This window comes from Phyllobates terribilis, unplaced genomic scaffold (genome assembly GCF_046119375.1).
Source record: "Phyllobates terribilis strain yellow unplaced genomic scaffold, ASM4611937v1 Scaffold_12__6_contigs__length_324123572, whole genome shotgun sequence".
Taxonomy (NCBI): domain Eukaryota; kingdom Metazoa; phylum Chordata; class Amphibia; order Anura; family Dendrobatidae; genus Phyllobates; species Phyllobates terribilis.
In genome coordinates, this window is record NW_027362772.1 from 317,454,421 (window position 1) to 317,742,778 (window position 288,358).

Sequence of the window (288,358 nt, forward strand, 5' to 3'; positions counted from 1 at the left end):
TATAGGTTACACTATACAGCCCCTATATATAGGTTATACTATACAGCCTCTATATATAGGTTATACTATACAGCCTCTATATACAGGTTACACTATACAGCCTCTATATATAGGTTACACTATACAGCCTCTATATACAGGTTACACTATACAGCCCCTATATATAGGTTACACTATACAGCCTCTATATATAGGTTATACTATACAGCCTCTATATACAGGTTAAACTATACAGCCTCTATATACAGGTTACACTATACAGCCCCTATATATAGGTTACACTATACAGCCTCTATATATAGGTTATACTATACAGCCTCTATATATAGGTTATACTATACAGCCTCTATATACAGGTTACACTATACAGCCCCTATATATAGGTTATACTATACAGCCCCTACATACACGTTACACTATACAGTCTCTATATATAGGTTACACTATACAGCCTCTATATATAGGTTACACTATACAGCCTCTATATACAGGTTACACTATACAGCCTCTATATATAGGTTACACTATACAGCCCCTATATACAGGTTACACTATACAGCCTCTATATATAGGTTACACTATACAGCCTCTATATATAGGTTACACTATACAGCCCCTATATACAGGTTACACTATACAGCCTCTATATATAGGTTATACTATACAGCCTCTATATACAGGTTACACTATACATCCTCTATACATAGGTTATACTATACAGCCTCTATATATAGGTTATACTATACAGACTCTATATATAGGTTATACTATACAGCCTCAATATACAGGTTACACTATACAGCCCTTATATACAGGTTACACTATACAGCCTCTATATACAGGTTACACTATACAGCCCTTATATATAGGTTACACTATACAGCCCCTATATATAGGTTACACTATACAGCCTCTATATACAGGTTACACTATACACCCTCTATATACAGGTTACACTATACAGCCCTTATATATAGGTTACACTATACAGCCTCTATATATAGGTTACACTATACAGCCTCTATATATAGGTTACACTATACAGCCCCTACATACACGTTACACTATACAGCCTCTATATATAGGTTACACTATACAGCCTCTATATATAGGTTACACTATACAGCCCCTATATACAGGTTACACTATACAGCCTCTATATATAGGTTACACTATACAGCCCCTATATACAGGTTACACTATACAGCCTCTATATACAGGTTACACTATACAGCCTCTATATATAGGTTACACTATACAGCCTCTATATATAGGTTACACTATACAGCCCCTATATACATGTTACACTATACAGCCTCTATATATAGGTTATACTATACCGCCTCTCTATATAGGTTACACTATACATCCTATATATAGGTTATACTATACAGCCTCTATATATAGGTTATACTATACAGCCTCTATATATAGGTTATACTATACAGCCTCAATATACAGGTTACACTATACAGCCCTTATATACAGGTTACACTATACAGCCTCTATATACAGGTTACACTATACAGCCCTTATATATAGGTTACACTATACAGCCCCTATATATAGGTTACACTATACAGCCTCTATATACAGGTTACACTATACACCCTCTATATACAGGTTACACTATACAGCCCTTATATATAGGTTACACTATACAGCCTCTATATATAGGTTACACTATACAGCCTCTATATATAGGTTACACTATACAGCCTCTATACATAGGTTATACTATACAGCCTCTATATATAGGTTACACTATACAGCCTCTATATATAGGTTATACTATACAGCCTCTATATATAGGTTACACTATACAGCCTCTATATATAGGTTATACTATACAGCCCCTATATATAGGTTACACTATACAGCCTCTATATACAGGTTACACTATACACCCTCTATATACAGGTTACACTATACAGCCTCTATATATAGGTTACACTATACAGCCCTTATATATAGGTTACACTATACAGCCTCTATATATAGGTTATACTATACAGCCTCAATATATAGGTTATACTATACAGTCTCTATATATAGGTTACACTATACAGCCTCTATATATAGGTTATACTATACAGCCTCTATATATAGGTTATACTATACAGCCTCTATATATAGGTTATACTATACAGCCTCTATATATAGGTTATACTATACAGCCCCTATATATAGGTTACACTATACAGCCTCTATATACAGGTTACACTATACAGCCTCTATATACAGGTTATACTATACAGCCTCTATATATAGGTTATACTATACAGCCCCTATATATAGGTTACACTATACAGCCTCTATATACAGGTTACACTATACACCCTCTATATACAGGTTACACTATACAGCCCTTATATATAGGTTACACTATACAGCCTCTATATATAGGTTACACTATACAGCCTCTATATATAGGTAACACTATACACCCTCTATATATAGGTTATACTATACAGCCCTTATATATAGGTTACACTATACAGCCTCTATATATAGGTTATACTATACAGCCTCTATATATAGGTTATACTATACAGCCCCTATATATAGGTTACACTATACAGCCTCTATATACAGGTTACACTATACACCCTCTATATACAGGTTACACTATACAGCCCTTATATATAGGTTACACTATACAGCCTCTATATATAGGTTACACTATACAGCCTCTATATATAGGTTATACTATACAGCCTCTATATATAGGTTACACTATACAGCCTCTATATATAGGTTATACTATACAGCCTCTATATATAGGTTATACTATACAGCCTCTATATATAGGTTACACTATACAGCCTCTATATATAGGTTATACTATACAGCCTCTATATACAGGTTACACTATACACCCTCTATATACAGGTTACACTATACAGCCCTTATATATAGGTTACACTATACAGCCTCTATATATAGGTTACACTATACAGCCTCTATACATAGGTTATACTATACAGCCTCTATATATAGGTTACACTATACAGCCTCTATATATAGGTTATACTATACAGCCTCTATATATAGGTTATACTATACAGCCTCTATATATAGGTTACACTATACAGCATCTATATACAGGTTACACTATACAGCCCTTATATATAGGTCACACTATACAGCCTCTATACATAGATCACACTATACAGCCACTATATATAGATTATACTATACAGCCTCTATACATAGGTTACACTATACAGACTCTATATATAGGTTATACTATACAGCCCCTATATATAGGTTATACTATACAGCCTCTATATATAGGTTACACTATACAGCCTCTATATATAGGTTATACTATACAGCCTCAATATATAGGTTATACTATACAGTCTCTATATATAGGTTACACTATACAGCCCCTATATACAGTTTACACTATACAGCCTGTATATATAGGTTATACTATACAGCCTCTATATATAGGTTACACTATACAGCCTCTATATACAGGTTACACTATACAGCCCCTATATACAGGTTATACTATACAGCCTCTATATATAGGTTACACTATACAGCCTCTATATATAGGTTATACTATACAGCCCCTATATATAGGTTATACTATACAGCCTCTATATATAGGTTACACTATACAGCCTCTATATATAGGTTATACTATACAGCCTCAATATATAGGTTATACTATACAGTCTCTATATATAGGTTACACTATACAGCCCCTATATACAGGTTACACTATACAGCCTGTATATATAGGTTATACTATACAGCCTCTATATATAGGTTATACTATACAGCCTCTATATATAGGTTACACTATACAGCCTCTATATACAGGTTACACTATACAGCCCCTATATACAGGTTATACTATACAGCCTCTATATATAGGTTACACTATACAGCCCCTATATATAGGTTACACTATACAGCCTCTATATATAGGTTACACTATACAGCCTCTATATATAGGTTATACTATACAGCCTCTATATACAGGTTACACTATACAGCCTCTATATACAGGTTACACTATACAGCCCTTATATACAGGTTATACTATACAGCCTCTATATATAGGTTACACTATACAGCCCCTATATATAGGTTACACTATACAGCCTCTATATATAGGTTACACTATACAGCCTCTATATATAGGTTACACTATACAGCCTCTATATATAGGTTATACTATACAGCCTCTATATATAGGTTACACTAAACAGCCTCTATATACACGTTACACTATACAGCCCCTATATACAGGTTACACTATGCAGCCTCTATATATAGGTTATACTATACAGCCTCTATATATAGGTTACACTATACAGCCTCTATATATAGGTTACACTATACAGCCTCTATATATAGGTTATACTATACAGCCTCTATATATAGGTTATACTATACAGCCTCTATATATAGGTTACACTATACAGCCTCTATATACAGGTTACACTATACTGCCCCTATATACAGGTTACACTATACAGCCTCTATATATAGGTTATACTATACAGCCTCTATATACAGGTTACACTATACAGCCTCTATATATAGGTTACACTATACAGCCTCTATATACAGGTTACACTATACAGCCCCTATATATAGGTTACACTATACAGCCTCTATATATAGGTTATACTATACAGCCTCTATATACAGGTTACACTATACAGCCCCTATCTATAGGTTACACTATACAGCCCCTATATACAGGTTACACTATACAGCCTCTATATACAGGTTACACTATACAGCCTCTATATATAGGTTATACTATACAGCCTCTATATACAGGTTACACTATACAGCCTCTATACATAGGTTATACTATACAGCCCCTATATATAGGTTACACTATACAGCCCCTATATACAGGTTACAGTATACAGCCTCTATATATAGGTTATACTATACAGCCTCTATATATAGGTTATACTATACAGCCTCTATATATAGGTTACACTATACAGCCTCTATATATAGGTTACACTATACAGCCTCTATATATAGGTTATACTATACAGCCTCTATATATAGGTTACACTATACAGCCTCTATATATAGGTTATACTATACAGCCTCTATATATAGGTTACACTATACAGCCTCTATACATAGGTTATTCTATACAGCCCCTATATATAGGTTACACTATGCTGCCTCTATACATAGGTTACACTATACAGCCCCTATATACAGGTTACACTATACAGCCTCTATATATAGGTTATACTATACAGCCTCTATATATAGGTTATACTATACAGCCTCTATATATAGGTTACACTATACAGCCTCTATATATAGGTTATACTATACAGCCTCTATATACAGGTTACACTATACAGCCTCTGTATATAGGTTACACTGTACAGCCCCTATATACAGGTTACACTATACAGCCTCTATACATAGATCACACTATACAGCCTCTATATATGTAGATTACACTATACAGCCTCTATATATGTAGATTACACTATACAGCCTCTATATATAGGTTACACTATACAGCCTCTATATATAGGTTATACTATACAGCCTCTATATACAGGTTACACTATACAGCCCCTATAAATAGGTTACACTATACAGCCTCTATATATAGGCTACACTATACAGCCTCTATACATAGGTTACACTATACAGCCTCTATATATAGGTTATACTATACAGCCTCTATATACAGGTTACACTATACAGCCCCTATAAATAGGTTACACTATACAGCCTCTATACATAGGTTATACTATACAGCCCCTATATATAGGTTACACTATACAGCCCCTATATACAGGTTATACTATACAGCCTCTATATATAGGTTATACTATACAGCCTCAATACATAGGTTACACTACACAGCCTCTATACATAGATCACACTATACAGCCTCTATATATAGCTTATACTATACAGCCTCTATATATAGGTTACACTATACAGCCCCTATATATAGGTTATACTATACAGCCTCTATACATAGGTTACACTATACAGCCCCTATATACAGGTTACACTATACAGCCTCTATATATAGGTTATACTATACAGCCTCAATACATAGGTTACACTACACAGCCTCTATACATAGATCACACTATACAGCCTCTATACATAGGTTACACTATACAGCCTCTATATATAGGTTATACTATACAGCCTCTATATATAGGTTATACTATACAGCCTCTATACATAGGTTACACTATACAGCCCCTATATACAGGTTACACTATACAGCCTCTATATATAGGTTATACTATACAGCCTCTATATATAGGTTACACTATACAGCCCCTATATATAGGTTATACTATACAGCCTCTATATATAGGTTACACTATACAGCCCCTATATATGTAGATTACACTATACAGCCTCTATATATAGGTTATACTATACAGCCTCTATATACAGGTTATACTATACAGCCGCTATATATAGGTTACACTATACAGCCTCTATATATAGGTTACACTATACAGCCTCTATATATAGGTTACACTATACATCCTCTATATACAGGTTATACTATACAGCCACTATATATGGGTTACACTATACAGCCCCTATATATAGGTTATACTATACAGCCTCTATATACAGGTTACACTATGCAGCCTCTATACATAGGTTACACTATACAGACTCTATATATAGGTTATACTATACAGCCTCTATATATAGGTTATACTATACAGCCTCTATATATAGGTTATACTATACAGCCTCTATATATAGGTTACACTATACAGCCTCTATACATAGGTTATACTATACAGCCTCTATACATAGGTTATACTATACAGCCTCTATATATAGGTTATACTATACAGCCTCTATATATAGGTTATACTATACAGCCTCTATATATAGGTTACACTATACAGCCTCTATATATAGGTTATACTATACAGCCTCTATATATAGGTTACACTATACAGCCTCTATATACAGGTTACACTATACAGCTCCTATATACAGGTTACACTATACAGCCTCTATATATAGGTTATACTATACAGCCTCTATATATAGGTTACACTATACAGCCTCTATATACACATTACACTATACAGCCCCTATATACAGGTTACACTATGCAGCCTCTATATATAGGTTATACTATACAGCCTCTATATATAGGTTACACTATACAGCCTCTATATATAGGTTACACTATACAGCCTCTATATATAGGTTATACTATACAGCCTCTATATATAGGTTATACTATACAGCCTCTATATATAGGTTACACTATACAGCCTCTATATACAGGTTACACTATACTGCCCCTATATACAGGTTACACTATACAGCCTCTATATATAGGTTATACTATACAGCCTCTATATACAGGTTACACTATACAGCCCCTATATATAGGTTACACTATACAGCCTCTATATATAGGTTATACTATACAGCCTCTATATATAGGTTACACTATACAGCCCATATATATAGGTTATACTATACAGCCTCTATATATAGGTTACACTATACAGCCTCTATATAGAGGTTATACTATACAGCCTCTATATATAGGTTATACTATACAGCCTCTATATACAGGTTACACTATACAGCCTCTATATATAGGTTATACTATACAGCCCCTATATATAGGTTACACTATACAGCCTCTATATATAGGTTACACTATACAGCCTCTATATACAGGTTACACTATACAGCCTCTATATATAGGTTATACTATACAGCCTCTATACATAGGTTACACTATACAGCCTCTATATATAGGTTACACTATACAGCCTCTATATACAGGTTACACTATACAGCCTCTATATATAGGTTATACTATACCGCCTCTATACATAGGTTACACTATACAGCCTCTATATATAGGTTATACTATACAGCCTCTATATATAGGTTATACTATACAGCCTCTATATATAGGTTACACTATACAGCCTCTATATATAGGTTATACTATACAGCCTCTATACATAGTTTATACTATACAGCCTCTATATATAGGTTACACTATACAGCCTCTATATACAGGTTACACTTTACAGCCCTTATATATAGGTTACACTATACAGCCTCTATATATAGGTTACACTATACAGCGTCTATATATAGGTTACACTATACAGCCCTTATATATAGGTTACACTATACAGCCTCTCTATACAGGTTACACTATACAGCCTCTATATATAGGTTATACTATACAGCCTCTATATATAGGTTACACTATACAGCCTCTATATACAGGTTACACTATACAGCCTCTATATATAGGTTACACTATACAGCCTCTATATACAGGTTACACTATACAGCCTCTATATATAGGTTACACTATACAGCCTCTATATATATAGGTTACACTATACAGCCTCTATATATAGGTTACACTATACAGCCTCTATATACACGTTACACTATACAGCCACTATATATAGGTTACACTATACAGCCTCTATATACAGGTTACACTATACAGCCTCTATATATAGGTTACACTATACAGCCTCTATATACACGTTACACTATACAGCCTCTATATATAGGTTATACTATACAGCCTCTATACATAGGTTATACTATACAGCCTCTATATACAGGTTACACTATACAGCCTCTATATATATAGGTTATACTATACAGCCTCTATATACAGGTTACACTATACAGCCTCTATATATATAGGTTACACTATACAGCCTCTATATATAGGTTACACTATACAGCCTCTATAAACAGGTTACACTATACAGCCTCTATATATAGGTTACACTATACAGCCTCTATATACACGTTACACTATACAGCCTCTATATATAGGTTATACTATACAGCCTCTATACATAGGTTATACTATACAGCCTCTATATATAGGTTACACTATACAGCCTCTATATATAAGTTATACTCTACAGCCTCTATATACAGGTTATACTATACAGCCTCTATATATAGGTTACACTATACAGCCTCTATACATAGGTTATACTATACAGCCTCTATATACAGGTTACACTATACAGCCTCTATATATAGGTTACACTATACAGCCTCTATATACACGTTACACTATACAGCCTCTATATATAGGTTATACTATACAGCCTCTATACATAGGTTATACTATACAGCCTCTATATACAGGTTACACTATACAGCCTCTATATACAGGTTACACTATACAGCCTCTATATATAGGTTACACTATACAGCCTCTATATATAGGTTACACTATACAGCCCCTATATATAGGTTATACTATACAGCCTCTATATATAGGTTATACTATACAGCCTCTATATATAGGTTACACTATACAGCCTCCATATACAGGTTACACTATACAGCCCCTATATATAGGTTACACTATACAGCCCCTATATACAGGTTACACTATACAGCCTCTATATACAGGTTACACTATACAGCCTCTATATATAGGTTATACTATACAGCCTCTATATATAGGTTACACTATACAGCCTCCATATACAGGTTACACTATACAGCCCCTATATATAGGTTACACTATACAGCCCCTATATACAGGTTACACTATACAGCCCCTATATACAGGTTACACTATACAGCCTCTATATATAGGTTACACTATACAGCCTGTATATATAGGTTATACTATACAGCCTCTATATATAGGTTATACTATACAGCCTCTATATATAGGTTACACTATACAGCCTCTATATACAGGTTACACTATACAGCCCCTATATACAGGTTATACTATACAGCCTCTATATATAGGTTATACTATACAGCCTCTATATATAGGTTACACTATACAGCCCCTATATATAGGTTACACTATACAGCCTCTATATATAGGTTACACTATACAGCCTCTATATATAGGTTATACTATACAGCCTCTATATACAGGTTACACTATACAGCCTCTATATACAGGTTACACTATACAGCCCTTATATATAGGTTACACTATACAGCCTCTATATATAGGTTATACTATACAGCCTCTATATATAGGTTACACTATACAGCCTCTATATACAGGTTACACTATACAGCCCTTATATATAGGTTACACTATACAGCCTCTATATACAGGTTACACTATACAGCCTCTATATACAGGTTACACTATACAGCCTCTATATATATAGGTTACACTATACAGCCTCTATATATAGGTTACACTATACAGCCTCTATATACAGGTTACACTGTACAGCCTCTATATATAGGTTACACTATACAGCCTCTATATACACGTTACACTATACAGCCTCTATATATAGGTTATACTATACAGCCTCTATACATAGGTTATACTATACAGCCTCTATATACAGGTTACACTATACAGCCTCTATATATATAGGTTAAACTATACAGCCTCTATATACAGGTTACACTATACAGCCTCTCTATATATAGGTTAAACTATACAGCCTCTATATACAGGTTACACTATACAGCCTCTATATATAGGTTACACTATACAGCCTCTATATACACGTTACACTATACAGCCTCTATATATAGGTTATACTATACAGCCTCTATACATAGGTTATACTATACAGCCTCTATATACAGGTTATACTATACAGCCTATATACAGGTTATACTATACAGCCTCTATATATAGGTTACACTATACAGCCTCTATATATAGGTTATACTATACAGCCTCTATATATAGGTTACACTATACAGCCTCTATACATAGGTTACACTATACAGCCTCTATAAACAGGTTACACTATACAGCCTCTATATATAGGTTACACTATACAGCCTCTATATACAGGTTATACTATACAGCCTATATACAGGTTATACTATACAGCCTCTATATATAGGTTACACTATACGGCCTCTATATATAGGTTATATTATACAGCCTCTATATATAGGTTATACTATACAGCCTCTATATACAGGTTATACTATACAGCCTCTATATATAGGTTACACTATACAGCCTCTATATATAGGTTATACTATACAGCCTCTATACATAGGTTACACTATACAGCCTCTATATATAGGTTACACTATACAGCCTCTATATATAGGTTATACTATACAGCCTCTATACATAGGTTACACTATACAGCCTCTATATATAGGTTACACTATACAGCCTCTATATATAGGTTATACTATACAGCCTCTATACATAGGTTATACTATACAGCCTCTATATACAGGTTACACTATACAGCCTCTATATATAGGTTACACTATACAGCCCCTATATACAGGTTACACTATACAGCCCCTATATATAGGTTACACTATACAGCCCCTATATACAGGTTACACTATACAGCCTGTATATATAGGTTATACTATACAGCCTCTATATATAGGTTATACTATACAGCCTCTATATACAGGTTACACTATACAGCCTCTATATATAGGTTACACTATACAGCCCCTATATACAGGTTACACTATACAGCCCCTATATATAGGTTACACTATACAGCCCCTATATACAGGTTACACTATACAGCCTGTATATATAGGTTATACTATACAGCCTCTATATATAGGTTATACTATACAGCCTCTATATATAGGTTATACTATACAGCCTCTATACATAGGTTACACTATACAGCCTCTATATATAGGTTACACTATACAGCCTCTATATATAGGTTATACTATACAGCCTCTATACATAGGTTACACTATACAGCCTCTATATATAGGTTACACTATACAGCCTCTATATATAGGTTATACTATACAGCCTCTATACATAGGTTATACTATACAGCCTCTATATACAGGTTACACTATACAGCCTCTATATACAGGTTACACTATACAGCCCCTATATATAGGTTATACTATACAGCCTCTATATATAGGTTACACTATACAGCCCCTATATACAGGTTACACTATACAGCCTGTATATATAGGTTATACTATACAGCCTCTATATATAGGTTATACTATACAGCCTCTATATATAGGTTACACTATACAGCCTCTATATACAGGTTATACTATACAGCCTCTATATATAGGTTATACTATACAGCCTCTATATATAGGTTACACTATACAGCCCCTATATATAGGTTACACTATACAGCCTCTATATATAGGTTACACTATACAGCCTCTATATATAGGTTATACTATACAGCCTCTATATACAGGTTACACTATACAGCCTCTATATACAGGTTACACTATACAGCCCCTATATATAGGTTACACTATACAGCCCCTATATACAGGTTACACTATACAGCCTGTATATATAGGTTATACTATACAGCCTCTATATATAGGTTATACTATACAGCCTCTATATATAGGTTACACTATACAGCCTCTATATACAGGTTATACTATACAGCCTCTATATATAGGTTATACTATACAGCCTCTATATATAGGTTACACTATACAGCCCCTATATATAGGTTACACTATACAGCCTCTATATATAGGTTACACTATACAGCCTCTATATATAGGTTATACTATACAGCCTCTATATACAGGTTACACTATACAGCCTCTATATACAGGTTACACTATACAGCCCTTATATATAGGTTACACTATACAGCCTCTATATATAGGTTACACTATACAGCCCCTATATATAGGTTACACTATACAGCCTCTATATATAGGTTACACTATACAGCCTCTATATATAGGTTATACTATACAGCCTCTATATACAGGTTACACTATACAGCCTCTATATACAGGTTACACTATACAGCCCTTATATATAGGTTACACTATACAGCCTCTATATATAGGTTACACTATACATAGGGGCTGTATAGTGTAACCTATATATAGAGGCTGTATAGTGTAACCTATATATAGAGGCTGTATAGTGTAACCTATATATAAGGGCTGTATAGTGTAACCTGTATATAGAGGCTGTATAGTGTAACCTGTATATAGAGGCTGTATAGTATAACCTATATATAGAGGCTGTATAGTGTAACCTATATAGGTTACACTATACAGCCTCTATATATAGGTTACACTATACAGCCCCTATATATAGGTTACACTATACAGCCTCTATATATAGGTTACACTATACAGCCTCTATATATAGGTTATACTATACAGCCTCTATATACAGGTTACACTATACAGCCTCTATATACAGGTTACACTATACAGCCCTTATATATAGGTTACACTATACAGCCTCTATATATAGGTTACACTATACATAGGGGCTGTATAGTGTAACCTATATATAGAGGCTGTATAGTGTAACCTATATATAGAGGCTGTATAGTGTAACCTATATATAAGGGCTGTATAGTGTAACCTGTATATAGAGGCTGTATAGTGTAACCTGTATATAGAGGCTGTATAGTATAACCTATATATAGAGGCTGTATAGTGTAACCTATATAGGTTACACTATACAGCCTCTATATATAGGTTACACTATACAGCCTCTATATATAGGTTACACTATACAGCCTCTATATACAGGTTACACTATACAGCCCCTATATATAGGTTATACTATACAGGCCTTATATATAGGTTACACTATACAGCCCCTATATACAGGTTACACTATACAGCCTCTATATATAGGTTACACTATACAGCCCCTATATACAGGTTACACTATACAGCCTCTATATATAGGTTACACTATACAGCCCCTATATACAGGTTACACTATACAGCCTCTATATACAGGTTACACTATACAGCCCTTATATATAGGTTACACTATACAGCCCCTATATACAGGTTACACTATACAGCCTCTATATATAGGTTACACTATACAGCCCCTATATACAGGTTACACTATACAGCCTCTATATATAGGTTACATTATACAGCCCCTATATACAGGTTACACTATACAGCCTCTATATACAGGTTACACTATACAGCCCTTATATATAGGTTACACTATACAGCCCCTATATACAGGTTACACTATACAGCCTCTATATATAGATTACACTATACAGCCCCTATATACAGGTTACACTATACAGCCTCTATATATAGGTTACACTATACAGCCCCTATATACAGGTTACACTATACAGCCTCTATATATAGGTTACACTATACAGCCCCTATATATAGGTTACACTATACAGCCCCTATATACAGGTTACACTATACAGCCTCTATATACAGGTTACACTATACAGCCTCTATACATAGATCACACTATACAGCCCCTATATACAGGTTACACTATACAGCCTGTATATATAGGTTATACTATACAGCCTCTATATATAGGTTATACTATACAGCCTCTATATATAGGTTACACTATACAGCCTCTATATACAGGTTACACTATACAGCCCCTATATACAGGTTATACTATACAGCCTCTATATATAGGTTATACTATACAGCCTCTATATATAGGTTACACTATACAGCCTCTATATATAGGTTACACTATACAGCCCCTATATATAGGTTACACTATACAGCCTCTATATATAGGTTACACTATACAGCCTCTATATATAGGTTATACTATACAGCCTCTATATACAGGTTACACTATACAGCCTCTATATACAGGTTACACTATACAGCCCTTATATATAGGTTACACTATACAGCCTCTATATATAGGTTACACTATACATAGGGGCTGTATAGTGTAACCTATATATAGAGGCTGTATAGTGTAACCTATATATAGAGGCTGTATAGTGTAACCTATATATAAGGGCTGTATAGTGTAACCTGTATATAGAGGCTGTATAGTGTAACCTGTATATAGAGGCTGTATAGTATAACCTATATATAGAGGCTGTATAGTGTAACCTATATAGGTTACACTATACAGCCTCTATATATAGGTTACACTATACAGCCCCTATATATAGGTTACACTATACAGCCTCTATATATAGGTTACACTATACAGCCTCTATATATAGGTTATACTATACAGCCTCTATATACAGGTTACACTATACAGCCTCTATATACAGGTTACACTATACAGCCCTTATATATAGGTTACACTATACAGCCTCTATATATAGGTTACACTATACATAGGGGCTGTATAGTGTAACCTATATATAGAGGCTGTATAGTGTAACCTATATATAGAGGCTGTATAGTGTAACCTATATATAAGGGCTGTATAGTGTAACCTGTATATAGAGGCTGTATAGTGTAACCTGTATATAGAGGCTGTATAGTATAACCTATATATAGAGGCTGTATAGTGTAACCTATATAGGTTACACTATACAGCCTCTATATATAGGTTACACTATACAGCCTCTATATATAGGTTACACTATACAGCCTCTATATACAGGTTACACTATACAGCCCCTATATATAGGTTATACTATACAGGCCTTATATATAGGTTACACTATACAGCCCCTATATACAGGTTACACTATACAGCCTCTATATATAGGTTACACTATACAGCCCCTATATACAGGTTACACTATACAGCCTCTATATATAGGTTACACTATACAGCCCCTATATACAGGTTACACTATACAGCCTCTATATACAGGTTACACTATACAGCCCTTATATATAGGTTACACTATACAGCCCCTATATACAGGTTACACTATACAGCCTCTATATATAGGTTACACTATACAGCCCCTATATATAGGTTATACTATACAGCCCTTATATATAGGTTACACTATACAGCCCCTATATACAGGTTACACTATACAGCCTCTATATATAGGTTACACTATACAGCCCCTATATACAGGTTACACTATACAGCCTCTATATATAGGTTACATTATACAGCCCCTATATACAGGTTACACTATACAGCCTCTATATACAGGTTACACTATACAGCCCTTATATATAGGTTACACTATACAGCCCCTATATACAGGTTACACTATACAGCCTCTATATATAGATTACACTATACAGCCCCTATATACAGGTTACACTATACAGCCTCTATATATAGGTTACACTATACAGCCCCTATATACAGGTTACACTATACAGCCTCTATATATAGGTTACACTATACAGCCCCTATATATAGGTTACACTATACAGCCCCTATATACAGGTTACACTATACAGCCTCTATATACAGGTTACACTATACAGCCTCTATACATAGATCACACTATACAGCCCCTATATACAGGTTACACTATACAGCCTGTATATATAGGTTATACTATACAGCCTCTATATATAGGTTATACTATACAGCCTCTATATATAGGTTACACTATACAGCCTCTATATACAGGTTACACTATACAGCCCCTATATACAGGTTATACTATACAGCCTCTATATATAGGTTATACTATACAGCCTCTATATATAGGTTACACTATACAGCCTCTATATACAGGTTACACTATACAGCCCTTATATATAGGTTACACTATACAGCCTCTATATACAGGTTACACTATACAGCCCTTATATATAGGTTACACTATACAGCCTCTATATATAGGTTACACTATACAGCCCCTATATATAGGTTACACTATACAGCCTCTATATATAGGTTACACTATACAGCCTCTATATATAGGTTATACTATACAGCCTCTATATACAGGTTACACTATACAGCCTCTATATACAGGTTACACTATACAGCCCTTATATATAGGTTACACTATACAGCCTCTATATATAGGTTACACTATACAGCCTCTATATATAGGTTACACTATACAGCCCCTATATATAGGTTATACTATACAGCCTCTATATATAGGTTATACTATACAGCCTCTATATATAGGTTATACTATACAGCCTCTATATACAGGTTACACTATACAGCCCTTATATATAGGTTACACTATACAGCCCTTATATATAGGTTACACTATACAGCCTCTATATACAGGTTACACTATACAGCCTCTATATACAGGTTACACTATACAGCCCCTATATACAGGTTATACTATACAGCCTCTATATATAGGTTATACTATACAGCCTCTATATATAGGTTACACTATACAGCCCCTATATATAGGTTACACTATACAGCCTCTATATATAGGTTACACTATACAGCCTCTATATATAGGTTACACTATACAGCCTCTATATACAGGTTACACTATACAGCCTCGATATACAGGTTACACTATACAGCCTCTATATACAGGTTACACTATACAGCCCTTATATACAGGTTATACTATACAGCCTCTATATATAGGTTATACTATACAGCCTCTATATACAGGTTATACTATACAGCCTCTATATACAGGTTACACTATACAGCCCTTATATATAGGTTACACTATACAGCCTCTATATATAGGTTATACTATACAGCCTCTATATACAGGTTACACTATACAGCCTCAATATACAGGTTACACAATACAGCCCTTATATACAGGTTACACTATACAGCCTCTATATATAGGTTACACTATACAGCCTCTATATATAGGTTATACTATACAGCCTCTATATATAGGTTATACTATACAGCCTCTATATACAGGTTACACTATACAGCCTCAATATACAGGTTACACAATACAGCCCTTATATACAGGTTACACTATACAGCCCCTATATATAGGTTACACTATACAGCCTCTATATATAGGTTACACTATACAGCCTCTATATATAGGTTATACTATACAGCCTCTATATACAGGTTACACTATACAGCCTCTATATACAGGTTACACTATACAGCCCTTATATATAGGTTACACTATACAGCCTCTATATATAGGTTATACTATACAGCCTCTATATATAGGTTATACTATACAGCCTCTATATACAGGTTACACTATACAGCCTCAATATACAGGTTACACTATACAGCCCTTATATACAGGTTACACTATACAGCCTCTATATATAGGTTACACTATACAGCCCTTATATACAGGTTACACTATACAGCCTCAATATACAGGTTACACTATACAGCCTCTATATACAGGTTACACTATACAGCCCTTATATACAGGTTACACTATACAGCCTCTATATACAGGTTACACTATACAGCCCTTATATATAGGTTACACTATACAGCCCTTATATACAGGTTACACTATACAGCCTCTATATATAGGTTACACTATACAGCCTCTATATATAGGTTATACTATACAGCCTCTATATACAGGTTACACTATACAGTCCTTATATACAGGTTACACTATACAGCCTCTCTATACAGGTTACACTATACAGCCTCTATATATAGGTTACACTATACAGCCTCTATATATAGGTTATACTATACAGCCTCTATATACAGGTTACACTATACAGTCCTTATATACAGGTTACACTATACAGCCTCTATATACAGGTTACACTATACAGCCCTTATATATAGGTTACACTATACAGCCTCTATATATAGGTTACACTATACAGCCTCTATATATAGGTTACACTATACAGCCCTTATATACAGGTTACACTATACAGCCTCTATATATAGGTTACACTATACAGCCTCAATATACAGGTTACACTATACAGCCTCAATATACAGGTTACACTATACAGCCTCTATATATAGATTACACTATACAGCCTCTATATACAGGTTACACTATACAGCCCCTATATATAGGTTACACTATACAGCCCCTATATACAGGTTACACTATACAGCCTCTATATACAGGTTACACTATACAGCCCTTATATATAGGTTACACTATACAGCCCCTATATACAGGTTACACTATACAGCCTCTATATATAGGTTACACTATACAGCCCCTATATACAGGTTACACTATACAGCCTCTATATATAGGTTACACTATACAGCCCCTATATACAGGTTACACTATGCAGCCTCTATATATAGGTTACACTATACAGCCCCTATATATAGGTTACACTATACAGCCCCTATATACAGGTTACACTATACAGCCTCTATATATAGGTTACACTATACAGCCCCTATATATAGGTTACACTATGCAGCCTCTATATACAGGTTACACTATACAGCCTCTATACATAGATCACACTATACAGCCTCTATAAATAGGTTACACTATACAGCCTCTATATATAGGTTACACTATACAGCCCTTATATACAGGTTACACTATACAGCCTCTATATACAGGTTACACTATACAGCCCTTATATATAGGTTACACTATACAGCCTCTATACATAGATCACACTATATAGCCTCTATATATAGGTTACACTATGCAGCCTCTATATATAGGTTACACTATACAGCCTCTATATACAGGTTACACTATACAGCCCTTATATATAGGTTACACTATACAGCCTCTATACATAGGTTATACTATACAGCCTCTATATATAGGTTACACTATACAGCCTCTATATATAGGTTATACTATACAGCCTCTATATATAGGTTACACTATACAGCCTCTATACATAGATCACACTATACAGCCTCTATACATAGGTTATACTATACAGCCTCTATATATAGGTTACACTATACAGCCTCTATATATAGGTTACACTATACAGCCTCTATATATATAGGTTACACTATACAGCCTCTATATATAGGTTACACTATACAGCCTCTATATATAGGTTACACTATACAGCCTCTATATACAGGTTACACTATACAGCCTCTATATATAGGTTACACTATACAGCCTCTATATATAGGTTACACTATACAGCCTCTATATATAGGTTACACTATACAGCCTCTATATATATAGGTTACACTATACAGCCTCTATATATAGGTTACACTATACAGCCTCTATATACAGGTTACACTATACAGCCCTTATATATAGGTTACACTATACAGCCTCTATACATAGGTTATACTATACAGCCTCTATATATAGGTTACACTATACAGCCTCTATATATAGGTTATACTATACAGCCTCTATATATAGGTTACACTATACAGCCTCTATACATAGATCACACTATACAGCCTCTATACATAGGTTATACTATACAGCCTCTATATATAGGTTACACTATACAGCCTCTATATATAGGTTACACTATACAGCCTCTATATATATAGGTTACACTATACAGCCTCTATATATAGGTTACACTATACAGCCTCTATATATAGGTTACACTATACAGCCTCTATATACAGGTTACACTATACAGCCTCTATATATAGGTTACACTATACAGCCTCTATATATAGGTTACACTATACAGCCTCTATATATAGGTTACACTATACAGCCTCTATATATATAGGTTACACTATACAGCCTCTATATATAGGTTACACTATACAGCCTCTATATACAGGTTACACTATACAGCCTCTATATATAGGTTACACTATACAGCCTCTATATACAGGTTACACTATACAGCCTCTATATATAGGTTATACTATACAGCCTCTATATATAGGTTATACTATACAGCCTCTATATATAGGTTACACTATACAGCCTCTATATACAGGTTACACTATACAGCCTCTATATATAGGTTATACTATACAGCCTCTCTATATAGGTTATACTATACAGCCTCTATATATAGGTTATACTATACAGCCTCTATACATAGGTTATACTATACAGCCTCTATATATAGGTTACACTATACAGCCTCTATATATAGGTTATACTATACAGCCTCTATATATAGGTTACACTATACAGCCTCTATATATAGGTTACACTATACAGCCTCTATATATAGGTTACACTATACAGCCTCTATATATAGGTTATACTATACAGCCTCTATACATAGGTTATACTATACAGCCTCTATATATAGGTTACACTATACAGCCTCTATATACAGGTTACACTATACAGCCTCTATATATAGGTTATACTATACAGTCTCTATATATAGGTTACACTATACAGCCTCTATATATAGGTTACACTATACAGCCTCTATATACAGGTTACACTATACAGCCTCTATATATAGGTTACACTATACAGCCTCTATATATAGGTTACACTATACAGCCCCTATATATAGGTTATACTATACAGCCCCTATATATAGGTTATACTATACAGCCTCTATATATAGGTTATACTATACAGCCTCTATACATAGGTTATACTATACAGCCTCTATATATAGGTTACACTATACAGCCTCTATATACAGGTTACACTATACAGCCTCTATATATAGGTTATACTATACAGTCTCTATATATAGGTTACACTATACAGCCTCTATATATAGGTTACACTATACAGCCTCTATATATAGGTTACACTATACAGCCCCTATATATAGGTTATACTATACAGCCTCTATATATAGGTTATACTATACAGCCTCTATATATAGGTTACACTATACAGCCTCTATATATAGGTTACACTATACAGCCTCTATATATATATAGGTTACACTATACAGCCTCTATATATAGGTTACACTATACAGCCCCTATATATAGGTTATACTATACAGCCCCTATATATAGGTTATACTATACAGCCTCTATATATAGGTTATATTATACAGCCCCTATATATAGGTTATACTATACAGCCCCTATATATAGGTTATACTATACAGCCTCTATATATAGGTTACACTATACAGCCCCTATATATAGGTTATACTATACAGCCCCTATATATAGGTTATACTATACAGCCGCTATATATAGGTTATACTATACAGCCTCTATATATAGGTTACACTATACAGCCCCTATATATAGGTTATACTATACAGCCCCTATATATAGGTTATACTATACAGCCTCTATATATAGGTTATATTATACAGCCTCTATATATAGGTTACACTATACAGCCTCTATATATAGGTTACACTATACAGCCTCTATATATAGGTTACACTATACAGCCTCTATATATAGGTTATACTATACAGCCTCTATATACAGGTTACACTATACAGCCTCTATATATAGGTTACACTATACAGCCTCTATATATAGGTTACACTATACAGCCTCTATATACAGGTTACACTATACAGCCTCTATATACAGGTTACACTATACAGCCTCTATATATAGGTTACACTATACAGCCTCTATATATAGGTTACACTATACAGCCTCTATATACAGGTTACACTATACAGCCTCTATATACAGGTTACACTATACAGCCTCTATATACAGGTTACACTATACAGCCTCTATATACAGGTTACACTATACAGCCTCTATATATAGGTTACACTATACAGCCTCTATATACAGGTTACACTATACAGCCTCTATATATATATAGGTTATACTATACAGCCTCTATATACAGGTTACACTATACAGCCTCTATATATAGGTTACACTATACAGCCTCTATATACAGGTTACACTATACAGCCTCTATATACAGGTTACACTATACAGCCTCTATATACAGGTTACACTATACAGCCTCTATATATAGGTTACACTATACAGCCTCTATATATAGGTTATACTATACAGCCTCTATACATAGGTTATACTATACAGCCTCTATATATAGGTTACACTATACAGCCTCTATATATAGGTTATACTATACAGCCTCTATACATAGGTTATACTATACAGCCTCTATATATAGGTTACACTATACAGCCTCTATATATAGGTTATACTATACAGCCTCTATATATAGGTTATACTATACAGCCTCTATACATAGGTTATACTATACAGCCTCTATATATAGGTTACACTATACAGCCTCTATATATAGGTTATACTATACAGCCTCTATATATAGGTTATACTATACAGCCTCTATACATAGGTTATACTATACAGCCTCTATATATAGGTTACACTATACAGCCTCTATACATAGGTTACACTATACAGCCTCTATACATAGGTTACACTATACAGCCTCTATATATAGGTTATACTATACAGCCTCTATACATAGGTTACACTATACAGCCTCTATATACAGGTTACACTATACAGCCTCTATACATAGGTTACACTATACAGCCTCTATATACAGGTTACACTATACAGCCTCTATATATAGGTTACACTATACAGCCTCTATATATAGGTTACACTATACAGCCTCTATATATAGGTTATACTATACAGCCTCTATATATAGGTTACACTATACAGCCTCTATATACAGGTTACACTATACAGCCTCTATATATAGGTTATACTATACAGTCTCTATATATAGGTTACACTATACAGCCTCTATATATAGGTTACACTATACAGCCTCTATATATAGGTTACACTATACAGCCTCTATATACAGGTTACACTATACAGCCTCTATATATAGGTTACACTATACAGCCTCTATATATAGGTTACACTATACAGCCCCTATATATAGGTTATACTATACAGCCCCTATATATAGGTTATACTATACAGCCTCTATATATAGGTTATACTATACAGCCTCTATATATAGGTTATACTATACAGCCTCTATACATAGGTTATACTATACAGCCTCTATATACAGGTTACACTATACAGCCTCTATATATAGGTTATACTATACAGTCTCTATATATAGTTTATACTATACAGCCTCTATATATAGGTTACACTATACAGCCTCTATATATAGGTTATACTATACAGCCTCTATACATAGGTTATACTATACAGCCTCTATATACAGGTTACACTATACAGCCTCTATATATAGGTTATACTATACAGCCTCTATATACAGGTTACACTATACAGCCTCTATATATAGGTTACACTATACAGCCTCTATATATAGGTTACACTATACAGCCCCTATATATAGGTTACACTATACAGCCCCTATATATAGGTTACACTATACAGCCCCTATATATAGGTTACACTATACAGCCCCTATATATAGGTTACACTATACAGCCCCTATATATAGGTTACACTATACAGCCCCTATATATAGGTTATACTATACAGCCTCTATATATAGGTTATACTATACAGCCTCTATATATAGGTTACACTATACAGCCTCTATATATAGGTTATACTATACAGCCTCTATATACAAGTTACACTATACAGCCTCTATATATAGGTTATACTATACAGTCTCTATATATAGTTTATACTATACAGCCTCTATATATAGGTTACACTATACAGCCTCTATATATAGGTTATACTATACAGCCTCTATACATAGGTTATACTATACAGCCTCTATATACAGGTTACACTATACAGCCTCTATATATAGGTTATACTATACAGCCTCTATATACAGGTTACACTATACAGCCTCTATATATAGGTTACACTATACAGCCTCTATATATAGGTTACACTATACAGCCCCTATATATAGGTTACACTATACAGCCCCTATATATAGGTTACACTATACAGCCCCTATATATAGGTTACACTATACAGCCCCTATATATAGGTTATACTATACAGCCTCTATATATAGGTTATACTATACAGCCTCTATATATAGGTTACACTATACAGCCTCTATATATAGGTTACACTATACAGCCTCTATATATAGGTTACACTATACAGCCTCTATATATATATAGGTTACACTATACAGCCTCTATATTTAGGTTACACTATACAGCCCCTATATATAGGTTATACTATACAGCCCCTATATATAGGTTATACTATACAGCCTCTATATATAGGTTACACTATACAGCCCCTATATATAGGTTATACTATACAGCCCCTATATATAGGTTATACTATACAGCCTCTATATATAGGTTATACTATACAGCCTCTATATATAGGTTACACTATACAGCCTCTATATATAGGTTATATTATACAGCCTCTATATATAGGTTACACTATACAGCCTCTATATATAGGTTACACTATACAGCCTCTATATATAGGTTACACTATACAGCCTCTATATATAGGTTATACTATACAGCCTCTATATACAGGTTACACTATACAGCCTCTATATACAGGTTACACTATACAGCCTCTATATACAGGTTACACTATACAGCCTCTATATATAGATTATATTAAAGGGGTTGTCCACTACTTTTACATTGATGCCCTATCCATCAATTGAATAGGAGGCAGATCAATGTAAAAGTAGAGGACAACTTCTTGAATGTTCTGGATTCAGCTCATGAGGTGGATTCTCTAAGCCGTAAGTCTGGCTGAGCAGTGCAGTGGAGGGGGTCTTTATGGTTAGTATGTGGATCAGCGAAGTCTAAAACAGCACAGCATGGTATGCTGGAGGGCAGATAAAACAGAGTCAGGTGTGTAGATGCACACAAGAACAGTGGTGGTATAGGAAACTGGTATAGTCCGGTAGGGAAGCCATTAATCATTAGAATATATTCTATCTTCCAGCAGAGTAATGGTTAAACACAAAAATTAACAGAAAAGTAATGGAATCTGTTATTTTTCAGCAGGGCAATGGTTAACAGCAGCAACATAACAGAGAAGTAAATGCAGTCTGGTATCTTCCAGCAGGGCTATGATAATTGCTGAAATGCAAAGAAGCACAGGCACAATGGAAATTCTCATGAAGAGATGCATTACCCTGACTGCAGAAGCCAGGTGTGAACAGTTGCGAGAAGTTGGTACCTTGCCTAGGAGATGGTTGGAATAACACATAAGTAAACTTGATTGAGCTTGAAAATATTTCTGTTCTGACTATAGCATGGAAGTCAGGAAAAGCTTAGGAGATGACAAACTTGAGGCAACTGTGGACAAGGCTACTTAATAACCAATCACATGGCCCTTGTCAAAGCTGGCCTTAAAAGGCATAAGATAATGATTTCTCAGTGCAACAGGCCAGGCGGTGAAACCACTGGGCTGCAGACCGAGGAGAGCCCAGAGGGGGCATAACTAGGGACCTCAACAAGTACGACCTTGAATGTACGGTGGCTTGATGACTCTGCATTCTGAGTAGAGACGAGGAAGGCGAACCAGGTGCTACTCCGGGACTGACCTCAGGTGGATGACAGCTGACCCCAAAGGGACAGGCAAGCTGTCACAGCTAAGGGACAGGCGGGCAGGGCTAATGGGCAGGCAGGCGGGCATGGCTGATAGACAGGCAGGTGGGCACGGCTGATAGACAGGAAGGTAAATGGAAATACATGCACTGGGACCTAACAAGAGTACTAACTAACAAGAGTGTTAGGAAACAAACTTACAACGTTGCACAGGCACCTCCATGTTGGAAGAGGTGCCTTAAATAATCAGTGTCCTCCGGCCACTGGCCTTTAGGATGGTGCGCGGCCCCTTTAAAAGGCGAGCAGTGTCAGAGCGAGAGGAGGAAGGAGGAGCAAGATATTCTGGCGGGGGCCGCGGCGGTGAGAAAGTCGGCGCCTCTGTCGTGGAAGGTAGGAAGAAGGCAGAGGCGCCAGTGTTGCAGTATCCCCCCCTTCCTTTACGGCACCTCCTTTTCAAGCCAACAAGATATCTCTCTAGGAGGAGAAAGGCATGGATGTTCTGCCTGGGCTGCCAGGACTTCTCCTCCGGGCCAAACCCCTTCCAATCCACAAGAAAAAAGATTTTTCCTCTTATCCTCTTGGTGGCCAGAATGTTCCCTACCTCGAAAACATCTTAAGTGCAAACTGGAGCAAGAGTGGTACCAGGATCTTTGAAGTAAAAACTGAGGACGACAGGGTTGAGAAAAGACACATGAAAGGAACTGTGGATTCGTAAGGAGGCCGGGAGTTTGAGCTAGAAGGCTACCGGAATAATTTGTTCCAACAAAGGGACCGATGAAACAGGGACCCAATTTATACGACGGGGTCTTGAGACGGACATACCTGGATGACAGCCAGACCTTCTCCCCAGGATGTAAAAAAGATGAATCCAGGAATCTTTTGTCTGCGTGTCTATTCATCCACTCGGAGGACTTTAATAAGGAAGTCTTGGTGTCCCTCCAGATGTCAGAAAAACTCTTGACAAGGAAATCAACTGCAGGAATGTTGGAACTGGTCACCACAGGGAACGGGATATGAGGATGTTGACCATAGACCACAAAGAACGGGGATTTGGCTGAAGGTTCGCTCACATGATTATTATAAGAGAATTCGGCCCAAAGCAGTAGTTCGGCCCAGTCGCTGTGAGCATTGACAGAATGCTGAAAGGAATTAGTCAGGATCTGATTGACCCGCTCCACCTGGCGATTGGACTGAGGATGGTAAGCCGATGAGAAATCCAAGGATACATTCAGGAGCTTGCAGGTGGCCCTCCAGAACCGCAAAGTAAACTGGACGCCTCTATCAGAGACAATGTGGAGCAGTAGACCATGGAGGCGAAAGATATGCTGGAAAAACATTCTGCAAGCACTGGCGCAGATGGAAGACCGGGATCGGGGTGAAGTGAGCCATCTTGGGGAAATGATCCACAACCACTCAGATGACAGTACACCTGGTCGACACAGGCAGATCCATGATAAAATCCATAACAATATGCTGCCAGGCACGGGCAAGCCAATGGCACGGACAAAAGAAGTAAACGACCAGCTGGAAGCTGTTTGGGAGTCTTGTTTTCGGCACACGAAGGGCAGGCAGAGAGAAATTCCATTAAAACTTTGTGCAGGATCGGCCACCAATAATGTCGGGAAATGAGGAGAAGCATCTTCTTCTGTCCGGCATGCCCTGCCAGTTTAGATGAGTGTCCCCAGAGAAGAACCCGCTTCCTATCTGACTCAGCCACATATGTCTTACCGACGGGAAGATGAGACTAATCCAACGGGGCAATCATAATCATTTTGGAAGGCTCAATAATATGTTGAGGCTCCTTCTCTTGATCGGAAAACAGGAAGGATCTGGATAACGCGTCTGCCTTGATATTTTTCTCTGATGGCCGGAAATGGACAGCAAAGTTGAAGTGTGCAAAGAACAATGACCACCGAGATTGTCGAGGGTTAAATCGTTGTGCAGACTGTAGATAGGCAAGATTCTTGTGATCTGTGTAGATAACAACTGGATGTATAGTCACTTCCAACAAGAACTGCCACTCCTCTAGCGCTATTTTTATTTCAAGCAGTTCCCAATCGCCAATGGAGTAATTGCGTTCTGGAGCAGAAAAGATTTTACAAAAGAAAATGCAAGTCACCATGCGACCAGATGAGGACTTCTGGGTAAGAACAGCTCCAACCCCTGAAGAAGTAGCATCCACCTCCAGAAAGAACTGCTTATTATTGTCCGGGCGATGCAGCACAGGAGCAGAGGAGAAAGCTTGCTTTAAAGATATACAAACACTTTCAGCTTCCGATGTCCATATCTTGGGGTTGACCCCTTGCGGGTCAGGGTAGAGATAGGCGCGGTCTGAGACGAGACGTGGGGGATGAACTGGCGGTATTTTGCGAATCGGAGAAACTGCTGGATGGCTTTAAGACCGTTTGGAACGCGGCCATCTTTTTCGTGATCCATTTTCAGACCGGTCTTGGAGATTCTGTATTCTAGAAATGGAAGAGAAGTTTCAAATTTGGCGTAGAGACGGTTGTTCCTAAACCTATGCAGAACCTGGTGAACATTTCTTCGATGAGATGGCAATATCGGGGGAGAACACCAAGATATTGTCCAAATACACTACGACACATGTGTAGAGAATGTCCCAGAAGATGTCATTCACCAGTTCTTGAAAGACAGCCGATGCGTTGCAGAGTCCAAAGGCCATAACCCAATATTCGTAGTGGCCATCACGAGTATTAAAGGCAGTTTTCCATTCATCTCCCTGGCGAATACGGATCAAGATTGTACGCCCCTCGGAGATGAGAGGCAGAGGCGAACAGTCCTACTTCTTTACAAAAGAAGAATCCCGCTCCAGCTGGGGAGGAAGATTTCTGGATAAATCCCCTTGCCAGATTCTCCTTGATACACTTGGACATGGCTCGTGTCTTGGCCTGCGATAGGGGGTAGATTCGACCTCGTGGAGGTGATGAGCCTGGAAGGAGATCAATAGGACCATCATATGGCCTATGAGGTGGTAGAGTCTCAGCCTCCCTCTTGTCAAAGATGTCAGCGTACGCCCAATATGGTGCCGGCAAGCCAGGGAGGTTTGAAGGAGAAGCTGGAGGACGAACTAGACGAATGGGGACCAAACAGGTTTCGTCACAGTCCTGAACCCAACAAAGTACTTCTCCAGATCTCTAGTCCAAAACAGGCTCGTGTCTCCGCAGCCAAGGCAAACCCAGTAGCAGGTGGTGAGACAGGGCAGGCAGCACGTGGAGGGGAATATTCTCGGAGTGTAGCATCCTTACCTGAAGTTCCACATGCTCGGTAACAAACTGGATGATATCAGTAAGCGGCTTACCATCCACTGATAAAACCACCAACGGATTCTGCAGACGTTGGATCGGGATTTTATACTGCTCGACTACGGCCTGTTGGCTGAAATAGCCTGCGAAACCGGAGTCCAGGAAAGCCGATTCAACAAAACGACTGTCGCCGCAGGAGACCAATGCTGTCAGTCAGCGATGGAGAGGAATGATTCTTGTCCAAGATAGCCTCTCCAACAGACCCTAGGCACTGGAGTTTCCCAGCTTCTCGAGGCAGGATCAGATTAGGTGTTTGGGACTGCCACAAGAGAAGCATGTTCTCTCTGCGAGACAAGCCTCCTGATGATGTTTAGCCGATTTCACGTGGTCGTTCTGCATAGGCTCAAAGGAAGGAACTGCAACAGGGGTTTGCTGGGTGATCGGCCTTTGGAAAGATGGAGCTAGGTGCACAGATCTTCTTTCGCGGATCACCTCTTTGGATCGCTCCTGGAACTTGATGTCTATCTGGATTGCCAGGGATACCAGGTCATCAAATGAGATGGGAATTTCTCGGCCGGCCAGCTCGTTCTTGATTCACCCGGGGAAACCCTCCCAGAAGGTATTCACCAGAGCCTGGTTATTCCAAGCGAGTTCGGATGATAAGATACAAAAACGAACCGCATACTGGCCCACTGTGAGGTTACCCTGGCGTAACCGGAGCAAAGATGAAGCAGCAGAAGTGTGGCCGGGCTCATCAAAGACCTTACAGAAGGCCTCTAAGCAGGACTACAGATTTTACACCAAGGGATCACCTCATGCTGCACAGGCACCTCCATGTTGGAGGAGGCGCCTTAAATAATCAGTGTCCTCCAGCCATTGGTCGGGGAGACTTTAACACGGACACCACAGATCTTTTTACTCATCATTTTTGGTGGTCTAGCGTGCATCAGGATGTTCGGGAGTATGTAGCTATCTGCAGTACTTGTGCGCGTTTTAAGACTCCACGAACTCGTCCGTCGGGGGCTCCTCAACCTAGCAGTGCAGGTGCAAGGGTTAATCAGTTTTGTCTATCTCCTGAAGCTCTCCATCCTGAATTGTCTCAGCTGTTCTGCGTTGGCCACTCCTCTCAGGTATATATGCTCACCTCTTGCAATAGGGAAATGTTGGTGATCGTTTACAACTTCATGGTTTGGTGTTGAAGGAGGAGTCTGAACTAGCAGTCAGTTGGTATAGTTTCAGGAGATATCTGTGTGGATTTGGTATTGTGTGTTATCCTAATCTCCCATTTGTTTTGCCCCTCCTATTGTTACCTTGATTTCCACTTGGTTGTTTTGTGAGTGTATTTGTATGATTGTAGTTTTCTTTTATTCCTGTTTCCTCTATGTGTCAGGCTTGTGTTACCCTATATACTTCTGTCCTATACCTCTCTGGGTGGGGGTGGAAACAGATCAGTATGCATATAGGAGCCTAGCAAGGTACGAGACCCCAACATCTCCACCATCAGCAGTAATCAGGGAAACAGGGATAGTCTAGGGTACTCCTAGCTCGAGGGACAGTGAAGGAGCCCTATGCCCCAGGAAATCTTGCTACCGTATCATGACAATAGGCTCAAGATAAAAAAAAATGTGTAGTGCTTTTGAGACAATAGAAGGTATTTTATGTGGAGAATTGGAAGAAGAGATGGGCGCAAAAATATTTTTTGTTCAATTACATGTGTGGGTGCATCTTCAGGGGCATCAACATTGGTTGAAGGACCTGGATAGGTTTTTCAGCTCTGCCGTTTCCTTTCCCCAGCAGAATGGTAGGTGAGAATTAAGATAGATTAAGAAATAACGATACATGACATGACAAAAGGTTACATTAACAAAGTGCTGGAAACCAGCCTCTGCGTTGCACAATCCAAAAGACATACCGAGAGAAGCATCATGACCATCATGGGCGTTGAACGCTGTTCTCCTTTCGTTGCAGATTAGGTTATAGACTACAAGCAGATTTAATTTGGTGAAGATAGTAGCGCCTTTATTCCTATCAAACAGTTCAGAGATTAGGGGCAATGGATAAAGCCCCCATACATTCTACTCTAAACAGGTGTTAGTCAAATCGTGGTTCAGCAGATCCATTGGTCGGCAGCTTTCGCTGGACTTTCTAATACAACCCCTGGCAAAAATTATGCAATCAGAGGGCTCGGAGGATGTTCATTCAGTTGTTTAATGTTGTTGAAAAAAAGCAGATCACAGACATGGCACAAAACTAAAGTCATTTCAAATGGCAACTTTAGGGCTTTAAGAAACACTAAAAGAAATCAAGATAAAAAATGTGGTACTCGGTAAGGGTAATTTTTTTCAGACCAAGCAGAGGGAAAAAATTATGGAATCACTCAATTCTGAGGAAAAAATTATGGAATCATGAAAAACAAACACACAAAAGAACACTCCAATACATCACTAGTATTTTGTTGCACCACCTCTGGCTTTAATAACAGCTCGCAGTCTCTGAGGCATGGACTTAATGAGTGTCAAACAGTACTCTTCATCAATCTGGCTCCAACTTTCTCTGATTGCTGTTGCCAGATCAGCTTTGCAGGTTGGAGCCTTGTCATGGACCATTTTCTTCAACTTCCACCAAAGATTTTCAATTGGATTGAGATCCAGACTATTTGCAGGCCATGACATTGACCTTATGTGTCTTCTTTCAAGGAATGTTTTCACAGTTTTTGCTCCATGGCAGGATGCATTATCATCTTGAAAAATTATGTCATCATCCCCAAACATCCTTTCAATTGATGTGATAAGAAAACTGTCCAAAATATCAATGTAAACTTGGGCATTTATTGAAGATGTAATGACAGCCATCTCCCCAGTGCCTTCACCTGACATGCAGCCCCATATCATCAATGACTGTGGAAATTTGCATGTTCTCTTCATGCCGTCATCTTTATAAATCTCATTGGAACGGCACCAAACAAAAGTTCCAGCATCATCACCTTGCCCAATGCAGATTCGCGATTCATCACTGAATATGACTTTCATCCAGTCATCCACAGTCCACGATTGCTTTTCCTTAGCCCATTGTAACCTTGTTTTTTTCTGTTTAGGTGTTAATGATGGCTTATGTTTAGCTTTTCTGTATGTAAATCCCATTTCCTTTAGGCGGTTTCTTACAGTTCGGTCACAGACATTGACTCCAGTTTCCTCCCATTCGTTCCTCATTTGTTTTGTTGTGCATTTCCTGTTTTGGAGACATATTGCTTTAAGTTTCCGGTCTTGACGCTTTGATGTCTTCCTTGGTCTATCAGTATGTTTGTCTTTAACAACCTTCCCATGTTGCTTGTATTTGGTCCAGATTTTAGACACAGCTGACTGTGAATAACAAATATATTTTGCAACATTGGGTGATGATTTACCTTCTTTTAAGAGTTTGATAATCCTCTCCTTTGTGTCAATTGATATCTCTCGTGTTGGAGCCATGATTCATGTCATTCCACTTAGTGCAACAGCTCTCCAAGGTGTGATCACTCCTTTTTAGATGCAGACTAACGAGCTGATCTAATTTGATGCAGGTGTTAGTTTTGGAAAAGAACATTTACAGGGTGATTCCATATTTTTTTCCTCAGAATTGAGTGATTCCATAATTTTTTTCCTCTGCTTGGTCTGAAAAAAATTACCCTTACTGAGTACCACATTTTTTATCTTGATTTCTTTTAGTGTTTCTTAAAGCCCTAAAGTTGCCATTTGAAATGACTTTAGTTTTGTGCCATATCTGTGATCTGCTTTTTTTCAACAACATTAAACAACTGAATGAACATCCTCCGAGCCCGGTGATTCCATAATTTTTGCCAGGGGTTGTACATAGGCATTCTCTCTCTGCAGTCCACAAACATTGCTCCACCAGCCCGATGGGCAATAGTCATCCATCCACAAAAATCAGAAGACAGGTGTCCCAAAAAAACCCCCCCTGCCCTTAAAATTACTTCACCTTCATCAGCCTTTAATCCATTCATTCTGCTTGGCCTCCCATCAGCATGGTACCCCAGAAAACGGTATCAATTTGAATGGGCGATGTTTTTCACTGTTCAATGATATAAAGTTTTGATTTTTACTCTCTGGAGTCTCTTATCTATTTCTCTTAGGCAATAAGATAAAGAACAATGAGTTGTGACAAGACAGTTGGACAACGGTATTGTATTTGGCTATAGTCTTATTGACTCTGCAATGCCTGTTGATCAGAACAGTTTTTCACATCGTCTGATCATTTTAGCAGAATGATTCTTCACAACCTCTTTTGATCTTTTCATCAGAACAATTCTTCACTTATTCCTCTGATTTTTACCAGAATGATTCTTCACATCCTCCACTGACTCTTTCATCAAAACGATTTTTCACATCCTCCTTCCACAATTAAAATTCTTCATATTCTCTTTAAAAATAAAAAAAAAATTCAGATACTCTGATCCGTTTTGAGAAAAGTGGTTTCCATCCACAGGATTTCCTTTTAGCTGCATGCTCTTCCTTGATCGTACCATTCTCGGTATATGCTTCACACCGTGGCACCAGTGAACTCAATAAGGGTGGTGGTGAAATCCTAGCTCTGGCTAGTCCAGGCCTTGGTCCAAGTCAACGTGAGTGGCAAGGGACTAGCCTAGCACTACCGTGCAATCGGGTCACTATACCTTTTATTTCGAATAGATTTGCATTTTTCATTTGTAGTCTTAACCAAATCATAACATCTATTGGGCTGGTGCTATATTGTATATAGTGACTATTGTCTATGCAATTATATCAACTTATTGCTTAATTATTTTTAGTCTTTCTTATACTCACATTAATTTATTCATGGTTATAATATATTAATACATTGCTGCAATATTACATCTGTTGGTTACTTATTCGTATGCACCCATAGTTACATTGTATCTACGACTAATGTTTATTTCACTTCTGTATATTCTAATCCTGTTTGCTATAGTTTCTATACTTACTTTGATCTCATAGTGTATTTTTGTGCAATTGCAATCATGATTCAGTCTGATTTTTAATATTTTTCTTGGTGTTCTTGTTCCAAGTCCCTCTGTTCGATTGATTGTTCCATTTTAATGTGCATTTACCCTGAAACTTATCGAAGGAAAACTAAACATTGTACTTTATGCTGCACTATGGGGTCATTGGTCTAATGTCCATACACAAAGGAACCAATTGTGAAAGGGAAAGTGGCCATTCAGTGTAGATTACACTATATAGCTTCTACACATCCTCCTCCGTACACTGGATACATTGTTACATGTCTGCCATCTATTTCATTATTAAACCGTTTTATTTATTGCAGTTTTGCACCATTCTGTTGTGTTGCTCTCCATTTCTATGATATAATGATGTAAGCTTTATCATGATACATAAACAGATGATTTTCTATGGATTGCTGTGGATTTCATACAATGTTCCAGATACCCTGTCTGTGGCTCACATGGCAATAGACATTGCTCCATTGTTCGGGTTACGTATTTGCAGCAGAAATTTATGCACAAAAAAACTCATCTCTTGGCAGTAAAAATGCTGTGTAAAATACATGCTTTTTTTGCATTCGTTTTTTATGTGTCTTTTTGCTCTATTCATTTGAATTGGAGAAAAACGCTGAAAGAATTTGACATACTGTCGATTTTACACTGCTTCACATCTGCAAGAAAAAAATTAGCCTTAGGTAGTTAGAGTAAAATTTGTAATATTTACATCGAGTCACCCTTTGTTCGCTTTAACGCTAGCTTTAAACAGTAGCATTTAATCACTTTAAAGGGAATAAAGTCATTAATCACAAGACAATAGTAATTACTGCTGAAAGTGCAAACCGGATCCCCAGCATGCCCATACTGATGGCAGATAGCAGCCATTTGTGTCTTGTACGTTTCAGCATCTAACAAGTGATGTATCATCATTGTATATACATTCTTCATCAGTTCAAGATGTCAGCAAAGAGAAAACTCTCCAAATGTTCAATTTCAGTGATTATTCTCACAGCTTTCTGAAAAACCTCTCAACCAGTGTGTCTATGAAACTCAAGCACCATTACAGGAGTCGTCTCGTCACGTCATGTTGGGCAAGAGAAGTGACACGTGGTGATTAGAGATGAGCGAACATTTCAATATTCGGTTCGGAAATGTTCGGCGAATATATAAACATTTGGCAAATTTTTTTCGCGGAATGTTCGTCGAACATTGCCAAATGCCATAGGATTCAATGGGGGGGGGGGCAAAAAAAAAGCATATACAACACCTTCAAACGGGCTCAAAAGCTGCCAAAACATATCAAATTAGGGGTAGGCACCAGGAAAGTGCCATCAATTGACCAAGAGTACAAGTACTATAACTATTATTACAGCAACATTTATTCCGTGGCGCGTTATATGTGATAAGGAGTCATCGACTGGTACATGAGGAGAGAGGACCCTGCCCGCGAGGGCGCATAAACAAGGGATGGGTGAAGATACAGTAGGTCAGGGTACAGCTGGTCGTGCAGCGGTGTGCTGGAGTGAGGGTCTACGCTTGTCACAAGAAGTGGGTCTTCAGCTTCTTTTTCAAGGTTTCCACGGTAGGCGACAGTCTGATGTGTTGGGATACAGCGTTACAAGTAGGGGAGATGCACGGGACAAATGTGCTGAGAGCCTAAATCACGGTAAGCTTCCAGGAGCTCACAACTGAGCAGATTAACCCGTGCACCGATTAATATGAGTGCAGGAGTGGGAGGAATCAGACACTGCGGTCTTCTGGCTACTCGGAGATACCCGTGACACCTTAGAAGCTTCAACACAACGTTCACAAGGTAGACAGCAGCGGTGGTCGTCTCCTAGACAACGAACTAACTCCTTTATGATGATGACCATCTCCTTTGCTTGCTGCTCGTACTTTTCTGTGGGAATGAGCTCGTCTCCAACCAGCCTGGAATATTTTCAGTGAATTATGGCACGACGCCATGGTATTAGCAGTGCACCCAGTACCAGAAGCGAAGCCATCCACAATTTCCTTCTCAGGAATTTTATTTGGTAGACTGAGTGGCTGCCCAAACATTAATTTCTCACAAAGGAGCTGAAGACACTGAGTGGCAGTAGGTGCAAGTTTCTCCAGCATGTTAGATATCAGAGCTGGGAGAACAGAGAGAGCAGCATGGTGGCTCAGTGGTTAGCTCTGCAACCTAGCAGCGCTGAAGTCCTGGGTTCAAATCCCACTAAGGACAACAGCTGCAAATAGTTTACATGTTCTTCCCGTGTTCGTGGGGGTTTCCCCCAGGTTCTCCGGTTTCCTCCTCAGTAAAAAAGCATCCATACAGGAGTGTTCACAGTTCAAAAAATTAGGGCCTAGCCACACATTGTTATATGTAATGGTAATGGAGCATTTGGCCAATGCGCTCAGAAACAATAGTAATATTTATGGATACAAATTGGGATCTAAGTCTTATAAAGCAGCTCTGTATGCAGACGATTTGCTTCTTTACATATCCCTAATAGTGTTGAGCGAGTATGTTCTATTAACCCTTTCGCCGAGTATGCTCCGGCCGAGCTCCGAGTATTTACAGCTGCTCGGTGATGTGGTTGAATCGCTCCCGTGTGCATGATTTGCAACTATTTGACAGCTTTATTACATGTGAGGATTATCTATTTCTTACACATTCCTCACATGTAATAAAGCTGTCAAACAGTTGCAAATCATGCACACGGGAGCGACTCAACCTTATCACAGAGCGGCTGTAAACACTCAGAGCTCGGCCCGAGCATACTCGGACAGAACATCCTCGCTCAACATTAATCCCAACCACAAATATAATTTCCAATGATCCTAAAAGAATTTGATAGATTTGGAGCAGTTAGTAATTTTAAAGTCAATTATTCTAAATAGAAGCCTTGAATATATCTTTTCCAAAAACTGAAATCTCACAAGTTATGACTAAATTTCCATTTAAATGGCAGAGAAAATCATTGAAATATTTAGGGGTTCATATCCCCTCAAACCCTAACAAATTATCTGAGCTTAATCATCAAGCTTTATTGCACAGAACATATGGAGATTTATTGAAATATGGCAAACTGAAGCTACCTTGGTTTGGAAGAATGAATGCCATCAAAATGGATATATTGCCTCGTTTTTTATATATTTTTCAAACAGTTCCGATGGTTTCACCTCATAGCTTCTTTCACAAACTAAGGTCAGCTTTAATCAAATTTATTTGGGGAAAGATTAAACCCTGTATAAACATACGGGTTCTCTCTCGTCACAAATCATTAGGTGGAGCGGGCCTTCCGAATTTCCATAGATACTTTCAGGCTTCTGCTTTGATGAGGATTTTAGATTGCCGCTTCTCTGCAGACTCTAAACAATGAGTAGGGGTGGAACAGGAGGGCTCAGAAGACCCTTTACGATATTTACCATGGTGCCAAGAAGACGCAGTGACCTTGGCCAAAGGCAATCTAACTATGTCAATGTTTTATAACCCTTCCTTACTACCCGGATATTTGTGCGGATCCGTCCTCGGTCGGGGGCAGTGGAGGACACCCGATTGTTTCAGATTTTGGAAAATGGCATGATCCCTACTTTTGTATCTTTACAATCAAAATTCCCAAATGTTAAAATCAGGTGGTTCGAATATCTGCAAACGTGATCCTTTCTAGCAGCACACAACCCTGACGCAAATTCATTCTCAAAGTACACCTTCTTTGAAAACATGTTCCTTCGGGAAAGTGGTCCGACTCACGCCATCATATATGACGGATTGGACAGAGGAGGGAACGGAGAAACTGGCATTTCAGCGAGCATGGGAGAGGGATTTGGGGGCTAGCTTATCCAATCTTGAGTGGGCAAAAGGGGTTCCTCTTCACACATAAGGAAAGAACTATAAAATACTTACACGATGGTATCACTACCCATCAAAACTACATGCAATGTTCCCTACAGTTTCGGAAATATGTTGGAGATGTGAAAGTGAAGTGGGTTCTATGATTCATATATGGCGGGAGTGATCTAAAATGAAACCATTTTGGGAGAAGGCATTTGATAATTACCAACGTATCACAGGAAACGGAGTATTGGGGTCTCCTCAAATAGCCCTTCTGTCAATCCTTCCTTCCTCAATAGGTGTACAAAACTAGGATCTACTTCGATTTTGCTTAACGGCGGCACGGACGGTAATTCCACGGTTTTGGAAACTTAAAAAAAAAACTAACATACTAGATTGGTACAAGGAAATGGTGAATCTATGTAGAATTGAAGAACTGTCTGCAGAATGTAATGGAACCAATGAGACATTTAGAAGGGTTTGGAGCGGATGGATTTTGTTCCAGGACTCACCTGATTTTCATAACCTGTTATAATAGTTTCAACAGATACCAGTGATTGTGTTTATAATCAGTCACACAGGTATAAGGACCTCCACCCCTTCCTCGCCTTTGACCCTTTGCCTTTTCTCTTCTTCTCTCTTTTCTCTATCCTTTTCTTTCCTCTTTTTATATGGGATTTTCCTCAGCATATATGATTTTCTTATAGGGGGTTATCTTACATCATCATATGGTTCAATATATTACCATTTGAATTGTTATTTTAAAAAAAAGTGACCCCATTTGAAATTTGGACATTTTTCTATATTTCTATTTTAATTTTCTTCAAAATCGAATACAATATATTAATAATTAATGCTTAATTGATATTTAACTGTTTAATAAAACAGATTGAATATAAAAAATTAGCGCCTGACACCACCATTTCCATGGCCAACAGATTGGAGATGGTGGAGTTCAACCTCTTCGCTTTGTCGTGTGTAGGGTGAAACAATCTTATACGTGATCACAACTGTGGGACCGAGGGCTGGCTGCGGTGCTGAGATAGGGCGGAGTACGGTGAAACGGACAAACCGCTGGACTGTGGGTGAGGTGCAGGCGGAGATGTTACGATGGATTGAGAAAGATGTGGTGTGCTCGGTGAAACAAACACAGCAGACATGTCCGCTTCCGTTACAGCTGACGGGTTTTTACTCAGCCTGACCGGAGCAGGTAGAGAACCGGAGGTTCTGCGGTGGGAGACCTGCGTGACAATACTTGGCACGGTAACAGAGGAGGATGAAGAAGCAGCAGATGCGGTTGATGGGGCAGCTGATGGTTGTTGGGGTCCCGCTGGTCGGCATTTCAGCGCGGTGAGATTCCCAGCGTAAGTCATGTTGTTTGTGTGGCACCCCAGGGGTCAGGTTTCCACAGTAACAGCAATGTTATGTCTGAGAGCAGGTGGGAGGTCTCTTGGTCAGGGATCCTATGCATGCCACACCTCCTGCCCAGTCCTGGGAGGGGAAGGACTTCCCCTATATAAACCTAGGGCTGAGGCAGGGTTAGTGAGTAGAGAAGAAGTAGAGACAGAGAAGAGAAGCAGATATAGGAAAAGAACATCAGGAGCTCTGTGGGAGCAGTGCTATAAGGAGTCAGGGGCTGGCAGCTGCAGAGCTCGCCCTGACTGAGAAGCTATCACCGGACCCGGAGTCCGAGGCTGTGGGGACTAATCTTTACCCAGCAGCAGAAACCGCCCGGCAGGGGATTTCAGGTCCTCTGGCCAAGAAACCCGAAGGCACGGTCACACGCGTGGGACCAGCACCGCCGTCGTGGAGCGGACGCCACTAGAAGGCCCTGAGTCACCGGCCATACGGGTGAGCACCACACGGTACACTCAGGGACGTGGGCTACTTATACCCGCCTCTAGCAAGGTAGCCAGAAGAGTACAGTCAGTTTGGGAGGCCTACAACTCCGCCTGGCCAGGGGAGATCCCATCTGCTCAAGGACTGACCAGGCCCCGATCGCTAGCCAGTACTCCGGGAGGGTCTATCTTTATCACCAGTAAAGATCCTGAACTACACCGCATCGTCTCTGAGTGATTCCTGCTACCCCCATCATCCACGTCGGCTGCCCTGAGGCCATACCCCTCCCGTTGGGGGTGATACTATTGTGACACCCCAGGGGTCTGGTTGCCACAGTGATAGAGATGTTATGTCTGAGAGCAGGTGGGAGGTCTCTTGGTCAGGAATCCTATGCATGCCACACCTCCTGCCCAGTCCTGGGAGGGGAAGAACTTCCCCTGTATAAACCTGGGGCTGAGGCAGGGTTAGAGAGTTGAGAGGGAGAGTTCAGCCAGGAGGGCTGACAGGGAGCTGTGGCTCCGGCTGGGCCCAGCTCCTGGGCCATGCCAGAAGTAGAGAAGAGAAGCAGCATAGGAAGAAACAACAGGAGCTCTGTGGGAGCAGTGTTACAAAGAGTCAGGGGCTGGCAGCTGCAGAGCTCGCCCTGACTGAGAAGATTTCTTACCGGACCCGGAGTCCGAGGCTGTGGGGACTAACTCCTACCCAGCAGCAGAATCCGTCAGGCAGGGGATTTCAGGTCCTCTGGCCAAGAAACCCGAAGGCACGGTCACACGCATGGGACCAGCACCGCCGTCGTGGAGCGGAAGCTACTAGAAGGCCCCGAGTCACCGGCCATACGGGTGAGCACCACACGGTACGCTCAGGGACGTGGGCTACTTATACTCGCTTCTAGCAAGGTAGCCAGAAGAGTACAGTCAGTTTGGGAGGCCTACAACTCCGCCTGGCCAGGGGAGATCCCATCTGCTCAAGGACTGACCAGGCCCCAACCGCTAGCCAGTACTCCGGGAGGGTCTATCTTTGTCACCAGTAAAGACCCTGAACTACACCGCATCGTCTCTGAGTGGTTCCTGCTACCCCCATCATCCACGTCGGCTGCCCTGAGGCCATACCCCTCCCATTGGGGGTTATACCATCTACGCTGCACTATCCTACCACCGGCCTCAGCGGTCTGCCCTGCAGCGGCAGCTCCATAGCTGCATTCAACGGGTGGCGTAGTCGTCCATCATCTACCGCTGATACAGCGCCACTTAGTCTGACTCCCTGGGCACGGACCGGGTCACCGCCACGAGACTACAACCCTCAACAGATCCGGCTCCGGGTAAGCTCCCGCGTGCGCAACGCTGCGCGACACAGGCCCAGGGGCGCGTCAACTTTTGGCGTAGTCGGCAGGATATCGTGCCCGCAACCACCGAGTACTGCGTGCCTGAAAAAGACTGTTCAAACTTACCTGTGGTGAAGATTCCCGCCATCCGGCGCCATCTTCCGCTTCCTTCCCGCCATCGGTGGAGTTTTCCCGCCATCTTCAGCCTTCTTCCCGCCACACGTGGAGTTTTCCCGCCATTGGACGCCATCTTGAGGACGCCGCGCGGGAAGAAGAGGGGCGTGGACTCCGAAAGCGCGCGAGAACTGAAGCCCCGCCTCATGTCCGGACGTTGCGTAAGGTCCTGGAAGGAGCCCAGCAGACGCCGACGTCACAGGAGCGCGACGGAACGTCCTCAACCCTGACGATCCACTGCGGAGCCGCGGCCTACGGAAGAGGATCATCGCAAGGTAGGCCACGGTCCACTAGGGGGGAGAAGGATGCCGGATACGGAGGAGAGCTTCACCGCTTCAACCCCCGCCAGCGCCACCGCTGTTGCGGTCATGCCTTTCACCATGCCCTATATCCCGGGGGCAGCCTGGCTACCCCAGTACTCAGGGGAGTCACATACCCTGCATGACTTTAGAGAAAAGCTGGATAGCCTCTTCCAGGTGTACCCCCTCACAGAGGAGCAAAAAGTGAGCATCCTGGTGGCCCAATTAACCGGGGCAGCCCAAAGGGGGGTAAAGTCCTGGCCACCTGGGAGGAGGACCAAGGAGGACCCCACCGGCCAGAGGAAGACCCAGCGACCGATACAACGAGGACGGACAACCCATCTGCCGCCGCTGCAATCAACCCGGACATATGGCAAGGTACTGTCCTTTAAACTGGCACAACCTGGGGTAGAGGGCCAAACCCCAGGAAAAAGATCATCAGGCCCATCGAACTGGCGCGACAAATATGTGGGAGGACGTCCAGTCTTGCCTGTGGTACTGGATGACATCCCTATGAGTGCCCTACTGGACACCGGGTCACAGGTTACCACTATCCCGTACGTGCTCTTCAAGCAGTACTGGAATGACTCGAATATCACCCGCTACCCTGACGACGATTTGAGTATCATCGCCAGCAATGGTCAGCCCGTGCCATAGATTGGATTTAAAGAGGTGACCATTAAAATCGGTAGAGTTGAACTGGCGGCACAGGGACTGATCATTGTAGACATTGACAAGCACGAGAGTCACCCAAAGATAACTCTAGGAACTAATGTAATTGAAAATTGTCTTGCAGAGGTGATTTTCCTTTTACAGCAGGTTGCCAAGAACGCCAGCTCCGGCCAGCAGCGAGTGCTCCAGAAAGAGATCCGGGCACTGATGCGACGGCAACAGATAGAACTCTCCGGTGGTGAGATTGGTAGCGTAACAATGTGTGACCCTTTCCCTATTGCCATGCCCCCAAAAAGTGAAATGATGATTTGGTGCCGGGCAGCTATTGGTCTGAGAGGTAGAGATTACCAGGCAGTGGTAGAACCAGTTTACTCAGACAGTAGGCCCACCATTTTGACAGCACGGGGGGTGGTCAATGTACGCCATGGGAGGGTGCCCGTTCGCATAATAAATATCGGGAAGAGGGAAGTGTACCTGCCCCGGTATGCCACGCTAGCCAAATTGTATACCATCAATCAAAATTCCATACAGTCCGTAGAACCCTTGCCTCCATCTTCCCCGGAGGAAAGTAACGACTCTAAGGAAACAATGGAGGACTGGTGTCAGCAACTACATTTGGGTACTGACTCCACTCCCTCCCACCAGAGACAGGGAGTCTATCGGGTGGTTCAAGAGTACGAGAGAGTGTTTAGTAAACACCCGTTAGACTTCGGGCGAGTCAAGGGGGTAGAACACCACATCCCCACGGGAGACCATCTTCCCATAAAAGAGAGGTATCGACCCGTACCCCCTGCACACTACCAACACGCCAAGGGGATGCTTAGGGACATGAAGGAGGCTGGGGTGATCAGGGATAGCTGTAGCCCCTGGGCAGCTCCACTAGTCTTAGTCAAAAAGAAAGACAACACCATGAGGATGTGTGTAGATTACCGGAAAATCAACCGTATCACACACAAGGATGCGTACCCCTTACCAAGGATAGAGGAGTCTTTGGCTGCTTTAAGATCTGCTAACTTCTTCTCTACCTTGGATCTCACTAGCGGGTACTGGCAGGTTCCTGTAGCAGAGGCGGACCGGGAGAAGACCGCATTCACCACCCCGATGGGACTTAGCGAGTTTACCTGCATGCCGTTCGGACTCTGTAACGCACCAGGAACCTTTCAACGATTAATGGAGTGCTGTCTGGGCCACAGAAACTTCGAGACGGTCCTGTTGTACCTGGACGATGTCATCGTATATTCCAAGACTTATGAGGACCGCCTGAAACACCTGGCGGAAGTGTTCGAAGCTCTGGCAAACTACGGCCTAAAGGTAAAACCCTCCAAGTGTCACCTCCTAAAACCAAAGGTGCAGTACCTGGGACAGGTGGTGAGCGCTGACGGAGTGGCTCCCGACCCTGATAAGATCACCGCAATTAAGGAATGGCCAAGTCCCTCCAGTGTAAAGGAAGTGCGGCAGTTCCTCGGGTTGGTAGGCTATTACCGCAGATTCATCCCCGGTTTCACCAAAAAGGCAGCTCCTATGCAGGACCTCCTGATAGGCCAGTCCCGGAAGGCCAAGAACCAGAAGCCGCCCTTCAAATGGGAGAAGTTAGAAGAAGAGTCCTTCCGCCAGCTGAAGATGGCCCTCACGGGGGATGAAATCCTGGCGTACCCTGATTACAGCCAGCCCTTTATCCTCTACACCGACGCAAGTAACATCGGGCTAGGAGCCGTACTGTCCCAGATCCAGCAGGGGAAAGAACGAGTAATCGCTTACGCCAGTCGAAAACTGCGACCCACCGAAAGAAACCCTGAGAATTACAGCTCATTTAAGCTAGAGTTCCTGGCAGTGGTGTGGGCAGTCACCGAACGCTTTAAGCACTACCTCGCTTCTTCCCGGTTCACCGTGTACACGGATAACAACCCGTTGACACACCTGGACACGGCAAGACTCGGTGCCCTAGAGCAGAGATGGATGGCCCGTCTGTCCAACTACGAGTTCACAATCAAATACCGGGCAGGACGCTCCAATACCAACGCGGACGCGCTGTCCAGGATGCCAAACCTACCGGACGTAGGAGAAGATCCAGAGGGACTGGAAGAAGTCGAACTCCCCGCGTTCCACCGTCATGGGACTATCCAGTATTCCCATCGGGTAAGGAGTAAGCAAGCCGCTACGTTTAACCCCTTGCCTCACTACAACTGGGAGGAAACGCAAGACAGTGACCCTGCCGTCCGAATGGTGAAGGAGATGCTGACTCGGCCAGAGGCTCGCCTTGACCCAGACGCTCCGGAGGAAGCCAAACAACTGTGGGCTGAGAAGAGTCGACTGTTCCTTTACAAGGGGAAGTTGTGCCGCAGAATGGTTAACTCCCGGACGCATGAACTAATCTGGCAAGTAGTGGTGCCACGAAGAGACGCAGCCATGGTGATGGAGGCATACCACGACGGGGCTGGACACTTCGGATGGAAGAAGCTGGAGTTCCTGCTGCGCGGGCGGTTCCACTGGGTAGGCATGAGGGGAACCATCGAGAGGTGGTGCAGAGACTGTGGCCCGTGCAACCTAAGAAGGAAGGACCGTGCCAGCCAGAAGATCCCCCTTCAGTCCATCGTCACCAAGCAGCCGTTGGAACTGGTAGCCTTGGATCATGTAAAACTGACCCCAAGCAGAAGTGGCTACGTCTACGCGTTAACCATTGTGGATCATTACTCCCGGTTCTTGGTTGTCGTCCCCGTTAAGGACTTAACAGCTCAAACAGCAGCTAGAGCCTTCCAGCAGCACTTCTGCCGTCCACACGGGTACCCGGACCAAGTGCTGACGGACCAGGGACCTGCCTTTGAAGCGGAGGTCTTCCAGGAATTCTGCAATCTTTATGGCTGCCGGAAGATAAGGACGACACCCTATCATCCGCAAACTAATGGACTTTGTGAGAAAATGAACCAGGTGGTAATGGATCTTCTGAAAACGTTGCCCCTGGAAGAACGCAGTCTGTGGCCTGAGAAGCTGCCCGACCTGGTGGACCTATACAACTACATCCCTGTAGGTTCCACCAACTGTACCCCGGCTTACCTAATGAGGGCAAGGCCTGGTAAGCTACCTGTTGACCTGGAGATGGGAGTCCTGACACCCGAGGACACTTCACCGGAAGCAGACTGGGACACAGAGAGGCAGCAGCAGTACCGGAAAGTACAGGAGAGCGTGGAGCGAAGTCTCTGTCTCGCTAGGGAAAGACAAGAGAAAACTTACAACCAGTATGCTCCCGCTGTTCCCCTGGTACCCGGAGAGCAGGTCTTGAAGAGGAAGAGACGGCTCCACAAGTTGGACGACCAGTGGGAGAAGGACCCGTACACCGTACTGCCCTCAAGCCACGACAACCCGAAGGTTTGTACCATCAGTAAAGACGGAGGGGAAACCACAGCCATTGTATCCCGGGATCACCTGAAGAAGTGTCCCGAACAGCTACGGAACCCAGAAGGAGAGCAAGAAGACCCTCGACCCGTAGAGGAAAGGGAAGATATGGTTAGTACTGTGCTCGGAGACTTCCCTCGGTCCTGGACTCAAGTCAGCGGTGCAGTTGTGGTACCCGTCCTCACGTTCCTCCAACCAGCATCCCAAGTGCCTACGGAGCAACAGGTAGAGCTGGAAGAGCAGCCGGTCCAGGAGGCAGAAGACTCCACACAAGCAGAACAGGAGGATCAACCCTCTGCTCATAGTGAGCCTGCCGTACCCCTAGTGAGCCAAAGAGCCCGTAAACAGCTGCCCAGTTTACCCTTGACAGCTCCTACACCCTGTAGTTCAGGGCCAGACAGTCAGCTCCGTTGGTCCACTAGGGCCACTAGAGGCCAGTTACCCGCACGTTGGAGGATTTGAAGTGTTTAAATTGTTTTATTGAGGTCACCTGTCTGTTACTTGTAAATAATTATGTGTTTCTAGTTATTGTTAGGAGTCCTTGGTGGATTTACCGGGAATCCTTGTACAATTGGTTGGAGCGTAACCTAGGAATGGACTAAAGACTGTTAAGGACTCGGGGCAGGACAGACCCCTACCTGGTTACGTCTCCCTGTTTTGGTGAAATGGACACCTTGCTTTTCTTCAAAATTGCACCCGGTTGCGGACACGCCGTAACCATCTTTATGTGTTTTTCTTATTGTATTATTATTGTTTATACCTTGTTATGTTTTTCTAAAAATATGTTTAGTCCCGGAGTACTAAATTTCACTAGGGGGGAATGTGGCACCCCAGGGGTCTGGTTTCCACAGTAACAGCAATGTTATGTCTGAGAGCAGGTGGGAGGTCTCTTGGTCAGGGATCCTATGCATGCCACACCTCCTGCCCAGTCCTGGGAGGGGAAGGACTTCCCCTATATAAACCTAGGGCTGAGGCAGGGTTAGTGAGTAGAGAAGAAGTAGAGACAGAGAAGAGAAGCAGATATAGGAAAATAACATCAGGAGCTCTGTGGGAGCAGTGCTATAAGGAGTCAGGGGCTGGCAGCTGCAGAGCTCGCCCTGACTGAGAAGCTATCACCGGACCCGGAGTCCGAGGCTGTGGGGACTAATCTTTACCCAGCAGCAAAAACCGCCCGGCAGGGGATTTCAGGTCCTCTGGCCAAGAAACCCGAAGGCACGGTCACACGCGTGGGACCAGCACCGCCGTCGTGGAGCGGACGCCACTAGAAGGCCCCGAGTCACCGGCCATACGGGTGAGCACCACACGGTACACTCAGGGACGTGGGCTACTTATACCCGCCTCTAGCAAGGTAGCCAGAAGAGTACAGTCAGTTTGGGAGGCCTACAACTCCGCCTGGCCAGGGGAGATCCCATCTGCTCAAGGACTGACCAGGCCCCGATCGCTAGCCAGTACTCCGGGAGGGTCTATCTTTATCACCAGTAAAGACCCTGAACTACACCGCATCGTCTCTGAGTGATTCCTGCTACCCCCATCATCCACGTCGGCTGCCCTGAGGCCATACCCCTCCCGTTGGGGGTGATACTATCACGCTGCACAATCCTACCACCGGCCTCAGCGGTCTGCCCTGCAGCGGCAGCTCCTTCGCTGCATTCAACGGGTGGCGTAGTCGTCCAACATCTACTGCTAATACATCGCCGCTCAGTTTGACTCCCTGGGCACGGACCGGGTCACCGCCACGAGACTACTACCCCCATCTGATCCGGATCCGGGTAAGCTCCCCCGTGCGCGCGATGCCGCGCGAAGCAGCAGGCCCAGGGGCGCGTCATTTGCGCATGTGAAAATTCATACATGAAGTAGTTAAAATTATTGCAGTTTTTCGCTCTACTGAGTTTTTTTATCGCAAGGTTTACAGGTAACGTGAGTTGGCTCATCCTTTGTGGTGACAAAAAAGGCCCAGGCTAGGCAACCCTTGCCGCCCCTGCGAGCTCTAGACCCGAGACCGTTGCTGGCCACAGCCACAGTTGTGGCTAAGGATGCAGTGCTCCTCGTGCTTGCATCACTCCTGTGTCTGCGCCGTAGGGTGAATCGTAACCTCCTCGTCTTCCTCCTCCTCACATGAGCTACTCGGCTGCGTGACTCTGGGTTCACACCAAGTAGGATCTTCAACCTCATCATCATCTAATGTGTTATCCCATTCCTCGCCCTCAGAGTGACCCTTCTCCTCTTGTTGCCCTGACAGTACATTACAGTCCGCTTGAGCCTCAGGTATCTGAGTCTCATCGGGATCACCTCCCTCCCCGGTGGTTAACGTCTGGTGACGAGGGTCAGGAACCTGCTCTGACCCTACTTCGAATCCAACCTATAAAAATTTGGGCATGGGTGCAGATGCTTTCCTCTTCTTGACTCTGTGACTCTTCTGATGTCCATGGTATAGAATGGGTGAACAGTTCTACAGACTCGCCCATCTGTGGTTCGCTACAGTCAGTTGGCAGTTGTGACGCGGGGGGAATCAAGGGTAATTGGGGTGCCACCTCTGTGGACTGTACTGCGTGTGATGTTAAGGTGGAGGAAAGAGCGGAGAGGCCAGTTGAAGCAGAGCTGGAGCACCTGCTCTTTCTGGTCCTTATCAAGAAGGCGTATCGCTGTGCGGTTGCCAAAGAAAGGGAGTGGAGTAGCCCGCCCAGTAACAGAAGTTGTCAGTTGTCTCCGGATAGGACATGACGGTGTTGGTGGACTAGTGCTTTCACTAACATTACCACCTAACCCACGTATACCTTGAACACCAAGCCTATTCCCCCTTCCACCACGACCTCTCTTTTTCCCACTCATGTTGTTCAGATACTGTGGTAGAAGCACGCTATTAGCAAAACAAAATTAGATTTTTTCCTCTGCAACAGCTCTGCATACACCTGAATTTCAGCGGCACTAAATGACAAGGTAACATATGGCTTACTGTATAACGTTACTAACAGAAGAAAGTATTTTTTTAGTGTGTATGAGGCCTGTATAACATACAAGATATTCTCCAAACTATTTCAAACTGATATGTCCCTGCTGTATCACGTTAGGAACAGCAAAAAAAATCGATTTTTTTTTACTCAGCGTAAGCTCTGCATACAGCTGCATTACACCGCCACTAAAGGACTAGGTGGCTTATAGCAGAGTGTAACACGTTTGTGACATAAAAAAATATTTTTTGGACTCCGCATAGCAAGAGAAAAAAATCTATGTTTTACTCTGAAAACAGCTGAACTTCAACGCCTGTAAAATAGTAGGAGGCTTTCAGCAGAGTGTATCACGTTTGCAACACAAAAAAAATCTTTGAAGAACTGTGGCTAGCAACAGAAAAAATCTAGTATTTTTAATGTGCATACAACTAAATTTCACCCACTAAAAATGACAAAGTGGGCTGCTATAGCTTGCACTATCACATTAGCAAATGAAAAAAAATAAAAGTTTTTGTGCTCTGCACTGAGCTCTGCAGAGTCTGCATACAGCTCAATTTCAACCCCACAAAATCAAAACGTGGGCTACAAGGGCTTGCTTGCTTGGTTTATCACATTAGCAAGTGAAAAAAATAGATTTAAGGCATACTCGTGCATGGAGCTCAATACAACCGGTGCGCAACACTGTTCTATGGCATGGGCCCTGCTGTTTCTGTCAGAATCTCAGTAATTGCACAAGAAAAAAAAATCTGCTGCAACATCGATTTCACAGATACCACACAATCGCCCATCTATCTAGGTAATATCTCTCATTAAACAGGAGCAGGGTGCAGGAGCAGCGTCCATCACGAGTGACATGCATAAAATGGCTCGGAGAGAGCATGGCCGCTCTTTATATAGAGAGGACATGTGATTTCAGTAGCCAATGGCAGAAGCCCTTGTGTCTGGACAGCGTGGATGCTTCCTGCGCTCTGATTGGCTAGCGGCGCTTTCCCCACTTAAAGTTACAGGGGAGAAAAAAAAAAAAGATTACAAGTGCGCAGCCCCTCCACTCATCTAACAGGTCCCCCCGCTCATCATAAAAACAGGCACTATGCTAGAGAAACTGTTCAAAACGCTGTAGTTGCACCGCAATCACGTTACCGCATTTATTCGCCGAATGGTGCCGATTTTCCCGAATTTAAGAAAATTTGCTCGCCTTTCCGATCACGAATCCGAATGTGCCATATTTATGTCGAATTTAAGTTGCAAGTTCGAACAAATTTGCTCATCACTAGTGGTGATGGAAAGTTCTGTGCTTTTCTGATATACTTTGCAGTATATTTTCTCAATATTTCAAACATCAGTGATTGCTGATATGCTGTAAAACTGTCGGGACAGGAGAACGATTTTGGCTGCTCTCAGCTCCATTTCTTTATCCCATTCTAAGAACAGAGAAAGGGAATTCATGTGGAAAAAGGATTTCTTACAGAATGGAAGTAGGATGGCCCCTGTGAAGACCGGGGGTCTTAGTAGGATGGCCCCTGTGAAGACCCGGGGTCTTAGTAGGATAGCTCCTGTGAAGACCGGGGATCTTAGTAGGATGGCCCCTGTGAAGACCCGGGGTCTTCGTAGGATGGCCCCTGTGAAGACCCGGGGTCTTAGTAGGATGGCCCCTGTGAAGACCCGGGGTCTTAGTAGGATGGCCCCTGTGAAGACCCAGGGTCTTAGTAGGATGGCCCCTGTGAAGACCCGGGGTCTTCGTAGGATGGCCCCTGTGAAGACCCGGGGTCTTAGTAGGATGGCCCCTGTGAAGACCCGGGGTCTTAGTAGGATGGCCCCTGTGAAGACCCAGGGTCTTAGTAGGATGGCCCCTGTGAAGACCCGGGGTCTTCGTAGGATGGCCCCTGTGAAGACCGGGGGTCTTAGTAGGATGGCCCCTGTGAAGACCCGGGGTCTTAGTAGGATAGCTCCTGTGAAGACCGGGGGTCTTAGTAGGATGGCCCCTGTGAAGACCCGGGGTCTTCGTAGGATGGCCCCTGTGAAGACCCGGGGTCTTAGTAGGATGGCCCCTGTGAAGACCCGGGGTCTTAGTAGGATGGCCCCTGTGAAGACCCGGGGTCTGCCGTGGGCAGAATACTACTCATACAATACAGGGTGAGGGTAAAACAGTGTGCCAATACTTTACTGAACTACTAAACAGACAATAAACATATACAGGGTGGGCCATTTATATGGATACACCTACAATGGGAATGGTTGGTGATATCAACTTCCTGTTTATAGCACATTAGTATATAGGAGGGGGGAAACTTTTCCAGATGGGTGGTGACCATGGCGGCCATTTTGAAGTCGGCCATTTTGGATCCAACTTTATTTTTTTCATTGGGAAGAGGGTCATGCGACACATCAAACTTATTGAGAATTTCATAAGAAAAACAATGGTGTGCTTGGTTTTAACGTAACTTTATTCTTTCATGAGTTTTTTTTTACAAGTTTGTGACCACTTATAAAATGTGTTCAAAGTGCTGCCCATTGTGTTGGATTGTGAATGCCGCCCTCTTCTCCCACTCTGGACACACTGATGGCAACACCGCAGAAGAAATGCTAGCACAGCATTTAATTTAGGTGTATCCATATAAATGGCCCACCCTGTATATAGAGAACAAACTGACACTGGTACTCTTAAATTGAGATATAAGGTTGCCGAAGTTTATTATTCTATATTTAATAAAAGTTAGATTTTAAAGTTTTTTTTCGACCTTTTTGGGGTTTGATAATCTGGGACCATTTTTCTGATTATATCTATTTAATTTGTATATATTCTATGTACTGGTGGATCTCAAGGGAGCTAATGACGTTAATTTTCCAGTACAAATCTTTCCTGCATGGTGATCAGAAGGTGAATTGTTTATCCCTGGGGGGTAGGTATGAACAATCCGGCATTGTCTTGCTCAATTAGATGTCAAAGCTTTTGATGAATTAAACATTAATATGCCGTAAGGGAAACAGGCGTGAAAGCTGCAACAACTGTGTTATTTTATGGGATTTTGATTCCAACATTGATATGTTTCTACACATAACAGAAAACTGTGCTGAATCCTCGCAGAATGTGGAAGAGTTCAGGGAGGTTCCAATTACTGATCACATCGGGGCCAGGAGCCGTATTGGTTACATCCGATTAAACTTCACTTCTGTGTTTCCGTTACAGAGGTCACTGCAATGAGGTAGTGGTGTCTGACACAGATCGATTAGTTCCCTACTGATCTGAACAGGGGTTTTCTAAGGTAAATGCAGAAAATGACACTGGTGTCAAAGGAGCAGTAAGAAGAGGGCAAAGAAAAAGCAAGAAACAGAAGAAAACAGAACATCCTCAATAGTAAGAAACTGAATCAACAGTATCAGCCACAGTATATGCCTCTGACTCCTCTGCCCCTCTAGATACTGCTATATCCCCCACAGACCCCTCTCTCCACCTACAGGCTCCCTTGTCCTCCTAGACTCCTCTTTCCACCTACAGACTCCTCTGCCCCTCTAGATACTGTTATACCCCTCACAGAACCCTCTCTCCGCCTACAGGCTCCGCTCTCCACCTACAAGCTCCTCTCTCTGCCTACAATCCCCTCTCTCCAATAACAGGCTCGTCTCTCCGCCTACAGGCTCCTCTCTATGGCTACAATCCCCTCTCTCCGCTTACAGGCTCCTCTCTATGGCTACAATCCCCTCTCTCCGCCTGCAGGCTCCTCTCTCCGCTAACAGGCTCCTCTCTCTGCTAACAGGCTCCTCTCTCTGCCTACACCTACAGGCTCTTCTCTCTGCTTACATGCTCCTCTCTCAGCCTACAATCCCCTCTCTCCGCCTACAGGCTCCTCTCTCCGCCTACACCTACAAGCTCTTCTCTATGGCTACACCTACAGGCTCCTCTCTCTGCCTGCACCTACAAGCTCTTCTCTATGGCTACACCTACAGGCTCTTCTCTATGCTTACAGGCTCCTCTCTCTGCCTACAATCCACTCTCGCGGTCTACTGACTCTTGTCTCCACTACAGACTAGTCCGTGAAAAGTGGACAGCACTTGGCAGCGATATTTTTCACCGACCCTTAGAATTACATTGTGATTTTGATCCAACACTCCGGGATTTTGAGCAGAATATTCACAAAAAATGACAGACATGTGAACAACCACCACTAACTATTCTAGATACGAGTGCGATCCGTGAAGGACATGAATAGCACTTGTACACAAAATAAACTGACATCTGAATGAGCCCTTAAGTTCAGCCTAGGCTACTTCCAGTGTTACAAATGTATCTCCTCTTATTCCTCATTGTATAGAGGACCTCCGAGAACCTGGGCCCATCTGCTACTCACAAAATCTCACATGGAAATGAAGGCAAAAGAAAATATCAGAATGTCTTTGTCCTTTCTTCAATGTAAATATATTTAAAAAAAACAACAAATACCGATCTGCAACATTCCTGACGTGATTCTTCTCTGCATTTCCCAACAACTTTCTTTCTGCTATTTTTTGTGATGCCAGATGTGACAAAGTGAAAGATGCGGAGCTGAGGTGAGTGCGAGGGCAGATGTTGGAATCATAACAATGCCCGGTTGCTAGGATACGAACAGGTAAATAATGAAACACAAAAACATTAATCGTTGTAGCAAACAATGGAGCGTGAAGCGATCAATCAGCCCTGAGTGACACCGCGCTGAACACTGAACTTAAGCCGGTTTCGAAAGATGTCATCCAAGTTTCAGCCACACTTAATCGTTTTTGTTGCTGTGACCTAGTTCACTCGCTGCTGTACAAGTCGTGGTGAACACTAAATGCAATTCACCCAGGAACGATGGATGACATAGATAGGAGCTTGACCCCCCTACTCCACTTCATTAGGAGATTGCAATGTATGCCGCTGCCAGCCGCCTCCATGCAAGTGAGTGGCCAAGATGCTTTCACAGTCCACAGAAACCAGGGGGGGAGAGCGCATCTCTGGTAAAGGCACAAGAGGGCGGCCGTACCCCCAGGTCATGCCGTACTATTCCTGGAATGGAGCTGTGACGTCCCCGCATAATCAAGAGATTAACGTGACAGAATTCTTAATAAATGATTACAAGAACTTCCTTATAGCTCTGATTATCTCTTAATTGCAAGATTAGTAAAATGTTATTACCCGGTGGCCTCAGTTTCTTTTTCGAAACTGAATATTTTGAAAACTAAATGACAATTAAAGTGAATTAGCTGGGAATGTGATTGAATGTAAGAGATAATAATGGGAGGAATCTGTGTACAGTCGTCCCACCTCCAAAACAATTACAATCTATTTATAACGATCACCACTGAAATGACAGGAGGCCAAGGGATCACTGGGACCTGTGCACACTGTACAGGGATCACTGGGACCTGTGCACACTGTACAGGGATCACTGGGACCTGTGCACACTGTAGAGGGATCACTGGGACCTGTGCACACTGTACAGGGATCACTGGGACCTGTGCACACTGTAGAGGGATCACTGGGACCTGTGCACACTGTACAGGGATCACTGTGACCTGTGCACACTGTACAGGGATCACTGGGACCTGTGCACACTGTACAGGGATCACTGGGACCTGTGCACACTGTACAGGGATCACTGGGACCTGTGCACACTGTACAGGGATTACTGGGACCTGTGCACACTGTATAGGGATCACTGGGACCTGTGCACACTGTACAGGGATCACTGGGACCTGTGCACACTGTAGAGGGATCACTGGGACCTGTGCACACTGTACAGGGATTACTGGGACCTGTGCACACTGTATAGGGATCACTGGGACCTGTGCACACTGTAGAGGGATCACTGGGACCTGTGCACACTGTAGAGGGATCACTGGGACCTGTGCACACTGTACAGGGATCACTGGGACCTGTGCACACTGTACAGGGATCACTGGGACCTGTGCACACTGTAGAGGGATCACTGGGACCTGTGCACACTGTACAGGGATCACTGGGACCTGTGCACACTGTAGAGGGATCACTGGGACCTGTGCACACTGTACAGGGATCACTGGGACCTGTGCACACTGTAGAGGGATCACTGGGACCTGTGCACACTGTACAGGGATCGCTGGGACCTGTGCACACTGTACAGGGATCACTGGGACCAGTGCACACTGTACAGAGATCACTGGGACCAGTGCACACTGTACAGGGATCACTGGGACCTGTGCACACTGTACAGGGATTGCTGGGACCTGTGCACAATGCACAGGGATCGCTGGGACCTGTGCACACTGTACAGGGATTGTTGGGACCTGTGCACACTGTACAGGGATCGCTGGGACCTGTGCACACTATACAGGGATCGCTGGGACCTGTGCACACTATACAGGGATCGCTGGGACCTGTGCACACTGTACAGGGATCGCTGGGACCTGTGCACAATGTAGAGGGATCACTGGGACCTGTGCACACTGTACAGGGATCGCTGGGACCTGTGCACAATGTACAGGGAGTACTGGGACCTGTGCACACTGTATAGGGATCACTGGGACCTGTGCACACTGTACAGGGATCACTGGGACCTGTGCACACTGTACAGGGATCGCTGGGACCTGTGCACACTGTACAGTGATCGCTGGGACCTGTGCACACTGTACAGGGATCACTGGGACCTGTGCACACTGTACAGGGATCACTGGGACCTGTGCACACTGTACAGGGATCGCTGGGACCTGTGCACACTTTAGAGGGATCGCTGGGACCTGTGCACACTGTACAGGGATCACTGGGAACTGTGCACACTGGACAGGGATCGCTGGGACCTCTGCACAATGTACAGGGATCACTGGGATCTGTGCACACTGTACAGGGATCACTGGGACCTGTGCACACTGTAGAGGGATCGCTGGAACCTGTGCACACCGTAGAGGGATCACTGGGTCCTGTGCACACTGTACAGGGATCTCTGGGACCTGTGCACACTGGACAGGGATCACTGGGATCTGTGCACACTGTACAGTGATCGCTGGGACCTGTGCACACTGTACAGGGATCACTGGGACCTGTGCACACTGTACAGGGATCACTGGGACCTGTGCACACTGTACAGGGATCACTGGGATCTCTGCACACTGTACAGGGATCACTGGGACCTGTGCACACTATATAGGGATCATTGGGACCTGTGCACACTGTACGGGATCACTGAGATCTGTGAACACTATACAGGGATCAAGGGGATTTGTGCACACTGTACGGGATCACTGGGATTTGTGCACACTTTAGAGGGATCACTGGGAACTGTGTACACAGTACAGAGATCACTGGGACCTTTACTGTAAGTCTTTTCATAAAAACATATAAACAAGCATACCACCGATAACCTTGGATATAAACAGACGTGTTTCGACTAAACGTCTTATTCATCGGTTATCGGTGGTATGCCCATTAGTGATGAGCGAGCACTAAAATGCTCGGGTGCTCGAAGCTCGGGTCGAGCACATTGGAATACTCGGGTGCTCGACCCGAGCAACGAGCCCAATATAAGTCTATGGGAAACTCGAGCATTTTTCTGGCGGTCGCCCTATTTTTGTGTCCAGCCAGGTACAACTAGGCCTATGCACACTGTACAGGGATCACTGGGACCTGTGCACACTGTACAGGGATCTCTGGGACCTGTGCACAATGTACAGGGATCACTGGGACCTGTGCACACTGTACAGGGATAACTGGGACCTGTGCACAATGTACAGGGATCACTGGGACCTGTGCACAATGTACAGGGATCACTGGGACCTGTGCACACTGTACAGGGATCACTGGGACCTGTGCACACTGTACAGGGATCACTGGGACCTGTGCACACTGTACAGGGATCGCTGGTACCTGTGCACACTGTACAGGGATCACTGGGACCTGTGAACACTGTACAGGGATCACTGGGACCTGTGCACACTGTACAGGGATCACTGGGACCTGTACACACTGTAGAGGGGTCGCTGGAACCTGTGCACACTGTACAGGGATCGCTGGAACCTGTGCACACTGTACAGGGATCACTGTGACCTGTGCACACTGTACAGGGATCGCTGGGACCTGTGCACACTGTACAGGGATCACTGGGACCTGTGCACACTGTAGAGGGATCACTGGGACCTGTGCACACTGTACAGGGATCACTGGGACATGTGCACACTGTAGAGGGATCACTGGGACCTGTGCACACTGTAGAGGGATCACTGGGACCTGTGCACAATGTACAGGGATCGCTGGGACCTGTGCACACTGTACAGGGATCACTGGGACATGTGCACACTGGACAGGGATCACTGGGACCTGTGCACACTGGACAGGGATCACTGGGACCTGTGAACACTGTACAGGGATCACTGGGACCTGTGCACACTGTAGAAGGATCACTGGGACCTGTGCACAATGTACAGGGATCGCTAGACCTGTGCACACTGTACAGGGATCACTGGGACCTGTGCACACTGTACAGGGATCACTGGGACATGGGCACACTGGACAGGGATCACTGGGACCTGTGCACACTGTACAGGGATCGCTGGGACCTGTGCACAATGTACAGGGATCGCTGGGATCTGTGCACACTGTACAGGGATCACTGGGACCTGTGCACACTGTAGAGGGATCGCTGGAACCTGTGCACACTGTAGAGGGATCACTGTTACCTGTGCACACTGTACAGGGATTGCTGGGACCTGTGCACACTGGACAGGGATCGCTGGGATCTGTGCACACTGTACAGAGATCGCTGGGACCTGTGCACACTGTACAGGGATCACTGGGACCTGTGCACATTGTACAGGGATCACTGGGACCTGTGCACACTGTACAGGGATCACTGGGATCTGTGCACACTGTACAGGGATCACTGGGACCTGTGCACACTGTACAGGGATCGCTGGGACCTGTGCACAATGTACAGGGATCGCTGGGATCTGTGCACACTGTACAGGGATTACTGGGACCTGTGCACACTGTAGAGGGATCGCTGGAACCTGTGCACACTGTACAGGGATCACTGTTACCTGTGCACACTGTACAGGGATTGCTGGGACCTGTGCATACTGGACAGGGATCGCTGGGATCTGTGCACACTGTACAGGGATCGCTGGGACCTGTGCACACTGTACAGGGATCACTGGGACCTGTGCACACTGTACAGGGATCACTGGGACCTGTGCACACTGTACAGGGATCACTGGGATCTCTGCACACTGTACAGGGATCACTGGGACCTGTGCACACTATATAGGGATCATTGGGACCTGTGCACACTGTACGGGATCACTGAGATCTGTGAACACTATACAGGGATCACTGGGATTTGTGCACACTGTACGGGATCACTGGGATTTGTGCACACTTTAGAGGGATCACTGGGACCTGTGCACACAGTACAGAGATCACTGGGACCTTTACTGTAAGTCTTTTCATAAAAACATATAAACAAGCATACCACCGATAACCTTGGATATAAACAGATGTGTTTCGACTAAACGTCTTATTCATCGGTTATCGGTGGTATGCCCATTAGTGATGAGCGAGCACTAAAATGATCTAAAAACAAAAAAAGGGCTTTCGGTAAACTTAAACAAGAAGGCAGCGAGGAAGCGCTAATATCTTATAGGGAAAAAAACAAAATCTGTAAGAAACAAATAAGAATAGCAAAAGAGTAGACAGAGAGACTAATTGCCAAGGAAAGTAAAACCAATCCCAAACTGTTCTTTAACTATATAAACAGTAAAAGGATTAAAACTGATGGCGTTGGCCCATTGAAAAATAACCTGGGTAAAATCCTAGAGGGCGATGAGGGTAAAGCAAACCTACTCAATAGCTTCTTCTCCACTGTCTTCACAAAAGAAAACAATTTATCGGAGGAAATGCAGAGTGATAAAGTAAACCCTCCGCTAAATATCACCCACCTAACCCAGGAGGAAGCTCAGAAACGCCTAAATAATATCAAAATAGACAAGTCACCAGGCCCAGATGGCATACACCCCCGGGTACTAAAAGAATTAAGTAATGTGATAGACAGACCGCTGTATCTTATATTCAAGCACTCTTTATGGACAGGGACTGTCCCACTAGACTGGCGCCAAGCAAATGTGGTACCAATGTTCAAAAAGGGGTCTAAAAGTGACCCTGGGAACTATAGAGCAGTCAGCTTAACGTCTGTTGTGGGTAAATTGTTTGAAGGATTTCTTAGAGATGCTATTGTAGAATATCTTAATGATAATAACTGTCTAACTCCATATCAACATGGATTCATGAGGGATCGCTCCTGATGGCCTTCTACGAGGAGGTGAGCTCACAGCTGGACCGGGGAGAGTCAGTGGATGTTGTAGACCTTGACTTCTCCAAAGCGTTTGATACCGTGCCACACAAAAGGTTGGTATATAAAATGAGAATGCTTGGTCTGGGGGATAATGTGTGCAAGTGGGTAAATAGCTGGCTGAGTGATAGAAAGCAGAGGGTGGTTATCAATGGAGTAAGCTCAGGGGGTGTCAGGGTTACTAGCGGGGGGTCTCAAGGGTCTGTCTTGGGCCCTATATTATTTAATATATTTATTAATGATCTAGTGGAAGGGTTGCATAGTAAAATAGCAATATTTGCAGATGAAACTAAACTTTGTAAAGTAGTTAATACAGATGAGGACAGGACACAGCTACAGGAGGATTTAGATAAATTGGGGAGTTGGGACAAAAAATGGCAAATGGGGTTCAATGCCGATAAATGTAAGGTCATGCACATGGGAAAGAAAAACAGCAGTCACCCATACATATTAAATGGGAAACCGTTGGGGAAATCTGACATGGAGAAGGACCTGGGCGTCTTGGTTAACAGCAAATTAAAGTGGAGTGCCCAGTGTCAGGCAGCAGCTGCGAAGGCAAATAGAGTCATGGCATGCATCAGAAGAGGAATAGGGGCATATGATGAGAACATTGTTCTTCCTCTGTATAAAGCGCTGGTAAGGCCGCACTTAGAATATTGTGCACAGTTCTGGGCTCCGGTGCTCAGGAAAGACATATTGGAGCTAGAGAGGGTACAAAGGAGGGCGACTAAGGTAATAAAGGGAATGGAGGGACTAGAATACCCAGAGAGGTTGTCAAAATTAGGCCTATTTACGTTGGAAAAGAGAAGGCTTAGGGGAGACCTCATAAACATGTATAAATACATCAGGGGGCAGTAAAGAGATCCCTCCCATGACCTGTTTATACGAAGGATGGTGACAAAGACGAGGGGGCACACTATGCGTCTGGAGGAAAGGAGGTTCCTGCACCAGCATAGAAGGGGATTCTTTACGGTCAGAGCCGTGAGACTCTGGAACTCTCTGGGAGAGGAAGTGGTGATGTCCAACTCACTTAAAGAGTTCAAGAGAGGCCTGGACGCCTTTCTGGAGAACAATAAAATTACATCTTATGCTTAGTTAATTAATCCAGGGATTTAATCTGACTGCCAGATTGGAGTCGGGAAGTGAATTTTTCCTCAATGATGTAAATTGGTCTATACCGCATGTTGTTGTTTTTTGCCTTCCCCTGGATCAACGCTGCGGAATAGCTGCAGTGCACAAGAAATAGGCTGAACTGGATGGACGCTTGTCTTTTTTCGGCCTTATAAACTATATATGTAACTATGTATGTACCCTCACGCCCATTCCAGCTGAAGCCAACGATCTCCTGCAATAAAAGTAAAATAATAAACCAACCTCATCCTTACCTTTCCATGGTCCAGTGCCACCTGTGAAATGTACAGAGACAAACCCCCTCTTGCAAATCACCTAAAAACTCACAAACAAGCTCAAAGAATGAACATATTCACTTCTATGTAAAATGTCTCGTTCACACGTTCAGGCTTTAGAGAGTTTTCTAACTGCTTCAGGTTTCTAAGACGTCAAGTGGTTAAAAATGTCCTGACTGCTCTTCTGGTGTTGTCCGCTCTGAAGACGCTCTATAGTTTACAGTACAAGTAATGGGAAGATAAAAAGATGTCTGGGAATCTTCCAAGCATTATTTTTAGAGTGTTTTGTAAGTGTTTTTCCTTAAAAATGGCTTGTGGTTTCTTCATTTTATGGAAAAAAAAAAAAAAAAAATCAAGAAAAGCTAATAAAAAACAAACAAAAATAAGACGCCCCCAAAACCCCAGGAAAACACTGAAAAAAAAAACCACTGAAGGTCACAAACGTTGGAAAAGGGTTCAGGAAACGAGCTAAAAATGACCTAAAAAATGATGTTCCAGGAGTGTGACGCCAGTGAAGAGCAGTGCATCACGAAGAAGCTCTCTCTTGAAAAACTTGAAGGGTTTGTCCTCCTGAAAAAACATGGCATAGTCTTGTACAGCAGTCATTCATGTAACTGGCTGTCTATGTAACAAGGATGGCTCAGGTCCTCCAGAGAGTAACGTCAGCCATACAAAGTGATGTCGATATTGACGGGCTCGGCCGACAGTCGAATGTGCATGGGGTGCTGGCTGACTAATGCACGGACAGGTTTGGTTATATTGAATGGTCGTGATGCTTTGTGCCTGATCACATTTGCCTTATTCTGTTTGGAGGTGCTGGTCAGTTTTTTTTATTTTTGTAATTGCCAGGAAAGATGTCAATCAGGCAGGTCAGATTTCAGACTGACGATCATATTGTACGTCCAGAAATGAGTCGTCGGCCAACAAGTCATCCAGCAGTTTCTCATAGAGCACTTTGGAGCTCGGCCCGAAGAGTCGGAAGAGAAGAGTCGGCCAAGATGGTTCCCTCAGCCGACATCCATCTGGTATGCTTGGTGGCCGTAACAGTGATCTTCAGAGTATTCCTACTCTGCATCATAAAGACATTTGGCCAATTATAAGCGCTGGCCCGGCCGTATCTCTGGCTGAAACAATGTAATTTCCTGAAACAGTCTGAGATGTATTTTGGGAGCTGATGAACGGTTGTTTGTCGCCCCATTTTCCTCTAATGTGTATGGGGGCCTTACATATACAAGTTACACGACCCTACATGAGAAAAAAAGAAATCTATTTTTTGCTTACATGATGGGATTTTGCTACGGTAAATCAATGTGGCTTCTCTTCACACACAGGTTGTGTACAAGTTGAGACACTTTGCTTTTATATGCAGTATCTGATCTTTTAAGCATTTTTTAATTGATCAACAATGTAAGGGTGAGGCCAGTAACCTAGGAATTAGATCTGTGAGTCATTCTGAGGTTAGAATAATGTTACAAGTGCCAGGAAAGTGTGATGAAGAGGGTACTGCCAGAAAGGCAGAAGATCTCTATATAAAGCTGACCCCTAATGACTGGTACTCATGGAGCCTATAGACAGTACATGTGGCTTCTTTCTCCTGGGGGCGATATCTCGCCAGGTGAATTCACATTCAGTGAATTCACGCGCCCCTAGTAACCCGTTGTTTATCATGGTTACCACTCTGCTACGGTGAGCGGGAGGTTACCGCTCACTTTAGCAGGCTCGTAACCATGATAAACAGCGGGTTACTAGGGGCGCGTGTGCCCCTAGTAACCCGATGTTTACCATGGTTACCAGCCTGATCGCTGCTCCCGCTGGTCACACACAGCGATGTGTACTGACCAGCGGGAGGGCAACGACCAAAAAATGGTCCAGGACACTTTGCAGCGATCAGCGACCTCACAGCAGGGGCCTGATCGCTGCAAAGTGTCACACATAGTGACATCGCTGGTGAGGTCGCTGTGGCGTCACCAAAACCGTGACACAGCAGCGATCTCGCTATGTGAGACGGGGGCTTTATTCTTGTTCTATTTAAAAGTGGTGAGTGCTTAGCAGAACTAACATGGGGAACGTGGTCAGGTATCATCGACCAAATGTTCACCGGTGCATGAGGCAAAGCAGAGCTCCTGGCGGCTCCGGGTTCTCCTTGCAGACATCCATCTTGTGTCTTAAGACAAAAAAAAAGTGGTCAGTTATTGAGCAAATTTGGGGGCGTCACAATTTGCAAAATTTTTACAAAAGCAAAACTGTCTTGGTGTAATTATAAACTCTCCGGACATGACCGCACTATGGAAGGCTTATTAGTGTATTAGTGACACATGAAGCAGCAGAGATTCACTAGATGACTTTGGGACCACAGAGGTTGGAGGTTTTCGGCCACTGACAGATCATCACCCCGAGCTGCAGCCTCCGAGGTCACGGCTCAGATCCACCTGTTTCTGTGTTTGGCAGATGATCACAACTACAAGCTGACGCTAGTTTTCTGCCACGGAGATGTTTGGGCACGTCGGAGAATGATCTGATAATACTTGCAGTATATACTGTGTATCTCTTCATTACTTTATGGCCACACATGCAGTAATACTTACCTTTATTTTTGCTAAAATGTATATATATATATTAAAAAAAAATGTTTTGTGAGCGCTGATCAAGAGCAGTAATGTGATATAAACCCTTCAGCCTTAATTCTCCCGACCCCAAGAATGACTGACGATTGAAACTGGAAAGTAATATTCACGGATCGTGCTCGCTGTGTATAATATAGTGAAGAAACTGTCAATCATAGAGGAGGAGACAGGACACATCAGACTAATGGACTGGAGTATGACGCCGCCGCCACATTACGTCTATACCACGCACATCCAGCAGCCACAACGTGGTCACTTTTACAACAGCGGAGCTGTATAAGCTTTCAATGCACATAAAATCAATCATTTAATATTTAATATTAAGATCCCCTTTCTGTACTAATTATTTTTTTATATTGAATTTTTTTTTTTTTTTTTTTTACTAAATATCGTATGTGCTGTACCTGATGTCCTTTTTTCTTTGTTATGTTGAAAAACTTTAATAAAAATTTATTGTTAAAAAAAAATAAATATTGAATATTTTTTTTATGAGGGAAGGGTTATGCAGCAGAATCTTTATCAAGTGCTTTTACAAATTGTTGCATCAGTCCTAATTGAATACGCAGTGAGGTAAATATACTTTTTCAGGATTCACTGAAGGTACAGTTGACACTTTTTGTCCAGGAACAAGAGATTTACGTTTCGGCCATTGTTTTCCAATATAGTGAGACTTCCTATCCCGGCTATCAAATTCACAAAAGAAATAGCAGAATTTCGTGTAGCCAAGTTACAATCCAAGCAATAATGCGATCACTTTCATTTCTCCACAGATACTCCAGTTATATTTTTTATACTGATTTTTTTGTAATAGCAGTTTAGTATTTTCGTAGGTCTCTTTCATATCAGCAGCAACAGGTATTGACGAGAGGTTATTACCCAACAGGCCCACTTGGCTCCAGTTACAGCCTTCAGCAAAGTAACTATATCAATGTCCATATAACGCACCGCTTTTACCTGTTGCCGGGTCTAGCGGTTTCCATCAGATTTGTTCTGCCACAGCTGTGTCTTTACGGCTTCCCAGATGGGGTCTCCAGCCCTCGTACCTTCCAAGGCTACTGGCATCTCTTACACACACAGGGATCCAGCCTCTGCCTTTCAGGACTCTTTTCTTCCAAGCCTCTTGCCCTCCAAGGCTACTGGCATCTCTTACACACAAGGATCCAGCCTCTGCCTTTCAGGACTCTTGCCGTCCAAGGCTACTGGCTTCCCCCACACACGGGGATCCAGCCTCTGCCTTTCAGGCTTCACACTCTCACGGTGTCCCACACACGGGGAACAGGCCTCACGCCTTTCACCCTGTTTCAAAAACACCAGGATTTATATATCCTTCAGTGCATACAGGTTATTACCATAACGCAAAAGAACGGCCTTCAGATTATTGATGAGGCTACGAACAATGGCCACTCATCTGCCCGGTGTTGATGACCAAGGGCGCTCCATAACAGAACAAACATTGTAAACCGGAGAAATAGTTTTATACATCACTCTCGGCTCCGATGGCGGCAGATTCTCGCGTCTTCACGGAGTAGATTCCATCCTTTGACTTAGAAGCTCTGATTGTTGTTTAGACGAGTCTATATCACAAATAAAAATATAAAAGTAGAACTACCAACCATATAATTATGTATCTAGCACGGTAGAAGGTGTAATAAAATGTAACTTTTATTGAAAATATATTAAAATGACCATATGGCTCAATGTAGAAAAAAGACAATGGACAAGAAAAAAACAAACAAACGACAAACATCAAAAAAGGTCACAGACACAATGGGGGAGGGTAAGCGTACCCTAATATTACAGCCCCCTTACAGTGTGACATAATACAAATGAGAAAGGAACAATCTCACCTTTAGTTGGAGTATAGCCTTACTCAGAGCAAGAGATCCCTAATTAGCTGATATTTCATCCACAGAGACACGATCCACAGAGGAGCTGCAAACAAATGGGGGGGACGAGGAAGAGAAATACCCACACAATGCCCAAAGGAAAATATCTCATGTATAGATAGCGAGCCGGGGATCTATTGCACATGTCCCAAAAGTTTACCCATTCCCTACGCGTTAAGTTAATTACTCATCAGGGGAGAGTGGGGGAGAGGGGACCGCTGTATTAGCTCAGCAGGAAAAGATTCCTAAAATAATAAGGAACTACATGTGCTGCATGCACATACAAATGAGTGGCGTTTAAATATACTCGCTTATGGCGCCACATCACAGACAAAAAACGTCACTTTCGGTGAGCCATGTGACGCATCACGGTGCCCATGTGGAGAGGCATAGGGTGCAGAGATTGATATGCCATGCGCTCCAAGCTGGAACGCACCCTCGGAGCGCTCGAGTCACACAGGAACCGGAAGGGGCGGGACAAGTACGTCACCTCCGGTCCACTGCGCTCCAGCCTGGAATGCACCGGCAAATCCTGTGCAGTAATGTCACCACCATATTGACAGGGGGAAGCGAGCATCGATTGCCCTGCGCTCCAACCAGGGACACTAAACCAATATATATACAGTACAGACGAAAAGTTTGGACACAGCTTCTCATTTAAAGATTTTTCTGTATTTTCCTGACTATGAAAATTGTACATTCACACTGAAGGCATCAAAACTATGAATTACCACATGTGGAATTATATACTTAACAAAAAAGTGTGAAACAACTGAAAATATGTCTTATATTCTAGGTTCTTCACAGTAGCCACCTTTTGCTTTGATGACTGCTTTGCACACTCTTGGCATTCTCTTGATGAGCTTCAAGAGGTAGTCACCGGAAATGGTCTTCCAACACTCTTGAAGGAGTTCCCAGAGATGCTTAGCACTTGTTGGCCCTATTGCCTTCACTCTGCTGTCCAGCTCACCCCAAACCATCTCGATTGGGTTCAGGTCTGGTGACTGTGGAGGCCAGGTCATCTGGCGTAGCCCCCCATCACTCTCCTTCTTGGTCAAATAGCCCTTACACAGCCTGGAGGTGTTTGGGGTCATTGTCCTGTTGAAAGATAAATGATGGTCCAACTAAACGCAAACCGGATGGAATAGCATGCCGCTGCAAGATGCTGTGGTAGCCATGCTGGTTCAGTATGCCATCAATTTTGAATAAATCCCCAACAGTGTCACCAGCAAAGCCCCCCCACACCATCACACCTCCTCCTCCATGCTTCACGGTGGGAACCAGGCATGTAGAGTCCATCCGTTCACCTTTTCTGCGTCGCACAAAGACACAGTGGTTGGAACCAAAGATCTCAAATTTGGACTCATCAGACCAAAGCACAGATTTCCACTGGTCTAATGTCCATTCCTTGTGTTCTTTAGCCCAAACAAGTCTCTTCTGCTTGTTGCCTGTCCTTAGCAGTGGTTTCCTAGCAGCTATTTTACCATGAAGGCCTGCTGCACAAAGTCTCCTCTTAACAGTTGTTGTAGAGATGTGTCTGCTGCTAGAACTCTGTGTGGCATTGACCTGGTCTCTAATCTGAGCTGCTGTTAACCTGCGATTTCTGAGGCTGGTGACTCGGATAAACTTATCCTCAGAAGCAGAGTTGACTCTTGGTCTTCCTTTCCTGGGGCGGTCCTCATGTGAGCCAGTTTCTTTGTAGCGCTTGGTGGCTACTTTGAAGAACCTAGAATATAAGACATATTTTCAGTTGTTTCACACTTTTTTGTTAAGTATATAATTCCACATGTGGTAATTCATAGTTTTGATGTCTTCAGTGTGAATGTACAATTTTCATAGTCATGAAAATACAGAAAAATCTTTAAATGAGAAGGTGTGTCCAAACTTTTGGTCTATACTGTATATAGACTCACTACCGCTTCATTATCGTTACACCTGGGTACAGGAGGCCAACGCTACACCTGGGTACAGGAGGCCATCGCTACACCTGGGTACAGGAGGCCATCGCTACACATGGGTACAGGAGGCCATCGCTACACCTGGGTACAGGAGGCCATCGCTACACCTGGGTACAGGAGACCATCGCTACACCTGGGTACAGGAGGCCATCGCTACGCCTGGGTACAGGAGGCCATCGCTACGCCTGGGTACAGGAGGCCATCGCTACACCTGGGTACAGGAGGCCATCATTACACCTGGGTCCAGGAGGCCATCGCTACACCTGGGTCCAGGAGGCCATCGCTACACCTGGGTCCAGGAGACCATCGCTACGCCTGGGTCCAGGAGACCATCGCTACACCTGGGTACAGGAGGCCATCGCTACACCTGGGTACAGGAGGCCAACGCTACGCCTGGGTACAGGAGGCCATCGCTACACCTGGGTACAGGAGGCCATCATTACACCTGGGTCCAGGAGGCCATCGCTACACCTGGGTACAGGAGGCCATCGCTACACCTGGGTACAGGAGGCCATCGCTACGCCTGGGTACAGGAGGCCATCGCTACACCTGGGTACAGGAGGCCATCGCTACACCTGGGTACAGGAGGCCATCATTACACCTGGGTCCAGGAGGCCATCGCTACACCTGGGTCCAGGAGGCCATCGCTACACCTGGGTCCAGGAGACCATCGCTACGCCTGGATACAGGAGGCCATCGCTACACCTGGGTACAGGAGGCCATCGCTACACCTGGGTACAGGAGGCCATCGCTACACCTGGGTACAGGAGGCCATCGCTACACCTGGGTACAGGAGGCCATCGCTACACATGGGTACAGGAGGCCATCGCTACACCTGGGTACAGGAGGCCATCGCTACACCTGGGTCCAGGAGGCCATCGCTACGCCTGGGTACAGGAGGCCATCGCTACACCTGGGTACAGGAGGCCATCGCTACACCTGGGTACAGGAGGCCATCATTACACCTGGGTCCAGGAGGCCATCGCTACACCTGGGTCCAGGAGGCCATCGCTACACCTGGGTCCAGGAGACCATCGCTACGCCTGGGTCCAGGAGACCATCGCTACGCCTGGGTACAGGAGGCCATCGCTACACCTGGGTACAGGAGGCCATCGCTACACCTGGGTACAGGAGGCCATCGCTACACCTGGGTACAGGAGGCCATCGCTACACCTGGGTACAGGAGGCCATCGCTACACCTGGGTACAGGAGGCCATCGTTACACCTGGGTACAGGAGGCCATCGCTACACCTGGGTACAAGAGACCATCGCTACACCTGGGTACAGGAGGCCATCGCTACACCTGGGTACAGGAGGCCATCGCTACACCTGGGTACAGGAGGCCATCACTACACCTGGGTACAGGAGGCCATCGTTACACCTGGGTACAGGAGGCCATCGCTACACCTGGGTAGAAGAGACCATCGTTACACCTGGGTACAGGAGGCCATCGCTACACCTGGGTAGAAGAGACCATCGTTACACCTGGGTCCAGGAGACCATCGCTACACCTGGGTACAGGAGGCCATCGCTACACCTGGGTACAGGAGGCCATTGCTACACCTGGGTACAGGAGGCCATCGTTACACCTGGGTACAGGAGGCCATCGCTACACCTGGGTAGAAGAGACCATCGTTACACCTGGGTACAGGAGGCCATCGCTACACCTGGGTACAGGAGGCCATCGCTACACCTGGGTACAGGAGGCCATCGCTACACCTGTGTACAGGAGGCCATCGTTACACCTGGGTACAGGAGGCCATCGCTACACCTGGGTGCAGGAGGCCATCGCTACACCTGGGTACAGGAGGCCATCGCTACACCTGGGTACAGGAGGCCATCGCTACACCTGGGTACAGGAGGCCATCGTTACACCTGGGTACAGGAGGCCATCGCTACACTTGGGTCCAAGAGGCCATCGCTACACCTGGGTACAGGAGGCCATCGCTACACCTGGGTACAGGAGGCCATCGTTACACCTGGGTACAGGAGGCCATCGCTACACCTGGGTACAGGAGGCCATCGCTACGCCTGGGTACAGGAGGCCATCGCTACACCTGGGTACAGTAGGCCATCGCTACACCTGGGTACAGGAGGCTATCGTTACACCTGGGTCCAGGAGACCATCGCTACACCTGGGTACAGGAGGCCATCGCTACACCTGGGTACAGGAGGCCATCGCTACACCTGGGTACAGGAGGCCATCATTACACCTGGGTACAGGAGGCCATCGCTACACATGGGTACAGGAGGCCATCGTTACACCTGGGTACAGGAGGCCATCGCTACACCTGGGTACAGGAGGCCATCGTTACACCTGGGTACAGGAGGCCATCGCTACACCTGGGTACAGGAGGCCATCGCTACACCTGGGTACAGGAGGCCATCGTTACACCTGGGTACAGGAGGCCATCGTTACACCTGGGTACAGGAGGCCATAACTACACCTGGGTACAGGAGGCCATCGCTACACCTGGGTACAGGAGGCCATCGTTACACCTGGGTACAGGAGGCCATCGCTACACCTGGGTACAGGAGGCCATCGCTATGTTTGACCGGCCTGACTGCAGATGGCACATTGTGGTAATTAACTGTACATTTTGTTTTATATGTGATCCCATTAATATTTGTTAGGCAGAAAAAGAATTCTGTCACATGGCCCTTAGGTTCCCTCCAAACCATCGGCATGATAAATGGCATATGATGGGAAACATTTTTCCAACCAGTAAGAAGCAGATTACCAGCATATATGTGGTACCCAGGACCTTTCCAGATCATCATCTTTATAACTTTACAAGTGGCGTAAAATTTTGTCTCCATCTCTTGAACGTCACACATAACGGAAATTGTCTGGATGATATAAACACTTTCTTGGCATTATAGAAAAAATTATAACAACTAATAGAACTAATAAAATATGAGAAACAAGAAAAACACTTTAGATCAACAGAAGAACAAACACTTGTGCGGACAGACTCCCTACCACTTCATTACCGGCTCTCTGCTTACAGAACACGCCCCCTGACGAAGGGAAACACCGAAACGTGCGTCGGGGCATCCCTGCTCCGCACGTGCCGACCTCAGACGGACCTATTACTCCTTGGCTACCCCCTGACTGTTCCGTGCTGAAGCCTGACATCCCTGGTACGTATACAATGGTGACTCTAGCAAGTCACTCCTAGCTTTATTCAGTACATGATAGGGTATTTACATCCAGCACGTATAGGACAGTGTGGGTAATCTTGCATATATGCTGTACTATAAAACTATGTATCTATAGATTACCCTATCTGCAAATTCCATAGAGAGGATAGATAACAGTATCTTTTGTATGGCGATTACCTTTTGTGTACTTGGACATTTTTTATATATATAATTGAATACTTGTTGTGTCCTGAATTGGGTCTGCCGTGTAGAGGGTTGTTGCGGTTTTTTATCGCCTCATTCTTTTTCCGCACTGATTCCTTTATCTGTCTGACCATTTATGTATTAATTAATAAATTTTGATATATACTATTTTAGCAATACTATGGGCTACTTTTTAGTTTCTTTCTGGTTTGGTTTGTGAATTTATGGCGATGGAGCCTTATGATGTCCGTAATAGGGTAGTATTGAATATAGTAATCACTTAGGTCTATAATATTTGATATGATATATACTACCTGGTCATGATTAGTATGTATTACACAAGATGCAATATCTAAGCATGTCTGAACAGGAGTCTGAACATGAGTGAACAGGAATAAACCTGCATCATCTTGTTATTTTGTCTTTTAACATAACAGAAGACCTCGTTCCTCCGATCACATACTGATTAGAACATTAAATAATTTAGTTAAATCATCCAACGGCAAACTATAAAAAAAAGAAAAAAAAAAGCTAAAATTAAAAAATATGTGTAAAAAACCCTGTGCCCAATTAAATGTTCTTGGGAGAAAAATCATTTTAACCAGTTTTTTTTTTTTACGCACTCATAGACTTGAATGGGTTAATACCGTCCGAATTACAGAAGAAATCAGTGCAAGCTGCAAAAAGGAACAGGAAAATCGCTCATCTTCACTGCCCCATTGAATAACATCGGTCCAAGTGCTGTCCGTTTTTTCGCAGCCAGACCAAAACTACGGTTGTGTGAACAATCCCTTAAATATGTCTGCCTCCCATCCAGTGCCTTCTGAGTTTGAGACCCAGCAGTAACCATTTTAATAGGCAATTAAATATATGTAGCTGATTCCTCTCTGCAGGGCACAACCAGCCGGGCGCCATGCTTTGTAGGAGAAGCTACACAGGAGAGAAGGAAAGACAGAAGTGTGACACTGCCGGTACGTGAGCCGACAAGTTCTGGGTGGTGGTGGCACCATGTGATGGGCTGTGGAGTTTCTATCTCTGTGTATTGATCAGCATGAAGATTAAATTACTATTAAAGTACAAGGACTACCCAATCTAAAGGCAAATCAATAAGATTATTCGCTCTGCCCACTTTTATATATAACAAAAAATTGAAAAGATCACCCCTAATCTAGACCTGATTCTTATATTTGATGGGATCCCCCCTGGACTTATTTTTGTGGTGATACACGATCATTGTGCCGTCTTTTCTGTCATATTTCAAGAAAACAGAAGTCGAGTACAACAAACTAAAAATTAAACTGGACACACAAATCCTACAAGTAATTTACTGCATCTTCTATAAAAAGCTAGAATAATGTGCAGTCACACAGCGGACTCCAGACCGAGCAGCAGGAGTGCTGGAAGATGAAGAACGCCTGAAGGTGGAAGATGAAGAACGCCTGAAGGTTTCCCATCTCCGCAGCAATGACAAGGTCTTCACATGCCCTTTATTAATGCAGGAGTGATTGTGCGCAGAATGAAACCTCTTACACGGCGGATCAGATGTGCTATGGCGTTTTTGGCTGTAATATAAACCGGTGTTCTCGCTATGCATAAGATTTCGTAAAACCTCAACCACAATGAAAACCTGCCACATAAACCAGCTCTGCATGTCCATGATTTTACCCTATAGATTGCAAAGAGGTTTTTTTCAGAGGCAAAAAAAATATACAGTGACCTGATGTTTGCTGAGAGCCAGTAGTAAAATATGAAGCGGAAGACATACACTGCTTTGCTCCAGCTATTGACGATTTTGCTTTCCCTCCATTGGATTTTTTTCTCCAAATTTGTCTAAAGTGATTTGTGCAAAAAAAAAAATTATTGATGTTTTTTGGTGGCTTTTTAATTCATTTATTTTAACCTTCCTTTTCTTTTCTGTGTTTTTCATATAGAGACCCCAACGGGAAAACTCCTGATAGAAGCCACCCCTGAATAATGCACTTTGGAAAAAAAATGCAGCAAATGTGAAGGGAAAATAAATCATTATTGTACTAGTTATATATATTGTCTATTAGCTAAAAAGGGAAAAAAAAAAAGAAAAAACACTTTTTTCAAAGAGAAAAAAAAAAGAAAAAGCTACACCTGAAAGCAGCCTTCCCATTAGTGCGACAATCTGCATCTAGATCTATACAGCGGAGCGGATAAGAATCTCATCCAACCAACTCTGCACGTGGCAGCAAGAAATGCTGAGATGGCAGTTCAATCAATGAAATGATAAATCATTCCTATTCTTACAGATTTTATCTCCATACGAAAGACATAAAAACCTTTAGATGGGGACTCTGGTGCCATTTTACCCTGAAGACACAGAGCGGCAGCGCAGCTCTTGTACGAGGAGGATGAAGACAACGATTCTGATATTTACTATAATCAAATACGTGTCAGATGATTGTTGTGTCAGATGATTGTTGTGTCAGATGATTGTTGTGTCAGATGATTGTTGTGTCAGATGATTGTTGTGTCAGATGATTGTTGTGTCAGGTGATTGTTGTGTCAGGTGATTGTTTTGTCTGCAAGAGGCCGACTACGCACAAGTTACATCCACTGCTTCATCTCACCCTTTATCGGGTTCACTTGTGGCTGAGTGACAATAACATGGCTTCCCCTAGTCACACGAGTGCACAGAGCCAAACACTGTCCTTCATTGGCCACGTCTGTCGGTAAAGCACTCCTGCTCACACAGCAAAGGTTCATTGCACTTTGTATCCGGTCACATAAATATCCAGTATTAGCTCCAATCAGCCGAAAAGTGGAAATAAATAGGTCAGTTTTATAATATTGTGGACATCATCCTCTCCGATCTATGGGGATTTTCTGCAGTGTGATTGCAATGTACAGTCCTGCTCATGGTTATTGGCCCCATGAAGTGTATGGACATAATGTGGAATATCTCCTGAAAAAAATGAATCCAGTGAAACAGTTATTTTGTATAGAGACTGGTGTTAAATACAAAAGAGCAAATGATGAACAATAATCTAAAGCAAAAAACAATGGAGGGAAAACAGAAAACCTAAAGCTGCTGTCACTGGTATTGGCTCCTTTACATTAATTTCGTATGGAAACACATTGTGACTCGCCTGTGGTAAATCACAAAACAGATTCACTTGTGATTAATTGTTGGTGTCCATGTGAGATGAATTAGCCAATGAATGATGACTTCAGTGTTTTAAAAAGCCACATGGTAGGTCCTGTTCCTTTGTCACAATGGTGAAGATAAAGGAGCTGTCTGAGGACATCAGAACTGCTATTATTAGCAAACACAAGACTTCCAAAGGGTATAAGGCCATCTCCAAAGACCTTGGTATTCCGGTTTCAACAGTGCGCAATGATATTAAGAAGTTTGCCAAGCATGAAACCGTCAAGAACCTCCCTGGACGTGAGGGAAAGAGGAAAATTGACAAGAGATGTCTTCAAAGGTTGGTGCGAATGGTGGTATAAACACCACTTCAAACATCAAAAGACCTGAAGGCCAACCTGGAACAGTCTGGGGTCATGGTTCCAACAAGTGCCATACGCCACACATTAAAACAAGCAGAACTTTATGGGCTAAGGCCAAGGAGGGAGCCATTGCTGAAGAAAAGACATAAAAAGGAACAGCTAATCTTTGCCAAAGAGTACCTTGACACACCACAATCCTTCTGGGAAAATGTTCTGTGGACAGATGAAACAAAAATAGAGCTTTTTGGCAATGCAAAGCAACAGTTTGTTTACAGATGACGCAATGAAGCTTATAAGGAAAAGAACACCTTACCAACAGTAAAGCATGGGGGAGGATCCATAATGCAGCGGGGTTGCTTTGCTGCGTCTGGTACTGGAGGCCTTGACCGTATCACAGGAATCATGAAATCAGAAAATTATCAAGAGATTTTAGAGTGAAATGTCCTAACCAGTGTAAGAAAACTTGCTTGAGTCAAAGATCATGGGTCCTCCAGCAAGAAAGTGACCCAAAGCACACATCCAAAAGTACACAGGAATGGTTGGAAAAGAAAAAATGGACTGTTTTAAAAGGGCCAGCAATGAGTCCTGACCTCAATCCCATTGAAAATCTTTGGGGTGAGCTGAAATCTGCCATTGGGAAAAAGAACCTGCAAACATTCAAGAGCTTGAACAAACTACAAAGGAAGAGTAGGAGAAGATTCCAGCTGAGAAGAGTAAGAAGTTTACAGATGGCTACAAGAAACGTGTGGAGGCCGTCAGCAATGCCAAAGGGTGGGCAACTGACCCGCCCCCTGGGCCATGGGGTACTCGGTAGCCGGGCCGGTCGTTGCTAGGGGAGATGTCACAGTGTCGGTGACCCGGTCCGTGACCCAGGGCGGTCAATAAAAGGGGATTTATAGAAAAGGATTATAGTTTTTATGTTTAATGTTCGTGACGCCAACTGTGGTATGCGGCTATATGGAGCCGCCGCTGCGGAGCAGTCCTCTGGAGCCGATGTTAATGCAGCAGAGTTGGTTCAGCTCTCCACAGGCAGAGCTTAGCTCCAGGGCCGTGCTGAGATGTTATAGATGTTGAGGTAGCGGTTGTGGTGCAGTGTAGTGCAGGGGGTGATGGCGCAGCAGTAATAATTCAAAGAGGCAGTGGGGTGCAGTCTTCCGGATTAACTCACAGTTCTCACTTTGCTCCTGGTTACAACTGCAGATCATAACTTCCCACGTCGCGCTGCGTTCACCAGGCAGGGGTTCAGCAATCCCTCAGGTATTTCAAGAGGACCCTGTTCTATATGCCCTTCTCAGCCGTCTTCCTGCGCTGGCCCTCACCCTTCTTGCCCTGAACCTTGCAAACAGTGTCCCAAGCCGGTATCCTCTGATCTTTCTGGGCAACCCGGAGTTCCCTGGATCCTATGTGGTTACCTTTTTGGCGACTTGAGTGTGGATGTGGAAACTGCTCCCTGAAAGTACAGAAGCCTCCGGTTTCTAGTTGAACTTTGTAATTCTCACTGATTAGGGGCCGGTCCCCTCTGTGGCTCAATCCCTCCACCGCCTGGTAGATTCGGGCGTACGGGTGGCCTCCAGCACTGCCCATACCCCTGGGATCCCTTCTTTACTCCTGGATCCTTCCCTTTGCTCCCGTTCCTTCCTCCTCTCCTTCTCCTGGGCCTTCTCACTCAGGCCAGTGCTTCTGACGCGCCCCCTGGGCCTGTGTTGTGCAGGGGAACCCGGAACCGGACCTGTTGTAGAATGCTGGGGGTTGTAGTCTCCGTGTGGCGGTGACCCGGTCCGTGCCCAGGGTGGTCAAACCAGTGGCAGTCTTAATGTATAGCAAATATCCGACTACACCACCCGTGGATTGCGGTCAGTGGGGACCGCCGCTGCGCTGCCGACCGCTGAGGCTGATGTTGTTTGCGCAGCCGAGTATGGGATAACTCCCCACGGGAGAAGTATTGCCTCGGGGCAGCTAATGTGAGAGATGATGGGAGTGATGGTGTGAGGGTCCCAGTGCTAATGGTGCTGGTGCGGCAAGGAATCACAGAGACGTGAGGTGCAGTTCAGGGTCTTTACTGATGGTACAAGGCAGACCCTCCCGGGAGTACTGGCTAGTATAAGGGGCCTGGTCAGTCTGCGAGCAAGCAGGAGTTCCCCTGGCCAGGTGGAGTTGTAGGCCTCCCCGTTTATCTGCACTCTTCCTGGCTACCTTGCTGTCAGCGGTTACAAGTAGCCCACGTCCCTGAGTATACCGTGTGGTGCTCACCCGTATGGCTGGTGACTTGGGGCCTTCTGTTAGCCTCCGCTCCTGGATGGCGGCGCTGGTCCCTTCTTTGTGACTGAGCCTCCGGGCTTCTATGGCCAGAGGACCTGGAATCCCCTGCCGGCTGGTTTCTGCTGCTGGGTATATATCAGTCCCCACAGCCTCGGACTCCTGTGTCCGGTTTTAGTAACTTCAGCCAGGGCGAGCTATATCTCTGCTCACAGCCCCTTGCCTTCAGCTGCTGCTCCTACAGAGCTCCTGTTCTCACTTTCCCTCTTCAGGCTCTGACTGCTCTGCTTGTTCTGCAGGCTCTGTCTCTGTCTGCAGCTTCACTCACTAATCCCGCCCCAGACCCAGTTTATAAGGGCAGATTCCTCCCCTCCAAGGTCTGGGTGGGCCGTGTTGCATGTTTAGGGCTCCTGACCAGAGAAACCTCCCACTTGCTCTCAGACATAATATCTCTATTACTGTGGCAACCAGACCCCTGGGGTGTCACATTCCCCCCTAGTAAATTTTAGTACTCCGGGACTAAACACATTTTTAAAACATAATAACAGGGTATAAACAATAATATGATAACATATTTACAAGAAGCTTTAGTTCTTTAAAGGTCACGGCGTGTCCGCAACCGGGTGTCCATATCACCCAAGGTGAAACTTTAAGCGAAGTAGGGGACCTGTCCAAAGCAAACCCCTTGCGTTGTCCTTGGGCGTGGCTGCAAGGCTGGAGCTAGCTACTTTGGGCCACAAGTAGGCCACGCCAGACAGGTTTTCTCTTCTGCGGCCGTCTTCACAAGAGGCACCAAGGTGCAACTATCTACAAGAATGTTCCGGTTATCCAGCGTCCATAACCTGTTAGTCCATAAAAATCTGCAGGGTAACTGAGAAACATAATTAATAACAGGCAACAAACATAAACCATAAACAGTTAACAGTTAAATTCACAGTGCATTAGTTTAGATTCTCCAGCGAGCGGGCATCTGACCTCTAGTGACTCTAGTGGACCTACGGAGCTCACTAACTGGTTCTGCACTACAGGGTGTAGGAGGTGTTATGGGTAAGCTGGGCAGCTGTCTGCGCACTCTTTGGCTCACTAGGGGCACGGCAGGCTCACTACTAGCAGAGGGTTGATCCTCCTGTACTGCTGGTGTGGACTCTTCTGCCTCTTGGGCCGGCTGCTTTTCCAGCTCTACCGGTTCCTCTGTAGGCACTTGCGGGGCTGGCTGGAGAAAGGTGAGGACGGGTACCACGACAGCGTCGTTTACTTGTGTCCAAGACCGGGGGAAGTCTCCGAGTATGGTACTAATCATTTCTTCCCTTTCCTCTGCGGGTTGAGGGTTTCCTTGATCTTCTTCAGGGCTTTGCAGCTGCTCGGGACACTTCTTCAGGTGGTCTCTGGAGACAATGGCTGTGGTTTCTCCTCCATCCTTACTGATTACGAAGATTTTTGGGTTCTCATGGCTTGATGGCAGTACGGTGTACGGGTCCTTCTCCCACTGGTCGTCCAACTTGTGGAGCCGCCTCTTCCTCTTCAAGACCTGCTCTCCAGGTACCAGGGGAACAGCGGGAGCATACTTGTTATAAGCCTTCTCTTGCCTTTCTCTAGCTTGAGACAGACTTCGCTCGACACTCTCCTGTACTTTCCGATACTGCTGCTGCCGTTCTGTATCCCAGTCTGCCTCTGGCGAGGTGTCCTCAGGCGTCAGGACTCCCATATCCAGGTCAATAGGCAGCTTACCAGGTCTTGCTCTCATTAGGTAAGCCGGGGTACAGTTGGTGGAACCTACAGGGATGTGGTTATACAGGTCCACCAGATCGGGCAGTTTCTCAGGCCACAGACTGCGTTCTTCCAGGGGCAACGTTTTTAGCAGATCTATCACCACCTGGTTCATCTTCTCGCAGAGTCCATTGGTTTGAGGGTGATAGGGCGTTGTTCTTATCTTCTTGCAGCCATACAGGTTGCAGAACTCCTGGAAGACCTTTCGCTTCGAAGGCTGGTCCTTGGTCTGTCAACACTTGGTCCGGGTACCCGTGTGGACGGCAGAAGTGCTGCTGGAAGGCTCTAGCTGCTGTTTGAGCCATTAAGTCCTTGACCGGGACCACCACCAGGAACCGGGAGTAATGATCTACGATTGTGAGGGCGTAGACATACCCAGATCTGCTTGGAGCCAGTTTCACATGGTCCAGGGCTACCAGTTCCAGTGGCTGTCTGGTGATGATGGGCTGCAGGGGAGTCTTCTGGCTGGCTCGGTCTTTTCTTCTCAGGTGGCACGGGCCACAGTCTCTGCACCACCTCTCGATGGCTCCTCTCATGCCTACCCAGTAGAACCGTTCACGCAACAAGAACTCCAGCTTCTTCCATCCGAAATGCCCTGCTCCGTTGTGGTATGCCTCCAGAACCATAGCCGCGTCTCGTCTTGGGACCACTACCTGCCAGGTCAACTCATGTGTTCGAGAGTTAACCATTCTCCGGCACAGCTTCTGCCTGTAGAGGAACAGCTTACTTTTCTCCTTCCACAGTTGCTTGGTCTCCTCCGGAGCATCTGGGTCAAGACGGGCATCGGCCTGGGTCAGCATTTCCTTCACCAAATGGACTGCGGGATCACTGTCTTGCGTCTCCGCCCAGTTGTAGTGCGGCAAGGGATTGAACATCACGGAGCGCCTGTCCTTCACACGGTGGGAATACAGGGTAATCCCATGACGGTGGAACGCAGGGAGCTCAACTTCTTCCAGATCTTCTGGATCTTCCCCTACGTCCGGTAAGTTCGGCATTCTAGACAGGGCATCCGCGTTGGCATTTGAGCGTCCTGCCCGGTATTTGATGGTGAATTCAAAGTTGGACAGGCGGGCCATCCATCTCTGCTCCAGGGCACCGAGCCTTGCAGTGTCCACGTGTGTCAACGGGTTGTTATCCGTGTACACGGTGAATTTGGAGGAGGCAAGGTAATGCTTGAAACGTTCGGTCACTGCCCACACTACTGCCAGGAACTCCAGCTTGAATAAGCTATAATTCTCAGGGTTCCTCTCCGTGGGCCGTAGCTTTCGGCTGGCGTAAGCGATTACCCGTTCTTTCCCTTGCTGGATCTGGGACAGTACGGCTCCTAGCCCGATGTTGCTTGCGTCCGTGTGGAGGATAAAGGGCTGGCTGTAGTCTGGATATGCCAGGATTTCATCCCCCGTGAGGGCCATCTTCAGCTGGCAGAAGGACTCCTCTTCCAGCTTTTCCCACCTAAAGGGCGGCTTCTGGTTTTTGGCTTTCCGAGATTGACCTATCAGGAGGTCCTGCATAGGGGCTGCCATTTTGGTGAAACCGGGAATGAATCTTCGGTAGTAGCCTACCAACCCGAGGAACTGCCGCACTTCCTTTATGCTGGAGGGTCTTGGCCAGTCCTTAATCACGGTGATCTTATCAGGGTCAGGAGCCACTCCGTCAGCACTCACCACGTGTCCCAGGTATTGCACCCTTGGTTTCAGGAGGTGACACTTGGAGGGTTTCACCTTTAGGCCGTAGTTTGCCAGAGCTCCGAACACTTCTGCCAGGTGTTTCAGGTGGTCCTCGTAGGTCTTGGAATAGACGATGACATCGTCCAGGTATAACAGGACCGTCTCGAAGTTCCGGTGTCCCAGACAGCATTCCATCAACCGTTGGAAGGTTCCTGGTGCGTTGCAGAGCCCGAACGGCATACAGTTAAATTCGCTGAGACCCATCGGGGTGGTGAATGCGGTCTTCTCCCGGTCTGCCTCTGCTACAGGAACCTGCCAGTACCCGCTAGTGAGATCCAAAGTAGAGAAGAAGTTAGCAGATTTTAATGCAGCTAAGGACTCTTCTATCCTTGGTAACGGGTACGCATCTTTGTGTGTGATACGGTTGACCTTCCTGTAGTCTACACACATTCTCATGGTGTTGTCTTTCTTTTTCACTAAGACTAGTGGAGCTGCCCAGGGGCTACAGCTGTCCCTGATTACCCCAGCCTCCTTCATGTCTCTAAGCATCCCCTTGGCGTGTTGGTAGTGTGCCGGGGGTACGGGTCGGTATCTCTCCTTTATGGGAGGATGGTCTCCCGTGGGGATGTGGTGTTCTACCCCCTTTACTCGCCCGAAGTCTAGCGGGTGTTTATTAAACACTCTCTCGTACTCTCGAACCACCCGATAGACTCCCTGTTTCTGGTGTGAGGGAGTGGAGTCAGTATCCAAATGCAGTTGCTGACACCAGTCCTCCATTGGTTTCTTAGAGCCGTTACCTTCCTCTGGTTGAGATGGAGGCAAGGGTTCCACGGACTGTACAGAGTTCTGGTTGATGGTGAACAATTTGGCTAGCGTGGCATACCGGGGCAGGTGTACTTCTCTCTCCCCGATATTTATGATGCGAACGGACACCCTCCCATGGCGTACATCGACCACCCCCCGTGCCGTCAAAATGGTGGGCCTACTGTCTGAGTAGATGGGTTCTACCATTGCTTGGTAGTCTCTACCTCTTAGACCAATAGCTGCCCGGCACCAAATCATCATCTCACTTTTTGGGGGCATGGCAATAGGGAACGGGTCACACATTCTCACGCTACCTATCTCACCACCAGATAGTTCCACCTGTTGCCGCTTCATCAGTGCCCGGATCTCTTTTTGGAGCACACGCTGCTGGCTGGAACTGGCGTTCTTGGCAACCTGCTGTAAAATGAGAATCACCTCTGCAAGACAATTTTCAATCACATTAGTTCCCAAGGTTATTCTAGGATGACTCTCATGACGGTCTATGTCCACTATAATCAGTCCTTGTGCCGCCAGTTCGACTTTACCGATCTTAATGGTCACCTCTTTGAATCCCACCTGCGGCACGGGCTGACCATTGCTGGCGATGATACTCAGGTCGTCATCTGGGTAGCGGGTTATGTCCGAGTCATTCCAGTACTGCTTGAAGAGCACGTACGGGATGGTGGTCACCTGTGACCCAGTGTCTAGTAGGGCACTCATAGGAATGCCATCCAGTACCACAGGCAAGATTGGACGTCCCCCTACGTATTTATCACGCCAGTTTGATGGGCCTGATGGTCTTATGCCTGGGGGTTGGCCCTCTACCCCAGGTTGTGCCCGTTTAAATGACAGTACCTTGCCACATGTCCGGGTTGATTGCAGCGGCGGCAGATGGGTCGTCCGTCCTCGTTGTATCTGTCGCTGGGTCTTCCTCTGGCCGGTGGGGTCCTCCTCAGTCGGCGCCACGGGACGTCCTCTGGTCCGGATGCCAGCTGGATCTTTCCTGGAGAAGAGACCTGTAAAGACTGCACAGTTCTGGTTAGCGCGGCAACGCTCTTAGTCAGCTCTTGGACCTGATGGTGCAGGTTTGTAGCCGGGACACTGTTTAAAGCCTGCGCATCAGCTCCCACAGGCCCTGCCGACAAGGGAGCCGTCTCCTGGTGGTAAGTGATAGCAGGGCGCATGTGGGTCACAGCGCCACCTGGTGCCGGTTCTCGGAGCACCCGGATGGCTCTGTCCTTGAACTGTGCAAAGTCCAGGTCAGGGTCCTGTAAGGCCATTGCTCGCAACTGGGTTCGGTGGGCATTGCACAGTAGACCCTCAATAAATTGCTCAGTCAACAGCTTATCTTCATTTCCCACGCTGTCAGGGTCTGCCTGCTTAATGGCTCTCAGGGCCTCTTGTAGGTTTAAAGCATAGTCTCTTATACTCTCATGTGCCCGCTGTTTGCACCCGTAAAATCTGAGCTTTATTTCGGCTGAGGTGCGGGTGTCAAATGTGTCTTTCAGCCGGGTTAGTATGTCTCTGACAGTCCTCTACCTCCCAGGTGGCCAGGACTTTACCTCCCTTTGGGCTGCCCCGATTAATTGGGCCACCAGGATGCTCACTTTTTGCTCTTCTGTGACGGGGTACACCTGGAAGAGGCTATCCAGCCTTTCTCTAAAGTCATTTAGAGTATGTGACTCCCCTGAGTACTGGGGTAGCCAGGTTGCCCCCGGGATATAGGGCATGGTGAATGGCATGACTGCTGCAGCGGTTGCGCTGGCGGTGGCTGTGGCAGTGGAGCTCCCCTCGGTATCTGGCATCCTCCTCCCCCCTAGTGGACCGTGGCCTACCTTGCGATGCTCTTCTTCCGTAGGCCGCGGCTCCGCAGTCGATCGTCGGGGTTGAGGACCTGGCGTCGCGCTCCGATGACGTCAGCGTCGCTCTTCCTCCCTTCCAGGACCTTGCGCAGCGTCAGAGCGTGGGGCGGAGCGCGGGGCGGAGCTTCGGATCTCGCGCGCTTTCGGCGTCCACGCCCCTCTTCTTCCCGTGCGGCGTCCCGAAGATGGCGTCCGAAGGCGGGAAGCAGCTGCGGATGGCGGGAAGAAGGCAGAAGACGCCGGGAAACGGTCCAAGATGGCGTCTGATGGCGGGAATCGGCTCCGGACGACGGGAAACTTCACCACAGGTAAGTATAAAAAGTCTCTTTTTCAGGCACGCAGTACCCGGTGGTTGCGGGCACGAAATCCTGCCGACTACGCCAAAGTTGACGCGCCCCCTGGGCCTGTGTTGTGCAGGGGAACCCGGAACCGGACCTGTTGTAGAATGCTGGGGGTTGTAGTCTCCGTGTGGCGGTGACCCGGTCCGTGCCCAGGGTGGTCAAACCAGTGGCAGTCTTAATGTATAGCAAATGTCCGACTACGCCACCCGTGGATTGCGGTCAGTGGGGACCGCCGCTGCGCTGCCGACTGCTGAGGCTGATGTTGTTTGCGCAGCCGAGTATGGGATAACTCCCCACAGGAGAAGTATTGCCTCAGGGCAGCTAATGTGAGAGATGATGGGAGTGATGGTGTGAGGGTCCCAGTGCTAATGGTGCTGGTGCGGCAAGGAATCACAGAGACGTGAGGTGCAGTTCAGGGTCTTTACTGATGGTACAAGGCAGACCCTCCCGGGAGTACTGGCTAGTATAAGGGGCCTGGTCAGTCTGCGAGCAAGCAGGAGTTCCCCTGGCCAGGTGGAGTTGTAGGCCTCCCCGTTTATCTGCACTCTTCCTGGCTACCTTGCTGTCAGCGGTTACAAGTAGCCCACGTCCCTGAGTATACCGTGTGGTGCTCACCCGTATGGCTGGTGACTTTGGGCCTTCTGTTAGCCTCCGCTCCTGGATGGCGGCGCTGGTCCCTTCTTTGTGACTGAGCCTCCGGGCTTCTATGGCCAGAGGACCTGGAATCCCCTGCCGGCTGGTTTCTGCTGCTGGGTATATATCAGTCCCCACAGCCTCGGACTCCTGAGTCCGGTTTTAGTAACTTCAGCCAGGGCGAGCTATATCTCTGCTCACAGCCCCTGGCCTTCAGCTGCTGCTCCTACAGAGCTCCTGTTCTCACTTTCCCTCTCGAGGCTCTGACTGCTCTGCTTGTTCTGCAGGCTCTGTCTCTGTCTGCAGCTTCACTCACTAATCCCGCCCCAGACCCAGTTTATAAGGGCAGATTCCTCCCCTCCCAGGTCTGGGCGGGCAGTGTTGCATGTTTAGGGCTCCTGACCAGAGAAACCTCCCACTTGTTCTCAGACATAATATCTCTATTACTGTGGCAACCAGACCCCTGGGGTGTCACACTTCCCTGAGCAGAGCTCCTGCTCCAAACTCTTCCTCTGACTCAATCTCCTCAGACTCAGACTCCCTTCTAGAATGTTCCACCCTCTCTTTTATATCGCTTCTTACTGAGCTCCCCTGAACTACTTCCTCCACCCACACCCACTGCATGGTTCCTCCTACTTTGGTTCCCCCCCACTCCAGCCAGGGATAGGGCTCAGCAGGAGAGCGACGCATCTTGCCCCTCCTGCTGGTCTGGAGTAGTGTAGTGTTGGATGCAGGTGTTAGGGTCCCGGGCAGCAGTCTCTCCTTACCTGAGAGTGGGATACCTCACCTCTGCTTGAGATGCAGTACCTCTGTGACGACTGAACCCGCAAGGGGCGCCACACAACTAAGTATTAATTAGGGGGGCAACCAAGTATTAATTATTGGGGCCTTTACTGCTGCACATGCTGGTTATTCCATTCTTTTCTTTGAAATTGCAACATGGAAGTTGAAAAAACAATGTTTTATTGCTGTATTACTTAAAGGATATAACTTTGGTACATTTTCATTTATTTCTGAAGATATTGTACAGTCTAATGGTGAGCAGCATTTTCCCACAGAAAGTCCTCAATTCTGCCAATATTGGAGTAATAATAGTATAATAGAAATCTCTCCACTACACTCTGGGGTTGTATGATCAGAGATCTACTGTAGGAAAGTGGAGCAGCGAGTGATGCAATGAAGCCAGTGAGTAATGGACGTGTGTAACAGGTATTTCTATAGGTCTCTGGGCGCGTGAACATAGAGCCATGGTGAGGATCGGCTCCTAGTCGCCATGTACATGAGTCCTACAGCTGCCCACGTCCACAACAATTCATGGAAGGACCTAATAGGGCTTTCAGCTTGGAAATCCAGGCAATGCTCCCTGTGTGAAATGTTCAGCTACTTTCTAACAGACTCTGTTTCCATGTCTTCACCATTGTCACCATGCTTGCTGCGTGTGAATGGGAAGTTTCTCTCGAACGCTTGTCACAGCGCAGCGATTGCTACAATTGTACCGAGTCTAGACAATCCTGTGTGCTACAACAACTTGAGCCAAAGGTGATACATTGTATCTGCACTGACACATTGTAGCAGATCAGGAGAGACGTTTGCTGAAGCACGCGGCGCTCGAGTTATGTGGTAATTGCTCACTAAGATAGTAAATTTGTTAAAAGTTAATGCCCCCCCTTCCCACCCCATAGACCACAGCAGCGTTCCCAAATCTGCCATGGTTGTTCTCCTGCCAGGTACTGCTGGCATCACATCCATTACCAGGTGTAAGAAGCCGGACGAGGTGTATGGGAATCAAACAGTAGCAGCTTATTAGTTGATTTGCATGAATGACTGTGGGAAATCCGGCGGTTCCTGCCCTCTTCACCTGACACTAAGCTGGATTCATCAGCGCTCATTACAATAAAGTCCCTGAACTAAACTAGAAATGTGTCAAAACTATAAATTATGTAGAAGTAAAAAAAAAAATAAACGAAGGCTCAACTTTCAACACCAAACTGTGACTCACGCGGCTTCCCTTCAATTATTATAATAGCTTTTATGAATAGAAGTAACAGATAACTCCTGCCGGGGGCACAGCTGCCGATGAACATAGCAAGAGATGAGTAGAAGCGGGAAGCGGGGCGTTCATGAAAAAATAGGGGTGGAAATCATTGCCCCAATCCGAGCCCAATACACCCACTGCCTCAGCCCTGGTCCAGTCACTTTATAGTGGCGCCATCTACTGGACACTAAGTGAAGATGCATCCAGGCACCGGTAGGTAATAAGCGTCATCTCCAGACCAGACTTTGGTTACTCCGTGGGTAAATCTCATTTTCTCTCCAGTTTGTGCTGCAGTTACCAAGATGGCGACAAACGCACAACGTTATGGGAGTCAAAGGATCAGTGAGAAATGCTCCCATCTCCATACAAACAAAATAACATTGAGATGCGATAATGAGGGAGGACTGGAAATGGGAAAGGTTGCCAAACACATCGAATAAACGCTGGCGTGGCATACAGTTGGTGGAACCAGCTGACCACCTAATACCGATGGGGGTCCAGATACTCCCTCAACAGATTATGTTGGGGGAGAAGGATTCCACCAGTGATTTGTTCTGCAGCCAGAAGGGTCTGGAGGGGACTGTGGAGTCGGACTCCCATCCCTCTCACTAATGAGAATCCATGCAGTTCGATCAGCCGCCATGGTACAGAGGTGGGAGGGGAGCAGACGGTATACACTGTATGAGAACGGATTGAACAGAACCTGTACTTTTAGGATTTAACCCTTTGCTCATTCTGGGATTTCGGCCTCCGTCAGTGTCTGACAGCTTTCTGTGCATATAGAGATATTGTGCCGGTTTCCTCAGGATGTTTCACAAATGGCATTGGTTTTGGGTTTTTTTTTAAAGCAAAATAACAATTGCAGACAAACATCAGCCATTTGTAAGAGAAATGTAATTGAGGAGGCTTTTTTTTCAATGCTTTTAAATACAATTTTTCATGTATTTTGTTTCCACAGGCTTCAGACCCCCCAAGAGAAAAATACTTGTAAAAAGCATGAAAATTAAGGTTTTTTTTACAAGCCGAAAAGGGAAAAAAAAAAAGAAAACACCATAAAAAAATGATGAAAGCCTAATGATGAATCGTCTTTCCATGGCCCATGGCTTGAACAAGACACGTAATTACAGACTTCATCTTACACTTCATTGCTTGGTGTCGCAGACATTTAACCTGTAGACTCTTCATTGTAATTCTGGACGTCTTGTCAGACGGACCTACATCTCATCTGAAAGGTTCTTACCAGATTGGTTGAATACTTACTTTATCAGTTGTGCCAAAAATTTACCCAGAATAAAAAAAAAAGTCAAATTCTGGTGGCGTTTGTGAGCTCTATGTGCTCATTCACACATGGCGGATTAGTTACAGAGATTTCTGCAACCGTCCTGAACAGAAATCCAAGTGTTGCCATCAAACTAGCCATCAATTGAGTTGATTATCGTTTGCAAACTTTCTACTCCACATCTCCTACATCTGCTAAGAAGACATTGAAGGATTGTGATGAAGGAAAACCTAAAAACTTCCTCCCCGGCACCTGAATATTTCTTGGAAAAGGAGCAGATTGATCTGGGAGAGGTTGATCATGATGTTCTTTTATAATGAATTGTAATTGTTACGATTTTAGCTAACGCCTCGGTGTAAACGCTTATTTATCTAACTGACATACCATAATTGTTTCTTTAATTCCAGGTATCATCGTTTTTTTTTTCATTCTTGTATCCACTGGTCACGATATAAAATGATGGATTGCCTGTTGTTTAGCAATAGCTGAAAAAAGATATCTACTTCTGTAACAAGTGAGATTAAAGTCGGATCTTCCTAATTTTTAGTTACAGAATTATTAGTTGAACATTCCTATAAATCAGCATCAATTTATAGCAGTAAAGAAATATGAAAACTCTGATAGTTATCAGTTATCAAAATACAAAACCTACAAGGGCAGAATAAAAAATATTAATGCAGCTGTCGATCTGGTTCAAAAATGTCACAATATATTTCTGAAAAGGAAACCATTAAAAAATCATCAGATGGTGGACTATGTGATGCCAGGAATATCGCCTTGAAGATTGTAAAGTGCACAAATGTATCACGTCCTACTCATCTACAAAGCAATTAGTAACTCCATTGATGGCAGATTTAGGCTATGTTCACACATAGTGTGGGTTTTTCAGCGTTTTTTGCTGCAGATTTTTTTGCAAATTTTCAGCTGCCTTTTGCAGCACCAGTAAAGTCTATGAGAAACCAGAATTCTCTGTTCACACAACTTGTTTATTTTTGTTGCGTATTTTCTCCCTTGGTTGGGTTTTCGGAAAATAGAGCAAGTCACTTCTTTCAGAGTTTTTTCACCCATTGGAAGTAATGGGTGGTGAAAAACCACTGAAAAAAAACGCTGAAACAAAACAGGTTTTACTGCGTTTTTAGTGAAAATAAGCAAGTACAACAGTATGTGAAACATATTTATTTTTGTGATTTTACCATCTTGTCTTGGTCACCGAGATGGTTGTTTGTATTAGGAGAGTTTAATTAAATGAGTGGTGTGTACAGCATTAGCTGAGCTGTGTAACAATGAACAATACCTGTGGCCCAGAGAGGTGTGAAATTGCCTGTGCAACTGAATGGCAGACCCCATAGTGTGAAAGTAAATAGTGTCCTACAAACTCAATGCATTGCCAGTGTCTAAACTATTCCTGAACAATTCACCCCCCCCCCCCCCCCACTATGCCAAAACCAGAATGATATATTTTTTTCACAGAACTTCATGCATATGCATAAATAGAGACAGAAGGACAGGGAGAAAAAACGCTGAAAAAACGCACAAAAAATGCAGCAAAACCTGCATTTTTGATGCAGCTAATTTCCAGCCAGAGTTGGGTTTTGCGGCAGATATGTGACGCTGAAAAAAACCCAACATGTGTGAACATAGCCTTAGAGTTAGAATTCTGGAGTAAAATGTTTGAAAACCTCTTCATGAATCCGGAGCATCTGACTCCAGCACATCTTCTCATGAATACCGGCGTGAACAACGCCAAACGCCATTCATAATGAATCGGTCCTTAATCCTTACATGGTAAAAAAAAAAAAAAAAGGATGAACAATGTTATGTTGAGCGATATTCACAAATCATTTTTTTCTCCTCCACAAATTAAACTAATCCCTTTAGTTACTATGCTGGATCCAATTTCCAGCAGCCTTTGGTCCAGGTGTCTACATTTTTACCATTGAAGTGTTATCCATTATTCTACATATGCAAAAAAACAAAAAAAACTTTGTTAAACTTTCTCAAGCTTCTCCTACCAATCAGTCACAAATCAAACCAGTGTAGGAGGTGATTCTTACATGGAATCAGGAAAATAATATCTATCTATCTATCTATCTATCTATCTATCTATCTATCGATCTATCTATCGATCTATCTATCTATCTATGTAATCTGTGTGTGTGTGATATAATGTTAGAACTTTTTCACCCCATGTGTATGGGGGGATTGGTGTTTTCCCTGTATTTGCTGGACAGATTTTCCTGTGTGGTCAGTGACGCCGTCCACGTCTGGGATATAAAGCCTTTCCTCGGGTGAGCTGGTTGCTTTTCTCTTGACAGGTCTTATCCATGGTGCACAGGCGTGTCAGGAGGACACATATAGACCTGGAATCCTGGCGCATGATAGTCACCGTCCTGCTGTTATACTTAATGCACAGCACACCAAATTCTGTCTGTCAAGACCAGCGACTTGTGCACATTGACAAGTTATTCTCAGATCTCTTTTGTGCCTGTTTCCCCACATACGGTAATCCCTGCTTTGTACGAGTGTCATTGTTATGAATGTGGCGTTCGTGAGGAATTAACCGTGAGGTTTGAACTAATTGACATTGCTCGCTCCGACTTGAGCTGATTGTTAAACTGTTGCATCTTTCAGTTCCTGGCATTGTGCTCCGATGTAATATTTGGGGGCTGTGATCCCACTAGTCACATACAGTAACAGCTGGATACCACTAAAGGACACATACTGCATTAACCATTTACTGCATATCATGATAGCGCCAAACTATTTACAGAGCCAATGTCACACAGATGTGATTATTATAATAATCTTTATGTACTATGGTCCAGGCATCATTCATAAAAATCATATATTCTTGTACCGTGTTAGCCAGTAGATAGAAAAATATTTAGATTTGAGAGTCCTCAGTGGTTGATACCTTTTAACGGCTAACTGAAAAGATAGTAACAAATTGCAAGCTTTCCAGACTACTCGGGTCTCTTCATCAGGCATAGTATACCACAAAATCTGAAGAGTCACATATTTATACACAATAAGACACACAAAAAATGCAATAGGTAAAACAGGTGATGAAAAGCATTGCATTTTTTGTGTGTCTTATTGTGTATAAATATGTGACTCTTCAGATTTTGTGGTATACTACGCCTGATGAAGAGACCCGAGTAGTCTGGAAAGCTTGCAATTTGTTACCATCTTTTCAGTTAGCCATTAAAAGATATCAACCACTGAGGACTCTCACATCTAAATATTTTTCATAAAAATCAGAAATCTTCATGAGCTGTTGCCACCAGAAGCATTTGATCAGCTACGGTACAGACTGGCAGAGTTTAGGTAGCTGATGGGTACGGGTGACGGTAAGCAGCATCTGGTTAAGGTAGATAGGGCGGGCAGCAGAGAAGAGACGACAAGCCACAGTCAAATATTCAAGCCGCAAGAATACTGAAAAAGTACAGTAGCTTTGTAGAGACCTGATACTATATGGACCTTGATGCTTAGGATTGATGGAGGAGGTTGCCCTATAAAACCTAGGTCACCTGGATGTTGGTTGATGACGACCACGTTTAGCACCACAGGTTTTTTTAGGACCAGAAGTTAATGGATGCACGTGAACCTCCTAGAGAACAGCAATGGTCAAATGAAGCCTGTGGGACGCGCACACAGGGTGGGTGAGATCAATAACAAATGCAATAATTGGGGATTCATAGTTCAGATAAAACCTGGTATTTGTTATCCAATGACATCTCAAAGGGTTGGACTGTTACGGGCAGTGGGAAATTTGGTCTGTGGATCAACAAATCAAGCAGAGGTCACAACAAAAAAACAACCGTGTCAGGATGAGTTGTTAAGACTCCAGTTCAATAACAAGGAATAACCAATGTAGCCCTATTCGTGGGAGCCATGCAGCTGCTAATAGGACTTCCACTTCGTTTACCCGGTTCCAGGGGCACCCTGGCTTTATACAATTAACTCCTGTATAAGGATCTGGATTAAACACAGAGATCCCTGGGATACATGCAAGGAGTGACTGCTGGACAGCTTTTTACTATGGAGCGGCCTCTTTTTCAAGGGACCAAAAGTAAATGGACAATTATCTCAGAAGCTCTTTCATGGGCGGCATGGGCTTTTCCCTCATTAATCCATCGTCAATTAAACAGGTAAAAAGTCAGGAGCTGATTCCAGGTGTGGTATTTGCATTTGGAAGCTGATGCTGTGAACCCACAACATGCAGTCAGAGAAGCTCTCAGTGGAAGAGAAACAGACCATCATTAGGCTGAAAAAAAGAAGAAATCCATCAGAGAGAGCAGAAATATTAGGAGTGGCCAAATCAACAGTGGTGCATTCTGCAAAAAAAAAGAGTGCCCTGGTGAGCTCAGGAACAAAGAAAGGTCTGGACATCCCCGGAAGACACCAGTGGTGGATTATCGCAGAATCCTTCCCATGGTGAAAAAAAACCCTTCACAACATCTCCAAAGTGAAGATTCTCCAGGAAGTCGGGGTCTCAGTATCTAAGTCCACCATAAAGAGACTTCATGAGAGCAAATACAGGGTTCACCACAAGGTGCACACCAATAATCAGCTGGAAAAATAGAAAGAGCAGATTAACATCTAAGGCCACGGCCCCACTATCAGTATTTGGTCAGTATTCGGTTAGTATTTTATCTCAGGAGTGGGAGCCAAAACCAGGAGTGGGTGATAAATGCAGAATTGGTGACTTGTTTCTATTATAGCTTTTCTCTAATTGTTCCTCACCTGGTTTTGGCTCCCACTCCTGAGAAAAAATACTGACTGAATACTGACCAAATACGGATAGTGGGGCCATGGCCTAAAGAAGATGCCAGATCTGGAAAGGCAAAACTAAGATCAACCTGTACTGTAATGATGGGAAGAAGAAAGTCTGGAGAAGGCTTGGAGCGGCTCCTGATCCTCAGGCACAGCACATCCTCTGTAACACATGGTGGAGACGGTTTGATGCGAGGGTGTAAGGAGATGGACATATTGCTCATATGCCCCCTTGCAGAACATGTGCATTGTTGCAAAAGTATTTTGATGCATAATGTGAACTGTGAAATGCGTTATGGTGTGTAATGCCTGACAGTAGGGAAAGTAATAGTTAATGGTTGGGACTAGCCCATAGTGAGAGGGTCAAAGTGGAAGGGACAGACAGCTTCCTGTCAGAATGTGAGAAAGGGCCCAGAGTGTGCAAAAAGACCTAAGATCTGATGTGAGTGGTGCCGCATGACATGGGCGTCCCTAACGAGAAAGGATAACAAGATCCCAACAGAGAGAAAGAGAGAAGTGACCGAAAGAACAGAGTGAAATGGGAACCTGGGTCAGGACGCCTAGCAGTATGGCCCAGAGTTCATAATTTATAAAGGTAACGGGCCTAGTCGAGACAGAGTACGTAAGATGAAGAGAGTGCCCCGGGCGGGAGTTCCAGAGGAGTACCGGCCATACTGGCAATATAGTTCCCTAGAGAGGAAGGACGACCCAGAACCACGGGTTGAGAATAGGACTGTTACTAACTGGACTGTAGTGTTGAGGAGAGCCATAGGCTCAAATACTTAATAAACCTCAAGACATAGGAGACTGAGAGAAAAGACTCATAAAGTGTGTTATTTCTCCTTACATAAGCTTGTTTAGATCAAAAGATGGCTGCTATTTCCTGTTTCATCACACCATGCTCTGTTATGCAAGATGGCAACTGGACCTATGACTACATCCTGTTGTACATGTGGCAAAGGTGGAGACTTTATTTATGACTACATCCTGTCATACAAGGAAGTTCCGGGAGGAAGCTGAATTATATAGAAGGACTAACCAATCACGGAGCAACACATCGCTTGGAGACACCCGCTAGAGACCACGCCCCCTGATGACCTCATGGACCAACCCACCCTGATGACCTCAGGGATCCGCCCATGGACTTGCCCAATCCATTGTTGTGGTTATTTTTTTTAATATCTAGATATCATTATTCATTTAGATAAAAACTATTTATATTTTTGCTATGTATGAAGTCTGCTTGAGTGTCTTCTAATTTGTTACTAATAAGTCTATTTCGGTTTTCTGTAACAATGAAGTTCTGTTCTATCTAGCTAATAAATAGTCTTTGCTGCCACACGAGGAAGACTCTACCTGCTGACAATGCATGTCACATGTATTCTGTCTCTCTTCCTTCATCAATGAAGTATCTTAATTTGAATCTCACTGGCAATGTGAAGACCCTTTGCTGTCTATTCCAAAGTTCTCCTTAAAACAAAGAGGGTCTCCATAACACCATTAACCAGTTAATACATCTGGTTACTCCCATTCTAGGGCGAACCGAGCCCGTTTACAGAGTTTATACAAGTCTATATTCGGGTTGAATAAACAGATTTGGAGCTGCACCATAGCTGATCGAGGAGAGCTTACATCCCACTGTGTGTGTCTGATGTTATTCTTTCTTGCATGCACTTGATCATATCCATTAGGCCAGGAGCAGGCAACTAGTGAACATACCAAAGTGTTCACCCTAACAGTAGTGCTGAGCAGGGCAGTGGAAGTGTAAATGAATGCTGAAGGTATAGAATAAGACAGAAAAGAGGAAAAATGTGATACTGTGTAAAGGAAACGTTCATAAAGCTGTGTACCTGCTATCTCCGGTATATCATCCTTTCCCAGTTATCGTTGAGTAAAAAGTTTATTTTTGACTGGTGGTCTCCTTCATTGAGCTGTCAAACATCTGGTCCTGCGAGCCCCAGTCATCGATTACATACAAAACAACCTATATTACAACATCCGACAAGGAGGCCATATATAATCAATTAAAAAACCTTTATTGTAACAAAATAGGGGATGTGGTGACAAAGAAAAAAGAGCATACACTTTAATACCAAATGCCTTGTGAAACATTAATTCATTAATTTGCACAGGAAAACAGAGCAAAAAATGACACGCAACTTCAGTGCACTACCCGTCAATACATGGGTCAAACCTGCAGCAATGGCAGGATGTCAGTGTAAATTAATATACACCTATGCTCAAATAAAGCACTATCTTAGGTATAAGGAAGTATAATCAGCAGTGTATGGACATGACATATTAACAACTAATTATAGTAGATATTAAACATTGAATACATGTACATGGCTGAGTATCCTCTTACCTGCAAATGATGATGTACACCTATAGTGCTGGCTCCTGGCTGAGTGTTTCTGCAGCAAGTGTAATGCTCACCCCGACGCGCGTTTCGATGCGTCCTTCCTCAGGAGTATATGGCCTCCTTGTCGAATGTTCTAATATAGGTTGTTTTCAATTATTTCCGATTGGTCTATTCAATTTAGTCAACAGAGATATACTGTTTGATGATGTGGATGTTTTGGACTAACATTAGACAGAAATATTAATGTATATCATCTGCTCGCCTCTGCAATTTCTTATCGATTACATGCAACCTGAACGGGCGCAGCACCCGCACAGTACAAGTCCACAAACCAAGCCAAGACCCCCACTTTCATGTAACGTTCCGGGGTGTAAGAGATGAGTACCTTGCCCATGGCTACGGCACCGCACCACGTTACATGAGCATGCACGGTCCCATCTTTACGTCATCACACTGTATCTATAAACTTCTACACAGTGACAGAATATAATTTAGTGGATAAATAATCCTCTGAGGACTGAGCTGTAACTGAATGAAGAAATACAATGACATCTGGTCATTCATGTCTCGGGTATAAAACTCTTCCTGTGACTTCAATATGGACTGAAGTCACATTAAAAAAAAAGGACAGAAATTTTTTCCGCCAATTAAACATTAAAGAAAAGGGATTTCAATTCAATTTTATGGTTATTTCTTACCAAGTAGAACGCTGTCAGACATGATTGAAATCTGATGAGTTAGCTTAAGTATAATTGTGCCAATGACAAAAGGTTTAGGGCCATCAAATCTTTCACCACTCCAGTCACTGTGAGGAATTAAAGTAACAAAGAAACACCAAATAATTCTAGCAGAAAATAGTCAAGAGCTTCGTCCAGCTTCATTTTCTATTTGATCTGATTGTAGACTTCAAAATAAAGTCCTCCAACGTCATCCCATCGGACGGGCGGGTGAATCTTATCCAAAGTTTCACTTTCTTCGGGACTCGAGGTTCTTTAATATATCCTGTCGCCATATCGGAAACACCTGATGAGTGAATGATGCATTATATATGCGGCTCGTATATTTATCAGGAATTTTCCTGTACAATCTGCTCTTTTACTTCTTCCTTTCATCAGATTTGGATTCATACTTTGTAAAAATTAGGGCAGCTGTTTGCTCATATATCAGGTCAGTTTCTCTTGCACTTTGTATTTGAACCCATTATTACAGTAACCATTGTAAGGTTGATGAAAACTAAGTGCAATGGAAAAGAATAAGAAACTAACCAGCAAAATCACGGGCAGAGACAATCAAATGTTTTAGGTTGAAAATGCGTGGAGCTCTACAAACACAATTGAATCATTTTTTTACAATCAGGATATAGGAAACCTTATACGTGGGCACAATCATGACATATTAGGTTCAATCGAGACCGTATTTAACGTCTGCATCATAAATAAGGGGTGATGACAGTCCTTCTGCTTTGATGGTTTTAGTGACGGTGACTCTTTAGATCTGCCGCTTTTCATGTCCGGGTTCCCCTATACTTGGGTGCTGTTAATTCTCCCTTTATGTCCTTTCATTGACAGTTCTGTTGCTGTGAATTAGCTTTAATGTGACCTCTACATTAGACTTGCACTGAATAGCATTAGTACATCATAAAAGCCACTTGCCCACATTTCTCTCATTCCACTAGATAATCCAAAAAAACATTAGATGCTAAATTTAACCCCTAAATATGCTCCATTGGCCAGTCACACCGGAGACTGGAGATTGTCACCTCTAACAACGCCTGGTAATTGTTTACGGTGTCGCTACAAATAAAAGAGACGCGGCAAGATATACATTAAGCTCTCGGCGTTTTCGGTGAGTATTTGAAGTCTTCAGATTAGTCCAAAGGCAAATTGCCAGAATTTATGAGTGATCGGGAAACCAAGAAGAAAAGCCATTCTCTGGTCCCGACCATGGCTGGTGGTCTCTATAATGTTTCTTTACTTTTCCTGCCCATCTTCAGCATTTATCTCATTATTTGCTCCAATACTGTCTGGTATTTCACCTTCCGCATGCCTTGGAGAATGCCGATGATTAGTACAGCTATCTCCTTGATTGCAGGTTGCGCACACGTCTGGTATACAGCAGCCTCATGAGACAGATCTGCGCTTATGGAAAGCTCTGCCCTTCATTCATTTTTATTAGATTCTTCTTGATTTCTCAAATATTTTTAATTTGTTTCCACTTTGTATAAGAAAATTTCCTGTTGCTTTCCAGAAACCATAAAGCAGATGCCTGCCATCGGTGGATCTCATTGCGCTTCTTCCTGACAGTGGATGTAATTGTCCCATCCATATTAACAGTATATTTACTGTCCGTGGATGGGACACCCGCACTATCAACACTAGGTGTAAGCAGTACCGCACTGCCGACATCTCACCGATATTAAACCCCTCAGATGGGAGTATTTAGTTGTGAATTTTTTCATACACATCCAGGAGGGATAACGAAGGATCCGGATGATGCGGAGTCCTGAGAAAAGATGCTCCACAATACAAAGGTCATCACGTTTTGTTTTTTTTTCTTTTTTGACATATGAATCGAAGTCAGACGAAAGAAATAAAAATCATTAACACATACATTCTTTGTACTCTTATACTATTGTGCGATACAATTGATAAACGGTTTACTGACACCAAAAGGCGCGTTCAGCTCGCGGTGCCGTGGAGGAGCCGCTCTGCGGCAGCAGCTGACTTCATTCGAGCCGCCAGACGTCAATTTAAGGCAATTGTTCCTCACCGGCTTCCTCTAATCTCCAATTTGTAATTATTGCATTGCCCGTTACTTAGCATTAGAGAAGCCTTCTCTCAAAGCTATCTAGAGTATTGACCGCCTGGAAGCTTTGATGGCCGTTGGAGATGAGGTTGACTGCTCAACCACTTTGCTTGTGCCGTCAGACTGATTGAAGTTGGAAAGGCCATAAAACCGGGGTCTCTTTGAGGAAGGCCGCGTACTGTACTCCAAGAATAATTGAACAAATAGTTTATCTGGGTAACCAACAGCTGTAGTGTACAGGAGATTTTCGGAGGATTATGGGCAAGCTGTTAAAGGAGCCTCCCATGGGACCCTTCCCAAAAACTCCTCCTGCTCCTACTGGTTTGATTAAAGGTTCAGTGCTTTGAAGAGGGTTAATGCGATCCGGCATGGGACCCTGGACTCTGCTGTGTAGATGTTCAGAGACATAGTACTAGGTGATTAAATATATGATTTTATACCATTAAGGCAATAATAAGCCCCTCTGTCTATACGCGATTCCACATGGAGTATTTCTTCAGCTGTTATGTGGACCGCGTGTTATATGAGACTCTATATATTCTTCTGCAGTCACAGTAAAGCAATGATAACTGACAAGTATAGCGTAATAAAGAGCCGGGCACATACTGCTAGATTAGGAGACCGTTCATTAAATGCTCATGAAAATCTCCAATCCTTCACGTCGAAAGCATCCATGCTAAATGCAGAATTTATATACATCAGGCGGCAATGCACATCAGGCGGCAAGGCTCTCAGCGGAGCTGGAAGGAAGAAACATCAAGAGAAAACTGCAGATGAACAGCAGGAAAATCCTCGCCGCTCAGATATTCCTTACTGTATTTACAGATCGTATTCAGCCTGTCTGCGCAGGAAAAAAAAAAGAGTAATCTCACCATATAACCTTGTGTGATGGTTAGATTACCGGAATGGAGATCAGGGTTTTCTATACAGATCTCTAAGCAGGATTATTAGGATTTATTCGCACATGTATTTCTCTGCTGGTCCAATTTTTATCTAATTGTTTTTTTATTTGCTACATATATATGTTTATGCATGAATGAGTTTTTTTCAGTATCTTCTCGCACTCAGCATTATTATTTATTTTTAGAGCAATATTGATTCCCAGTTCTGTACATGAGAAGGGGTTGGTGAGGTGCAGCTCCGGTGGTGGTGAGGCGGCAGCTCCGGTGGTGGTGAGGCAGCTCTGGTGGTAGTGAGGCGGCAGCTCCGGTGGTGGTGAGGCGGCAGCTCCGGTGGTGGTGAGGCGGCAGCTCCGGTGGTGGTGAGGCAGCAGCTCTGGTGGTGGTGAGGCGGCTGCTCCGGTAGTGGTGAGGCAGCAGCTCTGGTGGTAGTGAGGCGGCAGCTCCGGTGGTGGTGAGGCGGCAGCTCCGGTGGTGGTGAGGCGGCAGCTCCGGTGGTGGTGAGGCGGCAGCTCCGGTGGTGGTGAGGCGGCAGCTCCGGTGGTGGTGAAGCGGCAGCTCCGGTAGTGGTGAGGCGGCAGCTCCGGTGGTGGTGAGGCGGCAGCTCCGGTAGTGGTGAGGCGGCAGCTCCGGTAGTGGGGAGGCGGCAGCTCCGGTGGTGGTGAGGCGGCAGCTCCGGTAGTGGTGAGGCGGCAGCTCTGGTAGTGGTGAGGCGGCAGCTCCGGTAGTGGTGAGGCGGCAGCTCCGGTGGTGGTGAGGCGGCAGCTCCGGTGGTGGTGAGGCGGCAGCTCCGGTAGTGGTGAGGCAGCAGCTCTGGTAGTGGTGAGGCGGCAGCTCCGGTGGTGGTGAGGCGGCAGCTCCGGTGGTGGTGAGACGGCAGCTCCGGTGGTGGTGAGGCGGCAGCTCCGGTGGTGGTGAGGCGGCAGCTCCGGTGGTGGTGAGACGGCAGCTCCGGTAGTGGTGAGGCGGCAGCTCCGGTGGTGGTGAGGCGGCAGCTCCGGTGGTGGTGAGGCGGCAGCTCTGGTAGTGGTGAGGCGGCAGCTCTGGTAGTGGTGAGGCGGCAGCTCCGGTGGTGGTGAGACGGCAGCTCCGGTGGTGGTGAGGCGGCACTGGGGTTATTGCAGGCTGGACGTTTTCTAGAAGAGATGAGTTTTCAAGTTCCGTCTGAAAACTCTGAAACTGGTGGATAATCACACGTGTTGGGGTACAGAATTTCAGAGGACGGGGGATATTCGGGAGAGGCGATTGGGTGAGGAATGTATAAGTGTGGAAGAGAGAAGGAGGTCTTGAAATGACCGGAGATTACATGTTGGAAGATACTGGGAGACTAATTTGGAGATATACGAAGGAGACAGGTTATGGACGGCTTTGTAGGTCAATGTTAATAGTTCGAACTGGATGTGTTGAGGAATTGGGAGCCAATGAAGAGATTTGCAGAGGGGAATAGAGGAATAGCGAGGCGAGAGATGGATTTGTCCGAGCAGTAGAGTTAAGAATGGATCGGAGGGGTGCGAGAGTGCTACCAGGGAGGCCACGGAGGAGGATATCGCAGTAGTCAAGGTGGGAGATGATGAGGGCGTGCACTAACATTTTAGTAGATTCAGAGTTGAGGAAAGGATGGTTTCTGTAAATATCTTTGAGTTGTAGGTGGCAGGAGGTGGCGAGAGCTTGGATGTGCAGTGTGAAGGACAGGGCAGAGGCAAGGGTTACTCCGAGGCAGCGGATGTCCGGTACAGGGGAAAGCATGATGTCATTTATTGTAATATATAGATCGGGTAGGGAAGATAGATGAGATGGAGGAAAGAGGAGTTCAGTTTTGTCAGCATTGATCTTTAGGAAGCGTGATGAGATGGAGGATATGGCTGATAAGACACTCTGAGATTCTGGACAGCAGAGAGGTGACGTCTGGGCCAGAGAGGTAGATCTGGGTGTCATCAGCGTACAGATGGTACTGGAAGCCATGGGACTTTATGAGTTGTCCCATGACAAGGGTATAGACAGAGAAGAGTAGGGGTCCTAGGACAGAGCCTTAAGGGACACCAACAGAGAGAGCGGGATGAGGAGGTGACGTGGGAGTGGGAGACGCTAAATGTGCTGTTGGAGAGGTATGAGGAGATCTAGGATAGGGCGAGGTCTGTGATACCGAAAGAGAGGATCTGTAGTAGGAGGCGGTGGTCAACTGTGTTGAACACTGAGGACAGGTCTAGAACACATAGATGCCATAAGTGTGCTCTCCATTTTACTGGCAGTCCAAATAATAAAAAAAAGTAATTAGCTATATGAATGTGTCATTCAGAGCCACCCTGGGCGCAGTATGGTGGGAGCTGCATTCTAGTAAGTAGTGCGTGGGTGGGAGAATTTATATAAAATATAACGTTCAGAGAAAAGCAAAAGGAAAATGCTCTCATGTCAATAAAAATAGCCATGATGAGCTGAGCAGGAACAAAGCACCAAACGGTTCAGGAGGATCCATCCATACATTCATTTTACATGGTGTGAAATAAGGTGCTATCGCTGATTATTAATGGGGCTGTCCGCTACTGGACAATCACTGATTCATCAACTCGGGGCTCAATTTAAAATAAAAACCATGGACACTTAGCTCCTGTGGTCTCCATTGCAGCAATGCTGGCGCGGTTCCTCCTGGCCGGGCGCGGTTCTTCCTGGCCGGGCGCGGTTCCTCCTGGCCGGGCGCTGTTCTTCCTGGCCGGGCGCTGTTCCTCCTGGCCGGGCGCGGTTCCTCCTGGCCGGGCGCGGTTCCTCCTGGCCGGGCGCGGTTCCTCCTGGCCGGGCGCGGTTCCTCCTGGCCGGGCGCGGTTCCTCCTGGCCGGGCGCTGTTCCTCCTGGTCGGGCGCGGTTCCTCCTGGCCGGGCGCGGTTCCTCCTGGCCGGGCGCGGTTCCTCCTGGCCGGGCGCGGTTCCTCCTGGCCGGGCGCTGTTCCTCCTGGCCGGGCGCTGTTCCTCCTGGCCGGGCGCGGTTCCTCCTGGCCGGGCGCGGTTCCTCCTGGCCGGGCGCGGTTCCTCCTGGCCGGGCGCTGTTCCTCCTGGCTGGGCGCGGTTCCTCCTGGCCGGGCGCGGTTCCTCCTGGCCGGGCGTGGTTCCTCCTGGCTGAGCGCGTCACCTTGTTATGTCTCATGACTGCTGCGGCCAATTAGCAGCCACTGATCAGCTATAGCGCATCAATATTCTGACAAAAGAGTAAATCAGCGGCTGCAGGGGTCAATAATATCACGTGCCCTGCCATCACTGCGGGAGGAGAGTATACATTGTTAATAAGTACTACAACAGCCACATTCCAGCGGGTTGATCTCCTGTCAGCTCTTCTGTGAATCTGATTGTTCAGGTGTATATTTTTCTATGTTCCCATCATGTATTGTGGTGTTACAAGGACAGGAGCTAGCAGTGTGCACAAGCCCCTGGGTTATCACTGACAACCGTCTTCCCATACATCGCAATGCAGTTGAGTTGATGATTAGAAGTGTCTCTTCATTGGGCGGCTCATAGAAATGTCACCTGGCGCTCAGGGGAAACACTTATCATTCTTAAAAACAATAACACATTCAGTGAAATGTCTTCAGATATGTAAACTTTCCCATCAATCCTCAGAAAACGCAATGACTTGTGTCTTCGAAACAAAGATCTCTTTGTCCCGGTTGTAGATCATGTCAATGACGTATGGCAGCGGATACTGAACCGCTAACAGGAGTGAAATCACAACTTCTGCTCAGAAAGAACCAGAAATTCTTTTTTTTGTTTTGGAAAAGAAAACTGTAAAGGTCATTAGGGGGAATAAAAAATTGCCCCCTGTAATGCATATTGGAGAACAAGGGATGCTGTAATAAGAGATGGAGTGACAATCACCTGCCAGAGAACGTGGATCCTGCTCGTAAAGCAGCGACGAGGCGAGGGTCCACACAATGAGCCCACCCCGTTTACTCCATAAGACTGACCCGTCCAGGGGGTATGGGGGAAACTCAGTACCCGGGCCTTGACCTTCTGTGGGATGTCACGGCAGTCGGCTCCCGGGCCCGTACCCTGGGGTCACTCTTTAAAAGGGGGTTTGTTAACAGTTTTGTCTCCTGACGCCACCTGTGGCTCCTGGTAATAGTTACCGGCGCTGCTGCAGACCTCCGGGGGTGATGGGATGGCAGCTGGGATGTTTCTGCTCCCCACAGGCAGAGCGAGCTCCTGGGGCAGGGTTGATGCAAGCAATGCAGATGGTGATGCTGGGCGTTGTAGTGCGGGAGGTATAGCGTGGTAGAAATAACTGACAGAAACAGTGGGGTGCAGTCACCCGAGTTTACTCACAGTTCTTTAGGTTCCTCGGGTACACTGTCCAGATGTCAGCCTCCCGCGTCGCACTACGTTTGCCAGGCAGCGGTTCAGCACTCCCTCAAGTATATCAGAAGTACTTAACGGGACCCCCTTCTTTATGTTCCTTCTTTAGCCGACTTCCCACACTGGGTCTTCTCCCTCCTGCCCTGCGCCCCGCCACACAAAGTCCCGATCGGGTACTCTGAGATCCCTCTGGGCAACTTGAAGTTCCCGGACCTCCTTGGTGCCCTTCACAGCGGCTTAGGTGCGGTTGTGGCTACTGTACCATGAAAGTGCAGAAGCCTCCGGTTTTCCAGCCAAGACCTGGAGTAACTAGGCTAGCCCAGGGACCGGTTCCCTTCTTCCGGCCTGATCCCTCTGACACTTGGCAGATTCGGGCGTACGGGTGGTGTCCTGCACTCACTGTACCCCATGGGATCCCTTCTGTTCCTGGAGCTTTCCACCCTGACTCCCCTCTCACTCCTGGGCCTCTCTTACTAGGCCCCACTCTGGAGCAGAGCTCCTAAAGAGACTCTGCTCCCCTCCTCTCTTACTACTAACTGACCAACTACCAACACTCTAAGATGGCTTCCTATATATATATATTCTCTAAGTGCTCCCCTGTTCTGCATCCTCCACCCACACCCACTACTGGTTCCCCCTCACTTTTGGTTCCCCCCACTCCAGCCAGAGACAGGGCAGCAGAAGAAGTGCATAATGCCCTTCCAGCCGGCCTGGAGTAGTGTAGCGTTGAGTGCAGGTGTTGGGGTCCCGGGCAGTACTCCATCCTTACCTGAGAGAAGGAGATGCCACACCTCTGGGTGAGGTGCAGTACCTCTGTGGCGACTGAACCCTCAGGGGCGCCAGAAGACCACATAAGAAGCACTTTGATGTGCACGTTTTAATTTCTCTGAACCATAAGAACAGCCGAGGATCATTCACCACTCAGTAATGGTGGGAGAAGGAAACTTATGACATGCAGCAACCATTTTACAGTGCTGGCCAAAAGTATTGGCACCCCTGCAATTCTGTCAGATAATACTCAGTTTCTTCCTGAAAATGATTGCAATCACAAATTCTTTGGTATTATTCTCTTCATTTAATTTGTCTTCAATGAAAAAAAACACAAAAAGAATTGTCCTAAAGCCAAATTGGATATAATTCCACACCAAACCTAAAAAAGGGGTGGACAAAAGTATTGGCACCCTTTGAAAAATCCTGTGATGCTTCTGTAATTGGTGTAATTAACAGCACCTGTAACTTACCTGTGGCACCTAACAGGTGTTGGCAATAATTAAATCACACTTGCAGCCAGTTAACATGGATTAAAGTTGACTCAACCTCTGTCCTGTGTCCTTGTGTGACCACATTGAGCATGGAGAAAAGAAAGAAGACCAAAGAACTGTCTGAGGACTTGTAAAACCAAATTGTGAGGAAGCATGAGCAATCTCAAGGCTACAAGTCCATCTCCAAAGACCTGAATGTTCCTGTGTCTTCCGTGCGCAGTGTCATCAAGAAGTGTAAAGCCCATGGCACTGTGGCTAACCTCCCTAGATGTGGACGGAAAAGAAAAATTGACGAGAGATTTCAACGCAAGATTGTGCGGATGGTGGATAAAGAACCTCGACTAACATCCAAACAAGTTCAAGCTGCCCTGCAGTCCGAGGGTACAACAGTGTCAACCCGTACTATCCGTCGGCGTCTGAATGAAAAGGGACTGTATGGTAGGATACCCAGGAAGACCCCACTTCTTACCCCGAGACATAAAAAAGCCAGGCTGGAGTTTGCCAAAACTTACCTGAGAAAGCCTAAAACGTTTTGGAAGAATGTTCTCTGGTCAGATGAGACAAAAGTAGAGCTTTTTGGGAAAAAGCATCAACATAGAGTGTACAGGGAAAAAAAAGAGGCATTCAAAGAAAAGAACATGGTCCCTACAGTCAAACATGGCGGAGGTTCCCTGATGTTTTGGGGTTGCTTTGCTGCCCCTGGCACTGGACTGCTTGATCGTGTGCATGGCATTATGAAGTCTGAAGACTACCAACAAATTTTGCAGCATAATGTAGGGCCCAGTGTGAGAAAGCTGGGTCTCCCTCAGAGGTCATGGGTCTTCCAGCAGGACAATGACCCAAAACACACTTCCAAAAGCACTATAAAATGGTTTGAGAGAAAGCACTGGAGACTTCTAAGGTGACCAGCAATGAGTCCAGACCTGAATCCCATAGAACACCTGTGGAGAGATCTCAAAATGGCAGTTTGGAGAAGGCACCCTTCAAATATCAGGGACCTGGAGCAGTTTACAAAGAAGAATGGTCTGCAATTCCAGCAGAGCATTGTAAGAAACTCATTGATGGTTACCGGAAGCGGTTGTTCGCAGTTATTTTGGCTACAGGTTGTGCAACCAAGTATTAGGCTGAGGGTGCCAATACTTTTGTCCGGCCCTTTTTTGGAGTTTTGTGTGAAATGATCAATGATTTGATTTTTGCTTCATTCTCTTTTGTGTTTTTTCCTTGCAAGCAAATTAAATGAAGAGAATAAGACCAAAGAATTTGTGATTGCAATCATTGTCAGGAAGAAACTGACTATTATCTGACAGAATTGCAAGGGTGCCAATACTTTTGGCCACCACTGTATGCATCATCAAAACATGAGGAATACAGGAAGAACAAGAGAAAGCAAACCTGGGAAATCATACAATTCAGTGTAGAACACGGCGCCATCTGCACAATATCATCCCTCCAGAGCATACGCCTGTCATTGTAATCTAGAGCACGGTGCCTCCACAGCAGAAGCCTGCAGTTGTTGTATACTTCAACAGCTAATGCTCCAGTCGATAAGCCCAGCCTCTCGATCAGACTAGAAGGTCTCTATGAAGTCTGTGACTTTGCAAAAATATCCATCATGGCTGGTCTAAATTCCCTGATCTTCACCTTCAGAGCGTTCTTTAGTTAATCATCATAACCCCATTTTCTTCTCTTCTTTTTCACCTGCAACCTGAACGAGTCCTAACCCTTTCTTTTTTAGATGTTTCCCTCTTCTTCTCGCATATTGCCATTTGTCTACAAAGCTTTGTTTCGACCGTTTTTCTATTCTTGCAGAGGATTTATCTGCCTTTTGATTCTTCTTCCTTCAAAGGATCTTTCGATAGTTTGACTGTTTATTTTTTATGGTAGCCTTTTCCTCCACACCAGCCTTTATCCATTCATTGGCTTCTCCTTCTGACAGCTGACATAGTTCTTCATAAAACGTGGGTTAATATTCACTAACTGTACATGTCTGCAATGACCGACGAACAGGTGGTTTACCTTTATTTTCTCTTGTTCAGCGCTTTGGTTCTGTATCTGGTTTCAGTTACATCTGACTTCTTATACTGTTTGGGCGTGCGCTGTCTTCATCTTTTGTAAGGAACTAATCTGACCGCTGTCAGTTTTCTCTAGTGTTATTTTCAGTTATCAACATTTGGATCCTTTGTCCGGTTCAGTTTTGCAATTCCATAATGTTCTAGATGTATGTGATCCAGATGTTTATTCCATGTGTGCACATAGTTATTGTGTCCATGTGTGCAAGGTCTCACCTGTTCCTTTACTGTGATGAAAATATATAAATGCTTACCTGCTTTGGTAATGGCCATGACCCGCTGTCCACCCAGAAATTTTCCAGCGAGTCCGTTAGCTGGCATACACTTTCCGGAACACAGCCCTCCTTCTAGACTGACAACATACAACATATCTTTTACTGCAATAGCTAAATTCTAACCATGTTTACTGATGCAGATGAGGATTCAGAACAATTTTCCTTCTCTCATTTGCATGTACAGTAAAAGCCGAAAGTGTTGGTACCCTTGAAACTGTTTCACAAAATGAAGTATTTCTTCCAGAAATCTATTACAATTACACATGTTTTGTTATACACAGGTTTATTTCCTTTGTGTGTATTGGAACAACACAAAATAACTGAGAAAAAAAGTGCAAATTGGGCATATTTTCACAGAAAACCCCAAAAATGGGCCAGACAAAGTTGTTGGCACCTTTCCAAAATTGTGGTAAACAAACTTGTTTCAAGCATGTGATGCTCTTTCACACTCACCTGTGGCACGTAACAGTTGTGGGCAATATGAAAATCACACCTGAAAACCGATAAAAAGGGGAGAAGTTGTCTCAATCTTTGCATTGTGTGTCTGTGTGTGCCACACTGAGCATGGAGAACAGAAAGAGGAGAAGAGAACCGTCTGAGGACTTGAGAACCAAAATTGTTGAAAAATATCAACAATCTCAAGGTTACAAGTCAATTTCCAGAGATCTTCATGTTCCTTTGTCCACGGTGCGCAACATAATCAAGAAGTTTACAAAACATGGCACTGTAGCTAATCTCCCTGGACGTGGACGGCAGAGAAAAATTGATAAAAGGTTATAAAGCAGGATAGTCCGGATGGTAGATAAACAGCCCCAATATAAAGTTTCAAAGAAATTCAAACTGTCCTGAAGGCTCAGGGTGCATCAGTGTTAGCGCAAACTATCCGTCCACATGTGAATGAAATGAAACGCTATGGGGGAGACCCAGGAGGACCCCACTGCTGACACAGAGACATAAAAAAAGCTAGACTGCAGCTTGCCAAAATGTACGTGAGTAAGTCAAAATACTTTTGGGAAAGCGTGTGGTGGACAGATGAGACCAAGATAGAGCTTTTTGGTAAAGCACATCATTCTACTGTTTAATGAAAATGAAATGAGGCCTACAAAGAAATGAACACACTACCTACTGTCAAATAAGGTGGAGGGTCACAGATGTTTTGGGGTTGTTTCGCTGCCTCTGGTACTGGATGCCTGGACTGTGTGCAAAGCATCATTAAATTTAGAAATTACCAAAGTATTTTGGGTGGCAATGTATTGACCAGTGTCAGAAAGCTGGGCTTTCATCCTAGGTCATGGGTCTTCCAGCAGGACAATGATCCCAAACATACTTCTAGTAGCCCCCAGATATGGATGGAAGCAAAGCGCTGGACAGTTCTGAAATGGCAGCTATGAGTCCAGATCTCAAATTGCTGTTGGGAGAAGGTGCCCAACTTTTTGTTGGTTATAGGAAGCGATCGATTGCAGGTATTCACTCCAAAGGGTGTGCAAGCAAAAATTAAGTTTAGGGTGCCAACAATTTTGTCCGGCACATTTTTGGGATTTTTGTGAAATTATGTCCAATTTGCCTTTTTTTTCTGTTGTTCCAATACACACAAAGGAAATAAACATGTGTATAATAAAATGTGTAATTGCAATAATTTTCTGGAATAAATATTTCATTTTCTGGAACAATTTCAAGGGTGCCAACATTTTTAGCCATGACTGTATATTCGGAGTTCCTTTTTTGTATACAGGATATTATAACCTTTGGAAGATTTCTCGTATAAGTCTGTTCACCAAGCCGTGCTGTGCTCTGTGTGATTGGACCCACAACCTGTTACACATTCCAGCTTTCAGTCAATGGGGAAACATTTTAGAATGAACTGTTTAACTTGAGACACATAGCAAACTTTATCTTCATCATCAAATCATGGACGATTACAGTTAAAACAAGACAAAACTTACCCGAGAGGTCATACAACATAGTAAAGAAAACAGTGGCAATTTCTTTCTGCTAAAGCTAGTCCCTCCAGAGCATAAGCCTGTAGCTGCTGTATACTCCAACACAAACATCATCTATCAGGATCTCCCCCTAGATGCATAAGATGACATATTTTACTAAATAGTTTGCAGGTGGGAAGGCCATGTGTCTGTATTCAGAAGATAAGATGTTGTCATATCAGTCATATAACTTTAGGGCCCTTCAGACAGAGCAATAATCACTCATAGGAATGTTCATTCCCGGTCATTGCTCATTGCAAGCAAGTAGCTAGTATTTCACTTGTATATGGCCGACTGCCTACTAACATCAGTGTTGGTCGGCAGTACATCCACCCGTGAAAACAGAGGATGCGCTGCTGAAAATAATGTAAAAAGTTTTGCAGACACAATCTTAATACCCTGATGATAGCGGCAAGCTGATGTTTTTAACTGGGCCAGTTGGCATCATTGATTGGCAGTTGTAAGGAATCACATTGGACCATTAGGTTAGAGCTTCACGACTCCATGTGTAGAGCGGCTTGAAGATCATGATGTCGCATTGCTGTATTCTATCTAGTCATCGTCAATCGGGCTGTTTTGCGATCTGCAATCGAGAATGACCTTTGTAAAAAAACAAAACATACAAACGTATTAAATTTGGCTGCAGATTAGCTGATGGGATCGCCATCTGGCTATGATAGTTAGCACAGGATGAACTTTTACTCCAATACTTTTGCCGTCTGACCACCAACTATTTATTTATTTTACTCACTTATATGGCGCCATTAATTCCAGACATTATAGGCACTGTCCCCATTGGGGCTCACAATCTAAATAACTAAACACAAACTCTTCGCTAGCTACACAAGTGTATGGCCCATCACCTGCCGCCTGGAATATAATCGTGTCCATACCATTCCTCATGGAGACAATGAGCCCCACAAACCTTGACGCGGCCTGTTCCTCAGATCAGGAGTCATACAAGTCTCAATGAAAAGGAGCTTGCTGCAGGTTCAATCAGCTACCAGTACTGTCCGGGTGGAGATGGAGCCCTCCTTTTCTCCCCCAACTCCAGAACCAGGTCCTATTCTGGGTCTTGAACTCCACTAAATGCAGAAGAGAAAACTTTTTGCTACTATACATAGAGACTGCCTTAGTGTGTGGGTAGTAATGTGTTCAGGTAAGATTAATGTTTTAACCTATAGATGTAAAACAAAAAAACAGTTTACCTTTCACTGGCAGCAAGCAAAGGTCTTTAGATCTTGAGGAAGCAAACATGATATACATTAGAAAGTGGCAGAATTGATACAATGGTGAAGCTTCATAAAGAAGGAGACAACAACACCTTTAACAATTAAGGGGGAACAGTGCAGTTTGGGTTGTGACCTCTGAAGAACACCTTATAAACAATTTCGGATTTACAAGGTCACTGTGACAACCTGTTTGACAAGCGGTAAGGGAACTGACAGTAAATCTTCCATGGGGGCTGCTGCTCCCTTTTGGCTTCGCATCAACAAAACTTGTTTCAGAAATCTGCCAAATCCATGCACACCTGAAGGCTGATGTCATGCGGCTCTCCCTAAATAACACGATATGTGCTGCTGCGGTAATAAGCGAGGGCTTCAGACTTACTCATCTGACAGATTTATCTCACAAACGATATCGTGAAGGAGGGAAATGCACCTCACTTCACCTCTACACACCTCACTGAGCTATGTGTCCTGCAGAGCGGCGCACTGGGCTATGTGTCCTGCAGAGCGGCACACTGGGCTATGTGTCCTGAAGAGCGGCGCACTGGGCTATGTGTCCTGAAGAGCGGCGCACTGGGCTATGTGTCCTGCAGAGCGACACAATGAGCTATGTGTCCTGCAGAGTGGCACACTGGGCTGTGTCCTGCAGAGCGGAGCACTGAGCTATGTGTCCTGCAGAGCGGCGCACTGTGCTGTGTGTCCTGCAGAGCGGCGCACTGAGCTGTGTGTCCTGCAGAGCGGTGCACTGAGCTATGTGTTCTGCAGAGCGGCACACTGAGCTGTGTGTCCTGCAGAGCGGCGCACTGGGCTATGTGTCCTGCAGAGCGGCGCACTGGGCTATGTGTCCTGAAGAGCGGCGCACAGGGCTATGTGTCCTGCAGAGCGGCGCACTGAGCTATGTGTCCTGCAGAGCGGCGCACTGGGCTATGTGTCCTGCAGAGTGGCGCACTGAGCTAGTGTCTTGCAGAGCGACGCACTGAGCTGTGTGTTCTGCAGAGCGGCACACTGAGCTGTGTGTCCTGCAGAGCGGCGCACTGAGCTGTGTGTCCTGCAGAGCGGCACACTGAGCTGTGTGTCCTGCATAGCGGCACACTGAGCTGTGTGTCCTGCAGAGCGGCGCACTGTGCTGTGTGTCCTGCAGAGCGGCACACTGAGCTGTGTGTCCTGCAGAGCGGCGCACTGAGCTATGTGTCCTGCAGAGCGGCACACTGAGCTGTGTGTCCTGCAGAGCAGCGCACTGGGCTGTGTGTCCTGCAGAGCGGCGCACTGAGCTATGTGTCCTGCAGAGCGGCGCACTGAGCTATGTGTCCTGCAGAGCGGCACACTGAGCTTTGTGTCCTGCAGAGCGGCGCACGCTGACAAAACAACTGCTGCGCTAAGGAGCCGTGGTGCTCCGTCATCAACAGTCACCAACCATCACATGGCAGAAACACAAGGAACTATACCGAAAACTACAATGTTGCAGTATGCATAATATTGTAACTTATGTGAAATATTTTATATAGATGTTGGGGACTTGACATGACCTTCACCAGCAGTCCATCTATGCAGAAATGTCATAATATACCGCATGCACAAGAACAGAACCTGAGTGTAGAAATAATATATTTACATGGGGACGTTACAGACTTACTGGTTTTAATGCAGTGCCAAAATAAAAATTGCAGTTTGCAAAACTTTGCAGTAATGTTTGAAATCTTCTCCGCTGCAAATGTCTCCACAGCTGCTCGCAACCTAATATAGACTCGCACCGATATGTCACTTACACCGACAAACGAGTTTTAGCAGTTGTCCCATTAATCTTATCGTTGTAATGATTGTGCACACAATGATTATATACTATGTGCTTTATTATGACTGAGCTTAGGTGGCAGAAAATAGGTTTCGTTCAAGTAGAAAACACTCATAACTTTTACCATATTAATTTACATGCAGATTTTACCCTTTGCAGTATCTGCAGTATCTGCAAGAAATAAAGCACAATATGGTGCATTCTGCCCTTGTAGATTTTACTAGGGATTTCCTGCAGTGGAAAATCTGTAGCGCATCAGTCTCGTATGGACACAACATCAAGAGCATTTAGGGACGAAAGGGGACACTATTAACAGTCATGAAATGCTGAACAGACCGTGAGGGTCCGTGCCCAAAATCCCAACAATCACACACAGTATGTGTTAAATGTGCGCTGCCCCGGCACCAACTCACACACAGCGGAGCCCGCGCACAAACGGACATACAGCGGAGGCCGCGCACACAGCGGAGGCCGCGCACAAACGGACACAGCGGAGCCTGCGCACAAACGGACACAGCGGAGGCCGCGCACAAACGGACATACAGCGGAGGCCGCGCACACAGCGGAGGCCGCGCACAAACGGACACAGCGGAGCCTGCGCACAAACGGACACAGCGGAGGCCGCGCACAAACGGACATACAGCGGAGGCCGCGCACACAGCGGAGGCCGCGCACAAACGGACACACAGCGGAGGCCGCGCACAAACGGACACACAGCGGAGGCCGCGCACAAACGGACACACAGCGGAGCCCGTACACACAGCGGAGCCCGTACACACAGCGGAGCCCGTGCACACAGCGGGGCCCGTACACACAGCTCCATGTGGGCGATTGTGCAAGCGAGGACAGCTCTTGATTTCCCAGCAGTACACATCTAACAAATATTCTGAGCGATTTGTTGGGGTATCAGACCACCCACACACGATTTGCATGGCATTTCATTCCTGGTCATAGAAATAATAAAATATTATAGGTAACCTAGAATAAAAAACATTTACAGCTTCCATCACAAACATATCACCAAATCATCCACAATAAATACATCACATGCATCCCAATTTTTCAGGACACCCTATACATGTACCTAAATCATCTCTACCCCACACACACTCAAGTCATCCATTATTACCTAATAAGCCCTTAAAGACTCAACAATAGATTAAATGATTGTAAGGTGAAAGTTCTGAAAAAAAATATATATATATAGTGTCACCAAAATGTAGAAGTGCAAAGAAAAGTTGATGTGAAATTCCTCCCAAGCTCCCCCCCCCCATAGGTGCACAGGTGCGTCCAGGCTCAGTGCGGCTCATTCTCCTTCCCCCCAGATCGGGTGTTGGAGGGTTTCTAGGTGGCCACCGTGCAGATAGGATAGTTGCCCATTCCTGCCAAAATTGGCAGCCAAGGTGTTCGAGCGCCGTGGTACAATTCATCCTTGACAATCACCTGTGAACCTAAACTTTCAGCTGAGGGAAAGTGTCAGGTATTTAGATGTAGACAAGAAAGTTTCCATTCACTGACAGCAAACAAGGCCGGTCACCACCAGAGGCGGCGCTGTCGCAGTGATGTCCGCCGGCGCAGTGATGTCCGCTCTGGGTTTGTCGGGAGCCCTGAATGCAATAAACGGTCACTACTGCGCTTCGTCCGGGGAGATCAGCAGCGCAGCAATCAGACAGCGACGCTCGTCGGTTGCAGGGCTCTTGTGACGTAACCCCGGCACCGACAGCGCTGGAGCGGCGTTGATGCGGAAGGGGGGGGATCTGTTATTTTTCATTTACAACTCATTATTAAGGGGTTGTCCAAACAGTGGACAATCCCTTTAAAATATGATACACTGTAAAACCAAAAGGGTCCAATTCATCATTTTGGTTTTTTTTCTTTGCAAATGAATTCTCTTTTGGCATTGTGGTTTTCATACTAGGAAGATTTTTTTTGTCTCTTACCTTTTTGTGCCTTTTTAGAGACCAAAGTTGCAGTATTCTTTAGTCTTCAGCTGTGTAAAAGGAAAATTAGCCGCATTTTATACTGCCCTAAGCCACCGGAGGACAATTGCACAAAGATTTTGTGAAATGTCCAAAAAAATCACAAGGGATGAATTAGGCTGAAAATCACCTGGATAACCATTATCATGCACATGAAGTTGTGGAGAAGAAGAAAAAAAAAGACACAATCGAGTAAAGTTACCTAAAAAAAAAAAGGTGCTTATTAATCACTAAAGTGCAAACATAAAAGTCACTATTCAGACCATTTTTACAACAGAAAAAAAGGTAAAAAAAAACAACAACACTCTTGAATGGGGCCATGTTCCGCTCTATTTACAGATAACATTTGCACTCGTTTGTTGTGGACAGGAGGTTCAGGGCTGACATGACACTCTGGAATGGGGCCATGTTCCACTCTATTTACAGATAACATTTGCACTCGTTTGTGGTGGACAGGAGGTTTAGGGCTGGTAAATGATGATGATGATGAAGGTTGGGATGACATAGTCAGAGACCATCAGACTTCACACTGCAGGTCGCTGCTTTATATCATGACCCCAAGTCTTGAGCACTGAGCAGGAAAAATGTTCCTATTAAATCCCACATCCAAGTTCATGTGGCATTTGCAGATGCAGAGCGGCCTCACGATCAGACAGACTGGGCCGACGCCAGGGTGTCGCATTCTAGGGATAGCTCTCCGCCATGGCTGGGGCTGCCATGCCACCTGGCTGTGTGAGAACTTCATGTGACCTCTGGCTGCACTAAAGGAAAAGAAGTAAAAATACAAGAACACCACCATCCATTGTAATTAGAGCACTTGAGTTTGCTTTGTCTGCAGCAGCTACGAGCTTCACTAAATATCCCACTCAGAAGTGAGGACCACCCTGTAGCAAGACGAGAAGTTCAGCAACTGTTCTCCCAAGTCATGATGGACTGACAAGTCTACGAGACGGAGAGGAATGCAGGTGTCGGAAATAAAGCCCATTACAATGGCAATAAAAGCATGAATTATGAAACTACGTTTCTGCACAAATGGTCCAGAAAGATGTTCCGCATAGCTGAGTCTTAGGTTGCGTTCACACCTCATGACGGTGTTGCGTTATTTATTTATTTTTTGCCACAATTGCGCAAGAACCGCAGTGCTTTTGAGTTTACAATTATGGCAAAACCAGAGTGTTTCTATTTCAATAAATTTTTAATCTATTACTGGTGACAACCACATTATATTTTGTGGTCATCAATGACAGGTCGTCACAGAGCCGTCCGGAATATACTGTCAGAAAAAGTACTGTAGGTGTCACAGATGCCGTGCAGTTGGTTGCAGAAGATCTCTTCGTTTGGCAATACAGACACCTTCTTAGCTCTTTCACTCTAGGACCTAGCGGCTACCTCCTTTCTGCTAATTGACACCCCGGCCTGGGTGTTTAAATAGTTTCACTTTGCAGCAGGAAGGTGCCGGTGATACTCACATGTTTCCTTGTGAATGCTTGGAGCTCTGACTGCTAACTTCCTCTGTGGTGCTAGGAAGACGCTTGGAGTTCTCTCTCTGAAGTCGGCTAAAGCGAAGATACTTTCCTCCATGTTTGTCTCCCTTGTTGACTTTAGTTGTTAGTGGGAATTGGCTAGTGCTTATCCTCCCTTCCCTATCCAGGGTCAAGCGCTAGGGAAATACAGGGTTTAGGTTTGCATGCGGTGATTAGTGAGGAACCAATACAGGGACGTTAGTGGAGACAGGGTGATATCAGATCAGCCTAGGTGGTCTCCACTTCCCCCTTTCCCTAGAGTCTGGGCTCCCTATCCCCCTTCCCTTTGTGTTGCACTTAGTCTTTCACACACCTTACGTAACAGTAGACCATGTTCACATGTAGCATTTTTGCTGCAGATTTTTCTGCATCAAAAAACAATTTTGGCAGGAAAAAAGGCTGCATATAATACACAATTTTTTATGTGCATTTGTGTCTATTTTCCAGTCATTTAAATGGGTAAAAACGCAAAAATGCTGAATGAATTGACATGCTGAGGTTTAAAAAAAAAAAAATGCACCACAGATCAAAAAACGCAATGTGTGAAAGACATTTTAATTTGCTGCTAATGTAAAACACCGTTTTTTCTAAAACACAAAAAAAAAACAGAATAAACCTAAATGGGTACGTGCACACGTCTTAAAAGTTGTGCTACAAGAAAATGCCGGCGGTGTTTTTCCAATAGCGTCTGTTCGGATGTTTTTGCAGCGGCTTTGCCGATGGCGTCTTTTTCTTTAACTTGTATGTATAAAATAGTGTGCGGTTTCCAAGCAGAAGCCGTCTGAAGAATGGTCGCTTCTTGTAACCGCTTCACGTCTTTAGAGACCTCAAGTGGTTAAAAGGTGCTGAAAATACTGAACACATGGAAGAAATGAAGAGTATTTCTAGAGTTTTTGGATCTGTTATTCAGGCTTTTTTTTATATAATTTTTTTTGGGGTGAGGTGGGGGAAGAGGACCCTCTAAAAATCCCCTCTGTGTGCACATAGTCTTATTCACATATGGTTTCCGAGGTGCCTTGATTCCCTCTGAGCAGAGGATTATTGATCACTAGGGTTGAGCGAGTATGTTCTGTCCGAGTATGCTCGGGCCGAGCTCCGAGTATTTACAGCCGCCCGGTGATATGGTTGAATCGCTCCCGTGTGCATGATTTGACAGCTTTATTACATGTGAGGAATGTGTAAGAAATAGACAATCCTCACATGTAATAAAGCTGTCAAACAGTTGCAAATCATGGGAGCGATTCAACCTTATCACCGAGCAGCTGTAAATACTCGGAGCTCGGCCCGAGCATACTCGGCGAAAGGGTTAATAGAACATACTCGCTCAACACTATTGATCACCCAATTCTCATCCTGTATGGACGACCCCCATCCTGTATGGACAACCCCTATCATGTATGGACGACCCTCATCCTATATGGATGACCCTCATCCTATATGGACGACCCCCATCCTATATGGACGACCCCCATCCTATATGGACGACCCCTATCCTGTATGGACGACCCCCATCCTGTATGGACAACCGCTATCATGTATGGACGACCCTCATCCTATATGGACGACCCTCATCCTATATGGACGACCCCCATCCTATATGGACAACCACATCCTATATGGACGACCCCCTATCCTGTAAGGACGACCCCTATCCAGTATGGAGGACCCTCATCCTATATGGACGACCCCCATCCTATATGGACGACCCTCATCCTATATGGACGACCCCCATCCTATATGGACGACCCCTATCCTGTATGGACGACCCCTATCCTGTATGGACGACCCTCATCCTGTATGGACGACCTCAATCCTGTATGGACGACCCTCATCCTGTATGGACGACCCCCATCCTGTATGGACGACCCCCATCCTATATGGACGACCCCCATCCTATATGGACGACCCTCATCCTATATGGACGACCCCCATCCTATATGGACGACCCCTATCCTGTATGGACGACCCCTATCCTGTATGGACGACCCTCATCCTGTATGGACGACCCCAATCCTGTATGGACGACCCTCATCCTGTATGGACGACCCCCATCCTATATGGACGACCCCCATCCTACATGGCCTCAGTGCACACTGGTTCTGAGATTTCAGAAAATGCTGTAAACAGAACTTCCCTCCGGGCATTTATCAATCAAAGTCATAAAGAAGGAAAAACTTGGCACAGATTTACATTCCTATCAAACGTGAGATCTGCATGTCCCTCATAGCAGTTACCAAAGTGAACATGGAGGAATGTGGAAATGGTGTCATCTCATCACTTGGGTTTTAATTACAGGTAGGAAATACGACATTTTTGAAAATGATTATTTTTACAAGAGCGAATGTAATCCCTTCTATAGATGGAGAAGAAGCCCGTCAATGAGCGAAGCTATACATGTGATCAGTGGAGTCTGACTGCCGACACTTCAATCAATTCCAGAAACAGGGTCTCCGGTCCCTGCAGAGAAGGGGCCACATGTGCTCAGATACTTATTTACCTCCCACCTATTACAATGGTCCCTTGTTATGGGACCTGGTGGGGGTTCCAGAAATCAGACCCCCCACTGAAGACAACAAAGGGTGCTTGAAAGTTTGTGAACCATTCAGAATTCTCCATATTTCTGCAAAAAATGTGACCTAAAACTACATCAAATTTTCATACAAATCCTAAAAGTAGATAAAGAACCAAACAGAACAAAAGTAAAAAAAATTATATTGTCACTAATTTTTATTAAGGAAAATCATCACTTGTCAATATCATGTCTGTGAATTGTTAAAGTATGTGAAGATTTCGGACTAGCAAATTTGAAGACCAGCAAATAATTAGACAGATTGTATATAAATGGAGGAAACTCAAAATCATTATTACCCTCCACAAGAATGGTTGTCGAACAAAGATCACACCAAGAGCAAGGCGCACAAGGTCACAAAGGAACCCAAGGTAACCTCTAAGCAACTAAAGGTTTCTCTCACATTAGCTGATGTTAATGGTCAAGAGTTCATCTTAAGGAGGACATTGAACAATGGTGAACATGGCAGAACTGCAATAAGAAAGTCATTGAGAAAAATGATCCAAGTATAAATAATTAGGATTCATTTGTTTCTGTTATTTTTGAGACTTATGTGAAAATCTGAGGTGGTTTAAAGAGGTCAAATTTGTGTTAAAAAAAAGGAAAATTCTTAAGGGTTTACAAACAGTAAAGAGCCACTGTATCTGCAAAATTTAAGACTTGGCAACCCCCTATAAGGTGCTGTATACTGTAAATCAACATTAATGCGACATATTCCTGTCACGCAAGGTGTGTGAAAGACTAAGTACAACACTAAGGAAAGGGAGCCCAGACTCTAGGGAAAGGGGGGAGTGGAGACCACCTAGGCTGATCTGATCTCCACTAACGTCCCTGTATTGGTTCTTCATCAATCGCCGCACGCGAACCTAAACCCTGTATTTCCGTAGCACTTGGCCCTAGATAGGTAAGGGTGGATGAGCACTAGTCGATCCCCACCGACAACTAAAGACAAGGGAGACAAACACAGGGAAAAGTAGCTTAGCTTTGGCCGACTTCAGAGAGATAACTCCAAGCGTCCTCCTAGCACCACAGTGGAAGTTAGCAGTCAGAGCTCCAAGCAATTCACAAGGAAACATGTGAGTATCACCGGCACCTTCCTGCTGCAAAGTGAAACTATTTAAACACCCAGGCTGGGGTGTCAATTAGAAGGCAGGGGGTAGCCGCTGGGTCCTAGAGTGAAACAGCTAAGAAGGTGTCTGTAATGCCAAACGAAGAGATCTTCTGCAACCAACTGCAGGGTGACTGTCTGTCACATCTGACACACCCGTGACAATTCCTGGCCTGTTTTTAAAGGGAAACTGTCAGCACAATACAACTGTTCAAACCAAGCATTGACATAGACCTAATAAAATTCGTACATTCAGAATCCAAATCCATTGCTGCTTCTGCTACAAATTGTTCTTCATGCTAAGGAGATGATAGTTGCACCCTTGGCATTGCTGAGACATTCACTTCCCAACTACTTTATCTCCATTCACTCTTCCGTGATTGACAGCTCTGGCTTTATACGATACAAAGTTGGCAAAGAGTGATGCAAAACAAGTATGGAGGGCTGTACAACGACCTAGATATCCAATAAAGAATAATTTACACCAAACGCAACAACAAATTTGGATACCAAGTACGATTTCAGGCACAGCAATCAGGAAGACAGAGTCGGTAATAAACCGTCCCTGCCTTCTCTACTGGGAGCTTGGCTGTGCTTGACAGCCGGCTCCTCGCTCCCGCAGCTGCATTATTACCCAGAAGTAAAGTTGTTTTTTTTAGATTAAACAATATATTTTTTCCTTTTTTTTTTAACTCTACAGGTTTGCTGTAAATGAACCTTACTTAACCCATGCAGTTTCAGCACTGCCTCACTGCTGCTGCCCCAGTTCTGATGTTGACCAGCTGCAGCAGTGATGTCTCATCTAAAGCATGTGACTGCCACAGCCAATCACTGTACTCCGGGGTCTCATGCCATGGTCCAAACATCACTTCTGCAGCCAAGGGAACAAAGTGCGGGGACGGCAGAGGAGAGGCGGTAAGCAAGGATCATTTTCTTATTTTTAGATAGAGCTGATTGCCATAACTGGAGGTAATTTACAATTTCATGATGATCATTCATGGCTACAAAGCTGTTTCCACATCCACATAGATCCACCCGACAGACTGATGTGGTGGTCACACATTTACAGATACAGGTATTCAGCCAGAAAATCAGAGAGGATATTTTGGATCAAAGATCATTGGGGCCGTCATCTTTCATGGTAACTGGACATGATGCTCTCGTGTCCAATTCATGGAGCTCAAGTTTAGAAGACACCGAATGAAATCTAAAATTTGGTCTTCTGGACCCTTATCTTGGCAGGAGAAATCTGTCACTGTCATACGATACGAAAATCAGCCTTAATCTCTGATATTAAGTAAGTAGGAGCAGTGTCTGCTGATAAAGTCTGCTGTCTGTAATAAATTGCTCTATATGTAGCTGTAGGACAATGCAATGAATTCCCTGTATTCAGAAGAACGAGGAATGTAAGAGTCGGCCAAGCACTGCCTGTATCTGTAACATAGGAACTTTTTCGTTAAGTCCTTCTTCAAAGTGTAGGTCCCTTGGGGTGAAACAGTGAGAAGCGTCTGAACAGAAGGGGAGAAAGACTTTACATAACACGTAGGCCAAGAAGTATGCTGAGAAAGTAAAGATGGTTACTTTACATCACAGTCCGCCAGTCGTGGAGGCTGTCGAAGGGCTGAGATTAACACCCCTTTCCTTATATTTGAAGCTGTGATCATCACATTGGATTCAATAGAAATAAGAAAACTGATAACAGAATATGTTTGGATTGCGACAAAAAGAAAACGCCGAATATGCAAAAAAAAAATCTCAATGTTTCATGCAAAGGATGTATAAAAAAGACACATAAAACGTCCGCGTCTTCTTCCACAATTGGTTTCAAACATACCAAAAACATCAGAAACGATATACAAATTGGCATAATCTGAGACCAGCCATAAATATATATATTTTTTTTAACACCTTAACTGGTCTGGTGAAAAGTTGATCACTTTCTGCACACGTCTGGCGTTCATAGCCAGATCAGAAAACGATGCAAGCAGCATGGCTGCGTCCCACCAGGTGAGGTTGATCCTCGGTGCCCTTAGTCCACATGGATGGTTGTAATATCGCACAGAGAGATGGCGTTGGTGCCGCAGGACACTTCATTCGGAACAGTATAGACCGATGAGCTCGGACAGCATCTGGAGGAGCAGAACAGGAGCAAAGTGGAAGTCACAGCACCTGGAGTATCAGTGATAGTACAGAACTGGTCAGTGGTGAAGCAGTTACCGAGCAATATACTGTAGCAGGGCTGGGTTTGTCACAGAGTGCAAGCAGAGCTGGGTTTGTCACAGAGTGCAAGCAGAGCTGGGTTTGTCACAGAGTGCAAGCAGGGCTGGGTTTGTCACAGAGTGCAAGCAGAGCTGGGTTTGTCACAAAGTGCAAGCAGAGCTGGGTTTGTCACAGAGTGCAAGCAGAGCTGGGTTTGTCACAGAGTGCAAGCAGAGCTGGGTTTGTCACAGAGTGCAAGCAGGGCTAGTCAGCAGTATAGCAGAGTTACCAGTAGCATAGCAAAGCTGCCCACTGGGAGGAAGAGAAGTGCAGCCCTGTGCTGGAGCCAAGACAAGCCAAGACTCTGCCATGTTAGTATACCAACGAAGGCCAGCCGGAGGACCCCCAGATGCTAAGAATGGGGCTCTGTGATGGATCAGCCACGCTCTATTCATTGTGTGTGAGACTGTCACAGAAGACCAAAATCAAAGCTCTTCTATCTCCAACAGTCACATACGCAATGAACGGAGCAAGCACTACTCGGCTCCATTCAAGGCGGAGTTCTACAGACCCCCATTCTTTTATATCACCAGCAGTCTAGAAGTCATACAAGTAACTTATTATTTTGAGAATAGCCCCCCCTAATTTTTATTTTCTGATTTTGATTAATCATTATTAGTTACTTCCTATTTTTGCACATTAAGTCAATACTGTATATTTTCCCTTCTGACACCGGATTCTTGATATCGTGCACATTTCCCGCTCTGGAGACACTTTACTCATTTCTTCTCGGAATACTCGGACTTCTCAGATTCCGCACGTTAAAGCGTGAGCTGTCAGATTAGCTAGCGCTGTCGCTGATATCACCCACTGTTTCTCACGCGGTTACATTTAGACCACCTACACGCTAACTACTGAAATAATCAGAACCAGCACACGCAGGGTGTAACTCCACAAACGGTTAACACTTCCATATTCCCGGCGGCTTTTACAGAAACGTCGAGGACGTCTTAATTCTTAGGAAAATTGTGGAAATAAATTGTGACAAAAACTCAAGGAAAAATGCACAATATGGTAAAAAAATGAAAGAGGAAAAAACAACAATAGCAATTAAGAATCGCGCACACCGCCAGAGTCACCTTCCCAAAGATTCCAAGAGAAATCCGAGTTTGGAATCCAATCAATGATTTTCTATATTTATCTTGGTGGCTTCGTATTAAGCGCTCCACTTCCGAACCCCTTCGGTATCAAGTGTGATAGTTCTTTCAAGGCGCAAAACTACAAAGGATCCGTGAGTAAATGCGATACTTAAAATATACTAATGACCAAGAGGCCGCTGCGCTGATCAAGCTGTCATTAGACGCTCTTAAGCTATGTGCTTTATAAGTCATAATGGCATCGGCTATATTACTAAAACAATTTGCACTGGTGGTAAAGAGCCGCACAGGTGCCACTATTTGTAGGACAATGACAGCATGATCGGGGGGCTATGCCAGCGATTCCGTGTTTGAGTGGAAAATAACCCTCCACACGCCAGTGTGATGTATGTAGAATTTCATCACTTACCCCTCTGAATATGAGTGACTGTATTATATATTCTAACTCCTGTAGGATTATCTAGACTGGATATATTCTAACTCGTGTAGGATTATCTAGACTGGATACATTCTAACTCGTGTAGGATTATCTAGACTGGATACATTCTAACTCGTGTAGGATTATCTAGACTGGATATATTCTAACTCGTGTAGGATTATCTAGACTGGATACATTCTAACTCGTGTAGGATTATCTAGACTGGATATATTCTAACTCGTGTAGGATTATCTAGACTGGATATATTCTAACTCGTGTAGGATTATCTAGACTGGATATATTCTAACTCGTGTAGGATTATCTAGACTGGATATATTCTAACTCGTGTAGGATTATCTAAACTGGATACAACAGTAGCAAACACTCAGCAGTATTAGCATCGGGTCTGCACAGGTTTATACTCACAGCAAGCAGAGATCTGCAGAACTTATTCCTCGAATAGAAATTATATACAATTGTATCCTGTCTGGAATAATGTAGGTGACCCTGACACAGCAGCGCCTCTCCGCTCCTGATAACTTGTTTCAGTGTATAAATATGAACACAATCATAAAATGTAAAACGCGTCACCTAATAATCTGACATCACAGCGCTCAGTTTTGGGGATCATGGTTTTTGTTACCTGTAGAGATAAAAGCATTTCTTATTAACAGCCACACGGCATTCATTCTTAGCAAATTATCACGGAGGAAAACTTTAGAACCAAACTTTGTTTCAGCTCTGATTTCTGGGTCAGGATTAGGCTATTTCAATATTTGGGGAAAAAAATTCTCCTTAACTACTTCTATTGGACCTCCATAATGAAACCAGTTTTTTTTAGCTTTGCATTGACAAGCCATAACATTTTTTAAGTAGTTGTATCCATATGAGGGTTTGCATTTTGCCGGCCGAGTTATATCTCTCATGACTGTATTTGGGAGATATATATATATATACTGAATTGAAGTTTAAAAAAAAAACAACCGTGCCATTGTTTTTCAGCCGTGACATTCATTTTGTCATGAGGGTATTATTACAGCAATTCCAAAAATTCACATGCCTTCTTACGTTTTACAACTTTTGCACACAAAAAAAAAATCCCACTTATTATGTTGTGATATATTTCAAGAATTTTATCATTTTATTTTTCTGTCGCCAGAGCTGTTGTGACAACTTATTTTGTAGTTTTCATTGGTATCATCTTAGAGAACATCCAACATTTTTTTTTTTACACTTTTTATTTCATTTTCTCAGAAGCGGGGAAAAAAATAAAATAAATATTAGTATAGATCTTTTTCTATTTTTCATGTTTTTAACTTGTGGGGAATAAAAAGTATTTATTTTAGAATGTGATGGTATGGTTGCAGCAATACTAATTTTGTTTTGCAAACAGGAAATAAATATATGAAATATGAATTGCATCACTGCTCTAGAAAATAGAAATAACTGAGAAATCTTAGCGCATAAATTGTCCAATTCATGTATACCTGGCGGCCAGGGTAAGGCGTTTCTCATTGCCAGGAACCTACCAATGTGAATCCTCTCTTAGAGACTAAGTCTCCATATGGAGGTGGCTGCTCCTAGTAAGCACCTGTACACACCTATTTCTTGTCAGTCTTTTTTGTTAATAAAAGCTCTATACAACTGCCACTATGAGGTAACAGAGCGCAACGTCTTGTGATGGACTCAGCATGTCCCTGTATTACAACAGAGAATTTCCCAGGGTTAATAAGAATTACTGAACATCGCTGGAATCACCCACCTATTTCACCTATCACTGGGGGCTCCAACATTAGGACTCTCCATTATCAGCGTATTGTTGGAGAACCCCTACAACTAAAAGTGTTCCCCTAAACTGACCTAAGTCCCTGGAATCCGCATATACTCATGTGCACAGCAACAGCTGCCAGAGTAACGCAAGCACAAAATGAACAGAGTTCAAACAATCATACTAAAACCGATGATGGTCACCATCCTCTATCCACCCATGAATTCTGCTGTGGACATAGGTTTTAGTATGATTGTTTGAACTCTGTTCATTTTGTGCTTGCGTTACTCTGGCAGCTGTTGCTGTGCTCATGAGTATACTATTTGCATGCATGTTTTCAGCATATTTAGCATTAGCACTTTAGAGGTTTTTTTTGGAATGGTGTAGTTATATATATGTATTATTTATCATATACCTATGTGACTGTTCATTCTCCTATGTCCTTTTCAGCAGGGTGGTTTGGAGGTACCTTAGCTGTGATTTTGGGCTATTTGACATGTTGTTTGTGGGTTTTACTTGTGTTTAATTGTCTGTGTTGTGGCTCGCTTGTATAATAAAAATAAAAATATGTTTTGTATTGAGATCCCGCTATGTTGCATTTCTTCTCTCTTTTTTGCGTCTGTTATGATGTTGCTCCCTCCGCTCGCTGCGCTGCCGTCCTGACTGTCAGTCACCTTACAGATAAGCAAAAAGGGGAGTAAAAAGGCTGAAATATAGGATAAATGTCTAATAGTGAGTTAAATCTAAGTAAAGCCGGGAAGCCGCGGCGTTTCATTACATGAAAGGGACTTTTACCATGTGAGGATGTAGATGGATTAAGCAATGGTCGACAGAAATGACTAAGAAGATGTCATGTTCTGCTGTACAAAATGCTGCTGACAGATGAAGCGCAGGCACAGGCACAGAGAGCAGGCACAGACACAGAGCGCAGGCACAGACACAGAGCGCAGGCACAGGCACAGAGACCAGGCACAGACATATAGAGGAGGCACAGACACAGAGAGCAAGCACAGACACAGAGTGCAGGCACAGGCACAGAGACCAGGCACAGACACAGAGTGCAGGCACAGGCACAGAGACCAGGCACAGACACAGAGAGCAGGCACAGACACAGAGAGCAAGCACAGACACAGAGCGCAGGCACAGAGACCAGGCACAGACACAGAGCGCAGGCACAGACACAGAGCGCAGGCACAGGCACAGAGAGCAGGCACAGGCACAGAGAGCAGGCACAGACACAGAGAGCAGGCACAGACACAGAGAGCAAGCACAGACACAGAGCGCAGGCACAGAGACCAGGCACAGACACAGAGCGCAGGCACAGACACAGAGCGCAGGCACAGGCACAGAGAGCAGGCACAGGCACAGAGAGCAGGCACAGACACAGAGAGCAGGCACAGACACAGAGAGCAGGCACAGACACAGAGCGCAGGCACAGACACAGAGCGCAGGCACAGACACAGAGCGCAGGCACAGACACAGAGAGCAGGCACAGACACAGAGCGCAGGCACAGACACAGAGCGCAGGCACAGAGACCAGGCACAGACACAGAGCGCAGGCACAGACACAGAGCGCAGGCACAGGCACAGAGAGCAGGCACAGGCACAGAGAGCAGGCACAGACACAGAGAGCAGGCACAGACACAGAGAGCAGGCACAGACACAGAGCGCAGGCACAGACACAGAGCGCAGGCACAGACACAGAGAGCAGGCACAGACACAGAGCGCAGGCACAGGCACAGAGCGCAGGCACAGAGAGCAGGCACAGACACAGAGAGCAGGCACAGACACAGAGCGCAGGCACAGACACAGAGCGCAGGCACAGACACAGAGAGCAGGCACAGACACAGAGCGCAGGCACAGACACAGAGCGCAGGCACAGAGACCAGGCACAGACACAGAGACCAGGCACAGACACAGAGCGCAGGCACAGACACAGAGCGCAGGCACAGACACAGAGAGCAGGCACAGACACAGAGCGCAGGCACAGACACAGAGCGCAGGCACAGGCACAGAGCGCAGGCACAGGCACAGAGAGCAGGCACAGACACAGAGACCAGGCACAGACACAGAGCGCAGGCACAGACACAGAGAGCAGGCACAGACACAGAGAGCAGGCACAGACACAGAGCGCAGGCACAGACACAGAGTGCAGGCACAGACACAGAGAGCAGGCACAGACACAGAGAGCAGGCGCAGACACAGAGAGCAGGCACAGACACAGAGTGCAGGCACAGACACAGAGCGCAGGCACAGACACAGAGCGCAGGCACAGACACAGAGACCAGGCACAGACACAGAGAGCAGGCACAGACACAGAGACCAGGCACAGACACAGAGTGCAGGCACAGACACAGAGCGCAGGCACAGACACAGAGCGCAGGCACAGACACAGAGAGCAGGCACAGGCACAGAGCGCAGGCACAGGCACAGAGCGCAGGCACAGACACAGAGCGCAGGCACAGAGAGCAGGCACAGACACAGAGAGCAGGCAGAGACACAGAGCGCAGGCACAGAGCGCAGGCACAGACACAGGGAGCAGGCACAGACACAGAGAGCAGGCACAGACACAGAGAGCAGGCACAGACACAGAGCGCAGGCACAGACACAGAGCGCAGGCACAGAGAGCAGGCACAGACACAGAGAGCAGGCACAGACACAGAGAGCAGGCACAGACACAGAGAGCAGGCACAGACACAGAGTGCAGGCACAGACATAGAGCGCAGGCACAGACACAGAGAGCAGGCACAGACACAGAGAGCAGGCACAGAGCGCAGGCAAAGACACAGAGCGCAGGCACAGACACAGAGCGCAGGCACAGACACAGAGCGCAGGCACAGACACACAAAGTAGGCACAGACACACAAAGCAGGCACAGACACAGAGAGCGCAGGCACAGACACAGAGCGTAGGCACAGACACAGAGCGCAGGCAAAGACACAGAACGCAAGCACAGACACAGAGCGCGGGCACAGAGCGCAGGCAAAGACACAGAGTGCAGGCACAGACATAGAGCGCAGGCACAGACACAGAGAGCAGGCACAGACACAGAGAGCAGGCACAGAGCGCAGGCAAAGACACAGAGCGCAGGCACAGACACAGAGCGCAGGCACAGACACAGAGCGCAGGCACAGACATAGAGCGCAGGCACAGACACAGAGCGCAGGCAAAGAGCGCAGGCACAGAGTGCAGGCAAAGACACAGAGCGCAGGCACAGACATAGAGCACAGGCACAGACACAGAGCGCAGGCACAGACACAGAGTGCAGGCACAGACAGAGCGCAGGCACAGACACAGAGAGCAGGCACAGAGCACAGGCACAGACACAGAGCGCAGGCACAGACACAGAGCGCAGGCACAGACATAGAGAGGAGGCACAGACACAGAGCGCAGGCACAGAGAACAGGCACAGACACAGAGAGCAGGCACAGAGCGCAGGCACAGACACAGAGCGCAGGCACAGACTGAGTGCAGGCAGACACAGAGACCAGGCACAGACACAGAGCGCAGGCACAGACACAGAGCGCAGGCACAGACAGAGCGCAGGCACAGACACAGAGAGCAGGCACAGAGCACAGGCACAGAGCGCAGGCACAGACACAGAGCGCAGGCACAGACACAGAGAGCAGGCACAGACATAGAGAGGAGGCACAAACACAGAGCGCAGGCACAGACACAGAGAGCAGGCACAGACACAGAGAGCAGGCAGAGAGCGCAGGCACAGACACAGAGCGCAGGCACAGACAGAGTGCAGGCACAGACACAGAGCGCAGGCACAGACACAGAGAGCAGGCACAGACACAGAGAGCAGGCACAGACACAGAGCGCAGGCACAGACACAGAGCGCAGGCACGTAGAGCAGGCACAGACACAGAGAGAAGGCACAGACACAGAGCGCAGACACAGACACAGAGAGCGCAGGCACAGACACAGAGAGCAAGCACATACACAGAGAGCAAGCACAGACACAGAGCGCAGGCACAGACACAGAAAGCAGGCACAGACACAGAGTGCAGGCACAGACACAGAGAGCAGGCACAGACACAGAGTGCAGGCACAGACACAGAGAGCAGACACAGAGAGCAGGCACAGACACAGAGAGCGCAGGCACAGACACAGAGCGCAGGCACAGACACAGAGCTCAGGCACAGACAAAGAGCGCAGGCACAGAGCGCAGGCAAAGACACAGAGTGCAGGCACAGACACAGAGAGCAGGCACAGACACAGCGCAGGCACAGAGCGCAGGCAAAGACACAGAGAGCAGGCACAGACATAGAGCGCAGGCACAGACACAGAGCGCAGGCACAGTCATAGAGCGCAGGCAAAGACACAGAGCGCAGGCACAGACACAGAGCGCAGGCACAGACACAGAGCGCAGGCACAGAGCGCAGGCACAGAGCGCAGGCAAAGACACAGAGCGCAGGCACAGACATAGAGCACAGGCACAGACTCAGAGAGCAGGCACAGATACAGAGCGCAGGCACAGACACAGAGAGCAGGCACAGAGCGCAGGCACAGACACAGAGCGCAGGCAAAGACACAGAGCGCAGGCACAGACACAGAGCGCAGGCACAGAGCGCAGGCACAGACACAGAGAGCAGGCACAGACACAGAGCGCAGGCACAGACACAGAGAGCAGGCACAGATACAGTGCACAGGCACAGACACACAGCGCAGGCACAGACACAGAGAGCAGGCACAGACACAGAGCGCAGGCACAGACACAGAGAGGAGGCACAGGCACAGAGCGCAGGCACAGACACAGAGAGCACAGGCACAGACACAGAGAGCAGGCACAGACACAGAGCGCAGGCACAGACACAGAGCGCAGGCACAGACACACAAAGCAGGCACAGACACAGAGAGCGCAGGCACAGACACAGAGCGTAGGCACAGACACAGAGCGCAGGCAAAGACACAGAACGCAAGCACAGACACAGAGCGCGGGCACAGAGAGCAGACAAAGACACAGAGTGCAGGCACAGACATAGAGCGTAGGCACAGACACAGAGAGCAGGCACAGACACAGAGAGCAGGCACAGAGCGCAGGCACAGACACAGAGCGCAGGCACAGACACACAAAGCAGGCACAGACACACAAAGCAGGCACAGACACAGAGAGCGCAGGCACAGACACAGAGCGTAGGCACAGACACAGAGCGCAGGCAAAGACACAGAACGCAAGCACAGACACAGAGCGCGGGCACAGAGCGCAGGCAAAGACACAGAGTGCAGGCACAGACATAGAGCGCAGGCACAGACACAGAGAGCAGGCACAGACACAGAGAGCAGGCACAGAGCGCAGGCAAAGACACAGAGCGCAGGCACAGACACAGAGCGCAGGCACAGACACAGAGCGCAGGCACAGACATAGAGCGCAGGCACAGACACAGAGCGCAGGCAAAGAGCGCAGGCACAGAGCGCAGGCAAAGACACAGAGCGCAGGCACAGACATAGAGCACAGGCACAGACACAGAGAGCAGGCACAGACACAGAGTGCAGGCACAGACAGAGCGCAGGCACAGACACAGAGAGCAGGCACAGAGCACAGGCACAGACACAGAGCGCAGGCACAGACACAGAGCGCAGGCACAGACATAGAGAGGAGGCACAGACACAGAGCGCAGGCACAGAGAACAGGCACAGACACAGAGAGCAGGCACAGAGCGCAGGCACAGACACAGAGCGCAGGCACAGACTGAGTGCAGGCACAGACACAGAGACCAGGCACAGACACAGAGCGCAGGCACAGACACAGAGAGCAGGCACAGACACAGAGCGCAGGCACAGACACAGAGCACAGGCACAAAGAGCAGGCACAGACACAGAGAGCAGGCACAGACACAGAGCGCAGGCACAGACACAGAAAGCAGGCACAGACACAGACAGCGCAGGCACAGACACAGAGAGCAAGCACAGACACAGAGCGCAGGCACAGACACAGAAAGAAGGCACAGACACAGAGAGCGCAGGCACAGACACAGAGCATAGGCACAGACACAGAGCGCAGGCAAAGACACAGAGCGCAGGCACAGACACAGAGTACAGGCACAGACAAAGAGTGCAGGCACAGAGTGCAGGCAAAGACACAGAGTGCAGGTACAGACATAGAGCGCAGGCACAGACACAGAGAGCAGGCACAGACACAGCGCAGGCACAGAGAGCAGGCAAAGACACAGAGCGCAGGCACAGAGCGCAGGCACAGACATAGAGCGCAGGCAAAGACACAGCGCGCAGGCACAGACACAGGGCGCAGGCACAGAGCGCAGGCAAAGACACAGAGCGCAGGCACAGACACAGGGCGCAGGCACAGAGCGCAGGCAAAGACACAGAGCGCAGGCACAGACATAGAGCACAGGCACAGACACAGAGAGCAGGCACAGACACAGAGCGCAGGCACAGACACAGAGTGCAGGCACAGACAGAGCGCAGGCACAGACACAGAGAGCAGGCACAGAGCGCAGGCACAGACACAGAGTGCAGGCACAGACACAGAGCACAGGCACAGACACAGAGAGCAGGCACAGACATATAGAGGAGGCACAGACACAGAGCGTAGGCACAGACACAGAGAGCAGGCACAGACACAGAGAGCAGCCACAGAGCGCAGGCACAGACACAGAGCGCAGGCACAGACAGAGTGCAGGCACAGACACAGAGCGCAGGCACAGACACAGAGCGCAGGCACAAACACAGAGAGCAGGCACAGACACAGAGCGCAGGCACAGACACAGAGCGCAGGCACAGGTACAGAGAGCAGGCACAGACACAGAGCGCAGGCACAGACACAGAGAGCAGGCACAGGTACAGAGAGCAGGCACAGAGCACAGACACAGAGCCCAGGCACAGACATAGAGTGCGGGCACAGACACAGAGAGCGGGCACAGACACAGAGCGCAGGCACAGACACAGAGCGCAGGCACAGACACAGAGAGCAGGCACAGACACAGAGCACAGGCACAGACACAGAGCGCAGACACAGAGCGCAGGCACAGACACAGAGAGCAGGCACAGACACAGAGCGCAGACACAGACACAGAGCGCAGGTACAGACACAGAGAGCAGGCACAGGTACAGAGAGCAGGCACAGAGCGCAGGCACAGAGCATAGGCACAGACACAGAGAGCAGGCACAGACACAGAGCGCAGGCACAGAGCGCAGGTACAAACACAGAGCGCAGGCACAGAGCGCAGGTACAGACACAGAGCGCAGGCACAGGTACAGAGAGCAGGCACAGAGCGCAGGCACAGACACAGAGCACAGGCACAGAGCACAGGCACAGACACAGAGAGCAGGCACAGGTACAGAGAGCAGGCACAGAGCGCAGGCACAGACACAGAGCACAGGCACAGAGCACAGGCACAGACACAGAGAGCAGGCACAGACACAGAGAGCAGGCACAGACACAGAGCGCAGGCACAGACACAGAGCGCAGACACAGAGAGCAGGCACAGACACAGAGAGCAGGCACAGACACAGAGCGCAGGCACAGACACAGAGCGCAGGCACAGAGCGCAGGCACAGAGCACAGACACAGAGAGCAGGCACAGACATAGAGCGCAGGCACAGACACAGACAGCAGGCACAGACACAGAGCGCAGGCACAGACACAGAGCGCAGACACAGAGAGCAGGCACAGACACAGAGCGCAGGCACAGAGCGCAGGCACAGAGCACAGGCACAGACACAGAGAGCAGGCAAAGACATAGAGCGCAGGCACAGACATAGAGAGCAGGCACAGACACAGAGCGCAGGCGCAGACACAGAGAGCAGGCACAGACACAGAGCTCAGGCACAGAGCACAGGCACAGACACAGAGCGCAGGCACAGACACAGACACAGAGAGCAGGCACAGACACAGAGAGCAGGCACAGAGCGCAGGCACAGACACAGAGAGCAGGCACAGACACAGAGCGCAGACACAGAGCGCAGGCACAGACACAGACACAGAGCACAGTCACAGACACAGAGAGCAGGCACAGAGCACAGGCACAGACACAGAGCGCAGGCACAGACACAGACACAGAGCGCAGGCACAGACACAGAGAGCAGGCACAGACACAGAGCGCAGACACAGAGCACAGGCACAGACACAGAGCGCAGGCACAGAGCGCAGGCAAAGACACAGAGTGCAGGCACAGACATAGAGCGCAGGCACAGACACAGAGAGCAGGCACAGACACAGAGAGCAGGCACAGAGCGCAGGCAAAGACACAGAGTGCAGGCACAGACATAGAGCGCAGGCACAGACACAGAGAGCAGGCACAGACACAGAGAGCAGGCACAGAGCGCAGGCAAAGACACAGAGCGCAGGCACAGACATAGAGCGCAGGCACAGACACAGAGCGCAGGCACAGACATAGAGCGCAGGCACAGACACAGAGCGCAGGCACAGACACAGAGCGCAGGCACAGACACAGAGCGCAGGCACAGAGGGCAGGCAAAGACACAGCGCAGGCACAGACATAGAGCACAGGCACAGACACAGAGAGCAGGCACAGACACAGAGCGCAGGCACAGACACAGAGCGCAGCACAGACACAGAGTGCAGGCACAGACAGAGCGCAGGCACAGACACAGAGAGCAGGCACAGAGCGCAGGCACAGACACAGAGTGCAGGCACAGACACAGAGCGCAGGCACAGACACAGAGAGCAGGCACAGACATAGAGAGGAGGAACAGACACAGAGCGCAGGCACAGACACAAAGAGCAGGCACAGAGCACAGGCACAGACACAGAGCGCAGGCACAGACAGAGTGCAGGCACAGACACAGAGCGCAGGCACAGACACAGAGCGCAGGCACAAACACAGAGAGCAGGCACAGACACAGAGCGCAGGCACAGACACAGAGCGCAGGCACAGAGCGCAGGCACAGAGCACAGGCACAGACACAGAGAGCAGGCACAGGTATAGAGAGCAGGCACAGAGCGCAGGCACAGACACAGAGCGCAGCACAGACACAGAGTGCAGTCACAGACAGAGCGCAGGCACAGACACAGAGAGCAGGCACAGAGCGCAGGCACAGACACAGAGTGCAGGCACAGACACAGAGCGCAGGCACAGACACAGAGAGCAGGCACAGACACAGAGAGCAGGCACAGACATAGAGAGGAGGCACAGACACAGAGCGCAGGCACAGACACAAAGAGCAGGCACAGAGCACAGGCACAGACACAGAGCGCAGGCACAGACATAGAGTGCAGGCACAGACACAGAGCGCAGGCACAAACACAGAGAGCAGGCACAGACACAGAGCGCAGGCACAGACACAGAGCGCAGGCACAGACACAGAGCGCAGGCACAGACACAGAGAGCAGGCACAGGTACAGAGAGCAGGCACAGAGCGCAGGCACAGACACAGAGCGCAGGCACAGACACAGAGTGCGGGCACAGACACAGAGAGCGGGCACAGACACAGAGAGCAGGCACAGACACAGAGCGCAGGCACAGACACAGAGCGCAGGCACAGGCACAGAGAGCAGGCACAGACACAAAGCGCAGGCACAGACACAGAGCGCAGGCACAGAGCGCAGGCACAGACACAGAGAGCAGGCACAGACACAGACCGCAGGCACAGACACAGAGCACAGGTACAGACACAGAGAGCAGGCACAGGTACAGAGAGCAGGCACAGAGCGCAGGCACAGACACAGAGCGCAGGCACAGAGCACAGGCACAGACACAGAGAGCAGGCACAGACACAGAGCGCAGGCACAGAGAGCAGGCACAGAGCGCAGGTACAGACACAGAGCGCAGGCACAGAGCGCAGGTACAGACACAGAGCGCAGGTACAGATGTAGCACCCTGAGGATTCGGCTGCTACAGGGGTATTGCACCTCAACCCAGAGGTGTGATATTCCACTCCCGGGTAAGGATGGAGTGTGGAACTGAGCTCGGTAGGCTGCATGCACTACACACATCCCATTTCCGAGGAGCAGACCGACGGTACTCCCACTTAGAAATGTGCAGGTACGACCGAGTCTGTTCCTGGCTGGAGTGGGAGGGGGGTGGTACATCCCAAGTAGTGTAGGGGCAGATAGGGGGAGCAGCCTGGGTAAAGATAGGAGCTCATTGGGTGCTGGTCACCTGAGCTCACACATAGAGGGTGTATATAAGGTGGGCACCATCAGAGATCAGGGTCAGTCTGTCAGAGTCAGGAAGAGGAGCAGAGCAGATCCAAAGAGAGAGAGAGAGGAGAAAGAAGGAAAGACCCAGAGAGGGGACAAAGAGAGGACTCTGAGAGCCCAAATTCAAGCTACGGGTGAAGAGTCGGCATTAGGGTACCGGAACCCAAGCTGGTGGGGGCAAAAACACACCCCAGCCAGAGACCGGAGGCCGTGGGCAGCGTCTGCCACGGCCACCCACCACATCCACCACGAAGGCATACCACGTGGAGGGTCAGGGAACCCAAGGCCAAGGGTCACCCAACAGAAGGCCCGAGGGAGCTGGACCTGGGTGGATCAATAGTGGGGACGGCCAGAGAAAGGACAGAAGGAGAGCTCAGGGTCACGCTCCGGACTCGCTTGGGGGTTGGCTGGATCCAGGACCTGGTGGATGCAGCACGGCTCGGGAGGTCACTTGAAGCTGGAGTGACCGGAACATCAGCAGTGAGTAAATACCCTGAACTGCACAACCCGACTCTGTCGTCCTTTAACACCTATGCTGCACCACCACAACCCCCATCCTCTGCACCTGACCCCCTGAGGCTATACCCCACCCGTTGGGGGTTATACCACCAAAAGCTGCACCTACACCATCAGCCTCAGCGGACCCTGCTGCAGCGGCGGCCATAGTGACCGCAATACAACGGGTGGCGTAGTCGACAATAAAGAACTTATAACATCTGTAGGACTGCCACATACAACTGAGTTTGACACCCTGGGCACGGACCGGGTCACAGCCACTCGGAAGACTACAACTCCCATCTGATCCGACTCCGAATATTCCCCCTAAAGAATATGGCCCAGGGGGCGCGTCAACTTTGGCGTAGTCGGCAGGATTACGTGCCCGCAACACCCGGGTACTGCGTGCCTGAAGAAAAGAACGAATTTACCTCAAAAAGAAGTCTCCTGCCGGTTCCGGAGGGTCCCCGCCATCGGACTCCATCACAGGTCGATTCCCGCCATTTCCAAAGGTTTCCCGCCTTGGAAGAGCGGACGCCATTATGGGCGTGCCAGAGGATGGCAAGAGGCCACCTCCCATCGTGGGCCAGGACCGAAAATGGCGCCAAAAGTGGAAACCGCCCCCACCAACAGAGACTGTGATGCTAGAGGTGTCTGTCAGCGTGAAAGAACAGCCCCTGGAGCTGACAGTCACCGAGTGGCCCCGGGACCGCCCTCGAAGGGGGAGGAGACGAAAGGAGAGAACAAAGATGGGTGTCGCTTGGAGCAGTCTGGAGCGAGCGCACCCGGAGGCAAGAAGCCTGGAGAAGAGTATCGGAGGAGCTTACCCGGAGATGGCGAGAAAGCAGAGCAGCACCGGCCCGTTGGCCAGGAGCCTGCTAGAAACAGAGGAGGGAGAGCAGAGCAGCACCGGCCCGCTGGCCAGGAGCCTGCTGGAGACAACTGTAGAAGAGCAGAGCAGCACCGACCCGTTGGTCAGGAGCCTGCTGGAAACAACGACCCCACTAGGCCTAGTGGAGGTCCTAGCACAGCTCCCCCGAGACCGGGAGTGTGCGCAGACCGCTCTGGAGGGCCTCGCAAGGAGGATGGCCCGGGTGCAGCGAGAGACGTTGGCGCAGTGGAGCCGTGAGATGGCCCAGCAGACCGAGACCTGTCAGCGGAGCACGCCACCCGAGACGAGGAGACAGACCGCCTCTGAGGATGGCGCAGGAGGAATGAAGGCCGGAGACGGCGCCGAGAAGGGAGCCGAACGAGTGGAGGCAGGTAAAGGGGACGTCTATACCTCAAACCGGGAAACCGCGTACCTGCCCCAGCTCCCCGTCGCAGAGCCCGAAGTCTATCCTGCCGTGCCCGTCGCTGCAACGTCACCGCCGCAGACTAGGCCTCAAACGGGAGCCGCGACCCCTGTGACGTCACACGCCTCGACCCCGGGCGTGACCAAGCAGGAAGTACCACCAGCCTGGTCGCAAGGCCTAGTACCCCCGGGCGCCGCAATACCAACAGCGCCCCCTACCTCCGCGGAGCCCCCGGCCTGGTCGCAGGGCCAAGTAGCCCAGGGCGCCGCCGTCCTTACGGTGCCCTTCACCTTCCAGATACCCCAGGCCTGGCCGCAAGGCCCGGGCAACCCGGGCGCTAACACCACCGCGCCCATAAGACCAAGAGTGCCGCATCTGGGAGAGGACCTGTACGCCCAGCACACGTGCCCGGATGGGCAGCCAGTTATATGGCCACCGGAGTTCCACCATCCCCGACTCCGGAGAGAGAGACCCCTGGATGAACCCCTGATCCCGGCTCCAAAGCCCGTAAAGAGGATCTCGCCCCCGCTAGCAGAAGCGCAGTTCGAGTGGGACCCCACCGGAGAAGATCTCATGGGGTTCACTCAAGAGACTCGGGCAGCTGCAGCGGAGCGTGCTGAGTGCTGCCGCCAACAGCTCGAGGACTTTGAGAGGGAGCGGAGAGAGAGGCGGGTCCGGGAACAGCAAGCTCAAGTAAGGAGCGCGGAGCAGAAGAGCCGGGCCAGGAGAGACCCCCGTGCAGCGCATAGTCCCCGCACCACCGGGACTGTGATAAAGTTTAATATGCAGCATGGGTGGGGCTTCATCCGAGACCACCGCACCCTAGGCGACGTCTTCGTGACCAGGAGAGACGTTGAGTCCCACCTACCGGAGGGACACAGAGGTCGTGACCTTTACATCGGGGACGAGGTCACTTTCACCCGGCACAAGTGTGCCAAAGGACCCTACGCCCTCCATGTGCATCGTCTGACGGAGGAAGAGCTGCGGTGTGAGGAGGAAGAACAAGAGGACCCGGATGGGTCTGAAACTAGAGCCAAAGGTAACAATAAAGAAAGAGCAGGAGGACGCCGTCGTTAAGTACAGCGAAGCAGGAGCTGTATATAGTTGCCCGTCGGGGCACCATAAACTGAAACTGTTGCTGTTGCTAAAAATAGTCCCCGTTGGGACCAGCAAGTGTGAACTGTTACCCGTTTAACCCCTAAATCCCACTGACCGAGGACTGAGAGCGGTCATTCCTCCCCAATACATGGCCGAGGACTGAGAGCGGCCACTATCCCTGTAAATAGTTGCGCGTCCTAAAGCGCCCCCTACCGGTTTTATAGGAAAACCAGTTTTCTAGAGAGACTGTCGCACTTTACCCGGTCACACGTTGCACAGTGACCGGAGGAGGAGCCAGAGGCGACGAGAATGTTTTAGCTGCTAATATATATTGTTTTATTATGTTTATGTTTAAAAAAAAAAAAAAAATGTATGTTTGTGGATGTTATGTCTTACAGCCCGAGGACGTGCTGTGATTTACCAGGGGGGAATGTAGCACCCTGAGGATTCGGCTGCTACAGGGGTATTGCACCTCAACCCAGAGGTGTGATATTCCACTCCCGGGTAAGGATGGAGTGTGGAACTGAGCTCGGTAGGCTGCATGCACTACACACATCCCATTTCCGAGGAGCAGACCGACGGTACTCCCACTTAGAAATGTGCAGGTACGACCGAGTCTGTTCCTGGCTGGAGTGGGAGGGGGGTGGTACATCCCAAGTAGTGTAGGGGCAGATAGGGGGAGCAGCCTGGGTAAAGATAGGAGCTCATTGGGTGCTGGTCACCTGAGCTCACACATAGAGGGTGTATATAAGGTGGGCACCATCAGAGATCAGGGTCAGTCTGTCAGAGTCAGGAAGAGGAGCAGAGCAGATCCAAAGAGAGAGAGAGAGGAGAAAGAAGGAAAGACCCAGAGAGGGGACAAAGAGAGGACTCTGAGAGCCCAAATTCAAGCTACGGGTGAAGAGTCGGCATTAGGGTACCGGAACCCAAGCTGGTGGGGGCAAAAACACACCCCAGCCAGAGACCGGAGGCCGTGGGCAGCGTCTGCCACGGCCACCCACCACATCCACCACGAAGGCATACCACGTGGAGGGTCAGGGAACCCAAGGCCAAGGGTCACCCAACAGAAGGCCCGAGGGAGCTGGACCTGGGTGGATCAATAGTGGGGACGGCCAGAGAAAGGACAGAAGGAGAGCTCAGGGTCACGCTCCGGACTCGCTTGGGGGTTGGCTGGATCCAGGACCTGGTGGATGCAGCACGGCTCGGGAGGTCACTTGAAGCTGGAGTGACCGGAACATCAGCAGTGAGTAAATACCCTGAACTGCACAACCCGACTCTGTCGTCCTTTAACACCTATGCTGCACCACCACAACCCCCATCCTCTGCACCTGACCCCCTGAGGCTATACCCCACCCGTTGGGGGTTATACCACCAAAAGCTGCACCTACACCATCAGCCTCAGCGGACCCTGCTGCAGCGGTGGCCATAGTGACCGCAATACAACGGGTGGCGTAGTCGACAATAAAGAACTTATAACATCTGTAGGACTGCCACATACAACTGAGTTTGACACCCTGGGCACGGACCGGGTCACAGCCACTCGGAAGACTACAACTCCCATCTGATCCGACTCCGGATATTCCCCCTAAAGAATATGGCCCAGGGGGCGCGTCACAGACACAGAGCGCAGGCACAGACAGAGTGCAGGCACAGACACAGAGAGCAGGCTCAGGTACAGAGAGCAGGCACAGAGCGCAGGCACAGACACAGAGCGCAGGCACAGAGCACAGGCACAGACACAGAGAGCAGGCACAGGTACAGAGAGCAGGCACAGAGCGCAGGCACAGACACAGAGCGCAGGCACAGACACAGAGAGCAGGCACAGACACAGAGCGCACACACAGAGCACAGGCACAGACACAGAGCGCAGGCACAGACACAGACAGAGATAAAGAGAGCAGGCACAGACACAGAGAGCAGGCACAGAGCGCAGGCACAGACAAAGAGAGCAGGCACAGACACAGAGCGCAGGCACAGAGAGCAGGCACAGACACAGAGCGCAGGCACAGACACAGAGAGCAAGCACAGAGCACAGGCACAGACACAGAGCGCAGGCACAGAGCGCAGGCACAGAGCGCAGGCACAGACACAGAGAGCAGGCACAGACACAGAGCGCAGACACAGAGCACAGAGCGCAGGCACAGACACAGAGCGCAGGCACAGAGCGCAGGCACAGACACAGAGCGCAGGCACAGACACAGACACAGAGAGCAGGCACAGACACAGAGAGCAGGCATAGAGCGCAGGCACAGACACAGAGCGCAGGCACAGACACTGAGAGCAGGCAGAGACACAGAGCGCAGGCACAGACACAGAGCGCAGGCACAGACAGACACAGACACAGAGAGCAGGCACAGACACAGAAAGCAGGCATAGAGCGCAGGCACAGACACAGAGCGCAGGCATAGAGCGCAGACACAGACACAGAGCGCAGGCACAGACACAGAGCGCAGGCACAGAGCGCAGGCACAGACACAGAGCGCAGGCACAGATACAGAGAGCAGGCACAGGCACAGAGCGCAGGCACAGACACAGAGTGCAGGCATAGAGCGCAGGCACAGACACAGACACAGAGAGCAGGCACAGAGCGCAGGCACAGACACAGAGCGCAGGCACAGACACAGAGCGCAGGCACAGACACAGAGAGCAGGCACAGACACAGAGCGCAGGCACAGACACAGAAAGCAGGCACAGAGCACTGGCACAGACACAGAGCGCAGGCACAGAGCGCAGACACAGAGCACAGACACAGAGCGCAGGCACAGAGCGCAGGCACACACACAGACAGAGAGCGCAGGCACAGACACACAGAGTAGGCACAGAGCACAGGTACAGACACAGAGCGCAGGCACAGAGCGCAGGCACAGACACAGAGCGCAGGCACAGACACAGAGAGCAAGCACAGAGCACAGGTACAGACACAGCGCGCAGGCACAGAAACAGAGCGCAGGCACAGACACAGAGCGCAGGCACAGACACAGAGAGCAGGCACAGAGCGCAGGCACAGACACAGAGCGCAGGCACAGACACAGAGAGCAGGCACAGGCACAGAGCGCAGGCACAGACACAGAGTGCAGGCATAGAGCGCAGGCACAGACACAGAGAGCAGGCACAGAGCGCAGGCACAGACACAGAGCGCAGGCACAGACACAGAGAGCAGGCACAGACACAGAGCGCAGGCACAGACACAGAAAGCAGGCACAGAGCACTGGCACAGACACAGAGCGCAGGCACAGAGCGCAGACACAGACACAGAGCACAGACACAGAGCGCAGGCACAGAGCGCAGGCACAGACACAGACAGAGAGCGCAGGCACAGACACACAGAGTAGGCACAGAGCACAGGCACAGACACAGAGCGCAGGCACAGAGCGCAGGCACAGACACAGAGAGCAGGCACAGAGCGCAGGCACAGACACAGAGAGCAGGCACAGACACAGAGAGCAGGCACAGAGCGCAGGCACAGAGCGCAGGCACAGACACAGCGCGCAGGCACAGAAACAGAGCGCAGGCACAGACATAGAGCGCAGGCACAGAGCGCAGGCACAGACACAGACACAGAGCGCAGGCACAGACACAGAGCGCAGGCACAGACACAGAGAGCAAGCACAGAGCACAGGCACAGACACAGCGCGCAGGCACAGAAACAGAGCGCAGGCACAGACACAGAGCGCAGGCACAGACACAGAGAGCAGGCACAGACACAGAGCGCAGACACAGAGCACAGAGCGCAGGCACAGACACAGAGCGCAGGCACAGACACAGAGAGCAGGCACAGACACAGAGAGCAGGCATAGAGCGCAGGCACAGACACAGAGCGCAGGCACAGACACAGAGCGCAGGCACAGACACAGGGCGCAGGCACAGACACAGAGAGCAGGCACAGACACAGAGCGCAGGCACAGACACAGAGCAGGCACAGACACAGAGAGCAGGCAGAGACACAGAGCGCAGGCACAGAGTGCAGGCACAGACACAGAGCGCAGGCACAGGCACAGAGCGCAGGCACAGACACAGAGCGCAGGCACAGGCACAGAGTGCAGGCACAGACACCAAGAGCAGGCAGAGAGAGCAGGCACAGACACAGAGAGCAGGTACAGTCACAGAGAGCAGGCACAGACACAGAGCGCAGGTACAGACACAGAGCACAGGCACAGACACAGAGAGCAGACACAGAGCGCAGGCACAGAGCGCAGGCACAGACACAGAGAGCAGGCACAGAGAGCAGGCACAGACACAGAGCGCAGGCACAGACACAGAGCGCAGGCACAGACATAGAGCGCAGGCACAGAGCGCAGGCACAGACACAGACACAGACCGCAGGCACAGACACAGAGCGCAGGCACAGACACAGAGAGCAAGCACAGAGCACAGGCACAGACACAGCGCGCAGGCACAGAAACAGAGCGCAGGCACAGACACAGAGCGCAGGCACAGACACAGAGAGCAGGCACAGAGCGCAGGCACAGACACAGAGCGCAGGCACAGACACAGAGAGCAGGCACAGGCACAGAGCGCAGGCACAGACACAGAGTGCAGGCATAGAGCGCAGGCACAGACACAGAGAGCAGGCACAGAGCGCAGGCACAGACACAGAGCGCAGGCACAGACACAGAGAGCAGGCACAGACACAGAGCGCAGGCACAGACACAGAAAGCAGGCACAGAGCACTGGCACAGACACAGAGCGCAGGCACAGAGCGCAGACACAGACACAGAGCACAGACACAGAGCGCAGGCACAGAGCGCAGGCACAGACACAGACAGAGAGCGCAGGCACAGACACACAGAGTAGGCACAGAGCACAGGCACAGACACAGAGCGCAGGCACAGAGCGCAGGCACAGACACAGAGAGCAGGCACAGAGCGCAGGCACAGACACAGAGAGCAGGCACAGACACAGAGAGCAGGCACAGAGCGCAGGCACAGAGCGCAGGCACAGACACAGCGCGCAGGCACAGAAACAGAGCGCAGGCACAGACATAGAGCGCAGGCACAGAGCGCAGGCACAGACACAGACACAGAGCGCAGGCACAGACACAGAGCGCAGGCACAGACACAGAGAGCAAGCAAAGAGCACAGGCACAGACACAGCGCGCAGGCACAGAAACAGAGCGCAGGCACAGACACAGAGCGCAGGCACAGACACAGAGAGCAGGCACAGACACAGAGCGCAGACACAGAGCACAGAGCGCAGGCACAGACACAGAGCGCAGGCACAGACACAGAGAGCAGGCACAGACACAGAGAGCAGGCATAGAGCGCAGGCACAGACACAGAGCGCAGGCACAGACACAGAGCGCAGGCACAGACACAGGGCGCAGGCACAGACACAGAGAGCAGGCACAGACACAGAGCGCAGGCACAGACACAGAGCAGGCACAGACACAGAGAGCAGGCAGAGACACAGAGCGCAGGCACAGAGTGCAGGCACAGACACAGAGCGCAGGCACAGGCACAGAGCGCAGGCACAGACACAGAGCGCAGGCACAGGCACAGAGTGCAGGCACAGACACCGAGCACAGGCAGAGAGAGCAGGCACAGACACAGAGAGCAGGTACAGTCACAGAGAGCAGGCACAGACACAGAGCGCAGGTACAGACACAGAGCGCAGGCACAGACACAGAGCGTAGACACAGAGCGCAGGCACAGACACAGAGAGCAGGCACAGACACAGAGCGCAGGCACAGACACAGAGCAGGCACAGACACAGAGCAGGCACAGACACAGAGGAGGCACAGACACAGAGAGCAGGCACAGACACAGAGCGCAGGCACAGACACAGAGCAGGCACAGACACAGAGCAGGCACAGACACAGAGCAGGCACAGACACAGAGCACAGGCACAGACACAGAGCACAGGCACAGACACAGAGCGCGGGCACAGACACAGAGCAGGCACAGACACAGATCGCAGGCACAGACACAGAGCAGGCACAGACACAGAGAGCAGGCACAGACACAGAGCAGGCACAGACACAGAGAGCAGGCACAGACACAGAGCACAGGCACAGACACAGAGCAGGCACAGACACAGAGAGCAGGCACAGACACAGAGCGCAGGCACCGAGTGCAGGCACAGACACAGAGCGCAGGCACAGGCACAGAGTGCAGGCACAGACACAGAGTGCAGGCACAGGTACAGAGTGCAGGCACAGACACAGAGTGCAAGCACAGAGTGCAGGCACAGACACAGAGCGCAGACACAGACACAGAGCGCAGGCACAGGCACAGAGCGCAAGCACAGGCACAAAGAGCAAGCACAGACACAGAGCGCAGGCACAGGCACAGAGTGCAGGCACAGACACAGAGAGCAGGCACAGACACAGAGCGCAGGCACAGACACAGAGCGCAGGCACAGGCACAGAGTGCAGGCACAGACACAGAGCGCAAGCACAGAGCGCAGGCACAGACACAGAGCGCAGGCACAGACACAGAGAGCACAGGCACAGACACAGAGAGCAGGCACAGACACAGAGCGCAGGCACAGACGCAGAGCGCAGGCACAGACACAGAGAGCAGGCACAGACACAGAGCGCAGGCACAGACACAGAGCGCAGGCACAGACACAGAGCGCAGACACAGAGCGCAGGCACAGACACAGAGAGCAGGCACAGACAGAGACCGCAGGCACAGACACAGAGCACAGGTACAGACACAGAGAGCAGGCACAGGTACAGAGAGCAGGCACAGAGCGCAGGCACAGACACAGAGCGCAGGCACAGAGCGCAGGCACAGACACAGAGCGCAGGCACAGAGCACAGGCACAGACACAGAGAGCAGGCACAGACACAGAGCGCAGGCACAGAGAGCAGGCACAGAGCGCAGGTACAGACACAGAGCGCAGGCACAGAGCGTAGGTACAGACACAGAGCGCAGGTACAGACACAGAGCGCAGGCACAGACAGAGTGCAGGCACAGACACAGAGAGCAGGCACAGGTACAGAGAGCAGGCACAGAGCGCAGGCACAGACAAAGAGCGCAGGCACAGAGCACAGGCACAGACACAGAGAGCAGGCACATGTACAGAGAGCAGGCACAGAGCGCAGGCACAGACACAGAGCACAGGCACAGAGCACAGGCACAGACACAGAGAGCAGGCACAGACACAGAGCGCAGGCACAGACACAGAGCGCAGGCACAGGCACAGAGTGCAGGCACAGACACCGAGAGCAGGCAGAGAGAGCAGGCACAGACACAGAGTGCAGGCACAGAGAGCAGGCACAGACACAGAGCGCAGGCACAGACACAGAGAACAGGCACAGACACAGAGAACAGGCACAGACACAGAGCGCAGGCACAGACACAGAGTGCAGGCACCGACACAGAGCACAGGTACAGACACAGAGAGCAGGCACAGACACAGAGCGCAGGTACAGACACAGAGCGCAGGCAAAGACACATAGCGTAGGCACAGACACAGAGCGCAGGCACAGACACAGAGAGCAGGCACAGACACAGAGCGCAGGCACAGACACAGAGCAGGCACAGACACAGAGCAGGCACAGACACAGAGCGCAGGCACAGACACAGAGCGCGGGCACAGACACAGAGCAGGCACAGACACAGAGCGCAGGCACAGACACAGAGCAGGCACAGACACAGAGCGCAGGCACAGACACAGAGCAGGCACAGACACAGAGAGCAGGCACAGACACAGAGCGCAGGCACAGACACAGAGCAGGCACAGACACAGAGAGCAGGCACAGACACAGAGCGCAGGCACAGAGTGCAGGCACAGACACAGAGCGCAGGCACAGGCACAGAGCGCAGGCACAGAGCGCAGGCACAGGCACAGAGTGCAGGCACAGACACAGAGCGCAAGCACAGAGTGCAGGCACAGACACAGAGCGCAGGCACAGACACAGAGCGCAGGCACAGACACAGAGAGCAGGCACAGGCACAGAGCGCAGGCACAGGCACAGAGAGCAGGCACAGACACAGAGCGCAGGCACAGACACAGCGCAGGCATAGGCACAGAGTGCAGGCACAGACACAGAGCGCAGGCACAGACACAGAGCGCAGGCACAGACACAGAGCGCAGGCACAGGCACAGAGTGCAGGCACAGACACAGAGCGCAAGCACAGAGTGCAGGCACAGACACAGAGCGCAGGCACAGACAAAGAGCGCAGGCACAGACACATAGAGCGGGCACAGACACAGAGCGCAGGCACAGACGCAGAGCGCAGGCACAGACACAGAGAGCAGGCACAGACACAGAGCGCAGGCACAGACACAGAGCGCAGGCACAGAGCGCAGGCACAGACACAGAGAGCGGGCACAGACACATAGAGCGGGCACAGACACATAGAGCGGGCACAGACGCAGAGCGCAGGCACAGACACAGAGAGCAGGCACAGACACAGAGCGCAGGCACAGACACAGAGCGCAGGCACAGACACAGAGCGCAGGCACAGAGCGCAGGCACAGACACAGAGAGCAGGCACAGACAGAGACCGCAGGCACAGACACAGAGCACAGGTACAGACACAGAGAGCAGGCACAGGTACAGAGAGCAGGCACAGAGCGCAGGCACAGACACAGAGCGCAGGCACAGAGCACAGGCACAGACACAGAGAGCAGGCACAGACACAGAGCGCAGGCACAGAGAGCAGGCACAGAGCGCAGGTACAGACACAGAGCGCAGGCACAGAGCGTAGGTACAGACACAGAGCGCAGGTACAGACACAGAGCGCAGGCACAGACAGAGTGCAGGCACAGACACAGAGAGCAGGCACAGGTACAGAGAGCAGGCACAGAGCGCAGGCACAGACACAGAGCGCAGGCACAGAGCACAGGCACAGACACAGAGAGCAGGCACAGGTACAGAGAGCAGGCACAGAGCGCAGGCACAGACACAGAGCGCAGGCACAGACACAGAGAGCAGGCACAGACACAGATCGCAGACACAGAGCACAGGCACAGACACAGAGCTCAGGCACAGACACAGACAGAGACACAGAGAGGAGGCACAGACACAGAGAGCAGGCACAGAGCGCAGGCACAGACACAGAGAGCAGGCACCAACACAGACCGCAGGCACAGAGCGCAGGCACAGACACAGAGCGCAGGCAAAGACACAGAGCGCAGGCACAGACACAGAGAGCAAGCACAGAGCACAGGCACAGACACAGCGCGCAGGCACAGACACAGAGCGCAGGCACAGACACAGACACAGAGCGCAGGCACAGACACAGAGAGCAGGCATAGACACAGAGCGCAGACACAGAGCACAGAGCTCAGGCACAGACACAGAGCGCAGGCACAAACACAGACACAGATAGCAGGCACAGACACAGAGAGCAGGCATAGAGCGCAGGCACAGACACAGAGCGCAGGCACAGACACAGAGAGCAGGCAGAGACACGGAGCGCAGGCACAGACAAAGAGCGCAGGCACAGACACAGAGAGCAGGCACAGACACAGAAAGCAGGCATAGAGCGCAGGCACAGACACAGAGCGCAGGCATAGAGCGCAGGCACAGACACAGACACAGAGCGCAGGCACAGACACAGAGCGCAGGCACAGAGCGCAGGCACAGACACAGAGAGCAGGCACAGACACAGAGCGCAGGCACAGACACAGAGAGCAGGCACAGAGCGCAGGCACAGACACAGAGCACAGACATAGAGCGCAGGCACAGACACAGACACAGAGAGCAGGCACAGAGCGCAGGCACAGACTCAGAGCGCAGGCACAGACACAGAGAGCAGGCACAGACACAGAGCGCAGGCACAGACACAGAAAGCAGGCACAGAGCACTGGCACAGACACAGAGCGCAGGCACAGAGCGCAGACACAGACACAGAGCACAGACACAGACACAGAGAGCAGGCACAGAGAGCAGGCACAGACACAGAGAGCAGGCACAGGCACAGAGAGCAGGCACAGAGCACAGGCACAGACACAGAGCGCAGGCACAGACACAGAGCGCAGGCACAGACACAGAGAGCAAGCACAGAGCACAGGCACAGACACAGCGCGCAGGCACAGACACAGAGCGCAGGCACAGACACAGACACAGAGCGCAGGCACAGACACAGAGAGCAGGCACAGACACAGAGAGCAGGCACAGACACAGAAGGCAGGCATAGAGCGCAGGCACAGACACAGAGCGCAGGCATAGAGCGCAGGCACAGACACAGACACAGAGCACAGGCACAGAGCGCAGGCACAGACACAGAGAGCAGGCACAGACACAGAGTGCAGGCACAGACACAGAGAGCAGGCACAGGCACAGAGCGCAGGCACAGACACAGAGCGCAGGCATAGAGCGCAGGCACAGACACAGACACAGAGAGCAGGCACAGAGCGCAGGCACAGACACAGAGCGCAGGTCACAGACACAGAGAGCAGGCACAGACACAGAGAGCAGGCACAGACACAGAAGGCAGGCATAGAGCGCAGGCACAGACACAGAGCGCAGGCATAGAGCGCAGGCACAGACACAGACACAGAGCACAGGCACAGAGCGCAGGCACAGACACAGAGAGCAGGCACAGACACAGAGTGCAGGCACAGACACAGAGCGCAGGCATAGAGCGCAGGCACAGACACAGACACAGAGAGCAGGCACAGAGCGCAGGCACAGACACAGAGCGCAGGTCACAGACACAGAGAGCAGGCACAGACACAGAGTGCAGGCACAGACACAGAAAGCAGGCACAGAGCACTGGCACAGACACAGAGCGCAGGCACAGAGCGCAGACACAGACACAGAGCACAGACACAGAGCGCAGGCACAGAGCGCAGGCACAGACACACAGAGCAGGCACAGAGCACAGGCACAGACACAGAGCGCAGGCACAGAGCGCAGGCACAGACACAGAGAGCAGGCACAGAGCGCAGGCACAGACACAGAGAGCAGGCACAGACACAGAGAGCAGGCACAGAGCACAGGGACAGACACAGAGCGCAGGCACAGAGCGCAGGCACAGACACAGAGAGCAGACACAGAGCGCAGGCACAGACACAGACAGAGACACAGAGAGGAGGCACAGACACAGAGAGCAGGCACAGAGCGCAGGCACAGACACAGAGAGCAGGCACCAACACAGAGCGCAGGCACAGAGCGCAGGCACAGACACAGAGCGCAGGCAAAGACACAGAGCGCAGGCACAGACACAGAGAGCAAGCACAGAGCACAGGCACAGACACAGCGCGCAGGCACAGACACAGAGCGCAGGCACAGACACAGACACAGAGCGCAGGCACAGACACAGAGAGCAGGCATAGACACAGAGCGCAGACACAGAGCACAGAGCTCAGGCACAGACACAGAGCGCAGGCACAAACACAGACACAGAGAGCAGGCACAGACACAGAGAGCAGGCATAGAGCGCAGGCACAGACACAGAGCGCAGGCACAGACACAGAGAGCAGGCAGAGACACGGAGCGCAGGCACAGACAAAGAGCGCAGGCACAGACACAGAGAGCAGGCACAGACACAGAAAGCAGGCATAGAGCGCAGGCACAGACACAGAGCGCAGACATAGAGCGCAGGCACAGACACAGACACAGAGCGCAGGCACAGACACAGAGCGCAGGCACAGAGCGCAGGCACAGACACAGAGAGCAGGCACAGACACAGAGCGCAGGCACAGACACAGAGAGCAGGCACAGAGTGCAGGCACAGACACAGAGCGCAGGCATAGAGCGCAGGCACAGACACAGACACAGAGAGCAGGCACAGAGCGCAGGCACAGACACAGAGCGCAGGCACAGACACAGAGAGCAGGCACAGACACAGAGCGCAGGCACAGACACAGAAAGCAGGCACAGAGCACTGGCACAGACACAGAGCGCAGGCACAGAGCGCAGACACAGACACAGAGCACAGACAGAGCGCAGGCACAGAGCGCAGGCACAGACACAGAGAGCAGGCACAGAGAGCAGGCACAGACACAGAGAGCAGGCACAGACACAGAGAGCAGGCACAGAGCACAGGCACAGACACAGAGCGCAGGCACAGACACAGAGCGCAGGCACAGACACAGAGAGCAAGCACAGAGCACAGGCACAGACACAGCGCGCAGGCACAGACACAGAGCGCAGGCACAGACACAGACACAGAGCGCAGGCACAGACACAGAGAGCAGGCACAGACACAGAGAGCAGGCACAGAGCACAGAGCGCAGGCACAGACACAGAGCGCAGGCACAGACACAGAGAGCAGGCACAGACACAGAAGGCAGGCATAGAGCGCAGGCACAGACACAGAGCGCAGGCATAGAGCGCAGGCACAGACACAGACACAGAGCACAGGCACAGACACAGAGCGCAGGCACAGACACAGAGAGCAGGCACAGACACAGAGTGCAGGCACAGACACAGAGAGCAGGCACAGGCACAGAGCGCAGGCACAGACACAGAGCGCAGGCATAGAGCGCAGGCACAGACACAGACACAGAGAGCAAGCACAGAGCGCAGGCACAGACACAGAGCGCAGGCACAGACACAGAGAGCAGGCACAGACACAGAGTGCAGGCACAGACACAGAAAGCAGGCACAGAGCACTGGCACAGACACAGAGCGCAGGCACAGAGCGCAGACACAGACACAGAGCACAGACACAGAGCGCAGGCACAGAGCGCAGGCACAGACACAGACAGAGAGCGCAGGCACAGACACACAGAGCAGGCACAGAGCACAGGCACAGACACAGAGCGCAGGCACAGAGCGCAGGCACAGACACAGAGAGCAGGCACAGAGCGCAGGCACAGACACAGAGAGCAGGCACAGACACAGAGAGCAGGCACAGAGCACAGGGACAGACACAGAGCGCAGGCACAGAGCGCAGGCACAGACACAGAGAGCAGACACAGAGCGCAGGCACAGAGCGCAGGCACAGACACAGAGAGCAGGCACAGAGAGCAGGCACAGACACAGAGCGCAGGCACAGACACAGAGCGCAGGCACAGACACCGAGAGCAGGCAGAGAGAGCAGGCACAGACACAGAGCGCTGGGAACAGAGAGCAGGCACAGAGAGCAGGCACAGACACAGAGCGCAGGCACAGACACAGAGCGCAGGCACAGACACAGAGCACAGGCACAGACACAGAGCACAGGCACAGACACAGAGCGCAGGCACAGACACAGAGTGCAGGAACAGATACAGAGCGCATGTACAGACACAGAGCGCAGGCACAGACACAGAGCGCAGGCACAGACACAGAGCGCAGGCACAGACACAGGGCGCAGGCACAGACACAGAGAGCAGGCACAGACACAGAGCGCAGGCACAGAGCAGGCACAGACACAGAGAGCAGGCAGAGACACAGAGCGCAGGCACAGATTGCAGGCACAGACACAGAGCGCAGGCACAGACACAGAGCGCAGGCACAGGCACAGAGTGCAGGCACAGACACAGAGCGCAGGCACAGACACAGAGAACAGGCACAGACACAGAGCGCAAGCACAGACACAGAGTGCAGGCACAGACACAGAGCGCAGGTACAGACACAGAGAGCAGGCACAGACACAGAGCGCAGGTACAGACACAGAGCGCAGGCACAGACACAGAGCGTAGGCACAGACACAGAGCGCAGGCACAGACACAGAGAGCAGGCACAGACACAGAGCGCAGGCACAAACACAGAGCAGGCACAGACACAGAGCAGGCACAGACACAGAGTGCAGGCACAGACACAGAGCGCGGGCACAGACACAGAGCAGGCACAGACACAGAGCGCAGGCACAGACACAGAGCGCAGGCACAGACACAGAGAGCAGGCACAGACACAGAGCAGGCACAGACACAGAGAGCAGGCACAGACACAGAGCGCAGGCACAGACACAGAGCAGGCACAGACACAGAGAGCAGGCACAGACACAGAGCGCAGGCACAGAGTGCAGGCACAGACACAGAGCGCAGGCACAGACACAGAGCGCAGGCACAGGCACAGAGTGCAGGCACAGACACAGAGCGCAAGCACAGAGCGCAGGCACAGACACAGAGCGCAGGCACAGAGCGCAGGCACAGACACAGAGAGCAGGCACAGGCACAGAGCGCAGTCACAGGCACAGAGAGCAGGCACAGACACAGAGCGCAGGCACAGACACAGAGCGCAGGCACAGAGTGCAGGCACAGACACAGAGAGCAGGCACAGACACAGAGCGCAGGCACAGACACAGAGCACAGGCACAGGCACAGAGTGCAGGCACAGACACAGAGCGCAAGCACAGAGCGCAGGCACAGACACAGAGCGCAGGCACAGACACAGACAGCAGGCACAGACACAGAGCGCAGGCACAGAGAGCAGGCACAGACACAGAGCGCAGGCACAGACACAGAGCGCAGGCACAGACACAGAGAGCAGGCACAGACACAGAGTGCAGGCACAGACACAGAGAGCAGGCACAGAGCGCAGGCACAGACACAGAGTGCAGGCACAGACACAGAGAGCAGGCACAGACACAGAGCGCAGGCACAGACACAGAGCGCAGGCACAGACACAGAGCGCAGGTACAGACACAGAGAGCAGGCACAGACACAGAGCGCAGGTACAGACACAGAGCGCAGGCACAGACACAGAGCGCAGGCACAGACACAGAGCGCAGGCACAGACACAGAGAGCAGGCACAGACACAGAGCGCAGGCACAGACACAGAGCAGGCACAGACACAGAGCAGGCACAGACACAGAGCGCAGGCACAGACACAGAGAGCGGGCACAGACACAGAGCAGGCACAGACACAGAGAGCAGGCACAGACACAGAGCAGGCACAGACACAGAGAGCAGGCACAGACACAGAGCAGGCACAGACACAGAGAGCAGGCACAGACACAGAACGCAGGCACAGACACAGAGCAGGCACAGACACAGAGAGCAGGCACACACACAGAGCGCAGGCACAGAGCGCAGGCACAGACACAGAGCACAGGCACAGAGTGCAGGCACAGACACAGAGCGCAAGCACAGAGCGCAGGCACAGACACAGAGCGCAGGCACAGACACAGAGCGCAGGCACAGACACAGAGAGCAGGTACAGACACAGAGCAGGCACAGACACAGAGCGCAGGCACAGACACAGAGCACAGGCACAGAGTGCAGGCACAGACACAGAGAGCAGGCACAGACACAGAGCGCAGGCACAGACACAGAGCGCAGGCACAGGCACAGAGTGCAGGCACAGACACAGAGCGCAAGCACAGAGCGCAGGCACAGACACAGAGCGCAGGCACAGACACAGAGTGCAGGCACAGACACAGAGAGCAGGCACAGACACAGAGAGCAGGCACAGAGCGCAGGCACAGACACAGAGTGCAGGCACAGACACAGAGTGCAGGCACAGACAGAGAGAGCAGGCACAGACACAGAGCGCAGGCACAGACACAGAGCGCAGGCACAGACACAGAGTACAGGCACAGACACAGAGCGCAGGCACAGATACAGAGCGCAGGCACAGAGAGTAGGCACAGACACAGAGTGCAGTCACAGACACAGAGAGCAGGCACAGACACAGAGCGCAGGCACAGACACAGAGAGCAGGCACAGACACAGAGTGCAGGCACAGACACAGAGAGCAGGCACAGACACAGAGAGCAGGCACAGACACAGAGTGCAGGCACAGACACAGAGAGCAGGCACAGACACAGAGCGCAGGCACAGACACAGAGAGCAGGCACAGACACAGAGCGCAGGTGTGGAACCCCAGGGGTCTGGTTACCACAGTAATAGCAATATTACGTCTGTGAGCAGGTGGGAGGTCTCCTGGTCAGGAATCCTAAGCATGCCACACCTCCTGCCCAGTCCTGGGAGGGGAAGAACTTCCCCTATATAAACTGGGGCTGAGGTGGGGTTAAAAAAAAGAACACAGACAGAGACAGAGACACAGTCTGGTCTGGTGTGGAGCAGTTGCAGGGAAAGTGACAACAGGAGCTCTGTAGGAGCAGGAGTGAGTGCCAGAGGCTGGAAGCTAGATAGCTCGCCTTGGCTGAAGAGATCTCACCGGACACGGAGTCCGAGGCTGTGGGGACTGTTCCATACCCAGCAGCAGAAACCGACCGGCAGGGGATTTCAGGTCCTCTGGCCAAGAAACCCGAAGGCACGGTCACACGCAAGGGACCAGCACCGCCGTCGTGGAGCGGAGGCTACCAGAAGGCCCCGAGTCACCGGCCATACGGGTGAGCACCACACGGTACACTCAGGGACGTGGGCTACTTTTACCCGCCTCTAGCAAGGTAGCCAAGAAGAGTACAGTTAGTTGGGGAGGCCTACAACTCCGCCTGGCCAGGGGAGATCCTGTCTGCTCACGGACTGACCAGACCCCGACCGCTAGCCAGTACTCCCGGGAGGGTCTATCTTTGTCACCAGTAAAGACCCTGAACTACACCGCACCGTCTCTGAGTGGTTCCTGGTGCCTGCGTGCAATTCTACCATCCCCATCATCCACGTCCGCTGCCCTGAGGCCATACCCCTCCCGTTGGGGGTTATACTATCCACGCTGCACAACCGTACCACCGGCCTCAGCGGTCTGCCCTGCAGCGGCGGTTTCATAACCGCATTCAACGGGTGGCGTAGTCGAACAATATCACATCTGCCACTAAAAACATCGCCACTTAGTTTGACACCCTGGGCACGGACCGGGCCACCGCCACGAGGACTACCACCCCCAACGGATCCGGCTCCGGGTGTTCCCCAAACATGGCCCAGGGGGCGCGTCAACTTTTGGAGTAGTCGGCAGGATTTCGTGCCCGCAACCACCGGGTACTGCGTGCCTGAAAAAGACTGTTAAACTTACCTGTGGTGAAGATTCCCGCCATCCGACGCCATCTTTTGCCTTCTTCCCGCCATCCGTGGAGTTTTCCCGCCATCCGACGGGATGCAGGGCACCGTGTAAGGGGTAAGCAATCCGCTACGTTCAACCCCTTACCTCATTACAACTGGGCAGAAACGCAAGACAGTGACCCCGCCGTCCGACTGGTGAAGGAGATGCTGACTCAGCCAGATGCCCGCCTTGACCCAGACGCTCCGGAGGAGACCAAGCAACTGTGGGCTGAGAAGAGTCGACTGTTCCTTTACAAGGGGAAGTTGTGCCGCAGAATGGTTAACTCCCGGACGCATGAACTGGTCTGGCAAGTAGTGGTGCCAAGAAGAGACGCGGCAATGGTACTGGAGGCATACCACGACGGAGCTGGGCACTTCGGATGGAAGAAGCTGGAGTTCCTGCTGCGCGGGCGGTTCCACTGGGTAGGCATGAGAGGGACCATCGAGAGGTGGTGCAGAGACTGTGGCCCATGCAACCTAAGAAGGAAGGACCGTGCCAGCCAGAAGACTCCCCTGCAGTCCATCGTCACCAGGCAGCCGTTGGAACTGGTAGCCTTGGACCATGTAAAACTGACCCCCAGCAGAAGTGGCTACGTCTATGCGTTAACCATCGTGGATCACTACTCCCGGTTCTTGGTTGTAGTCCCCGTCAAGGACTTAACGGCTCAAACAGCAGCTAGAGCCTTCCAGCAGCACTTCTGCCGTCCACACGGATACCCAGAGCAGGTGCTGACGGACCAAGGACCTGCCTTTAAAGCGGAAGTCTTCCAGGAGTTCTGCACTCTGTATGGCTGCCGGAAGATAAGAACAACACCCTATCATCCGCAAACCAATGGACTCTGCGAGAAGATGAACCAGGTGGTGATAGACCTTCTGAAAACATTGCCCCTGGAAGAACGCAGTCTGTGGCCTGAGAAACTGCCTGATCTGGTGGACCTATACAACCACATCCCTGTAGGTTCTACCAACTGTACCCCGGCTTACCTAATGAGAGCAAGACCTGGTAAGCTGCCTGTTGATCTGGATATGGGAGTCCTGACACCCGAGGACACTTCACCAGAAGCAGACTGGGACACAGAGAGGCAGCAGCAGTACCGGAAAGTAGAGGAGAGCGTTGAGCGAAGTCTCTGTCAAGCAAGAGAAAGACAGGAGAAGACTTACAACCAGCATGCTCCCGCTGTTCCCCTGGTACCTGGAGAGCAGGTCTTGAAGAGGAAAAGACGGCTCCACAAGTTGGACGACCAGTGGGAGAAGGACCCGTACACCGTACTGCCATCAAGCCATGAAAACCCGAAAGTCTGCACAATCAGTAAGGATGGAGGAGAAACCACAGCCATTGTCTCCCGAGATCACCTGAAAAAGTGTCCCGAGCAACTACGAAACCCTGAAGAAGATCAAGAAAACCCTCGACCCGCAGAGGAAAGGGAAGAGATGGTCAGTACTGTACTCGGAGACTTCCCTCGGTCTTGGACACAAGTAAATGGCGCTGTTGTGGTACCCGTCCTCACCTTCCTCCAGCCAGCATCCCAAGTGCCTACGGAAAAACAGGTAGAGCTGGAAGAGCAACCGGTCCAGGAGGCAGAAGACCCCACACAAGCAGACCAGGAGAATCGACCCTCTGCTTATAGTGAGCCTGCCGTGCCCCTAGTGAGCCAAAGAGTCCGTAGACAGCTGCCCAGCTTACCTTTGACAGCTCCTACACCCTGTAGCTCAGGACCGGTCAGTCAGCTCCGTAGGTCTACTAGGGCCACTAGAGGCCAGTTGCCCGTACGTTGGAGGATCTAAAGTGTTAAGGCTGTGTTCACACGATGCGTATTTCATGCGTTTCCGCGGCGTTTTTGCAGTTGCGTAAACGCCGCGGAAACGCATGAAAAACGCATGGTAGAAGGGAAGCAATGTTCCCCAATGGAAATCCGCATGTGCTGTGCCCATGATGCGGATTTTTCCGCAGCGTTAACGCTGCGGTCAAAAATCCGCAGCATGTCAATTAATTTTGCGGAAACGCGGCGATTTCGCCGCCATTGACTTGCATTAGAACGCGCCAATTCCGCAAGACAGCATTTGTACTTGCGTAATTGGTGCGTTCTAATGTGCGGATGGTACCCGGGTGTGGAGGAGAGGAGAGTCTCATCCACACCCAGGTACCATTAAAAAACCTGTAAAAGAAGAATAAAATAAAAAATAAATGTATTCTTACCTTCTGTCGGCCCACGCAGCGCTCCCGCTTGGTTCCCGGCACTTGCAGTGAGTTGTAGGACCTGCGGTGACGTCAGAGTCATGTGACGGGTCACGTGACGCTGACGTCGGCAGGTCTTTCAATTCAAAGTTGCCGGCGAGGGAGAACAGATTGAGCAGGACAGCGCGGGCCATCAGAGGTAAGTATATACACTCTCTCGGTTCACACTGTATAAATCCATGCTGTTTGCATGGATTTATATAGTGTGACCTAGTTATCAAGCACTTTCCAGGTGATGCTAACATCGCCTGGAAAGCGCTTGTGAATCTGCATGCGGAAACGCATGTGAATCTGCATGTGGATCCGCATGTATTCTGCAGGAAAAACGCATGCACAATCTGCATGCGTTTTTTCTGCCAGGGAGATGCAGAAATGATGCAGAAATTTTCTGCTTCATTTCTGCATCGTGTGCACATAGCCTTAGACTGTTTTATTAATATTTACCTGTTTACTGTTGCTTGTAAATAATTATGTTTTTCCAGTTATTTTATAGGTATCTTTTGTGGATTTACTAGAACTCTATTGTATATATGTTTGGAGCGTAACACAGGAACGGACTAAAGACTGTTAAAGACTCGGGGCAGGACAGACCCCTACCTGGTTACGGCTCCCTGTTCTTTGGTGAAATGGACACCCTTTTTGTTTCAAAAACTGCACCCGGTTGCGGACACGCCGTGACCACTTTAACATGTTTTTCCTTATTGTATTGTTCCTGTTTATACCCTGTTATGTTTTCAAAAAAAAAAAAAATATATATGTTTAGTCCCGGAGTACTAAATTTTACTAGGGGGGAATGTGGAACCCCAGGGGTCTGGTTACCACAGTAATAGCAATATTACGTCTGTGAGCAGGTGGGAGGTCTCCTGGTCAGGAATCCTAAGCATGCCACACCTCCTGCCCAGTCCTGGGAGGGGAAGAACTTCCCCTATATAAACTGGGGCTGAGGTGGGGTTAAAAAAAAGAACACAGACAGAGACAGAGACACAGTCTGGTCTGGTGTGGAGCAGTTGCAGGGAAAGTGACAACAGGAGCTCTGTAGGAGCAGGAGTGAGTGCCAGAGGCTGGAAGCTAGATAGCTCGCCTTGGCTGAAGAGATCTCACCGGACACGGAGTCCGAGGCTGTGGGGACTGTTCCATACCCAGCAGCAGAAACCGACCGGCAGGGGATTTCAGGTCCTCTGGCCAAGAAACCCGAAGGCACGGTCACACGCAAGGGACCAGCACCGCCGTCGTGGAGCGGAGGCTACCAGAAGGCCCCGAGTCACCGGCCATACGGGTGAGCACCACACGGTACACTCAGGGACGTGGGCTACTTTTACCCGCTTCTAGCAAGGTAGCCAAGAAGAGTACAGTTAGTTGGGGAGGCCTACAACTCCGCCTGGCCAGGGGAGATCCTGTCTGCTCACGGACTGACCAGACCCCGACCGCTAGCCAGTACTCCCGGGAGGGTCTATCTTTGTCACCAGTAAAGACCCTGAACTACACCGCACCGTCTCTGAGTGGTTCCTGGTGCCTGCGTGCAATTCTACCATCCCCATCATCCACGTCCGCTGCCCTGAGGCCATACCCCTCCCGTTGGGGGTTATACTATCCACGCTGCACAACCGTACCACCGGCCTCAGCGGTCTGCCCTGCAGCGGCGGTTTCATAACGGCATTCAACGGGTGGCGTAGTCGAACAATATCACATCTGCCACTAAAAACATCGCCACTTAGTTTGACACCCTGGGCACGGACCGGGTCACCGCCACGAGGACTACCACCCCCAACGGATCCGGCTCCGGGTGTTCCCCAAACATGGCCCAGGGGGCGCGTCACAGGCACAGACACAGAGCGCAGGCACAGACACAGAGAGCAGGCACAGAGAGAAGGCACAGACACAGAGTGCAGGCACAGACACCGAGAGCAGGCACAGACACAGAGCACAGGCACAGAGAGCAGGCACAGACACCGAGAGCAGGCACAGACACAGAGCGCAGGCACAGACACAGAGCGCAGGCACAGACACAGAGCGCAGGTACAGACACAGAGAGCAGGCACAGACACAGAGCGCAGGTACAGACACAGAGCGCAGGCACAGACACAGAGCGCAGGCACAGACACAGAGAGCAGGCACAGACACAGAGCGCAGGCACAGACACAGAGCAGGCACAGACACAGAGCAGGCACAGACACAGAGCGCAGGCACAGACACAGAGCGCGGGCACAGACACAGAGCAGGCACAGACACAGAGAGCAGGCACAGACACAGAGCAGGCACAGACACAGAGAGCAGGCACAGACACAGAGCAGGCACAGACACAGAGTGCAGGCACAGACACAGAGCGCAAGCACAGAGCGCAGGCACAGAGCGCAGGCACAGACACAGAGCGCAGACACAGAGCGCAGACACAGAGCGCAGGCACAGAGTGCAGGCACAGACACAGAGAGCAGGCACAGACACAGAGCGCAGGCACAGACACAGAGAGCAGGCACAGGCACAGAGTGCAGGCACAGACACAGAGCGCAAGCACAGAGTGCAGGCACAGACACAGAGCGCAGGCACAGACACAGAGCGCAGGCACAGACACAGAGAGCAGGCACAGACACAGAGTGCAGGCACAGACACAGAGAGCAGGCACAGAGCGCAGGCACAGACACAGAGTGCAGGAACAGACACAGAGTGCAGGCACAGACACAGAGAGCAGACACAGAGCGCAGGCACAGACACAGAGCGCAGGCACAGACACAGAGTACAGGCACAGACACAGAGTGCAGGCACAGACACAGAGAGCAGGCACAGACACAGAGCGCAGGCACAGACACAGAGCGCAGGCACAGAGAGCAGGCACAGACACAGAGTGCAGGCACAGACACAGAGCGCAGGCACAGACACAGAGTGCAGGCACAGACACAGAGTGCAGGCACAGACACAGAGAGCAGGCACAGACACAGAGAGCAGGCACAGACACAGAGAGCAGGCACAGACACAGAGCGCAGGCACAGACACAGAGAGCAGGCACAGATACAGAGAGCAGGCACAGACACAGAGCGCAGGCACAGACACAGAGAGCAGGCACAGAGAGCAGGCACAGACACAGAGTGCAGGCACAGACACCGAGAGCAGGCACAGACAACGAGAGCAGGCACAGAGAGCAGGCACAGACACCGAGAGCAGGCACAGACACAGAGCGCAGGCACAGGCACAGAGTGCAGGCACAGACACAGAGAGCAGGCACAGACACAGAGCGCAGGCACAGACACAAAGAGCAGGCACAGACACAGAGCGCAGGCACAGGCACAGAGTGCAGGCACAGACACAGAGCGCAAGCACAGAGTGCAGGCACAGACACAGAGCGCAGGCACAGACACAGAATGCAGGCACAGACACAGAGAGCAGGCACAGACACAGAGCGCAGGCACAGACACAGAGCGCAGGCACAGACACAGAGCGCAGGCACAGACACAGAGAGCAGGCACAGACACAGAGTGCAGGCACAGACACAGAGAGCAGGCACAGACACAGAGTGCAGGCACAGACACAGAGAGCAGGCACAGACACAGAGTGCAGGCACAGACACCGAGAGCAGGCACAGACACAGAGCACAGGCACAGAGAGCAGGCACAGACACCGAGAGTAGGCACAGACACAGAGCGCAGGCAGAGACACAGAGCACAGGTACAGACACAGAGAGCAGGCACAGACACAGAGCGCAGGTACAGACACAGAGCGCAGGCACAGACACAGAGCGCAGGCACAGACACAGAGCACAGACACAGAGCGCAGGCACAGACACAGAGCGCGGGCACAGACAGAGAGCAGGCACAGACACAGAGAGCAGGCACAGACACAGAGCAGGCACAGACACAGAGAGCAGGCACAGACACAGAGCAGGCAGAGACACAGAGAGCAGGCACAGACACAGAGCGCAGGCACAGACACAGAGCAGGCACAGACACAGAGAGCAGGCACAGACACAGAGCGCAGGCACAGAGTGCAGGCACAGACACAGAGCGCAGGCACAGACACAGAGCGCAGGCACAGGCACAGAGTGCAGGCACAGACACAGAGCGCAGGCACAGAGAGCAGGCACAGACACAGAGTGCAGGCACAGACACAGAGAGCAGGCACAGACACAGAGCGCAGGCACAGACACAGAGAGCAGGCACAGACACAGAGTGCAGGCACAGACACAGAGAGCAGGCACAGACACAGAGTGCAGGCACAGACACAGAGAGCAGACACAGAGAGCAGGCACAGACACAGAGCGCAGGCACAGACACAGAGAGCAGGCACAGACACAGAGCGCAGGCACAGACACAGAGAGCAGGCACAGACACAGAGCGCAGGCACAGACACAGAGCAGGCACAGAGAGCAGGCACAGACACAGAGTGCAGGCACAGACACCGAGAGCAGGCACAGACACAGAGCACAGGCACAGAGAGCAGGCACAGACACCGAGAGCAGGCACAGACACAGAGCGCAGGCACAGACACAGAGCGCAGGTACAGACACAGAGAGCAGGCACAGACACAGAGCGCAGGTACAGACACAGAGCGCAGGCACAGACACAGAGCGCAGGCACAGACACAGAGAGCAGGCACAGACACAGAGCGCAGGCACAGACACAGAGCAGGCACAGACACAGAGCGCAGGCACAGACACAGAGCGCGGGCACAGACACAGAGCAGGCACAGACACAGAGAGCAGGCACAGACACAGAGCAGGCACAGACACAGAGAGCAGGCACAGACACAGAGCAGGCAGAGACACAGAGAGCAGGCACAGACACAGAGCGCAGGCACAGACACAGAGCAGGCACAGACACAGAGAGCAGGCACAGACACAGAGCGCAGGCACAGAGCGCAGGCACAGACACAGAGCGCAGGCACAGGCACAGAGTGCAGGCACAGACACAGAGCGCAGGCACAGGCACAGAGTGCAGGCACAGACACAGAGCGCAAGCACAGAGTGCAGGCACAGACACAGAGCGCAGGCACAGACACAGAGAGCAGGCACAGACACAGAGCGCAGGCACAGGCACAGAGAGCAGGCACAGACACAGAGCGAAGGCACAGACACAGAGCGCAGGCACAGACACAGAGCGCAAGCACAGGCACAGAGTGCAAGCACAGACACAGAGAGCAGGCACAGACACAGAGCGCAGGCACAGACACAGAGAGCAGGCACAGACACAGAGTGCAGGCACAGACACAGAGCGCAAGCACAGAGTGCAGGCACAGACACAGAGCGCAGGTACAGACACAGAGCGCAGGCACAGACACAGAGAGCAGGCACAGACACAGAGTGAAGGCACAGACACAGAGAGCAGGCACAGACACAGAGCGCAGGCACAGACACAGAGAGCAGGCACAGACACAGAGTGCAGGCACAGACACAGAGAGCAGGCACAGACACAGAGCGCAGGCACAGACACAGAGAGCAGGCACAGACACAGAGCGCAGGCACAGACACAGAGCGCAGGCACAGACACAGAGAGCAGGCACAGACACAGAGAGCAGGCACAGACACAGAGTGCAGGCACAGACACAGAGAGCAGGCACAGACACAGAGAGCAGGCACAGACACAGAGTGCAGGCACAGACACAGAGAGCAGGCACAGACACAGAGAGCAGGCACAGACACAGAGAGCAGGCACAGACACAGAGCGCAGGCACAGACACAGAGCGCAGGCACAGACACAGAGAGCAGGCACAGACACAGAGCGCAGGCACAGAGAGCAGGCACAGACACAGAGTGCAGGCACAGACACCGAGAGCAGGCACAGACACAGAGCACAGGCACAGAGAGCAGGCACAGACACCGAGAGCAGGCACAGACACAGAGCACAGGCACAGGCACAGAGTGCAGGCACAGACACCGAGAGCAGGCACAGACACAGAGCGCAGACACCGAGAGCAGGCGCAGGCACAGAGCGCAGGCACAGACACAGAGCGCAGGCACAGACACAGAGAGCAGGCACAGACACAGAGCGCAGGCACAGAGAGCAGGCACAGACACAGAGTGCAGGCACAGACACCGAGAGCAGGCACAGACACAGAGCACAGGCACAAAGAGCAGGCATAGACACCGAGAGCAGGCACAGACACAGAGCGCAGGCACAGGCACAGAGTGCAGGCACAGACACCGAGAGCAGGCACAGACACAGAGCACAGACACCGAGAGCAGGCGCAGGCACAGAGCGCAGGCACAGACACAGAGCGCAGGCACAGACACAGAGCGCAGGCACAGGCACAGAGTGCAGACACAGACACAGAGCGCAGGCACAGACACAGAGCGCAAGCACAGAGTGCAGGCACAGACACAGAGTGCAGGCACAGACACAGAGTGCAGGCACAGACACAGAGAGCAGGCACAGACACAGAGCGCAGGCACAGACACAGAGCGCAGGCACAGAGAGCAGGCACAGACACAGAGTGCAGGCACAGACACAGAGAGCAGGCACAGACACAGAGCGCAGGCACAGACACAGAGAGCAGGCACAGACACAGAGTGCAGGCACAGACACAGAGAGCAGGCACAGACACAGAGTGCAGGCACAGACACAGAGAGCAGACACAGAGAGCAGGCACAGACACAGCGCAGGCACAGACACAGAGAGCAGGCACAGACACAGAGAGCAGGCACAGACACAGAGCGCAGGCACAGACACAGAGAGCAGGCACAGACACAGAGTGCAGGCACAGACACCGAGAGCAGGCACAGACACAGAGCACAGGCACAGAGAGCAGGCACAGACACCGAGAGCAGGCACAGACACAGAGCGCAGGCACAGACACAGAGCGCAGGTACAGACACAGAGAGCAGGCACAGACACAGAGCGCAGGTACAGACACAGAGCGCAGGCACAGACACAGAGCGCAGGCACAGACACAGAGAGCAGGCACAGACACAGAGCGCAGGCACAGACACAGAGCGCAGGCACAGACACAGAGCGCAGGCACAGACACAGAGAGCAGGCACAGACACAGAGCGCAGGCACAGAGAGCAGGCACAGACACAGAGTGCAGGCACAGACACCGAGAGCAGGCACAGACACAGAGCACAGGCACAGAGAGCAGGCACAGACACCGAGAGCAGGCACAGACACAGAGCACAGGCACAGGCACAGAGTGCAGGCACAGACACCGAGAGCAGGCACAGACACAGAGCGCAGACACCGAGAGCAGGCGCAGGCACAGAGCGCAGGCACAGACACAGAGCGCAGGCACAGACACAGAGAGCAGGCACAGACACAGAGCGCAGGCACAGAGAGCAGGCACAGACACAGAGTGCAGGCACAGACACCGAGAGCAGGCACAGACACAGAGCACAGGCACAAAGAGCAGGCATAGACACCGAGAGCAGGCACAGACACAGAGCGCAGGCACAGGCACAGAGTGCAGGCACAGACACCGAGAGCAGGCACAGACACAGAGCACAGACACCGAGAGCAGGCGCAGGCACAGAGCGCAGGCACAGACACAGAGCGCAGGCACAGACACAGAGCGCAGGCACAGGCACAGAGTGCAGACACAGACACAGAGCGCAGGCACAGACACAGAGCGCAAGCACAGAGTGCAGGCACAGACACAGAGTGCAGGCACAGACACAGAGTGCAGGCACAGACACAGAGAGCAGGCACAGACACAGAGCGCAGGCACAGACACAGAGCGCAGGCACAGAGAGCAGGCACAGACACAGAGTGCAGGCACAGACACAGAGAGCAGGCACAGACACAGAGCGCAGGCACAGACACAGAGAGCAGGCACAGACACAGAGTGCAGGCACAGACACAGAGAGCAGGCACAGACACAGAGTGCAGGCACAGACACAGAGAGCAGACACAGAGAGCAGGCACAGACACAGCGCAGGCACAGACACAGAGAGCAGGCACAGACACAGAGAGCAGGCACAGACACAGAGCGCAGGCACAGACACAGAGAGCAGGCACAGACACAGAGTGCAGGCACAGACACCGAGAGCAGGCACAGACACAGAGCACAGGCACAGAGAGCAGGCACAGACACCGAGAGCAGGCACAGACACAGAGCGCAGGCACAGACACAGAGCGCAGGTACAGACACAGAGAGCAGGCACAGACACAGAGCGCAGGTACAGACACAGAGCGCAGGCACAGACACAGAGCGCAGGCACAGACACAGAGAGCAGGCACAGACACAGAGCGCAGGCACAGACACAGAGCGCAGGCACAGACACAGAGCGCGGGCACAGACAGAGAGCAGGCACAGACACAGAGAGCAGGCACAGACACAGAGCAGGCACAGACACAGAGAGCAGGCACAGACACAGAGCAGGCAGAGACACAGAGAGCAGGCACAGACACAGAGCGCAGGCACAGACACAGAGCAGGCACAGACACAGAGAGCAGGCACAGACACAGAGCGCAGGCACAGAGTGCAGGCACAGACACAGAGCGCAGGCACAGACACAGAGCGCAGGCACAGGCACAGAGTGCAGGCACAGACACAGAGAGCAGGCACAGACACAGTGCGCAGGCACAGACACAGAGCGCAGGCACAGAGAGCAGGCACAGACACAGAGTGCAGGCACAGACACAGAGAGCAGGCACAGACACAGAGCGCAGGCACAGACACAGAGAGCAGGCACAGACACAGAGTGCAGGCACAGACACAGAGAGCAGGCACAGACACAGAGTGCAGGCACAGACACAGAGAGCAGACACAGAGAGCAGGCACAGACACAGAGCGCAGGCACAGACACAGAGAGCAGGCACAGACACAGAGAGCAGGCACAGACACAGAGCGCAGGCACAGACACAGAGCAGACACAGAGAGCAGGCACAGACACAGAGTGCAGGCACAGACACCGAGAGCAGGCACAGACACAGAGCACAGGCACAGAGAGCAGGCACAGACACCGAGAGCAGGCACAGACACAGAGCGCAGGCACAGACACAGAGCGCAGGTACAGACACAGAGAGCAGGCACAGACACAGAGCGCAGGTACAGACACAGAGCGCAGGCACAGACACAGAGCGGAGGCACAGACACAGAGAGCAGGCACAGACACAGAGCGCAGGCACAGAGCAGGCACAGACACAGAGCGCAGGCACAGACACAGAGCGCGGGCACAGACACAGAGCAGGCACAGACACAGAGAGCAGGCACAGACACAGAGCAGGCACAGACACAGAGCGCAGGCACAGACACAGAGCAGGCACAGACACAGAGAGCAGGCACAGACACAGAGCGCAGGCACAGAGCGCAGGCACAAACACAGAGCGCAGGCACAGGCACAGAGTGCAGGCACAGACACAGAGCGCAGGCACAGGCACAGAGTGCAGGCACAGACACAGAGCGCAAGCACAGAGTGCAGGCACAGACACAGAGCGCAGGCACAGACACAGAGAGCAGGCACAGACACAGAGCGCAGGCACAGGCACAGAGAGCAGGCACAGACACAGAGCGCAGGCACAGACACAGAGCGCAGGCACAGACACAGAGCGCAAGCACAGGCACAGAGTGCAAGCACAGACACAGAGAGCAGGCACAGACACAGAGCGCAGGCACAGACACAGAGAGCAGGCACAGACACAGAGTGCAGGCACAGACACAGAGCGCAAGCACAGAGTGCAGGCACAGACACAGAGCGCAGGTACAGACACAGAGCGCAGGCACAGACACAGAGAGCAGGCACAGACACAGAGTGAAGGCACAGACACAGAGAGCAGGCACAGACACAGAGCGCAGGCACAGACACAGAGAGCAGGCACAGACACAGAGTGCAGGCACAGACACAGAGAGCAGGCACAGACACAGAGCGCAGGCACAGACACAGAGAGCAGGCACAGACACAGAGAGCAGGCACAGACACAGAGTGCAGGCACAGACACAGAGCGCAGGCACAGACACAGAGAGCAGGCACAGACACAGAGAGCAGGCACAGACACAGAGAGCAGGCACAGACACAGAGTGCAGGCACAGACACAGAGAGCAGGCACAGACACAGAGCAGGCACAGACACAGAGCGCAGGCACAGACACAGAGCGCAGGCACAGACACAGAGAGCAGGCACAGACACAGAGCGCAGGCACAGAGAGCAGGCACAGACACAGAGTGCAGGCACAGACACCGAGAGCAGGCACAGACACAGAGCACAGGCACAGAGAGCAGGCACAGACACCGAGAGCAGGCACAGACACAGAGCACAGGCACAGGCACAGAGTGCAGGCACAGACACCGAGAGCAGGCACAGACACAGAGCACAGACACCGAGAGCAGGCGCAGGCACAGAGCGCAGGCACAGACACAGAGCGCAGGCACAGACACAGAGAGCAGGCACAGGCACAGAGAGCAGGCACAGACACAGAGAGCAGGCACAGACACAGAGCGCAGGCACAGAGAGCAGGCACAGACACAGAGTGCAGGCACAGACACCGAGAGCAGGCACAGACACAGAGCACAGGCACAAAGAGCAGGCACAGACACCGAGAGCAGGCACAGACACAGAGCGCAGGCACAGGCACAGAGTGCAGGCACAGACACCGAGAGCAGGCACAGACACAGAGCACAGACACCGAGAGCAGGCGCAGGCACAGAGCGCAGGCACAGACACAGAGCGCAGGCACAGACACAGAGCGCAGGCACAGGCACAGAGTGCAGGCACAGACACAGAGCGCAGGCACAGACACAGATCGCAAGCACAGAGTGCAGGCACAGACACAGAGCGCAGGCACAGACACAGAGCGCAGGTGTAGCACCCTGAGGATTCGGCTGCTACAGGGGTATTGCACCTCAACCCAGAGGTGTGATATTCCACTCCCGGGTAAGGAAGGAGTGTGGAACTGAGCTCAGATAGACTGCATGCACTACATACATCCCATTCCAGAGGAGCAGGCCGACGGTACTCCCACTTAGAAATGTGCAGGTACAACCGAGCCTGTTCCTGGCTGGAGTGGGAGGGGGGTGGTACATCCCATGTAGTGTAGGGGCAGATAGGGGGAGCAGTCTGGGTAGTGATAGGAGCTCATTGGGTGCTGGTCACCTGAGCTCACACATAGAGGGATATATAAGGAGGGCACCAACTTAGATCAGGGTCAGACGCTGAGAACAAGTCAGTTGGAGAGAGAGAAGGAAACAGCAGCCCTGGAGAGAGAGAGAGGAGAAAGAAAGAGAAAGACCCAGAGGGGGAAGACTGAAGGGACCCAAGAACCCAAATTAGAGCACCGGGTGAGGAGTCAGCAAGAGGGTACCGGAACCCAAGCTGGTGGGGGCAAAGACATTCCCCAGCCAGAGACCGGAGACCGTGGGCAGTGTCTGTCACGGTCACCCACCACATTCACCCTGAAGGCAAACCACATGAAGGGTCAGGGAACCCAGGGCCAAGGGTGTCCCAACAGAAGGCCCGAGGGAGCTGGACCTAGGTGAATCACTGGTGGGGACGGCTGAAGAAAGGACAGAGGGAGAGCTCAGGGCCACGCTCTGGACTTGTTTGGGGGTTGGCCGGATCCAGGACCTGGTGGACGCAGCACGGCTCGGGTGGTCACTAGCAGCTGGAGTGACCAGTACAACATCTGCAGTAAGTAAACACCCTTAACTGCACAACCCGAGTCTGTCTTCATTGCCGGCTGCACCGCACCACCACAACCCCCATCCTCTGCGCCTGTCCCCTCTGAGGCTATACCCCTCCCGTTGGGGGTTATCCCACCAAGCTGCGCACCCACCATCAGCCTCAGCGGACCCTGCAGCAGCGGCGGCCACAGTGACCGCATCACAACGGGTGGCGTAGTCGACACAAAAGAACTTTAGTAACATCTGTAAAGCTGCCACATAACACTGAGCTTGACGCCCTGGGCACGGGACCGGGTCACAGCCGCTCGGAGACTACAACCCCCCATCTGATCCGGTGCCGGGTATTCCCCTCAAAAAGGAATATGTCCCAGGGGGCGCGTCAACTTTGGCGTAGTCGGCAGGATTACGTGCCCGCAACACCCGGGTACTGCGTGCCTGAAGAAAAGTGCAAGTTTACCTCAGAAAGAAGACTCCTGCCGGTTCCGGAGGGTCCACGCCATCGGACTCCATCACCAGTCGTTTCCCGCCGATTGTCCGCCATTTCCAGCTTGTTCCCGCCATCTGCCGAGTTTCCCGCCACTGGGAAGCGATTCCCGCCAAAACCGCAGATTTCCCGCCTTGGAAGAGCAGCGGACGCCATTATGGGCGTGCCAAAGGAGGGCAGGAGGCCACCTCCCATCGTGGGCCAGGACAGAAAATGGCGCCAAAAGTGGAAACCGCCCCCACCAACAGAGACTGTGATGCTGGAGGTGTCTGTCAGCGTGAAAGAACTCCCCCTGGAGCTGACAGTCACCGAGTTGCCCCGGGACCGCCCTCTAAGTGGGAGGAGACGAAAGAGAAGAGAAAAGATGGGTGTCGCTTGGAGCAGTCTGGAGCGAGCGCACCCGGAGGCAGGAAGCCTGGAAAGGAGCAGCAGAAAAGCTCACCCGGAGATGGAAAGAGAGCAGAACAGCACCGGCCCGCTGGCCAGGAGTCTGCTAGAGACCGAGGAAGGAGGGCAGAGCAGCACCGGCCCGCTGGCCAGGAGCCTGCCGGAAGCAGAGCAGAGCAGCACCGACCCGATGGTCAGGAGCCTGCTAGAGTCCACAACCCCGCTAGGTCTAGCGGAGATCCTAGCGCAGCTCCCCCGAGACCGGGAGTGTGCACAAACAGCCCTGGAGGGCCTCGCACGGAGGATGGCCCGGGTACAGCGGGAGATACTGGCGGAGTGGAGCCGGGAGATGGCTCAGCACGCAGAGACCAGTCAGCGGAGCACGCTACCCTGGAAGAGGAAGCAGACCGCCTCTGAGGATGGCGCAGGAGGACCCAAGGCCGGAGACGGCGCCGAGGAGGGAGCCGAACGCATGGAGGCAGGTAAAGGGGACGCCTATACCCCAAGCCGTGACACCGCTCACCTGCCCCAGCTCCCCGTCGCAGAGCCCGAAAGTCCCCCTGCTGTGCCCGTAGCCGCCAGGTCACCGCCATGGACTAGGCCCCGACCGGAAGCCGCCGCAGCGACCCCTGTGACGTCACGCGCCTCGACCCGGAGCGTGACAAAGCAGGAAATACCACCAGCCTGGTCGCAAGGCCTAGTACCCCCGGGCGCCGCATCACCAACAGCGCCCCCTACCTCCGCGGAGCCTCCGGCCTGGCCGCAAGGCCAGGTAGCCCAGGGCGCCGCCGTCCTTACGGTGCCCTTCACCTTCCAGATACCCCAGGCCTGGCCGCAAGGCCCGGGCAACCCGGGCGCTAACACCACCGCGCCCATCGCAAGAGGACCCGGACGGGTCTGAAGTTCAAAGAGCAGGAGGAAGACGCCGTTGAGTGCGGCAGAGCAGGAGCTGTAAATAGTTACCCAATCGGGGTATATAGAAACTGAAACTGTTGCTGCTAAAATAGTCCCCGTTGGGACCAGGGAACTGTTTACCAGTTAACCCCTTTTATCCTACAGGCTGAGGACTGTGAGCAGCCATTCCCTTCCCTCTACCTGGCCGAGGACTGAGAGCGGCCAACTTCCAACTTCTCCCTGTATATAGTTGCGCGTCCTGAAGCGCCCCCTACCGGTTTTATAGAAAACCAGTTTTTCTAAGAGACTGTCGCACTTTTCCCGGACACACGTTGCACAGTGTCCGGAGGAGGAACCAGAGACAAGAGAAGTCTACGAGAAAGTTTTATCTGATAAGATATGTTATATATATAATGTCTTATATGTTTTATATGTTTATATAAAAATTTTGTATGTTTTGGTGTTTTATGTCTTACAGCCCGAGGACGTGCTGTGATTTACCAGGGGGGAATGTAGCACCCTGAGGATTCGGCTGCTACAGGGGTATTGCACCTCAACCCAGAGGTGTGATATTCCACTCCCGGGTAAGGAAGGAGTGTGGAACTGAGCTCAGATAGACTGCATGCACTACATACATCCCATTCCAGAGGAGCAGGCCGACGGTACTCCCACTTAGAAATGTGCAGGTACAACCGAGCCTGTTCCTGGCTGGAGTGGGAGGGGGGTGGTACATCCCATGTAGTGTAGGGGCAGATAGGGGGAGCAGTCTGGGTAGTGATAGGAGCTCATTGGGTGCTGGTCACCTGAGCTCACACATAGAGGGATATATAAGGAGGGCACCAACTTAGATCAGGGTCAGACGCTGAGAACAAGTCAGTTGGAGAGAGAGAAGGAAACAGCAGCCCTGGAGAGAGAGAGAGGAGAAAGAAAGAGAAAGACCCAGAGGGGGAAGACTGAAGGGACCCAAGAACCCAAATTAGAGCACCGGGTGAGGAGTCAGCAAGAGGGTACCGGAACCCAAGCTGGTGGGGGCAAAGACATTCCCCAGCCAGAGACCGGAGACCGTGGGCAGTGTCTGTCACGGTCACCCACCACATTCACCCTGAAGGCAAACCACATGAAGGGTCAGGGAACCCAGGGCCAAGGGTGTCCCAACAGAAGGCCCGAGGGAGCTGGACCTAGGTGAATCACTGGTGGGGACGGCTGAAGAAAGGACAGAGGGAGAGCTCAGGGCCACGCTCTGGACTTGTTTGGGGGTTGGCCGGATCCAGGACCTGGTGGACGCAGCACGGCTCGGGTGGTCACTAGCAGCTGGAGTGACCAGTACAACATCTGCAGTAAGTAAACACCCTTAACTGCACAACCCGAGTCTGTCTTCATTGCCGGCTGCACCGCACCACCACAACCCCCATCCTCTGCGCCTGTCCCCTCTGAGGCTATACCCCTCCCGTTGGGGGTTATCCCACCAAGCTGCGCACCCACCATCAGCCTCAGCGGACCCTGCAGCAGCGGCGGCCACAGTGACCGCATCACAACGGGTGGCGTAGTCGACACAAAAGAACTTTAGTAACATCTGTAAAGCTGCCACATAACACTGAGCTTGACGCCCTGGGCACGGGACCGGGTCACAGCCGCTCGGAGACTACAACCCCCCATCTGATCCGGTGCCGGGTATTCCCCTCAAAAAGGAATATGTCCCAGGGGGCGCGTCACAGGCACAGACACAGAGAGCAGGCACAGACACAGAGAGCAGGCACAGACACAGAGAGCAGGCACAGACACAGAGCGCAGGCACAGGCACAGAGAGGAGGCACAGACACAGAGCGCAGGCACAGACACAGAGAGCAGGCACAGACACAGAGAGCAGGCACAGACACAGAGTGCTGGCACAGACACCGAGAGCAGGCACAGACACAGAGCACAGGCACAGAGTGCAGGCACAGACACCGAGAGCAGGCACAGACACAGAGCACAGACACCGAGAGCAGGCGCAGGCACAGAGCACAGGCACAGAGCGCAGGCACAGACACACAGCGCAGGCACAGACACAGAGCGCAGGCACAGACACAGAGAGCAGGCACAGACACAGAGCACAGGCACAGAGCACAGGCACAGGCACAGACAGAGAGCGCAGGCACAGAGCGCAGGCACAGACACAGCGCAGGCACAGACACAGAGAGCAGGCACAGACACAGAGGAGGCACAGACACAGAGCGCAGGCACAGAGCACAGGCATAGACAGAGAGCGCAGGCACAGAGCGCAGGCACAGACACAGAGCGCATTGCAGCACAAGTGGTGCCAGAGTCTAATTCTTGTACCAAGTGAGACAAGGACTCCTACGTGTCCCAGGTTTATGGCCGGGTCACACAAAACATTACTTCTTCTTTACAGACCAGAGAAACCAGATCTTTCATAGAAAAACAGAAATGTACCAATCACCATTTACCCCCATCATATTATATTCCGGTTTCTGTTTTTAATAAAAAGGACTTTACTGATGAATACGGAAATGCAACGATACTTCTGTAAAAATGCAAATCTGTGACAAAATGAGATACTGCACATTAATTGAGAGAAACCAACAGCATCGTGTACAAAATGTAAAAAAAATGTTTTTCGGTGGATGTGGGTAGAGCAGGTAAAATCCTTGTGCCCACATCACAACTGCACAAATCTCTGCCGATCACAGCTACAATGTGTCAGCACTGATTAGTTCACAAATGATTTCCTGGACCGGACACATTGTTATAACAGATTCTTTTCTGTGAGAACTATTAGGTCACAACAGGTTTTCCACTTCTGGATGTAAATGATGTTTTTATTCACTGGCAGTAAGCAGAGATCTTGAAATGGTGACTGACAGAAAAGTAAAATCTATAAGCAAATTGCCAGTTGTTGTGATGCAATGATTAAGAGGGTTGTCTTACCCAGTAAGTTAATAGCTATACACAGAAGAGGGGGCAACCTGGGATCAGGGGGGGTATCGGCGATCAGGAAGAATGGGGCTGTTAAATGCTATTGTAATGGATTATGGCCGCGCACGCCAGCCCTTCATTAGTTGTATATGAGATCGCTGAGTAGGCAGCTTGGCTATTTCCTGCTGATCCCATTCCCGGGATTGTGGGGACCCAGTGGTCGGACCCCCAGCACGTTATCATGTGAATGGCTGGTAACTTGCCGAGTTGAGGAATAACCCCTCATCCACAGTCAGATAAAACCTCTGTTAGGGTATTTGCCCACGTAGCGTTTTTCAAGCGTATATGCTGCGGAATTTCCGCTTGGTAATCCGCCCCCCATGGTCCTCAAGGGGAATCCGCAAGTTCTATGCCCATTCTGCGGATTTTTCCGCAGCGTTTTTGATGCGCAGAAAAATCCGCAGCATGTCAATTAATTTTGCGTTTCCGCAAGCGGAATTGCCTTTGCAATGCAATAAAAAAAAGCAAGGCAACTCCGCATGCCGAAGACGCGCGATAAACGCACGATAAACGGAATTCCGCATGCGTTTTTCCAGGAGAGGACATGCGGAAATGAAGCAGAAATTTTCTGCTTCATTTCCGCAACGTGGGCACATAGCCTTAAAGCATCATGACTGTACGTGACACAATATTACATAGGGACGAGCCAGAATAGTAAGCAGGTTCACCGCTCGCCTTCTAAATATACCCCAACCACTCGTCTGACTCGTCCATTTACACCTTTTTGTTGTTCACTTTCCATTTGTCTTTTTTCCACTTAACAATTTAACAAAGAGTGAAGAACAATATGACAAGGCGTTATAAATCCCCCCGCGCGGGCCCAGTTATGTCCCGCTCCCCCTGCCGCTCATTCCTCTGCATCAGAAGCGCAGCAGCTGCTTCCTAAATCTCCTGAGTCACACAAATTGTTCCTGAAACAATACGTCAAAACACCATTAGTGCATTAATCTCCCTCTCACCCCCCCCCCAAACCACAGCACCTCCATCTATAGGAGCTCCTCACCGCCACATAACGTACGGTGTGAGCCTTCGCCAAAATTCTGCACAAACCAAAGTAACTGATAAACGTAAAGCGTAACCATCGTTCTCATTTATATTTCATAAATCAACAGTGAACTTGAAAATAAGCAATTTTGATAATGACTGATCAGTTCTGGCAGATTTGTCTGATAACATCTATTACAAAGTTGCTTATTTTCATGTGTATTATTGATTTATGAAATATAAATTAAAACGACAGTTACGCTTTAACAGGCAATCAGTCATTTTCTGAAATGATTTGCAAGTTTTAAAGTTTTTTTTTCTCCACTTTAAAAGAATCGTCCGCCGAGAACAAGTCATCAGCTATGCTCAGAATAGGTGGTAACATGCTGATCGGTGGGGGGGTCTGAAGGACGAGACCACTGATCGGCAGAACGGGGACTTTTACCCCAATGAGGAACTTAACCCCATACAAAATGGAGCCCGACCACCGCTCTATTCATTCTCCATAGGGAAAAAGCCGAGCGCAGCGCTCAGCAGCCCCGTAAGGAATTAATGGCGAGGAGGACAGGCAAGATTAATCATGTTTAAATAACATTTACTATGGATTTCTGCTTTTTTGGGTTTTTGGGAGGAGGGGGCAGTTTTGCGCCTTTTCATCTGTTTTTTGGGGGATTTAAATTTAATATCAATTGATACATTTTAAAATGCTACAAAAAGATAAGAATAAAAAATGGTCGTCATTTCATTCTACTCCCTAGGTGATACAAAAACCAGAGAAGAAACATCCAGGGCTTTTCTGTCATCACATTGGGGATTTACAATATCTAGCATTGTATAAATACAAGCGGGAGGGGATAGTTATTATCTTTTTACCTTTCTTACATGGTATTTTATAACTTTGTATAAAATTTGAATTTCGATCATTTATTCTGTAATACTGTGCACTATGTTATTATCTTTTTTACCTTTCTTACATTGTATTTTATAACTTTGTATAAAATTTGAAGTGTGATCATTTATTCTGTAATACTGTGCACTATGTACTGTAATTTGCAAAAGTTTAAATAAAGGCGATGTTCACTCATTTGTGCAGTCTCCTTTTTTTCCAGTCACTTTTTCAAAACAAGCACAAAAAATAAATTGCGGCAAATGTTTCATACAATAGTTTTCTAAATGTGTCTTTAAACGATAAAAAAAAACGTAAGAAAAGTCAAGAAACGGGCATCAAAAAAATCCTCCCAACAATAACGTACCCCTTAGAATAGACAATAAAAGGATAAACTCAGATTATGAAGCACAGGGCTAAATCTGGCCGGATGAGACGGTCCAGTCTACGACTGTGGAAGAATCAGTCCGGATGAATCTGCTCCACCGGCTGGTACATCGCTCCGGACTGGGCCCCCTACATTGTCTATGGCGGAGGTCCCTCTTAATATGTTTAAACAACTCCCGTAATCTGATTTTGTAGATTATATTGTGCAGGGTAAGACTCCGTTTTCCCCCAATGATTTCTACTTATTTTCTTTTGGGAGCCCGGCAGCACCATCCTGATATTACAGATATTTTCCCAAGTGAGAACGCTGTCGTACAAATTACTTGGCGTCAATGCCGGGTCTGAAATTCAATACTGCAAACAGAAAATACCGAATTAATTCAAGCTGCAAGAATATCTAGAAAGTCACAAGTTGCAAGAAACGTAAGAATCAGAAATAAGAGTGCTGACGTGATGTAGTAGATCATCACTATGTTACCAATATATACTTTGGGTGTTTTCCTATCAGGACGCTACCCTGACAATCAATGCTTTTCTGTCAAGACTTGATAATCCAGAATATCTGATAATCCATACCTAATCTTGTATATGTGCGTCAGCACTATTATTTAGCGATGCAGGATATGACAGCACTGCATAATGACTCTGCCCGAAGTAAACAATATGGTAAATTACTTGTTCACCATTTTCTATAATTACGCCAATAAGCAGCGATTTCTATTTGCATTTCTCGGCCGTGACACTTTTTTTTATCACCTCTTAACCTAATGGATTAGCTGAGCCTGGAGGAGGAGGAGGAGGAGGGAGAAAAAAAAACGAAATAAATAGAAGTGGTTGGCGAAGCAAAGCTTTCATCAGGAGGTTTTCACTAATCTCCGTGTTTTAAAAATAGAGGCTTTAACAATGGTGACAACTGCGCAATTTATTTCTGAAACTATTTTATGGATCTCGATGTAACACAAGCCGCACAGGACAAGACAGCGGAGTTCAAAAGAACAGAAGCGGACAATGCGCTATTGTTTCCCCAGCTAATTAGTGAGTCTTATTCTCCATGTAAGCATTTCCCCAGAGGCAGAAGAACACTAAACACGTCTCCACGCTGCTTAATATTAACCTTCCGTTCAGTACAAGGTGATCGGATTAATAGAAGATAGGAATCGGTTTATGAATACGGGACCCTGTAATAATAATAATAATCTTTATTTATATAGCACCAACATCCGCATCAGACGTCGCCTCCGACCTCTACGCTTACATGTTATAGCCGATACCATTCCTGATTCTACATCGAGACGTCTCTGCCGGGAACACCACTCCGCAAATATCACATTGGATATAAATAAGAGAAAAATCAAAATTCAACACCCCATCCCCACACTAGGAGGAAACCTGCCACGTTTCCACCGTCGGTAAATGCTGCATTTTCCTCTGTTGAAAACAAATCACAGCATCAGCAAAGTAAAGGAGATTTCGATATATTTCAAGGCTATTGTGCTTACACTTTAGGAATGGACCTGCAGTACGATTATGAAGTTGCGCATTTTCACCATAGACTTGGATAAGGTGTGGAAATTCTGCAGACAAAAAAATAAAAAAATGCATCTTTATTGCGTTTCCACTGTGGAAAATGTAGATTAAAATGCATATAATCTGCACATGACTTTATCACTTAAAGCTTTATGAAAGCTGCGCGACTGAACAAACAAAGCAATTCCAAAAGAAGTTAGTTTTATTTTAAAACTTAACCCACCGATAAGACCAAAAAAAATAGCAGCGGAGAAAAAAATAAGACAAAAAATAGAAAAAAAAAAAGTATGTTAAAAATGTAAAACAAAAAAAAAAAAATGCAATAAAAAAAAAAACATAAGTGACCTAAATTAACTAATTGGTGCAGAAATGCAGAGAATCTGCAGCCCCGAATCCACAGCGTGGAGACTTATGTGTCAGGAAGGCTTCATAGACAGCATTTTTGGGGGCCATTTGCTGTTTTTGCAGGAACGTGTAAAGTTCTGAGTCTGACGCTTTTATTTATATATTTCATCTTCACTCATATTATTGATTTTGGGGAAAAAGAGTGCAGTCCCTTTTTACCGTTTCTAATCTTCTCTAAATTTCTATGAAACTTTAAAAAATAATAATAAAAAAAAAAAAAATCTTTTAATATTGTATTATCTGAGCTTGATACATTTCTGCTGACTCCATCCAAAACTAAATACAACTCCAGAGCTCTGTTTTTTTTGCTTTGACACCGGGGGGGGGGGGGGGGGGGTAAATTTCGGCAGGAATTTTTACATTAGGCGTCAAAAAAAGCAGGAATAAGGAAGGTTGAACTTGACGGACCTAGGTCATATTTCAACCTATGTAACTATATGTAAAGTGTGTGAATGAGCAAAGCTACAAAGAAACTTGTGAAAAGAAACTTGTGAAAAGTTGAAGAGCCAAAAGTAAATATAAAAATATAAAAAATGCCTCGTTGTGAAAGGAGTATGAGCTGAAATGTAGCAGTCTGCGCCAAAATTAAGGCTAAATACGATGGATGCTACAAAAGTATTTACCAGCATGAGCCGGAGATACATTTTGCACGTGTTACACTGTGTAAATGGTTTTAATAAATCGTTGTTTTGTAATGGATGTTCTTCAAAAAAACTCTTGGAAAATTATTTCCATTAATTTCTAGGAGGCCATGTGAATGTATAAAAAAAAAAATTGAGTTTCATCTGGAAAACTCACAGGATTTTTTTCTCACGTCATTTGTGTGCATTTTTTTTTTTAACAGCAAAAGTTAAAAAATAATTTACAAGACAATTTACAGTTTTCTATGTAAAGAATTGACAGCATTGACACTGAAAATACGCCTGTAACTGCCCCGAGGAGGTTTTTCTTCAGCTTTTTTTTTTTCCTGAAAAGTTTTCTATGATGCCCGATGGGGAAACAAAAAGTGCACGTCACTTCTGTGAAGAGGATCCTGGAATGTAAAATCAAAACTGCTACCGGAAACAAACAAAAAAAACACCAACCTCCTGTATATTATCATATTGCAATCACATGGGAAAAGATGGGAGTCACAATTGTGTTGTGTGAGAGACAAGGGGCATAAATAGAATTCACACTAGAAAATGCCAACAGTAAAGTAAGATGAAGCAATACAAGGAGGAACCGGATATTCTGCATAAAGGAGAAGTCCTGGGGTAGTGCTAGATATCAGCCGAGTGCCCCTCAGCTATGGTCGCACCTACGACCTGTGCCCCTCAGCTATGGTCGCACCTACGGCCCTGTGCCCCTCAGCCATGGTCGCACCTACGCCCTGTGCCCCTCAGCTATGGTCGCACCTACGGCCCTGTGCCCCTCAGCCATGGTCGCACCTACGCCCTGTGCCCCTCAGCTATGGTCGCACCTACGGCCCTGTGCCCCTCAGCCATGGTCGCACCTACGCCCTGTGCCCCTCAGCTATGGTCGCACCTACGGCCCTGTGCCCCTCAGCCATGGTCGCACCTACGCCCTGTGCCCCTCAGCTATGGTCGCACCTACGGCCCTGTGCCCCTCAGCCATGGTCGCACCTACGCCCTGTGCCTCTCGGCTATGGTCGCACCTACGGCCCTGTGCCCCTCAGCTATGGTCGCACCTACGCCCTGTGCCCCTCAGCTATGGTCACACCTACGCCCTGTGCCCCTCAGCCATGGTCGCACCTACGCCCTGTGCCCCTCAGCTATGGTCGCACCTACGGCCCTGTGCCCCTCAGCTATGGTCACACCTACGGCCCTGTGCCTCTCAGCTATGGTCGCACCTACGGCCCTGTGCCCCTCAGCTATGGTCGTACCTACGGCCCTGTGCCCCTCGGCTATGGTTGCACCTACGGCCCTGTGCCCCTCGGCTATGGTTGCACCTACGGCCCTGTGCCCCTCGGCTATGGTTGCACCTACGGCCCTGTGCCCCTCGGCTATGGTTGCACCTACGGCCCTGTGCCCCTCAGCTATGGTCGTACCTACGGCCCTGTGCCCCTCGGCTATGGTCACACCTACGGCCCTGTGCCTCTCAGCTATGGTCGCACCTACGCCCTGTGCCCCTCAGCTATGGTCGCACCTACGGCCCTGTGCCCCTCAGCCATGGTCGCACCTACACCCTGTGCCCCTCAGCTATGGTCGCACCTAAGGCCCTGTGCCCCTCAGCCATGGTCGCACCTATGCCCTGTGCCTCTCGGCTATGGTCGCACCTACGGCCCTGTGCCCCTCAGCTATGGTCGCACCTACGCCCTGTGCCCCTCAGCTATGGTCACACCTACGCCCTGTGCCCCTCAGCCATGGTCGCACCTACGCCCTGTGCCCCTCAGCTATGGTCGCACCTACGGCCCTGTGCCCCTCAGCTATGGTCACACCTACGGCCCTGTGCCCCTCAGCTATGGTCACACCTACGGCCCTGTGCCTCTCAGCTATGGTCGCACCTACGGCCCTGTGCCCCTCAGCTATGGTCGTACCTACGGCCCTGTGCCCCTCGGCTATGGTTGCACCTACGGCCCTGTGCCCCTCAGCTATGGTCGCACCTACGGCCCTGTGCCCCTCAGCTATGGTCGCACCTACGGCCCTGTGCCCCTCAGCTATGGTCGCACCTACGGCCCTGTGCCCCTCAGCTATGGTCACACCTACGACCCTGTGCCCCTCAGCTATGGTCGCACCTATGGCCCTGTGCCCCTCAGCTATGGTCGCACCTACGGCCCTGTGCCCCTCAGCTATGGTCGCACCTACGGCCCTGTGCCCCTCGTCTATGGTCGCACCTACGGCCCTGTGCCCCTCGGCTATTGTCGCACCTACCGCCCTGTGCCCCTCAGCTATGGTCGCACCTACGGCCCTGTGCCCCTCGTCTATGGTCGCACCTACGGCCCTGTGCCCCTCAGCTATGGTCGCACCTACGGCCCTGTGCCCCTCAGCTATGGTCGCACCTACGGCCCTGTGCTCCTCAGCTATGGTCGCACCTACGGCCCTGTGCCCCTCAGCTATGGTCGCACCTACAGCCCTGTGCCCCTCGGCTATGGTCGCACCTACGGCCCTGTGCCCCTCGGCTATGGTCGCACCTACGGCCCTGTGCCCCTCAGCTATGGTCGCAGCTACAGCCCTGTGCCCCTCAGCTATGGTCGCACCTACGCCCTGTGCCCCTCAGCTATGGTCACACCTACGCCCTGTGCCCCTCAGCCATGGTCGCACCTATGCCCTGTGCCCCTCAGCTATGGTCGCACCTACGGCCCTGTGCCCCTCAGCTATGGTCACACCTACGGCCCTGTGCCCCTCAGCTATGGTCACACCTACGGCCCTGTGCCTCTCAGCTATGGTCGCACCTACGGCCCTGTGCCCCTCGGCTATGGTCGTACCTACGGCCCTGTGCCCCTCGGCTATGGTTGCACCTACGGCCCTGTGCCCCTCAGCTATGGTCGCACCTACGGCCCTGTGCCCCTCAGCTATGGTCGCACCTACGGCCCTGTGCCCCTCAGCTATGGTCGCACCTACGGCCCTGTGCCCCTCAGCTATGGTCACACCTACGACCCTGTGCCCCTCAGCTATGGTCGCACCTATGGCCCTGTGCCCCTCAGCTATGGTCGCACCTACGGCCCTGTGCCCCTCAGCTATGGTCGCACCTACGGCCCTGTGCCCCTCGTCTATGGTCGCACCTACGGCCCTGTGCCCCTCGGCTATTATCGCACCTACCGCCCTGTGCCCCTCAGCTATGGTCGCACCTACGGCCCTGTGCCCCTCGTCTATGGTCGCACCTACGGCCCTGTGCCCCTCAGCTATGGTCGCACCTACGGCCCTGTGCCCCTCAGCTATGGTCTCATCTACGGCCCTGTGCTCCTCAGCTATGGTCGCACCTACGGCCCTGTGCCCCTCAGCTATGGTCGCACCTACAGCCCTGTGCCCCTCGGCTATGGTCGCACCTACGGCCCTGTGCCCCTCAGCTATGGTCGCAGCTACAGCCCTGTGCCCCTCAGCTATGGTCGCACCTACGGCCCTGTGCCCCTCAGCTATGGTCGCACCTACGGCCCTGTGCCCCTCGGCTATGGTCGCACCTACGGCCCTGTGCCCCTCGGCTATGGTCGCACATATGCCCTGTGCCCCTCAGCTATGGTCGCACCTACGCCCTGTGCCCCTCAGCTATGGTCGCACCTACGGCCCTGTGCCCTGCGGCTATGGTCGCACCTACGGCCCTGTGCCCCGCAGTTATGGTCGCACCTACGGCCCTGTGCCCCTCGGCTATGGTCGCACCTACGGCCTTGTGCCCCTCGGCTATGGTCGCACCTACGGCCCTGTGCCCCTCAGCTATGGTCGCACCTACGGCCCTGTGCCCCTCAGCTATGGTCACACCTACGGCCCTGTGCCCCTCAGCTATGGTCACACCTACAGCCCTGTGCCCCTCAGCTATGGTCACACCTACGGCCCTGTGCCCCTCAGCTATGGTCGCACCTACGGCCCTGTGCCCCTCGGCTATGGCCGCACTTATGGCCCTGTGCCACTCAGCTATGGTCACACCTACAGCCCTGTGCCCCTCGGCTATGGCCACACCTATGGCCCTGTGCCCCTCGGCTATGGTCGCACCTACGGCCCTGTGTCCCTCAACTATGGTCGCACCTATGGCCCTGTGCCCCTCAGCTATGGTCGCACCTACGGCCCTGTGCTCCTCGGCTATGGTCGCACCTACGGCCCTGTGCCCCTCGGCTATGGCCGCACCTACGGCCCTGTGCCCCTCAGCTATGGTCACACCTACGGCCCTGTGCCCCTCAGCTATGGTCGCACCTACGGCCCTGTGCCCCTCAGCTATGGCCGCACTTATGGCCCTGTGCCACTCAGCTATGGTCACACCTACAGCCCTGTGCCCCTCGGCTATGGCCGCACCTATGGCCCTGTGCCCCTCGGCTATGGCCGCACCTACGGCCCTGTGCCCCTCAGCTATGGTCGCACCTACGGCCCTGTGCCCCTCGGCTATGGTCGCACCTACGGCCCTGTGCCCTTCAGCTATGGTTGTACCTACAGCCCTGTGCCCCTCAGCTATGGTCGCACCTACGGCCCTGTGAGGCAGTAGGTGCAGGTCTAATGATTCTTCTAGATTTGCAGCAATTGCAGAAAAGCAGCAACTGTGTCTATGGGGAGCAGGTGGAAAGTAATGCAGCGCTCAGCTTCCCAGAGTCCAGCCCATGGCAGGATTGTGATCAATAGAAGAAAGGTTGTCAAGACAAATGAGCTTAGGTGGCATTATAAGAAGCTCAGCCGTACAAATAATCAGTTTAAAGTGATGATCAGACAGCGGGAGAAGCGCTCTGGAGGCATGAGCAGGTGAGAACAGAAAAACATGGCGAGCCTGTCATCACATCAGCAGTAATAAGGTCACCAAGCAGAAAGCTATGGGAGCCAAAAAGAGGCAAATCACAGGGCACGTCCACCCGAGACCCCCGAGAAATAACAACATCGTGTTTATCATGGCGACTAAGTCAAGAGTCGCACAGGTCAATAGCAGCTAAGCAAACAAGTGTATTAGGCGGACAGCTGCGTCCACCTCTGAATGTAACACACGAGGAGCTGCAGAAGGATCTCTGGTCATGTCAGTGAGGACACAGCCGCATAAAGGCAGCGCTGACACCATGTCTGAAGGACAAGACAATGGTGCAAATAGCAGGGCCAGACCATAGCATCCTGCACGAAGCCTACAGCAGGGATGATGTCCAACGCAAACACACAGAGGGCCAAAAGAAAACACTTGGACAAAGTCACGGCCCAACAAGTATACAGTATAATGGGCCCCACACCGTCCACCATACAGTATAATGGGCCCCACACCGTCCACCATACAGTATAATGGGTCCCCCACACAGTCCTCCATACAGTATAATGGCCCCACATAGTCCTCCATACAGTATAATGGCCCCACATAGTCCTCCATACAGTATAATGGGCCCACATAGCCCTCCATACAGTATAATGGCCCCACATAGCCCTCCATACAGTATAATGGCCCCACATAGCCCTCCATACAGTATAATGGGCCCCACACAGTCCTCCATACAGTATAATGGCCCCACATAGTCCTCCATACAGTATAATGGCCCCACATAGCCCTCCATACAGTATAATGGGCCCCACACAGTCCTCCATACAGTATAATGGCCCCACATAGTCCTCCATACAGTATAATGGCCACACATAGTCCTCCATACAGTATAATGGGTCCTACATAGTTCTCCATACAGTATAATGGGCCCACATAGCCCTCCATACAGTATAATGGCCCCACATAGCCCTCCATACAGTATAATGGGCCCCACACAGTCCTCCATACAGTATAATGGCCCCACATAGTCCTCCATACAGTATAATGGCCACACATAGTCCTCCATACAGTATAATGGGTCCCACATAGTTCTCCATACAGTATAATGGGCCCACATAGCCCTCCATACAGTATAATGGCCCCACATAGCCCTCCATACAGTATAATGGGCCCCACACAGTCCTCCATACAGTATAATGGCCCCACATAGTCCTCCATACAATATAATGGCCACACATAGTCCTCCATACAGTATAATGGGTCCCACATAGTTCTCCATACAGTATAATGGGCCCACATAGTCCTCCATACAGTATAATGGCCCCACATACTCCTCCATACAGTATAATGACCTCACACAGTCCTCCATACAGTATAATGGCCCCACATAGCCCTCCATACAGTATAATGGGCCCCACACAGTCCTCCATACAGTATAATGGCCCCACATAGTCCTCCATACAGTATAATGGCCGCACATAGTCCTCCATACAGTATAATGGGTCCCACATAGTTCTCCATACAGTATAATGGGCCCACATAGCCCTCCATACAGTATAATGGCCCCACATAGCCCTCCATACAGTATAATGGCCCCACACCGTCCACCATACAGTATAATGGCCCCACACCCTCCACCATACAGTATAATGGGCCCCACACAGTCCTCCATACAGTATAATGGCCCCACACCGTCCACCATACAGTATAATGGTCCCACATAGTCCTCCATACAGTATAATGGGCCCACATAGTCCTCCATACAGTATAATGGGCCCCACATAGTTCTCCATACAGTATAATGGGCCCACATAGCCCTCCATACAGTATAATGGCCCCACATAGCCCTCCATACAGTATAATGGCCCCACATAGTCCTCCATACAGTATAATGAGCCCACATAGTCCTCCATACAGTATAATGGCCCCGCATAGTCCTCCATACAGTATAATGGGCACCACATAGTCCTCCATACAGTATAATGGCCCCATATAGTCCTCCATACAGTATAATGGCCCCACACCGTCCACCATACAGTATAATGGGCCCCGCACCATCCACCATACAGTATAATGGCCCCACACCGTCCACCATACAGTATAATGGGCCCCAAACAGTCCTCCATACTGTATAATGGCCCCACATAGTCCTCCATACAGTATAATGGCCCCGCATAGTCCACCATACGGTATAATGGCCTCACATAGTCTTCCATACAGTATAATGGTCCCACACAGTCCTACATACAGTATAATGGCCCCACATAGTCCTCCATACAGTATAATGGCCCCACATAGCCCTCCATACAGTATAATGGCCCCACATAGTCCTCCATACAGTATAATGGCCCCACATAGTCCTCCATACAGTATAATGGTCCCACACAGTCCTACATACAGTATAATGGCCCCACACCGTCCACCATACAGTATAATGCTACAGTAAATTTATGACTTAAACATGAGCCATGTATGAGGGAGTCGGTCATGGAAATTGAGGAGTCGGAGGTTTGGCTTACCGACTCCACAGCCCTGTCTCATCATCAATAACCACTAGTGACCCTGCGCTGTTGGCAGCCATGCATGCCCGCGCCATCACACCACCTCCACCATGTGTTACACAGGATGTGCCGAGGATCAGGAGCCGCTCCAACATGTCTCCAGACTTTCTTCTTCCATCATTCTGGTGCAGGTTGATCTTGGTTTTGCTTTTCCAGACCTGGGCGGCTTCTTTAGATGTTTTTGGTAAAGTCTAATCTGGGCCTATTTTCATGCTGATCAATGTTTTGCACCTTGTGGTGACTCCTCGGTATTTGCTCTCATGACGTCTTCTCTTTATGGTGGACTCAGATACTGAGATTCCGACTTCCTGGAGAGTCTTTACTTAGGGGAATGTGTGAAGGGGCTTCTCTTCACCATGGGAAGGATTATGCGATCATCCACCACTGGTGTCTTCTGGGATATCCAGGCGTTTCTTTGTTCCTGAGCTCACCAGGGCACTCTTTTTTTTTTGCAGAATGCACCACTGTTGATTTGGCCGCTCCTCACATTTCTGCTCTCTCTAGATTTCTTCTTTTTTTTCAGCCTAATGATGGTCTGTTTCTCTTCCATTGAGAGCTTCTCTGACCGCATGTTGTGGGTTCACAGCATCAGCTTCCAATGGCAAATACCACACCTGGAATCAGCTCCAGACCCTTTACCTGCGTAAAACTGATGATGAATTAACAAGTGAAAAGCCCATGCAGCCCAGTAAAGAGCGTCTGAGATAATTGTCCAATTACTTTTGGTACAGAAGCAGCTACATATTAAAGAGCTGTAAGGCCTATTTTTACTATTTTACATCATTATTTGTAAGCCAAGACCAGAAATAGGTGATCAATACAGAAGGTGACGAGTTTCTATTATACTTTTCCTCTGATTGTGCCACTTCTGGTTTTTATGTAAAATACTGACCAAATAGTGAATGTGTGAACGTGGCCTAATTCCTAAACCCTTCCCCCGATTAGGATGTGAATCGTCTCAGATTAAAACTTAGAGTTGTCACATTAACCCCATATTGATGAGAGAACTGGATCTTGAAAATAGCTATAAAGCCAAAACTGGTGTCACTGTCCAAATATTTCTGGACCTAACTATGTTCACGCAGGATTTTTAAGCTGGAAAAATCGATTGTATATTTTCAGGAGAATTAACTGCAGAAATGTAATGCTGAAGATTTGCCATTTTAAACGAGTCCCCATGTGGATTCGCCCCATTAAGTCTGGAAGAGCCTCCAGCAGACTTGTCAGGGGTATTGCCTCCAGCACAAGGGTCCAATATCTCCAGAGCGGAGGTCTACTGTGATGTTCGCTGCTCCCCAGAATTCCTGACATGTAAAACAAATGGATGGCTCAGATACAATGTGAACAATGCTCCAGAGCTCCGCAGACTTCTTCATTATACAATATTCTGCTATGATGGGATTACTCTTATATTCAGTACGGGTATAGAGCAGTCTCCTGAGTGACTACTGTAGTATCCTCAGGTGCAGCAGCGCAGAACGACTCAACTCATTATTAAATCTGCATCGCCACCTGGTGCACAGAGAGGAGAATTACAGGGAGACACAGAATTAAAGGGTGCAAAGTCTCTAATATTAGTGAGGAATATATCAGCCGACTGATCTGAAAACACTTCTCCCCATAGTTTCAATGACAAAATATTCCCCACAAACTGCATTGAACGACTGTACCAAATTTGTTATATATTTTAGGAGTCGGAGTCGCTCCATTTTATACCGACTCCACCAAAATGGGCTCCGACTCCACAGCCCTGGTAGTGACTGCTGCTGAGTACTGTGGATCAGATCCTATTCTATAGGCGCTGATCCGTAACACGGGCAGTGGCCAGAAGATAGATCATCAATATAAAAGTTGTGGACAATCCCTTAACCCGGCTGTTTCTGTTCGGTCAAAAATGACTGAATTTGAAATTTGATATTTTTTAAAATATTCATTATGCGGTTCTGAAACTTGTGGTTCATTGACTTTTCCTCATTCGAGGGGTTCTTACTATGGGTAGTTTTTTTTTTTGCACTTGTACTGTGCGGTCAAAAATGACCGATAGCTTTTTATACTAATCTCCAGCCATTTTTTTTGAGTAAAATAAAGGAGTTATAATCTCATTTTGGACTATATATTGCCTCTACTACTATTTATCAATGTATCTAGGTCCTTTTGGTCCGTGCAGACTTACACATACGATACAGCAGATGGATTCGCTTTCCAGTATAGTTATGTTTTCGCTGCATCTTATTTTCCCTGCTGTTCATATAGAAATAGTTCAATTCAGTTGTCAACATTTCGCATTGTAAATGAAAAGATTTTGTTATTTTCCGTGTGTTAGCTGCTTCTATTACTGTGTAATGCCGACCTGAAAAGACTTGACACACGGACTCAAAGGACAAAATTTTGCATGTGACCATTTTTTCCCATCATAACAACTGGGGCAGATGTTGCTGAAAAGAAAAGTGACCATTGCTGGGTCCTGCTAGAAAAAATAAGCCAGAACTGCCGCAAGGTCTCCTCAGTAAGAGACGTTTATACTTCTGTTTTATTTTACAGTAGTTTCTTACGTTCCCAAAAAACACAAACAGGTCCTTGTGATGAGCACAATGCACCATGATAGTGCAATCAGTGATGGAGACGACAGAAGCCGGACATGATATTACATTACAGTGCCACAAAAGGGGCAGCTGATGCTATAGATCATCTCATAGGCACCGACACCTGTAAACGCAAAACAAATCAGTGCCCAATGGTTGTTTTTTATAACATTCTTGATGTGTCGGCATACAATGCATTCGTGTTATGGCATGAAATACACCCAAATTGGAACAAAAAAATAAACGATATAAAAAAAGAATTTTCATAGAGCAGCTGGGAAAATTACTGGTTAGCCCATATATCGAAGAAAGAAAAGTAACACCCAGAGATGATGGAGCGGAAGCCATTGTCCACAGGATCCAACAGTATGCTAAAGAAAGTGAACCAGCTGCACTACTACAATACACACGGCTTCCAGCGGCACTACTAAAATACCCACGGCTTCCAGCGGCACTGCTACAATACCCACAGCCTCCACCGGCACTGCTACAATACCCACGGCCTCCACCGGCACTGCTACGATACCAATGGCCTCCACCGGCACTGCTACGATACCCACGGCCTCCACCGGCACTGCTACAATACCCACGGCCTCCACCAGTACTTCTGCGATACCCACAGTCTCCACCAGTACTGCTACATTACCCACGACCTCCACCAGTACTGCTACGATACCAACGGCCTCCACCGGCACTGCTGTGATACCCACGACCTCCAACAGCACTGCTGCGATACCCACGACCTCCACCGGCACTGCTGCAATACCCACGGCCTCCACCGGCACTGCTGCGATACCCACGGCCTCCACCGGCACTGCTACGATACCCACGACCTCCACCGGCACTGCTGCGATACCCATAGCCTCCACTGGAACTGCTGCGATACCCACGGCCTCCACCGGCACTGCTGCGATACCCACGGCTTCCACCAGTACTGCTGCGATACTCACGGCCTCCACCGGCACTGCTACGATACCAACGGCCTCCACCAGTACTGCTGCGATACCTACGGCCTCCACCTGCACTGTTACAATACCAACGGCCTCCACCGGCACTGCTACGATACCCATGGCCTCCACCGGCACTGCTACGATACCAACGGCCTCCACCGGCACTGCTACGATACCCACGGCCTCCACCTGTACTGCTGCGATACCCACGGTCTCCACCAGCACTGCTATGATACCCACGGCCTCCACCAGTACTGCTACGTTACCCACGGCCTCCACCAGTACTGCTACGATACCAACGGCCTCCACCAGTACTGCTGCGATACCCACGGCCTCCACCGGCACTGCTACAATACCAACGGCCTCCACCGGCACTGCTACGATACCCACGGCCTCCACCGGCACTGCTACAATACCAACGGCCTCCACCAGCACTGCTACGACACCAACGGCCTCCACCAGCAAAGCAACAAGCCGAAAACGAAGCGCCTTCTGTCCAACATCAACTAATCACAAAACAAATGTGATATGTTGCAGTTGTGCAAAATACTTATGCAAAATACATGCAAATTATACTTGTGACGAATGCAAACAGTAAATTTAGCACCGTGAAACTTATTTACCATTTTATATAGAAAAAAACTGAAGTTTTTATTTATTTTTTTTTAAATATATTTACATACAGTTTGATGTTATTATAGTTTACCGTTATATAAAGATATTTTTTTTTTATTTGCAAATGTGCACTATGCATGAATATTGCAATAAGGCCATGTAACATTTTTTGATACCAAAAAAATAAAAATTAAGTTTTTGATTTCCTTTTTCATTTCTTTATGAACAACCATGTTCACATACAGTATAATAATGCAACAGGTATTCAAATAAAACACTTAACCCTAAAAATCAAGACTTTATAATAAGTCCGGTCAAAAATGACTGGAACATTAGAAGTGTTTAGTAGACGCGAACAGAACAGCGGGGTTAAAGAGAGAGAGACCCTGCAGCTGTGTGAGTCTGGCTGTAGCGTGCTACTCTCTCCCCACTGAAAACACTTGCACACTTAGCCAAACCGAGCGTGCACGTGTATAGAGTTGTGAGAACCTGCCGTCTGCTGAACATCTTAAGAATTGACTTCTGACTAGTGTTGAGCGAGTATGTTGTGTCCGAGTATGCTCGGGCGAGCTCCGAGTATTTACAGCTGCTCGGTGATATGGTTGAATCGCTCCCGTGTGCATGATTTGCAACTGTTTAACAGCTTTATTACATGTAAGGAATGTGTAAGAAATAGACATTCATTCCTCCTATGTAATAAAACTGTCAAACAGTTGCAAATCATGCACACGGAGTGATTCAACCATATCACCGAGCAGCTGTAAATACTTGGTGCTCGCCCGAGCATACTCGGACACAACATACTCGCTCAACCCGACTTCTGACTTTAAAAAAAAAAGTATAAAAAACTTGCAGCATGTCTGCCCAGTGTGAAGAAGAGGTTTTCCTTTTATATATACAGATAACTCCTTTGGCACAGATCGTGCATGTAAGGCTGGGACTCGCTGACTTTCCTTATTTTCCACTACATCATCATGTTCACGCTCTTGTCAATATCACTTGTGTTGTTTCTGTTTTGGGGGTTTTCACACGAGTACTTGATTTGTTTTTGTGACCTTCTGACCACTTTTGCTCTAATTGACTTCTCGCACCGTCTGTAGTAGATTCCTTCGTTTTTCACACTTAGACAACGTTCCGCCATCACCACTGGGGAGAAATCCAACCAGATACTGAGAGCGGTGCCCGGCCCTGTATCAGCTCTGCTCTGTTCACACTGGATCATTTCACACATCTGTTTCGCCCAATTATTTTTCCATTTTAGCTGCAGATATTTGCACCATCTTAATGGTCAAAAACATGCAAAAATTTCACCTAAAAACACAAGTGTATCCAAAACCTCAGGTTTATTCATCTCTGTTCATATCAACACTTGTTCTTTTCCGTCGGTTACTGTTGCATTCTGAGGCCCCTTATATGTGCAGTAAGCACCGGATCGATCACAGGCTTCCAGTAGTGTCGGCACCGGCTCTCCCAGGGATCGCGTGACATTCCGTGGCCAGTCAGCAGTGGCTTCACTTCTCCCCTACTTCAGACAAATCAAGACATCCGGAGGAAGCAAGTGCTGCTACTCTCACCTCCTCCGGGTGTCAATTACGTCCGTAGGAGAGCAAAGTGAAGCCACCGCTGATCGGCCACAGGGATTATTGTTATGTCATGCGAGCCCTGAGAGAGCCGGTGCCGACACTGCTGGAACAGCGCTGGAGGCGAGTATAGGTGTTATTTTCCTGGGGGAAAGCATAAGGATTGAGAAGAGGATTTTACTCCTTTTAATACAGAAATTAAAGGGGTTGTCAATACTCGGGCAATACCTTTAATTTCTGCTTGAGATTTTACTCCTCTGCATTAAAAAGGGGTAAAATCCACTTTGAAAATTCTTGGTGACAAATCCACAGGAAAATCTACAAACTAAACTTTCTTTGCTCTTGGTGCAGTGTTTTTTAAATGCTCTAGTCTTTTTTTTTATTATTATTATTTTATGTTGTGTAGGCTTTTCTGTAGGATTCAAAAAAAGCAACTAGAAAAATACATGAATATATAAATGTATCCTATCCAAAAATGCATGTTGAAAATTCAGGAAATGTATGGCTTTTTTTTTTCTTTAACCCCTTTACCCCCGAAGGTTGTTTGCACCTTCATGACCGGGCCAATTTTTACTTTATAATTCTGACCACTGTCACTTTATGAGGTAATTACTCTGGAACGGTTCAATGGATCCCCCTGATTCTGAGACTGTTTCTTCGTGACATATTGTACTTCATGATTGTGGTAACATTTCTTCGATATCACTTGCGTTTATTTGTGAAAAAAAAGAGAAATTTGGCAAAAAATCTTGAAAATTTTGCAATTTTCAAACTTTTGAATTTTTATGCCCTTAAATCAGAGCGATCTGTCACACAAAATACTTAATAAATAACATTTCCCACATGTCTACTTTACATCAGCACAATTTTTTAAACAATTTTTTTTTTGTTAGGAAGTTATAAGGGTTAAAAGTTGACCAGCGATTTCTCATTTTTTTCAACAAAATTTACACAACCATTTTTTTGGGGGGACCACATCACATTTGAAGTCACTTTGAGGGGTCTATATGACAGAAAATACTCCAAAGTGACACCTTTCTAAAAACTGCACCCCTCAAGGTGCTCAAAACCACATTCAAGAAGTTTATTAACCCTTCAGGTGCTTCACAGGAATTTTTGGAATGTGGAAGAGAAACTGAACATTTAACTTTTTTTCACCTTTACTTTAGACCCAATTTTTTATTTTTGGAAGAGTACTAGGAAAAACAGGATGCCAAAATTTCTTGTGCAATTTCTCCTGAGCACGCCAATACCCCATATGTGGGGGAAAACCACTGTTTCGGCGCATGGCAGGGCTCGGAAGGGATGGAGCACCGTTTGACATTTTGAAGGCAAAATTTGCTGGAATAATTAGCAGACGCCATATCGCATTTGGAGAGCCCCTGATGTACCTAAACAGTGGAAACCCCCTACAAGTGACTCCATTTTGTAAACTAGACCCCTCAAGGAATTTATCTAGATGTGTGGTGAGCACCTTGAACCCACAGGTGCTTCACAGAATTTTACAACGTTGATCTGTGAAAATGAAAAAAATATATTTTTCCCACAAAAATGTTGTTTTAGCCCCTAATTTTTTCATTTTCACAAGGATAGCAGGAGCTAATGGACCCCAAAATTTGTTGTGCAATTTCTACTGAGTACGCCAATACCCCATATGTGGTCGAAAACAACTTTTGAGGCACTGTGCAAAGCTCAGAAGGGAAGAATCGCCATATTAGAATTCATATTTTGTTGGACTGGTTTGAGTGTGTCATGTCACATTGGTAGAGTCCCTAAGGTACCAGAACAGCAGAACACCCCATAAGTGACCCCATTTTACAAACTACACCTCTCAATGAATTCATCTAGGGGTGCAGTGAGAATTTTACACCACTGGGCCGTAAAGATAGAATAATTATATTCTGTTCCGTTTTAGGCTCAGATTGTACATTTTCACACTGGGAAATGGGTAAAAATGGCACCAAAATTTGTCACACAAATTCTGCTGAATGTAGAAATACCCCATATGTGGCTGAGCAATACTGCTTAGCCACACCGCGCAGCGAGACTCGGGAGGGATGGAGCGCTATTTGCCTCCTGGAGCACAAATTTTCCTAGAATAGTATGTGGACTCCATATACCCTAAGTGCTAGAAGAGCAGAATTCTCAAGTGACCCCATTTTGAAAATTATACCCCTTTGGGAATTTGTCTACAGGTGTGGTGAGGATTTAAACTACATGGGTGTTTTCCAGAAACAAGCAGCAGTGGATGCTGCTGAGTGAAAGTTGCAAACTGCCGTGGAAGTGACCAGTACATTGTAGTGACCAGTACGTTTTAGTGACCAGTACGTTATGCCCAGCTCGTGCTTCTGTAGACAAACACCTGTAAATTAGGCGGGCTCTCATCGCTACAGAAATGCCAAACATGTAGACGCTAACTGTGGTTTAGGCACACTGTGGGGCTCAGAAGGGAGTGGGGTATTTGGATTTGGGAGCACAGAATTTGCTGAATTTCTTTTGGGGGGCAAGGGCCATTTAGCTTATACAGAGCCTGTAACATACCTGGCGGCATCCTTGCATGGTGGTCCATCTCCCACTGTGCAAGAGCGCGCACTTGATCTCCAATCCAGAATGTCTCTCTGGCTTCCCTCCATGCTGTCTGTTTGCTTCTGTTTCTGCTGCTTAAGGGCGGCGCCCGATCACTTCCTGCTTTTTGTACCTGCTGCAGGCACACCCCTTGTGCGTCCTCAGCCTATTGCTGTCTGTCACCTGGTATTTAACCCAGCTGCTCCAATGAATCCCTGCCTGAGCATTGTGTTTCATTCAGTGTGCTCTTTCACTCTGAATGTGCCAGGTCCCCTTCTGTATTTGCTTGCCTGCCCTTCCTGGAGGCTGTATTTCCAGGCCTGTCTGAACACGCTCCTTGCCTGTTCGTTCCGCCTTCTAAGGGCTGCATACCTAGACCCACTCCTGTATCTTGTCTGTCCTGTCTGAACACACTCCTAGCCTGTTCCTTCCGCCTTCTAGGGGCTGCATACCTAGACCCGCTCCTGTATCTTGCTACTGTGTCTGTTCTTGTCTGTATACTCTTCTAGCCTGTTTCCTGTGTTTCTCTATGTCCGTACCTTTCCTTTTTCTGCAGAGTCTGAACTCGTACCTAACTCCTGCTCGTTGTCACTGTACTTCCGTTTGTGAGTTTGTGGTCCACTTGCTACTTCACTGTAAGTACCCTGTGGGTATCTGGTTCTGCCTTTCCTTTTCTGCCTGTTCCGTGTGTACAGAGCCCTGTCTCCCCTGCTCTGCCTTGCTCACCACTCCGGCGGTTCTAGCCTGCTCTGCCTTGCTCACCGCTCCGGCGGTTCTGGCCTGCTCTGACCCTTTGCTCACTGCTCCGGCAGTCTTGCTCCGCTCTGACCCTTTGCTCACTGCTCCGGCAGTCTCGCTCCGCTCTGACCCTTTGCTCACTGCTCCAGCAGTCTTGCTCCGCTCTGACCCTTTGCTCACTGCTCCGGCAGTCTCGCTCCGCTCTGACCCTTTGCTCACTGCTCCAGCAGTCTTGCTCCTCTCTGACCCTTTGCTCACTGCTCCGGCAGTCTCGCTCCGCTCTGACCCTTTGCTCACTGCTCCGGCAGTCTTGCTCCGCTCTGACCCTTTGCTCACTGCTCCGGCAGTCTCGCTCCGCTCTGACCCTTTGCTCACTGCTCCGGCAGTCTCGCTCCGCTCTGACCCTTTGCTCACTTCTCCGGCAGTCTCGCTCCGCTCTGACCCTTTGCTCACTGCCCCGGCAGTCTCGCTCCCCTCTGACCCTTTGCTCACTGCTCCGGCAGTCTCGCTCCGCTCTGACCCTTTGCTCACTGCTCCGGCAGTCTCGCTCCGCTCTGACCCTTTGCTCACTGCTCCGGCAGTCTCGCTCCGCTCTGACCCTTTGCTCACTGCTCCGGCAGTCTCGCTCCGCTCTGACCTTTTACTCACTGCTCTGGCAGTCTCGCTCCGCTCTGACCCTTTGCTCACTGCTCCGGCAGTCTCGCTCTGCTCTGACTACTCTTGCTCACCGCTCCAGGCGGCCTCGTCCTGCTCTACTCTTGCTCACCGCTCCAGGAGGCCTCGTCCTGCTCTACTCTTGCTCACCGCTCCAGGCGGCCTCGTCCTGCTCTACTCTCGCTCACCGCTCTAGGCGGTCTCGTCTTGCCCTGCTCTCGCTCACCGCTCTAGGCGGTCTCGTCTTGCCCTGCTCTCGCTCACCACTCTGGGCGGCCTTACTCTGCTGTGTTTGTCCGCCACATCTGTGGTTCTGTTCCTGAGTCCCAGTGTGTACTGGGTCCTATCCTGCCTGTGTTCCTACCTGCTAATGCCTCCCTGTCTGCACTCTAGCTGTGCTTGTCTGTACCCCCCTGCCTGCATACCAGTCGTGCCTGCCTATACCCACCAGTCTGTGTGCCAGCCTAACCAGTCTGTTCCTGTATTCCCCTGTGTGGGTCAACAGCCGTGTCCGGGGTCTGTCCTGGAGTAGCACCTGGTCCCTCTGCTCGGTTCCTCCTTGGTGCACTGGCGTCGTATGCCGTCGTGCAACCCTGGTCGGATCGGGTGAATACCTAGTTCCGCCCCTCCAGGCATTCACTCTCCGGCACGGTCCAGTGGAATCACACGCACACGCCGCTCAGCCCGGGCGTGTGCATTACAGAGCCTTTGTGCTACTAGTAACGTGGAAGCCCCCTATATTTCCGTTAACAGATGACGGGCCTGAGTTGGGACTTGTTTTTTTTGTGGACTGAGTCGAAGCTTTTATTGTGATCCAAAATGTTATGTGAAATGTTCCCATTTATCCGGCACTCTACGTTGAGCACTGATATCGGGGTTTCCATTTAAATCTCCGAGTGACGTAATTCAGATGAAACCCCAAGGGATCCATTCCCTATAATGAGGCAGCACAGTTACTCTGGACTCCGTCTGGCCTCTACTCAGCGGTGTAGTTTTTTTCAGAGGTTCACAAAACTGGCCGACGGCACTTTTATGCCCACCTAATAAAAATAGGGACACCTTGGGATCACAGGCCAGACGGCGTCCACCTGCCTAATTATAGAGAATCTTCCGCCGGGGGTTCTGTCTGAATCACATATTTCAGAGATTTACACGGAAACCCCGGTGAAGGCGCTCAGCGCAGAGCGCAGGATAAATGTATGAATGTTAGTTGAGCCTCACTGTGATCTGTGGGAGGCAGAATGAACAAATCAGCAGCAGGTGAAGGATTGGTTTTGTTTATTTTTTACATGCCTTTTTATCACATTTTTGATGCTGTTGTTTTTGTCTGTGTTTGGTGTCATTCTTTAAATAAAGCTGTTTTGTTTTTGATACTTCCTGGCTTTGGCTTAGACAAAACTTTTTTGATACAGTCATGTGTGGATTACAGGCATTTTTTACCTACAAATTTTCCGCATTTAATGCAAGTCTATGGGAAAATCCACACATAAAACTCAGCGTACCCGCAAGAGAAATTGACATGTTGCAGATTTTAAACATGAACTGTAGTTTACGCTGCATAAAAAAAAGTGGTCCCGAGATTTGTATAAATCCCATCCACCTTGGTGGAACTGCAAGACGCTAAGTTTTTCATGGGGTGAAAATATGCGGAATCAAAAACTCATTGCGGACACACAGTCCTGGGGTACGTGCATACACATCAGATTTTCCAGTAAGAACTTTCAGTAGCAGCTTTGTGGACGACATTTTAAGGAATCTCAACCAAACACTGGAGAAATTATGCAGCAAAAACTGATTGGCATCGCGGATTTGAGATCCGATTCCTTTGAATTTATTGAGCACTTTCCACTGCAGAAATCCCACGGAATCTCTTATATATTTCTACCATAAAGTAACAAAATATTAGGGTACAATCAAAAATTACAATAAAATGGCATTTTGCTACAATTGTTGATTTAGCTGTGGTCTGGTGAAATACATAAAATAAACGTGTTTAAAAAAACATGGCAAAAGTACAGGTGTTTTTCTAGCAGGGCTGTGGAGTCGGTGAGCCAAACCTCCGACTCCGACTCCTCAATTTCTATGACACCGACTCCAATTCCGACTCCACGACTCCGACTCCACGACTCCGACTCCCTCATACGCGACTCTAACTCCCTCATACACGGCTCCATGACTCCCTCATACACGACTCCCTCATACACAACTCCGACTCCACGACTCCGACTCCCTCATACACGACTCCGACTCCACGACTCCCTCATACACGACTCCGACTCCCTCATACACGACTCCGACTGCACGACTCCGACTCCCTTATACACGACTCCGACTCCCTCTTACACGACCCCGACTGCACGACTCCGACTCCCTCATACACGACTCCGACTGCACGACTCCGACTCCCTCATACACGACTCCGACTGCACGACTCCGACTCCCTCTTACACGGCTCCAACTCCACGACTCCGACTCCCTCGTCCGCGGCTCCCCGGCTCCCTCATACACGGCTCATGTGTAAGTGATAAATTTACTGCAGCACAGATTCATCTCAGTAAAGTCCAGACCCTGAGATCAGGAATAGGATGGACATTTATAGGACAAAATTTATAGTAAAAAATATTCCCCACAAACTGCATTGAACGACTGTACCCAATTTATTATATATTTTAGGAGTCGGAGTCGCTCCATTTTATACCGACTCCAACAAAATGGGCTCCGACTCCGACTCTACAGCCCTGTTTTCTAGGTGCATATTTTTTTAAGAATCTTATTTTTTTTAACCTTCCAAAAAATAACAAAAAATATAATTGTAGATAGAATAAAAGATACATTTCATTATGAAAAAGGAGGATACAAAAATCACATCATAAGAAGCCAACGGAAGAGCTTCCCTGATCCAAACATGCAGCAATATATTCACTACAATAATCATCAAAAAGAAAAAACACAAAACACACAAGACACTTAAGAAAATGACGGCTCATCCACAGAGGCTTTGACGCAGTTTTTACATCTGAACATACCGTATGGAGAAAGTCACCTTAACACTAACTGCCACTAAAGAGTTTAATTCTGTGATCGTTAATAACCACAAAAAAACACCATTCTGTCAACTTCTCCGCCATTATCTGGAAATAATAGTAAAATAATGACTGCGGTCACATAAGAGAAGACAAACAGATGGAGACAGGTGCTCGGTGCAGACAGGAGCCGCTCGCTGGGAATGAAGGCTTGTTGTGACTATGGCCGGTGATATCGCACATAACACCCGCCGTCTGATGAGTGTTTAATATAAAACCAAGCAGAAAGCCACCGTGGACTGAGTGAACGGCAGCCAAAACATGAGAGCACCTGCTGGCTCACGAGGCAAGACGGTGGGTGCATGCCCCCCAACCCCACCAGGCGGGAAAGGTCAAATCTATGGTGAAATCAATGCCACGCAGACGTCCACCCGGGGATTATAACACCGTATTGTTTACCACACACTGAAAGCAAGAGGTGAACGGACACCAAAACAAATTGTCAGTGCATTAACCTCTTAACGACCGCCAATACGCATAAAAACGCCGGCCGTTAAGGGGCCTTATTCCCTCATGAATAATAGCAACCCCCGCGGGTGACAGCTGTACATGACAGCTGACACCCTGCGGTATTGGAGCCAATCTGGGATGCTTAACCCCCTAAATACTGCTGTCACGATGTGGTATCTAAGTGGCTAAAAGACCCCCTATAGCAGGATCAACACCACCTCCCACAATTGTAATCGCAGGTGCCAATCGTTGCCATAGTACCCTGAGGTCATCTGATGTCCCCTCGGTATGGTGGCCTGTGAGATCCAGCTACAAGCAGAGTATAAAGGGCAATGATTCACTGACAGGTCTCCGTCCCCGGGGTACACGACTACTGCAATGTATGAGACCAGTGATCAAAGCAAAAACTATACATGTTACACAGTGGGTCTTAGTGAAATAGTAAAAAAAAATAAAATACAAATGTACAAAAAAAGTAAAAACCAAAAAAGCGCACAATTACGAAAAGCCGTTTCGCCACTAAAAACATAGCTAAAAGAAAGAGTGCCCATAATTGGTATCGCTGCATCCAGAACAGCCTGATCTATAAAACTGTCAAGTTAATTTACTCTATACAGCGAATACCACAAAAAATATAAATTAAAAACACATCAAAAATATCACTTTTTCATTATACTCACACACAAAAAAGTTGAATAAAAGCAATCAAAAAGTCATATAAAAAAAAAATGGTACTAATAAAAACACCAGATCATCCTGCAAAAAAACAATTCCTAATTTGGCTGATTAAAGAAAAATATAAAAGTTACAGCTCTCAAAATATGACAATGCAGAAACAAATTCATTTTTGTAAAAATATACCGTAGTTTTTAGTCTGTAAAAGCAACAAAGCAAAAAAAATAAAAACCAACTGATGTATCTCTGGTATCGCTGCAAACGTACGGGCGAATAAATTGTTATAGCTTATATGTCCCCAAAGTTACAACATGACACTTCACTAATGCATGAGAATACCGAAGTCTAAGACAATATAGTCACGGATTACGAAGAGTTGTATGAAAATATAAAATATGGATTTTTTATTTGGATAATATTAAAAAAGGTTATACATAATTAATAAAACAAAGTAAAAAACAAGGGAACCTCAAAAAGAAGCAACAGATCACTTGCATCCAATTTAAATAAGAAAACAATATACGCAAATGTACATGATAAATGATGATAGGTATTTAGATATACATGTGCATATAAAGTGCCAGTGCATAAGATTATTGCTATGTATCTATAAACATCATTCAGATCAAATCCTGTATAGTCTTCCTCAATGGTCAACCACTCAATCTGCATAATGTAAATGTATCTATGTGATCTATGATCTGAAACTCAGCTTTGTATTAGTCTTAAGGTAAGTAAACATAATAAGGATCTATAGATACAAAGTTACCTTCAAATATGTGGTCTTGTGCAGAGAGTGTAGCTGCGTAACTTGGTCTGTGCTTCAGAATTAACCCTGACGCGCGTTTCACCGCAATGGCTTCTTCCTGGGGGCGTGATAACTCTGACTTATCACTTTTACCGCACGGTGAACAGCGCAAAAAAAAAAAATATAGATAAAAACAATTACTGAATTCCTGATTTTTATTCATTCTGTGTCAGAAAAATCGGAATAAAAAGCAATAAAAAAAGTTATGTGCCCCAAAATGGTACACAAAAAAAGTCCAACTTGTCGCTAAAAAAATAAGCCCTGTTCGCCGAACAATAAAAAAGTTACAGCTCTCAGAATATAGCGACAAAATAACTTTTTTATATATATAAAAAATGCATTTTTACTGTGTGACAGCAGCAAAATATAAAAAAAATAAATAAAAATCTGGTATCGCTGTTATTGCACCGACCTGTAGAATAAATCCGCCTTATCACTTGTACCGCAAGGTGAACAGCGCAAAAATAAAAATAACAACTATTCTTGTACTACTGTCTACAGTGGTGGCCAAAAGTATTGGCACCCCTGCAATTCTGTCAGATAATACTCAGTTTCTTCCTGAAAATGATTGCAATCACAAATTCTTTGGTCTTATTATCTTCATTTAATTTGTCTTCAATGAAAAAACACAAAAAGAATTGTCCTAAAGCCAAATTGGATATAATTCCACACCAAACCTAAAAAAGGGGGTGGACAAAAGTATTGGCACCCTTTGAAAAATCCTGTGCTGCTTCTGTAATTCGTGTAATTAACAGCACCTGTATCTTACCTGTGGCACCTAACAGGTGTTGGCAATAACTAAATCACACTTGCAGCCAGTTAACATGGATTAAAGTTGACTCAACCTCTGTCCTGTGTCCTTGTGTGTACCACATTGAGCATGGAGAAAAGAAAGAGGACCAAAGAACTGTCTGAGGACTTGAGAAACCAAATTGTGAGGAAGCATGAGCAATCTCAAGGCTACAAGTCCATCGCCAAAGACCTGAATGTTCCTGTGTCTTCCGTGCGCAGTGTCATCAAGAAGTGTAAAGCCCATGGCACTGTGGCTAACCTCCCTAGATGTGGACGGAAAAGAAAAACTGACGAGAGATTTCAGCGCAAGATTGTGCGGATGGTGGATAAAGAACCTCGACTAACATCCAAACAAGTTCAAGCTGCCCTGCAGTCCGAGGGTACAATAGTGTCAACCCGTACTATCCGTCGGCGTCTGAATGAAAAGGGACTGTATGGTAGGATACCCAGGAAGACCCCACTTCTTACCCCGAGACATAAAAAAGCCAGGCTGGAGTTTGCCAAAACTTATCTGAGAAAGCCTAAAACGTTTTGGAAGAATGTTCTCTGGTCAGATGAGACAAAAGTAGAGCTTTTTGGGAAAAAGCATCAACATAGAGTGTACAGGAAAAAAAAGAGGCATTCAAAGAAAAGAACACGCTCCCTACAGTCAAACATGGCGGAGGTTCCCTGATGTTTTGGGGTTGCTTTGCTGCCTCTGGCACTGGACTGCTTGACCGTGTGCATGGCATTATGAAGTCTGAAGACTACCAACAAATTTTGCAGCATAATGTAGGGCCCAGTGTGAGAAAGCTGGGTCTCCCTCAGAGGTCATGGGTCTTCCAGCAGGACAATGACCCAAAACACACTTCCAAAAGCACTATAAAATGGTTTGAGAGAAAGCACTGGAGACTTCTAAGGTGGCCAGCAATGAGTCCAGACCTGAATCCCATAGAACACCTGTGGAGAGATCTCAAAATGGCAGTTTGGAGAAGGCACCCTTCAAATATCAGGGACCTGGAGCAGTTTACAAAGAAGAATGGTCTACAATTCCAGCAGAGCATTGTAAGAAACTCATTGATGGTTATCGGAAGCGGTTGTTCGCAGTTATTTTGGCTAAAGGTTGTGCAACCAAGTATTAGGCTGAGGGTGCCAATACTTTTGTCTGGCCCATTTTTGGAGTTTTGTGTGAAATGATCAATGATTTGATTTTTGTTTCATTCTTTTTTGTGTTTTTTCATTGAAGACAAATTAAATGAAGATAATAATACCAAAGAATTTGTGATTGCAATCATTTTCAGGAAGAAACTGAGTATTATCTGACAGAATTGCAGGGGTGCCAATACTTTTGGCCACCACTGTATATGTGCATTACACCTCCCAAAAAATCAGAACAAGGTTCGGGTCATATTTATCCTGTGCTCTCCGCTGAGTGCTTACCCTGGAGTTTCTGTGTAAATCCCCAAAACCATGATTCAGACAAAACCGACAGAACCACAAGTTATAATGAGGCAGGTGGAGTCACTTTGAACTCCACCTGGTCTGTGCTCCGACGGTGTTTTATAATTTTAGGCGTCTTTTTAGCGCACAAGTGTGGAGGACCGCAGATCTGTGCACGCATAAAAAGATGGAAATCACCAAAACAGATGACAAATGGAGTCCAAAGTGTCTCCATCCACCTAATTATGGTTAGTGGTTCCATTGGGCTTTTCGTCTGAGTCGCATTTTTGTGGGATTTACACGAAAACTCCAAGGCAAGTGCTCAGCATAGAACACAAGTAGGTGATCCCACCTTATTCTGGAAGCAATCAAAAAAATATTATGTACCCCAAAATGTTACCAATAAAAACTCTAATTTATCCCACACAAAACCAGCCCCCACTCAGCTCCGTCATCTCTCACTGGAAATAAAGGGGGTCCCAAGTTACTGGTAGAGGAAAGACTCTGGAAAAGAGAAGGCTCCCACCCTCTCGAATAAAATCCAGTGAAATCTGCGCTCCCAAATCAAATTGCCCCCCCCCTCGTTCTGAGCCTCACTGTGCCTAAACCGCAGTCATCGGCCACATGTTTGGTATTATTGTAACAGGGAGAGTGCAATTAATAACTTACAGGGTGCGTGTCTCCAGAAGCACAAGCTGGACACAATGTATCAGGGCGCCAAAGTATATGGGGGCACTACACAATACGGGCACAATGTATGGGCACAAAACTGGAATGTTTCCAATTGTCCAGAATAAAGAACGGCGTGGATGTTACAAAACAGTCACTTCAGCCGTAGGTGAATTCATTGAGAAGTGCAATTCCTACAATGGGGACACTTGTGGGGGGTTTCTGCTGATCTGGCCCCTCAGAGGTTCAGCTAATGAACACCACAATCTATTCACATGGAATCTGCGTTCTAAAAGCAGAGTAGCTCCTTCCCATTCAATCCCTGCCGTGTGCGCAGATAGTTGTGTACAACCACATATGGGGCACTGCCACGTTCGGTAAAAATTGCATAACAAATTATGGGGTAATTTTTTTTCCTATTAAATCAATTATTGCAGAATGGTGTCTTTTGTACGTTTGACCATTTACAAACTAGGTTCCAACTTCCAAATTCACATTTTTTCAGATTCGACAAGCGTTTCCTGTCCAAGTCCCTGAGGATGGAGAATGCTTGTCCTCTTTCTGTTATGATCTGCAACAAGAACTAAGGAAAGATAGGGGGAAAGCTGTCCCTACAGTAAGACTAATCTGAATCCCTACGATGTAGCGGGCTGCCTGTTCCTAGTGAACAGACCCGCCTTCGTCCTCGGCTAGTCTGAACGAAGACCTATAGAATTAAGGGAGGGGTCCCTAAAAGAACTAAGGACTTGGACAAAAATGGGACACCTCCTAAACAAAAGTTGTTGTAGAACACAAAAGACAAACTGACAAAAAGTACTAGAGGTCCCAGAGGACCAAGCGAACTGACAGAGATAGGCACCGAAGTACCAGGCTAGTAAGACAGTCAAAACAACACTGAAGTCCAGCACAGCCAGAAGGGCGGAGCTGGAATATATAGGCAGCTGGTCACGTGACCGCAAAACACAACATAGCAAAAACTAACAGGAGGGTTCTAACAGTACCCCCTCTTTTATGAGGATCCTCCGGATCCTCCAGGCCCAGGCCTATCCGGAAACCTCCTGTGGAAAGCTTTAACAAGCCTAGGAGCAGAGACATCATCCGTCCTTACCCAGGAGTTGTCTTCAGGACCGAAACCCTTCCAGGAGACAAGATACTGTAATCTCCCTCTATGCCATCTAGAATTCAAGATACGAGAAATCTCAAATTCGCCGTCTTCCACCACAGGAGGATCTGTGACAGTGGCGTCCCTATCAGATACGTCAGCCTTTTTCAACAAGGAAACATGAAACACAGGATTAATCTTCCAGGAAGTAGGGACATCCAACCTGACAGCAGACGGGTTAACAACCTGAAGCACTTTAAATGGACCCACAAACTTAGGACCCAGTTTTTTAGAGGGAATCCTCAACCGCAGGTTCTTCGAGGACAACCAAACCATGTCACCCACAGTAAACAAAACATCCTTACGTTTCCTGTTAAAATACTTCTTGGATTTCTTGTTAGCCCCTTGAAGGTTGCAACGTACATCAGTCCAAACTCTCTCCAAATCACCGGAGAAATTCTCCTCCTCTGATACTGCCGACCCCAATTTGGAGAACGAACCAAAAAACGGATGTCTCCCAGTACAACAAAAAGGAGAACACCCAGCAGAGGAGGATGTATGACTGTTACAGAGAGGCAGAAACTCAGACCACCCCTCTTGATTGTCCGCCACAAAACAACGCAAAAACTGCTCAACATCCTGGTTCTTTCTTTCAGTCTGTCCATTAGACTCAGGATGATAACCAGACGAAAATGACAAATGGACTCCCAACCTGTCACAAAAAGCAAGCCAAAACCGAGCCACAAACTGAGGTCCCCTATCAGAAACAATATCCGTGGGAACGTCATGGAGCTTGACAATCTCCTTAACAAACGCCTTAGCGAGTGTCTTGGCGCAGGGCAACTTAATGAATGGAACCAAGTGACACATCTTACTAAAACGGTCCACGACCACCCAGATGACAGTAAAACCCTCGGACACAGGCAGATCAGTAATAAAATCCATTGTGAGATGCGTCCAAGGCGCACTAGGAACCTCCAGAGGGCAAAGCAACCCCGCAGCAGGAGTATGTGAAGCCTTTGACCTAGCGCACACAGTACATTGACGCACCCACTTGATGACTTCCTTCTGCCATCCAGGCCACCAAAAATTGCGACTGATAAGTCTCTTAGTCTCCGAAACTCATGGATCACCTGCCAACCGAGACTCATGACACTCCACAAACAAATCTCTACTAAAGGTGACGCGCCCCCTGGGCTGTGGGGTACCCGGAGCCGGGCAGGTAGATGCTGGGGGTTGTAGTCACTGTGGCGGTGACCCGGTCCGTGACCCAGGGTAGTCTATGTGTATATAAGTGTTAATGTCCGACTACGCCACCTGTGGAATGCGGTCAATTGGAACCGCCGCTGCGGAACAGTCCTCTGAAGCTGGTGGTATAGCAGCTAAGGTAGTGTAACTCCCCACAGGAAGAGTGTAGCTTCAGGGCAGCGTGCGTGGATGATGGAGGTTATAGTGCAGGGAGTCAGTAATGAGCACAGAGTCCGTATGATGCAGTCTCAGGTCTTTTACTCACAGTTGTAGCAGTTCCAGATACAGGCGCCAGTGTAAGGCCCACGGTGTCCTGTTTTCACTCAGTGAGGGGTTCAGCTGACCCACAGGTAACTCCGGAGCATTTAACAGGACCCCCTTCTGTGTGTCCTCTCTCTGGCCTGCTCCCTGCACTTCACACCCAGTGGCACTTCTATCCGGTCTCCTCGGGCCTTGGCGGGCGACGTGTGTTCCGTCTCCTGGGTCCTATGTGGCTACTTTCTTAGTGTACTGGTGTGGACTTGTGGCCTGTGGTACTTGAAGTGCTGCAGCCTCCGGTTTCCTAGTTGGGCCTTGTAGCTCCGTGCTAGTTCAGGGACCGGTTCCCTTTATCTGGCCTGACCCCCCTACTTTCTAGTAGCGGCGGGCGTACGGGTGGCTTGCTGCACGGCCCGTACCCCTAGGGTCCCTTCGGTTCCTGGAGCCTTCCTGCTCCCTGTCCTCTCTTCTCCTTCCAGGCTCAGGCCTTCTGGCTAGGCCCGCCTCTGGAGCAGAGCTCATGCAGAGCCTCTGCTCCCTGTCTTCACCTCAGTCTGTCTGACTGGAACTGAACACTGACTCCACACTGATCTAAGATGGCTCCCGTACTTATACTCCTACTCCAGTGCTCCCAGGATCTACGTCCTCCACCCATCCACTACATAGTTCCCCCTTTCTAAGTGGTTCCTCCCCACTCCAGCCAGGGATCAGGGACTATGCTCTCCCGTAGGAGCAATCTTGCCCTGTCCCCCACCCCGGAAATGTGGTGTAGTGGATGTAGTGTTAGGGTCCTGAGCCATACTCCTTCCTTACCTGAGAGTGAGGTACCACATCTCTGGATGAGATGCAATAACTCTGTGGCGACCGAACCCTCAGGGGCGCCACCCCCCCCCCGGTAAAACACAGCACATCCGCGGGCTGGAACAGAGCAAAAGACAAATATATTTCAAAGACATGCAAAATTTTTGAACGCGTTCACATATAAGATCATCAACGCAATATATCTTCCCTTTATGGGAGGCAACTTTCTTTAAACATTACTGTCAGCATAATAAAACTTTTCTTTCAATAGAACTCTTTTCAGTTGCATAAACACATTTTCTCATATAAAACACATTCTATCAAGTCACAGCATGATCTACAACCAGGTGTCCATTTCACTGAAACGAGGTGCAATTCTTGAGGGACTCGTCTAAAACCCTCCACGGAGGCTCTGGGGTGGCTGCAGGACATTGATGATCCAGTGCCGGACCACGTCTTCAGTCACCTCCACGAGTTTTTGTTCTGTGGTCACTGAGTACAAAGATATAAAACCAATAGAGGGCACCTGAAGAGGTGCAACTATTTACAAGGAAGTGGCTGCTCCCAGTCCTCAGCCATTTAGTCTCTGGACCCTTTCCGGGTAGCTAAACAAACTGGTAAAAACACAAACGGTGAACCTGCAGTGTCTATGCTGCTGTACGGGTACTGGTTACTACTGGCAGTCCTTACTAGTAGTATTGCTCCCTCCGGGGAGGCTCTAGTTCATCATAAGCAGACCCAGCCGGGTCTTCAGCTTCATACTGGTAGAAGTCGCTCTCTTCTTCCACCTTGTGGACATTTAAGGCGTACCAGCCTCTGACTCCTTTGTGACAGGTGTAAGTCACTGTGTCTCCGGGGTAGAGGTCCCGATCAGGGTGACCCGCTTTTAGGAGGGACTCCACGTCCCTCCTGTTGACGAACAGATCAATGTCCGTCTGCGGGTCCCGGATGAATCCCCACCCGGCATCCAAATTGAATTTTACGACAATCCCTTCCTCCTGGGGACCGTGGATGGCTTTATTGGCCCTGTGGGCCAGGGTTTTCTCCTCCATATTTTTTGCTTCTAGCCGCTCCCAACGGACCCGCCGGCGCTGCCGCTCCTTTTCCAGCTGGGCTAACTCCCGGCTGCATAACTCCTTTCTGCAGGCTGCGGCTGCCCGGGTCTCTTGGGAGAAACCCATCAGGTCCTCCCCCGAGTGGTCCCACTCGAACTGGGCCTCATCCTCCGGTATTTGGGAGACGACGGCCGGCTGCGGGGTGGGCAGGAACGAGGGGCGCTGGTCTTCTACCTCCGCGGACCAGTCCCACCGGCGGCGGTGGTACATCCACTCGGCTGGCAGGGGAGGCGGCTCCTGCAGGGGATCTGGATGCTTCCGGGATCTGGGGAGCATGTTGGGCGGACGCGCCCGGGGCTTGTAGGCCTTGCGGCGGGGCCTGGAGAGGGCCGCTGCTGATGACGCCCGGGGTCAGAGGGCGCGGCTTTGGGCCTGGGCGCGGGCTGGTGGTAGTAGCGTCCTGGGTTGGAGGACTTGATCATGGGCCTGGGCGCTGGCTGGTGGTGGTAGCGCCCGGGGTTAGAGGACTTGGCTGCGGGGCTTGCTGCGGGGTCAGGAACAGGCCGGTGTCGGTAGGGCCCGGGATCAGCGGCTCCACCAGGGGGCCCAGGAGCAGGTCGACGCTGGCAGCGCCCTGGACAGGGAGACTCCTCCTACTTGCTCCCGCTCCTGCGTCACATGTCGCCTCCTGACGCTGGTCGGGATCCGCGACGGCTGGGGCGCTGCTGGTGCTGGGCAGCGTCTTCTGCTGCCGGTCCGCCATCCTCTGCTTCATATCCCGCTTCCATCCGGCGATGGCGTCGCGCTGGGCCTTCTCCGTCCTCCGGCCCAGGTCTTCCATCCCGGAGCGGAGGAACTCTGAGTCCTCCTGGGGCAGCTTTACCACAAGCTCCTCCAGGGTGTAGGGTGCTGCAGGCTGCAGCAGGCCGCTGGCTGGGGCTCTAGTGCTGCCGTCCTCCATCTTCCCCTCTGGGTGCGGTCTGTCTAGACTGATCCAGACCACACCCTGTCTGCCAGTTTTCCTCTCTCCCCTCCCCAGCTGGGGGCGGTCCCAGGGCAATTTGCTGCAGTCCCATGGCAGCCTGCTGTCGGTCACTCTTAGGATCAGCCCCCCTACCTTGATGGACATGTGGCGCCCCTGAGGGTTCGACCGCCACAGGGATGCTGCACTTCTTTAATGGAGTGTAGTGTTCCTCCTCTGAGGTAAGGCCAGTGTGATAGTCGTGACCCAGCTTTGCATCCAACACCACACTTCTCCACCAGAGGGAGCTAGTATGCACTAGGTGCTGCTCCCCTGGTTACAGGGAGACTGGGGAACACAAAGTGGTAGGAACCAGTTAGTGGGTGAGGGTGGAGAACTTACAAGTTAGTTGCACTTCAGAATTCATATTTAATAAAAAGCCATCTTTGATCTTGGTCTTTTGGCAGTCTGTCTGTCAAGTGGTCCTTCTGCTAATTTTCCCTAGTTAATTAGTTGGTCGTACTGTGCGGTCAAAATACTGTGTGTAATGTGACCTTCCTCCGGGAGCGCAGATCCTGTGTGGGCCTGCGCCGGTAAGGGACACAGCCCTCGTACCCTGGCCTTGGGACGAGAGGTAGGTTGCAGACAAGGAATGTCTCAACCCGGCCGAGGACCAGGATCAAGACGGCCCGGGAGCTTTAGAGTGTGGCTCCCCAGCAAACGGGTCCCGGGGAGGATGCAGACGGAGCGGAGTACGCCACCTGTCCTCGCCTACCTGATCTATTCAGAGGGATTCCGGCTGCAAGAGGGGTACCGGCCCCCGACACCCGACCTGGTGCTCTATGTCTTGGACGGGAAAGCCCGGTTAGGCCCTGAGGATCCCACTGGGCATCGGATGGAGAGGAATTGCCACCCGTGCCCCAGTCCTGAGAGGAGCTCAGAGGGAGACCTGGCCTATCTACACACGCACAGACGGGAAAGGGTGAAGTCTGTAGTGCAGGAACACTCTGGTGTAGGGTCGATACCGAACACTGGACTTTCTCTGAGGTAGTCAGACCCCCGTCCCTGGTGGCCGCAGGACTCCGCGGGGAACAGGGAGTCACCTTCCTGCTGTCATCTCTGAGTGAGTAAAGCCTTGGAAGTTCACCCCTATGGCCTCCGGACTGTTCATTATGCGCCATACCATGCGACGTGGTGCCCGTACTCCCTGCACTACTACTCCCCGCCTCCATCCTGTTTGCTTGCCCTGAGGCCTTGCTCCACCTGTGGGGAGCAGTGAGAACTTTGGCCGCCACGACACCAGGCCTCGGCGGACTGTAGCGGCGCTGGTGACCCTTCACCAGGCACCACAGGTGGCGTAGTCGTTAAAATAAGCCACTCAACCCGGACGAGCCCACAACATCTTCCTTTTCATGTGACGGCCCTGAGCACGGGTCGGGTCCGGGCCACGGCTACATCCCATCTCTTCGTCACAGGGCCCGACACCGAGTCCCCCAACACCCAGGGTAAACTCAAAACTAAAAGGGGCTCTTTCGAGAATTGAGGCGTCACAGACACACTTGCATACATGACCATTGCTGTTTGGGGTGGGTTCTGCGGTTGGCGCCATTCTGGGATCTGGCCCACGATGGGAGGTGGTTTCTTGTTGCCTTTTAGCACGCACATAATGGCGTCCGTTCTTCTGGGGCGGGCGCCACATTCAGTACAGTGAAACAGTCTCTAGGCGCGCAATAGCCGGTGATAACGGGTTGGTTGCATATCCTGTCGACTACGCCAAAGTTTACGCGCCCCCTGGGCCGTGGGGTACCCGGAGCCAGGCTGGTAGATGCTGGGGGTTGTAGTCACTGTGGCGGTGACCTGGTCCGTGACCCAGGGCGGTCAAACCAAGGGTAGTCTATGTGTATATAAGTGTTAATGTCTGACCGCCACCTGTGGAATGCGGTCAATAGGAACCGCCGCTGCGGAACAGTCCTCTGAAGCTGGTGGTATAGCAGCTAAGGTAGTGTAACTCCCCATAGGAAGATTGTAGCTTCAGGGCAGCGTGCATGGATGTTGGTGGTTATAGTGCAGGGAGTCAGTAATGAGCACAGAGTCCGTATGATGCAGTCTCAGGTCTTTTACTCACAGTTGTAGCAGTTCCAGATACAGGCGCCAGTGTAAGGCCCACGGTGTCCTGTTTTCACTCAGTGAGGGGTTCAGCCGACCCACAGGTAACTCCGGAGCATTTAACAGGACCCCCTTCTGTGTGTCCTCTCTCTGGCCTGCTCCCTGCACTTCACACCCAGTGGCACTTCTATCCGGTCTCCTCGGGCCTTGGCGGGCGACGTGTGTTCCGTCTCCTGGGTCCTATGTGGCTACCTTCTTAGTGTACTGGTGTGGACTTGTGGCCTGTGGTACTTGAAGTGCTGCAGCCTCCGGTTTCCTAGTTGGGCCTTGTAGCTCCGTGCTAGTTCAGGGACCGGTTCCCTTTATCTGACCTGACCCCCCTACTTTCTAGTAGCGGCGGGCGTACGGGTGGCTTGCTGCACGGCCCGTACCCCTAGGGTCCCTTCGGTTCCTGGAGCCTTCCTGCTCCCTGTCCTCTCTTCTCCTTCCAGGCTCAGGCCTTCTGGCTAGGCCCGCCTCTGGAGCAGAGCTCATGCAGAGCCTCTGCTCCCTGTCTTCACCTCAGTCTGTCTGACTTGAACTGAACACTGACTCCACACTGATCTAAGATGGCTCCCATACTTATGCTCCTACTCCAGTGCTCCCAGGATCTACGTCCTCCACCCATCCACTACATAGTTCCCCCTTTCTAAGTGGTTCCTCCCCACTCCAGCCAGGGATCAGGGACTATGCTCTCCCGTAGGAGCAATCTTGCCCTGTCCCCCGGAAATGTGGTGTAGTGGATGTAGTGTTAGGGTCCTGAGCCATACTCCTTCCTTACCTGAGAGTGAGGTACCACATCTCTGGATGAGATGCAATAACTCTGTGGCGACCGAACCCTCAGGGGCGCCACAAAGGCTCTAGGCACGAACAGCCTCCCATGGGGAGTGTTAGATGGAGCATCATCTTGAGCTTTCAGAATCCCATTCTCCAAAACGGAGTCCAAAGCCGCCACCACAACTCCTTTCTGTAAAATGCTCTCCTCCTCCTCGGCACCGACTGTAGGAGAGAACTGCGAGATAAAGCATCGGCTTTAACATTCTTAGTACCAGGGATATAGGTAACAGAAAAATGAAACCGAGAAAAAAAAAGTGCCCACCTAGCTTGAAGGGCATTCAAGCGCTTGGCAGCATCCAAATAGATCAAATTCTTATGATCTGTGAAAACCTGAATAGGAAATCTAGCGCCTTCCAAAAAATGCCGCCAATGTTCAAACGCGAGTTTAATAGCCAGCAACTCCCGATTACTAACATCATAATTCAGTTCGGTTTCTGAAAATTTCCTCGAAAAGAAGGCACAAGGATGTACTCCACCCTTGTTCTCCTGAGACAAAACTACTCCGACCCCCATCGATGAAGCATCGACCTCGACCAAAAAAGGCTTGGTCTCATCAGGCTGCATAAGGATAGGGGCAGAACTGAACCTCTCCTTGAGATACTCAAACGCTTCAATGGCCTCAGTAGTCCACTGAACCGCATCAGCACCTTTCTTGGTGAGATCGGTTAGAGGCTTAACAATTAGAGAAAAATTCTTAATGAATTTCCTGTAATAATTGTCAAAACTCAAAAATCTGTGTATAGATTTCAAACCAATAGGCCTAAGCCATTCCTGCACCGCCTGAACCTTCACCGGGTCCATCTCAAAGCCCTCGCTGGAGATAATGTAGCCCAAAAAACGAATTCTCTGTACAGCGAACTCACATTTCTCCAGTTTAGCAAAGAGTGAATTATCACTCAATAACTGCAACACCTCACGTACGCTCCGCCAATGAGACTCCAGATCTGGTGAATAAATCAAAATGTCATCCAAATACACAACAACATTCTTACCAATCAAAGGTCTCAGGATGTCATTAATGTAACGGGTCTGGGAGGCGGAACCTCTGAGCTACTATACAAGGGGGCGGTCCTTGTAAGGGAGCGGGTGGCGACCAGGGAAGATGGGCAGGAAGTCACAGCAGGTGACCGGGACAGTCTCTGAGTGAACGGGCTGGAGGTCACGGCAAGTGACCGGGGCAGTCTCTGGATGAACGGGCAGATGGTCACGGCAAGTGACCGGGGCAGTCTCTGAATGAACGGGCAGATGGTCACGGCAAGTGACCGGGGCAGTCTCTGAATGAACGGGCAGATGGTCACAGCAAGTGACCGGGGCAGTCTCTGGATGAACGGGCAGATGGTCACGGCAAGTGACCGGGGCAGTCTCTGGGTAAAGGGTTGGTACGACCTGTGGCGGCTGATGATAGACGTGAGCTCCCAGGTGAGCAGGCGAGAGTCTCTGGATGAACGGGTGGTCACAGCATGTGACGGCGGAGCCTCCAGGAAGACCAACAGACAGGCGGCAGATGAGCGCTCCCAGGTGAGCGGGCAGAAGTCTCTGGACAGGCGGGTGGTCACAGCACGTGACAGCAGAGCCTCCAGGTAGGCTAGCAGACAGGCAGCAGATGAGCGCTCCCAGGTGAGCGGGCAGGAGTCACTGGACAGGCAGGTGGTCACAGCACGTGACGGTGGAACCTCCAGGTAGGCTAGCAGGCAGGTAGCAGATGTGTGCTCCCAGGTGAGCAGGCAAGCTGGTCCATAGACAGACTGACAGGAGTTGGAAGGCAGACCGTCGGACCTCAGGCAAGCAGGCAGGTGGCTGAAGTGCGCTCCCAGGTGAGCGGACAGGCTAGTCCTTAGACAGACTGACAGGAGTAGTAAGGCAGACCGTCGGACCTCAGACTAGCAGGCAGGTAGCAGATAATCAGGCAGGAATAAGACAGCAAGCTGGCAGGAATCTGGCAGGTAACTGGCAACGGGACCTGAGGGCTGAAGCAGAGTAGTGAACAGTGCAACAACATTGCTCGGGCACCTCCATTTTTGAGGAGGTGCCTTATATATGGTGAAGTCCTCCGGCCATTGGCCGGGGACTCCTTAGGACGGCGCGCGCGGCCCCTTTAAGAGGGAGGGAGAGCGCGCGCGCGCGCCCTAAGCACAGTGGCCGGGAAGGAGCGCGCGCTGCCAGCAGAGCGGGAGGAGGACGCCGGGTACGGAGCAGAGAGGTGAGGGGAACAGCGTCCCTGCCTGGCAGAGGGCAGGGACGCCGGCGCTACAATTAATAAGGTTCTGAAAAAATGCAGGTGCATTGGTAAGACCAAAATGCATCACCAGATTCTCAAAATGACCCACCTGAGTGTTAAAAGCAGTCTTCCATTCATCACCCTCCTTCGCACGTAACAAATTGTATGCCCCCCGGAGATCAATTTTAGAGAACCACTTGGCCCCCACTAACTGGTTAAACAAGTCAGGAATTAACGGTAATAGGTAGGAATTGCGTACGGTAATCTTATTAATTTCACGAAAATCCAGACATGGACGTAAACTGCCGTCCTTTTCTTTAACAAAAGAAGAATCCAACTGCCACCGGCGACTTAGAAGGTCTAATGTGACCAGCGGCCAGGCTAGTCTGTATATATTCCTCCAAGGCCTTTCTTTTAGGGATAGTCAAATTAAACAAGCGACTTTTGGGAAGAGTAGCACCCGGAACAAACTCAATGGCGCAATCATAATCCCTATGAGGAGGTAAAGCTTGCGACTCATCCTCCGAAAAAAACCTCCAAAAATCTTGAATAGGTACAGGTAATTCCACTTTTTCCACAGCCACAATGCGACCATTACAACATTTATCATAGCACTTCGGACTCCAAGACTTAATCACATTAGTAGACCAGTCCAATAAAGGATTGTGCAGTTTTAACCAAGGCAATCCTAGAACAACTGGAGAGGGCAAATTATCCAAAACAACCAAGTCCAAAATTTCTTGGTGATCTCCATTGATAGTGAGGGAAAATGCAGCAACCTTGTGAGTAATACATTTCAAAGGAGTCTTATCAATTGCAACCACAGAAATAGGTGATGACAAAGGTTTGGATTTCAATTTAAGGTTTTCCAAAAACCCTTTATCAATCACATTAAGTGTTGAACCACAATCCACAAATACCTGAAATTCAATCAAAACTCCCTGCAGAGTAGTACTCCCAGAAAGAAATACTCCTGCAGAGCGTAAATAAGCTATACGGGCGTAACTGACCTTTTTTTTTCTTTACTTAAACGACGCTCACAATACTTAATCAAATGGTCAGCTTTACCACAATAAAGACACAAACCTTCGGCGAATCTCCGGTCTCTTTCCTGAGAGCGGAGTCACATTGCCCCAACCTCCATCGGTTCTCCGCTGTCAGAGCAGATTTTCTGGGAACTAGGACCTGACGTTACAGGAGTTTTTACATCATTCACCCTGCACCTCAGTCTCCTGTCTATACGAACAGCTAACTGCATAGCCTTCTGCAGTGTCTCAGGTGCAGGGAATGCAATTAGCAAATCCTTAACCCTTTCACTCAGACCAGCAAGAAATAAACATCTCAGCGCAGAATCATTCCATTTAACTTCTGAGGCCTATCTCCTGAAGTGTGTGCAATAATTTTCAACATCATCTGACCCCTGATTCAAACATCTAAGTTCTGATTCAGCAGATGAGATTCGATCAGGATCGTCATATAATAGCCCCATAGCAAAAAAAAATTCCTCAACAGACTCCAAACACGGATCATTAGGTTGGAGAGTAAAGGCCCACCCCTGTGGTTCCTTGCGCAAAAGTGACATAATAAAACCAATGCGCTGTGATTCATTCCCAGAGGATCTTGGTCTCAAACGAAAATATAACAAACAATCATTTTTAAAGGAAAAAAAAATCTTGCAGTTTACCACAAAAACATCAGGCATTTCTACCTTGGGTTCGACAAAATGCGCTCCAGAACAGCTATTTACGTGTTGCTGGAGCTCGGCCACCTCCAGAGACAATCCCTGCAAGCGTTGAGCCAACTCCTGGATGGAAACCATACTGATCCCCAAATTTCTTTCCTTTAAGTTTTTTTTGGGCTGGACTTACTGTTATGATCTGCAACAAGAACTAAGGAAAGATAGGGGAAAGCTGTCCCTACAGTAAGACTAAGCTGAATCCCTACGATGTAGCAGGCTGTCTGTTCCTAGTGAACAGACCCGCCTTCGTCCTCGGCTAGTCTGAACGAAGGCCTATAGAATTAAGGGAGGGGTCCCTAAAAGAACTAAGGACTGGGACAAAAATGGGACACCTCCTAAACAGAAGTTGTTGTAGAACACAAAAGACAAACTGACAAAAAGTACTAGAGGTCCCAGAGGACCAAGCGAACTGACAGAGATAGGCACCGAAGTACCTGGCTAGAGAGACAGTCAAACAACACTGAAGTCCAGCAAAGCCAGAAGGGCGGCGCTGGAATATATAGGCATATGGTCACATGACCGCAAAACACAAGATAGAAAAAACTAACAGGAGGGTTCTAACACTTTCCCTCTGATTGGAATTATTAGGTCTCAGGGTCCCGGTTGGTTGCTCTTTAAATTATACTCCTCTCTCATTCATGTTAAGGCTCGGAAAAATCCTCTAATAGTTCTGGACAAATAGAATTCCAAGATACCTTCTATAGATGATGAAATCTGGAGCGATATACTGAAGTCTCGCTTGGATGTTTCACCTATTATTTACAACAAATTAACTCAGCTCTATCCATCAGAGTTACATCACCCCAATTAGGTTGAGGAAAATGGGTAGAGTAAAAGATACTGAATGTTCCAGATGCAATTTTCAAGAAGCGGATTTCTGGCTTTGATCTGGGACTGCCCAGTGATTAAAGCCTTTTGGGGAGAAGTAATTACCTTCCTGTCAACATTATTGAATATTGATATAGATTTAGATTCTCTATTATGTTTGTTTTGGATATTGGATGAGAAGGAATGGGCACACGTATACATGTATATTTCTGAGAGAATCTCTTTTCATCGCTAGGAAGGAGATTGCCACCAAATGGATGGATCAACGTCCACCAAGTCGCTCCATGTGGATTAGACTGATAAAATATTCAAAGGATAATATAGCATTTATCTATAAAAACAGGAAATGTCCAGAGAAATTTGATAAGGAGTCTGGGGACCGTGGATCAATTCCCCTCATACGGGTGGTCCTCACCAGGCCCTTTACGAGATCTAATTGAAGATTGGGGCTAAGGCCTTTGATAATATATTGATAGTTCATTTTCCTCTTTTATATTATTAATGATGAGTCAGAACAAAATGTACAACAAGATGCAAGTGTCTAAAAAAATTGTAATTTATTGATTTTCAGATAATACTATGATTTGCACTTTGTATATGTGATTTGATTTATGCGATCACTAGAGTGTAATTTTTATGAGAATTGTTGCTAATGCAATGCTGGTTGTATTTCACTGTTATTCGGTTCAAATCATTCAATAAAACGAGTTTAAAAAAAATAATATATATATATATATATATATATATTTATATATATATATAATAATAATAATAATAATAATTTTTATTTATATAGTGCCAACATATTCCGCAGCACTTTACAATTAAGCGGGGACATGTACAAACAATAAATTCAATACAAGGTAAGACAGTGAACAGTTACATCAGGAGTGAGGGTCCGGCTGCTCGCTGCTTACATTCTACAAGGAAATGGGGGGACGCAACAAGTGAGAAGTGCTTGTTATTTTAGGTCTGGCAATTATAATAAATAGGGATTATCATATAAAGCTGCATGATCCGGTCATCAGCCTGTATGTTCAAGTGCAATACTCAATTACCGAGTGCAGTTATCGTGTGCATGGAGGGTGTAGAAACAGATGAACAGTAGGGAGCAGATTCTGAATAGTATTTAGGAGGGAACAGGGGAAAGTTAGTTTACTGAGTAGTTGAGGTGGTCGGCTTGTTTAAAGAGATGGGTTTTTAAAGCGCGCTTGAAGACATCGGGGCTAGGCATCAGTCGGATCGTCTGGGGTAGAGCATTCCAGAGAACTGGCGCAGCACGAGAGAAGTCTTGGAGACGGAGGTGCGAGGTTCGGATTATGGGGGATGCTAGTCTTAGGTCATTTGTGGAACGGAGGGCACGTGTAGGACGATAGACTGAGATGAGAGAGGAGATATAAGGTGGTGCAGAACTGTGGAGAGCTTTGTGGGTGAGAGCGATGAGTTTGTATTGGACCCTGTAGCGAATGGGTAACCAGTGTAATGACTGGCACAAGGTGGAAGCATCGGTGAAGCGGCTGGACAGAAATACGACCCTGGCTGCCACATTCAGGACAGATTGGAGAGGGGAAATTTTGGTAAGAGGGAGACCGATCAGAAGAGAGTTGCAGTAAGCCAGACGAGAGTGAATAAGAGTGACAGTAAGAGTTTTAGCAGTTTCCAAAGTGAGAAAAGATCGGATTCTGGAGATGTTTTTAAGATGCAGGTGACAAGAGTGAGTGAGTGATCGGATATAGGGAGTAAAGGAAAGGTTAGTGTCGAATATGACCCCAATGCAGCGGGCGTGCTGCTTGGGAGTTATGGTTGACCCCTCCAAGGTAATTTCGATGTTAGGTAGAGTTAGGTTAGTAGAGGGGGGAAACACAAGAAGTTCAGTTTTGGAGAGATTCAGTTTAAGATAGAGGGAGGACATGATGCTAGACACAGCAGACAAACAATCCTTGGTATTTTGTATTAGGGTAGAGGTGATGTCCGGAGCAGAGGTGTATAATTGGGTGTCGTCAGCATAGAGATGATACTGGAACCCAAATCTGCTCATTGTTTGTCCAATAGGGGCATTGTATAGAGAGAAGAGGAGGGGGCCTAGGACTGAGCCCTGCGGGACCCCAATAGTAAGGGGACGAGGAGAGGAAGAGGAGCCGGCAAAAGACACAGTGAAGGAGCGGTCAGAGAGGTAGGAGGAGAACCAGGAGAGAACAGTGTCCTTGAGGCCAATAGTGCGGAGCATAGTGAGGAGGAGCTGATGATCCAGTGTCAAATGCTGCAGAGAGATCCAGGAGATCAGCAGGGAGCAGTGACCATTAGATTTAGCTGTTAGTAGATCATTACAGACTTTAGTGAGGGAAGTTTCAGTAGAATGTAAAGAGCGGAAACCAGATTGTAGAGGGTCGAGGAGAGAGTTATCTGAGAGATAGCGGATTAGACGGGAATGGACCAGGCGTTCCAGGAGTTTAGAGATGAAAGGAAGATTAGAGACCGGTCTGTAGTTAGCAGTGCAGTTCTGGTCCAGGGATGGCTTTTTAAGTAAAGGGGTTATGATGGCATGTTTAAAAGAAGAGGGAAAGATACCTGAAGAAAGAGAGAGGTTAAATATTTTAGTCAGGTGAGTGGTGACCACTGGTGAGAGGGACTGCAGGAGATGTGAAGGAATGGGGTCACTGTTGCAGGTTGTAGGCCGAGAAGAAGCGAGGAGCTGGGTAACCTCTTCTTCTGTGACAGGCTCAAAGATGGCTAGTATTCTCTTATTACCCCTCGTGGTGCTAAAGAAGTATTTTAGTGGAAAAAAATTATTTATTTTAGGTTATAAAATTTTGTGAAAGACCTGTAGGTTAAAAATGCTCAGTATACCCTTAGATGATTACTTCCTTGAGGGGTCCAATTTCCAAAATGGGATCCCTTGTGGGGGAGGGGTGTTTCTGCCATTTGGCATGTCAGGGGATCTGCAAATGCGTCATGGTGTTTACAATCTATTCCAGACATCAGTTTTTGACCACATAAGGAGTATCTTCATGTTCGGAAGTAATTGAGTTACAAATTATAGGGTCTGATTTTTCCCCATTATTTATTGTGAAAATTACAAATTTGGGGCAGAAAAAAACAATTTTCATTTTCCCATCCTCTACTTTTGAAAACATCTACGAAGCAACTATGGGTTCAACAAGCTCAACACCCCTCGAGCTGAATTCCTTTATGGGGTCACTTGTTGGGGTTTCTGCTGGTTTGGTACCTCAGGCGTTCTGCAAATGAGACATGGAGTCTGCGATCTATTCCAGCCAAATTTACATTCCAAATGTCGCTTCTTCCCTTCCGAGCGTTGCTGTGTCTAAACAGAACTTTTTGACTAAGCTCTGAAGAAAGTGGGTAACAAACTTTGTGGTCTGCTTTTTCAGGTTACCTCTTGAAAAAGTGAAAAATTTGGGGCTAAATCAACATTTTTGTGAAAGAAATGACATTTTTCAATTTGACGACCTAATGTTATCAAAGTCTGTGTAGTATATGTGAGTTCAGAATGCTTGCTATAACCCTGCATAAAATCCTTGAGGGATATAGTTTCCAAAATGGGGTCAACTGTGGGGGTTTTCTGCTGTTTGGGCGCCTTAGGGGCCCTGTAAATGAGACATGGTGCTCGCAATCTATTTCAGCCAAATTTCTGTTCCAAAATTCAAACAGTGCTCCTTTCCTTCTGAGCCCCGCCATTTGTCCAAACAGAGGTTTCTTGCCACATATGGCATATCAGCGCACTCAGAAGAAACTGGGTAACAAATTGTGGGGTTCATTTTCTTGTGCTATTGCTTGTAAAAGTGAAAAAATTTGGGCTAAAGAAACATTTTAGAGTAAAAATTAAAATTTTTTTTTTAATTCAACTTTGCATTCTTGTGTAGCACCTTAGGGTTAAAAAATCTCCTGACAGCAGTTTTGAAGTATTTGAAGGGTTAAGTTTTTAAAATGGTCTCACTTTCCAATTTATAGGCCCCGTAAAGTCAATTTAAATCTGAATAGGTCCCTAAAGAAACAGGTTTTGTAAATTTGTTGAAAAAAATGAGAAATTGCTGCTAAACTTTTCAGTCTTCTAACATCCTAACAAAATAAAATGACGTTTGAAAAGTTATGCAGATGTAAAGTAGACACATGGAATAAGATATTTACTAATTATTTTGTGCATAATGATTTACTTGTTTAAGAATATAAAAATTGAAGGTTTAAAAATTTGCGAATTTTTCAAAACTTTTGCAAAAAATTCAGATTTTTTTCACAAACAAAAGCAAAACATATCGACCTAAATTTACCATTAACATAAAGTACAAAGTGTCCTGAAAAAGCTATCTCAGAATCACTGGGATACGTTGGAGCGTTCCAGAGTTATTATCACGTAAAGTTACACTGGTCAGATTTCAGAAATTTGGCCTGGTCATTAAGGTTAAAATTGGCTCAATCACTAAGGGGTTAAGTATCAGGATGTGCTTCACATGGATTATAAAAGTGACATGTAGGCAATGTTCACATGTACAGGATTTGCTGTGGATTAGCACTGTAGTGTGCCATGTGTGAACATAACAGTACAGATAATAAGCCTGCAGACTTATAGGAAACATCCAGGTAAATCCTGCTAGTACATTCCTACTCAATGGTATGACTATGGCACTACAAGTACCTACACTTCCCAATTTATCTCATCATGGGGATAATGTACTCCATATACAGAACGGATAACATTATGTCGGCATTCAGACCCACAGGTGACTTTGCATGCCACTATACAGCAGACAACTCCACCTAAGTACTAATTCACACATCAGTTTTTTTAGTCCATGTTTCATCAGCAAAAAACAGAAGTGGCTCAAAAACAAAGAACAGGTGACTATTAACTATTGTTTTTTCTTTAGAAATATATAAAGGGGGACCACATTAAGGACTTGGGAGGGATATATACATATAATTCAGATAAAATGGGGAAACCCCAAAAGAACCCTCACTAGCAAACCCTAAAACTTAACTTTTATTGATATTTAAAAAGCGGGGTAACATTATGTCCCTACACTGCCTAGATGATTCTAATTGTGTATAAAGGAGTTAGCCATGATTATCAAATGGTGACACCTTGAGGTGTCAGCTCTCTGTGGAGACGGTAAGCCAAACTTCCGACTCAGACTCCTCAATTTCCACGACTCCGACTCCACGACTCCGTCTCCCTCATACACGGCTCATGTTTAAGTGATAAATTTATTGTAGCACAGATTCATCTCCACTAAAAGTCCAGACCCTTAGATCAGGAATAGGACAGACATTTATAGGACATTTCATAACTTTCCCAAATTCTTATGAAAAAAATATTCCCCACAAAACTGCATTGAGCTACTATACCCAATTTATTATATACTTTAGGAGTCGGTCCATTTTATACCTACTCTACCAAAATGGGCTCTGACTCCGAAGCCCTGTTGGCAACATAGAATTATTTTTACAGCACAAGTCCCCCCATCATGTTTCACCGCAAAACAGCATCTTCAGGGGTTGGGACTATAGCTAGAATTCTACACAATTAGAATCATCTAGGCAGTGTAGGGACAAAATGTACAAATATTTACCCCGCTTTTAAAGATCAATAGAAGTTACATTTTAAGGCTTGTTAGTGAGGGTTCTTTTGGGGTTTCCCCAATTTGTCTGAATTATCTCAGTAGCTTCCACTCCTGACTTTGGCTCACTCAGAAAGTGAATAAGGCTCCTTCACACAAGACAACTTGTCATCCATACTCCATGGACTGAAAAACAGCACTACTGTAAACCAAAATGGCTATCCACTTTATCTTTATTTTTGGCGTTTTTCTAAACTGCAGCAAGAGCAATATTCATCAAACAGATGGAGAGTGTTTACAGTACATTTGTGTCAGTACAGGATCAGTTTATTTCATACTTAGTTACATTCGTTGTTAATACTTTGCTACTAACAGATCCGGATCTGTCCAATAGAAGAATAGCAATGAACACAATACAAAAACTGAGCAAATACTGATGCATCCGGTTCAATTGTACATCCGTATTGCAGAACTGTTTTAATGAACTATAATATTACACTTCTGTAAAAGATACAAGGCCATGTTCACACATTCAGTATTTGGTCAGTATTTTACATCAGTATTTGTAGCCAAAACCAGGAGGGGTGATAAATACAGAAGTGGTGACGAGTTTCTATTCTATTGTTCCTCTGATTGTTCCTCTCCTGGTTTTGGCTTACAAGTACGGATGTAAAATACTGAATGTGTGTACGTAGCCTAAGGGTGAATGTCTAGAGGATGGGGATGCAATGGATAACACCTGTGGATTCTCAACAAATATTATCCACATGCGGCAGAATTCTTCCAGGTAGAAATATTACAATGCTGCAGATTTGGACACCCTCTACATGCTGATTGAGAAGCAGATTTCTGGCGGATTGCACCACACAAGCAGATTTGCTGCAGGAACTTTAATATCGCTTCAACCTGATCTAACAGTCGGGTGGCTGCTCACATACTGGTTAATTTGGTTTTGCCATGATGGCTACAAATAATAAAAAAAAAAATCAACAATTTTACCAACCAACAAAACATGTCGCCTTACACTAAGTGTATAATCACACGCTGTGCTTTCAGTGCCCATTTTCTTTACAGATTTGCGTGCAGAATCCACAGAGGATTATAGTAACAGATAAAGTCAGAACCTCGCACCTCCGTCTACAAGACTTCTCTCGTGCTGCGCCAGTTTTCTGGAATGCTCTACTCCAAACGATCCGACTGATATCTAGCCCCCGTGTCTTCAAACGTGCTTTAAAAACACATCTGTTTAGACAAGCCGATCACCTCAATTCACCAACCTAACTCTCCCCTGTTCCCTCCTAAATGTTAATCTTAATCTGCCCCTGCGTAATCTGTCATCACATCCTCCATGCACCAAATCCCACACGGTATCTGCCTTTAGACAGATACTGGCTGATGACCATGTCTTACCTATTGTATCCCCCCTTTTCCATATAGATTGTAAGCTTTCGAGCAGCCGGACCCTCACTGCTCATGTAACTTTGAAATGTGATGCATTGTATTGTTTATATTGTCTGTACATGTCCCTACTTAATTGTAAAGTGCTGTGGAATATGTTGGTGCTATATAAATAAAAATTATTATTATTAAATGTGCTGTCTTATATCATACCCACCCTCTGGGGTCTTCTTCTATCTGCAGAGGGGGGGTGTCCTCTGACACCCAGCAACAACTGGTGCCCCAGCCACAGGAGGTGGCCGAGCATGCACTTCTCCCTCTCTAATCATGGCTATGGGAGTTCAGAACACAACAATGCATGTGCGCAGATGTTTTCAGAACTCCTAGAAGAGTGAACGAAGAGTCGTGCGTTTGTAGCCTCTGTTCCCGCCACTGCCGTGGTTTTTAGTTACTGTACATGAAATGTGATCAAAGCTTTATACAAGGATAACTCTGTAACCAAGTCCCATATAATTATTAGAAATGTTGCACTTGTTGTATAAAGCAATAATGATTATTCCATCTACAGTGATCTAGGAATAGAGGTAATACTACAATGTTCCTGTAGGGGGCGAGAACAGGTCAGCTAATAGATGAACACCTGGTCAGATGCGCACGTATATAAGGAGCCGTGCGAGTAAGGCACAATTAGATGTTCCCCTGCAGATTCTGCTGTTTGGGCAGACGCTGACATAAACGCGTTGGTTTTTTTTTAAGCAGGAGACTATGCAGCAGAATGCTGGTGGTGTTATTTCTGAAGCGTCTTCCTTGACATCTTTTGTGTTCTTTCAGCTGTTTTTTATTATTTATTAGATAGCAGCGGCTGAAGAACAGACGGATTCCTTCTTTTAGTCACTTCATAGTTTTCAAAGGCTTGAGTGGCTAAAAAAAGTGAAAAAAGACACAGGGCTGTGGAGTCAGTAAGCCAAACCTCCGACTCCTCAATGTCCACGACTCCGACTCCACAACTCCGACTCCCTCATACACGGCTCCGACCCCCTCATAGACGGGTCCGACTCCCTCATACACGGCTCCGACCCCCTCATACACGGCTCCGACCTCCTCATACACGGCTCCGGCTCCCTCATACACGGCTCCGACCCCCTCATACACGGCTCCGACCTCCTCATACACGGCTCCGGCTCCCTCATACACGGCTCCGACCCCCTCATACACGGCTCCGACTCCCTCATACACGGCTCCGACTCCCTCATACACGGCTCTGCCCCCCTCATACACGGCTCCGACCCCCTCATACACAGCTCCGACCCCCTCATACACGGCTACGACTCCCTCATACACGGCTACGACTCCCTCATACACGGCTCTGACCCCCTCATACACGGCTCCGACCCCCTCATACACGGCTCCGACCCCTCATACACGGCTCTGACCCCCTCATACACGGCTCCGACCCCCTCATACACGGCTCCAACCCCTCATACACGGCTCTGACTCCCTCATACACGGCTCTGACTCCCTCATACACGGCTCTGCCCCCCTCATACACGGCTCTGACTCCCTCATACACGGCTCCGACCCCCTCATACACGGCTCCGACCCCCTCATACACGGCTCTGACTCCCTCATACACGGCTCCGACCCCCTCATACACGGCTCCGACCCCCTCATACACGGCTCTGACTCCCTCATACGCGGCTCTGACTCCCTCTTCCGCGGCTCATGTTTAAGTGATAAATTTACTGCAGCACAGATTCATCTCAGCTAAAAGTCCAGACCCTGAGATCAGGAACAGGACGGACATTTATAGGACATTTCATAACTTTCCCAATTTCTTATGAAAAAAATATTCCCCACAAACTGCATTGAACGACTGCACCCAATTTATTATATACTAGATGGTGGCCCGATTCGAACGCATCGGGTATTCTAGAATATGTATGTGGCCGACCGGGCGCAATGAGCAGAACGTTGTTTAAATTTGCCGCCAATCTCGCTCCTTGGTCGCGGCCGGCCACCGCGACCAATCAGCAGAGCGACGTTTAAATTTGCCGTCCATCTCACTGATTGGTCGCGGTGGCGGGCCGCGACCAATCAGCAGAGCGGCGTTTGAATTTGCCGCCCATCTCACTCATTGGTCGCGGCCGGCCACCGCGACCAATCAGCGTCGCATTAGTGTGGGCCCGGCGCTGCTTGTGCGGCTCCGTATTAGCGAGGATCGGGGAGCGGCGTTGCCTGTGCGGCTCCTTCTGCTGCGAGAAGCCGGGAGATGAGTGGCGGCTCACAGCAGAAGCATCCCAACTGGCGGCGCCGCTCCCCGGTCCTCCGTTCACACTTGCTGTCGGGAGATCAGCGGGCCAAGCCGCTGATCTTCCGACGTTAGCCGCATGGAGGTCAGCGGCGCCGGTCGGGGTAGTTGTGCTGCTAGCGCCGCCCATCTCCCCGCTGCATCGCCGCTGACCTCCGTCCTGCAGATGAGCCGCTAAAGGCCGCCATCTTTTTTCAGAAATCCCGCGTCGCTGATTGGCCGCTGCCGGACCAATGAGCGACGCGGGATTTCCTGGACAGACAGACAGACAGACGGGATAAGACAATTATATAGTAGATTTTAGGAGTTGGAGTCGGTCCATTTTATACCGACTGTGACTACACCAAAATGGGCTCCGACTCAGACTCCACAGCCCTGAAAAGACAGGACATATGCACGATAAGTAGTCGTTGTGACATTGCTGTACATATGTTAGTTTTTTGGGGGTTTTTATAACACTTTTTCAGGTGGGCTCAAGATGGAATCGGCCTAAAAAAAACAAAAAAAAACGCTGTGTACACAAGAAGATTTTGAAGGGTGAACATTTGCAGCCTATATTGACAGGTTACAAGCTGGCACTGCAGGGCAGGTTCAGATGAATATTTTTTTCCCATAGTGAAGATTATTCCATCCTGCAGCCACTGTGGTCGGCTCTGGATTTATACCTTAATTACATGTAATGGTCGCACTGAGGAAACCAGGCGTTTATGACTCGCCCCCTGGGTCGTGGGGCACGCGGATCCGGGCGATAGGGAGACGGTGGGGGTAGTAGTGGCGGCCCGGTCCAGCGGCTCAGGGTGGTCAGACCAGTGGTAGTCTGCTACGCGCTTCAGATAATGTCCGACTACGCCACCCGTGGATTGCGGTTATTAGGAACTGCCGCTGCAAGGCAGTCCGCTGGGGCTGATGATGGGTGCAGCTGAGGTGATGTGACTCCCCACGGGAAGAGTGCAGGCCCAGGGCAGTATAGTGGATGGTGGGAGTGATGGTAGTGAGAGTCCCAGTGCTGATAGTGCTGGAGGAACAAGGAGCACACAGACAACAGGTTGCAGTCCAGGGTCTTTACTAAACAGGTAAACTGACCCATAAACAGTCCCGGCTAGGAGGGGACCTGGATGTCTGAGAGCAACGGGGAAATTGGCCCTGGTCAGGGTGAGGGTGTAGGCCTACCGTGCTTTCTGCGCTCCTTCTGGCTATCTCCTCGTTATAGGGTAACAGCCCACGTTTCCGAGCTTTCCGTGTACTCTCGCCTGTATGGCCTGCGACGTGGGTTCCTTTCTGCTCCCAGCCTTGTACGGCTTTACTGGTCCCTTCGGTTGTGGCAGGGCCTCCAGGCTTCTTAGGCCAAGGAATGTACAGTCCCCTGCGGACTGGTTCTCTGCTGGGGGATGTGGAATCCTTCCAGCCTCAGACACCAAAGTCTGGTAAAATGAAGTCTTTTCTCTGCCAAGACAGGCTCTCTTCGCCTCTTGTCTCTGGCTTGTGGCTCTCCTCCTGCCACACTTCCTCTTAGGTACAATCAACTTTCTGTCCCTGCTCCACTCTGGGACACGTCTCAGAGCTGAGACAGGCAATCCAGTTCTCCCTAACCCTGTCCCCAGTACCAGCTTTTATAGGGGCAGCCAGCTCCCCCTACTGGCCTGAGACAGGAGGCATTGCATGCTAATGTTCCCCTGACCAGAGAACCTCCCCCTTGCTCTCAGACACAGCTTTAATTACACTTGTGGCATCCAGGTCAGGGTGACACATTTACATCACGTGGCCACAGTACAATGTCACAGAAGTGTCTGGCTGCATGGATTGTACAAGTTTAATGGCCTGGCACCAGATCCACTTGGGTAAATATTCCTTGGCCATCTTCACAAACTTTTTTTGTGTGGGGTTGATATATTACATTTTTGTTTAAACATGCAAAATTCCATAACTTTTATGCATTATTTTACAAGATTTTTTTAAGTCAGATAATTCGCATACAATTTTTGCGTTTCTTTTTAGACATGAAACCTCACAGTGTCATGTCACGGGTGTGTCAGAGGTGACAGATAGTCGCCCTGTAGTGGTTTGCAGGAGAGCTCCACTTTTGGCTATGCAGCCTGTCCAGCCTGAATCCAAGGTTGACCTCCCAGACAGGTTTTCAGGAGCTAGGGACAGTTTTTTTTTGTTTAAGGAGGCCTGCAAACTGTATTTCAAGCTTCGTCCCTACTCCTCCGGTAATGAGGAGCAGCGGGTTGGCATTGTGATCTTTCTACTGCAGGGAGATCCTCAGTCGTGGGCGTTTTCGTTACCGCAGGACTCGGTTTGTCTCCAGTCTGTGGAGGGGTTTTTTTGGAGCTCTTGCCCTCATCTATGATGACCCTGACCGAGTCGCCTTGGCGGAGTCTAAGTTACATCGCCTTCAGCAGGGGATTCGGTCATTGGAGACGGACAGTTCTGAATTCTGTAGATGAACAAAGGATTCCAAATGGAATGACTCAGTCATTAAAAGTCAATTTTGTGAGGGGCTTACTGAAAGGTTGAAAGATGCCTCGGCAGTATATGAAACCCCTCAATCCTTGGAGGCTGCCATGTCGGTGATAGACTCTTTCGGGATAGACGGGTGAGACAACCTTTTTTGGGGCCTTCTTGTCGGGGTTGTGTACCTCTGCCGGGGGAGCGGTGTGGGGGTGAACCAGTACTGGGGGAGGTGGAGGAACCCATGCAGTTAGGGGGTGTCTCTACATCATACATCTCCCTGGAAATTTGCAAGAAAAAAGGCGTATTTTTTTATGGGAAAAGGGGACTTTGTTGGGATCTGTCCTTCAATTCCTAAACAAAAAGAGACTCGATTGACTCTCGGTAGTCTGGAGTTGAATGGACAAGGGGTGCATTTATGGCCAAACTGTAGTTCCCGCTTTGTCCTGACTGTAGAGGTGGTGCTAGAGAGCAAAATCGAAAAAATTTCTGTATTTGTTGACAGTGGAGCCCGGGTCAACATGGTTGATGCTGAGTTTGTGAGAACTCATGGTCTTGCTTGCTGTGCTTTAGCTGAACCTATTTCCATCTTTGCCATTGACTCGGCGCCACTTGCAAAGAAAGCATTTACTCAGATTGTACATAATGTGAAACTGAGGGTGGGGTCGGTTCATTGTGAAATCATCCCTTGCTATGTTTAGGAGAATCTCCCTACTCCGATTGTTTTGGGTATCCCCTGGCTTGTTAAACATAATCCGTTGGTGGATTGGAAAACCGGGGAGATTATTGAATGGAGATATTACTGCCATGAGAACTGTCTGAATGTTTCTATTGCTGCTGTTCCTGTGGAGATACTACCTGCTTTTATGTTTGGTTTTGAGGACGTTTTTTCTGAGAGGGGGTGTCAGGATTTGCCTCCTCATCGTGCTTATGACTGTCCTATTAACCTGACCCCCGGAGCTAAACTACCCAAGTCCAAACTGTATAATCTTTCTGGTCCTGAGAGATAAGCCGTGAAGGATTTCATTGCGGAAAGTCTGGAGAAGGGAGATATCAGACCCTCATCTTCGCCTGTGGCGGCAGGGTTCTTCTTTGTGAAGAAAAAAAGATGGCGGTCTACGACGCTGTTTAGATTTCCGGGAATTAAATCAAATTACCATCCGTGATCCAGACTCTGATTTGTTCAGCCAGGTTGTAGGAGCTAAGGTGTTCTCCAAGGTGGATTTAAGGGGAGCCTATGAATCAGAGAAGGGGACGAATGGAAGACAGAGTTCAATACCCCGGAAGGTTATCTCGAGAGTCTGGTTATGCCTTTTGGTTTGACCAATGCACCTGCGGTATTCCAGCATTTCATGATATTTTTCATCATTTGGTGGTCTCTCTGGACGATATTTGGGTTTATTCACCTAATTTTGAGTCCCATCGGGGGCATGATAAGCAGGTGTTCCAGATATTAAGGAAGAAGATCCATGAAGTCCTTGACTGGGAACGTCCCAAGAACCTGAAGGCTCTACAGAGTTTTCTGAGCTTTACTAATTTTTACCGGAAATTCATCCGAAATTACTCTGTTATAGTGAAACCCCTTACTGACATGACAAAGAAGGGGTCTGATTTTTCCAAATTTTTTTAAATGGACAGAGGCTTCCCTCGAGGCTTTTTCTTCCTTAAAGAATCACTTTGCCACTGCACCTATACTCAGTCAACCCGATGTTTCTCAACCCTTTACTGTGGCGGTCGATGTCGGGGTTGGGGCTGTGTTATCTCAGGGTTCGTCCCCTGGTAAATGGCGTCCATGCGCCTTCTTTTCTAAGAAATTGTCTTTGGCTGAAAGAAATTATGATGTGGGTAATAGGGAACTTTTGGCGATCAAATTGGCGTTCGAGGAATGGCGACACTGGTTGGAGGGGGCTGTCCATCCTATTACTGTTATTACTGACCGTAATAACCTGTCATATATCCAGTCAGCTAAACGTCTCAACCCTAGGCAAGCCAGGTGGTCCCTGTTTTTTACTAATGTGAGGCAGTGACCGGGATCGTATACGAGGGAGGTTATATATCCCCCAGAATGTGTACAGAGACCTATTAAATCCATTGGAGTGCATTGCAGTCACAAACTCACCTGCGGCTGCAATGCAGGAATGAAGGTGAGCATTGACCTGGTCAGGCTATCTGGCTAAGGCAGATTAGTAAAACCCGGCAGGGCCTTCATTTCTTGGAGGAGGTCACAGGAGGCAGTGGGGCGGCCTCCTCCCTTCAACCCGGGTTTTCCAGTGGCTCTTGCCACAGGTCCTTTAAAAACCCTGCACTAAGGATTAGTGTTGTTCAGTGTTGGGACCTGCTTGGAGGATAGCAGGAAAACTCGGCAGGACTGTGTATAGCTGAACCCACGCCTGGGAAGGCTCTGCACCCATCAGGCTCTGAGAGACCTGGCGTGGCCGTTGCACACGGCAACCATTGTGTATGGACTTCTGTTAACCCGGCTGCGAACCGGAGGACTTTCTGTTAACCCGTGAGTTGCTGAAATAAAAGCTATTTGTGTTGGACTTGCTTGAGTCACTGCCTCAGTTACTGCAAGGTGTGAACACTGCCTCCTTACAGCTTGGTGGAGAATGCGGGCATTGTGACTGAGGCATACCCCACCGGCAGCTGCATGACCACAATCCGGCCGGCCACCTTTCAGCCCAACCCCATGGACAAAATGGAGGAGCTGTTAAGACAATTGGTCCACACGCAGCGGCAGCAACAGCAAACCAATGAGCTGATCATGCAGCAGCTCACAGCTCTGCGGGAGACACCAACGGCACCAGCCCTGGAACGTCGAGAGGCCTGGGACAAGGTTCGCTCCGCGTTGAGGAAGATGGGACCGGAGGATGACGTGGAAGCCTTCCTATTTATGAGCGCACAGCAGAGCGGGAAAACCTACCAGCCGGCCAGTGGGCAGAAGTGGTAGCTCTGTTTCTGGTCGGCGATGCCCAAAAGGCCTACTTCGACCTCAGTCGGGAGATCGCCCAGGACTACCAGAGGCTCAAAGGTGAGATCCTTGCCCGACTGCGGGTCAATACATAAGTGAGGGCTCAGGGTGTATTTTCATGGGCCTATGTGGAGACCCGACCCGTCCGGTCTCAGGCTTATGACCTTTTGCAGCTGGTAAAGAGGTGGCTCCAGCCTGAGTCTTTGACTCCAGCCCAGATGGTGGAGAGGGTGGTGGTCGACCGGCTGGTGAGGACTCTGCCAGCCGCTATCCAATGTTGGGTGGGGCAAGGGGACCCCGGCACACTCGACTAGGTGGTCAGCCTGATCGAATGCTACTCGGCCACTCAGAAATTTATCCGGGACTCTGCCCCCTCGCGGCTGTCACGCGATCCCTGCCAACACAGGAACCAGGAAAGGGATCGCGTCCCTCTGCTGAGGACAGTCAGCACCGTACCCGTGCTGAAGGGGTACCCCGGAATGAGAGTGGCAGGTGACCGGTTCCCTCCCAAACGGTCATAAGACCTAACAGTGCCTCCACCCTTAGGTGCTGGCAGTGTCAGGGGCCAGGACACGTGGTTGCGAACTGCCCCCTGACTACCGAACCCATGGATTGCGGGTATAACCGCAGGGTCTCAATGTACACCCAGACCGTCTACACTGATAGCGCCGACCCCCTGGACAGTGAACCCCAACTGTGCTAGGTACTGGTTAATGGGTACCCCATGGAGGCCCTCCTAGATTCGGGGAGCCTAGTGACTTTGGTACATGGGTCGTTGGTGGCAGGAGACAACCCCAGTGGATGGTCAGTCAGGGTTGTGTGTATCCATGGGGACCTCCGAGAGAGCCCAACCGCGGAGGTAGTTTTGTCCACGCCATGTGGAGACATAAAACATGTGGTGGGGGTGGTAAAAACTCTTCCCTATGGGACTGTGTTGGGAAGAGACTTGCCCCTATTCTGGACTCTGTGGAAAAACAAAATCCACTCTCCCCCGGTAAAATGTGTTACAGGCGCTGTACCCGCCGAACCCGAGTCAGGGGTACCTGCCGTAGGGGTGTCCAACCTAGGGACAAAGTGTGATCCTGTTAGGTCTCCCCTAGAGGTGCTGGCAGGAGAGGTCGAGGAGACCCCATCGATCCCCGAGCTGGAGGTGTCCCGGGGCACGTTTGGGACAGCTCAGCTACAGGATCCCACTCTGACTCGGGTGCGGGAAAGGGTGTTAGAGGTAAATGGCGTAGCTCAACAGCCCGGTGCAGAACCTGTATTTCCACGCATGGTAGTCAACGGTGAGTTGCTCTATAGGGTAGACAAAATCAGAGACGAGGTCGTGGAACAGTTAATGATACCTCAGTCGTACCGTCGGGCGGATCTGGAGTTGGCACATGCACACCTGCTGGGTGAACACTTAGGAGTTAAAAAGACGCAAAAGCGTATCTTGCAGTGGTTCTTTTGGCCGGGGCTTTACGCGGAGGTCCAAAAGTACTGTGAATCCTGCCCCGAATGTCAGCTGACCACACCCACCGCCAGTTTCCGTAGCCCATTGGTACAAATGCCAGTGATTGAGGTACCTTTTGAATGGATTGCAATGGACTTGTAGGGCCCATTGTAAAATCCACTCGTGGCCACCAACATATACTGGAGGTCGTCGACTATGCCACCCGGTACCCGGAGGCTATACCGCTACACCACACCTCGGCGAAACTGATTGCACGGGAGCTGTTTGCCATGTTCTGTCGCCTCGGACTACCTAAGGAAGTTGTGATGGATCAAGGGACCCATTTTATGTCCAAGGTGACAAGGGAACTGTGCAAACTGCTAAAAATTAAACAATTACGCACATTGGTGTACCACCCTCAAACCGACGGGCTAGTAGAACGGTTCAATAAAACCCTCAAGTCCATGTTAAAAAAAGGTGGTTTCCAAGGACGGAATTGGGACATGTTGCTACCCTATTTGATGTTTGCCGTCTGTGAGGTACCCCAGGCTTCCACAGGGTTCTCTCCCTTTGAGTTATTGTACGGCAGACACCCTAGCGGTCTGTTGGACGTAGCCAAAGAGACGTGGGAACAAGAGCCGACTCCACATAGGAGTATAATTGAACACGTGGTTAGTATGCAGGACCGGATTGCGGCGGTCACGCCCATCGTGAAAGAACATCTGTTAGATGCCCAGGCAGCCCAGAGGCGCACATATAATAAAAGAGCAAGAGTCAGGTCTTTTAACAAGGGCGATCGGGTGTTAGTATTGGTACCCACAGCCGAGAGTAAGCTCATGGCCAAGTGGCAAGGGCCATATGAGGTTCGAGAAAAGGTGGGGGAGGTAAATTACCGGGTGTATCAGCCCGGAAGGAGGAAACCTGAGCAGCTTTACCATGCAAACCTGCTAAAACCTTGGAAAGATCAAGAGTGTTTACTTACAGAAGTCACTTCGGGCATGCTGTCAGAGTTCTCAACCTTCAACCAGGGAAGCATCTGGGGGAGAGGTCAGGATAAGTGATGCTCACACTAAACAGCAGCGACTGGAGGCTCGCTCGCTGGTGCAGCAGAATACCGACGTGTTCTCCGAGCTACAGGGTAGGACTACAGTTCTCCAACATGACATTGTCACCGAACCTGGGGTAAGGGTGCGAATGAGACCCATTGTACTGATTCCAACACCAGACGGATCGTTACGCTTCTGTGACGATTTCCGGAAATTGAATGAAGTGTCAAAGTTGGACCTTTTTGCAATGCCCCGGGTGGACGAGCTGATTGAGAGACTGGGGCAGGCCCAGTACTTTACCACGCTCAGTCTCACCAAGGGTTACTGGCAGGTACCTCTCACGAAATCGGCGAAGGAAAAGACCGCCTTCATAACTCCGGAGGGTCTATATCACTATGTGGTCTTACCTTTTGGGTTATATGGGGCCCCGGCTACATTTCAGAAGTTGATGGACATAGTGCTCAAGCCTCATCAGGAGTACGCGTCTGCGTATCTAGATGATATTATCATCTTTAGCACCGACTGGCATACGCATCTATCCCAGGTACAAGCGGTGCTGGATTCTCTCAGAGCCGTGGGATTAATGGCAAATCGAAAAAAATGTGCAATAGGGCTAGAGGAAGCCCGATATTTGGGGTATGTGATTGGCCGAGTAGTTATCAAGCCCCAAATCAATAAAGTTGAGGCCAAAAAAAACTGGCCTAAACAGTCAAGTACAAAGCAGGTGAGGCCATTCCTTGGCATCCTTGGGTATTACCGCCGGTTTATACCTAATTTTGCTGGGAGAACGGCGGCCCTGACCGATCTCTTGAAAGGAAAAAAATCGGTAATGGTTTGGTGGAACCCTCAGGCAGAAGAAGCATTTCAGTCCATGAAGTTGGCCCTGTGTGGACAGCCGGTCCTCATCAGCCCCAACTTCAAGGAAACCTTCATTGTACAGACAGATGCCTCGGAGGTAGGCCTAGGGGCGGTATTGTCACAAAAAGTGAATGGAAAAGAGCACCCGGTCACCTACTTGAGTAGAAAACTTGTCCTGGCAGAGAAAAACTATAGCGTGGTAGAGAAGGAGTGTTTGGCTATTAAGTGGGCCTTAATCGCTACGTTATTTACTTGGGCGTCAGTTCCGCTTGGTGACGGACCACTCACCCTTGGTATGGATGAGGAATGCGCGAGTCACCAGGTGGTTCCTGTCACTGAGGAATTTCAGTTTCTCTGTAGAACATCGCCCTGGGAAATCGCAGGCAAACGTGGATGCCCTGTCCCAGGCACCCTGTATGGTGTCAAATGTTAAACCCCACAAGATTGAACAGAGGGGGGGGATATGTGAGGCAGTGACCGGGATCGTATACGAGGGACATTATATATCCCCCAGAATGTGTACAGAGTCCTATTAAATCCATTGGAGTGCATTGCAGTCACAAACTCACCTGCAGCTGCAATGCAGGAATGAAGGTGAGCATTGACCTGGTCAAGCTATCGGGCTAAGGCAGATTAGTAAAACCCGGCAGGCCCTTCATTTCTTGGAGGAGGTCACAGGAGGCAGTGGGGCGGCCTCCTCCCTCCAACCCGGGTTTTCCAGTGGCTCTTGCCACAGGTCCTTTAAAAACCTTGCACTAAGGATTAGTGTTGTTCAGTGTTGAGACCTGCTAGGAGCATAGCAGGAAAACCCGGCAGGACTGTGTATAGCTGAACCCACGCCTGGAAAGGCTCTGCACCCATCAGGCTCTGAGTGGCCCAGCGTGGCCATTGCCCACGGCAACCATTGTGTATGGACTTCTGTTAACCCGGCTGCGAACCGGAGGACTTTCTGTTAACAAGTGAGTTGCTGAAATAAAAGCTATTTGTGTTAGACTTGCTTGGGTTACTGCCTCAGTTACTGCACGGTGTGAACATCGCCGCCTTACACTAGGCATAATTTTGTTGTCACTTTTCGTCCAGGGGTCAAAAACATCAAGGCTGATGCTTTGTCCCGGAGCTTCCCTGGTGGTGGTGACCATGAGAACCCTGCCCCAATATTACAGTAAGGGGTAGTCATTTCGGCTCTTTATCCTGAACTGGAAGGTGAGGTGTTGGGGGCACAGGGGGACGCCCCTGCCTCCTGCCCTTCAGGAAAGTTATTTGTATCACCTGATCTGAGCCGTAAAGTATTCAAGGAACATCATAACTTTGTGCTTGCTGGGCATCCAGGTGGTAAGGCAACCGTGGACCTCCTTTCTCGTTTTTGGTGGCCAGGGTTGCATCGGGATGTAACTGAACACGTAGCTGCTTGTAGTATTTGCGCGCGTTCTAAGGTTTCGCACACCCGTCCGTCTGGTACTCTTCTTCCGCTACCTATCCCTAGCAGGTCATGGACACACTTGTCCATGAATTTTATTACTGACATACCGGTTTCTGCAGGCAAAACGGTGGTTTTCGTAGTAGTAGATAGGTTCAGTAAAATGGTTCACTTTGTCGCTTTACCTGCACTTCCCAATGCTAAGACACTTGCCCAGGTGTTCATAAATGAGAATGTGAGGCTTCATGGGGTTCCCTCCGATGTGGTGTCTGATCGGGGTACCCAGTTTGTTTCCAAGTTCTGAAAGGCATTCTGTTCTCGACTGGGGGTGCAGCTGTCCTTTTCCTCTGCCTTCCACCCTCAGTCTAATGGTCAGACCGAGCATGTCAATCAGAACTTGGAGACCTACCTCAGTTTTTTCGTCTCCGAAAATCAGGAGAATTGGGCATCCTACTTACCGCTGGCAGAATTTGCCATCAATAATCATCGTCAAGAATCCACTGGCAGGTCACTGTTCTTCGGTGTATATGGCTATCATCCACGGTTTGGTACCTTCAGTGGGGTTGGTGCTTCAGAAGTTCCTGAGGAGGAACGGTTTGCTTCATCGCTCTCCTCAGTATGGCATGGGTGACAGATATAAACGTATGGCTGACAGATAACGCTAACCAGGTCCGGACCTGAATGTGAATGACTTTGTGTGGTTGTCTACCAAGAATATAAGATTGAAAGTTCCTTCTTGGAAGCTGGGACCTAGGTTTATTGGTCACTACAAAATAACCGCCGTCATTAACCCAGCAGTGTTTCGTTTTGAACGTCCTCAGGCCCTTAAGGTCCATAATGTGTTCCACAGGTCCTTACTCAAAAGGTACGTAGACCCTCTTGAGCCCTCACCTCTACCACCGCCCCCAGTAATGGTTGATGGTAACCTGGAGTTCGAGATTTCGAGGATTGTAGATTCTCGTCTCCAACTTCGTTCTCTACAATACTTGGTGCACTGGAAAGGCTATGGTTCAGAGAAGAGAACGTGGGTTTCAGCGTCAGAGGTGAACAGATTGGTTCGCTCTTTTCACACCTCTTTTCCTTGGAAACCCGGTCCTGAGTGTCTGGCCACTCATAGAGGGGGGGGGGGGGTGTACTGTCACGGGTGTGTCAGAGGTGACAGACAGTCGCCCTGCAGTAGTTTGCAGGAGATCTCTACATTTGGCAATGCAGACAGCTTCCTAGATAGGAGGCTGTGTTTAGGACCCAGCGACTACCTCCCTTTAGTCTGGGTGTATATGTGGCACCCCAGGGGTCTGGTTGCCACAGTGGTAGAAATACCATGTCTGAGAGCGAGCATGGGTTTTCATGGTCAGGAGCATTATTGCATGCCACACCTCCTGCCCTAGTCCAGGGAGGGGAGGAAACTGCACTTTATAAACTGGATCTGGGGCGGGGTTAGTTAGTTAGTTCCAGAGGAAGGGACAGAGCAGCAGCAAGGAGCTCTGTAGGAGCCAGGAGCTGAAGGCCAGGGACTGGAGCAGAGAGCTCGTCCTGGCAGAAGTCGCAGAGAACCGGACACCGGAGTCCGAGGCTGTGGGGATTATACATCCAGCAGCAGAAACCACACGGCAGGGGATTTCAGGTCCTCTGGCCATAAAAAGCCCAGAGGCTCAGTCACACACAAGGGACCGGCACCGCCATCGAGGAGCGGAAGGTACCAAAGGCCCCAAGTCACCAGCCATACGGGTGAGCACCACACGGTACACTCAGGGACGTGGGCTACTAAACGACTATAGCAAGGTAGCTGTTATGCACACGCCCGGGCTGAGCGGCGTGTGCGTGTGATTGTAGTGATTCCACTGGACCATGAACCGGAGAGTGCCTGGAGGGGCGTGACTAAGTATCTGGCCGATCCGACCAAGATGGCACGACGGCATACGACGCCAGTGCACCAGGGAGAAACCGGGCAGAGGGACCAGGTGCTACTCCAGGTCAAACTCCGGACACGGGGGTTGACCCACACAGGGATTACTGGATCAGGCTGGTTAGGCTGGCGCACAGACTGGAGGGTATAGGCAGGCACGACTGGTATGCAGGCAGGCGGGTAAAGGCAAGCGCAGCTAGAGTGCAGACAGGGAGGCACTAGCAGGTAGGAACACAGGCGGGATAGGACCCAGTACACACTGGGACTCAGGAACAATACAGGTAGAGGGGTACAGGCAAGCACAGCTAGAGTGCAGACAGGGAGGCACTAGCAGGTAGGAACACAGGCGGGATAGGACCCAGTACACACTGGGACTCAGGAACAGGCAGGTTAGGCTGGCACAGACTGGTGGATATAAGCAAACACGGCAGGTATGCAGATGGGTGGATACAGGCGAGTATGCAGGCAGGGAGGTACTGGCCGAAAGGACGGGCTGGAGCACAGAAAGGTTAAGGCCCAGTACAGACTGGGTCACAGAACCGCAGATGCGGTAGACAACCACAGCAGAGAGGGAACGCCCGAAGCGGTGGGCAAGAACAGAGCAGGACAGGGCTGCAGGAGCAGCGAGCACAAGCAGGGCAGGACAGGACTGCCGGAGCAGCGGGCAGAAGCAGGGCAGGACAGGACTGCCGGAGCAGCGGGCAGAAGCAGGGCAGGACAGGACTGCCGGAGCAGCGGGCAGAAGCAGGGCAGGACAGGACTGCCGGAGCAGCGGGCAGAAGCAGAGCAGGACAGGACTGCCGGAGCAGCGGGCAGAAGCAGGGCAGGACAGGACTGCCGGAGCAGCGGGCAGAAGCAGGGCAGGACAGGACTGCCGGAGCAGCGGGCAGAAGCAGGGCAGGACAGGACTGCCGGAGCAGCGGGCAGAAGCAGGGCAGGACAGGACTGCCGGAGCAGCGGGCAGAAGCAGGGCAGGACAGGACTGCCGGAGCAGTGAGCAAGGAGTCGGAGCAGGCTAGAACCGCCGGAGCGGTAAGCAAAGGAGTCAGAGCAGACTAGAACCGCCGGAGCGGTGAGCAAAGGAGTCAGAGCAGGCTAGAACCGCCAGAGTGGTGAGCAAAGGAGTCAGAGCAGGCTAGAACCGCCGGAGCGGTGAGCAAAGGAGTCAGAGCAGGCTAGGCTGAGTAGGGGGGACAGGGCTCTGTTCACACGGAACAGACAGGAAGGGAAAGGCAGAGCCAGACACCCACTGGGTACTTGCAGTGAAGTAGCGAGTGGACCACAAACTCACAAACGGGAGTACAGAGACAACAAGCAGGAGTTAGGTACGAGTTCAGACTCTGCAGAAAAAGGAAGGGAACGGACATAGAGGCAAAACAGGTAAAGGATAGGAGAGAGTTCAGACTGGAACTGAGTGTACGGAGGAGACCGACACTGCAGCGGGATACAGGAGCGGGTCTGGGAATACGGCCCCCAGAGAGGCAGGACGAACAGGCAAGGAGCGTGTACAGACAGGACAGACAAGATACAGGAGCGGGTCTAGGTAATCAGCCCCTAGAAGGCGAGAGGAACAGGCTAGGAGCGTGTTCAGACAGGTCAGACAAGATACAGGAACAGGTCTAGGTAATCGGCCCCTAGAAGGCAGGAGGAACAGGCTAGGAGCGTGTTCAGACAGGTCAGACAAGATACAGGAACAGGTCTAGGTAATCGGCCCCTAGAAGGCAGGAGGAACAGGCTAGGAGCGTGTTCAGACAGGCCTGGAAATACAGCCTCCAGGATAGGCAGACAAGAGAACACAGAACGGGACCTGGCACCTTCAGAGTGCAAGCACACACTGAAAGAAACACTATGCTCAGGCAGGGATAGATGGGCGCAGCTGAGCTATATACCAGGTGACAGACAGCAATAGGCTGAGGACGCACAAGAGGTGTGACCCACAGCAGGTACAAAAAGCAGGAAGTGATCGGGCGCCGCCCTTAAGCAGCAGAAACAGACACAAACAGACAGCATGGAGGGAAGCCAGAGAGACATTCTGGACAGGAGATCAAGTGCGCGCTCTTGCACAGTGGGAGATGGACCACTATGCAAGGACGCCGCCAGGTATGTTACAGTACCCCCCCCCCTTACGCCCCCTCTTCTTCAGGCCTGCCAGAATCTTCCGCAGGGAATTCGAGGGCCAATTCTTCACTTCGAAGAGATCACTTCCACTGTCCACCGGAAAAACTGGTCTCCTCTGGGTAGCTAGGATGCTACCTCCCATCCAGCCACCCTTAGCAACAGACGAAACGGGTGGAGTACCAGGAACAGCACACAAGGAAGTCTCTCTCCACATATTTTCAGGTGGCACCCCAGAGGGTACAGGAGACAACTGGAAGTCCTCCACCGGGTTGGAGGGGGACAGAGACTTGGGGGTAATCTCTGCTTCGAGGTACATCTTGTCAAGCTCACAGGAAGAAATAGACGGGTTATCAGGTACATAATGAGGAAAAGTCACTGTCTCTTTGTTTTCTGGTGGTACCCCGGAGGATTCAGGAAACAACTGGAGGTCCTCCGCCGGGTCAGAAGAGTGCAGAGGCTCAGAGAAAACATCTGCTTCAGAGTACACTAGGTCGGACTCACTGGACGAAGCAGGCGAGGTATCGGGTACCGAGTATAGGAAAGTCTCTGTCCATTCTCCACCAGGTGGCACCCCGAAGGGTTCTGGAGACAACTGGCGGTCCTCCGCCTGGTCAGAGGGGTGTAGAGACTCACGGGTAACCTCTGCTTCAGAGTACACTAGGTCGGACTCACTGGACGAAGCAAGCGAGGTATCAGATCCAGGATATAGGAAAGTCTCTGTCCATTTACCACCAGGTGGCACCCCGAAGGGTTCTGGAGACAACTGGAGGTCCTCCGCCTGGTCAGAGGAGTGTAGAGACTCGGGAGTAACCACTGCTTCAGAGTACACTAGGTTGGACTCACTGGACGAAGCGAGCGAGGTATCAGGTACAGAGTATAGGAGAGTCTCTGTCCTTTCGCTACCAAGTAGCACCCCGAAGGGTTCAGGAGACAACTGGAGGTCCTCCGCCTGGTCGGAGGGGTGTAGAGACTCGGGAGTAACCTCTGCTTCGGAGTACACTAGGTTGGACTCACTGGACGAAGCGAGCGAGGTATCAGGTACAGAGTATAGGAGAGTCTCTGTCCTTTCGCTACCAGGTAGCACCCCGAAGGGTTCAGGAGACAACTGGAGGTCCTCCGCCTGGTCGGAGGGGTGTAGAGACTCGGGGGTAACTACCACTTTGGGGTACCCATTGTCAGGCTCACAGGACGAAGCGGACAAAGTATCGAGTACCGGGTGTAGAGAATTCTCTCTCCATTTGTCATCGAGTGGTATCCCGGAGGATTCAGGAGGCAACAGGGGGTCCTCCGCCAGGTAGTAGAGGTGCACAGACTCTGAGGTAACCACAGCTTTGGAGCATCCTTGGACATGCACACCGGTTAAAGTGGGTGAAGCATCTGATGCCGGGTGCAGGAAGTTCTCCTGTGTGGAGTCTGGATGGGCAGAAGTCTCTTCGGGCAGGAGAACTGGTGCACTACCCACGCACATTACCCGTTGGGGCTTCTCCGGGATACAGGGAGATGAAGCTTCAGTAGGGACTTCAAGGTTGGGGTCAGGAGGTCTCAGGGAGGACAGACCCTGGCGTGACGGCTTGCCTCTACGTCTAGCACGTCTGGACTGCCTCTTGAGGTTGGGAGAAGTATTCCGGAAAGCGTAGTCACCCTGTGAGGATTCTGGGTGGGCAGTAGTCTCATTGGGCTGGAGGACTATTGCGCTACCCACACACATTACCCATTGGGGCTGCTCCGGGATATTGGGAAGTGAAGCTTCAGCAGGAGCCTCCGGGTTAGGATCATCGAAGACCATTAGAAAGGCCACCAGGAAGGCCATTAGGTCCAGGAGGATCGGATCCTGAGTTTCATATAGGGGGTTGATCCATTCCAAGGCATCACCCGCCAGGTAAGACATAATGAATGCCACCTTAACCCGATCGGTGGGAAAACATAGAGGGTAGAACTTGAAGTGTAGCATGCATTGCTCCACAAATGCACGACTTTGTCTAGGATCCCCATAATAACGTAGCGGATCCGCGGGAACGAGAGCAGATAGATCCATCTGGACGGGTGCGTAATTCGCCTGGAACTCAGCTAAAGGAAAAAAAAAAAAAAATTTATTTATTTATTTTAATGCATGTATTCGCTGGAAAACTTCTCAGAGAGCGAAGGCCGTGGGGCTCAACGGGAACCATGGCCTGAGCATGCTGTTATGCACACGCCCGGGCTGAGCGGCGTGTGCGTGTGATTGTAGTGATTCCACTGGACCATGAACCGGAGAGTGCCTGGAGGGGCGTGACTAAGTATCTGGCCGATCCGACCAAGATGGCACGACGGCATACGACGCCAGTGCACCAGGGAGAAACCGGGCAGAGGGACCAGGTGCTACTCCAGGTCAAACTCCGGACACGGGGGTTGACCCACACAGGGATTACTGGATCAGGCTGGTTAGGCTGGCGCACAGACTAGAGGGTATAGGCAGGCACGACTGGTATGCAGGCAGGCGGGTAAAGGCAAGCGCAGCTAGAGTGCAGACAGGGAGGCACTAGCAGGTAGGAACACAGGCGGGATAGGACCCAGTACACACTGGGACTCAGGAACAATACAGGTAGAGGGGTACAGGCAAGCACAGCTAGAGTGCAGACAGGGAGGCACTAGCAGGTAGGAACACAGGCGGGATAGGACCCAGTACACACTGGGACTCAGGAACAGGCAGGTTAGGCTGGCACAGACTGGTGGATATAAGCAAACACGGCAGGTATGCAGATGGGTGGATACAGGCGAGTATGCAGGCAGGGAGGTACTGGCCGAAAGGACGGGCTGGAGCACAGAAAGGTTAAGGCCCAGTACAGACTGGGTCACAGAACCGCAGATGCGGTAGACAACCACAGCAGAGAGGGAACGCCCGAAGCGGTGGGCAAGAACAGAGCAGGACAGGGCTGCAGGAGCAGCGAGCACAAGCAGGGCAGGACAGGACTGCCGGAGCAGCGGGCAGAAGCAGGGCAGGACAGGACTGCCGGAGCAGCGGGCAGAAGCAGGGCAGGACAGGACTGCCGGAGCAGCGGGCAGAAGCAGGGCAGGACAGGACTGCCGGAGCAGCGGGCAGAAGCAGAGCAGGACAGGACTGCCGGAGCAGCGGGCAGAAGCAGGGCAGGACAGGACTGCCGGAGCAGCGGGCAGAAGCAGGGCAGGACAGGACTGCCGGAGCAGCGGGCAGAAGCAGGGCAGGACAGGACTGCCGGAGCAGCGGGCAGAAGCAGGGCAGGACAGGACTGCCGGAGCAGCGGGCAGAAGCAGGGCAGGACAGGACTGCCGGAGCAGTGAGCAAGGAGTCAGAGCAGGCTAGAACCGCCGGAGCGGTAAGCAAAGGAGTCAGAGCAGACTAGAACCGCCGGAGCGGTGAGCAAAGGAGTCAGAGCAGGCTAGAACCGCCAGAGTGGTGAGCAAAGGAGTCAGAGCAGGCTAGAACCGCCGGAGCGGTGAGCAAAGGAGTCAGAGCAGGCTAGGCTGAGTAGGGGGGACAGGGCTCTGTTCACACGGAACAGACAGGAAGGGAAAGGCAGAGCCAGACACCCACTGGGTACTTGCAGTGAAGTAGCGAGTGGACCACAAACTCACAAACGGGAGTACAGAGACAACAAGCAGGAGTTAGGTACGAGTTCAGACTCTGCAGAAAAAGGAAGGGAACGGACATAGAGGCAAAACAGGTAAAGGATAGGAGAGAGTTCAGACTGGAACTGAGTGTACGGAGGAGACCGACACTGCAGCGGGATACAGGAGCGGGTCTGGGAATACGGCCCCCAGAGAGGCAGGACGAACAGGCAAGGAGCGTGTACAGACAGGACAGACAAGATACAGGAGCGGGTCTAGGTAATCAGCCCCTAGAAGGCGAGAGGAACAGGCTAGGAGCGTGTTCAGACAGGTCAGACAAGATACAGGAACAGGTCTAGGTAATCGGCCCCTAGAAGGCAGGAGGAACAGGCTAGGAGCGTGTTCAGACAGGTCAGACAAGATACAGGAACAGGTCTAGGTAATCGGCCCCTAGAAGGCAGGAGGAACAGGCTAGGAGCGTGTTCAGACAGGCCTGGAAATACAGCCTCCAGGATAGGCAGACAAGAGAACACAGAACGGGACCTGGCACCTTCAGAGTGCAAGCACACACTGAAAGAAACACTATGCTCAGGCAGGGATAGATGGGCGCAGCTGAGCTATATACCAGGTGACAGACAGCAATAGGCTGAGGACGCACAAGAGGTGTGACCCACAGCAGGTACAAAAAGCAGGAAGTGATCGGGCGCCGCCCTTAAGCAGCAGAAACAGACACAAACAGACAGCATGGAGGGAAGCCAGAGAGACATTCTGGACAGGAGATCAAGTGCGCGCTCTTGCACAGTGGGAGATGGACCACTATGCAAGGACGCCGCCAGGTATGTTACAGTAGCCAGGAAGAGTGCAGTCAGAAGGGAAGGCCTACACCTCCACCTGGCCAGGGGGACTCTTGTTCGCTCACAGACTGACCAGGCCTCTAATGTTAGCCAGTACTCCCGGCAGGGCCTTCTTCATTACCAACAGTAAAGACCCTGAACTGCACTGCACGGACTCTGAGTCATTTCTGCTGCGCCCATGCACCACGACCCTCACCATCTATACATGCTGCCTGAGGCTATACTCCTCCCGTGGGGAGTTAGACTACTCTCTGCTGCGCACACAACATCAGCCTCAGCGGTCTGCCCCGCAGCAGCGGTTATTAGTGACCGCATTCCACGGGTGGCGTAGTCGAACATTCAAACATTGAAAACCAAATAAACAGATCCGCCACTGGTTTGACCACCCTGAGCCACGGGACCGGGTCGCCGCCACGGAGACTACAACCCCCAGCATTACAAAGAGACCCGGCTCCGGGTATTCCCCCACACACGGCCCAGAGGGCGCGTCAACTTTGGCGTAGTCGGCAGGATTTGGTGCCCGCAACGACCGGGTACTGCGCGCCTGAAGAAAGACTGTGATATTTACCGTGGTGAATGTTCCTGCCATCCGCAGTCGTTTTCCCGCCATTCGCAGACATTTTCCCGCCATTGGGCGCCATTTCTGGGACACCGCGCGGGAAGAAGAGGGGCATGGACGCCAAAAGCGAGAGAGAACTGAAGCACTGCCTTACACACTGACGCTGCGCAAGGTCCTGGAAGGAGCCCAGTGGACGCAGACGTCACCAGAGCGCGACGCAAGGTCCTCGACCCCGACGATCGCCTGCGGAGCCGCGGCCCACGGAGAAGAAGCAACGGAAGGTAGGCCACGGTTAACTAGGGGGGAGGAGGACACCAGGAATGGAGGGAGCTCCCACCGCCAGCGCGGCTGCTGCCGCAGTGATGCAGTTCACAATGCCGTATATCCCCGGAGCGGCATGGTTACCCCAGTACTCAGGGGAGTCGCATACCCTGAGCGACTTTAAAGAAAGACTGTATAGCCTATTCAAAGTATACCCCCTGTCCGAGGAACAAAAAGTGAGCATCCTGACAGGCCAGTTAATCGGAGTAGCCCAAAGAGAAGTAAAGTCCTGGTCAACCAGGGAAAAGGGGAATGTAAAGGAAATACTGGCCCGTCTAAAGGACACTTTTAATACCCGCACCTCAGCAGAGATCAAACTAAAATTTTATGGATGTAAACAGCGGGCACAAGACAGTATACGGGACTATGCTTTGAATTTGCAGGAGGCCCTGAGAGCCATTAAGCAGGCAGACCCTGACAGCGTGCGGAATGAGAACAAGCTGTTGACTGAACAGTTCATTGAGGGTCTACAGTCCAGCGCCCACCGAACCCAGTTGCGTGTAATGGCCTTGCAGAACCCTGATTTGGACTTTGCGCAGTTCAAAGACAGGGCCATCCGGGTGCTCCGAGAATCGGCACCAGGTGGCGCTGTAACCCACAGGCGCCCTGCTATCACCTATCACCAGGAGGCGGCGCCCTTGTCTGCAGAGCCTATGGCAGCTGATGCGCAGGCTTTGGACAAAGACCCGGCTGCAGACCTGCACCATCAGGTCCAAGAACTGACCAAAAGCGTTGCCGCGCTAACCAGAACTGTGCAGTCTTTACAGGTGTCTTCCCTAGGAAAGATCCAGCTGTCTTCCAGTCCGGAGGACGTCCCTTGGAGCCGACGAAGGAGGATCCCATCGTCCAGAGGAAGACCCAGCGACCGCTACGACGAGGACGGACAACCCATCTGCCGCCGCTGCAACCAACCAGGACATATGGCAAGGTACTGTTATTTAAAAGGGCCCAACCTGGGGCAGAGGGCCGACCCCCCAGGCATAAGATCATCAGGCCCATCGAGCTGGCGTGATAAGTACGTAGGGGGGCGACCGGTCTTGCCTGTGGTGCTGGATGGCATTCCTATGAGTGCACTACTGGACACCGGGTCACAGGTAACCACCATCCCCTATGTGCTTTTTAAGCGTTACTGGAATGACTCGGATATTACCTGCTACCCAGATGACGATTTGAGCATCATCGCCAGCAATGGTCAGCCAGTACCGCAGGTGGGATTCAAAGAGGTGACCATCAAAATTGGTAAAGTTGAACTGCCAGCGCAAGGACTAATTATTGTGGACATTGACAGTCGTGAAAGCCACCCTAAGATAACCTTGGGTACGAATGTTATTGAAAATTGTCTTGCAGATATAATTGTCATATTACAGCAGGTTGCAATGAACGCCAGCTCCAGCCCACAGTGTCCTACAAAAAGAGATCAGAGCCTTGATGAAAAGGCAACAGGTAGAACTGTCTGGTGGTGAGATTGGTAGCGTTAGGATGAGTGACCCGTTCCCTATCGCCATGCCCCCAAAGAGTGAGATGATGATCTGGTGCCGGACTGCAATCGGGTTAAGAAGAAGGGACTACCAAGCTATGGTAGAATCCGTCTACTCAGACAGTAGGCCCACCATTTTGACAGCACGGGGGATGGTCGATGTACGCCATGGGAGGGTACCCGTCCGCATCCTAAACATTGAGGAAAGAGAAGTATACTTGCCCCGGGATGCTACTCTAGCCAAATTGTTCACTGTTAACCAGAACTCTGTAAAGGCCGTGGAACCCTTGCCTCCATCTCAACCAGAGGAGGGTAACGGCTCCAAGAAACAAATGGAGGAATGGTGTCAGAAACTGCATGTGGGCACAGACTCCACTCCCTCACACCAAAAACAGGGAGTCTACCGGGTGGTGCAGGAGTACGAAAAAGTCTTTAGCAAACACAAGCTAGACTTTGGGCAAGTAGAGGGGGTAGAACACCACATCCCCACAGGAGACCATCCACCCATAAAGGAAAGATACCGACCTGTACCACCTGCACACTATCAGAATGCCAAGGGAATGTTGCAAGAAATGAAGGAGGCTGGGGTAATCAGGGACAGCTGTAGCCCCTGGGCAGCTCCACTAGTTCTTGTGAAAAAGAAAGATGCCACTATGAGAATGTGTGTAGATTACAGAAAGGTCAACCGTATCACACACAAAGATGCGTACCTGTTACCTAGGATAGAGGAATCTTTAGCTGCATTAAAGTCTGCTAACTTCTTTTCCACTTTGGACCTTACTAGCGGGTACTGGCAGGTTCCTGTAGCAGAGGCAGACAAGGAGAAGACCGCGTTCACCACCCCGATGGGTCTTAGCGAATTCAACTGTACGCCGTTCGGGCTCTGCAACGCACCAGGAACCTTCCAGCGGTTGATGGAGTGCTGCCTGGGGCACAGGAATTTCGAGACGGTCCTGCTATACCTGGACGATGTCATCGTGTATTCCAAAACATATGAGGACCATCTAAAACACCTGGCAGAGGTGTTTGACGCCCTGGCAGGCTACGGCCTAAAAGTGAAACCCTCCAAGTGTCATCTACTGAAACCAAAGGTACAGTACCTGGGACACGTGGTGAATGCTGACGGAGTAGCTCCAGACCCTGATAAGATCACAGTGATTAAGGACTGGCCAAGACCCTCCAGCATAAAGGAAGTGCGGCAGTTCCTCGGGTTGGTAGGCTACTACCGAAGATTCATCTCCGGTTTCACCAAAATGGCAGCTCCTATGCAGGACCTCCTGATAGGCCAGTCCAGGAAGACCAAAAACCAGAAGCCGCCCTTCAAATGGGACAAGCTGGAGGATGAGTCTTTCCACCAGCTGAAGATGGCCCTCACGGGGGATGAAATCCTGGCATACCCTGATTACGGCCAGCCTTTTATTCTCCACCCAGACTTGAGCAACATCGGGCTAGGGGCGGTGCTGTCCCAGAGCCAACAGGGAAGAGAACAGGTGATGGCTTATGCCAGCCGGAAGCTCCGGTCCACAGAAAGGAATCCTGAAAATTACAGCTCCTTCAAGCTAGAGTTCCTCGCAGTGGTATGGGCAGTGAACGAGCGCTTTAAACATTACCTTGCCTCTTCCAAGTTCACCGTGTACACGGACAACAACCCGTTGACACACCTGGACACTCCAAAACTTGGTGCCCTGGAGCAAAGATGGATGGCCCGGCTGTCCAACTATGAATTTACCATCAAATACCGGGCGGGACGCACAAATGCCAACGCAGATGCCCTGTCCAGGATGCCAAACTTGCCGGACGGAGGGGAAGATCCAGAAGAACTGGAAGAGATTCAACTCCCTGCGTTCCACCGTCGTGGGATTACCCAGTGTTCCCACCGTGTAAGGGACAGGCACTCTGCCACGTTCAATCCCTTACCCCACTACAGCTGGGCGGAGACGCAAGACAGTGACCCAGCCGTCCACCTGGTAAAAAAGATGCTGACACAGGCTGATGCCCGCCTTGACCCAGACGCTCCGGAAGAAACTAAACAGCTGTGGAAGGAGAAGAGTAAGCTGTTTCTCTACAAGGGGAAGCTGTGCCGGAGAATTGTCAACTCCCGGACGCAAGAGCTGACCTGGCAGGTAGTGGTCCCGAGACGAGACGCAGCTATGGTCCTAGAGGCATACCACGACGGAGCAGGGCACTTTGGATGGAAGAAGTTGGAGTTCCTGTTGCGTGAACAGTTCTTCTGGGTAGGCATGAGAGGGGCCATTGAGAGATGGTGCAGAGACTGCGGCCCGTGCAACCTGAGAAGGAAGGACCGTGCCAGCTAGAAGACTCCCCTGCAGTCCATCATCACCAAGCAGCCACTAGAACTAGTAGCCCTGGACCATGTGAAGCTGGCTCCAAGTAGGTCCGGGTACGTCAACGCCCTCACCATCGTAGACCACTACTCCCGGTTCCTGGTGGTGGTCCCTGTCAAGGACCTAACGGCTCAGACAGCAGCTAAGGCCTTCCAGCAGCACTTCTGCCGTCCACATGGGTATCCGGAGCAAGTGTTGACTGACCAGGGTCCAGCCTTCGAAGCGGAGGTCTTCCAGGAGTTCTGCAACCTGCATGGCTGCAAGAAGATAAGGACAACGCCCTATCACCCCCAAACCAACGGATTGTGCGAGAAAATGAACCAGGTGGTGATAGACTTGCTGAAACGTTGCCCCTGGAAGAACGCAGTCTGTGGCCTGAAAAACTGCCTGATCTGGTGGACTTGTACAACCACATCCCAGTAAATTCCACCAACTGCACCCCGGCTTACCTAATGAGAGCAAGACCGGGTAAGCTGCCTATTGACCTGGATATGGGAGTCCTGACACCCGAGGACACCTCGCCAGAGGCAGACTGGGATACAGAACGGCAGCAGCAGTACCGGAAAGTGCAGGAGAGTGTTGAGAGAAGTCTGTCTCAAGCAAGAGAAAGGCAAGAGAGAACTTACAACCAGCATACTCCCGCTGTTCCCCTGGCACCTGGAGAGCAGGTCTTGAAGAGGAAGAGGTGGCTCCATAAGTTGGATGACCAGTGGGAGAAAGACCCGTACACAGTACTGCCCTCAAGCCATGAAAATCCGAAAGTATGCATTATCAGTAAGGATGGAGCAGAGACCACAGCCACTGTCTCCAGAGACCACCTGAAGAAGCGTCCCGAGCAGCTGCAAAGCACTGATGAAGACCAAGATAGCCCTCAACCCGCAGAGGAAAGGGAAGAAATGGTCAGTACAGTACTCGGAGAATTTCCCCGGTCCTGGACACAAATTAACAACGCTATTGTGGTACCTGTCCTTACCTTTCTCCAGCCAGCCCCTCAAGGGCCTACAGAAGAGCAAGTAGTGTTGGAAGAGCAACCGGCCCCGGAGGCAGAAGATTCCATACCAGCAGCCCAGGAGAATCAACCCTCTGCTAGTAGTGAACCTGCCGTGCCCGTAGTAAGCCAAAGAGTACGCAGAAAGCTGCCCAACCTACCCGTAACATCTCCAAAACCTGTAGTGCAGATACTAGCGAGCCCACTACACAAGGGGTGGAAACAGGGGACCTAGAAAGAACACCACCAGATAGTGTGTTACGTAGGTCCACCAGGAGCTCTAGAGGTCAAATGCCCACTTGCTGGATAATTTAAATGTGATATAAATACCTGTATATTGCAAATGTTAAAATGTTTGTTGCATGAAACTAATTATGTTTCTCTAGTTACCCGACAGGGTTTATGGACTGACAGGTTATGGACAATGAATAACCGGAACTGTACCTTGTATATAGTTGCACCTGTAAAGTGCCCCTTTTTGTCCCAGACCACAGAACAAAAACCCGTGGTGGTGGCTGAAGACGTGGTCCAACTCCGGATCATCGATGCCCTGTAGCCACCCCAGGGCCTACGTCAAGGGTTTGGGACGGGTCCCTCAAAGTGCATCTTTGGTGACATGGACACCTGGTTACGAAAGCGCCGTGATCTATAAAGACTAAACTTCTTGTATATATGTTGTGTTATTACTTATACCCTGTTATGTTATGTTTTCATAAAATATGTTTAGTCCCGGAGTACTAAAATTCACTAGGGGGGAATGTGGCACCCCAGGGGTCTGGTTGCCACAGTGGTAGAAATACCATGTCTGAGAGCGAGCATGGGTTTTCCTGGTCAGGAGCATTATTGCATGCCACACCTCCTGCCCTAGTCCAGGGAGGGGAGGAACCTGCCCTTTTTAAACTGGATCTGGGGCGGGGTTAGTTAGTTAGTTCCAGAGGAAGTGACAGAGCAGCAGCAAGGAGCTCTGTAGGAGCCAGGAGCTGAAGGCCAGGGACTGGAGCAGAGAGCTCGTCCTGGCAGAAGACACAGAGAACCGGACACCGGAGTCTGAGGCTGTGGGGATTATACATCCAGCAGCAGAAACCACACGGCAGGGGATTTCAGGTCCTCTGGCCATAGAAAGCCCAGAGGCTCAGTCACACGCAAGGGACCGGCACCGCCATCGAGGAGCAGAAGGTACCAAAGGCCCCAAGTCACCAGCCATACGGGTGAGCACCACACGGTACACTCAGGGACGTGGGCTACTACACGACTACAGCAAGGTAGCCAGGAAGAGTGTAGTCAGATGGGAAGGCCTACACCTCCACCTGGCCAGGGGGACTCTTGTTCGCTCACAGACTGACCAGGCCTCTAATGTGAGCCAGTACTCCCGGCAGGGCCTTCTTCATTACCAACAGTAAAGACCCTGAACTGCACTGCACGGACTCTGAGTCATTTGTGCTGCGCCCATGCACCACGACCCTCACCATCTGCCGACGCCGCCCTGAGGCTATACTCCTCCCGTGGGGAGTTATACTACCCTCTGCTGTGCACACAACATCAGCCTCATCGGTCTGCCCCGCAGCGGAGGTTCACAGTGACCGCAATCCACGGGTGGCGTAGTCGGAGATTCAAACATTGAAAACCAAATAAACAGATCCGTCACTGGTTTGACCACCCTGAGCCACGGGACCGGGTCGCCGCCACGGAGACTACAACCCCCAGCATTACACAGAGATTCGGCTGCGGGTATTCCCCCACACACGGCCCAGGGGGCGCTTCATATATATACCTGGTGTGTCTAGGTGGGTGTCGCCGGTTATACTCATTTCTACTTGGAACTTGGCTGAAGCAGCATCACATCCTCTCTGGAGTCTTGAGGCCGTGTGCCCTGTTGGGAGTTCTTCTAAAGCTGAATTGTTGTTCCCCTGTGTTGTTTTCCCCTTTTGTCTTTAGAGTGCTAGTGGAGGTTGACCAGTGCTCATCTCCTTCCACCCCCAGCTATAGCCTTACGCCAGGGATAGTAGGGTGAGGCACATGATTGGCGACAGCTGCGGAGGCTGTATAGGGACGTTAGGGGGAGACAGGGTGACGCTAGTCCAGATTAGGTCACCTCTTCCCCCTTTCCCTAGTGTCTGGGCTCCCTTTCCCTTTCCCCTCTGTGTTGCACTCACACCTGGCGTGTCACCTGGAGTGGATGTTGGACAAAATGACTCTTCATTTATCCTAAGTCATATTGAACTACTCGTTAAAGTTAAGGGTTCATTGTGACTTGTAGGATTGCTGCTTCCAAAAGGTGGTGCTATAGAGTTCAAGTCCTCTTTTTCTCTGAAGAGGCAATTTACATCTTCATATAAAAGAAGCCAAAATCCAATCTGATAGTGTAGGTCAATGAAGCAGAGGAGCCACTGGCCTGAGCAGTCCTCCAAACAATCGAGTTCAGGCATAACATCTCCAATAGGACTTAAAGCTCTCCTGGCTCGTGCCACTGTCCATAATGGCTGGAAGTAGTTCATGTTCAGAGTAGGGAAGCTACGAGCTATGTGGGTGTTGCACGGCAGCTATGTGGGTGTTGCACGGCAGCTACGTGGGTGTTGCACGGCAGCTACGTGGGTGTTGCACGGCAGCTACGTGGGTGTTGCACGGCAGCTACGTGGGTGTTGCACGGCAGCTAGGTGAGTGTTGCACGGCAGCTATGTGGGTGTTGCACGGCAGCTATGTGGGTGTTGCACGGCCGCTATGTGGGTGTTGCACGCCGAAAGTCTCTGACAAGAATACAGCCTTTGGAAGACCAGTATTTGATTCGCCGCTTTCCTTTCCCATCAATCCTTTAGTTTTGCTTCCGATGGACGTTATGAAAGGTTCAAATTTACTCAAAATTTTATTTTTCAGGAGTCCAGAAGCAGCTAATTATTCCATTGCTGCTCACTCACCTCGTTATTGTCTTCAAGTCATTGAGCTGTGCTGTAAAGTACAGGAGCATCTTCCTAGCAGTAAATGCCGAAAGAACGGACCAGTCACTTCCTTTTAAAAGAAACCTGAAGCTGTTAAGACATTCAGAAGTCTGATGTGCACAGCGAGTGGTTTTCTGTATATGTTCATTCTGTAGTAGTTTCTGATTTTCATGCAGCTTTCACGGTGGAATAAGACTGGAAGGTCCGGGTCACACGAGCGTATAAAAAATCATTCAAAGTTTCAGTCAGAAAAGAGGGAGGATTTGTTTCTCACTTGTCATCTGAGTCGTTTTTACAGCCGCTATTAATCATTTACACGACAATTTACAGAACTACACAATGTATCAGTAACAGACAGATGCTGGACGTGGCATCTGATTTTTATTTTTTTACATACACATTAACTAGAATAGCTGAGTTTCATCTGATTTAAAGAAGAAACTAGTGCGAGCTGCCATAATATTCAGATTCAGTCAGTAAAAAAAAAAATTGCTCATCTGCACAGCCCCATTGAATAACATTCAAAATACTGTTGTGTGAACAAGCCCAAAAAGACCTTGAGTTTTTTTCTGAGCAATTTTATCACAAAACCTGAAAGATTTCCTAGTCCCAGCAAAGTGAATGAGATTCCTGAAGTCTCCTGCTCACATTGCAATTTGTTTTCCTTGCAGATTAAGTGCAGGTGTCAATTCTTTCAGCAATTTTATTAATGAAAAAAGAAGTGTAACTGGCACCACACTGCTACACGTTATACAAAGATACTATACCTTTAAGGCAGCGTGCCCACGATGCGTTTTTCAAGCGTTTTTGCTGCGGAATTCTCCTGCCATGGTCCCCTATGCAATTCCGCACTTTCAATGCCCATGCTGCAGATTTTTCCGCAGCGTTTATGCTGTGCTCAAAAATATGCAGCATGTCCATTAATTTTGCGGAAGAGCTGCATTTTCGCCACCATTGACTTGCATTAGAACGCGCCAATTCCACAAGACTGCATCTGTACTTGCGTAATTGGCGCATTCTCATGACCGGATGGTACCCGGGTGTAGAGGAGAGGTACCACCCAGATACCATAGAAACTGTAAAAAAAAGAATAAAATAAAAAATAAAGATTATATTCACCTTCCGACGGCCCCCGGACTCCTTCCCTGTGCTTGCCAACAGACTGAAGGACCTGCGCTGACGTCACAGTCATGTGACGGCAGGTCTTTGGCTATGTGCCCACGATGCAGAAATGCTGCATATTTTTTACGCTTCTCCCTGGCAGGAAAAACGCAAGCGGATTGTACATGCGGTTTTCCCGCCAGGTAGAAGCGTTTGTCAAGCATCTTTGAAAGGATTTGTGCATGCGGGTTATCAAGCACTTTTCCAAGTGATTTTAGCATCACTTGGAAAAGTGCTTGACAACTTGTTCACACTATATAAATCCATGCAACCGGCAGCCGGCATATATAGTGTGACCAAGTTAGTTAAAAAAAAAGAATAAGAATGGTGAAAAAAAATAAAAATAAAGTTTATACTCACCTTCCGATGTCTTCCCGGTGTTTTGTCTGCTCCGTCCGGTCTCTTGCACTGCTCGCGGTGGTGTGAAGGACCTGCGGTGACGTCATTGAGTCATGTGATGGGTCACATGACTCAGTGACGTCATGGCAGGTCCTTCACAACAAAGCGAACATTGCAAGACACCGGACGGAGCAGACAAAACTCCGGGAAGACATCGGAAGGTGAGTATAAACTTTATTTTTTATTTTAAATTCTTTTTTTTACAGTTTTCTATGGTACCCGGGCCTGGATGAGAGTCTCCTCTCCTCCAGACTTGGGTACCATCCGCACATTGAAACGCATATAATCCGTGAGTGCAAATGTACTGACACGGATTATATGCGTCTCAATGCAAGTCAATGGCGGCGATTGTGCCGCGCTTCCGCAAAATTAATGGACATTTTGCGGATTTTTGAGCGCAGCATAAACGCTGCGGAAAAAAACACAGCATGGGCATTGAAAGTGCGGCTTGTCATTGGGGACCATGGGGGGCGGATTACCAAGCGTTTTTGAAGCATTTATGTTGTGGAAATTCCGCAGCATATACGCTTGAAAAACGCATTGTGGGCACGCAGCCTTTCAGTGCAGTGTCCCGCGATCAGCTGGCAGCCAGGAAGGAGAGCAGGAGCAGGTAAGTATCAGGCTATGTGCCCACGTTGCGGAAATTAAGCATATTTTTTACGCTTCTCCCTGGCGGGAAAATCGCATGCGGATTTTACATGCGGTTTTCCCGCCAGGTAGAAGCGTTTGTGAGGCATATTTGTAGCGTCTTTGCATGCATTTCCGCATGCGGGTTATCAAGCACTTCTCCAAGTGATTTTAGCATCACTTGGAAAAGTGCTAATTTTTTTCACACTATATAAATCCATGCAACCGGCATATATAGTGTGACCAAGTAATAGTTAAAAAAAAAGAATCAGAATGGTAAAAAATAAAAAAATAAAGTTTATACTCACCTACCGATGCATTCTCTGCCCCGTCCGGAGTCTTGAGCGGCTCACGCTGCTGTGTGCAGGACCTGCGGTGACGTCATTGAGTCATGTGATGGGTCACATGACTCAATGACGTGGCAGGTCCTTCACACACCTCGCGACGACGGGAAGACATCAGAAGATAAGTATAAACTTTATTTTATTCTTTTTTTTACAGGTTCTTTGGTACCCAGGTCTGGATGAGGTCTCCTCTCCTCCAGACTTGGGTACCATCCGCATGCAGAAACGCAAAATTAATGAACATGCTGCGGATTTTTGACCGCAGCATATATGCTGCGGAAAAATCCGCAGCATGGGCATTGACATTGCGGAATGCCATTGGGGACCATGGGGTGCAGATATACATGCGTTTTACAAGCGTTTACGCTTCGGAAATTCCGCAGCATATACGCTTGTAATACGCAACGTGGGCACACAGCCTCAAGGTTTATTTTTTTATTTTTAACCATTCTAAAGGTCACACTATATAAATCCATGCAGTTTGCATGGATTTATATAGTGTGACCAAGTAGTCAAGCACTTTCAAAGTGATGCTAAAAGCGCTTGTCAATCCGCATGCGGAAACGCATGTGAATCCGCATGTATTACGCAGGAAAAACGCATGCACAATCTGCATGCGTTTTTTTTCTGCCAGGGAGATGCAGAAATGCTGCAGAAATTTTCTGCTTCATTTCTGCATCGTGGGCACATAGCCTTAATGAAACAATTCCTCAGGATTCTGCGGTGGTGAATAAGTTGAGATCAATGTAATTCACTTGTAGTAGAATAAGATAAAGCAGCACTTCCCGAATTGTTCATAAAAAGTCCTTTAGGCTGAGTTCACACGATGCGTATTTAATGCGTTTCCGCGGCATTTTTGCAGTTGCGTAAACGCCGCGGAAACGCATGAAAAAGGCATGGTAGAAGGGAAGCAATGTTCCCCAATTGAAATCCGCATGTGCTGCGCCCATGATGCGGATTTTTCCGCAGCGTAAACGCTGCGGTCAAAAATCCGCAGCATGTCAATGAATTTTGCGGAAACGCGGCGTTTTCGCCGCCATTGACTTGCATTAGAACGCGCCAATTCCGCAAGAATGCATCTGTACTTGCGTTATTGGCGCGTTCTAATGTGCGGATGGTACCCGGGTGTAGAGGAGAGGAGAGTCTCATCCACACCCAGGTACCATTAAAAAAGCTGTAAAACAAGAATAAAATAAAAAAAATATATATACTTACCATCTGTCGGCCCGCGCTGCGCTCCTTCTTGCTTCCCGACACTTGCAGTGAGTTGTAGGACCTGCGCTGACGTCAGAGTCATGTGACGGGTCACGTGACGCTGACGTCGGCAGGTCTTTCAATTCAAAGTTGCCGGCGAGGGAGAACGGAGTGTGCGGGACACCGGGGGCCATCGGAGGTAAGTATATACACTCTCTTGGGTCACACTATATAAATCCATGCTGTTTGCATGGATTTATATAGTGTGACCTAGTTGTCAAGCACTTTCCAGGTGATGCTAAAATCGCCTGGAAAGCGCTTGTCAATCCACATGCGGAAACGCATGTGGAAAAGCATGTGAATCCGCATGTATTCCGCACGAAAAACGCATGTACAATCTGCATGCGTTTTTTCTGCCAGGGAGATGCAGAAATGATGCAGAAATTTTCTGCTTCATTTCTGCATCGTGTGCACATACCCTTATTTCATCAAGCGGGACAATATGGCGGTATACAGGTAAACAGGGGAAACATACAAGAGCCGTAGAAGCATCAGAAGGACGTGAAGCGGCCGTCGTTCACTTCCCCCTATAGATTTCCCCTGCTTACCGCCCCGACTTCCCGCTTGATGCAAGGATTCGGTGAGTGAGGCTTTATCTCTTTCAGTGTTTTTGGTGCAGATTTCACCCATACCAATGAATGAGAAAAATCTGCAGCAAAAACGCATGTAAAAACGTGGAAAAGGTGCACATATTTTATTCCCTGTCAAGAGATGCAGAAATTTCTGCTGCAAATACGTAATGTGTCCGATCCTTAGGGCATGTGCACACGTTGAGTATTTGATTGCAGAAATTTCTACGTTTCTGCCTCTTTAGGAATTTGTTGACAGCAAAAACGCAATGGATAATACGAGCGTTATTGGTGCGTTATTGGTGCGCTTATGACTGATCTGAGTGAAGTCAGTGGTGAAACACCCAGGCGATTGACGCTGCAGATTATTTTCTGCACCAAATCTGCAAGTCAAAAATACTCCACGTGTGCACGAGACTTCAGGTTTCTCATTCACTTTGCTGCATCAGGTTTTGTCACAAATCCGAACAGAAAAACACAGCAAATCTGCAACGTGTGCACACAGCCTCAGGGGGTTTTTGGAGCAGTTTTCTGAAGTATTGTCTATTTCTTTCGCGGGGCAGCGACAGCCCGGGAGAGAAGGAGATTTATTTACGTCTTCACCTCCCTGGACCCCATAAACCCTAATTTTATGAGCCCCGCAGGGGGTGGTTTTCGGAGGTGCATTCGCTTGTGGTAAATTACCGCTCCGGTGACGGGATGTGAAGACGCGAAGCACAAGATGCAGAAAGCGAGACAGAAGCGGCGGGACCGGCGGCCATCGCTGCCTGCTTAACTCCTTGTGTGCTGACGGCTCCCTGGCACCGTACTGGGATGGCAAGTACCGCGGGGGAGGGGACATAAGACTTCTGGGTAGTGAAGGGTTAACACGTCCTCTGGTAAAACCTCTTGTCAGGTTCTCTGTACATAATGGACGGGCCACAATGGCCGCTGGCCTGAAAGGCAGAATCACTATGAGCACCGTGTGAACACTGATAATGAGGACAAGCGCTGGTAATCCTCACCACAGCCGCTGAGCTGCAGCCATCCTATGTCCCGAGCACCGCACTACCGGAAACGCCACAGCACCGGGGTCAGTCCTCTCACGACCCGTCAGGACGCCGCTCTCCGCTCCTCACCCGCGGCCTCCCCGCGCCTCCCGCGCGTTTATGCTCCGCCCCTCTATGTGATTGACAGGCGGGGGTGTGGCTCAGCGAGCAGAGATGACACCACGTGACCGCACAGTCATAGCAACGGTGAGAAGCGGGAACTGGGAAGAGGTGAGTGCGGAGTATACGGCTGTGACCTCCTCTGAGAGAGGTGTGTGTCCGCCCTCTACTGCTCCTCTGAGGGAGGCGTGTTTCCGTCCTCTTGTGCTCCTCTGAGAGAGGTGTGTGTCCGTCCTCTTGTGCTCCTCTGAGGGAGGCGTGTTTCCGTCCTCTTGTGCTCCTCTGAGGGAGGTGTGTTTCCGCCCTCTTGTGCTCCTCTGAGGTAGGTGTGTGTCCGCCCTCTTGTGCTCCTCTGAGGGAGGCGTGTTTCCGTCCTCTTGTGCTCCTCTGAGGGAGGCGTGTTTCCGCCCTCTTGTGCTCCTCTGAGGGAGGCGTGTGTCCGTCCTCTTGTGCTCCTCTGAGGGAGGCGTGTTTCCGTCCTCTTGTGCTCCTCTGAGGGAGGCGTGTTTCCGCCCTCTTGTGCTCCTCTGAGGTAGGTGTGTGTCCGCCCTCTTGTGCTCCTCTGAGGGAGGCGTGTGTCCGCCCTCTTGTGCTCCTCTGAGGGAGGCGTGTGTCCGTCCTCTTGTGCTCCTCTGAGGGAGGCGTGTGTCCGCCCTCTTGTGCTCCTCTGAGGGAGGCGTGTGTCCGTCCTCTTGTGCTCCTCTGAGGGAGGCGTGTGTCCGCCCTCTTGTGCTCCTCTGAGGGAGGCGTGTGTCCGCCCTCTACTGCTCCTCTGAGGGAGGTGTGTGTCCACCCTCTTGTGCTCCTCTGAGGGAGGCGTGTGTCCGCCCTCTTGTGCTCCTCTGAGGGAGGCGTGTGTCCGCCCTCTTGTGCTCCTTTGAGGGAGGCGTGTGTCCACCCTCTTGTGCTCCTCTGAGAGAGGTGTGTGTCCGCGCTCTTGTGCTCCTCTGAGGGAGGCGTGTTTCCGCCCTCTTGTGCTCCTCTGAGGGAGGTGTGTGTCCGCCCTCTTGTGCTCCTCTGAGGGAGGCGTGTGTCCGTCCTCTTGTGCTCCTCTGAGGGAGGCGTGTGTCTGCCCTCTTGTGCTCCTCTGAGGGAGGCGTGTGTCCGCCCTCTTGTGCTCCTCTGAGGGAGGCGTGTGTCCACCCTCTTGTGCTCCTCTGAGAGAGGCGTGTGTCCGTCCTCTTGTGCTCCTCTGAGGGAGCCGTGTGTCCGCGCTCTTGTGTTCCTCTGAGGGAGGCGTGTTTCCGCCCTCTTGTGCTCCTCTGAGGGAGGCGTGTGTCCGTCCTCTTGTGCTCCTCTGAGGGAGGCGTGTGTCCGTCCTCTTGTGCTCCTCTGAGAGAGGCGTGTGTCCGTCCTCTTGTGCTCCTCTGAGGGAGGCGTGTTTCCGCCCTCTTGTGCTCCTCTGAGGGAGGCGTGTGTCTGTCCTCTTGTGCTCCTCTGAGGGAGGCGTGTTTCCGCCCTCTTGTGCTCCTCTGAGGGAGGCGTGTGTCCGTCCTCTTGTGCTCCTCTGAGGGAGGCGTGTTTCCGTCCTCTTGTGCTCCTCTGAGGGAGGCGTGTGTCTGTCCTCTTGTGCTCCTCTGAGGGAGGCGTGTTTCCGCCCTCTTGTGCTCCTCTGAGGGAGGTGTGTGTCCGCCCTCTTGTGCTCCTCTGAGGGAGGCGTGTGTCCGTCCTCTTGTGCTCCTCTGAGGGAGGTGTGTGTCCGCCCTCTTGTGCTCCTCTGAGGGAGGCGTGTGTCCGTCCTCTTGTGCTCCTCTGAGGGAGGCGTGTTTCCGTCCTCTTGTGCTCCTCTGAGGGAGGCGTGTGTCCGCCCTCTTGTGCTCCTCTGAGGGAGGCGTGTGTCCGCCCTCTACTGCTCCTCTGAGGGAGGCGTGTGTCCGCCCTCTTGTGCTCCTCTGAGGGAGGCGTGTGTCCGCCCTCTTGTGCTCCTCTGAGGGAGGCGTGTGTCCGCCCTCTTGTGCTCCTCTGAGGGAGGCGTGTGTCCACCCTCTTGTGCTCCTCTGAGGGAGGTGTGTGTCCGCCCTCTTGTGCTCCTCTGAGGGAGGCTTGTGTCCGCCCTCTACTGCTCCTCTGAGGGAGGCGTGTGTCCGCCCTCTACTGCTCCTCTGAGGGAGGCGTGTGTCCGTCCTCTTGTGCTCCTCTGAGGGAGGCGTGTGTCCGTCCTCTTGTGCTCCTCTGAGGGAGGCGTGTGTCCGCCCTCTACTGCTCCTCTGAGGGAGGCGTGTGTCCGTCCTCTTGTGCTCCTCTGAGGGAGGCGTGTGTCCACCCTCTTGTGCTCCTCTGAGGGATGTGTGTGTCCGTCCTCTTGTGCTCCTCTGAGGGAGGCGTGTGTCCGCCCTCTTGTGCTCCTCTGAGGGAGGCGTGTGTCCGCCCTCTTGTGCTCCTCTGAGGGAGGCGTGTGTCCGCCCTCTACTGCTCCTCTGAGGGAGGCGTGTGTGTGTCCTCTTGTGCTCCTCTGAGGGAGGCGTGTGTCCTTCCTCTTGTGCTCCTCTGAGGGAGGCGTGTGTCCGCCCTCTACTGCTCCTCTGAGGGAGGCGTGTGTCCGTCCTCTTGTGCTCCTCTGAGGTAGGTGTGTGTCCGCCCTCTTGTGCTCCTCTGAGGGAGGCGTGTTTCCGCCCTCTTGTGTTCCTCTGAGGGAGGCGTGTGTCCGCCCTCTTGTGCTCATCTGAGGGAGGTGTGTGTCCGCCCTCTTGTGCTCCTCTGAGGGAGGCGTGTGTCCGCCCTCTTGTGCTCCTCTGAGGGAGGCGTGTGTCCGTCCTCTTGTGCTCCTCTGAGGGAGGCGTGTTTCCGTCCTCTTGTGCTCCTCTGAGGGAGGCGTGTGTCCGCCCTCTTGTGCTCCTCTGAGGGAGGCGTGTGTCCGTCCTCTTGTGCTCCTCTGAGGGAGGCGTGTTTCCGTCCTCTTGTGCTCCTCTGAGGGAGGTGTGTGTCCGCCCTCTTGTGCTCCCCTGAGGGAGGCGTGTGTGCGCGCTCTTGTGCTCCTCTGAGGGAGGCGTGTTTCCGCCCTCTTGTGCTCCTCTGAGGGAGGCGTGTGTCCGTCCTCTTGTGCTCCTCTGAGGGAGGCGTGTTTCCGCCCTCTTGTGCTCCTCTGAGGGAGGCGTGTGTCCGTCCTCTTGTGCTCCTCTGAGGGAGGCGTGTTTCCGCCCTCTTGTGCTCCTCTGAGGGAGGCGTGTTTCCGCCCTCTTGTGCTCCTCTGAGGGAGGCGTGTGTCCATCCTCTTGTGCTCCTCTGAGGTAGGTGTGTGTCCGCCCTCTACTGCTCCTCTGAGGGAGCCGTGTGTCCGTCCTCTTGTGCTCCTCTGAGGGAGGCGTGTGTCTGCCCTCTTGTGCTCCTCTGAGGGAGGCGTGTGTCCGCCCTCTTGTGCTCCTCTGAGGGAGGCGTGTGTCCGTCCTCTTGTGCTCCTCTGAGGGAGGCGTGTTTCCGCCCTCTTGTGCTCCTCTGATGGAGGCGTGTGTCCGTCCTCTTGTGCTCCTCTGAGGGAGGCGTGTTTCCGCCCTCTTGTGCTCCTCTGAGGGAGGCGTGTGTCTGTCCTCTTGTGCTCCTCTGAGGGAGGCGTGTGTCCGCCCTCTACTGCTCCTCTGAGGGAGGTGTGTGTCCGCCCTCTTGTGCTCCTCTGAGGGAGGCGTGTGTCCGCCCTCTTGTGCTCCTCTGAGGGAGGCGTGTGTCCGCCCTCTTGTGCTCCTCTGAGGGAGGCGTGTGTCCGTCCTCTTGTGCTCCTCTGAGGGAGGCGTGTTTCCGTCCTCTTGTGCTCCTCTGAGGGAGGCGTGTGTCCGTCCTCTTGTGCTCCTCTGAGGGAGGCGTGTTTCCGCCCTCTTTTGCACCTCTGAGGGAGGCGTGTGTCTGTCCTCTTGTGCTCTTCTGAGGGAGGCGTGTTTCCGCCCTCTTGTGCTCCTCTGAGGGAGGCGTGTGTCCGTCCTCTTGTACTCCTCTGAGGGAGGCGTGTTTCCGCCCTCTTGTGCTCCTCTGAGGGAGGCGTGTGTCTGTCCTCTTGTGCTCCTCTGAGGGAGGCGTGTTTCCGCCCTCTTGTGCTCCTCTGAGGGAGGCGTGTGTCCGTCCTCTTGTGCTCCTCTGAGGGAGGCGTGTTTCCGCCCTCTTGTGCTCCTCTGAGGGAGGCGTGTGTCCGTCCTCTTGTGCTCCTCTGAGGGAGGCGTTTTTCCGTCCTCTTGTGCTCCTCTGAGGGAGGCGTGTGTCCGTCCTCTTGTGCTCCTCTGAGGAAGGCGTGTTTCCGCCCTCTTGTGCTCCTCTGAGGGAGGCGTGTGTCCGTCCTCTTGTGCTCCTCTGAGGGAGGCGTGTTTCCGCCCTCTTGTGCTCCTCTGAGGGAGACGTGTGTCTGTCCTCTTGTGCTCCTCTGAGGGAGGCGTGTTTCCGCCCTCTTGTGCTCCTCTGAGGGAGGCGTGTTTCCGCCCTCTTGTGCTCCTCTGAGGGAGGCGTGTGTCCATCCTCTTGTGCTCCTCTGAGGGAGGCGTGTGTCCGCCCTCTTGTGCTCCTCTGAGGGAGGCGTGTTTCCGTCCTCTTTTGCTCCTCTGAGGGAGGCGTGTGTCCGTCCTCTTGTGCTCCTCTGAGGGAGGCGTGTTTCCGCCCTCTTGTGCTCCTCTGAGGGAGGCGTTTGTCTGTCCTCTTGTGCTCCTCTAAGGGAGGCGTGTTTCCGCCCTCTTGTGCTCCTCTGAGGGAGGCGTGTGTCCGTCCTCTTGTGCTCCTCTGAGGTAGGTGTGTGTCCGCCCTCTACTGCTCCTCTGAGGGAGCCGTGTGTCCGTCCTCTTGTGCTCCTCTGAGGGAGGCGTGTGTCCGCCCTCTTGTGCTCCTCTGAGGGAGGCGTGTGTCCGCCCTCTTGTGCTCCTCTGAGGGAGGCGTGTGTCCGTCCTCTTGTGCTCCTCTGAGGGAGGCGTGTTTCCGCCCTCTTGTGCTCCTCTGAGGGAGGCGTGTGTCCGTCCTCTTGTGCTCCTCTGAGGGAGGCGTGTTTCCGCCCTCTTGTGCTCCTCTGAGGGAGACGTCTGTCTGTCCTCTTGTGCTCCTCTGAGGGAGGCGTGTTTCCGCCCTTTTGTGCTCCTCTGATGGAGGCGTGTGTCCGCCCTCTACTGCTCCTCTGAGGGAGCCGTGTGTCCGTCCTCTTGTGCTCCTCTGAGGGAGGCGTGTGTCCGCCCTCTTGTGCTCCTCTGAGGGAGGCGTGTGTCCGCCCTCTTTTGCTCCTCTGAGGGAGGCGTGTGTCCGTCCTCTTGTGCTCCTCTGAGGGAGGCGTGTTTCCGCCCTCTTGTGCTCCTCTGAGGGAGGCGTGTGTCCGTCCTCTTGTGCTCCTCTGAGGGAGGCGTGTTTCCGCCCTCTTGTGCTCCTCTGAGGGAGGCGTGTGTCTGTCCTCTTGTGCTCCTCTGAGGGAGGCGTGTTTCCGCCCTCTTGTGCTCCTCTGATGGAGGCGTGTGTCCGTCCTCTTGTGCTCCTCTGAGGGAGGCGTGTTTCCGCCCTCTTGTGCTCCTCTGAGGGAGGCGTGTGTCTGTCCTCTTGTGCTCCTCTGAGGGAGGCGTGTGTCCGCCCTCTACTGCTCCTCTGAGGGAGGTGTGTGTCCGCCCTCTTGTGCTCCTCTGAGGGAGGCGTGTGTCCGCCCTCTTGTGCTCCTCTGAGGGAGGCGTGTGTCCGCCCTCTTGTGCTCCTCTGAGGGAGGCGTGTGTCCGTCCTCTTGTGCTCCTCTGAGGGAGGCGTGTTTCCGTCCTCTTGTGCTCCTCTGAGGGAGGCTTGTGTCCGTCCTCTTGTGCTCCTCTGAGGGAGGCGTGTTTCCGCCCTCTTTTGCACCTCTGAGGGAGGCGTGTGTCTGTCCTCTTGTGCTCCTCTGAGGGAGGCGTGTTTCCGCCCTCTTGTGCTCCTCTGAGGGAGGCGTGTGTCCGTCCTCTTGTACTCCTCTGAGGGAGGCGTGTTTCCGCCCTCTTGTGCTCCTCTGAGGGAGGCGTGTGTCCGTCCTCTTGTGCTCCTCTGAGGGAGGCGTGTGTCCGTCCTCTTCTGCTCCTCTGAGGGAGGCGTGTGTCCGCCCTCTTGTGCTCCTCTGAGGGAGGCGTGTGTCCGTCCTCTTGTGCTCCTCTGAGGGAGGCGTGTTTCCGTCCTCTTGTGCTCCTCTGAGGGAGGCGTGTGTCCGTCCTCTTGTGCTCCTCTGAGGGAGGCGTGTTTCCGCCCTCTTGTGCTCCTCTGAGGGAGGCGTGTGTCTGTCCTCTTGTGCTCCTCTAAGGGAGGCGTGTTTCCGCCCTCTTGTGCTCCTCTGAGGGAGGCGTGTGTCCGTCCTCTTGTGCTCCTCTGAGGTAGGTGTGTGTCCGCCCTCTACTGCTCCTCTGAGGGAGGCGTGTGTCCGTCCTCTTGTGCTCCTCTGAGGGAGGCGTGTGTCCGTCCTCTTGTGCTCCTCTGAGGTAGGTGTGTGTCCGCCCTCTACTGCTCCTCTGAGGGAGGCGTGTGTCCGTCCTCTTGTGCTCCTCTGAGGGAGGCGTGTGTCCGCCCTCTTGTGCTCCTCTGAGGGAGGCGTGTGTCCGCCCTCTTGTGCTCCTCTGAGGAAGGCGTGTGTCCGCCCTCTACTGCTCCTCTGAGGGAGGCGTGTTTCCGCCCTCTTGTGCTCCTCTGAGGGAGGCGTGTGTCTGTCCTCTTGTGCTCCTCTAAGGGAGGCGTGTTTCCGCCCTCTTGTGCTCCTCTGAGGGAGGCGTGTGTCCGTCCTCTTGTGCTCCTCTGAGGTAGGTGTGTGTCCGCCCTCTACTGCTCCTCTGAGGGAGGCGTGTGTCCGTCCTCTTGTGCTCCTCTGAGGGAGGCGTGTGTCCGTCCTCTTGTGCTCCTCTGGGGTAGGTGTGTGTCCGCCCTCTACTGCTCCTCTGAGGGAGGCGTGTGTCCGTCCTCTTGTGCTCCTCTGAGGGAGGCGTGTGTCCGCCCTCTTGTGCTCCTCTGAGGGAGGCGTGTGTCCGCCCTCTTGTGCTCCTCTGAGGGAGGCGTGTGTCCGCCCTCTACTGCTCCTCTGAGGGAGGCGTGTGTCCGCCCTCTTGTGCTCCTCTGAGGGAGGCGTGTGTCCGCCCTCTTGTGCTCCTCTGAGGGAGGCGTGTGTCCGCCCTCTTGTGCTCCTCTGAGGGAGGCGTGTGTCCGCCCTCTTGTGCTCCTCTGAGGGAGGCGTGTGTCCGCCCTCTTGTGCTCCTCTGAGGGAGGCGTGTGTCCGCCCTCTTGTGCTCCTCTGAGGGAGGCGTGTGTCCACCCTCTTGTGCTCCTCTGAGGGAGGTGTGTGTCCGTCCTCTTGTGCTCCTCTGAGGGAGGCTTGTGTCCATCCTCTTGTGCTCCTCTGAGGGAGGCGTGTGTCCGCCCTCTACTGCTCCTCTGAGGGAGGCGTGTGTCCGTCCTCTTGTGCTCCTCTGTGGGAGGCGTGTGTCCGTCCTCTTGTGCTCCTCTGAGGGAGGCGTGTGTCTGCCCTCTTGTGCTCCTCTGAGGGAGGCGTGTGTCCGCCCTCTTGTGCTCCTCTGAGGGAGGCGTGTGTCCACCCTCTTGTGCTCCTCTGAGGGAGGTGTGTGTCCGCCCTCTTGTGCTCCTCTGAGGGAGGCGTGTGTCCGTCCTCTTGTGCTCCTCTGAGGGAGGCGTGTGTCCACCCTCTTGTGCTCCTCTGAGGGATGTGTGTGTCCGTCCTCTTGTGCTCCTCTGAGGGAGGCATGTGTCCGCCCTCTTGTGCTCCTCTGAGGGAGGCATGTGTCCGTCCTCTTGTGCTCCTCTGAGGGAGGCGTGTGTCCGCCCTCTACTGCTCCTCTGAGGGAGGCGTGTGTGTGTCCTCTTGTGCTCCTCTGAGGGAGGCGTGTGTCCGTCCTCTTGTGCTCCTCTGAGGGAGGCGTGTGTCCGTCCTCTACTGCTCCTCTGAGGGAGGCGTGTGTCCATCCTCTTGTGCTCCTCTGAGGGAGTCGTGTGTCCGCCCTCTACTGCTCCTCTGAGGTAGGTGTGTGTCCGCCCTCTTGTGCTCCTCTGAGGGAGGCGTGTGTCCGCCCTCTTGTGCTCCTCTGAGGGAGGCGAGTGTCCGTCCTCTTGCGCTCCTCTGAGGGAAGCGTGTGTCCGCCCTCTTGTGCTCCTCTGAGGGAGGCGTGTGTCCGCCCTCTACTGCTCCTCTGAGGGAGGCGTGTGTCCGTCCTTTTGTGCTCCTCTGAGGGAGGCGTGTGTCCGTCCTCTACTGCTCCTCTGAGGGAGGCGTGTGTCCGTCCTCTACTGCTCCTCTGAGGGAGTCGTGTGTCCGCCCTCTTGTGCTCTTCTGAGGGATGTGTGTGTCCGTCCTCTTGTGCTCCTCTGAGGGAGGCGTGTGTCCGCCCTCTTGTGCTCTTCTGAGGGAGTCCTGTGTCCGCCCTCTTGTTCTCCTCTGAGGGAGGCGTGTGTCCGCCCTCTTGTTCTCCTCTGAGGGAGTCGTGTGTCCGCCCTCTTGTTCTCCTCTGAGGGAGGCGTGTGTCCGCCCTCTTGTGCTCCTCTGAGGCGTGTGTCCCTCCTCTTGTGCTCCTCTGAGCCGTGTGTTCCTCCTCTTGTGCTCCTCTGAGGTGTGTTTCAGCTCCCTAGCGCCCCTCTGTGGTGTGTGCCGGCCCTCTTGCGCCCTAGGAGGCGCGCGTCGGCCCCCTTGCGCCCCTGTGAGTCGTGTGTCGACCGTCTTGTGACTTTCTTTTCCTCCTCAAGAGGGGGCTGCATGTTATGATTACATTATTGTGGGGTGACAGTGGGTGTCGGAGATTTTAATCATTTGTCCTCAAAATAGGTCATCAGTATCAAAGCCTTGAAAAAAATGTAACCCATTACTGCAAAATGCCGTGAATGTACGTCAGTGCTGGGGATCGCCAGTGTGGCAGGAGCTCAGGAGCTGTGTTACGTCTTCGGCATCCGCCACTCACAGCTTTGATCGCTGCTGTCAATCTGTTTGTTGCCACTGTCAATCTTGCAATCACAAGGCACAGGGGTTACCATGGCAGCCAGATCCCTGCTGAAGGACCCCGTGACTCTGATTTTGTCCTGTGAGCCCCAGTCATTGCCTGAGCTCCATAAGAGACCCTGATTTACTCTACAGAAGGCAGCATATCGTATGAGTGATTGGACAATTGCAGAGTCCAGCCCTCTATGATGGGTAACAAATATAGTAAAATACAAAGTTTTAAAAAAATTATAAAAATTTGTTTCTCTTTTCCTTTCCCCCATTAAACATATTGGTTATCACTGCATCCGTAAATATCTGATCTATCAAAATATAAAATTAATTAACCCTTACGGAAGAAAAACATAAAGAAGAGAAACATCATAACCCCAGAACTGCAGATTCTTAGTCGCTGCACCGCCCTAAAAAATACAATAAAAAGTGATCAAGACTTCATATATAACCCAATATAGTATCATTGATACCGTCAGTACTGACACGTAAAAAAAAACAGCCCCCATCAGCTGAAAAATGCAAACTTCATGGGTCTGAAAAATGACAAGAAAATATATATTTAAAAAAAAACTTCTGATTTTTTTTCACCACTTGATAAACTCTAAACTTGATTGGCATCGCTGTAATCTTACCGGCCTGAACAATCAGGTCTTCAGGAAATGTTTACCGCATCCCGAACGTTGCAGAATTTGGAATTGCAGAATTTTCACCATTTTAACCTACTTGGAAATTTTCACCCATTTTTTCACTACTTTCTTATGGTAAAGTGAATGTTGTTATTTAAAGCTACAACTCGTCTGGAAAAAAGCAAACATGGAGATGGGAGAAACGCTTTGCTCATGGTGGAAAAGGGGAATTATTAATGAATTATGATGGGGCATAGAGGCAATAAGGCTCATTATATAAGGGAACGGGGTCACTGCTCCCACAAGTTGACACGTTCCCCTGCTGAAATGCTCTGTGCTGCTTGTTCCCAGGTCAGTGTTGCTGACATCACAGTGACACATTATTATCTCTGAGACTATTCACAGCTCAGGGTTTAGGGGTTTGGGAGTTTTTTGCCGCGTGATTGTGCACATAAAGCGAGAAAGTAGCCAGAAAGTCAGCAGCTGCCGTACGAGTTGTATCCGGCTGGTTCACTCCTTGTATCTAAGAGAAACTTGAGATGCAAGAAAAATCTGTCACATGGACCAAAAACGGATGAAAATCTCATCCAGCCCCATGAGTCGCCTCTAACAAGATCACACACAAATCTGCTGAAATCCTCTGTGCCGCTGAGATGCTTACAGAGGATCTGGGGCAATATCTGCACACTCGTCTCCTGAAACACTCTGTGCTGCGGTCTGTAATCTGACTGTTCCGTGTAGCAGGGCTGTGGAGTCGGAGTTGTGTCAATTTTGGTGGAGTCAGTATAAAATGGACCGACTCCTAAAGTATATAATAAATTGGGTACAGTCATTCAATGCAGTTTGTGGGGAATATTTTTTCATAAGAATTTGGGAAAGTTATGAAATGTCCTATAAATGTCTGTCCTATTCCTGATCTCAGGGTCTGGACTTTTAGCTGAGATGAATCTGTGCACATGAACCGCGTATGAGGGAGTCGGAGCCGTGGATGAGGGAGTCGGAGGCGTGGATGAGGGAGTCGGAGCCGTGGATGAGGGAGTCGGAGCCGTGGATGAGGGAGTCGGAGCCGTGGATGAGGGAGTCGGAGCCGTGGATGAGGGAGTCGGAGCCGTGGATGAGGGAGTCGGAGCCATGTATAGGGAGTCGGAGCCGTGGATGAGGGAGTCGGAGCCGTGGATGAGGGAGTCGGAGCCATGGATGAGGGAGTCGGAGCCGTGGATGAGGGAGTCGGAGCCATGGATGAAGGAGTCGGAGCCGTGTATGAGGGAGACGGAGCCGTGTATGAGGGAGACGGAGTCGTGTATGAGGGAGTCAGAGTCGTGTATGAGGGAGTCAGAGTCGTGTATGAGGGAGACAGAGTCGTGTATGAGGGACTCGGAGTCATGTAATCGGAGTTGGAGTCGAGGTGATGGATATTGAGGAGTCGGAGTCGGTGGTTTGGCTTACCGACTCCACAGCCCTGCTGTGTAGGTATTAATCTTCATGAATAATGTGTGTTAGCCTCTGGTTTCCTCAGTTTGTGTTTGGAGGTGTCTAAGGATGGTGTCACATTTCCCATCCAGTATTTTGGCATTGTACAGACGGCTCTTTGCATATTCCCACTGCATTTTGGGGTAAGTGAAGAGTCTCCGCGAGCTCAAAGAACACTGGATTTTGGCTGTTGGAGCTGAAAAGAGGACATCGGTAAACCAGGGGAGGAGTCCTGAGGAGATAATTTGCATATTCCCACTGCATTTTGGGGTAAGTGAAGAGTCTCCGCGAGCTCCAAGAACACTGGATTTTGGCTGTTGGAGCTGAAAAGAGGACATCGGTAAACCAGGGGAGGAGTCCTGAGGAGATAATTTGCATATTCCCACTGCATTTTGGGGTAAGTGAAGAGTCTCCGCGAGCTCCAAGAACACTGGCTTTTGGCTGTTGGAGCTGAAAAGAGGACATCGGTAAACCAGGGGAGGAGTCCTGAGGAGATAATTTGCATATTCCCACTGCATTTTGGGGTAAGTGAAGAGTCTCCGCGAGCTCCAAGAACACTGGCTGTTGGCTGTTGGAGCTGAAAAGAGGACATCGGTAAACCAGGGGAGGAGTCCTGAGGAGATAATTTGCATATTCCAACTGCATTTTGGGGTAAGTGAAGAGTCTCCGCGAGCTCCAAGAACACTGGATTTTGGCTGTTGGAGCTGAAAAGAGGACATTTTTTAAGCTTTTTTCACTGTTTTCAGAACATTAACAATAAGAACATGGAAGAGTCCATGAGCCATTTGGTGAGCTGCATATCCTGCTACATGTTCACAGACTTGCCCGTGGAAAAGCCAAACTTCACATGCCAGAAATGCAAGCTTGTGTCCCTGTTGGAGGAAAAGTTGCGAAATCTAGAAGAGAGGTTGACTACCTTGAAAATCATTAAGGAAGGTGAAGAGTTCTTAGACAGAGCAGAATTATCTCTTCATGATTCAGAAAGAGAAGAAATTCGAACTGCACCTGAGGAAACAGAGGAATGGAAGCCTGTGACCCCGAGAAGCAGGAGGATCGAGAGGCAGTCAGCACCCATACTGCTCAGGAACCAGTACCAGGCTCTCTCGCAGGAGGACCATGAAGAAATACAGCAAGATAAGACTTTGCCAGCAATGAATAACCTTGTAAGCCCTCAGAATCCTCCTGGATGGAGAAAGAAGAATGTTGTGAAGAAAAAACGGAGAGTGGTGGTCATGGGGGATTCCCTGTTAAGAGGAACAGAGGCCGCTATCTGCAGACCAGACATAACCTCAAGAGAAATGTGCTGTCTTCCAGGAGCAAAAATTAAAGATGTGTCTGACAGGATATCAAGACTCTTCAGACCTACAGATCACTACCCATTCCTGCTAATACATGTGGGGACAAATGACACCGCAAGAAAGGACCTGGAAACCATCTGCAGTGACTTTGAAGACTTAGGCAAGAAAGTGAAAGAATTGGGAGCGCAGGTGGTCTTCTCATCCATCCTCCCAGTGGATGGCCATGGAACAATGAGGTGGAATAAGATTCTACAGGTGAACAACTGGCTACGTCGATGGTGCCGTCAAGGATTTGGATTTCTGGATCACGGAATGAATTACCTATACGATGGACTACTTGCTAGAGATGGGGTGTACCTTACGAAGACTGGAAAACATGTATTTGGAAGTCGCCTTGCTACACTCATCAGGAGAGCTTTAAACTAGAACAATGTGGGAAGGGAAGCAAAAGGCCAGAAAAAGCCATACAGCTGACAAATACTATTGAGATCTCTGCTACTGGAAGTGGAAAGGTAGAACAAAGACAAAACAATTTAAATAATAAAAATATGGGAGGAAGAGAAACCAATCACAAACTAAAATGTTTTTATACAAATGCACAAAGCATGGGCAACAAACAAGGAGAATTGGAAGTACTAACGCAGGAAAAGAAATATGATGTCATTGGAATCACTGAAACTTGGTGGGACGATACACATGATTGGAATAAAAGGCTAAAAGGATACAACTTATTTGCAAGAAACAGACTTGATAAACGAGGAGGAGGTGTTGCATTGTATGTTAGAAAAGCGAATATCTGCACAGAGATTGAAGCTTCAGAGACTGGGAGTTCTGTGGAAACTGTTTGGGTAAGAATACAAGGAGAGAACAACGGAAAGGACACCATTGTAGGCATTTACTACAGGCCACCTGGGCAAGCTGAAGATATGGATGAACTCTTTATGTATCAAATGACCAAGTTCTCCAAAAAATATGACGTAGTGGTCATGGGAGATTTCAACTATCCAGACATTTGTTGGGAATCTCTCTCAAGTAAAACTAACAGGTCAAGCAAATTCTTATCCTCTCTTGCGGACAACTTTATCTTCCAAAAGGTAGGGGAGAAAACAAGGGGATCTGCTACTTTGGATCTAATCCTTATAAACAGGGAGGAAATGGTTGAGGAGGTAAAGGTGGCTGGGACCCTAGGAGGCAGCGATCATGCTATTATAGAATTTTGGATAACTAGAGGAGGAAGACATGTGAAGACTCAAACTTCAAGGTTAGATTTTAGAAAGGCAGATTTTAAGAGACTCAGAAAGAGAATAGGAGGGATCCAATGGCTGGATGTCCTTAAGGACAAAAATGTCCAGGAAGGATGGGAAATTTTTAAAAATGAGATTCTCAAAGCACAATCGTTAACAATCCCGAAAAGTAGGAAGAATGGGAAGCATTTAAGGAAACCAGGATGGATGAACACAGAACTTAAACACATGCTAAAAAGAAAGAAAGAAATGTTTATTAAATGGAAAGAGGGAGGCATATCTAAAGAAGATTATAATGCAGTCTGCAGATCCTGCAGGGCACGTATCAGGTTAGCTAAAGCTGACAATGAATTAAGGCTTGCAAGAGATGTCAAAAGCAATAAAAAAGGATTTTGGGGGTATGTCAAAAGTAAAAGAAAAGTCAAAGATGCTATAGGATTTTTACAGGATGAAAATGGAGAAATGGTAAGAGAGGATGTTGAGAAGGCCAAACTTTTTAATTCCTATTTTGCATCTGTTTTCTCTCAGAAAGAAAATGTAACATCAACTGATCTTCACTGTCCTTTTAAAGGAATAGAAGAATCCAAGTTATCTGTAAACAGAAAGATTGTGAGGGAATATTTAGCTAGCATAAATGAGTTCAAGTCTCCAGGTCCAGATGAATTACACCCCAGAGTACTGAAGGAGATCGTAGAAGAAATTTTAGAACCACTCTCCATAATCTTTGAAAATTCTTGGAGAACAGAAGTCCCAGAAGACTGGAGAAGAGCAAATGTTGTTCCTATCTTCAAAAAGGGGAAGAAGGTGGACCCAGGGAACTATAGGCCGGTGAGTCTGACTTCTATACCAGGAAAGATCTTTGAACAAATTATTAAACAACATGTATGTAAGTACATGGATAAGAATGAAGTGATTAACCAGAGTCAGCATGGGTTTGTAACTAACAAGTCATGTCAGACTAACTTAATTTCCTTCTATGACAGAATCACTGACTGGGTGGATCAGGGAAATGCTGTAGATATAGTATATCTTGACTTCAGCAAAGCATTTGACAAAGTATCTCACACCATCCTTATTGAAAAAATGACCAAGTATGCAATGGACCAGGCAACTGTTGGGTGGATTCATAACTGGCTTAGTGATCGGACTCAAAGGGTGGTTGTAAATGGCTTCACATCCAGCTGGATGAATGTCTCAAGTGGGGTACCACAGGGCTCCGTCCTGGGACCTGTATTGTTCAACATCTTTATCAATGATTTAGATGAAGGAATTGAGGGTAAACTGATTAAATTTGCTGATGACACAAAGCTAGGAGGGATAGCTAATACTAGAGAAGAGAGAGAGAGGCTTCAAAAAGACCTAAATAAACTGGAGCAGTGGGCAGTAACTAACAAAATGGTTTTTAACAGGGAAAAATGCAAAGTCCTACATCTGGGCAATAAAAATGAAAAAAGCATATACAGAATGGGAGGAATAGAGCTAAGCAACAGTACATGTGAAAAAGACTTAGGTATACTAATAGATCATAGACTGAACATGAGTCAACAGTGTGATGCAGCAGCAAAAAAGGCAAATACAATTCTGGGATGTATTAACAGAAGCATACAGTCTAGATCACGTGAAGTCATTATCGGTCTTTACTCCTCTTTGGTCAGACCTCATCTGGAATACTGTGTACAGTTTTGGGCACCACATTTTAAAAAAGACATCGACAAACTGGAGCAAGTTCAGAGAAGAGCGACCAGAATGGTGACTGGTCTGCAAACCATGTCCTATGAGGAACGGTTGCAGGATTTGGGAATGTTTAGCTTGCAAAAAAGAAGACTGAGAGGAGACTTAATAGCTGTCTACAAATATGTCAAGGGCTGTCACATTGTAGAAGGATCATCTTTATTCTCATTTGCACAGGGAAAGACTAGAAGCAATGGGATGAAACTAAATGGGAGGAGACACAGATTAGATATTAGAAAAAACTTTTTGACAGTTAGGGTGATTAATGAGTGGAACAGGCGGCCACGAGAGGTGGTGAGTTCCCCTTCAATGGACGTCTTAAAAGAGGCTGGACAGACATCTGTCTGAGATGATTTAGTGAATCCTGCTTTGAGCAGGGGGTTGGACCAGATGACCCAGGAGGTCCCCTCCAACTCTACCATTCTATGATTCTATGATTCTAAGTCGGGGGACACTTGTGACCAGAACTAATATTTCATCACCCTCTGGTGGTGCAAGCTTATCTGACCTGATGGCGACGTACCTGGGGCTCATGACAGTCCTGCCGTGTACTAATGTTTGGAAACCTGAAAGGGAAAAACTGTTTACTGCCCGATTCGACCACATCCGATCTTCTTTAAAGCGCATCTGTCAGCAAGATTGTGCTCAGTAAACTACATACACTGTCAGGTGGGCGCTGTTACACTAATTCAAATGATACCTTGGTTGATGAAATCTGTGCTGTGGTTCTTGTGTAATCTTTACTTTCAGTTTGGAGATAATGATTTGCTCGTGCTCCGGGGCGGCCTGTGGGGGGCGCTCTACCTGGTGCTCTGCTTACATATTCAGCTATATGCTCTTATGACAGCTCACTGATCCTCCACTGACCTGCCGCCTATTTTACATAATGCATCTAGTAGTGCGGGGCTAGGTAATAGGAGGCAGGTCAGTGAAGGCACAGTGAGCTGTTATAAGAGCATACAGATTAATATGTAAGCAGAGCACCAGGTAGAGTGCCCCCCTCCCCAGGCCGCCCCAAAGCACGGGCATATCATTATCCCCAAACTGAAAGTAAAGATTACACAAGAACCACAGGACGGATTTCATCAACCAAGGTATCATTTTAATCAGTGTAATGTCGCCCACCTGACAGTGTATGTAGATTACTGAGCACAATCCTGCTGACAGGTACGCTTTAACCCCTTTCCGACCAGGTCAGTAATAGTATGTAGCTGCGCCCTGGGACTTATGGACCAGCTACGTAGTGGGACATAGTGTAAAAGTAAAAAAGGGGTAGGAAAGTGAAAGGAAAAAAATAAATTGTAAAAAAAAAAAAAAAACCTGAAAAAAAATAATCCCTAAAAAATAAAAATATATTGTACCCATATTTATTTATTATGAAAAAATAAAAAATAAACCAATAAAAGTACACATACCGCCAAACAAAAAATGGAATAACACGCGATGAAAAAGACGAATGAAAATAAAAATGGTACCGCTGAAAACGTCATCTTGTCCCGCAAAAAAGAAAGCCGCCATTCAGCTCCATCATCCGAAAAATAAAAAAAAGTTATACCTCTCAGAATAAAGCGATACAAAAAAAAATTTTTTTCTAGAAAATTGTTTTTATTGTGTAAAAGCGCCAAAACATAAAAAACTATATAAATGCGGTACCGCTGTAAATGTACTCACCCGAAGAATAAAGCTGCCTTATCAATTTTACCACACGTGGAACGGCATAAAAAAAAAAAAAAAGCAATTCCGGAATAGCTGTTTTTTGTTCATTCTGCCTCCCAAAAAATCGGAATAGAAAGCGATCAAAAAATGTCACATGCCCAAAAATGGTACCAATAAAAACGTCAACTTGTCCCGCAAAAAACAAGCCGTCACATGACTCTGTCGGCCAAAATATGGAAAATTATAGCTCTCAAAATATAGCGATGCAAAAACTAGTCTTTGCAAAAAAACGCGTCTTTTAGTGTGTGACAGCTGTCAATCATAAAAACCCGATATGAATCTGGTATCGACCCGAAGAATAAAGTCATCTAATCACTTATACCGCACGAGGAACGGCGTAAAAAATAAACTCTAGGGTTAGGCTTGGGGTTGTGTTAGGGATGGGGCTAGGGTTAGGGTTGGGATTTTTTCAAAAGTAAAGAAATAAAAATTATGACGATATGGCGACTAATGTTGAGCGCAAGTGCTCGCTGCTTGAGTTTGCATCGGGTGCTCGGGTATTCACTGAGTATCGCGGGTGCTCGAGTGTCTGCCCCATATGCTTTGCGGCAAAAAAAAACGTTGCTGGGATTGCCTGCCATGCACGAGCGATCCCCGCATGTTTTTTTGGGGGTGTCTAATAACCGTGAAACATGCTGGCGGGGATTTAAGCATGTCACTCGAGCACCCGCGATACATGGTGCATACCTGAGTACCCGATGCAAACTCAAGTAGCGAGCACTTGCGCTCAAGACTAATGACAACTTATTCAATATGATGACCTAATGTTATCAAATTCTCTGTCGTACCTCTGGGTTCAAAATGTACACTATGCCCCTTGATAAAATCCTTGAGAGGTCTAGTTTCCAAAATGGAGTCAATTGTGGGGAGTTTCCACTATTTAGGCACATCAGGGGCTCCCGAAATGCGACATGGCGTCCGCTGTGGATTCCAGCCAATTTTGCTTTCTAAAAGTCACACAGTGCTCCTTTCCTTCTGAACCGTGCCGTGCGCCCAAACACTGTATTTTGCCCACATATGGGGTATCGGCTTACTCAGGAGAGATTACACAGCAAGTTGCATGGTGCAATTTCTCCTGTTACCCTTATGAAAATGCAAAACTGGGAGCTGAAAAACATTTTTGTGGGAAAAATATGAAAATGTTATTTTCACGGCTCCATGTTATAAACTTCTGTGAAGCACCTGGGGGTTCAAGGTGCTCACCACACATCTAGATAAGTTCCCTGAGGGGTCTAGTTTCCAAAATGGTGTCACTTGTGGGGGGTTTCCACTGTTTAGGCACATCAGGGGCTCTCTAAACGCAACATGGAGTCTGCTAATTATTCAAGCAAATTTTACATTCAAAAAGTCAAATGGCGCTCCTTCCCTTCTGAGCCCTGCCGTGCGCCCAAACAGTGTTTTTCTCCCACATATGGGGTATCAGCTCGCTCAAGAGAAATTGAACAACAAATTTTCAGGTACATTTTATCCTGTTACTGACGCGCCCCCTGGGCCATGGGGTACCCGGAGCCGGGCCTGTAGATGCTGGGAGTTGTAGTCACCGTGGCGGTGACCCGGTCCGTGACCCAGGTGGTCAATCCAAGGGTAGTAGATGTATATGGTTATATAATGTCCGACTACGCCACCTGTGGAGTGCGGTTAATAGGGACCTCCGCTGCGGAACAGTCCTCTGAAGCCGGTGGTATAGCAGCAAAGGTGGTATAACTCCCCACAGGAAGAGTTAGCTTCAGGGCAGTGTGTATGGATGATGGTGGTTGTGCAGCGTGTCGCGGTGCAGAAATAACCACAGAGTCCGTGCAGTGCAGTCCCAGGGTCTTTACTGGTAGCAATTAGACAGGCCTGGACTGGAGTACTGGCTAGAGATAAGAGTCTGGTCAGTCTGGGAGCAAGCATAGAGTCCTCCTGGGCAGGTGGAATTGTAGGCCTGCCGTTCTTACTATACTCTTTGGCTATTCTGCTTGTAGCTGTGTTGTAGCCCACGTCCTTGAGTGTAGCGTGCTGTGCTCACCCGTATGGCTGGCAACTTGGGCCTTGTGGATGCCTCGCTCCTCCTTGGCGGTACTAGTCCCTCAGTGCTGCTGAGCCTCCGGGCGTCTGATGGGGGCCAGGAGACCTGCAATCTCCTGCCCTGCGGTATCTGCTGCTGGGTCTGGAATCCGGTGTCCGGTTCTCTGTGTAGCTCCAGCTAGGACGAGCTATCTCCAGCTCCAGTCCCTAGCTCCTCTCTCTTCAATGTCCTAAACTCGACTCCCTGCACTGAACTAAACTAACCCCGCCTCAAGATCCAGTTGCCAAGGGGAGGGTCCTCCCCTTGCTGGTCTAGAGCCAGGAAGTGTTGCATGCATTATGTTCCTGACCAGGAAACCCCTGCTTGCCTCCAGACATGGCATTACTTCTTTTGAGGGAAGCAATACCACTGTGGCAACCGGACCCTCTGGGGTGCCACATTCCCCCCTAGCTAATTTCAGTACTCCGGGACTGAACATATTTTTCAAAAGTAACAATAGCATTAACAATAACAGGCACATTAGAATATTTACAAACATTACAGTCCTTGATAGGTTACAGTATAATCTGCAACCAGGTGTCCATTCCACTGTGCAAGGTGTAATTTGAGGGACCCGTCCAAAACCCTCCACGGGGGCCCTGGGGTGGCTGCAGGGCATAGATGATCCAAGTGCTGGACCACGTCTTCGGCCATCTCCAACGAGTTTCTGTTCAGTGGTCTGTCACAAAGGGGGCACTTTAACAAGTGCAACTATTTATAAGGGGAAGTTCTTGGTTATTCACCGTCCATAACCTAAAAGTCTTTGTACCTTTTTCGGGTAACTGGATAAACACACATTAAACATTTCAAATTTGCAATGTCTCTGGCATACCCTTACAGGTAACTATATACAGCATTCCTTTTAATACTTTTAGGCTGGGTGCCCACGTAGCGTTTTTCAAGCGTTTATGCTGTGGAATTTCCGCAGCGGAAACGCTTGTGAAACGCTAGGTAATCCGCACCCCATGGTCCCCAAGGGGATTCTGCATGTTCTATGCACATGCTGCGGATTTTTCTGCATCGTTTATGCTGCGTACAAAAATCCGCAGCATGTCATTTAATTTTGCGGAAGCGCAGCGGAACTCCCGCCATTGACTTGCATTGAAACGCATAGAAACTGCGACTGTACATTTGTACAAGCGGCTTCAATGCGTCTCTATGTGCGGATGGTACCCAGGTCTGGAGGAGAGGAGACTCTCATCCAGACCTGGGTACCATTGTACCTGTAAAAAAAGAATGAAATAACAAATAAAGTTTATACTCACCTTTCCGAAGGCTTTTCTCTGAATGCCGGCATCGCTTGAGGACCTGCAGTGACGTCACAGTCATGTGACCGCAGGCCCTTCACCGCTCTGTCTCGCGATATGCCGGCAGCCGGGAACCAGACAGGAACGAGCGCTGCAGCCACGCCGGGGCCTTGGGGGTGAGTATAGCTTTATTTGTTTTAATTTTTACCGTTCACACTGTATAAATCCATGCCGTTTGCATGGATTTATACAGTGTGACCTAGTTGTCAAGCACTTTCCAAGTGATGCTATCGCCTGGAAAGTGCTTGTCAGTCCGCATGTGGAAATACATGCGTTAATGCATGTGGATACGCATGTGAATCCGCATGTATTCTGCAGGAAAAACGCATGCACAATCTGCATGTACAATCTGCATGCGTTTTTTCTGCCAGGGAGATGCAGAAATGCTGCAGAAATTTTCTGCTTCATTTCTGCATCGTGGGCACATAGCCTTATACTTTACACTTTACATTTTTAAATTCTCCAACGGGCAGGGGGCTGACCTCTTGTAGCTCAGGTAGATCTACGTAATGCACTATCTGTCAGTGCTCTACCCTGGTCCCTTGTGTCTACCCCTGGTGTGGTGTGTTCAGTGTGAACTGCATTACTAGTATTTTGAGGTGACACTGGTAGGTTGGGCAACTTCCTATGGATTCTTTGGCTCACCGTGGGTACGACAGGTTCACTATTAGCAGATTCTCCTGGTCTGCTGTCGATGAAACTTCTGCCTCTGGGGCCAACCGTTCTTCCAACTCTTCTGGGACTTCTACAGCTTCCTGAGGGGCTGGTTGGAGAAAGGTAAGGACTGGCACAACAATTGCATTGTTCACTTGTGTCCACGACCGGGGAAATTCTCCGAGTACTGTTTTGACCATTTCTTCCACTTCCTCTGTGGGTTGAGGGCTATCCTGGTCTTCTTTAGGGTGTTGTAATTGCTCGGGACATTTCTTCAAGTGGTCTCTTGAAACTGTTGCTGATGTTTCTCCTCCATCCTTACTAATGAGGCACACCTTGGTGTTATCATGACTCGAGGGTAGGATGATGTACGGCTCTACCTCCCACTGGTCATCCAATTTGTGGAGTCACCTCTTTCTCTTAAAGACTTGTTCTCCAGGTGACAATGGAACAGCAGGTGCGTGTTAATTGTAAGTCCTCTCTTGTCTTTGTCTTGCTTGGGACAGACTTCTTTCAACACTCTCTTGCACTTTGCGGTATTGTAGCTGCCGCTCAGTGTCCCAATCTGCATCTGGTGAGGCCGTCTCTGGTGCTAGGACTCTCATATCCAGGTCGATGGGCAGCTTACCAGGTCTTGCTCTCATCAGGTAAGAAGGTGTGCAGTTGGTAGAGTTTACTGGGATATGGTTATAGAGGTCCACCAGATCTGGTAGCTTTTCTGGCCACAGGCTGCGTTCCTCAAGGGGCAACGTCTTCAGCAGGTCTGTCACCACCTGGTTCACCTTCTCACACAACCCGTTGGTTTGGGGGTGATACGGCATTGTCCTGATATTCTTGCAGCCGTACAGTTTGCAGAATTCCTGGAACACCTCCGCTTCGAAGGCTGGACCTTGGTCAGTAAGCACACGTTCTGGGTAACTGTGCGGGCGACAGAAGTGCTGTTGGAATGCTTTGGCTGCTGTCTGAGCCGTCTGGTCCTTTACTGGCACTACTACCAGGAACCGGGAGTAGTGGTCTACGATGGTGAGAGCGTAGACATAGCCTGACCTGCTTGGGGCTAGCTTCACGTGGTCCAAGGCTACCAGTTCAAGTGGCTGTTTGGTGATGATGAGCTGCAGGGGAGCCCTCTGGCTGTCACGGTCTTTTCGCCTCAGGTTGCATGGTGCGCATTCTCGACACCACCTCTCGATTGCTTTCCTCATGCCAGCCCAGTAGAACCGTTCACGTAGCAGGACTTCCAACTTCTTCCAGCCAAAGTGTCCTGCTCCATCGTGGCACGCTTCCAAGACCATTGACGCATCCCGCCTCGGGACTACCACCTACCAGACCAATTCATGTGTCCGGGAGTTGATGGCTCTTCGACACAGCTTCCCTTCATAGATGAATAGCTTGCCCGTCTCCTTCCACAGCTGTTTGGTCTCCTCTGGAGCATCTGGATCAGGGTACGAGTCAGCTCGTGTCAGCAATTCCTTGACTAGGCGGACAACCGGGTCACTATCTTGTGTCTCTGCCCAACCATGGTGGGGCAGTGGATTGAACGTGGCCTCTCTGTTGGCGTAGCACCTGTTCTTCACACAATGGGAGCACTGGGTTACTCCATGATGGTGGAAAGCGGGGATCTCTATCTCCTCCAGCTCTTCCGGGTCTTCTCCCCCATCTGGCAAGTTAGGCATCCTGGACAGCGCATCGGCGTTTGCATTCTTGCGCCCAGCCCAGTACTTGATGGTGAACTCATAATTAGACAATCGGGCCATCCATCTTTGCTCCAGGGCACCAAGTTTCGCAGTGTCCAGGTGCGTCAGCGGGTTATTATCCGTGAAGATGGTGAATTTGGAGGAAGCGAGATAATGCTTGAAGCACTCTCTCACAGCCCAGACTACGGCGAGGAACTCCAACTTGAAGAAACTGTAATTTTCGGGGTTCCTTCTTGTGGGCCGGAGCTTCCTGCTGGCATAGGCAATCACTCTTTCTCTGCCTTGCTGTATCTGGGACAGCACCGCTCCTAGCCCCACGTTACTTGCGTCTGTATGGAGTATGAAGGGTTGGCCATAGTCAGGGTAGGCCAGGATCTCGTCTCCTGTGAGAGCCATCTTCAGCCTACTGAAGGATTCGTCTTCCGGCTTATTCCATTTGAATGGAGGCTTCGGGTTTTTGGCCTTCCTGGACAGGCCTACTAGGAGGTCCTGCATGGGTGCCGCCATCTTGGTGAAGCCTTGGATAAATCTTCGGTAGTAGCCCACCAATCCGAGGAACTGCCGCACTTCCTTGATAGTGGAGGGTCTTGGCCAGTCCTTGATTACTGTGACCTTGTCAGGGTCTGGTGCTACACCTTCAGCGCTTACCACATGACCTAGGTACTGTACCTTGGGCTTCAACAGGTGGCATTTTGACGGCTTCACCTTCAGGCCAAAACCAGCTAGGGCTTCAAATACCTCTGCCAGGTGCTTCAGGTGATCTTCATAGGACTTGGAGTATACCATGACGTCATCAAGGTACAGCAGGACTGTCTCGAAGTTCTTATGTCCTGAACAGCACTCAATCAACCGCTGGAAGGTTCCTGGGGCGTTGCAGAGCCCGAATGGCATGCAGTTGAACTCGCTGAGGCCCATCAGCGTTGTGAATGCGGTCTTTTCTTTATCCGCCTCTGCTACTGTAACCTGCCAATACCCACTAGTGAGATCCAAAGTAGAGAAATAATTAGCAGATCTTAATGCAGCTAGTGACTCCTCAATCCTGGGTAATGGGTATGCATCTTTATGTGTAATGCGGTTAATTTGCCTGTAGTCTACACACATTCTCATTGTGCCATCTTTTTTCCTTATGAGAACTAATGGAGCTGCCCAGGGGCTACAACTATCTCTTATCACCCCAGCCTCCTTCATCTCCCGTAACATTCCTTTGGCATTTTGGTAGTGTGCAGGGGGTACAGGCCGCTACCGCTCTTTAATGGGTGGATGGTCTTCCGTGGGGATATGGTGTTGTACCCCTTTTACCTGCCCGAAGTCGAGTGGGTGTTTGCTGAAGCCCCTTTCATACTCCTGGACCACCCGGTATACTCCATGTTTTTGGTGCTGAGGGGTGGAGTCAGTGCCTACGTGTAGCTTTTGACACCAGTCCTCCATCTGTCCCTTGGAGCCATTATCCTCCGCCGGTTTGGATGGAGGTAAGGGTTCCACTGTGTTTATAGAATTGTGGCTGACTGTGAATAATTTGGCAAGGGTGGCATACCGGGGCAAATGGACTTCTTTCTCCCCACAATTCAGGATGCGGACTGGCACTCTCCCATGGCGGACATCAACCACCCCCCTGGCTGTCAAGATGGTGGGCCTACTGTCAGAGTAGACGGGCTCTACCAATGCCTGGTAATCTCTACCGCTGAGACCGATTGCTGCCCGGCACCATATCAACATTTCACTTCTTGGGGGCATGGCGATGGGGAATGGGTCACTCATCCTGACACTGCCGACTTCTCCACCAGACAGTTCTACCTGTTGTCTTCTCATCAGGGCTCTGATCTCTCTCTGCAGAACCCGCTGCTGTCTGGAACTGGCGGTCTCCGCAACCTGCTGTAACAAGACAATAATTTCTGAAAGACAATTTTCAATAACATTAGTGCCTAAGGTTATCATGGGGTGACTTTTTCGGCGATCAATGTCAACAATTATCATTCCTTGCGCCGGCAATTCCACTTTGCCAACCTTTATGGTCACTTCTTTATAACCCACTTGAGGTACAGGCTGACCATTGCTGGCATAAATGCTTAAGTGTTCATCTGGACGGCGGGTAATGTCTGAATCAGTCCAATAGCGTTGGTAGAGAATGTAGGGGATGGTGGTCACCTGGGATCCAGTGTCCAGCGCTCATCGGGATGCCATCAAGCACGACAGGTAGGACCGGTCCCCCCCCCCCCACATACTTGTCTCGCCAGCTGTGTGGGCCTGGTGGTCTTACGCCTGGGGGTTGGCCCTCTGCCCCAGGTTTTGCTCCTTTAAATTACAGTACCTTGCATAGTGTCCTGTCTTGTGGCAGCGGCGGCAGATGGGTTGTCCGTCCTGGTCGTAGCGGTCACTGTTCCTCCCTCTGGTTGGTGGAATCCTCCTCTGTTGTCGGGACGTCCTCTGGACTGGAAGCCAGCTGGATCTTCCCTTTGGGGGACACCTGCAAGGACTGCACAGTTTTGGTTAGTGCAGCTACACTTTTAGTCAGCTCTTGGACCTGAAGGTGCAGGTCTGTAGACGGATCATTGTCCAGAGTCTGTGCATCAGCCTCCACCGGCTCTGGGGAAAAGGGTGCCACCTCCTGGTGGTATGTGATAGCTGGGCGCCGGTGGGATGTAGCGCCACCTGGTGTTGATTCTCGCAGCACCCGGATGGCTCTGTCTTTAAATTGTGCAAAGTCCAGATCAGGGTTTTGCAGAGCCATTATGCGCAGCTGTGTCCGGTGAGCGCTGGACAGTAGACCCTCAATAAACTGCTCAGTTAGCAATCTGTCCTTGTCTCACACACTGTCGGGGTCTACCTGTTTGATGGCCCTCAGCGCCTCCTGCAGGTTTAGACCATAGTCCCGTACACTGTCCTGCGCCCGTTGTTTGCACCCATAAAACTTCATTCTTATCTCAGCTGTAGTACGGGTGTCAAAGGAGTCCTTTAGGCAGCCAGTATCTCCTTTACAGTCCCTTTGTCCCTGCCCGGCCAGGACTTCACTTCTCTCTGGGTGGCACCGATTAGCTGGCCTATGAGGATGCTGACTTTCTGCTCCTCGGACAGGGGGTACACTTTGAACAAACTGCACAGTCTTTCTTTAAAGTCACTTAGGGTGTGCGACTCTCCTGAGTACTGGGGCAACCACGCTGCCCCCGGTATATATGGCATGGAGAACGGCATTACCGTGGCAGCGGCCGCGCCTACGGCTGTACGGCTGTAGTTCCCTTCATATTGGGCGTCTTCCTCCCCCCTAGTGAACCGTGGCCTACCTTCTTTCACATTGCTTCCGTAGGCCGCAGTTCCGCAGGCGATGGTCTCCTTTGAGGACCTGGCGTCGCTTGCTTCTGACGTCAGCGCTTGCTGGGGCTCCTTCCAGGACCTGGCGCTGCGTCAGTGCGTGAGGCAGGGCTTGGGCTTCGCGCGCTTCCAGCGGTTACGCCCCTCTTCTTCCCGCGCGGCGACCCGGAAATGGCGGACAATGGCGGGAAACAGCGGTAATTGGCGAGAAGCTTCGCCACGGTATGTGACACAGTTCGTGAAGGCGCACAGTACCCGGTAGTAACGGGCACAAAATCCTGCTGACTACGCCAAAGTTGTCGCGCCCCCTGGGCCATGGGGTACCTGGAGCCGGGCCTGTAGATGCTGGGGGTTGTAGTCACCGTGGCGGTGACCCGGTCCGTGACCCAGGTGGTCAATCCAAGGGTAGTATATGTATATAGGTTATATAATGTCCGACTACGCCACCTGTGGAGTGCGGTTAATAGAGACCGCCGCTGCGGAGCAGTCCTCTGAAGCCAGTGGTATAGCAGCAAAGGTGGTATAACTCCCCACAGGAAGAGTTAGCTTCAGGGCAGTGTGTGTGGATGATGGTGGTTGTGCAGGGTGTCGCGGTGCAGAAATAACCACAGAGTCCGTGCAGTGCAGTCCCAGGGTCTTTACTGGTAGCAATTAGACAGGCCTGGACTGGAGTACTGGCTAGATATAAGAGTCTGGTCAGTCTGGGAGCAAGCATAGAGTCCTCCTGGGCAGGTGGAGTTGTAGGCCTGCCGTGCTCACTATTCTCTTTGGCTATTCTGCTTGTAGCTGTGTTGTAGCCCACGTCCCTGAGTGTACCGTGCAACTTGGGCCTTGTGGATGCCTCGCTCCTCCTTGGCGGTACTGGTCCCTCGGTGCTGCTGAGCCTCTGGGCGTCTGATGGGGGCCAGGAGACCTGCAATGTCCTGCCCTACGGTATCTGCTGCAGGGTCTGGAATCCCCCACAGCCTCGGACTCCGGTGTCCGGTTCTCTGTGTAGCTCCAGCTAGGACGAGCTATCTCCAGCTCCAGTCCCTAGCTCCTCTCTCTTCAATGTCCTAAACTCGACTCCCTGCACTGAACTAAACTAACCCCGCCTCCAGATCCAGTTGCCAAGGGGAGGGTCCTCCCCTTGCTGGTCTAGAGCCAGGAAGTGTTGCGTGTATTATGTTCCTGACCAGGAAACCCCTGCTTGCCTCCAGACATGGCATTACTTCTTTTGAGGGAAGCAATACCACTGTGGCAACCAGACCCTCTGGGGTGCCACATTACCCCTGCAAAAATAAAAAAATGGGGTCTAAAGTAACATTTTTGTGAAAAAAGTTAAATGTTCATTTTTTTTTCCTCCCCATTCCAAAAATTCCTGTGAAGCACCTGAAGGGTTAATAAAGTTCTTGAATGTGGTTTTCAGCACCTTGATGAGTGCAGTTTTTAGAATGGTGTCACTTTGGGGTATTTTCTGTCATAAAGACCCCTCAAAGTCACTTCAAATGTGATGTGGTCTCTAAAAAAAAAAAAAAATGGTTTTGTAAATTTTGTTGGAAAAATGAGAAATCGCTGGTCAATTTTTAACCCTTTTAGCCCCCTAATATAAAAAAATATTGGTTCCAAAATAGTGCTGATGTAAAGTAGACATGTGGGAAATGTTATTTATTAACTATTTTGTGTGACAGATCGCTCTGATTTAAGGGCATAAAAATTCCAACTTTGAAAATTGCAAAATTTTTTATATTTTTGCCAAATTTCCATTTTTTTTCACAAATAAACGCAAGTGATATCGAAGAAATTTTACCAACATCATGAAGTACAATATGTCACGAAGAAACAATCTCAGAATCAGGGGGATCCGTTGAAGCGTTCCAGACAGTGGTCAGGGGGGCGTGGCCTGGAGCTCATGGAGAGAGGACGTGTGTAGCTGAAGCTCTTGCCATCCAGCCTTAAACCTACAGGATTTGACCCCTTATAGGTGTTTGGTTCCCACCACAACGACAGATCATCGTCTGGGATGTCCTCCTGATCCCTTTGGATCCTTTGGATACCACTTATATCCTGATTTAACCCGCCGCATCCCATCCGCAGCTGTAACAGTAGCCCTGCTGCTGTCGGACCATTACCTCATTGCCCTTAATATACTGAAGGATTACTGTTATCCATTATACTATCTCCATCATCCTGGAAGCCTCCTAACACGTGGAAGATACCGGAGTTACACAGATTGGGCCGCCCGCCCTTTGACGCGATTATCCAGAGCCTGGAGTGAAGATCACAAAATGGCGGCGGCGATTTACCTCAGCACTACACTGCTGTGATTCTGACAGGAGTCTGTCAAATAATCTCTGAACTGGACTCTGGAAAATTCTTATTTCACGGATTTTATGCATTTATATATCTGCTGAACTTCTACTCTAAAACCACTGAAAAAGGAATCTGGACTCCTCAACCCTTAGATGATCACAATCAGGACCGACCTCTCACTGAAGCCTTGGATTAGTACTTATATTGTGATAGTCATTCTCACTTCTTCTCTATCTTAACCCTTTCCTGTTCTTATTCCTCTGTAAAGTAATTAACACAACTGTTTGCCTTAACTGCCCATTGCACATATAGCTTGATAATTTGCCATTGCTTAGTATAAAACGATTTTCATATACTATATCTGGGGTATTGTTACTAGTGTCGTACTGCTGTGTTATTGAGTAATTGTTTATCTAAATTTAACACCTGAGACTTACTCTCCTATTTACTCATTTGATCATCCTTGTCTTACTGTGTAACTGATAAGTAGTATAGACATATTTGCATATATCTACAATATATCAATGTAAACTCTAATATTTGGGAAGGCTCTCTGAAAACCATGGCGTCCCAGAAATCCAAGCTAGATAAATCCAAACCCACTTATAAAGACTCAGCTCAACTAGGAAACCCACATAGGAATAGATCTAGATCCCCTACTAAACAGAGTGATAATGACTCAAGGTCAAGGGATCAGGGCATGAAATCTGATGACTCCACAAATCCAGAATTTGATCCCCAGAAACAAAGGAGAGAAAAGAGGAAGGAGTCGGCCTCTAAACTAGCATCTGCACAAAAACCGACAGTGCAGGAGAGTTCTGACTCAGATGAAGACTCGTCCCTTATAACTAGTCCTCCTAAGCAACGGATAAGGACAGACAGCCCTCTGTCTTTAGAAGTTACGGACCCGTTGCAGAATTTTGATTGGAAGCAGCCAATTGACCAATCATTTTTTAAAGGGATATTCTCTGCCTTCAAGGAGTCCCTTCGCATTGACTTCGACACTAGGTATGATAAACTTCAGAAACAAATCGACTCAGTTACCAACAAAATAGATAAGACTGAGTCTGAGATCTTTGAATTGGAGCAAAAAAATAACAGACTAGAAAAAGAGTACCACCTCCTCAAGGAGGAATTTAGAACAGTAAAAAATAAGCTCACTGACCTGGAGGACAGAGGTAGACGACAGAACTTAAAATTCAGAGCTATACCAGAGTCTGTCAAATCTGACCAACTTGCCCCCTACATCAAAAATTTGATTAGAACGGCAATTCCATCTTTATCTGACCTAGAAGTAACACTGGACAGGACACATCGGCTTCCTAAGCCTAAACACCTGAAACCTGATGTCCCAAGGGACGTTATCACTAAGTTCCATTTTTACCAGACTAAAGAGCAGCTCATGGAGTTTCTTAGGCACAAAAAATCCTTCCCTAAACCATACGACTCCATCAAGATCTTTGCTGACTTGTCGAGAGAGACAATGACCCAACGTAAAAACCTAGCAAAGGTCACCGACATATTACGAAATAATCAGATCCCCTATAAATGGGGATTCAACCCCACAAAGGTCCTGTTTTACCACCAGGGGAAAAATTACAGTATTTCTGACATTGCGGATGGGGGTAAACTCTTCAGGGACCTAGGAATTAACATCACCTGACGTTCCAATCTAATTAATGGGCTGAGGCATTAGGCCATAACTTTAGTCCCGCCTAGGAGGTCATCATCGAAACGTTAGTCCCTCCTTGTTTGGAACTTGGTATTTAGTTACTGGATTTAGACCTGTATTGAGGTATTTTATCTCTCAAGTTAAGTTGTTTTTTTTTTTTTATTATTATTTAATTTCTATCTTTGTCTAAGGTTGTAGACTTGATCTGATTTATATTCTTTCTGGACATTTTATAGTTAATTTTTGAAAACATGCTTTGGAAAAAACAATGGACGATTTTATTTCACCAAATATTGAGCTTTTACCATTGCTTGTACAGTATAAGTCATGTCACTTGCCTGGAAGACAATTAAGGACTATAATGCTGATATAGTAGCTCTCCAGGAAACTAAATTCTCCTCTGTCAAGCCACCCCATTTCGCTCATAAAGAATTTCAAAATATATTTTACGCCAATAATATCAAGAAAAAGTGGGGAGTAGCCCTGTTAATCAAAAATTCTGTCTCGTTTGAATTAATCTCAAGCCTTAAAGATCCAAATGGGAGGTACATTATATTAATCTGCAAACTGAACCACCAAATTTTTACCCTCGCTAATGTATATGTACCCAACCAAGGCCAAATAGCCTTCCTGAATAAAATAATGAGTACTATTACCCAAAATAAACAAGGTGATTTAATTCTCTTCGGAGACTTTAACATTGTACCAAATTCTCTCCTGGACTCTTCTAACAAGTCAAGGCGTCAATCTTCCTCACTAGGCCCATGGTTACTCAAAATGGATTTATACAACATTTTTAGATGCCTTCATTCGTCTTCCCTGGAATTCACTCATTACTCTGGTACTCACAATTCCCACTCTAGGATAGATCTAATTCTCACTAACATATTCTCACTTCCTAAATTTAAAAATATACTAATAGCACCCAGAGTGTGGTCAGATCACTCACCTGTAATATTCGAAGTAACAAACCCCCAAAATACCATTGTAGAAAAAATCTGGCGTAATAATAGTTTCCTCTATAACCATCCTGTCTACAAAAAAGAAATCGACAAAGCCATCCAGAACTACTTCAATGAGAATGACACTGATGATATCTCTATATTCACACTTTGGTCGGCCTTCAAGGCAGTACTTAGAAGCAAGCTTATACAATTAAACTCACAACTAAACAAATCTAATAGAGAAAAAACTCAAAAATTAGTTCATGAAATTTATGCTTTAGAGCAAAAAAAAGTCTCCAATCCTTCATTTGACTATTCAAAAGATATCCTTAACCGGTTCAGGACCGCCCACTGTACATAAACGTCGGCGCTGCCCAGGCTCTGTGCAGCGCCGACGTTTAAAAACGGTGGGTGGTCCCGCAGCGCTCAGGACCCCCAGGGTCCTGCTAGCGCTGCGGTACCGGTTCAGAGCGATAGCTCTGACATGTGGCATCATGGGGACCTGAATGGATCAGGTCCCCATGATGTTAACCTGTTCCTATCTTCTAGATGCCGCGATCCATAGCGATCGCGGCATTTAAAAGATAGTGACAGCTGGTGGTCGGCGATCGGGACCCCCCACATACCTCAGGAGCGGCGGGGATCCCGGTGCTGTGACCTCTGACATCATCGAGACCTGATTGGCTGGTGTGACGCTGACATCATCGAGACCTGAGCCAATCAGAGAGATCACCAGGGAAGTTTGTTTTAGCAACAAACTTTCCCGGGCGATCTGCCTGATAAATACACTGTTTCTCCTCCGATCTCAGTGAGAGAGCAGAGGAGAAGCAGTGTGACAAGAGCTGTGTCAGCCTCGCCACTGTGAAAGTAAAAAAAAAAAATAAAAAAGAAAGTAAGAGTTAGGGTTAGTCAGTCCTGTCAGATCAGTCAGTCAGTCAGTCCTGTCAGATCAGTCAGTCCTGTCAGATCAGTCAGTCCTGTCAGATCAGTCAGTCCAGTCAGATCAGTCAGTCCTGTCAGATCAGTCCTATCAGATCTGTCAGATCAGTCAGTCCTGTCTGGTCAGTCAGTCAGTCCTGTCTGGTCAGTCAGTCCTGTCAGATCAGTCAGTCCTGTCAGATCAGTCAGTCCAGTCAGATCAGTCAGTCCTGTCAGATCAGTCCTATCAGATCTGTCAGATCAGTCAGTCCTGTCAGATCAGTCCAGTCAGATCAGTCCAGTCAGTCAGTCCTGTCAGATCAGTCAGTCAGTCAGTCCTGTCAGATCAGTCAGTCCTGTCAGATCAGTCCAGTCAGTCAGTCCTGTCAGATCAGTCCAGTCAGTCAGTCCTGTCAGATCAGTCAGTCCTGTCAGATCAGTCCAGTCAGTCAGTCCTGTCAGATCTGTCAGTCAGTCAG